We start from the raw sequence: 288,358 nt of genomic DNA, 5'->3' as shown, positions 1-288,358 counted from the left end.
GTGTTGGATAGCGTAGGGTTAAAATTACTATTCCCACTCCAAAGAGTGCAACAGTAGGGAAAGTGTTGGATAGCGTAGGGGTAAAAATTACTATTCCCACTCCAAAGAGTGCAACAGTAGGAAAAGCGTTGGATAGCGGAGGGGTAAAAATTACTATTCCCACTCCAGAAAGTGCAACAGTAGGGAAAGCGTTGGATAGCGGGAGGGTTAAAATTACTATTCCCACTCCAGTGAGTGCAACAGTAGGGAAAGCATTGGATAGCTTAGAGGTAAAAATTACTATTCCCACTTTAAAGACTGCAACAGTAGGCAAAGGGTTGGATAGCGGGAGGGTTAAAATTACTATTCCCACTCCAGAGAGTGCAACAGTAGGGAAAGCGTTGGATAGCGTAGGAGTAAAAATTACTCTTCCCACTCCAGAGATTGCAACAGTATAGAAAGTGTTGGATAGCGTAGGGGTAAAAATTACTATTCCCACTCCAGAGAGTGCAACAGTAGGGAAAGCGTTGGATAGCGAAGGGGTAAATATTACTATTCCCACTCCACAGAGTGCAACAGTAGGGAAAGCGTTGGATAGCGTAGGGGTAAAAATTACTATTCCCACTCCAAAGAGTGCAACAGTAGGGAAAGTGTTGGATAGCGTAGGGGTAAAAATTACTATTCCCACTCCAGAGAGTGCAACAGTAGGGAAAGCGTTGGGTAGCGGAGGGGTAAAAATTACTATTCCCACTCCACAGAGTGCAACAGTAGACAAAGCGTTGTATAGCGTAGGGGTAAAAATGACTATTCCCACTCCAAAGAGTACAACAGTTAGGAAAGCATTGGATAGCGTAGGGGTAAAAATTACTATTCCTACTCCAGAAAATGCAACAGTAGGGAAAACGTTGGATAGCGGGAGGGTTAAAATTACTATTCCCACTCCAGAGAGTGCAACAGTAGGGAAAGCGTTGGATAGCGGACGGGTAAAAATTACTATTCCCACTCCACAGAGTGCAACAGTAGACAAAGCGTTGAATAGCGTAGGGGTAAAAATGACTATTCCCACTCCAGAAAGTGCAACAGTAGGGAAACCGTTGGATAGTGGGAGGGTTAAAATTACTATTCCCACTCCAGAGAGTGCAACAGTAGGGAAAGCGTTGGATAGCGTAGGGGTAAAAAATTACTATTCCCACTCCAGTTAGTGCAACAGTAGGGAAAGTGTTGGATAGCCTAGGGGTAACATTTCTATTCCCACTCCAAAGAGTGCAACAGTAGGGAAAGTTTTGGATAGCATAGGGGTAAAAATTAGTATTCTCACTCCAGAAAGTGCAACAGTAGGGAAAGCGTTGGATAGCTGGAGGGTTAAAATTACTATTCCCACTCCAGAGAGTGCAACAGTAGGGAAAGTGTTGGATAGCGTAGGAGTAAAAATTACTATTCCCACTCCAGTGAGTGCAACATTAGGGAAAGCGTTGGATAGCGTAGGGGTAAAAATTACTATTCCCACTCCAAAGAGTGCAACAGTAGGGAAAGCGTTGCATAGCATAGGGGTAAAATTTACTATTCCAAATCCAATGAGTGCAACAGTAGGGAAAGCATTGGATAGCCGGAGATTTAAAATTACTATTTCCACTCCAAAGAGTGCAACAGTAGGGAAAGCGTTGGACAGCGTAAGGGTAAAAATTACTATTCACACTCCAGAGAGTGCAACAGTAGAGAAAGTAAATACTTCATATATGAATAAAAATAAATTAAATATTAATAGCAAATACAAATTAATTAACAATAATGAACAATTTTATAAAATATAATAATTAATCAATTAAAAATACCAAAAAAATAATTCTTACAAATAATTACCTATTAATACAAATTATTTACCAATTAACAATTAATTAATTAACAATTAAAAATGTATTAATAATTACAACAAAACAAAATTAAAAAATAAATAACAATATTTATTTATTCACAATTAAATTACTTCCCACCCTATTCCCCTATAAACCCACAACCCACTACAGAAAATAAATTAATACAATTAATATAATTAACACAATTAAACTATTAATTAAAATTAATCATCAATTATATTTTAATTAATTACCAATTTAAAATGTATATATCAATTAATTCCAAATAAATACCAAAAAATAAATTTAAAAATTTAATTAATTATAATTAATTTAATTCCCACCCTATTCCCCTATAAACCCACAACCCGCTACACAAAATACATTAATACAATTTACATAACTATCAATTAATCAATTAATTAAAATGAATTACCAATTACATTTTAATTAATTACCAATTAAAAATTTAAATATCAATGAATTCAAAATAAATACCAATAAATACATTAAAACATTTAAATAATGAAATTTAAATTACTTCCCAACCCATTCCCCTATTAACCCACAACCAGCTACAGAAAATACATTTATACAATTAAAATATTTATCAATTAATCAAATAATTAAAATAATTAACATTTATATTTTACTTAATTGCCAATTAATTATCAATTTACAATTAATTCTAAATAAATACCAATAAATAATTTAACATATTTAATTAATTATAATTAAATTACTTTCCACCCTATTCCCCTATAAACCCATAACCCACTACATAAAATACATTAATAAAATTAACATAATTATCAATTAATCAATTAATTAAAATAATTAACAATTATATTTTAATAATTACTAATTAATTATCAATTAACTATTAATTCTAAATAAATACCAATAAATAAATTAACATTTTTAATTAATTATAATTAAATTACTTCCCACCCTATTCCCCTATAAACCCACAAGCCGCTACAGAAAATACATTAATAAAATTAACAAATGTATCAATTATTCAATTAATTAAAATAATTAACAATTATATTTTAATTAATTACCAATTAATTATCAATTAACTATTAATTCTAAATAAAAACCAATAAATAAATTAACATATTTAATAATTATAATTAAATTACTTCCCACCCTATTCCCCTATAAACCCACAACCCGCTACAGAATTTTTTCACGCAAAAATTAAATACAATAAAATTAATTAATTATAATAAATTATAAAACAAATATATACTTTTCACACATATACTAAAATAAAAAATACTTTAAAAAATTAATATTAACTTACCTCAAATTCGATATTTTTGTTGTCTATATTCTATAATTCTATATTTTTGTTGTCTATATTCTGTCATTCTATATTTTTGTTTTCTATATTCTGTCATTCTATATTTTTATTGTCTATATTCTGTCATTCTATATTTTTGCTGTCTATATTCTGTCCATTCGATATTTTGTCCATTCTATATTTTTTGATTCGATATTTATGCTTTTCTATTCGATATTTTTGTAGTCTATATTCTGTCTATTCGATATAGTGTCCATTCTATATTTTAAACTCGAATTTATTGTAACTTGATATTAAAAACTCAATATTTTGACTGTATACCGGCCAGGGTGTGGTGCAATTTATAGCAGGACCTCACCCTAAATCATGACCGTCCCACTAAGCCTTCTGAGGTGCCCGTGTTTGGTCAGTACAGAAAATTTCATTTAGAAAGACTAGTATTATTCCGATGAGCTAGCCTAGTTCTTCCATTCACAATCTTCTAATTCGGGCTGTTTAATTGGAACCTCAGTACAGCCAAAAACCGTATCTTTTTATTTCTCCACTTTCTTCCTTCTTGTTTCTCCACTTTCTTCCCATTAGCCTCAGGCTTCTGAACTCCAGTGCCTTCATACATTTGCTGCAGAGCCATTATTTTATTCTTTGTAGTTGTAAGAGTATGCAAGTGTTACAGATTTACCCACTGTAACCCTCAAATCTTGTTTCAACTTCAACTCCCTTATCTCTCCATACTCCTCTGAATACACCAACTATCATTGTGCACACTAATTTTATCAATTAATTTTAAATGTTTCCAAAACCTGCCACAATGGTCTCATTCTTTTTCAAACTGTTTTCATTGTTTTTCCTTTTTGAAAGGTTGTGTTCTTGCTAATTGCTTCTCAATTTATCAATTCCATTGAACGCTACCATAAATTAGTTTAGTTTCACGGTGTGCAAAGATTACTGATCACTTAGAAAAGATGAATTGTGTGAATGATTATTTTGAATGTATTTGCTTTTTGTTTGCTTGGTCATTTGGGTTGGATTTAAAAATACATTCTGAACTTTAAGGTAATATGAATATGCTTAAACCTGTCTTGCTGTCTCACTTTTCTGACTATTCAAGAAGGTAAAACAGGGTGGACCTGGGCACCAAAATATTTGTAGTGTTCAAGGCTTAAGTGTCTCCTTTCTTCAATAACATGTTTCACTCAAACTAAAAATGTTCCACTAGATAAAAATCCACCAAGTTTAGGCTTAGTGAAAAGTCTGATTGCCACTCTATATTTGCACCACTGGGAGCATGTCCTTTCATGAGGTGAAACCCTTTCTTCGGTATTTCAATATTGCTTTAGATGTTTGCATACACATACAAGTGTTTCTTGTACTTTCTGCTGCCTCTCTTCTTGCCCCCTTCAGTTGTCCATATTCCCTTTGCTCCCGCCCACGTTGTCCGTTTTGTCTTTTTTCCTGCCGCCTCCCGTTGTCACTATTTCCTTTGCTTCCGTCTCTGTTGTCTTTCTTCCCGCCCCCCTCCCGTGCTCACCCATAACTGCCTGGGGAAGAGGTGTGGCATCTGCGCTGGACATGTAAGGGAGGGTTGTTTCTATTCTATTTGTCCCAATCGCTAATTTTATTTAAATGTGTGAGTTGATTCACCAAGCTGCAGCCGGCAGGTGAGGTGAAGAGGGAGAGGGATATTTCTGCAGTCATGCCGGTGGTTGCTCCTGACCTGGGCAGAAGAGCATACAATCATGTAGTGGTCTGTTGGTGCACACTTTAATATCCAACCTGCCACTTCCTTTATTCCTTCAGGGTAAACAGACCATCAGCATGTTCGGGCTGTTGCGTTCATGAATTTGTATTTCTCTTGTGTAGCAGCAGATACAACTGACTTTATGACCAATACACTTTAGAAATATTTGCACTTTCCTTACATTTAAATTATGACATTTTTTAATTCTGATATCAATAGATCAAGAGGAGAGAGAGGACCAGGTAAGCTGGTCCGAATCCCCGGGGTTATACGTTCTATCAAGAAGGACCAGTACCATGTATGTTTTTTAGAAGGTGAAAAGACTCAGAGTTGTACGTTTTCCGTATTCTTACTGAGTGTGCAGTAAAAAAGTGAAGGAAGTGAGAGTTAAAATGCTATACAGGAAGTCCCAGTACTGTATCGGGCACCGCAGAAGGACGTAGGTTCCAAGGAGGATCTAGATCGGCATTACAAATCTCTATCTCTGCCAGGTGACCCAAGAGGGCTTCAACAGAAAAAGCCTATCAATACCAGAGGGAATCGCCCTCTAACACATATACGCACTTTAGGGCGTGCGACACATTGTTATCATTTAACACAAGCACTATAATTTAGTTTCATAGTTTGTGTGAAGTAGTGTGGCTCACTGGTTAGAGGCGGCAGACCCGAGAGCAGAGGACGGCCCGGGACCAGGGTTCGATTCCCGGCGCGGCAGGTTTCTGGACCAGGGTCAGCGGACTCGATAATTCTCTCGCCTCAGTGCCCACTCTGATCAGCGATCACACTCGGCAACTCTGGGCATTAGCTTGCCTCATCTTCACTAACGGCCCCACCAGACCGCCGGGGATGCCTGGTCTCACCCTGGAGATACCCATTAAGGGACCATCTCTCAGGGAAGCCAGGAAGGGTTTCGCAGCGGTCGAAGCGCCTTGGGACCCTCCGGGTAAGTAGTGCGCTATATAAATGCCTATACATTTACACATTTGCACTTCTTCACATATCATTTGGTCCTGCGGAAAGCCAGTTTTAATAAAAAGGCCTGGCTGAAACATGTCGACCACACAGGATGCAGGGGTTCACTAATTAACTCCACCGCATCCGCTTGCCTTTTAACCGCTAACAGGGGCCCAGGAATTAAATTTAATTGATCCCTCGGGTACTGGGACTTCCTGTATGGCATTTTAACTCTCACTTCCTTCACTTTTTCACTACACACTTAGTAAGAATACCAGCTCCGCAGTAACATCTGGCGTCGCAGCACACCCGGGACACATTCGGTGTCACTGTGGTGGGCCCGATGATGAAGCATGCCACAGACTAGGTCGGTGGGTGAGGGCTTCATGAAAAACCCAAGCGGTTCCTTTTCTTCGGAAAACGTACAACTCTGAGTCTTTTCACCTTCTAAAAAACATACATGGTACTGGTCCTTCTTGATAGAACATTTTTTAATTCTGACCTTATTTGCCAACATTTTCTTTCAACAGCAATGGTTCTATATACTTTTAGTAGCAGATCTCAGTGAACTACCATTCATAGAATGTCCGGAATGTGAATATTCGGCTTCTAGTGCCCTGTGGACCACAGTTCCCAGAACTCCGAGTGCAGAAACACTTGGCCTCCAGTGTCAAAGAGCTTATAAATTCACAAGCTCGGAGATTGCCTTTGGTACAATTAACATCCTTTTGTGCTATGACAGCTGTTATAAACCATCATGCAATGCACCCCTTCCTTGGAAAAAAACCTACAGAAAGGAGCGTTTTATAAAGAAACAACCTGCTGCATGCTTGTTAGTGAGTGAAACCATCTCTGATGGGGAACTGGAGCTGGTGTCACAGAACGTTCTTCTAACCCACGCTCCAAAGTTAGTATTTGGTTACTTAAGCATTGCGATTGACATCTTTGCTCTCTCTCTCTATCTTTGAACCCCCATGAACTGCCTGTTTTTCAATCCTAGAAGCCAGTGCGTCTGTCCTTTTACCCTCTCCTTGCCAGTTTATCTACAGACGGCAAGATCCAGGCTTGACCAAAAACATTTGACTAAATGCAGCTATTATTAGTGTGTCTTGGGGAATAGCTATTGGCTATTTCTGAGGAAATGTGCCTCTGTTCTTAAAAATTGTTCTCTTGGGTTAGGTTTGCTATGTTTGCCCATCCAGAATCCCAATGCTTTCTGTTGTGGTTGGTTTTGTTTCGGTTATTTTGGTTAAATACTGTCTAATGCAAAGTAAATGTAGCCTCACTGTTATAATTGGACTCTGAATTCCCACACTTTTTGTTTAGTAAACAATACCTCCTTTCATGCTAGCACTGCTTTACATTTTATGTCTGAGCATACTTATCAGAAAGTAATGTAACACTTTTTTTTAAAATATGCTTTACTCCTGTTATGCTTCATTCCCCGCCTGCACCCTTCATGTTGCTTCTCCCCACGTGAGTCCTCTGTGTTACTATCACCTAAAAAATGGTTTTATGAGACATTGTTTAATTTTCCAATCCAACTTGGATCGGTAAATAATATTAATTTTTAAAAAAAAAGCAAAGCCATTGAGAGAGTTATTGGCTTTGCCAATGCTTTTTCTTTTCTTAACAGTGCACAGCTGCGGGGCTGAAATGGGCGCTGCATTCAGCCCTGCCAAGTACCATGCACCAGGCATTAGAAAAATGCATTTTAATGGGGTGGTCCGCATCACCGCATTAAAATGCATTATCACACATTTTAGCGCCTGTCGTCCACCTACGGGCGTACCGTTGAGCCAGTAGAATTAAGCAAATGGGATCCACGACCGCTGGTTACAGACGCGCTGCGTCGGAGAACTAGGACAGTTGTCTTTATTCTCTGCATGTTTACTGCAATATTCAATGCAGAACTTGGCTTGCGACACCACCACTAGGAGGGAAAAATGAAACATAACCAATCAAAAAAAGAGATGTTTAAATGCATACTGTGACTTTACAGTGTCACTGCTGGTGTTGTAGACAGTTGTGCCATTGAACGTCACTTACGTGTGCAGCCTGACCGGAATTTTAAAGTCATTTAGCAGCTGAGCGAGCTCTCTGGGCTGCAGCCCGACTGGCTACTCGGGGCTTCCTGACAAAAAGCAAAGCCTAGACCTGTGGTACTCAAAGTACAGCCAGCGGCCCAGCAGGTTTTTATTGGTGGCCCGCGGCCAGGGGTGAGGCCTGATGATCTCTCATCCCACGGCTTCCCAAGAAGGAGCGCTTTAAATCTTGCCTATGCCACTAACTCTGATGCGCTTCTGTGGTGTGTATTAACTCAGTACCTGAAGCGGCATGTAAAAGCTTGTGTTAATTAACTGTGGAAACCCCACCACTGCTGCCCATCTGTCTTGTGGCATGTAGTTCCTTCAGTGATCGTCAGTAGACTATGTGATTTTTCCGGGGTGGCACCTTCCCGATTGCTGTTATCTAGCAAAAGGTGCCACCCCATGCCACTGACAGAGACCTTTCCTTTTGGTAGTGTATTCCGGCACGATTACGAATGCTGCTAAAGTCGAATTATCATGACCGTCAGCCTGATGATCACCACTAATACTGTACTTACAGTGCTTTTCTATCTTCCGCGCCCGAAGGCAGACTGGAGACACTAGCGTCTATGAAGTCGGTCGACTCCACACTGGGACTATTCAAGGTAGGATTACAAGGCATTAAAAACGATACCGGCTATAAACATTTGTTTATGTCCACATAAAGCCAGTATTACATAACTGTTTCCGTTATTTTACGATATCATTCAGGGATCAAGTGCAGCTCTAAAGCATGTTTAAAATGCTTTCTTCGTTATACCTTGACATTGTAATATGTTTTAATGAGGGAGAATATACTAGCTTTTTGTGTTCATTTTTTCTAATTTTCTACCGGCTGGTATAAGTAAAATTTGAATTTCTGGTTGCTAAAATGGGTGTTATTTATGATATTTATATGTTTGCCTGGTCTTCGTTGCTTGATTTGCTCACCACAAGAAAGTGTCACTAATAGTCGCAGAATGTCACTCATACGTAGAGTGAAAACATTAAAATGTCACACATAAGCAATCTGAAACATTGGCAGCTATGTGCAATTAACATGAATACTAACTTAAAGGATGAAAATCAGCCCGCAGCTGTGTGCAATTAAGAAAAGAAAAGCGGAGTCTCAAACAAAGCGTGTGCTAAAGCACACGTTGTGCTTGAGACTCTGGGCTCAGAGCAAGGGGGAGAGAGAACGAAGAAAGAGTAGAAAGATTAGAAAACTTTCAAAGGAGGAACAATTTGAAGGTTTTAAAAGTTCCTGAAGGTAAGGAAGAAGGGGATATTAAAAGCTGTGTGGTTCAGTTGCTGAGAAATGAGCTTCAGCTGGAAGAGACTGAGGAGGAAATTGCTAAAGATATCCAGAGGATACATAGAGATCCTTTTAGGTTAAATATAAATAAGCCTAGGAGAATCTCGTTAATTTCCTTGCTTATTCCTTGAAGGAAAAGATCTTAGCTAAAGCTCTTAAGAAGAAAACGTTGGAGGTGGATGGAGTAAGAATTGAAGTAAGATCAGATTTCTCAGTGGTAACAGCTAATAGGCAGTGGGAGCTGGGAAAAAGAATTGAGCCGTTAAAGAAGCTAGGTGCTTCCGTTCAGCTGAAGTTCCCGGCTTTACTCAAAGTGATGCTGAATAATAAGATGCACTCCTTCCGGTTCGTTGAGGAGGTTGACACCTCGGGCTGGGAATTATTAGGAGTTTATATTTTTGGAAGCAGTAGGATGGGTCTCTCTTTTTTTTGCTTAGTGCCATATTTTATAGATAATGATTTCCTGCTTTGTATATGTTTCAAATTCACATGAGGGCTGTATAGGTGTATATGTAATTGCGCTGCACGCTCAGGGGTAACTCACAGGGCTTTTGCCATGGAAAGTTGGTTAGGGTTTTCCAAGGGAGGGTGAGGAGTGTGGGTTGCACAGGGAGGGGGGTTATGGGGGCAAAAATAAAAAATGCCTAATTTGTCCGATTTTCGCCAAGGGTTGTGGGGGGAGAGGGTGATGACAGGGAATAGAATAAAGGATCTGAAAGTCCTGTTATGGAATGTAAACGGTCTTCGGGTAAAGAGTAGGAGAGACAAGATAATGCAGTATTTGAAGGACTCATCTGCACAAATCATTATTCTGCAGGAGACACACTTAACAGAGAAAGAGAGCAGGGCGGTCTTTAAGGCGCAGAGATGGGTTGCACATTCAATTTATACAAGGCAGACAGCAGTTACCTAAGGGGTTGCATTATCAGTCAAGCATGGTTTGAATATTTTGATAGAAGGCAATGTTTCGAGTGTTACAGGAAGGTGGCTAATAGTTAAGTTAAGAGTTCTTGGGCAGATCTTCAATTTGCTGGGCTACTATGGTCCGAATCAGGATGACACAGGTCTATGGGAAGAATTAGCAAATGAGCTTTTGAGTTTCTCTTGGCATATTATTATGGCAGGGGACTTCAATTCAGTTTTGGACCACAAATTAGATAGATCTTTGAACAGTAGAGCGGCGGTAAACCCCAAGATGTCGGATAGGGTGAGAGGGTTGAAGATGCAGTGGGGTCTCTGCGATATATGGAGATGTAAGGCAGGCTCCCATATGGGTTTCACATATTATAATAAAAAATATAAACGCAGGTCACGGATAGAATATTTTTGGTGGACCGAGATGTGAAGGATTCAGTTTTGGAGGTTAAACATATTGGGGTTCACTTATCAGACCATTTAGCTACCCTTCTTCGGATGAGGGTAGGAGAGGGGATTAAGAGTTCAATATGGAGGCTGGACCGCACAATTCTGTTTGAAGATGAGACAGTGGAGACTTTGAAAAAGGAAACCAAGGGATTTTTTTTAGAGGAACCAAAGTTCAGCCAAGCTCGGGATTATATGGGATGCCTATAAGGTCTATCTAAGAGGTAGATTGGGTGCCTTGGCAGCAGGGAAAAGGCAAATGTATCATAGAAAGGTGTTGGAGTTAGAAGAACAGATCCGGAGGTTGAAAGCAGTTCTAATAACTTCAAGGAGCCATGAAAAGGAGATGGACGAAATACTTAGTTTAAAAGTGAGTTTATCAGGAGTCCTGAGAGATAAAGTCAGGGAGAAATGGGAGTCTATCCAGCTAGCACATTTTGAATATGGCGAGGGCTGTTGCAAGCTGCTAGCCTGGAAGGCAAAGAGCGATCAGGTCAGGAGTTTGATTAAAGAAAACAGTTTTGAAGATCCGACATGGTACTCAGCGATAGTAGGCAAATTGCATCAGCATTTTATAGACATTTTGGGAGGGTGTATAAGGAAGAACTGGTAGTTATGGAGGAGGATGTGATGTTCTGGTTGGGGCATATGGAGCCACCATCGGAGGAGGTGATGGAGGTGTTGAACAGGAAGATCTCTGCTGAGGAGTTAGAGGAGGTTATTCGAGGCAGCAAAAGGGGAAAGGCTCCAGGGCCAGATGGCCTTCTGGTGGAGGTTTATAGATATCTGGCCAGTAATATAATACCCGCTAAGAGGCAGCTCTTTAATGCCATCTTTCTTTCAGGCTATGCTATGCCATATTCTTGGAAAGAAGCCAATATAGCTTTGATACCTAAGCCTGGAAAGTCAATAAAAAATGTTTATTCATAGAGGCCTATTTCTCTTTTAAATGCTGATTACAAGCTGTTTACAAAGGTTATAGCAGCGAGGTTAAATGGGAATATGGTACACGAAGATCAGAAGAGTTTTATCAGAGGAAAACTTTAAAAATGCTGACGTTTTCTCTGATTGGTTCTGTAGATATGGCTACGGCTTACGATCTTTAGCTGGCAGTAATAGCATTAGACATTGCCAAAGCGTTTGATCGGGTCAATTGGGTATATCTGCAGACCCTGGTCAAACATCTTAACTTGCATTAACGTTTTGGCAGAATGTTAAAAGGTATATATACTGCTCCGTTAGCAAGAGTGCTGGTTAATGGTGTACTGACTGAGCAGGTGAGGATTATGAGGGGCACAAGGCAAGGGTGCCCCTTATCCCCACTCTTGTTTGATCTTTATATTGAGCCGCTGGCTAGGAAAATAAGGAGTTGTGAGGGTATACTACTTTTTAAATTCTATGATTGGAACAGGAAAGTTGGGCTCTATGCTGATGATATTGTCATTTATACTATCAATGTACAACAAACCATGAGTTGCCTTTTAAAAATAACAAATACGTTTGGGAAAATTTGGGGTATAACATTAGTAGGCAGAAAACCGAAGTTATGGCAAGGAATATGGAGACAGAGGGCATCCAATGTAAAACAGAAATGAAATACTTAGGGGTCAGGATAACCCAGAACATTGCAGAACTCACTAAGGCAAATTTTGATAGGGTTTAAAAGGAAATTAGTGCTAGTTTACGAGGTTGGATGCATCTCCCACTTACACTATTTGGACGAGTAAATTTGGTGAAGATAGTGGTTCTTCCGAAGCTAACTTTTCTGTTTAAAACAATCCCCTTAACGTTCAGGAAAGAATGGTTTATAAAATTGCAAGGTGAAATCAGCTCTTTCATCTGGGCATCAAAAGGGACACAACTAGCTTGGAAAAAGCTTAGAAGGATGTTAGAAAAGATGGTTTAGCTCTTTCAGACTTGTTATTTTACTCATGGGCATTTCTTTTGAAGAATGGAAGGATGTTATTAGGTACACCTACGAACACAGAGATAGGCAAGATGTTTAAGGAAATGTTGAGGAAAGAAAAAGGAGCAGAAAATGGTTTTATGTTTAAGTATGCCAATACGAAATATTTCAAGAAAGTCAGGTTAAAAGTTCTAATGGGCATGGCGGAAACTTGGTAAAGAATCAGAATGTCCCTAAAGATTCAGGGGCATATTACCAACAACTAGCGATAATTTTTGTCTCTAACTTGTTTAGAGACAAAAATTATCGCCGCACATCGGCGATTTTTATCGCAGATAAACCTTGCTATTAGCAAGGTTTATCGCAAATGCGATAAAAAACGGCCGCAATGCATGAATATCGCTGAAAAGTCAGCGATATTCATGCATTATCGAGCAAATGCTCTTAGCCATGTTATCCACCTCCCATTGGATAACATGGCTAAGAACTGCTCAGGGCAGGTGTTAGCTTTTGGAGATATTCGCGCTTAGCGCGAATATCTCCAAAAGTTGGTAATAGGAGATAGCGATGTTAGGGACTGTTTCCAGTCTCTAACATCTTGGCACGCCCACTTTGCATGTCATTAGTGATAAATATCACTGACATGCAAAGCGGGGCCCAAGATGGTCGCTATCTCCTATTAGCTGTCACTAACTGGTGTTAGCGACAGCTTGGTAATAGGGAGATAATTTTATCTCCGCTTTCTTGGCTTTTAAAGCCAAAAAAGCGGAGATAAACCCCCTTGATAATATGCCCCTCAGTTTTTTAGTCAGATGGCCCCGATTTGGGATGCACCTGGATCTCCGTCTAGGACTAAAGATTTATTGGTTAGACCCTTAAAGGAGGCGGGTATTTTAAGGTGGAAGAAGTTATTTCCAGAGGGCCATTTAATTTCGTGGGGTTGGTGCGAGCAGGAACTGGGACCGAGCTTTTCGAGATTTAAGTACCTCCAGATTCAAAGTTGGTATTTAGCGTCAGGGGAAATGATAGGAGGACCGAATGAATTGGAGTAAAGACTTGTGTCCAGTGTCATGTTCAAAAAAGAAATTGCTCTATGGTACTGGCTGATACTAGAGATGGAGGATGTTCACTTTACCGGAAGATCTGTGGGGAAGATGCTTGCCAGCAACTGCGATGGAAGACCAATGGCAAGTATCAATGTCTATGCTTTATAAAACAGTCATACCTGCATATCTGAGGAGGAATCATTTTTTTACATTGCACAGGGCTTATTGAACTCCACTGAGGCTGTCTAAATTCTGCTCAGGTGGAGTGGTGGCATGTCCTAAATGTGGTAGTCCAAACGAAGATGATCTACATATGTTTCTGCCTTGCCGGAAGATACCGACATTCTGGGAGGCCATTAGTAATTGCCTGTCGAATGCTTTGAATCTGCAGATCAAGGTAAGCGTTGAACTGGTTATATTTGGAAGGCTTCATCTGCAAAGTAAAATTACGAAAGACAGTGCAAAGCTGGTATTTTATGCTGTGCTGTTGGCCCGCAGACAGTTATGAAATTATGGGTCTCTTCAGCCTCCCCAATGGAGGGTGGCTGGCTACAATTGATGACATTTATTACAAAGTTGGATATTTCAGATCAGATGAAGAAGAGATATGAATTTTTGGCTCCTTTCTTGTCCTGGTGCGGTTAAAGTTGTACACTTAGGAAAAAACAATCAGTCCAATGATTAAGCCTTCATCTGCCTCAGCTGGTGATATTTTCCTTCCTGTGCATGCAGGAGGATAAGGGATTTGGTCTCCGGTTGTTGGTCGAAGAAGGTCACCCAGTAAAATCAAATGGCATCTAGTTCTCTGGGGGGTATTTCCACTCACAATGTTTCATTCCTTTTTCCAGCAAAATTTGGTTTGTTTACCCAGGGCGGAATCCTTAGAAGTAGGGTGGTAACAAGGCAAATGAGAAAAAAAAAGAGTTTTCTGGTCCAGCCAACCAAAGACTGAAGGCAACGTAAAGTTTGCTCACTGCACTACATTCTGTAAGCTCAAAGTTTAATTCTCTATAACCTAACATAGATATATTTCTCCAGTGAAAGTGACTGGATGAGTATCAGATTCAGTTAAATGACTTCCCAATGCAGGCACACATTTTTCTGCCACACATTTTGATTTACGAAAGTATAAGGCGAACCGGAGTCTGCCCCTATAGATAATTCAGCTCCTTCAATTAACATCTCACACATAGATTTTGATTGTGGGTTCCCCTTCAGGTTAAAGACAGGGGCAACGATGCATAATTCTCCATTTAGATTCTATATTATCTTCATCAGATTGTTCAGAATCAGTTTTGGTTGATATTAGTTTCACCATATGATGTTTTTTTATTTTTCCTTCTACACACCTTGGTGAAGTATCCTACTGCACCACCACAATAGAGGCATTTCACTTGTAAAGCAGGACAACCCTTGTCTTTAGCAAGGTGGTGTTTGCTAACACACCTATAACAACTCCAATTTTTCTCCAGAGGAAACTCCTTCGATTTCCTTTTAGTTGCCTCAGACTCTTTACTTTTACTTTTGCTTGAATTTGAGACTTTACATATCGCCCCATTCTCACTACCCATTTTCGAGCTAGGCGACAAAGACACCACTGCTTTAGCACATCTTCTGGACATTTCACTTTTTTTTGCTAATACAATTATATCTTTCAGAGGTGCATCACCATTCACCCAAAGTCTTTCCTGCAGGTTAGAGTCATCTGTATGCATGATAATTGATCACAAACCATCCCATCATGTAAGACACCAAACTTGCAAGAAATGGCTAGTTTCTTAAGTGCCAAAACATAGTCCTCAATTAGTTTAGCTTTGCCTTGTTTCAGTTGAAAGAAGTTGACTCTATCTATGGCCACACAAACTGTAGGCTGATAATAATTGTCTAGATCCTCCAGAGCATTCAAATGTAAATTTTGTCCTGTACCAGTTCTAACCTTCTTTTCCATTTGTTTGAAGACCATTAAACCTTAGGGGCCCAAATTATGCAGCAGAATATTTGCTATCCTTTCAGGTGATAATTCATCTGATCCTTCGATAGCACTAATGTAATTCAAGAAATGCTCCTTCCACTCTGGCCATTTCATAGCTGGTTCACTACGAGTTGGAAGAAATGGCAAGGGTGGAGTGAGTGAAAATGTTTGCGCACACATGGTAAGGAATACTGAACCCGTATACTCTCTAGCAGGAGAACCGAACAAAATTTGCTAAGAGTTTTAAAAAAAATTGTACCCAAGGATGTGATTCAAGGTAAGTGTAATAACCACCAATACTCTGGAATTTGCAATTCTGAAATAAGGAATAGTACTATAAGTTAACACAAAACTGTGCATGTCACTGTGGCAGGAAGGTGTGTGTGTCACCGTAATATATCTCGCAACATGCCTCAAAGAACCAGTAAGTACCCTAAATAACACTGTAGTCACTGTAGAGCGCAATATGCGTTATGACCTTGATGCTGCCTCGCAAAACAAAACTCCTTGTGCACGCAGGTGTATGTACCACCAAGTAATGAGTCAGGAAGAATCCGCTTTGTGACTTGCCGATGGAGTTTCAAGGAAGAAAGCTCTTAGGTGAGCGACAGGAGAGCGTGTCACCGAAGAGGGCACAATTTAAAATGGGTGACAAATATGTACAGCATATCGATGTGCTGACTTACGGGGATTCATCTTGCTGATCTGTCTTGAGCAAAGAAAACAAGTTGCGCTGCTCGGCTTCTCGCGCCAGCGCAATAAGCAAGCTTTACTCGCTGGTCATAGGCAGCATGTGCGCATGAACTGTTCTCGTGCCCAGATACAAATGTCAAACAAAGAAACTGCCAATACTGTTCTCCTTATTCCTATTCAGAATTACGCACATATACGATTTAAACAATATGTGTCATCACAGCTTGTTCCCAGAATGAATCTTTATTGTTTTGTCTTTTCAATTTTTACTTCATTATTTTGGTTGAATTTTCACCAATTTCGTATTTCAAAAACCACTGTACAAGACATACAAACACATTAATCCCCCCCAAAAATTCTAAAACATTACCCTCTCAGCATTCATATTCATACTCACACTAACTTCATCCCTCAGTCATACTATCCTTCACCTACACACACACCACAATATTATTTACACTTCAATTTTATTATTCAGAAAATGCCATAGACCATTTAGTTTCCCATTATTACAAGGATTGAAAGAGCATTTGAAAGATCTTATTGCTCTATATCAAGGTCTACGCGTTTCGAACTCGCAATTGGTTCTGGAGTTCTCATCAGGACCACCAGCTTTTTTGAAACAAAGCTTGTCTCTTTGCCATATGCACCGCGACGTTGAACACTTAATTTTCGGAAATGTGCAGTCATACTCTGTTGTGTGTCGTGCCTGGCCTTTGTTTAGAATGGCCAGCACCGTGTACAGGAATGTGGTGATGCTCGTAAGCAGCCTTGTCAGGGCGCCTACGTTGTCTGAAAATAAATTCACGATCGGCAAGTGGTGGTTTTTCGTTCAGATACAAATGTGGCACTGAGAACCGTTGAACAACTGGTGCCAACTTCTCCTTAAGGACGAAAAAATGCCAGAAACAAAACGTTGCTGTGCTCTCCCCACCCACATATGCCTTACTGAACAACAGCAGACCACCTGAGCTGATCGTCGGCGCACCAGCAACTGGAAGGCGCGGAAACCATACAAAGCAGCTTGGACTAGGTGTGTGCGACTGCAGGATCGGCCAAATTGTTGGAAAATTGTAGAGATGACGGACACCAGTTAAGGTAGGTATGATTTATTCACAGGTATAAGGAGAGCACAGATGCAGGTCCAACATAGAGGTTAACCTTTTCCTAAATTACATTCCTTAGATTCCATTGGAACCCCCTGCATACCAACCCACGTCAAAATGCTATGACTCCAGTATACAACAGATCCTCTCTCAATATATCAATATCTTGTCTTCTCCTGTAAATGAAGGTGTAATTGACATTCATATCCTGATCCCAAATAATAAGATAGGAATGTCTGAAAAGAAGATATGAAGTCACAAATATCTCTATCTTTAATTGAATATGGCCTTAAAAAAGGATCTCAGGTGTAGGTAAACTAGACTGTGGTTTGAATAAATGTGTCCAGCCATGCATTAGTCATCGAGAAGATTCACGGTGTTTGTTGAGCAGTGCTGTTTAATATTAAAGAACATAGTGGCATTCCATATTTTATGATGGACAGCTGGATAAATGTACTACATCTGAATAATCAACCATCTCAATTTCCCAGGTTACTTTGCTAATGTACATTATAATGTGCAGAGAACTTCTTCAAATAACATTCTGCAGTGGAAATGTTGTTTTACAAATGATCCATCTGGAATTTCTTAAACAATTATTATTTCCGAAGCAGTGCAGACTTTGATTAAATGTGTGTTCAGATAAACCATTCCTTGTCCCAACCACAACAATGAGCGAGACATTTAGAGGTTTGCAGAGTGACTGAACTGCTAGTTTGTTTCAGTTCCCCTACCTACTTTAGTTGAGGGAGGGTATAGCATGGTTGCCTTCAGCAGAGCCTAAGTTGACTCAGCCAGTGGACACCATTGGCATGCTGGATTTCGGCAACAAACCTGCTCATAGTATTGGTCACCATGACAATCCTTTTTAGGACGTGGTGTGAAGTCACAAAATTTCCCTGCCCAAGGCGGTCCCAAGCACAGAAATCAAACTTTGATCCCTTTACATTTAAGGACAAAACTCTCTACATGTATGAGACATTGGTTTTTGTTTTTCAAACATAAACCTCCTCTATGTGGTTTTGTTTGTGAAAAAAAATCCAAGTAAGGCAAAAACAACATGATAGCCTCTAGGCAAACACATCTGCCAGGTGTGCAACTGTTGCACTGCCAGATGCACAGAAGACAGTGAGCCCTGCTTGGAAGGTGGGGCATCTCATGAGATGGCAGATGGACATCTCCCCCAGGGAAATTAAGACCATGGTTTCCTTCTAACCTTACAGGATACCCCTAAAGGTGGTTTAATTGTTCAAATCTAGATAACTTCCAGAGAAATTTAATTTATATCTATAGGCGTATAAGTGTGGTCAGGCCAATTTTGATGAGGCGCATATGTGCCTTAGAAGTTAGGAGATAGAATATATATCATACACACAAGAGTCAATGAAATAAATAGATTTTGCAAAATTTTAACCAATCACTAGTTTCCCTGTACATCAGAATAAGTGGTGAAAAACAGACCATTGAAAAGGAAGTTCAACTGATCAGGGTAAAGGGAATGACTTTATCTCACTAATGGAGTCACCTTCCAGATGGAATTTATACCATGGATGGGGAAACAAGCTAATTTCTTTTCTAGCATTTTTTTCTGATTGCATAGTATGCACCAGACATGGCAGTCAAGACCTGTCTAGAGTTCCATGTTTTCAGTAGTACATTTCATACAATTGGCACATGACAACTATTTGGCATATATTTGCTTAGCGAGTGCCTCTACCTTTATCGAGTCTACTCCTGTGGGTATACTGCTAACGCTGGCCAGGAAGTTAACAACTCAGAGTTTCTGGTTCTAAGTTTGCAATCTATGGCTGTGTACTACTGACTATCCTGTTGAACTAATGTATTACCTTTCCAAGCTTTCACTCTGGATGTATCTATAGTCACTCCAGATTTATTTGCACATTCATATTTGTAAATGATACAGCTCTGCTTAAAAGGGCTGTGACAACAAATATTTATAGGGAACAGTGGACATTTAATATTAAATTCGACCTCTCAGCAAGTACCATGCAAGCACTCTTTTCTATATTAGATTGTTCCTAACTCCTGCTTCTCTATATAAAATAAAAATTTCAAACAATGGGTTCGAGTCTCGGCATGCTCAACATCCTGTGATTCTGGGCAAATAATGTAATCTCTGCGTGCCTCACAAAAATGAATGTGCACTCATGGAATGCAACTGGTACTCATGTAAAGCGCTCTGATACCCTATTTCAGGTAAGTTTGCGCTATATAAAACTTCGAGAAAAAAAATGCAAGGGTTGGTCTTGTAATAAAATACTACTTATGTGTTACACATGCTCTTTGAATGCTCGAATATAAGATTGTTTTGGGTACAAATTTGTGAAAGTAACGTCTGGCATACCTATCCCATGACTGGAAAGTTTGTGGGTGTTCTTAATACTGTTGAATTACATGGCATTAAATCAAATTGATAGAAGGGGTTGGGCACTGCGCACAGCTTTCGGTGAATACAATAGTTCGCTGGAAAGGTAGACAAGATAATCAATTTAAGGTGCTCCTTACAGGTGACGCAACTGTTCAGATACGTCCAGAAGGGTTAAGGGGTTGAGTGCGCTACTGGGATGTAAGCGCATCCCTGTGGTGGGCACACTTGTGTGGTACTGTGTGTTGCGACACGACACAGTGAATTCCAAAAATGTTCGAATAAAGTTCCAAGATTTGAAAGTTTTCAAAATTTAATTAGCATTTTCCAAAGGTGTATCTCATATTTCCTTCATATGAATGGATTAACAATCAATTTTATCATCATCGAGAATGAGAGAAGCTCCAATGCATTTCGGACAAGACGTCCTTTTTCAAGGAGCACTGCAACAAAGGATATACAGGAAGCCAAATCAATGTAAATACTTAAACCATCGAAAAAACAGCATGTTAACTACAGTTAAATACACGGGTTCGTGAAATAACCTCAGGCGCCCTTGAAAGAAAAAAATAAATAAAAAATGGCGAAAGATTCACCCAAGAGCGATGCTGGGGGTGAAAAGATGGGGGTAGTAACCGTGCTTGGAATTACTAGGATCGTGAGGCTCGGCTTTGGAGGCTTAACATAAAGGAGCTCAATAGTCTGGTTCGCGTGCATGGGAACATGCGGAGTTCAGCGTAAGCAAGTTAAACAAAGTGGTTGGCGGCTCGTAAAAGCATGCCGGGCAAATGTGCGTGATTAAGCTGGGGTTAAAATCAGCAGTTAATGCGCATTAAACGAGCGGATGCGGTGCACCTCCTGCTAGTGAAACTCCTTCAACTAGTCACGTTGATTTAACTACCTCGGAGCCTTTTTTAGAGGTAGGTCCAGACAAAACCGCAGACCCAGACGGGGCAAAAGGGCCGGCAAAAAACAACTCAGGTACCCAACAACCACCGAAGAACAACAAGAAAACCAGGAGAAATCGTTAGTCATTAACATTTCGGACGTCCGTCTGACAGACCATGAAACAAGAATCCTCCAAAAAGGATTGTCATTCGTCCCCACCAGCAACACCAACCTACTTGAATTAGACGTGAGTACGTTCAAACTCACAAGGAAGCTAAGATTGAAACATTTTTTTGAGAACATCTTAGACCCTGCAACTGATCCTAAACCTGATCAACTCAAGGGCTTACGACCCTCCAGCACCTTCATACCACCCGTCAGTCACAAAAGCATAGACACTTTCGAGACCCTGGTGAAACAGGACATTTCCAAACTTAATTTTCGTAAAAAAACTCATAAAAACATCACGAATAAAGACATGGATATTTTAAGAAACATCGCAAGGAATCCGACTATCAAGTGCTTAAAAGCAGACAAGGGAGGTGCCCTTGTTATTTTGAACACTGAACTATACAATCAACGCACCAGGGAACATGTTATGGACCCCAACGTCTATTTACCCCTTGATGGTAATCCCACTAGTGAGTTTAAAAGGGAACTCCTTTCCATTATTGAGAAAGCCACCACTGATGGCATCATTGGTGACAGAACAAAAAGATACCTCATCACGGAGCACCCCCGCAGCCCTTCCATCACCATGCTGCCTAACATCCACAAAAATTTGACGGATCCCCCGTTCCGTCCTATCGTATCAACTAGAGGTTCGATACATGAACCGACTGGTAAATTCATTGATCGGTACCTGCAACCCATGGTCTTGAACCTACCCAGTCATATCAAGGACACTACAGAACTGCTGAACAAACTGTCAAGCCTACAATTCCTCGAAAACGAGAAACTAATTTTATGCACAGCTGACGTGAGAAGCTTATACACCTCTATCCCCCACGAAGGAGGGATTAATGCCGTGGAACAAGCTTTACTCCTATCGGAAATTGACGATTCCCTGAAACCGTTCATCCTTGAACTGATGATATACACCTTATATCACAGTTATTTCAAATTTGAGGAAGAATGGTACCTGCAAATGTCCGGGATGGCCATGGGCAATTGTGCGGCGCCGACCTACGCCAACCTGTACATGGGAAATTTCGAACTTAACCATATCTATCAGAACAAGATTTGGATGGACAATCTTAAACTTTATGTACGTTATATTGACGACTTGCTGTTTATATGGATTAACACTCAAGAGAGCTTGGAATTGGCTCTCACAGACCTCAATGTCAAAGATGATCGAATCGACTTCACCTGGAATATCGACCATCATGAAATAGCGTTTCTGGACGTTCTCATCAAAATCACTCCTCAGGGGATACAGACAGACCTTTTTCGGAAGACCACCGATCGCAATAACGCTTTACTTTTTAGCAGCTTCCACCAAAACTCCTTAAAGAGACATCTACCTCACAGTCAGATGTTAAGAGTCACCAGGATCGTTTCTGACCCTAACATTAGGGCAAACCAAATCCTATCCATGGCATCTAGATTCCGTGAGAGAGGTTACCCAGAGACAATCCTTAAGGAAGCCATTGATCGAACCTCAGCAACTTCTCGAACAGAAGCTCTACAGAGCAAAACAAAAACTAATAATGAGAGAATGGTACTAGTCTCGAGGTATTCCACCTCTAGCGACAACTACAAAAGGATTATTTTGAAACATTGGCGCATCCTCTCATCCGAACCAGATTTCGGGGATCTATTCAAGGATCCCCCCCATCTTTGCTTATACCAGACCTATGAACTTTAAGGAGATCCTTTCAAGAAGTGCCATTGAACCTATCTCAACCCATCACACTGGCACACAACCGTGCCACCACTGCAGTAATTGCACAATGTGATCATAGGTAATACCGTCAGTCATCCCATGAGAGGATTTAACATCAAGCTCAACGTCGACGCAACATGTGATTCTTCCAATTTGATTTACCTCCTGAAGTGCCCATGTGGCAAAACCTATGTGGGAAAAACCAGTCGGAAGATTAAGACAAGACTTAACGAGCACAAGTCTAATATTAGAACCAAAAACACCAAATCTAACATCGCTATCCACTTCAACGGGGCCAACCACAACGTGGCCCAGCTCAAATATTTGGTGCTGGAGATTGTCCCCAAGGTTGAAGGGAGAGACAATAATAAAACTCTTATACAAAGAGAAACGTGATGGATGTACAGATTACAATCCCAGAAACCCTTCGGTCTCAACGACCGCACTGAACTAAGCTGTTACTTATAATGCCCTGCTGGGCATTTCTTGATGCATTATAACCTGTTTTGCTGCTTGCACACAGCCATCGCATGTTTACTTTCCCTTGTTTACCTTACTCGTTTTCAATCACACAACCCATTCTAAGATGGCCACTCCTTGCACATCCCTTGTTTTAACCCCTCTTTCATTTCCACCACTCCGTTATTCCTTTCAAAACTCCGCTTTCACTCCGCGGAGGCTGTTACAACTTGAACCGGAGCCTTATGCTTTTCACACTAGCGTCTCACGAAGTAAGTCCTGCATGCACCGCATCCGCTCGTTTAATGCGCATTAACTGCTGATTTTAACCCCAGCTTAATCACGCACATTAGCCCGGCATGCTTTTACGAGCTGCCAACTACTTTGTTTAACTTGCTTACGCTGAACTCCGCATGTTCCCATGCACGCGAACCAGACTATTGAGCTCCTTTATGTTAAGCCTCCAAAGCCGAGCCTCACGATCCTAGTAATTCTAAGCACGGTTACTACCCCCATCTTTTCACCCCCAGCATCACTCTTGGGTGAATCTTTCGCCATTTTTTATTTATTTTTTTCTTTCAAGGGCGCATGAGGTTATTTCACGAACCCGTGTATTTAACTGTAGTTAACATGCTGTTTTTTCGATGGTTTAAGTATTTACATTGATTTGGCTTCCTGTATATCCTTTGTTGCAGTGCTCCTTAAAAAAGGACGTCTTGTCCGAAATGCATTGGAGCTTCTCTCATTCTCGATGATGATAAAATTGATTGTTAATCCATTCATATGAAGGAAATATGAGATACACCTTTGGAAAATGCTAATTAAATTTTGAAAACTTTCAAATCTTGGAACTTTATTCGAACATTTTTGGAATTCACTGTGTCGTGTCGCAACACACAGTACCACACAAGTGTGCCCACCACAGGGATGCGCTTACATCCCAGTAGCGCACTCAACCCCTTATTAAATCGAATTGGAAACATCACTTTTGCTAGATGTTGGAACATGTTGTGCCACAACCACAAATTAGATAGAGCAAACCTTTTATCTACACAAAAGATGATTAGGAGAGACATGTGGTTGTGAATGACTTCTTTTTTATCTAGACATCATGCAAAGATGTTTATGGAAGTCGTAGTTTATAATCCTCCTTGATTTTTTTTATATCTATATATATATATGTATATATATATATATATATATATATAAATATAAAAAAAAACAAGATGTGACCAAGAGCCCGTGAGCTCGAAACGCGTCGTTTGTTTATGCCCAAATAAACAACCTTCTAAAGTACCTGATGGTGTGGCTTGTCATCCTTGTTCGGAACGAGAGGATTCTGTGGATATATATATATATATATATAAAGAAAACGTCTCCTCTCGAAGAAAGAAGCAGGAGCCTCGAAGGGGATTTGCAAGACAACACCCTTTATTCTGTAATGATGGAGAATGCATTTCGGCCGGGTTGGCCTTCGTCAGCGCCTGCAGTGAGTGTGTAGGAAGTCCCAAATGTCCTGCAGAGGAAATACACCCAACCGCACTCTGATAGGTGCAAATTATTGGCTCCGCCCCTCACAGGTAAAGATTTCAGCCGGTCCGAGAAAGTCAGCGGACTTCGTGCCCCAGGATGCACTGGTTGCTCCCAGGTAAGTGTGGCTGAGGGACGTTGATGAGAATGCAGAAAATAGCCAGGGTTGGGGTCAATGCAGGACATGACACGCAAAAGAAGTAGAAGGTGCTGCCTCGTGTCCCCACCTCACAAACCGGGAGTCCAAGTAGCAAAGTTGCAAGGGCGGAAGAACAATGCAGCCCGCCCGGCCGAGGCAAATGTCTCAGTAAGCCGCATCAAATCGCTTGGACTGCCGGCGAGCTTGGAGATTTTCACTAACATGAAGAAACAGGAAAAGCCGAGGCTGGGTCCAGATTCTCCAAGCCACAGGTAGTGAGTGAGCTCCTGAACGCGCTTCTGGCACACGCGTGGAATTGATAAAGAAAACGTCTCCTCTCGAAGAAAGAAGCAGGAGCCTCGAAGGGGATTTGCAAGACAACACCCTTTATTCTGTAATGATGGCGAATGCATTTCGGCCGGGTTGGCCTTCGTCAGCGCCTGCAGTGAGTGTGTAGGAAGTCCCAAATGTCCTGCAGAAGAAATACACCCAACCGCACTCTGATAGGTGCAAATTATTGGCTGCGCCCCTCACAGGTAAAGATTATAGCCGGTCCGAGAAAGTCAGCGGACTTCGTGCCCCAGGATGCACTTGTTGCTCCCAGGTAAGTGTGGCTGAGGGACGTTGATGAGAATGCAGAAAATAGCCAGGGTTGGGGTCAATGCAGGACATGACACGCAAAAGAAGTAGAAGGTGCTGCCTCGTGTCCCCATCTCACAAACCGGGAGTCCAAGTAGCAAAGTTGCAAGGGCGGAAGAACAATGCAGCCCGCCCGGCCGAGGCAAATGTCTCAGTAAGCCGCATCAAATCGCTTGGACTGCCGGCGAGCTTGGAGATTTTCACTAACATGAAGAAACAGGAAAAGCTGAGGCTGGGTCCAGATTCTCCAAGCCACAGGTAGTGAGTGAGCTCCTGAACGCGCTTCTGGCACACATGTGGAATTGATAAAGAAAACGTCCCCTCTCGAAGAAAGAAGCAGGAGCCTCGAAGGGGATTTGCAAGACAACACCCTTTATTCTGAAATGATGGCGAATGCATGTCGGCCGGGTTGGCCTTCGTCAGCGCCTGCAGTGAGTGTGTAGGAAGTCCCAAATGTCCTGCAGAGGAAATACACCCAACCGCACTCTGATAGGTGCAAATTATTGGCTCCGCCCCTCACAGGTAAAGATTTCAGCCGGTCCGAGAAAGTCAGCGGACTTCGTGCCCCAGGATGCACTGGTTGCTCCCAGGTAAGTGTGGCTGAGGGACGTTGATGAGAATGCAGAAAATAGCCAGGGTTGGGGTCAATGCAGGACATGAAACGCAAAAGAAGTAGAAGGTGCTGCCTCGCGTCCCCACCTCACAAACCGGGAGTCCAAGTAGCAAAGTTGCAAGGGCGGGAGAACAATGCAGCCCGCCCGGCCGAGGCAAATGTCTCAGTAAGCCGCATCAAATCGCTTGGACTGCCGGCGAGCTTGGAGATTTTCACTAACATGAAGAAACAGGAAAAGCCGAGGCTGGGTCCAGATTCTCCAAGCCACAGGTAGTGAGTGAGCTCCTGAACGCGCTTCTGGCACACGCGTGGAATTGATAAAGAAAACGTCTCCTCTCGAAGAAAGAAGCAGGAGCCTCGAAGGGGATTTGCAATACAACACCCTTTATTCTGTAATGATGGCGAATGCATTTCGGCCGGGTTGGCCTTCGTCAGCACCTCCAGTGAGTGTGTAGGAAGTCCCAAATGTCCTGCAGAGGAAATACACCCAACCGCACTCTGATAGGTGCAAATTATTGGCTCCGCCCCTCACAGGTAAAGATTTCAGCCGGTCCGAGAAAGTCAGCGGACTTCGTGCCCCAGGATGCACTGGTTGCTCCCAGGTAAGTGTGGCTGAGGGACGTTGATAAGAATGCAGAAAATAGCGAGGGTTGGGGTCAATGCAGGACATGACACGCAAAAGAAGTAGAAGGTGCTGCCTCGCGTCCCCACCTCACAAACCGGGAGTCCAAGTAGCAAAGTTGCAAGGGCGGGAGAACAATGCAGCCCGCCCGGCCGAGGCAAATGTCTCAGTAAGCCGCATCAAATCGCTTGGACTGCCGGCGAGCTTAGAGATTTTCACTAACATGAAGAAACAGGAAAAGCCAAGGCTGGGTCCAGATTCTCCAAGCCACAGGTAGTGAGTGAGCTCCTGAACGCGCTTCTGGCACACGCATGGAATTGATAAAGAAAACGTCTCCTCTCGAAGAAAGAAGCAGGAGCCTCGAAGGGGATTTGCAAGACAACACCCTTTATTCTGTAATGATGGCGAATGCATTTCGGCCGGGTTGGCCTTCGTCAGCGCCTGCAGTGAGTGTGTAGGAAGTCCCAAATGTCCTGCAGAGGAAATACACCCAACAGCACTCTGATAGGTGCAAATTATTGGCTCCGCCCCTCACAGGTAAAGATTTCAGCCGGTCCGAGAAAGTCAGCGGACTTCGTGCCCCAGGATGCACTGGTTGCTCCCAGGTAAGTGTGGCTGAGGGATGTTGATGAGAATGCAGAAAATAGCCAGGGTTGGGGTCAATGCAGGACATGACACGCAAAAGAAGTAGAAGGTGCTGCCTCGCGTCCCCACCTCACAAACCGGGAGTCCAAGTAGCAAAGTTGCAAGGGTGGGAGAACAATGCAGCCCGCCCGGCCGAGGCAAATGTCTCAGTAAGCCGCATCAAATCGCTTGGACTGCCGGCGAGCTTGGAGATTTTCACTAACATGAAGAAACAGGAAAAGCCGAGGCTGGGTCCAGATTCTCTAAGCCACAGGTAGTGAGTGAGCTCCTGAACGCACTTCTGGCACACGCGTGGAATTGATAAAGAAAACGTCTCCTCTCGAAGAAAGAAGCAGGAGCCTCGAAGGGGATTTGCAAGACAACACCCTTTATTCTGTAATGATGGCAAATGCATTTCGGCCGGGTTGGCCTTCGTCAGCGCCTGCAGTGAGTGTGTAGGAAGTCCCAAATGTCCTGCAGAGGAAATACACCCAACCGCACTCTGATAGGTGGAAATTATTGGCTCCGCCCCTCACAGGTAAAGATTTCAGCCGGTCCGAGAAAGTCAGCGGACTTCGTGCCCCAGGATGCACTGGTTGCTCCCAGGTAAGTGTGGCTGAGGGACGTTGATGAGAATGCAGAAAATAGCCAGGGTTGGGGTCAATGCAGGACATGACACGCAAAAGAAGTAGAAGGTGCTGCCTCGCGTCCCCACCTCACAAACCGGGAGTCCAAGTAGCAAAGTTGCAAGGGCGGGAGAACAATGCAGCCCGCCAGGAGGAGGCAAATGTCTCAGTAAGCCGCATCAAATCGCTTGGACTGCCGGCGAGCTTGGAGATTTTCACTAACATGAAGAAACAGGAAAAGCCGAGGCTGGGTCCAGATTCTCCAAGCCACAGGTAGTGAGTGAGCTCCTGAACGCGCTTCTGGCACACGCGTGGAATTGATAAAGAAAACGTCTCCTCTCGAAGAAAGAAGCAGGAGCCTCGAAGGGGATTTGCAAGACAACACCCTTTATTCTGTAATGATGGCGAATGCATTTCGGCCGGGTTGGCCTTCGTCAGCGCCTGCAGTGAGTGTGTAGGAAGTCCCAAATGTCCTGCAGAGGAAATACACCCAACCGCACTCTGATAGGTGCAAATTATTGGCTCCGCCCCTCACAGGTAAAGATTTCAGCCGGTCCGAGAAAGTCAGCGGACTTCGTGCCCCAGGATGCACTGGTTGCTCCCAGGTAAGTGTGGCTGAGGGACGTTGATGAGAATGCAGAAAATAGCCAGGGTTGGGGTCAATGCAGGACATGACACGCAAAAGAAGTAGAAGGTGCTGCCTCGCGTCCCCACCTCACAAACCGGGAGTCCAAGTAGCAAAGTTGCAAGGGCGGGAGAACAATGCAGCCCGCCCGGCCGAGGCAAATGTCTCAGTAAGCCGCATCAAATCGCTTGGACTGCCGGCGAGCTTGGAGATTTTCACTAACATGAAGAAACAGGAAAAGCCGAGGCTGGGTCCAGATTCTCCAAGCCACAGGTAGTGAGTGAGCTCCTGAACGCGCTTCTGGCACACGCGTGGAATTGATAAAGAAAACGTCTCCTCTCGAAGAAAGAAGCAGGAGCCTCGAAGGGGATTTGCAAGACAACACCCTTTATTCTGTAATGATGGCGAATGCATTTCGGCCGGGTTGGCCTTCGTCAGCGCCTGCAGTGAGTGTGTAGGAAGTCCCAAATGTCCTGCAGAGGAAATACACCCAACCGCACTCTGATAGGTGCAAATTATTGGCTCCGCCCCTCACAGGTAAAGATTTCAGCCGGTCCGAGAAAGTCAGCGGACTTCGTGCCCCAGGATGCACTGGTTGCTCCCAGGTAAGTGTGGCTGAGGGACGTTGATGAGAATGCAGAAAATAGCCAGGGTTGGGGTCAATGCAGGACATGACACGCAAAAGAAGTAGAAGGTGCTGCCTCGCGTCCCCACCTCACAAACCGGGAGTCCAAGTAGCAAAGTTGCAAGGGCGGGAGAACAATGCAGCCCGCCCGGCCGAGGCAAATGTCTCAGTAAGCCGCATCAAATCGCTTGGACTGCCGGCGAGCTTGGAGATTTATATATATATCTATACTACTATTATAAAGGAAGAACTTTGAACCTTTGAGGCGGGTAAACTCGAGAACCACAGCGCCAATCCACACACCCGATACATCGTTGTAATCGTCAGGGTGTGCAGATGGACATAGGCTATATAAACGTAATAAATATACGTTATTTAAAAAATGTACCGAAAAAAAGTAGCCCCTTTGAAGAAGCGCCGGCCGCGACATGCGTGCTGAAGTGAGGAGCGCGGGGAGGAGCGGCGTCCAGGAGCACGAGGAGGACCGGCGGACATGGCGCGGGGAGGAGCGGCGTACAGGCGGTGAAGAGCAGCGTACAGGCGGTGAGGAGCGGCGGACAGGCGGTGAGGAGCGGCGGACAGGCGGGGAGGAGCGGTGAGCGGCGGATGAGGTAGGTTATTTATTTATTTAGTTAGGAGCGGTGAGCGGCAGAAAAATGAAGCAAAATTGACAATCGTGAGCAAGAGGAAGCAAACGGAGCATTACAAAAGTGATTCAAACGGTGCATTACAGGAGTAAAAAGTTGCGTGTGCAGGTTACAAAAGCGTACATCGTGAGCAAGAGGAAGCAAACGGAGCATTACAAAGTGAGCAAAACGGTGCATTACAAGAGGAAAAAGTTACGTGTGCAGGTTAAAAAAGCGTAGAAAGTAAACATAGAGGTATAGGAGAAAAAAGTGACGTGTGCAAGTAAAAAAGCGTACAAAGTAAACATAGAGGTATAATACTGCAATATATGGAGAAAGGCTCCAAGGGACCCACGGACAACGTCGGGGCGGGCGGGGGCCCTGAAGCCTAATTGCTCCCGGACAACGTCGGGAAGGGCTGCTAGTTGCTTTATATAACATTGTTAAAAGCTATGCTTCAAGTGTGTACCAAATCATTTACGACTACCAGTTCAAATTTTATGAGTCCTGTTACTGCTCTTATGTAGACTTTTCTTTCCATTCCTCTTTTTCTCTTATTCCATTCTTTCATTTCTTATTTTCTTCTTTCTCTTCTATACTCTTTTAGGGCCATATGTATCAAGCTAATTAGCATTCGCAAAGGCCGAAATTCTGCGAATTTCGGCCTTTGCGAAGGCTAATTTGACAAATGGTATGTATCAAACATGTTTGATGCAAAATAAGGAATTGCAAAATTTGCAATTCCTTATTTTGCGATTGCACTTAAGGAATCACAAATTTTGCGATTCCTTCAATGCAACGTATCAAACAAAAAATATTCAAAAAATGCCATTAATGATTCGCAAATTACCACCAACTTCTAGTTGGTGGTAATTTGCGAAATCTTTTCAAAATGCTTTTTTCCAAAAAACAAAAGGTGCCATATGACACCCATACATGCCCTTAGGGCATGTATGTGCGCCATATGCCCCCAAATGTCTTTTTCAGGGGTGCAGCAGGGTGTTCTTGAGACCCCCCTGCACCCTTGAAGAAATTCCTAATTTGCGATTAGCTAATTGCTAATCGCAAATTGCACCTTCATTCCTATGGGCCTCCTGGCCCATGGAAATGAATGGGTAATTTGCGATTAGCAATTTGCTAATCGCAAATTAGGAATGGTAAAGAATCGCTATTTAATAGCGATTTTGTACATACATACCTTTTTGCGAATTCCAAATAGCGATTCCTTAAAATTCGCTATTTGGAATTCGCTAAACGGTAGTATGATACATATGGCCCTTAATCTCTTAAAACGTATAAAATGCTGCTATTCAATATCTAATGCAAGATATCTCTGAAATATACATTTATTTGATAGTTCTTTATACTGAATGAAATATTTATGAATTTTCAATATTTTTCTGTAACTATTGCCGGCAATTTTTGGATGCCGTATTTTCTCTTTAATTCTTTTTTTAATCAGATAGTTTTAAACAAAAAAAAGACTTCACTGGCAGTAAGAGTTCGGGAAAAAATTGACATAGTGGCAGATCTTGAAAGCATATTGATGTGTTGGTCCAGGAAATAAAGATAATAAGGCACATTATACCATTAAAATGAGCCCTGTAGATGTGATCGGAGTTTACAGATTGCTGGAGGACATGAGGGAAAGAGGGTGATGGAATAGATTATGGTCACAGTGAATAAGGAGATATTTATCATCTCCATCTTAAGAGAACAGTTCTTGATTATCTACTACCAAATGTAATGTTGATTTGTATAGTGCACTAATCACCTGAAGGCTATCCAGGCACTTGGGCAATGTGTGTAGGTGTGTGGTTCCAAGGTGCTTATATGAAGAGCCAGGTTCTGATGTGTTGAGTAAGGTTGTTCCATGTCTTGGGTGCAATGTAGGAGAATGAGCAAACTTCAGTTTTGTTTTTGAGAATGCAAGGAGTGTGTTCGTGTAAGAGTGAGGCAGAGAATAGGTGCCTGGTGGGTTGGTGAAAGTGTATGTGGCTGTTCAGGTGTTCTAATCTTGTGTTGTGTAGGGCTTTGTAAGTGTGAGAGATAAGTTTGAATTGGCTGCGCTTGTAAATTAGGAGCCAGTGAAACTTCCTAAGGTGCAGTGTGATGTGGGTGCAGCGTAGGAGATCGAGTATTTGTCTTGCATCTTTGCTCTGGATGGTCTGGAGTCTTTGTAGGAAATGTTTGGAGATTCCGGCATTGAGACTGTTGCCAAAGCCCAGTCTGCTGGTGATGAGTGCTTGCATGATGGTCCGCTGCTGTTCGGAGTCAACCATTCGAAGATCTTTTGCAGCATGCAAAGGATGTGATAGAAGGAGGTGTACACTGCATTGACTTGAACTTCCATGTAGAGCCTGTCATCTAGGATGATCCCTAGATTTCTTGCGTGTTCTGTGGATGTGGGTGTTGGTCCTAGCTCTGACGGCCACCGGGTAGAATGCCATAGGGAGGTCTTGTTGCTGAAGACCAGCACGTTTGTCTTGTCTGAGTTAAGCTTCATGCAGTTTGTATGCATCCAGTCTGCTCCTATGGTCATGCAGCTGGTGAAGTTGGCTCTGCTGGTGTTTGTCTTGTCCGTCAGGATGAACTGGGTGTCATCAGTAGGAGATGACAGTGATGCCTTGTGATCGAATGATGTTGGCAAGCAGAGTCAGTTAAATGTTGAAAAGAGTGGGGCTGAAGGACAATCTTTGTGGGACACCGCATATCAGTTGCTTTGTCTCTGATGTGAAGGGTGGCAGCCTGACCCTTTAGGTTCTACCTGTGAGGAAGGAAAAAAATCATTTAAGAGAGGTTCTTTGTATGCCAATATCATAGAGTCTTGTGATGAGGGTGTTGTGGGAGACAGTGCTGAAGGCCGTAGAGGATGGGGGTCACTGTTTCTCAATGGTCCTGGATGTTTTGAATGTCGTTGTTGGCCATGATGAGTCCTGTTTTGGTTCTTACTGAATCCTGGTTGTGCTGTCTAGAAGATGGTGAAGTTCAAGGTGAGTTGTGATTTTCTTGTTAATGGCCTTCTCAATGGAAGGGAGAGCAGAGTGATCGATGATTCGCCTCAGCTGTTGACTTCTTAAGGAAATGATTGATTTCTGCAAGTTTCCATTCATCTGGGAAAGTGGCAGACGTGATGGAGGTGTTGCTGATGTTCCCAGGTTGTAGATGTGCTGCAGGCATGGGTCTGTTGGGGCCCCTGAGTGGATAGTCTGCATGAGTGCCACTGTCTCATTTCTGGTGAGGTTTGTCCATTCTGTCACGTAGCCGTCTTGGTTGCTGGTGGGTAGGTTAGCGATGAGTTCTCTGGGGTTGGGTTGTTGTGCGAAGTTGCTGTAGATATGTGAGATTTTGCTGTCAAAGAAGTTAGATAGGTTTTCTCAGAGTTGTTGGGAGGCAGCAATGGTGTTGAAAGTGGTGAACAGTGAGGTGAAATCCTTGACGATTGAGTAGATCTACTTGTGGCTGTTGGAGCTTCCTTTGATGAGGGTCACAAGTGCATTTTTCGTGGTGCTCTAATTTGCTGATGATAACATGTAAGCGCAGCCTTATTGATGGCATGAAGTCAACAGGATGCTGAAAATGAAATGAATATGAATGTGTAAGTGAGAAATACTAGGTTAGTCAAGAATCACACAATAGAGAGTCAACAAAGCATTTTTAAAAGAAAGGAAGTGTGAATGTTTGGATGCTGTCAGTCAAGAGTTGATATAAGACGTCAAACAAAAGATAATGCTTCCAAGTGGGCATCAACGAGAGAGAGTCTTGGTGCGTGTCCTCTGGCCGTAAGGTGGTGTTGTCGTAATTTGACAATGGCCGAGTTAGCGCTTAGCTGTGCTACACGTTTTCCCGCTTAACTTGGCTATACTCGGAAACGCCATTTTGTGTGTTACGGCGGCCATCTTAGATCATACGCGGCCTCGTGGCCAGCGTGCCCTTTAGTCCGTTGTCCGTGCTACTGACCACTCGAGTTTGCCCAGCAACAAGCTATTTTTAGTACTGTGGATCTACTGAGAGGGTTTAAGGTATTCCAGATTATGAAAGGCGCACAGCCGGGTAACCGTAGGATATTTTATGGTTGTCAGGTATTGTTTTTCCAGGCAATGGGGCGGGCGGTAATCCCTCGTAACCGCTCGAAGGTGGATCAGAAATCCACACAAATGTACAAAAGCAACAGAAGCCCCTGCTCTAGGAAGAGAGTATTTGGAACTCAATGGTCTCAGGTTGGGAGTAACATTAGTAATAGAAGCACATCAACAATGTTACAAAGTCAAAAACCAATGTATCCAGAAAGAAATATATAATGGAGAAGAATCCTTGATATGGAGAAAACTTTATTGTTCCTCTTGTTGTGGCCAGAGCAGGGGCTTCTGTTGCTTTTGTATTTTTAGTACTGGTCAAGCCTGTACATGCGCAGTCCCCACTGACCAGTCACCCCTTAGGAATGTGCCGCCAAACTGACCAGCGGAGTTGTAACTCCTCCAATGAGCTGGCTGTGTTCCAAAAATGACCATATATGTACATAATGCTCTGTAACTTTGTACCGCCTATCTTTTTATTACCTGCATATTGTATAAAAGAACGGGTCACACCGATGTTCGGTGTGATACTTCTTGCATTACCGAAGGGTGCTGTAGGAATGTACCACCACCCCATGGGGTCTTAATAAACTTGTTCTTTGTACTTTTCAGTTTCCGTGCCAACAGTTCTTTCAATGTAAGTGGGTTATCTTCGGAACATGTAGGCCTTGGGAACCCGATACTACAAATTGGCGACCACGAAGGGACTCATCGGCGACTCGGATGCCCGAAGGAGAGGTCGTGACGAAGGTTTGGAAACTCGCCATGGACGCGTACGCTGCCACCGAGTGACCTGAGTCTTGGCACCCGCGGTGTTTCTTCCTTTCCTTCTGATCTGACCTTCCAGGTGGCGCCGGTCTCCGACTGAGTTCTTGATCGTCTGCGTTGCTGGATAAAGTGCCGTTTGGCTGATTCGATTAAAAGACCTTGGCAGTTGGAACCTGGACCTTTGAGACTTTGGGTAAGATTTGTGATCGGTAAGGTAGTTTGCGAACGCTTACTGAAGTTCCATGATTTGTGATCGGTAAGGTAGTCCTCGGACGCTTGCCGAAGTTCTATGACCTATGACTTTGATTTGAGTTAGCTAACATTTGTGAATTTGTAAACTTTGAATCTATATGTGTAGTGCACTTCACATAGGCAGGCATGTAGAGATGTTTCTCTAATTTAGTTTTTTTTCCTTTGAGCGGCACATCTGTGTGAAGTACTGTAAGTGCCATTTTTGCGGTATCACGCTTTCGTGATACTTTTTGAACATGCCTGTTTTCAGCACACTCCGAGGGATGTGCTGTCTTGGAAATGGTACCTCAATTAGGTTAGCGGAATCACAGCCGGCTCCCCCAGAAGGAACTCCAAATCGGGAGATGTATATCAAATTTGGCCTTCCCCCTATAATGTACAGTAAATTATGGAATAAGTATACTAAATCGGATCCTGAATTACAATGGCCTCTACATGGGTCGTTCGATTTGCGTAAAGTACAGTTTGTGGAACAATGTTTGTTTCAACGAAGGTGTACGAATGTGGGAGAAAGCGGTGCGTGAGCGAATGAAACGTAAAGTTGCCTTGGCGGATAAAGAACAGCGCAGGGCTGCTCGTGATAAGGCTTTACAGCTTGAGGAAAAGGAGGCTCAGGAGAAGAAAGAGAGGGAGGAACGAGAACGTAATTTGCAAACGACTGGTCAATTCCCTATTCGCCGACCACTTTTATCCTGTCCTTAATAATGAAATTGATGATTTTTCATTGCTAGATCGATCACCGCCTCCGTACGTTTCGCCTACGGCTCCAGCTGCAGATTCGGATGACGACGGACAGGATAAGCCGGGAAAGAAGGGTGCATCTGGTGTCAGGTTTTCTGCGGAGAGGTCCGCACATTTACGTAGTTGGGCTCGTAAAGTGAATACGAATTTTGTTTCTCAGTCTGAAGTTGTTACTGAAAGGGGTACTTGGACAGAACAAGAATTACTGTATTTTTTGGCTACTTTGGCAGATGAGGTTGTTATCGCATATCGTCAACTTTCAGATACGCTAGAACCTAAGGCTGTGTCAGTTCACCGTGAGGATCTGGATAAAGGTATATTTGATCTTGCAGATGTCGATGCCCTTTACAAGCAACTGATCCAGCTGCGAGATGAGACTACCAGATTGCGGGACGAGCGGAAAAAGAATAAGGAGTCCGGGCCGGAGTCTAATGGGCAATCTAAGGAGTGTTCTCTCCGGGGTTCAGATAAGAGTTCTGCAATGCATGTTATGCCTATGCGTGAAGCCGCACCTTTGTATGTTCCACCAAAAGGGGAAGGTACAGATGATGATAAAATGTCAAAGGATGCGAAGGGGTATTTTGTATATAACTGGGTGTATACGCCCTGGAATAGAGCAGATGTTATGGCGTTAAAAAATTCCTTGCCTGACCTTCGTAAAAATCCGGCGGCATTCTATGAAGGGGTGGAAGGGGCTATTTCGTCTTGTGTGATGACTCTTGTCGATATAGACCTGTTTTTTGGGTTAATTCTTCCGCCTGACATGTGGAGACAAATTCGTAAAAATAATGATGAAACGATACTTGGGGGAACATGGAAAGAAATAAATGCAGCTGATTTAGATAGGGAACCGGCATGTAAGCCTTGCCAGTTGATTTTAGACCTCCCGGCGGCTATTTTGAATAAATTAAAAACGCTCGTACCTTCTAAAAAGATCGATTGGACTATGTTAGCTTCGTGCAAACAAAAGCCAGATGAAACGGTTTCAGATTTCTTTACACGCTTCGAAGAGGCGTTTCACGATTACAGTGGACAATCTTTAACAGATGATACGGGTCGGCATTTGTTTGTAGATAAGTATGTGACTAATCTCCTACCGGAGATTGCAAAGCGATTGAAATTGAGTGAAAGTTCCTGGGCCACGGTGACCCCTGCGTCTTTGTTAACTATGGCTCAGTATTATGAGCGGCAGGAGTTGGAGGCTAAAGAAAGTGTTGATAAAAAAGCGAAAGAATTGAAAACGAAGGTGATGTTGGCACAGGTTCGTGGAACACAGGGTAGAGGGAATGATAGAGGTAGACGAGGTGGAGGCAATACGTCGTACGGTCGTACGGATATAGCGGAGGATCAATGTGCTTACTGTAAGGAGTTTGGACATTGGGCTGATGATTGTCCGGTACTTCGTGAACAGCGTAGTCAGCGTGGTAGAGGAGGTGGACGGTCGAGGGGAAGTTACTCGGGAGCAAGAGGTAGTGGAGGTGATCGTAGCAGGTTTGACGAGAGGGGCCGTGGCCAGGATGAACGTAATACGTTTGATAGACGAAACCAGTATCAGATATCAGAGGGCGAGAATGTGGAACATCAAGATTATGTGCACGCATAGGATTGCGTAGGATGGGGTACGGAATCAATTGAAGTGCCGGTAGATCAGAAAGGACCATATGTAACAGCGGGCATTTTGGGTTCTACTGATCAATTTCTAGTCGACACAGGAGCTACTCGTAGCGCTTGGTTCCGAGGGCTCCCCTGTCTGGCGAAATGATAACATGTGTAGGGTTCGATGGCACACCCTCCCCTAGCCCATTGTCAAAACCCCTTACACTTTGTCTTGACAAATTTTTTAGTTTTGGTCAATTTTTGCTATTGCCCCATACACCAGATAATATCCTGGGCATCGATTTGCTTAAATATTTTCGAGCAACGATACGGTGCGCTCCTGAGGGAGTGCGGGTTATCCTGAATGACAATTATCCTGCTTCAGATAGGTTTTGTACTATACTAGACATTCCAGCTTTGGCCTCTCTCCCGCACACGTTATGGGCGACCTCAGACACGGATGTGGGAGAGATGCGTATTCCACCTATTCATATTACTGTTAAGGAGGGGGCCTCTCTGCCACGGGTGCCACAGTATAAGATTTCGAGGGAAGGTGAAATTGCCCTGACACATATTGTTCAAGATTTGATCACTGCAGGAGTGGTGGAAGAGGTTCCTTATAATGTTTGTAACAGCCCTATTCTTCCGATCCTTAAGAGAGATACTGACGACAAAGTCTATCGGTTTATTATTGACTTGAGAGAAATTAACAAAATTGTCATTCCCCAATACCCGGTGGTGTCCGACATTACGACCCTGCTTACGCTGGTCCCACCAACGGCAACGACCTTTAGTGTAATTGACTTGAAAAATGCGTTCTTTTCCATCCCTGTCCATCCTGATAGCAGATATTTGTTTGGTTTCACGTTAAATAATAAATCGTATAGATTTTGTCGTGTTCCTCAAGGTTACACTGAGAGTCCGAGTATCTACAGCCAGGCTCTGAAAAGACAGCTTGATTCTTTTGAGTTACAGTCTGGGGTTGTCCTTATCCAGTATGTGGATGACCTTTTGCTTGCTGCAGACTCTTATGCGCAATGAGAGGAGAGTACGATTGCTTTGCTTTCTTTTCTGGCACAGAACAATCACAAGGTTTCTAAGAAAAAGTTTCAATACTGTAGACCCAAGGTGACCTACCTCGGTCATCTTTTGTCTAAGGAGGGGCGTGCATTAACATCAGATCGAATTCAGGCGATTTTAGACACACCAGTCCCCCGCACGCAGAGAGATGTACGTGCCTTCATAGGTTTAACGTCCTTTTGTAGACAGTGGATTATGGGGTTTTCGCACATTATAAAACCCTTGTTAGCTTTACTGTCCAAAGCTACACCAATGCCCCTTGAATGGACAGATGAATGTCAAAATGCCTTTGAACAATTGAGACAAGCCCTCTGTTCTGCACCCATATTAGGTACACCAGATTATACGAAGATTTTCACATTGTACGTGCACGAGAAAGATGGGTGCGCGTTATCAGTGTTAGTGCAAGCACATGGGGATAAGCAGAGGCCATGTGCGTATTTTTCAGCCATTCTTGATCCTGTAGCACGAGGGTTACCTGGGTGTTTTCCAGCAGTTGCAGCAACAGCAGTAGCTATACGGCAGAGTGAGGGAATAGTGTTATCGCACAAATTGTTGGTACTAGTTCCCCATGCAGTAGATGCTCTGTTAAATCAAACAAAGACCCAATATCTCACGAGCGCACGTTTGACAGGATATGAGCTCACACTTCTGGCGCCACATATCACACTAAAAAGATGCGCTACCCTGAACCCTGCCACTTTATTGCCCTATCCGGTCAAGGAGGGTCAGGAAGAAAAACATCATGACTGTGTTTTCCTGACCGAGGAACAGACAAAGGGTCGTGTCGACTTACAGGATATGCCACTTCCAGATGTGGATGGGGAACTGTGGGTTGATGGATCGTGTTTGAGGCTGCCAGATGGCACGACTTCCGCAGCCTATGCGATCACGACACTTAAGACAGTGGTGGAAACAGCTAGAATACCACAGAAATCGGCTCAAGCAGCAGAGCTGATAGCCTTGACAAGAGCCTGCGAATTGAGTTCTGGCCTATGTGTGAACATATACACAGACAGCCGGTACGCCTTCGGAGTAGCACATGACTTCGGGCTACTCTGGAGAGAGCGTGGGTTTTTGACTTCTCACGGAGTACACATTATGCACGGAGAACTAGTGCGTGATCTCCTAAACGCGTTGCTTTGTCCAAAGAAAGTAGCGATAATAAAATGTAGTGCCCACAAAAAGATCACCGATAAAGTGGGTCAGGGAAATGCCTTTGCGGACAGCATAGCGAGACAAACGGCTATGTCACGAACTGACTCCCCCATGTATGTGACACAATCACAGGCTGAGCGATGGAATAATGCTAGAGCAGAGATATTAGATATTCAGAAATCAGCTACTGAATCAGAACTTGCGGCATGGGCAGCAGATGGGGTGCTAGATGATGAAGGTTGTTGGAGAAGCAAGGACATGGAGAAATGGAAATTGCCTGCAGCTTACTTGCAAGCGATGGTCCAGATGACACATGGGTTGGCGCATGTGGGGGCTCTTGCAATCACTCGACTGTTAACACGAGTTTGGGAGCATCCCGAGATTGCTAATACCGCTAAGAGAGTAGTGCAGACCTGCCTGATATGTTTGCAGCACAATCCTGCAAAGGGGACCCATACTCCAAAAGGGGGGTTCGTTCCACCTTCCGCACCATTCGAGGTACTCCAAATGGATTATATCCAGCTTGAGCGTTGCAACAACCTGAAGTACGTCTTAGTGGTGGTATGTGCTTTTAGCAAATGGGTAGAGGCTTTCCCCACGAAAGACAATACAGCTCTAACAACAGCTAAGGTGTTGCTTAAGGAATTTTTCCCTCGATTTGGAGTTTGCAAATTTTTGTGGAGCGATAATGGGCCTCATTTCGTCGGAAAAATTGTGGAGTATGTGCTGAAGGGGCTGGGGATTCAGCAGAAGTTTCATGCTGTGTTCCACCCTCAGTCGGCAGGTCTTGTTGAGCGGTACAATGCCACGTTGAAACTCAAACTGGCTAAGATCGTGGCGTCTACGTCATTGAAGTGGCCGGATGCTTTGCCGCTAGCATTACTCTCTCTCAGATCAGTGCCCCACTCGCGAACTGGCCTCACACCGTATGAGGTGGTGTTTGGAAGGCCTATGAATATTTGGGGAGTGCCCAAGCCGCGATTAATACATGATGTGCCTTGCATAATGATGAACGATTATTTGGCACGATTAACAAATGATTTGCTTTCTATTCACCAACAGGTTCGAGAAGCGCTCCCTGACAACTCTACTGGAGAGGGCCATGATCTTCGCCCTGGAGACCACGTTATGATCAGATCGTTTGAAAGGGCGAACAGCTTGGAACCGAGGTGGCGTGGCCCCGAGCAGGTCCCGAGCAGGTCCTCCTGGCGACTCGAACAGCAGTACGAGTGACCAACAGAAAGCGGTGGGTGCACTCAACCCACTGCCGTCGTGTCTCTCCTGATCTGGTGAATCCTGCTGTGTTGACTGACTACAACGAGATTCTGGAGAAAGAAAAGAGCCCAGCGGTGACGTCGGCCGAAGTTGAGGGAGCCTTCCCGGACCACACTGTTTCTGGACGAGAGCGCTATAATCTGCGGCCACGATAAGGACAAGATTTTTGATTTTTCGAGACTGGTTGGTTACCGCTCTGAGGTTTGTGAAACGGAAACCGGGAATCTCAAGGGGGGGGGATCAGTTCTGCCAAGAGTAGCGACACCCGTCTTGACCCCGGAGAAGAAAACAACGGCTACCTCGGAGCTCAGCACCGTATTTTTCTTTTTTAGGTATATACATATGTATATTTGAGACTTTGTGAACAATTTGAACTATCCGAGACATTAAGAACTTTTTGAACTATGGCGTCTTCTGCATCACGAGACAAAAGAATACTTGGTGCCATCCTTTTTGTCTTGACAATTGTGGTAATAGCTGTAATAGCCTGGGTAGTTGAACTCGTGGTGCCTGCACGTGAACATTTGCTGCCGACTACCCCGGCTCCATCTGAACATTTTCACTTCACATTGCCCTATCATGAAGAACGGCACCGACAGACTTATTTGAACAATAGTTTTATTCAGATTCTGCATCATACGCATAACATGACAAATACGTCTAATTGTTGGGTGTGTGGGATGTTACCTGGGCACCAGAAGAAAGGGGGCACTCCACTCATTCCTCTCCCGTTTTCACATAATGGATCCTGTAATGCCTGGTACACTCTTCTCTTCACTTTGAGATGGCCAACAAAAGGGGGGGTGCTTTTCCGTTTGAATAAAATTTGTTATCACGACAGGGATGGGTATCCACGAGCTGAGGGTACTCGATTTGAATGGGAGGAGTACCGCCCCGATAATGCATCTGCCCCGCGTGTTTACAGCAATCAACGGAACATCAATGTATCCAGCTCGCATGTTATTAATGTTATTGCTACTAAAGCTGATCTGTGTATACGCAATAAAGGTACAATTCCGGTGGGGAAAAGTGAATGCAACACCACACTTACCTTTGACAGCCCGAATGGCATATCGTTTGTAGCATCTCGCAATACTTATTTCATTTGTGGAAGGAAAGGTTATCATCAGCTTCCGTTGGGATGGTTAGGCAGTGGCACTTGTTATGTATCTTTTGTACTACCCCCTGTATTCATCGCCCCGCCAATGTATCATAATGATTATATTTTGTATCATGATTTTGTTTTGAATCGTGTCAAACGGACTGTTGTTCTGGACGATATCGACCAGACCGATACTGCCTTACAGCAATATCTGGACTTTAATTTGGGACTGTTTTCCTTTGTGGGGGCCGCCCTGAATAGTCGGAAAATACGGCGATTGACCCGTGTTGTTGAGGCTGTAGCCAATGATACTGCTATTGCGCTTGGAAATATTACGGAAGAACTTCAGATTTCTAGGATTGTTACGCTCCAAAATAGAATGGTTTTAGATGTAGTCCTAGCTGACCGTGGGGGGGCATGTAGAATTATCGGAAGCAGCTGCTGTGTATATGTACCTGACAATTCTCCATCTGTTTATGATGCTATTTCAAAACTGCATAAGATAGCTGCCGAAATACACCCGGATAATGGAACTTGGACGCTTTCAGGGTGGTTCTGGTCAATGCTTACCGCTTGGGGTTGGAAGCTGCTAACGATTTTATGCATCATTGTGGGGATACTGTTCTTTGTATGCTTATGTATTCAATGTGGCCCAGCTTTCTGTTCTATGTGTTTATCTGCTTGCGTACCATCAAGACGAGCTCTTGCTCATGACAAAATGATGCTTCATAAAGAAGTAACTCAAATAATGCTAATTGATATTGAAGATGAACACCCTGATTATGTTCACTATGAGGTAGCTTCAGCTAAACGCTAAAAGGGTCATCTGTCGTAATTTGACAATGGCCGAGTTAGCGCTTAGCTGTGCTACACGTTTTCCCGCTTAACTTGGCTATACTCGGAAACGCCATTTTGTGTGTTACGGCGGCCATCTTAGATCATAAGCGGCCTCGTGGCCAGCATGCCCTTTAGTCCGTTGTCCGTGCTACTGACCACTCGAGTTTGCCCAGCAACAAGCTATTTTTAGTACTGGTCAAGCCTGTACATGCGCAGTCCCCACTGACCAGTCACCCCTTAGGAATGTGCCGCCAAACTGACCAGCGGAGTTGTAACTCCTCCAATGAGCTGGCTGTGTTCTAAAAATGACCATATATGTACATAATGCTCTGTAACTTTGTACCGCCTATCTTTTTATTACCTGCATATTGTATAAAAGAACGGGTCACACCGATGTTCGGTGTGATACTTCTTGCATTACCGAAGGGTGCTGTAGGAATGTACCACCACCCCATGGGGTCTTAATAAACTTGTTCTTTGTACTTTTCAGTTTCCGCGCCAACAGTTCTTTCAATATAAGTGGGTTATCTACGGAACATGTAGGCCTTGGGAACCCGATACTACAGTGTAGAACGGTAGAAGAATAAATCACTGAGTTTAACTGCTTTGATAGGGAGGAAAGTTGCCAGGAAAGTGAGGTGCCAGTGATGTCCAACTTGACATTTTAACCAGGAGTGTGCGATGATCGACTGTGCAAAAGGTGGCATTCATGCACTATACAACCATGATGCTGCCCTCTTCATACCTTCCTGTTCCTTCCCGCCTTACAAGATAGTTATCCACATATACTCACTCTATCTAGAAGGCTCCTTTCTCATTCCTTCTATCCCATTATACCTTTACCTCTTCTGTAGTCCCTATTTTCAATCTCTCTAGTTCCCCTTCAGTTATTTGAGATGTTCATTGGACAGTATAAAGAGCTATGCAAACAACATTGAACAATACAAGGAATTTTGCATGCTGCTGCTAGCACCTCACAAGACTACCTAGAATTCATTGCTGTTGAACCGTCCCTGCAAATAACTGATATAAAACAAGTTAAGATTGCATAACATAGCATCAGGATTTTTTTTAATATATCTTTATTGGCATTTTAGTAAACTTACATGTACATATGTGTACGAGCCCATGGGATTTTAATGTACAATTCTCATGCCACCTGCAAACAGCATTACATATCATACTTATCATATCCATTCCGGATAGTTCCTCATCAAGTCTCTGCATATTTCAAGGAGTAAGCTAGCCCATAGCTCTACCCAGATTAAGGTTCACAGAGAGTTACCGTAGTTGCCAGGTTACAGACATAGGGCCAGATGTAGTAGCCCTAATACCAGCCGGAAACAGCCGATTTCGGTCGTTTCCGACCGGTATTAGCCTTTTCAGATGTAGGGGGCCTACCAAATCGGTAATTTTACCGATTCTGTAATTTTACTGTTTCTGTAAATATACCGATTCGGTAAAATACCAAATCGGTATATTTACCAAATCGGTAAATTCATTTGTAGCTGACACTCCTAAGAGTGCCACAGGACCTTAAGAGTCAGTATTTTACCACACATTCCTATTGTGTGGTAAAATACCGAATTCAGGTGTGCATGCACATCTGTGCATGCACACCTGTGCCATGTGACTCACAGACATGCCCTTAGGGCATGTATGTGTGCCACATGTCACACAAGCCTGTACTTGGGGTGCTAGAGGGTTTCAAAGTGACACCCCCTGCACCCTTGCAGGATTCGGTATTTACCGATTCGCTAAATACCGAATCAGTATTTCCCATTGATTCCTATGGGCTTCAAGGCCCATAGGAATTAATGGGCAATACTGATTCGGTATTTACCGAATAGGTAAATACCAAATCTTACAGATTCAGTATTCTTAAATTCAGAATTACCTAAATCTGCCCCCTTCCCATTTACAGACTCTTAAATACCGATTCGGTAAAAATCGGTATTTAAGAGTCTGTAAATGGGAATTACCTACATCTGGCCCCTAGTAGTAATGAATTAAATATATTAAAAAAAACATGCAACAAGCACAGCCATAAACATGTGAAAAATTAGGCACTCAGCTAAGTTATATGGAAGGCACACCTTCAAGATCCAGACTATTCCGGTGGAGAGATTTTGTGTTAGGTAAGGAGCTAGATAGTATTATGTGCTCTGGTGGTGGAGTAGTATGCTTCCTCCACTAATCAGTTCCTTAAACATTTTGGGCCAGATGTAGGAAGCCTAATACCGGTCGGTAAAGGCCGAAATTACCGAATTTCGGCCGCTACCGGATGGTATTAGGCTTTTCAGATGTAGGGGCCTAATTTAAGGATTTGGTAATTTAAGGAATCAGTAAATTACCGAATTCTTAATTACCGATTCGGTAAATTACCGAATCCTTAATGTAGGAAGCACTCAAGTGAGTGCTTTTCACTTGTAAGTATTCGTTATTTACCACCAACTGCAAGTTGGTGGTAAATATCGAATACCCTAAAAAAAGCAATTTTCGGCTTTTTTCAACTGTGCCATGTGGCAGACATACATGCCCTTAGGGCATGTATGTGTGCCACATGTGCACCCATGCACTATACAGGGGTGCAACAGGGTGTCAATGTGCCACCCTGCCACCCTTGTAAGTCTATCCCCTTTTACCGATTCGGTATTTACCGAATCTGTAATTCTAATTCATTCCTATGGGCCTCCAGGCCCATAGGAATGAATGGGGAATACCGATTCAGTAAATACCGATTCGGTATTTACCGAATTTTACCGATTCGGTAAAATTTACCGAATCATTTGCTACATATCATTTACCGATTCTAAAATACTGAATCTGTAAAATTCGGTATTTTAGAATCAGTAAATTATATTTACCTACATCTGGCCCTTTGTGCCTCTTTTTTTTTACAGTTTTTTATAGCGCTAACTTGACCCGAAGGTATTGGTATCAGAGCACTTTACATGAGCACCAGCTGCATTTCATGAAGACACATTCATTGTCGTTAGGCACGGGGAGATAAAGTGATCTGCCAAGAATCACAGTATGTTGCATGTCCGTGCTGAGACTCGAACCCGGTTCCCCAGATTTGAGGTCGACCGCCCTAGCCATTAGGCCACATCCTCTCCCATCACCTTGTATTTCTAGGGCTAAACTCCAAGAGGTCGGCTTGTGTGATTCCTCATTCGGGGGTTCAGGATCGTCCTGGTCTGTGGCACCTCCCTGTCTGCTGTCCCAAGCCCGTAATATTTCTGCCGAATTCCCTTAAATGGGGCGACGACGTAGTCCTCTGGCATCCTGTTTCACATAATAACCAAATTACAAACCTACAGGTATGTACGTGGAAATATTGACAGAGGAAACCCCACATGTGCCCTTGTTCTTCCAATTGCTCAAAACAGAGGTTCCAGGAGGGGTGATATCTTGAGAAACACATTCTACGCAATGTTTTGAGCTAAAGAAATTACATTTGAAAGAGGCCGGTTGCTTTACAGAATTATTGGTTGAGATGCCTCTGCAACCCTGTTCCTGTGTACTCCTACCGATTTCCTGATACACCCCGCCCTGATCCAGCCTGATGATTTATTGCAAACTCATAAAGTTGTTTTCTGTGAGTAGGTGCGCTTTCTTCTTGGAAATGTAGGATTAAGTCACTCGTAAGTCAGGCGTATGACACACACGCTCACAGAGCAGGCCTTGTGAGCAGTGCCCAGTATGTTCACCGCTCACTCAGGCCTCCTACTCGTGTTGCCACTCAGCAGATGGTGTAGGTGACATACTTCAAGCATTTTACTGTGTGGGATGTAAATCAGACGATTGCAAATGTGCTGAAAGCCAAGACCTTTGCCAAAAACTTTATTTGAAATCAGAGTGAGTTGTTTGTTCTGTGGTAAAATTGTGCAAACAGTCGAAGGCAGTGACCTCATGTCTGTTAAATATACAGTATAAGAAACCCTTTCAACAGATGGCATAGAAGCTTACTTAGCCCATTAAAGGCATGCAGCAATAAACTTAATGAATGGACTGGCTGTAACCTCCAGGCTGTGTATTTGCATTTTCGTGCTGTTTATTTAAAGCAGACAGAACTCGTGAGTAAGGAGAGCATTTGACAAAACTTTCCACTGTGAATGTTAACCCTTTAGGTATCTCCTCAGCCTTCAGTGCTGTTGTTAATTATAGTCGTGTTAGCATGAAGAACCCAGAACCTGGGTTGACATTTGCATTTTCAATGAGATACTAAAGGGGAACTCTACTAATTGTTCATGGCATGCATTGTACTGTGCTGTGCTGCGCAAGGGAGAAACCACAACAGAACTATATCTAATAGGATTTGCCTCTTACTGTCATTTCTTCTGCTGGCACACAAACTAGCTGATTTGTGCGATGCACATCCTCGCACCATGGTGTAGAGGTTAGTCTGCTCAGTCTAGTCTTTTTTTTTTTTTATTATTATTTTTATTGCATTTTTTTAACTTTTACCAAGAATTCCAATACATGTTACAGTACACATATTTCAAAATAAACAGACAAAAAAAGAGATAAATCTAAAAGAAATAGCAGTATAAACAGATAATCCTATTTCAGCCGCCCTCTCTACTTTCCTATATCAAATATGTATAAGTCCTTCCTTCTATTTCAGTGAAGTAGAGCTCTCACCTAACCTGCCCTAGTCTTCCAATGCTCGATGGGCAGCCATATCCTTTCACCAAGTGCTCTTGCCCTTCTACCCTTCCTATCATATATAGCTTTCTCCATATTGTATGTAGATAGTAGCCTTGCTACCCACATCTGAAACGTGGGAGGCACCCTATCAAGCCATGTTTTTGCTATGCCAATCCTATATACTGCCATTGCCATAAATAAAAATTCTGTGGGGAGGCCTTCTGCTCCTACAATCACCCCAAGCATTATAGGTTCGTCTGTCATTTTGATCTTAATCCACAGTGACCCTTCCAAAAATTCCTCGATTGCCAATTTTAGTGTATACAATTGTGGACATTGCGCGAACATGTGTATAATATCCGCATTACTCGAGTCGCAGCGTGGGCAGGTTATTCCGGTGGTCCCCCCCACTGTGCAATTCTGGCAGGGGTGTGGTATAATGAATATACTGTTTTGTAATGCTGCGCTTGTAATGTCGCTGAGCACAAAACTGTCCGGCCTAGATCTAAAGAAGCCTGTAGTCCCTCAGGATGCGAAGCCACTTTTTCCATCCATTTCCTAGCATATTTGCACCTGTCATCACCTTTTAGTGCATAAAGTTCTGCATACAGTTGTCTTATTGTACAATAACTACTGCGTTCTATATAGTCCATTATCCTGCAATGGCCAAACCCTAGAAGGCCTCCTTGTTTATTATGAAAGTAACTCCTTACTTGCAGGTACTTAAAAAAATTACTTCCCGATATCTCGAATTTACTTTGAATCTCCTGGAATTGTAAAATCCCTCCATCCGGATCCATTATGTCCCCTAGTTTCTTGATCCCCTTATTGTCCCATTCTTTCATAACTACATCCATGAAAATCTCCCCTGTGAGTGAGTGATTTGCATACAGTCTCATATATCTATTATGTCTACCTATTTCCAGTTTTTTTGCAACAGCCTTCCAGATTTTATATATTGCTCTTAAAGTCTTAAACCTAGTATGTTTGAAGTAAGTATAGTCTACCGTATTTAGTAGTGCATTCTCCACCTCCCTGCCCACCAAAGCAAACATTCACAAAACATTCACAAAACCGGGTCCACCACCTCTTGGACTGGCACTTCCCCCTCCAATCAGCCCCTGTGAGTATTGCAGTGCCGCCGCCCAGTAATAAAACCTAAAATCAGGTGCCCCCCAGCCCCCCTTGTCCCTAGTGAGTGTCATAAATCGGTAGGCTCTCCTTGTTTTTCCTTGCGCCCATATCAGTCTATTTAATATTGCTTCTAGTCTGTTAAACCATATGCAATCAAAAAAAAGAGGTATAGCTCTGAAAAGATACAAGAATTTTGGGAATGTAACCATTTTGATCACGTTGATACGCCCCATTAGGGTCAAGTGTAGATTATTAATCCTTTCAGTATTATTTTTTACTTTCCCTAATAAGGGTTCCATATTTATCCCTACCAACCTCTCTAGATCCGCAGTCACTCTAATACCTAAATATACCGCTTCCTGAACCACCCTGACATCCTGATATGTTGTAAACCTGTTCTGCACTATCTGAGTCTTCCCCTTATTTATAAGATATCCTGATATTAAGCCAAAGTTCCTTGCCTCTTGCTCTATTTCACCTATTGCTCTCCCTGGTTCCGGAGTTATAATGGCCACATCATCCGCATAGGCAAACAATTTATATTCCTCATCATGCAGCCTAACAGGGGGAATATTACAATTACTAGCAAGTTTCTTTAGCAGCGGGTCCAGGTATAAGGCAAACAACAAGGGCGATGCTGGACAGCCCTGCCTGGTCCCTCGTTTTATCTGGACTGTCTTCGTATAGGTTTTATTAATTCTTATCCTTGCTGTTGGCTGTTTGTATAGGGCCTGTATTGCTTTTATGTACCCCTTCCCTATCCCTGACCATTCCAGACCCTTCCACAGATAGTCCCAGGAGACCCTGTCAAACGCCTTTTCCGCGTCCAAAAAGATAGCTGCGACAGGGTCTCCTGCAACCTCCGCGGCATCTAAGATGGTTATCATTTGCCTTGTACGCTGGGTTGTCCCTTTCCCTGGAATAAATCCATACTGTGATGTAATAACTAACCCCTCAATAACCTTACTTAACCTTTGTGCCAGCGATTTTGAGTATATTTTTGCATCCGCGTTCAGTAGTGTTATTGGCCTGTATGATCCTGGTTCTAGTGGGGATTTATCCTTTTTTAATATCACTATTATATCCACCCCTGCCCAGGAGTGTGGTACTGCCCTACCTGCCTGTGCCTGCCTAAAACTGGCCCACATATCCAAACCCTATTACATCCCAAAATGTCTTATAAAATTCTGCGGGTATTTGGTCCGGTCCTGTTGCTTTTCCTGATGGAAGATTAAATGCCGCTTCTCTTACTTCTTGGAGTGTTAATGGACATTCCAACTTTTCTTTATCCTCTGGATTTAGCCCTGTGTGTGGTATGTGCGATAAGTATTCCGTAATTCCTGCCTCTATATTAGTTAGATCTTGCTCATACAGGTTTTCGTAAAATCTCCTAAAGACTTCCTGCACCTCTTCCACTTTGTTTACTATATTCCCTGTGCCATTTTTAATCTCTTTTATCTCCCCTGCTGCTAAGGTTTGCCTAGTCCGAATTGCCAGCAGGTGTCCCACCCTTTCATTGTATTCATAGCACTTTTCTTTTTTTGTTAAAAAGTTCCCAGCCGCTTTCAGTGCCAGGCTTTCGCCTCTGCTTTATTTAGCTCTATTTCCAGCAAAATCTGCTCTATAGGATCTTGCCTACTTATGGCCAGTACTAAACCTTCTTCAAGCATCTCCAGCTTTCACACCCTCTCCTCCAACTTGATCTTTTCCTTTTTGTTCCTTAGTAGTGTGTAGCTCAAGGTCTTCCCCCTAACTCCAGCCTTGAATGCGTCCCACACAATATCCGCTGGGGCTGTATCCCTGTTGATGTCCCAAAATTCAACAACCCTCGCTCAAATGTCCATATGCTAGTTTCTTTTTCCCCTCTGTTAACCAATGGGATACTTAACACCAGCGGATTATGGTCCGACACTATCCTTGGTAGACGTTCTATTTGGGCCCCGCCTGCCAAAGAGCTAGAAATGAAAAAGTAATCCTGTTCAGTCTAGTCTAGTGTAAGATTTGTATTTGAGTACACCTTTCCTCAGAGGAAGATCCTTCTCCTACCTCGCCGCAAAGACCTGTAACTCCCTGTCTCTGCATCTCAGGCAATGCCCATCACTGCCTCAATTCAGGAAGGACCTCAAGATCTGGCTCTTCGACTGAACTGCAGAACCCCCCACCCCAGTACCTTGAGACCCTGATTGGTAATTAGTTGCACTTTACAAAAACCCTGGTTGATTGCTTTCCTACACAAATTCCTGTTTTTTGCTCCTTGTTATTGGCTACTTCAAGAAGGTGTTATCTTTTGGCACAAAGCCTGGTCTGGTTGTCGTAATAGATCAGGCTTTGTATCAAACATTATGGGTGTTTGTGCTGGTCTGTTCAAGTAATGCCCCTTTAGGCAAAGCATTGCAAAGTGCTTTTTGTACTGAGAAAATGTCACATTTCCAGTGCAAACTACCCTTTGCACAGGGAAGTAACTATCAAGGCATCACTTTGCAACAACACAAACCCATGGTAAATCTGGACCAAAGATTGAGTCCTTCCTTTAACAATCAATTAGTATCAAGTACTTGAATCTGTCTAGTTCACCAAAATGAAAGAACACAATCCCAGGGCTGCGAATGTAGAGTCCAAGCATCACAATGACATCTTATGAACTGGTTGCTTACATTGCCTCTTAGACTAGTACAGTCTTCCTCCCTCTAGACACAAGGAAGAGGCTTATGTTATGGACATGGCCTGTCTGCTCAGTGCATTCTCCTGACTTGCTTGGTCTCCTTCCTCTAATGGAATCAACAATCTACATAGCCAAAGGATGCGGGTGTGCTTCTTCTCAACAAGAGACACCCATTGCTGCAAAGAAATGATCACAAACTATCCAAAACCTTACTCAGAGTGGTTCCAGCACTCTTATCAGGCTATGAGATGACTGTAAGGTGTATAAGTGGACTATGGTTCAGGGATCCAGACCTGTTTACCTATACCACTGGTGGAAAGGCTGCCTATTGACACTGGCCTGTAAAGTCCAGCCTGTTGTACAACCCGAATAGCTGGTGATTAGGGCACTATGGGGCATAAGCGACAGAACGCAGCAACTAACGCTGCTGTGTTTCATTGAGCAAGGCAGAAAACACAGCACAGAGCCATGTCTACAGAGACACTGCTGCTGCTGTCATTCCATGTATTGGCACACAAATGTTTTGTGTAGAGCCACACAAACACCTTTGCACCACAACTCAAAGGTATGTGTGTGATGTCTAGCCAAGATATTTATACTGATGCGTTCCCTTTCAGTACAAAAACTATGCTAAAACATACTTTAAAACTTTTCAAACATTATGTGTGTGCTGTATAATGCAGCACCCATGCAAGTTAACAGAAATTGGAGAAATAAAGCATTTCTCCATGTTTACTCCTGCCTCAAGGAAGGTTTTTTTTTGGGCACAAAGCACTGTTTACCAATTTTAGCAGAAAGGACATTGCATCAAAAACATTGTTGGTAGCGTGCAAACGTCAATGTTCCCCTCATAGGATGGTCCCTTGATGCAAATTAACACAAAGCAACACAAAGTGCTTCTTGATGTTAGTGCTAGGCAACTTTCCAGTGGGAAAAATGTTTTGTACTAGAAAGTAAATAAATGAAAATTTTGCACTGGTTTGCTTCACTTTTGGTGACTTTCCACCAGTACAAACTGATGAAAGATCTGCCCCTTGTGCATAACTACACAAGACTGTGTGAGTTTCCTGCAGACAGTTCTTTGTCCATGGTGGACTGATCAACCTGCTTACGCCTTTGAGTAGAGCCCAGACACTGTCGTTACCAGATGGGTGGAGAAGGATTATTAATGCTTTCCATAGTAAAAGTCATCTTCCATGAATACATTGAAACCCATCCCTTCATCTTTTTTATGTCTCGCCTAGACGAAGCAAAAGCGAAGCTGTTGCGTCTAGGGCGAGACAACTTATGCAATCACTTTCAGGGGAATGTAGACAGCAGACTGTCACGAGCTTCTCCTGCCGGAGATTGTAGCTCGTGAGCGCGCACATCGCCGTCCCTGATATTCCCATGCACAGAAAGGCTCCCGCACGCATGCGCACATACACACACTGCATACACACACACTCACCCCCCCTTAAAGAAAGGCTCACGCACGCATGCGCACACACACACACTGCATACACACACACACACACGCACCCCCCCTTAAACAGACACACGCGCAGACAGACACACGCATGCACAGACACACTATAACAGACACACGCGCACACCCCACCCCCACTCACCCCTCCTTCTCCTCAACACACTCACCTGTTCTGGCGGTGCTCGGCGGCGGTTCTGCCTCTCGGGCGGGGGTTGCCACATGAGAGCCCCGGCTTCCCCATGCGCCCGGCCGCTCTTCACCCGGTCCCCCATCTCGGGACCGGGACTCGATCAGGAGCCCTCGGGGCTCCTCGGACAGTGGCTTCTCTCTCGCGCCGCGATGGGGGCGGGACTTCCGGTTGGGGCCGCGCTGCGATTGGCCGGCTGCCCAACCGCTTCCGGGTCGTCGCAGGCAGCGCGGCGGCCCGGCGGGAACTTGAAGAAACTCCTGGGCTGCGGTGGTGAATTATACATCATTAGTCTTGAGAAAATGCAGCGCGATTCACAAGGTTCAAAAATTACGGTCAGGAAAATCGCATGAATTGAGGACCAATGCAATATCTCGGTACTGTGAAAGAAAACCAAACCACCATATAGCGTGATGTGTGTGAAATGAAAAAAGAAAGGAAGAAGAATCATACCAAAAACATGCACAACGAAAGCCCCATAGGTGTTTAATCGTGCCGAAAAAAAGTCGGTTGTGCACTTTTAGGGAGGGAGAGAAAAAACTACTTGTGGGGTGGTCTGGTGCTATATGATAGATTCCAGACAAGTTTCTTCGGCTCAAAAAATGTGGAATAACAGAGTACAGTGCAAAAAAGGCTCTAATGAAATGGAACAAACCATGCGGTGAAACACGAGATAGAGTGTCAGTACAGAGCTTAGAATGAATGCTTTTATCGAGGACTTACCCTTAAAAGCACTGAGCAGGATCTACGTGGGGAAGATGTAATTGACTAACACAGTCTCTAATGAAATGGAAACAAACACGCTATAAGAATGGGACAATAGGTGTAAGTGCAGGGCTTCAAAGGAGTGCTATGTTGGGGACTTACCCTTCAGAGCACAATGCGGTATCCGCGTGGAGAGAAGGTAAATGACTGTCACAGCCTCTATTATGAGTAAAAGCGAGCATTATTTTGACATCAAAATGGCCAGTGAAGCAAACTCAAAAGAAATGTAAAATACTACCGCTTACCGACAGTGGTTTCATTCATTTGTTCAGCAAGGGTCTAAGGCTGTCGGGAGTCAAGCGAAGCGCCGTGGACCTGGTTTACTATTGCTGGCTCTCATCTGCCATCCAGAACTCTGAGATTCTAGCTATGTAGCTGAAATCAACAAAATAGCTTTGGCCATTTCTGACTGGTGTAACCTGTGACTATCTACCTGAATTCTGTTTTTTTACAACAGTAAAGTGTTATATCATCAGGACATATTGAAATCAACATTTCAATGCATATTTGACCACTAGATATTTACAAACGGCTAAAATTGCTTTTGCAAATTGTGGTCTACCTTCTTATTTGATGACTTTAAATTCTTGGTCTTTCCAACCTCCTGCCCAAAGGTTCACTTTTTTGCTAGTTGGTAAAAGACAAACTCTATAGTTGCTTTTAGGTCGCAGCCCAACTGACAGCGCGCTAAAGACATCTTGGAGACATTCAGAAAGCTAAGTTAGGAATACATTCCACCTGTTGCCTACCATTGGCTGTGTTGTTTGTAACTCACATTTTCTGGCTTTATTTGCTTCAGGCTGTCTAGCTTGATTTCATCACTTCCGTTGCCCAAAACTTGTTTACTGTATTCTTCCACGAACTCGCTTTCTGTAAACAGTCCTTTAAATCTTGTTCTTATCTTGTCACATTTGCTCTGCATTCAAAGACAGAGGTCAAATGTCAAGCTCTCTCTCTTCTGAGGGTATACTTTTCTTTACTCCACTCCACTCTACTCCATTCCTCTCGAATCTACCCCAGTCTAATTAACACCATTCCATTCCAATTTACCCCCCTCCACTCCAAACTCCACTGCAATCTATCCAACTCCTCTCCACTCTAAATTACCTACTCAACCATAATCTACCCCACTCCAGTCTTCCACAATCTACCCCACTCCACTACAATCTATCAGACTCCAATCCACCCATTCTACCACACTCCACTCAACTCTAATCTACCCCACTACACTCTACCACACTAAAGTCTACTCTACCCAAACCTACCCCACTCCACATCACTCCAATCTATCACACTCCACTCCACCCCACTCCAATCTTCCCCACTTCACTCTACCCCAATTTACCCCACTCCAATCTACCCACTCTACTCCACTCCAATCTACCCCATCCCACCATAATCTACCCCATTCTACCCTACTCCACCCCAATCCAATCTACCTCACTTCAATTTACCATGCTAGTCTAACCAATTCCCCTATTACAGTCTACCCAATCTACCCAAATCTACCTCCCTCCACTCCAATCCACCCGCTCCATTCTACCCTACTCTACCCCACTCCACTCTACGCCAATCTACCCAACTCCAGTCTTCCACAATCTACCCCACTGCACTACAATCTATCACACTCCAATCCACCCATTCTACCACACTCCACTCAACTCTAATCTACCCCACTACATTCTACCACACTACAGTCTACTCTACCCAAACCTACCCCACTCCACATCAATCCAATCTATCACACTCCAGCCAAAACTACTCTATTCCAATCTAATCCACTCCACCCCAATTCACCCCACTCCACCCAACTCTAATCCAACCCAAGGTACCCGACTCCAATTTACCCCTCCCCAGGCTACCCCACCCCAATCTACACCTATCTAGTCCATTCCAATTTGCTCTACTACAATCTACCACACTCTATCCTAATCTACCCCACTACAATCTACCCCACCCCACACGTCCCCACTCCAATTCAACCCAATCCAATGTACCCCACTCCAGTCCAATCCACTCCGCTCCAATCTAACTCACTCCAAACTACCCCACTCCAATCATATCTCTTCAATCTACCCCACTCCAATCCCCCTTCTCCAATCTAGCCCCACTCCATTCCAATCTACCATACTCTAATCCACCCAACCCACCTCACTCCACTCCACCCTCATCGACCCCACTACACTACACTCCAGTCTAACCCTCTACACTCTTTACCAATCTATCTAACTCCACTCCAATCTCGACCTCTCCAATCTATCCAACTCCACTCCACCCCACTCCAATCTTCCCCACTTCACTCTACCCCAATTTACCCCACTCCAATCTACCCACTCTACTCCACTCCAATCTACCCCATCCCACCATAATCTACCCCATTCTACCCTACTCCACCCCAATCCAATCTACCTCACTTCAATTTACCATGCTAGTCTAACCAATTCCCCTATTACAGTCTACCCAATCTACCCTAATCTACCTCCCTCCACTCCAATCCACCCGCTCCATTCTACCCTACTCTACCCCACTCCACTCTACGCCAATCTACCCAACTCCAGTCTTCCACAATCTACCCCACTCCACTACAATCTATCACACTCCAATCCACCCATTCTACCACACTCCACTCAACTCTAATCTACCCCACTACATTCTACCACACTACAGTCTACTCTACCCAAACCTACCCCACTCCACATCAATCCAATCTATCACACTCCAGCCAAAACTACTCTATTCCAATCTAATCCACTCCACCCCAATTCACCCCACTCCACCGACTCTAATCCAACCCAAGGTACCCACTCCAATTTACCCCACCACAGGCTACCCCACCCCAATCTACACCTATCTAGTCCATTCCAATCTGCTCTACTACAATCTACCACACTCTATCCTAATCTACCCCACTACAATCTACCCCACCCCACACGTCCCCACTCCAATTCAGCCCAATCCAATCTACCCCACTCCAGTCCAATCCACTCCGCTCCAATCTAACTCACTCCAAACTACCCCACTCCAATCATATCTTTTCAATCTACCCCACTCCAATCCCCCTCTCCAATCTAGCCCCACTCCATTCCAATCTACCATACTCTAATCCACCCAACCCACCCCACTCCACTCCACCCTCATCGACCCCACTACACTACAATCCAGTCTAACCCTCTACACTCTTTACCAATCTATTTAACTCCACTCCAATCTCGACCTCTCCAATCTATCCAACTCCACTTCACCCCACTCCAATCTTCCCCACTTCACTCTACCCCAATGTACCCCACTCCAATCTACCCACTATACTCCACTCCAATCTACCCCATCCCACCATAATATACCCCATTCTACCCTACTCCACCCCAAACCAATCTACCTCACTTCAATTTACCATGCTAGTCTAACCAATTCCCCTATTACAGTCTACCCAATCTACCCAAATCTACCTCCCTCCACTCCACTCCACTCCAATCCACCCCGCTCCATTCTACCCTACTCTACCCCACTCCACTCTACGCCAATCTACCCAACTCCACTTTACCCCAATCTTTCCCATTCCACTCTACCCTATCCTACTCCATGCTACTAACTTTTAGCAATGCTGAACAGCAGCCACACTGGTGTACATAATGCCTAAAACATATTACCACAGGGAATCGCTTTTGCATGGAACAGATCTATTGTTTTTTCCAATGAATGTTGCTTAATTGGAGAACCAACCAAACAACCAATTCCAAACCCAGGTGTTTTTCTAGACTATCTTGGCAGACTGGAAAATTAACTGTACGAAACAGAATGTCAGTTGATTTTAGTATTGTGATCAAACTAAAGAAGTAATGAAACCCCTGGGATGGTGGTAGGACCAATGGACTGTGGTGGTTTGAGATACGTAGTTACAGACAAAAAGGGCAATAAAAGAAAATGTGAACGATGTCTTTGAAGAAATTACTATGGACCCTTTCTGGAGGTGTATTAAACCTACCTTAAAATAAAAGTAAGATTCACAGACATTCGCCTGGTATGACTAAACTAGAAGCACCTAACACTTGTTATTTGTTGAAGACCCCAGATATAGCAAAAACAGTGAACGGTAAGGCAATGACATTAAGAGCTTCATGTTAGCATGTCAGATAAATGAATTATTCAGTTATTAATCCCACGGGATTAATAATTGAGTAATTAATTTCCGGATCCTGGGTTTTTGCTTAATTTTGGAAAGATATTGGATCCAAACATAAGTTTTAATGCTATTTTGTTTCCATTATTTTTCCCAGTAGGTCAATAAATGACAGTGTTGATTCATCTGCTCTTTTTTATTTGGGGAGGCCCTGCATTACCTGAACCCATCCCTTTACTTCATTTGTTTTTCTTTTACTCTTTTCTATGCATGCGTATATAAGGTTAAAGTGACAATATCGGTAGGTGCTGAAATAAGATAAAACTAAAGTTGACATCAGTGATGTCATCAATTATGTCAGTTAATATGTCATGAGTGATGTAACATAAAGTCATATGCAGTGAATGGCTGAGCACAAGTTATAGGTAGATCAGTAATCTATTACTGGTTAATATCAGTTAATATCAGTATTATTGGGATTTCATACATCAGTTTTTATCTTATTCCAATACCTAACTATAACTTCACTTTAACCTTTGTTTTTTTCAGTGAATAAATGAATAACATAATTTTATTACATAATTACTAAAAATCATTGCAATTACACACCTGCAGCATCAATAACAAACCTCGCACATTTTGTAAACAATAACTCTGTACAACGATACAACATGCTAAATGTCCCTATTAGGGCCATCAATATGGACTTGGCCCAACATTTTTTAATCTTTTGAGAGAAAATTCTACTGTTGAAACCACGCTTATACAAGCGGCATTCTGACCCGGATGGAGACTTATAAAAGTCGAAGGTCCTTAAAATATTTCTATTATTAAAAAGCTTCAGAGCCATTAAAAGCCAAGCTGTCACCAGAACATAAGATGAAGAGTGGTAGTGCAGTATCAATCACAAAAATTGTGAATAAGTAATTCATCCCTAGTTTGTTAATATTGAATTTATATCTTGGCCAGAGTGATGCTAATATGGTCCATCCCCTCATTAGTAAACAATAACTGTGCAAAAAAGCAGCATAATAGTAGTTCCTCTTCCGGAGAACCATCTGGCTTCGACAAAGTCAGTTGGCAAGATTGTATACAATTAATCACTGCATTTATAAGTGATATCTCTAAATCGCGACTTAAAAGGCGCTAAAGCAGAATCTGCAAGCATGATTTTTAAATGATTTATTCCCACTTTCTAAGTCCAGTGCAGTAACCTGGAATGAAAAAATGCTAGTGCAAAATCAGTCCACCAGGTTGGAAACAAAGTGTCCCCGCATTAATAAACAATGACTCTATGCCGTGGTGTAAGAAATGGTAGGGCATAATCGGCAAAATTGTATACAAACCATCCCCGCAATTATAAACAATAACTCTGTATAAAATACAGCAGGATAGTTGCCCCTATTCCGGCAGTTCGCTTTAGCCCACCTTGACGGACATGCAAGGTACCTTGTGCAGTATAGGCCAGAGTCCATTTGTCCTGGAACTGGTGGACTATAGGGCATAAAACTATTCCAAAGTGCCTGTGTGCTGGTCTCTGCTATTCAATTCGCCCATTTGATTATAGTGCACCATGGAGTTGCTTTCGGGTGTGCTGTTACCAAGTATGCCCGGCAACCTCTAGTACGATCACTGTCCCAGTTTTTCCAATGTTTTATCATCAGTCCCGCATATCAGGATCTAGGGTGACCAATTTTGTTGAGACGATTTGCATCTGGTTTTGTTTCGTTCAAATCCCTTTGGATAGCACTCATACATTTACCAAATGGGGTGCTGCCTAAACTTTCCAAGGGGCATTACCTAACTGTCCTGGCGCAGAAGACCTGAACACTTGCTGCTTGTTCTGCCCTATCTCCCTCCCGCCACCGCAGTTTGTCATCCCGTGGCCGCCGAGCGGAGGGAGACCACAACTCCCAGGCTCCCCAGCGCCGGAAGTGTCAATTGCCGTGTCCGTGCCCGGAGGCGCTTTAAAAACCTCTGCGGCCCCGGTGGAGCGAGTGCTGCCTAAACTTTCCAAGGGGCATTTCCTACCTGTCCTGGCGCAGAAGACCTGAACACTTGCTGCTTGTTCTGCCCTATCTCCCTCCCGCCGCTGCAGTTTGTCATCCCGCGGCCGCCGAGCGGAGGGAGACCACAACTCCCAAGCTCCCCAGCACCGGAAGTGTCAATTGCCGTGTCCGCGCCCGGAGGCGCTTTAAAAACCTCTGTGGCCCCGGTGGAGCGGGTGCTGCCTAAACTTTCCAAGGGGCATTTCCTACCTGTCCTGGCGCAGAAGACCTGAACACTTGCTGCTTGTTCTGCCCTATCTCCCTCCCGCCGCCGCAGTTTGTCATCCCGCGGCCGCCGAGCAGAGGGAGACCACAACTCCCAGGCTCCCCAGCGCCGGAAGTGTCAATAGCCGTGTCCGCGCCCGGAGGTGCTTTAGCCTCTTGGCTGCTAGGCGTTTTCCCCCTCCTGTGCTGGGAATTACCATTTTGCTGTTTCCATGACGAGCTCAGCTCGTCATCAGCACACGACACCCGTGGGTGATGACGAGCTGAGCTCGTCATCAGCATCGAAAGGGCTAAAAACCTCTACAGCCCCCGCGTCGCAGGACCGCGCGCTGGCCTAGTCGGGCTAAGCCCGGGCAAAGGGCGGGCCGTCTGTGGCCGTCCGGGGCGGGTGGAGGCAGGGCAGGGCCCCATCTCCAACGTTCGCCTAAATAGACTACCACCCGCCAAAAACTCTAAGAAGGACTAGTTGCTTTTTTTGTGACTGGGGGTGTACTGGAAAAAGGTTGGGGCTTGGTTGTCATATCTTATGTATTAGCAAAAACAGTTTGTACACAGGCTTCATGGGGAAACGTAAATCAATGGAGGGGGGAACGGTGCTGATAACCCCCCGACGCTCCAAAAAGGAAAGAAAGCAGCTAAGAGGGCAAGACAGTCAGCTGGAAATAATGTAATGGATCGTATTAATGATCTAGTGGACGAGTGCAGGGAGATCCTTGTGGCCGATCAGGGACATATTAGCGAGGAGGCTACTAGTAACAAGGGAGGGGCTTCCTTAAAACCTGCAAATGATTCTGTTGAACTTCCAACAATTCCAGATATGTTCAAGACAAAAAGGAAACTTAAGGATGGCATGGTTAAGCTCATCGGGGATTGTTCAATTACACCTAACGAGACTCCTAGCAATGAAGGTCCGATTATCCACCTTGATTCAGTGAGTGAGAACCTGTCATCGCCCCCTGCCCCCCAGGTACTTCTTGGTAACAGGTTCGCGGTCCTGGCTGATATTCATAATGAGCCCCCTGCCCCTTCAATTACCAACAACAGTAGGGACAAAGTAATATCCGAGGAGGTTGGTGCTCTAACTAACCTCGTTATCCTATTGCGGGATGAAATAGAGTTGCTGAAGTCATTGATTATCAATCTAACTTCTATGGTCAATGACAAATGCGAGGATCTAATAAGGTCCCCGTCTAATGTGACACCTGCAACACAAATTTTTTTCCCTATAAAATCTCATGAAGTAAGCAAAGTTCATCTAACTAAGGCCATGGACAAACATAGTGATTCGACCACGGTGCATCCTAATGTTCTTAACTCTGGCCACCTACCCCCGAAAGATAGAAAAGAATGGCTGTTTATACAACGCTCTAGAGGAGAGGGAAGTGGACATGAGTCAAGACGGAAATCCATTGGTCCAGCAGCTGGGGTGGCTGTGGGTCCTATAATTGTAGAGGCCAACAATTCAGGAAACAAAGGGAACACCTTTTCCAATAAAGCTCACCCCCAAAGGAACAAAATATACATGACTAATGTTCCTAAACTAGGGAAAGCGAAATATGGTAATAGCGAGCACCCAGATTCTCTAACTAACAAAGCCATTCATTGGCTGCGCCATGTTAGAGGATGCCGCTCGGTGATTAGGGAGGATATCATAGAGGCAAAAAGGATAAGTTCCCCAAACTCCATATGTGACTCTATAGAGTTAACTTTGAAATCTGCCTTCCTTGCTGACAACCTCTTTACAATGGAGTTTAGATCCAGTGCTCCATCCCAATCGCAGATCCAACTAAGGAAAACGTGCCCCCAGACTGTGGTGCCCACTTCTAACGTCATAGGAAGAGCAAGCATGAGGAATTGCTCTGGGTTAGATAACAATGATTGACAAAAACAGGTTCCACCGATAGTAGATAGTGACAATTTGGAGGATCTGAATGTTGGGAAATGCATGGAAGCACCAGAGATAACAGAAGTAGCAGGGGTTGAATTACGGGGTGCTGTCCTATCATTGTGCCCCAATCTAGAGGTTGATATCAGGAGCGGGGTTGGTTCTATAAATAATCGGTACCAAGGAACACCATGTGAATTAGATCAAGGGCAGTCTACAGATACCCCTGTAACTATTTCACCAAAGTTATTTGACAGTATCAAGGATGGAGTGGGGAAACTGGTTTCATGGAATATCGCTGGGTTGCGCTTTAGACAGGGTTCACAGGATTGGCTAAACTTTGTTAACAGTTTTGACATGTGCATTTTCCATGAGACGTGGCTGTGTGAACCATCTTTTGCCCAGGGATATTTAAACTACTCTGTGCCAGCATCCAAGGGTGCAAAGGGAAGACCTATGGGTGGCTTAACCATCTGGGTCCGCCAGAGTCTTTCGTTAACGGTTAAGGTGGTAGACACCAGAAATAAAGATATCCAACTTATTAGAGTAGACTCAGGTATTCTGGGACAGCTCAATATCTACAATGTTTATGCGAGGGGTAACAGGAGAGGGAGGTCAGAAGTTTTAGCGGCTTTGGGTTCCCTCCTTGAAACCCACTCCCAAGATAATAACATTGTGATTGCTGGTGATTTAAATCGAACCTTTGAACCCCTGGCTATTGGCGATGATTTCCTTGGGGATGAAGAGGATAGGCAATGGGGCGTCCCCAAATTAGATCTGAAACCTGTCTCTCGCTGGTCCGAGGATGTCATTTGTCTGAATGCCATATGTTATGAAAGGGGTTTAAGAGCACTTAATGGGAGGACTCTGAGCGATAAGGCTGGGGCCAGCACTTTTGATAACGGACGGCACAGAAGTAGAATTGATTATGTCTTACGCAGTATAAAACTATGGTCCCTGGTTTGTGACATGGAGGTTAAATGGAGGATCGAAAGTGACCACAACCCATTGTGCGTAGAGCACAAATGGTGGACGCCCGCTAATGTGATCACAAATACTGAGGGGGCTATCCCACCTTCGATCGTCCCTACAAATGACATGCGCAGGTTAAGGTGGGCACATATTGTGATTAACCAACAGGCCATCGCTAACATTAACACTGAAGCTGATAAAGCAATAATGGCCATTGAACAAATTAATCTGTCTAATCCAGGAATGAGCAATGTGACTGTAATTCATGATAACCTCTTTTGTGCCATCAGGAACCATTTCTTGAAACCTGTGAAGAATAATAGACGGGGATCCCGTAAGCAGGTAAAATGGTATAACGCCCAGTGCAGGAAGGCACGACTAGCTTTAGGAATTGCTATCAAAGGTAGACAACCTATGGCCATTCGAACTGCCAGAAAAGAAAATAAGGAAAGTGTAACAAAGGCAAAGAAATTATGGGATGAGCTTCATTGGCTAGTGTTAAAGGAAGCTAGTGATAGGAAGGACTCGAGGTTCTTTTGGAACATTGTAAAGTGGGGCAGAGAGGGAGCATCCGACCCTCCTAATAATAACGTACCCAAAGAGGAGTGGGTAAATTATTTTAAGCCTCAGTATGCTGAAACACAGCATATCCCCGTGGCGGTCGGCTTAAGTCCTGCTTATTATAAAGATAACTCTTTTAGTACTAATGAGGTAATGATGGCCCTTAGTACAGTGTCCAGTGGTAGAGCCCCAGGATTAGATGGCGTGTCAGCAGATGTCTTTATCAACGATAAAGAGTGTTGGTGTAAGTATATCTATCTTCTAGCCAATGCAATTGCTCAGGGTGCAACTGTACCGACATCCTGGAAAGGTGCAGTCATAATACCAGTGTTTAAGAAAGGTGACCGATCCCAACCGGGCAATTATAGGTCCATAAGCCTTATTGACACCATCCAAAAGGTAGTTGGGCGATTGGTTGTGAACAGACTCCTTGACTGGGCAGAGGAGAACAACGCTCTGTCCCCATTCCAAGCGGGATTTCGAAAGTCTACTAGCACGGTGGATCAGGTGTTCCACTTTACCTTACTACAGTGGAGGACAGTGTTGCTGGGTGGGGGCAGCCTGTACGCGGCTTTTGTCAATTTGCGGGCTGCCTTCGACCTAGTACCTAGGTCCAAGCTGTGGCTGGTGTTGCGGAACCTGGGCCTACCAGATGAGTTACTGACAATGATAATGAGGCTCCATGAAGCAAACTTTGCTAAGATCCAGTAGAGGGGACAGGGAATGATGACCGCAGACTTCCCGTCGAACGGGGTGTCCGGCAAGGGTGTTCGATGGCGCCCACACTTTTTACACTATACATTAACGGGGTTGTTGCTCGCATGTTGTCTTCAAATGTAGATGCTCCCTCATTAGCTGGTACCAAAATACCTATTTTAATGTTTGCAGATGACACGCTGATTTTATCAAAGACTCCGAGTGGACTACAGCGTGCTCTATCTATTTTTGAACAATTATGTGGGAGTATGGCCTAGAAGTTAATGTGGATAAAACAAAACTTATGGTCTTTAACCCCCACGAAGCTTTAAATCCAAATTAACTATGAACTGTAGTGCCTTTACGTATTTGAGAATTCATGTATCTAACGATCTCGGATGGTCCCTGCAGGTAGACATTGCTACATTAAGGCATAGGCAATTGGTTGGTGCTCTTGGTTCAGAACACAGAAAATCTTTGACCAAACCAATAAAACCAGCATTGCAGGTATATGAAGCCAAGGCCCTCGGCTCTGCGCTTTATGGTGCTGAGCTGTGGGGATTCGAGAATGTAGTGGCACTCCAAAATTCGGAAAACAAGTTCTTCCGGGCTATTACCAGTGTTCCCAAGAGTACTCCTTTATTGCCTCTTAGGTACGATCTGGGCAGGAAAGCTGTTGCAGACTTGGTTAGGCTTCGTCCAATTTTGTATTGGCGGAGGCTTTGGACAACGCCGGAGCTCGCCCACTATGCTGAGGGGTTCCTAGACATTATCAAAGTGGATGTATTTCATAAAATCGGATGGCTTAATACACTTAGAGCAAATCTGAGTGAACTTGGCCTCCGGGCGCTTGGGGAAGACCCAGTGGGAACCATTTTTCCAACCAAAAAAATCACAAAAGAAATCTATTGGGAGAAGGTGGCCGCTCGTAACTGGAGCAGTACTAGTGCAGCGCCATGGCTGGAGGATCCTTAGAAGCCAAGTTGTATCCCTGCTTTGAACCTTACTGGGACGCCATAACTAGACCGGGTGATAGGAAGCTCCTTTTCCAACTAAGAGCAGGCACACTTCCCCTTAGATCTCTGACAGGAAGGTGGGGAGGCAGACTTATCGATAGCTGCCCCGCTTGTGGTGCTGCCAAGGAAACAATTGGTCATTTTTTATTTACCTGCACAGCCTATGCTGACCCAAGAAGCATTTGGCTAACACCAATGTGTAAGAACTTAGGTACTACTAGCAGTACTGTAGCTTTACGTATCATATGCACTAGCACTTTACTGCCTCTAGCAATAGCTACAGCTAAGTATCTTGGATGGGCTTGGTCTATTAGACAGAGACTGCTGGACACTTGATTGTCTTTTTATCTATTCTACTATTCATCTGTCTGCACTTTTATGTTTGTAATTTTTATCTCTAAATTCTTTCGAGAAAATTTTACTCTGTATCAATATTTATGTTTTAAATTGTCTGTCCGTAATCAAGTCTCACTTTTTAACTAACATTCTCACTTTTAACTGAATTGATTGTCTAGTTTGATTTTATATTGGTGAGTGTATGTATTTTATACCACTGGCACTGTGCTTTTACCATTATTATCTTCATCTTCAATGGGAATGCTTGTAATGCATACCCTGCTTCTGCAAGCAGTTTGGATTTTGTGACTTTTCTTATCAGTGCCGTAGTTGGGCTATACAGTTTGCCCTGTAGGTTACATGTTGCATAGGTGATAGATTGATTTTAGCCTTTGTCTTAGACTAGTGCATATCTGCATTTCCTGTGTCATTTAGTCACGCCCCCAGGTAGTTAGTTGTATGATCTTACTGTGGCTATTGCCTGGCTGCCCGGCCCCCACCTTAGGAGAGCTTTTTTCACGTGACGTCCAAAGACAACAACTTTGGTTTTACTGGTATTAGCTACAAGCCTATTCACATCATTTTAGGTGTTCAGAGCATCCAATCCGACAGTCCGACTTGGTGTGATCGAAGATCACCAGATCGTCAGCATATCGGAGCACATGCAGTCGTTGCTGCCCAATTTTTGGAGTAAGCAGGGTTGCACCTTGTAGGGATTTCCCTAGGTCAGCCATACACAAGTTGAAAAGAGTTGGGGCTAATGCACAGCCCTGTTTTAGGCCACGTCAGTAAACAGCTTATGAGAAGCCGTGCCCCTTGCCAGTTTGATTCAAGTGTCTCACCAAGTGTTGCTGTACAAGGAGATAATTGCCTTCAGGAGGTTGTCTGGGACCAGGAGGTTGCCTAGGATCTTCCAACTTTTCAGTTTGTTCCATAGCTTGCTTTGAGGCATGCCATCAAAGTCTGCTGAATAATCCACGAATCATGCAACTACTGGCAGGGTGTTTTGAGAATTTACATACTGTGCTAGAGAAGAAAATGCCACTATATCGTCTCTAGTCGCGCAGCCTTTTTAGACTCTGGTTTGGTAGAAAGGTAAAATTCCATTGTCCTCAATCCAATCTGTTAGCTCCTGCAACAAAATGCTGGCTTATTCTTTGCCTTCAAAATCGAACAAGGCAATGAACCTGCAGTTTTTTAAATCTATTTTTTCACTCTTCTTAAAAATTGGTTGCAACAGCGAGCCTCACCAGGAGTCTGGTACATCCACTGGAATTCTGAATTCTGTGTACAAAGTGAATAGGATCTCAGTCCAAACTTCGGGGTCCAGTCTAAGCAAACAGCCGGATAGGACATTGAGCATTCTTCGGTGCTTGTGCTGTGCCACATTCATTCGGCGGGGCCTCTTCTTCAAATGCTGCACCTTCTGTTTTTTCTGAATTCCCTTTTTTTAACGGAAGCTAAGATCTTATTACCATTTTACCTATTACATCACTTTAATCTTAGACTTTTTCAGTGATTTTTTTTTTTTTATGCAAGGAAAGATCTTATTATGATACCTAACTATGATGTTCCTTTAACCTTTGTGTTTTTCAGTGAATTTCTGAAGTTTTTTGATCAGATACATTCAACTCCCTATCCAGAGTGTTGGCTACACGGCCAACACCCTGTGGGTGCCAAACATACTCCTGGGCAGCCAACAGTTCTTCCAGGCTGTGCATGGCCTTTGGTTAAACCCCCCCATCTGGGTGGCCAAACATCAACTGCGCATTGGCTATGCACAGCGTGGGTGTTGGGTGCAGGACCTGGCTAAATGTTGCACCCAACCAGCCATTGGTAACTAGCCCAACGCAAGGAGCTGTGGCCAACCACTCTCTCCAACGTGGAGGCCATTCTCCTCATGGACACCCAAGTCACTTTCTCAGGACATGGGGACTGAGTCCCATGTTCCGTAGCGGCTGCCGTAAATATATCTCTGGGTTATGGCCAGGCAATCAGGTTGCTCTGTACTGTGAGACCAGTACTAAACTTGAAATGGCAAAAAGGCCAACAGGAGAAAATGCTCTTTTGGCCAATCAGAGGGCCCCATTTTTTAAATTTACTATACAAAAGGACCAACGGTCCAGCAATACCTAACTTTTTAAGCTTCTCAAGCCGAACCTGAGCATCTTTGCATCTTTTCAAATGACAATTTCTCAAAATCGGATAAATGGATTTACACAAAATCAGTGATTGTGCAAAATTTGGTGTAATTCTTTTCAGCCATTTTTTACAGTTTCGAAGAGAATTTTTCCTGTGGGAACAAACATAGGAATGCATTGTTTTGCAAACCCCTTTTTCTTGGCCCTTGCTTGTCAGATCAGGGCAAAACTTTCTATGAAGGATCTGGTAGGAGGGTATTTTTTATTTGGAAAGTTTTCTATATAAACATATTACTCAATGGTTGTCGTTTATAACTTTGGTGTCATTTTCATAAATCTTCTCAAAATGTTCCCAAAAAAAAAAGTTCATCCAGGGGTGATCTGTCAAGTGGGCTAAGAAAAAGGAGGGTTCCATAACACGTTTTCCTCATGTAGTTTTCCATAGGAAAATTAGAGACAGCTACAGCCAAAACAGCTGAATGGAATTACACCAAATTTGGCAGAAAGCTTGGTACAGAAACATACACTTTGTGATATGGTGTAAAATCTGTTCTGCAATGTTTTAGAAATTAAAGTTTAAAATTTACGTATATATCACACTGTGGAGGAACCACGGTACAGACAGATCAAGAGATAAGATCTGTTTGGCTGCCAACACATCAACAAATATGTGGTGGCAGCCAATTCAGACTAACATGAGGTTCAGGAGACCCCATCCAGTGGGACAAATTACTTAACTTACGGGGAGGTGGGTATACGGTCCTCCTCCCTAAGACATTGTTAGAACCCAGGATGTCCTATTCCTTCAGGTGAAGCAAAGTAAAAGTAGATTGTGTGCCCTGATGCCTACCCAGGACACCCACAGTAATTGCTGGTCCTGCCGGATCACCAGCCGGCAATCTTTACGGTGCAGCAGGCCCCGGCTCCATCAGCTTTTCTCTGCTCCGAAAGGGCTGGTACAAATCTGTGTTCCCTGACTGCAAGAGTGTGGGCTGGGAGTCTACGTTCTTCCTGCCTATGCTCCTGCAGGCAGGGAACTGCAGTGTCCTGGGTGTTGGGGTCCCAGTGACACTGCTGCCATCGGGTCTGATGAACGGGGTCCCCAGATCCACTCAATGGTTCAAGGAGGGGGTACCATGGCCCTTCCCCCCAAAAAACAGCATTGGGCCCAGGGGATTGAGTCCTTGAACCCCTTTGGAGGCTCTCGGAGGGTGGGGGGGCATGCCCGCTCCCCAAAAAGGAACATTCAGACCTGGTGGGCTGTGCATGGCCTTCAGGGGTTCCTGTGGGGAGCTAAAACATGCCATTTTAAACCAACAATACCACTGAAATTCAGCAGTTATACTTATCTCAGGTACTATAATTCGAGCTCTGTTGTAACTGTAACTCACACTCTCGCCATGCACTGCTTCTATTCTCACATATTACATCACTGATGGCATGTACAATGACAACATTGATGATATTATTTATGACATAATTTATGGCAACACTGTGCATGGCAAGGCGCAAGTTATAGTTTATTGTAGGGCTCACCTGATAAATAAATAGCTCATAAATGTAGCCCGTATATAACTTCAATAATAGAAGTGTGCAAAATCCCCCTAATTGTGTTTATTTGTAAAGGAAATGATTTAGGTCTTACACTTTCGATTTAATCAAGATGCCTTCATCTGTGCAACCCTTTTGCCATAAGCACAGAATGTTAGCACGCTAGGTGTTTCTTAAAAACACTGTCAGGGGGAGGGAGCAGGCCCACTAACTCAGACAACAGATGGTAGGGGGAGGATGCAGGGGCATAAGCAGCAAACTGACCATGTTGGGCTAAGAGTAGGGTCAGAACCATAGATGGAAGGGGGTAGGAGGGCAACAGAAGCAAGCAGCCATGCAGGGTGGGCGAGAGAGGCTGTGGTAGCACAACCAACCATGGCGAGCAGGAGGCAGATGCAGTGGCAGCACAATAGACTGTGGAGGGCAGAAAGGAAGGGGTAGGGTCACAGATTTGAACAACGGATGGCAGGAGGTAGGTGGCAGGGAGAGCAAGCTGGTAGTGGCACAAGACAGACAGTAGGGCAATGGCAGCACAGAGGACCATTGAGTGCAAGAGGAAGGATGCAAAGGCACATGCAAAAGACCATCAAGGGCAGAAGTAAGGTGGCAGGAGCTGGAGTCAGACAACAGAGAGGAGGAGTAGGCGTAGGGGCAGGAGTAGAGACAGCAAGCTGAACATACCGGGGGCCTCATTTATGAGGCCTTGCGTCAGTTTTGCGCTGCGGATGCGTCACTTTTTGTGACGCATCTGCGGCGTAAAACATGCGCCTTGTTGCGCCATATTTAAAAAGTGACGCATCTAGGTAGATGCGTCACTTTTTAAACCCCTGCGCCACATCATACCTGCGTCAGGTATAATGTATGCAGAGGGGGCGTTCCCCCGCAAAAAGCCTCGTAATAGTGACGCAGTGAAATCTATGAGATTTCACTGCGTCACTTTTAGGATGCTGTTGCGTCAAAATCTTGCGCCTGCCTCACAGCAGGCGTAAGACTGACGCAAGCCCTTTCACATGGGGCTTTCCCCATGTGAAAGGACGCATTGCTGGAGATGCGTCACTTTTGTGACACACTCCAGCAATGCGTCACTTTTGTGCTTACAGATGCGTCAGAAATACTGACGTATCTGTAAGTCCTTGCGACATGATGCGTCATACATTAAATATGACGCATCATTGGTGTCGCAAGGAGTGCGCAGTGAAAAGTGACGCATCGCTGTTTTCACGCAGCGATGCGTCACTTTTCATAAATGAGGCCCCCGGTGGGCAAAAAGGGAAGTGGCAGCACAATGAACCATGGAGGGCAGAATGGAGGGGCAAGGTGCATGCCAACAGATCACAATGGGCAGGAGGGAGGGGATGGGGCACAGATTCAGACAATGGAGAGCAGGGTGGACAATGACAATGGTAGGAGCAATAAACTGACCACACAGGACAGGAGGGAAGGTCGGTGGCAACACAATAGACTGTGAAGAACAGGAGAAAGGGTTAGAAGCCCATGGACCATGCATGGCAGGGGGAGGCTAGTGGAAGGACAATGGACTATTAATGGTAGAAGAGAGGGGGAGAGGGGTGGCCTCAGACAAAAGAGGGCAGGAAGAAGTGGGCAGGGGCAGCAAGCTGACCACACATGGTGGGCAGGAGTGGCAGTGGCAGCACAAAAGATCACACAGTTCAGGCACGAGGAATAATTGCAGCACACTGGACCATGGAGGGAAGAAGGCAAGGGAGAGGGCATAAACTCGGTCAATGGAAGGCATGGGGAGGGAGCAGAGGCAGCAAACTGACCATTCTGAACAAGTGGGAGGGGCAGTGGTGGCACACCGAACCATGCACAGCAGGCAGGAGGAGGAGTGTCAGCTCAATGGACCACAGAAGGCAGTAGGGAGGGACAGCAACACACACATGGACAACAGAGGGCATGGGGATCAGTGCAGGGAGAGCAAGCTAACCACAGAAGGCAGTTGGGAGGATCAATGGCACAATGGACCACGCAGTGGTAGAGGGAGAGATAAAGGCCATGGTCTCGGACAACGGAGGGGAAAGGATGGAGCAGGGATGATAAGCTAACCAGGGAGGGCAAGTGGGAGGGGCAGTGAAAGCACATCAGACTATGCAGGGGACATGGAAGGGGGCAGGCCAATGGACTCGGACAACAGAGGGCAGGGTGGAGTGGATAGGGGCAGCAAGATAAAAATGGAGGGCAATTGGGATGAGCTGAGGCAGCACAAAAGGCTACACAGGGAAGGATGGAGGGAACAGGGCACAGACTTGGACAATGGAAGTCAGTGTGGAGGGGGCAGGGACAGCAAGTTGACCATGGAAGAAAGGACTGCATGGGCAAGGACAGCACAACGGACCATGGAGGGCAGGAGGGAGGGGGAAATGGCAATCACCCAGAGAACACAGGACAAGGTGATGAGGGGAGTAGGGGCAGCAAGCTGAACATGTAGAGCGGGCTGGCATGGATAGCGGCAGTAAGCTGTCTACAGAGGGCTGGTGTGGTGAGGCAGAGGCACACAGATGTTGAATGGAGGACAGACAGCAGGAGATAAGGGGCAGCAATCTGGCGAGAGATGGCAGGCCTGCATGGGCAGGGCCAGCACAATGGACTGTCAAAGGCAGGAAGGGGGACAGGGGTGGACAAGTAGAAGGAAGGGCAAGGGGTGGGGTACAGGGCGGAGGTAGAAAACTGACCATAGAGGGCAGGCCAGCAGGGGCAGCTAAATGGACACAGAGAGTAGGGCACGTACACAGAGAATGAAAGTCCGGGAGAGGGGGCAGAGGCTGCAAACGGGCCATGGAGGACAGGCAGGAGGGGCCGGGGTATGCAGCTGGAGAGCAGATCAAAGGCAGGAGGGGAGATGGGGTAGCAAGCTGGCTATGGAGGGCAGGTGGTGGGAAAGGGAAGGAGATGGAGAACAGAGGGCAAGTCAGAGGGAGCTGGGACCGGAGAAGCAAGCTGATCAGAGAGGGCAGGCCGTGGTGGGTTTGGAAAAAGTAGGGGTTTGGTCTTTGCCAACCCTTTCTTTGTGAATGACTGAAGGCTGTGTGTGAGGAGCTGTTGGCTGAATATGTATAATAAAACTAGAAATTCAAGAAAACAACAAAGGTTAAATAGAAGTTATAGTCAGGTGTGGCTAAATGAACTTCCCTAACATTAAAAACAACAGAAATTCAATAAACAAAAAACAATGGTTAAAGTTATGTAATAGTTAGACATGGGAATAAGATCTTAGCTTACGTAAAATAGAATTAATCAATTAAAGTTTAGGAAGCTAACTAAAACTTGCGTCCCGCCATGCAATGCTTATGACCTCACATATTACCTCACTCATGACATGTTCAATATTATCACTCCTGACATCTCAAATTACATAGTTGATGACATCACTGATGACATCATCCTATGATGAGAGACTTTGCTATTTAATAAGCTTTGTCTATAGCAAATTTGCTCTACTATTTGAACGGCTAATACGTGTACGTTTTGCTACATGTTTGGCCTCCTAAAGGGGTTTGAGTGTTTGAAGAGTGTGGCGTTTCTGTTAGGGGCTAGGCACAGAGTGAAGGCTGTGTGTAATTGTGGTTTGGCCACCTAAAGGGGATGGTTGTGTGAAGAGAGTGCACTCTCTTTGAAGACTTGCACACAGGGGAAGACTGTGCGTAGTCTGGACATGGCATTATAAGGAGGCTTGGGTATCTGTAAGAAGGGGCATCTCCGTCAAGTGCTGTTCACAGGCAAAGGCTGTTTGCAGTCAGAGTTTTGTCACATTATGGGGCTTGGTTGTCTGGTAGGAGTTGGCTCACCGTAAAGAGCTTTTGCAAAGGGCAAAGGCTGTGTGTAGTAGGGGATTGGTCAACTAATAGGGAGGTGTGGAGGTAGTGACACCTCCGTAAAGATTTGTGCACAGGGTGAAGGCTCTGACTACTAGAAGCTTAGCCTAATATTGGGGCTTGTGTGTCTAAAGGAATTGGTTTCTTCATGAATAGCTTTCTCAGGGTAAAGGTTGTGCGTGGAAGGAGCGTTGCCATCTAATGATGCTTGGGTGTGCAGATGGGGGGACTTTTAGTAAAGAACTTTGAGCAGGGAGAAGGATGCATGTAGTAGTGGCTTTCTACCTAATGATATTTGTGTGTAGAGGGAGGGGGCTACAGTATAATTATTTTATACAAGCACATATCTTCATTTAATTTATTCTTCTCATGATTCTCTGCCATGTAGCAGTTATTTACATATTTGAAAGGCTATACTGGTTTGTAAAGTACATTGAATAGCAGTAGGTTGGATGATGTCATCAATGAGGCCATTTGATATGTCATCTTAGATGTCACCAATGATGTCATTGAACATGTCACAAGTGATGTAATATGTGAAGTCATAAGCAGTGCAAGACATGGTGTAAGTTGTAGTTAGCTCGCTGAACTACATCTTGGAGACTTCGGTATTTTTTTAGTTTTAAGCGTTTAGGTATTAGTCTTTAAAGCAACACCCAACTAGAAAATATCAGTTAAAACGCTACATTTTAAACTTCAAAAACCACTGAAATTCAAGAGTTATAGTTAACTTAAGGAACTATATAACATGTGCCCCCTCCATGCGCAGTGTTGTTATCAATGTAATTTCAGATGTCCGCAGTGATGTTATCAATGATGTGATAGAACATGTCATGACTAATGTAATATACGAGGTTGTCTGCAGTGCAGGGCGAGTGCCCCTGGACTAGCTTACATAAAATAAAACAAATAATTAGTCACATGGGAGACAGACAAGAATACACAGGAATAAAATCAATGAAGCACTTTCATAAATAAACATCACACACAGACATGTAATATACTTTAGCCTTTCATAAAAGGGTCTAATCTTTGTAAGTAGACACTGTACCTCATCCACGAATTTTAGTAAGTGCCCAGTCAATTAGGCATCCTAGCCGCTTAGACATGCAGTTTTCATATTCGTGTCTTTATATTTCTTCATTTCAAGGTGAACCAAACCAGTGATAAAAGACCATGGTAAATCCAAAGTATATGAATTTGGTATTGCTAGTGGGCAGAGTTTATTGAATAGAGCAACCTTCCAGCTTCATTACCAACTAGATCTAAAGCACACGAGATGGGATCAACAGAAATGATGTCTAACAAATTTAGGCTTCTGTTCCAAAGATTTTGGGAAGTTCAAATAGTTGCTTCACTTTATTTGAAGTTTTGGGAAACCACGTGTATTTTTTCTTCTCTGGCCATAAAATATTCTCGCTAACAGAGAATAATTTAGCTTATTTTAATAGCAGTGTCTAAAGCTATACTAATAGCAACTGAGTATTGCACAAGTCCATCAGATTTCTGATGGAGGAACCCATATAACCCTTCCAAAGGGCATCCTCTTGCAATTGCAGTCTGAACAGCTCTAGCCAGCTCAACATTTTTAAGGGTCCTGTAGGGGCTATTCGGAGCTTCAAGCAGATAATGACAATTAAGTCATGTTGTTGGAAGGATATGCTTTCTTATCATTAAAAAAAGGCATTCATTAAATTATTGATAGACTGAAAAAGTTATGCTTGATAGCAGAAGTAAAATGATCACATTCGGAAACAATAGCATAAAAGAGGGAACAAAAACATAATAAACGAGGCACAGCTGTTGAGTGCTTTCACTGAATCAATTAAATCCCGAAGTGTGGTAGAGGCTTCTGGAATTGAAAAGACCAAGCGCAAAATAATTTTTTTTTAGATGATTTCGGCAAATCACGTACATTAGCTATATAGAAGAAAGTCTCCTGAAGCTCTCTTTGTATCAAAACAAGGAGGAAATGTTTATTGCGCTGTGTAAAATCCCGGTCTTAATTTACTGGCAATATAAAAGATGAATTAACTCAGCCCTTTGAACCTCTGCTGAAGGACCAGATAGTATATCAATGAAAGTAACAAAGCAAGCTGTGAAATGTATGGTGAAATTTCATTTGTTGAGACCCAGCGCATTGAATAGTCTGGCTCCTAATTCTTGGCGCAGTATCCAACCACCCATGCTTTAACGAGGAATAAACGCTGGCCTGAAAACTACTGCTTAGTTATTTTATAAGCATGTATTGCCTCATTTAAAGAAACTGGAAGATTCAGTGAATTTAATAGCCACCAGAGCAGTCTTAATACGTAACCAGTCATGAGTGGACACCAGACACAAGCCACAAACAATCCGTCAGTAATATATAATTAACAAGAATGATGCCACGCAAGCTGCTTTAATAGATTTTACAACGGCATTCGATAAATTAGATAGCCCAACTTTTACATACTCACAAGACCTATAAACAGTTTAACAACTTAAGTATCCATTGGAAATAATTTTTTGAAAAAGATGCATTTTAGGTTTTAGCACTCTGTGTGTACAGGGATGGTAGGTGCAGGTAAGAGCGGTGGGGCGGGGGTGGGGGAGTCGACAGACAACGAGGGAAAACAAAATGTTTAAAAAAGAAAACCCTTTACCTTGCACTCGCTGTATAGCCGAGTTGGCGATGCGCTAAGCACAAGGTAAGTGTTTTTTTTTTTCCCTCGCTGTCGTCTGTCAACTCCCCCCCAACCCTGCCCTACCTGTCTTACCTGAACCGGAGATCACTGTGTCTGTGTATATATATAGTCGTATGATTATTATGTTTTTTCTCTTCTAGCTATCCCCCTTATAGGTGTCAAGACAGATGGCATGAACTCTTACCTTACTAGTTCATGACGCATCTTCGCAGAGATGATATGGACCCAACTCCTTATGCCTAACCTCTCTTACTTGTGAAGTTATGAACAGCAAGAATGATCAATCGGAGCTAGAGAAGAGGGTCTTGCTTGATGGTGCTATGTGTAGTTTCACCAAGTGACTGTTGAACATTGAAGAGAAAAGAGAACGTGTTAGAGCCGTACTAAGCGAAAATACTCTTTGAGTTCCTTATTTAAGTTATTGCACAATCACTTGCCTTCCAGGATCTACCAGTGATTTACCCTGCTTACCCTTAGTGATCTTCACCTGGTTATGGATTTATGGGGTCACTTCTCTTTCTAGTTATATGCATTTGTTCAGTCACATTACACACTTATTCTCATGCAGCCAAGATTCTCAGTTATCTAGAACCTATCTGCAATGATTATCACATGCCTACATGTACAATACAACAATCGTACAATCCTTAAACCTAGATTACGCACAATCTCCAATAGTGTTCCTTCACACTTTTAGAATACATGCTGATAATTTGTGTTCCTTGAGTCCTGCTCAGGTTCCTTTCCCATTTTCACCTAGTCTTAATAAGCATCTTGAGTATCTGCCCTTCAGTCACTGAGTTATCTCTAGTATGAGTAAAAGGTTCTTAATGGCTTCTAATATATGCACTACTTGGATTTGAATTGTCTTTAGAATTTGATATCTTTCATTTGTTGCTGAAGTTTTCCTTTTTCTTCTTACAATTGTGTGAAGAAGCTGTGCGTGAAGCTGGCAACGACTCTAGGGCTAAGGTTGGAGACCAGATCTGGAACCTTCTCAGGTGAGTAGTTGACTGAGTTGAGGTTGAGTTCCACTTGGGTCTGTGGTCCCAAGGCAAAGCATGGACCAAAGCTTGGGTGTGGTTTAAATACCATATGCACCCAAGATGGACGCAGAGATTTGCCTAGATCTTGCGAGATCTCAGCAAAACTCACTGAAGGCAACTGAGACCACAGAAATGTCTTAAAAGCAGGACTTAGTGGAAAGCGCTCTGGGCTCAGAACCAGTGCATCTTTGCATTCATTGTAACCCACTCGGGGGCTGGGACATATTAAACAATATCACAACATCACTTACCAGCTCTGAGATGAATAAGGCAAAATGACATCACAGCCTATCTGCTCCCAACCTTGATACCAGCAGTGACATAGTTCGACTTCACAAGCGCTCCTAACCAAGATACCAGCATCAGAGTGGTAGGTGATAGGGCGAATCAGGGCACTGTGCGAATCATGGCAGATGGGGAATCAGGGGAATCTCGGGGCAGTTTGTGACAGTAAGTTACACGTTAATCATATAGAAGTGAATGTGTGTGAGTAATACTGATTGCACATGTGTTTTATGTAGATTTTCTTTGCAACTCGGTAAGCAATTCTGCTCGAATATATTTGCAGCATTTAATCTGAGTGGATCACTGAAATAATATCTACTACCAAAATATCGAGTTCCCAAAATATCGATGACAAAATATCGAGGGACATAATATCGACTTTCTATCTTCACTAAGGTAAGTACAAAAATATCGACTTTAAAATATCGAGTGTTAAAAATATAGACTGTCAAAATATCGAGTTTTTTATGTCTTTAAAATAAGTTAAAACTATTATAATATTACATATATTTAATATAAACATTGTTAAAATTATTAAATAAATGTAACATTATTACATAATTAATGTAAATTTAAAAAATAATAATAATAATACATATATATATATAAATACATGTTATTAATAAAACATATAGAATATATTTACCGTGGCATAGTAAAAGGTTTAAATTTAATGTAACCACTCCAGTGGGTGCTACATTACAGAGATCGTTGGATAGCGTAGGGGTAAAAAATACTATTCCCACTCCAGTGGGTGCTACAGTAGAGCAAGCGTACGCCTGTACCCCAAAAACCCAAAACTGACCCTGAACCCTAAAAATATCCCTGTACCCCAAAAACCCAAAATTGACCCGGAACCCTAAAAATACCCCTTTACCAAAAAAAACAAAACTGACTCTGAACCCTAAAAATACCCCTTTACCCAAAAACACAAAACTGACCCTGAACCCTAAAAATACCCCTTTACCCAAAAACTGAAAACTGACCCTGAACCCTAAAAATACCCCTTTACCCAAAAACTGAAAACTGACCCTGAACCCTAAATATACCCCTTTACCCAAAAACTGAAAACTGACCCTGTACCCTAAAAATACCCCTTTACCCAAAAACTGAAAACTGACCCTGAACCCTAAAAATACCCCTTTACCCAAAAACTGAAAACTGACCCTGAACCCTAAAATACCCCTTTACACAAAAACTGAAAACTGACCCTGAACCCTAAAAATACCCCTTTACCCAAAAACTGAAAACTGACCCTGAACCCTAAAAATACCCCTTTACCCAAGAACTGAAAACTGACCCTTATCCCTAAAAATACCCCTTTACCCAAAAACTGAAAACTGACCCTGAACCCTAAAAATACCCCTTTACCCAAAAACTGAAAACTGACCCTGAACACTAAATATACCCCTTTACCCAAAAACTGAAAACTGACCCTGAACCCTATAAACACACAACCCGCTACAGAAAATAAATTTAAAAAAAATTATTATTTATCAATTATTTATTTTGAATTAATTACCAATTATATTTTAATTATTTACCAATTATTATTTAATTAACAATTATATTAAATTTACATAATTAATTAATTATAATTAAATTACTTTCCACCCTATTCCCCTATAAACACACAACCCGCTACAGAAAATAAATTACTAAAAATTAATTATTTATCAATTAATCATTTTTAATTAATTAACTATTATGTTTTAATTAATTACCAATTATTATTTAAGTAACAATTACATTACATTTACATAATTAATTATTTATAATTAAATTACTTCCCACCCTATTCCCCTATAAACCCACAACCCGCTACAGATTTATATTACTCAAATATTATTAGATATTAATAACTTACCTTATTTTCGATATTTTTGTTGTCTATATTTTTTCTAGTCTATATTATGTCTAGTCTATATTTTTGATTCGATATTTTGGCTATTCTAGTCGATATTAGTCGATATTTTTGTTGTCTATATTTTGTCTAGTCTATATTTTGTCCAGTCTATATTTTATACTCGATATTTTGTCCAATCGATATTTTGGACTCGATATTATGTCTGTTTACCAATCTGGGTTGACTGTTCTGTTCTAAATAATTGTTATTTAGTTGTTAACAGCCTTTCAAGGAATGCTGATCTCTGCATATCTTGTTTATTGTTATTGTTCAAAGAACACAGTCTTCCAGAATGAAAATAATCAAATGGGCATCAGACAAATTGTTTATCATGAAAGATTCAACAAGAACTAAATAATGTCATGTGAGATAAGCACAGGCTATGAAGGGTTAGAAAGGAAATTCATGCAAAGCGACATTGAAGAGAATCGCATCACCTACTTTAGCTGAAGGCTTATGGGGTGTATTCAGCCTTTACTTGCTACGCTTACGAGAATTGTAGACTCTGCTATTATATAGAACATAAAGCCTCATTATACAAACAAGCATGCAGGTGTGAACTGTCCCCGAAACTCAATTTAGGAATTTCTTTTGGTACTAAGATTAGCTTTGTGAATAGTAGAGTAAAGTTGGAATTGTTATAAAAGTATACAGCTGATATGTTGAAATATTATTAATAGTATACACTTTTAGTAAAAGTTTCAGGTACCATTCTGTTTATCTTTATTTTAGTTAGAATTCATACTGGGTGCTGTGGGATAGAATGTTGATCATAAAATAAACCTTTGAAATGTATCCATTATTTCCTAGTGTTCCTGTGTGTACATTTCCTTAATGGAAGAGAATTTGGATTCCACTAACTAGCCCTATGGTTTCTAGTAGGATTGGTAGTTACTTTAAACACATCTCACTCAAATATTGCTCAGTAGGTTGAAGGCTGGTTGCACTTCAACTGACTTTATCTCTCGAATGATGAACGAGCGCATTGCTAAAGTCCTTAGTGCAGGGGATTTTAAAAGCCAAATTGTGGACCATGTTCTAGAGGATGATATAGAAAACATATCAATAGAGGATCAGCACATTTTTTTCTGGAGTTTGAAATGTATTTTTCAGGATAGGCAAAAAGCAGCTTTTTGTGCATGCAGATGTTCTAATGTTCTTAAATCAAACTCCTGTAGATCGTCAGAGGGATTTAAATTCACTGAAACATACTCCAAACAAATTAACTCATGATAGAGTTATAAGTAAAATTATATAACTTCTGAAGAATGGAAGAGTTTTGCGACAGAGGTCAAAAGGAGTTCTTACTCATGAAATTAGAATGAGAATGCATGTGAAATAGTTTGTGACTCCAAGGGAAACATTCCTGGTAGAATTTCTCATGAGAACAGGACAGAGACTGATGGGATTTGTGAAAAAGACTATGTGGAAATTTTGCTTATCTTTTTGTAAGATCTTGTTAGCCTGGATTAAGCTGAATCAAGTAGAATCTTGACTCTGACAAACATGCTTAGAAAAAGAAATGTTTATCCATAGAAGCACTGAAGCCAGATATGTTCATTCTTGGAGTTAACTGAATGCTCTTAGGGCATTAGATTAAGAGGTTGTTTAGAAATTGTCTCTCTACCATTGCTTTGCTAAAAGTGGCCATAGCTTAGATTCTTAATTTGATACTGGGGTGCATCGACAGGTAGCCAAAACCTTGGAATTACTCAACCTCCTTCAATACTTTGAAGTGACTTTGGTGTATGTACACCTAAGGAAAAAGCCTATACTGTCATAGGTTTGAGATGGATAGTATTTAATAAACTTGCACAATTTTCCATTTAAAAGCGGTCTACTAGAGTAACTGTGGTTCAGGTTTTACTTGAACACTTAGAGCTTGAGTTAGAGTGAGGGGGACTGGTAATCCATCAAAAATGTGAGGGATATCCGATTCACTGTCATAGAAGTGCATATCCTAATGTACATGTGATAAGGTGGACAGTATAATCATTATGATTTTTTTAAAGAATTAAATCTGGAAGAAAACTCAGAAATTAGACCTTCCACTAAACTTCTGAGGGTGTAAGTTTCCTTCCAGACCGTAGCAATTTAAAGTATCGGTGATGGGTTCAGAGGAAAACATTCTTGAGTGCATCAATTTTATTAAATTCTGAAGACAAATGTTTTTAGAAGTAGACTTTCTCTCATTTTTTTCAGTTTGAATAAAGCTCTGCTATGTTGTCAGACTGACTCTACTGTAACATTTGTTATATAGTTCCATGAGAGCTGAAAAGTATTAAAACATAAACAAAATACTACTGATATAAACTTTTGGCTTCAGAACCTAATTCAATTGATGCATTCAAAAAGGTTTTCGTCTGAAGCCATTACCCATAAGAAATCTGTTATATTTGTGGTGAAGTACCTATCCGCTTAACTCTAAACCAGGCTCTGTTTGCATCCGCTACCATGAAATATTCATCACTGAGGGTTTTCTTGATTCACCCTGAGACTCTGAAAAGCATTCTGTGAAACACTGTTGGTCACAGGATCTATGTAGGGGTGGGCGGAATTTGCGAAATTGACTTTCGCAAACTATCGCGAAATTGCACAAAATCTCCGTGAGCATGCAGAGCTTTTGAGAAGATGCGAAGATTGCTTTTCCCGCCTGTTCGCAATGTGTTTTTGCGTGCTCGCGGGGAAATGTACCTCTAACTTGCCCATGCTATCGCTAATCTTGCACGCAATGCTTATTTCCTCTTCCGGGTCGAATGACGTGTTCGCGATTGCAAACTCGCATGGGATAGGGCGACAGGTTATCAACAATCCAACATCACGTGAACAGATAGGAAAACTCGGCGGCGAACGCAGGGACCCGGTAAGTCGCTACTGCGCGCGCAAGAACGCATTTTAAAAGCGCAAACAAGAAAAAACTTCTGTTTTGCGGCAGATTGCAAATGTTTTGACATTTTCGTGCTCTCCGCAGAACGCGAAAATGGCAAAATATCGCAAATTCCATGAGCGAACAAAATGTACCGCCCAGGCCTAGATATGTGGCTACGGATGTCCACCCTCACAGATTGTGAAACCAAAGAAGTAAATCATACCTTTAAAACAGAAATAAAACAGTAATTACTGTGCTTTGTTGAAAGAATACAGAGGCATATTATCAAGCACAGAGTTAAAATTATCGCCGCTTTGGCGGCAGAAAACTGCAGCTAAAGCAGCGATAATGGGTCTGATAATATGCCCTTGAGAATTCCAATAGAAGCCCATGTTGACACCAGAACATGGGCTTATATTGGAATTCTCAAGGGCCTCCACATTGTAAAACTCCAAATCAAGGCACACTCAGCATATATGTAAATAAATGAGTTGCATCCCCACCTTATCAATTGAGTGATGAGGTGTGGTTATCAGTGAAGAAGATGACTTTCCCTATCTAGAATCTAAAACCTTGAATAACTGGCCCTTTTGAAATTGACACAATGTTTAATGTGAAAGCACACCCAGACTTTACAGTTACTCGTTAAATTTGACCATGGCTCAAATTTCCCATAAGTCTTGGGTCAGGGTCCTACCTCTGCACTGTTGGATTCCGTCACTATAAGTAGGATCATAACCAGGACCTCAAATTTGCTTTTCCTAGACTTACTGGTGAGCTAGTTCTGGAGGTATCCAGTGTTCACATCAGTCTAGAGACCTTCTGTAGAATTCAACTTCCTGAAAAAGACAGCTTAGTTGTAGCTGCATGTGTGTTAAATGATTGTAAACATTCAATATATGGATGTCTTGTTCTGGAACAGCCAGCTGTAGTATGAAAGATATTTTTGAACGTGGAAAAGACTCAACTGAGTACCAAAAAACCCTTCAGCCATTAACATAAAGATTATATCATGCTAAAACTCCAGAAGAAACTTTAAAACTGTATGACATCTAATTGCTTCGCTCCTTGTTCTTGGGGGATTTTAGTCCCTTCTGAAACATAAATATGAAAATGCATTGAAAAGCATATGGGCACATCAGCAATTATCTGAGCAATGATCTCAGTATTTCATAAAGTGTGTGACTTCAATTGTTGGTAGGAATAACTACTGCAGACATCCTCGGTGAGTGGTTTTCCCTTTTGATATCTGACATGTTTCCTGTAAAAGGATTATTACTCTGGAGTTTTTAAGAGATCCGTTGTTTAATTCAACTTTATAAGCATTTCAAGATATTAAGTACTGTTAATACATTTCATTAAGATCTTAATCATGCTACATAAGCTTGCCCTTGCTTTAATACCTATAGTTTTATTCTTGTGAAGCTCTGAAAATAATAAATCAGAGCAAACTAACTGAATAACATACCCATTCTCATTCTGAAATACAGGTGTTGGTTGTATACGTGTACAATTAAGATAGAAGTTTAAGAACTTCCCCACTTACTCAGATCCTGCATACAAGCTGGATGAAACCTCTCTGTCTGGATGCATATGAAGAGATCCTGATAAAAAGGAAATCATGAGATCTAATTTCTAAATAAGTTTATAATTTATGTTAAGATATAATTAGTTGCTTTTAAATACAATGTGTTAAAAAGACAGCATCATAGGCTGGATTATGACTTAAACTTAATGCCTTCTAATTACCCAAATTTGCATCAAGTGATTAAAGATGGTTTTCCTCGCCCAGCCATTGTCCCACTCCAAAGGTAGCTTAACCAACAAATATTTCTCTAACAGAGTTAATCTCTTTAAGAGGATCCTTCTATTTATCATGATTATGGAAGCCATCAATTTAGGATTTTTTCTAAACTTCTCTTCTAAATAAGTACTTTAAACTCTTATTATAATGTATAGGAGCCTGCAATTTCATCGTAAAAGACAGTCTCAAATTTCCTTATTACAGTTGTGTTGTCATGTCTCCAGTAGCATCTAAACATCAAATTATGTAGTTACAACTGTAATAACTTATTACAGCTGAGTAGTGACAGTATGATGCCTCCCACCAGAGCAAGCAGCCAAGGTGAAAGGCACTTCTCAGGGCATAATTGCAGTTGTAGTTCAAACAACGAAAACAATCATTGGCTTTTCCTTCTACTGATCTGTTTTCTAAAATAAAAGTGATCAGCAGAAAGGAGATTTGTATGGAAACATGTTTTTGTTTCTTGCACGCTATAGGCCATGTCATTATAGGAAAAATGCAATCTCTCTCCCTAATTCTATAGATTCTGAGCTACAGTATTTTTAAATCTGACAAACTTGCTAACTCAAAAATCTTTTTGCAGCCCATTACTAACTGCTCTCTGGTCTGTTTAATTGTACACTGCAGATTCTGCTTTATTCTTCAAGTCGGCATTCATCTCTTTCTTACAAAAAAGCAAGTCACCAATATTTTAAGTCGTTTTCGGGAATGGTGATGGTGTGACTATGCATTATAAGAAATAAAATACCCTCTATCATACTTTTAAAGGATATTGCAAGTCACCAGGGCCTTATAAAGGAACTTGGCCTTCGGCTTCATTTGTTTGTATGGTCACAGAACTCCTCTGTGACTTGTAATATCCCTAAAATGTACAGTAGGTGGTACTTTATTCATATATCAATATCAATTTGCTGTCAGGATGTTATCTTCTCTTTCAAGTTCCAAACATTTTTCTTCAAACACAGCACATAGATTCACTAGATGACACTTTGAAGCGAGCTCAGTATCCTGGAACCATTAATTCGTGTTGTGTTGTCTTATGTGTGTCTATTGTAGACCGCTTGTTCTTTAAAAAGTGTTTTGGTTGCTTGCAAGTGTCTACGCCGCATGAGACTGATGTTGATTGTGCCACAATTGGGTGTTGCTGGCTCCATTTGAACTTAGTCAGAGGCATAATTTATGTGGTCACTCAAAACATTGCATCAAATATATTTAGCGTCAGCAGTTTATTTACGAGTAAGTTTGCTCACTGTGTCACTTTTCATCTCTGCACCACAGTTTGCATAAAACATTTGCTTCAATGTAAGACTGCAATAAACAACATGCATAAATGACTACAAAATAATTTTTCATTGTGTAAAAAACATAAGCAATTGTTGAAAGTTACTTATCCCAAAGAGGAGAAATGTAGCATGCAGTGCAAAGCCAGTGAGGCTGATTTTGAAGTTACCTGACGGAATTTACTCTGTCAGGGTGATACTGGAGATTACTCCATCGCCCTGCCACAGTAAACGGCTGCCATATTTTGAAATGTGCACCAGCTTCATGAACATTTCAACCATTGACATGCACCACTGTCAAAGCGATTATGCCAATGCATTGTAAATTTGATGTACGGGTCCATCAAACATAATGGAGCCATATAGCGCAGTTTCAAAAGTTTTTTTATTTTAAAAAGCAAAACCCCATAGGGGGTCTGTGAAAATAAAAAAAACTATGCCAAGTGGGCCTGTGAAAATAAAAAACAAATGATGCCCCCTCACCATGGGAGTCATCTCCCATGTGAAGGAAGTGACCACCTCTCAGCCTTCCATACAAATGAAGAGTTGGTCAGACAGTAGAGAATACAAACCAAGTATATGTTTATTCAGATACACTTGAGTGGAGCACCGTCTGACCAGTTACTTAGGGGTGCTGCAGAGAGGACATACTTCAACAAACATAGCGATACATTATGTATATTTTCAGCACCAGGAAAGACCCGCCCCTAATGGACCTTTCTGAGCAGGTGCGGCTAACACAAAGAAGCACAGTAAGATGAGTCTCAATTCTGAGGCCAGGCACACGGTATCTCTTAGCCACAGTCATTCTGGCCGTGCCTGCCGCTAGAGTAGTGAGAGAAAACCTAATAAGTGCATTCGTTAACAGAGTAAGGCCTAACCTTGGAGAAATGAAACTTTCCACCACCTGCTTTGCCAGGAGATAATAAGCAGTCAGTGGCATTATTCAAAATGGTGACTAAACACAAAATGGTGCCGCAAATGCTAACTTTACATGAAACTGTGCACAGACAAAATAGCTAAACATTTTCATTTCATCACATGGCGTACATTTTTAGTTTCTTAATGCCCCTTCCCGCCATTGTTTTCCTCGCAGTGATGGGCAAGCAAAAACCGGCTATATGTCCACCCTTCTAATTTGAGAGGGCGGACATATAACCAATTCTCTGGCAGACCTTACTACATCAGGCCATCTCAAAAGTTTGCTTGAGTGGGTACGGAGTAGTCTTTGCTACTTTCTAAACTATGGTCCCCCGCATCTACATTCGGTGGGCGGCGACATTCTTCCTTGTTTGTCATGCCTCTGAATCATACTTGGTTTACCCTCACTTTTGATTTGATGACTTCCATGGCAGAGAGAGAAAATGTTTTCCTTTTTTTGAACTTTTTTTTATTTGGAGTTTAGGCCTCCATGGCGGGTGACTCTCCTGCTTCTTCCTCTCAAGCTCTTTACCTTCCTTGCCTAGATACTCACACTGTCTCTTTCTCTTCCATATTTTCCCCTACATCTGGTATCGAGCATCGCTAAAGTTTAGCGTCATGCACTCTCTCTCAGCCTTATTTTGCCTTCCACTCCCATCCTCTGGCTTTCTGCTCCACCCCAGCATATCATCTGCCATGATTCTCTGATTTTAACACTCTTAAAATTGTGGCAGCATTGACAAAGCCAATGCGACTGGCCAATGTGAAAATGTAGGGCCTCATTTATGTGGCCTTTTGTGGCACTTTTGCTCCACCGAAACATCACTCTTTTGATGTCCTGGTGGTGCAATGTGCAGCGGCATATTTACAAGGCCACGTAAAGCCGCTTTACATGGGTTAGCATGGCCTTGTAAATATGTGCCACTTTCAAGCAGAACAATGAGTGAAAGCGGTGTTCCTGTGGGAGTTCCCACGCAATGGAATCTGAAGCATTCCCAGATAGACGAGAAAAAGTAAACCCGGAGATTGCGTCAGAATCTAACACCACCCCAGGGGTGGAGTTAGGGAGGCGCAAAGAGAATAAATGTTTTCATTTCTCCTTTTTTTTCTTTTTTCTATGTGTGTTGCGTTCTGCAGCAAACATAGAAAGAGGAAATCGCCTGAATTGGTTGATTTAGTGCAGGAATATGCCGCTTCCTGCACAAAATCAATCAGCCCCACAACACAAGCACTCTTGCACCATGGTGCAAGGGTGCCTGCACTTGCGCGTGGCAGCCCGTTGTGTGACAGCGCAGGAGAAAAGGGCAGGAATGCGCCGTATCTGATACTTACTGTGTATTCCTGACCTTTTCTTTTGGCACACGGCAGAGCAGCAAGATTCCTTGTGGCGCTGCCTTTCACCAAAACCTCATGAATGAGGCCCTTAGTTTCCAAACTTTCAGGATTGCTGAGAACAACACAACATCGCATGATGCAACTGGGTAGCCATCTTCAAAGTACAAAAATATTATCTTCTATACTTTGAAGATGGCTTTCGCAATGCTGGATGCAATATGGCATGACACAATATGGTGCAGATCTTCAAAGTATAAAACACAAGGATTTCTATACTTTCAAAATGGCCACCATGTTGTAACCTGTCACATGATGTCATGCAATATAGGGGTTATCTTGAAAGTACAAAAAGTTATTTTGTATACTTTCAATATGGCTAACACATTGCGTAACGCCATCCTGCATAATGGCCATCTTGAAACTATAGAAAGTGAACTTTCAAGATGGCCCGTGGCTGAGAGCTCTGCCAAAATGTATGTGTAAAACACAGATATCTTATAATTCTGGTAGGCATAGCAACGCTTGTTACCGGACCTTTGGGACTATTTGGCCCACTAGACATTACGTTCTTAGCGGTGTGGGATTTAAGGAGACCCTGTACATGAGGTTTTTGACTCCGTCAAATAGTTCCACAATTGGGGTACATAGATGATAGACCACTCCCAAACAAGTAGTATGCAAAATACACTTCCCTGGAGCCGCGCTCCCGCAACATATGTACTGTCATAGTGCACGTGCCAGGCACCTGGAGAACACGTTCCAGTGAATGAGAGAAATCCTCCTCTAAAATGCCCTGACGGAGGAAATATGATGGTGCATTTCATATTGCCAAAGATGCTTGGTTGGGTAAGCATGCACTATTTCTGCAGTGTCCAGAAATAGTAGAAAGCCACAATAGAACACACGTTTCTGGTTTTGTTTGATTTTGGGATTGAGTCATTTGCACAAATGATGTATTAGAAAGAATGCAATGTGTGCACAGTCCGAACCAGTTCTTACGTTGCAGTGAGTAAACACCCCTCCTGGCTGTTGTCATAATGTAATTCCCTGCAAACGGAAGCCGTGTGTCTCATCCTTCCTGGGCTGGACATCCGGTTGCCGGGTCTTGGCGACAGTCTGCAGTAAGCCATGCATTGGCTAATATCATGAACTTTATCTGCCTTTGCGAAAGGCGAAGTTTGCCTTCAGTGCCCGACGCCGAGGGCGAAGCAATGCATTTGTACATCTTGTACCAAGATGTTTTCATGACCTTACTTTGTGCCACGTAGGTTTCCCTTTTATACTTCATGTGTCCCCAATTTAAGCTAAATATTTAGCTGCATCTGGTATGTGTACATTCTGTTCTTTGTATAAATACGCTGGCGTGAATCTATTACAAATGTATGCAGGCCTACATTTGAACCCTTAATGATGAGTGGGTTTAGTCTGTGTTTATACATTTACTTGTTGCTGCATGGGACATTAGAATTGTTTTAAAACCTAAAAGCAGTGTATAGGAGCGGTTGACCTGTGGGACATGAAATTGTGATCAAGTGAAGCTAGGGGCAGGTGATCCAGAATGTTTTATGGCTCATGATTTATGTTTTATGGTTCATTGATGAATATATGACGTTACAACGCAAACATTTATGCATGATTTTACAAAGCAGTTTTTACTTCACATCTACTATTACATTGCCTGATTTTATAACACATGCCATTGCAACACATTTTCTAAACTACAATTACAACGCATTCCATTACAGAGCATACCATTATAATGCATACCATTACAATGCATACATTCCAACGCATAATACTTTTAGGGCAACAGATGGGTAAGTGTTGGATAGTGTAGCGGTCAAAATTACCATTCCAATTCCAGTAAGTGCAATAGTAGGGAAAGTTTTGGATAGCGTAGGGGTAAAAATTACTATTCCCATCTACCCCAAAACCCATACCCACCCTAAAACAAAAAAATCTCCATTACTTACCTTATAATACGTTGTAATGGCATTTGTTGTAATGATATGTGTTGTAATCGCAGGCGTTGTAGTGACATGCGTTGTAATAGCATGTGTTGTGATGGCACACGATGTATAGGCAGTTGTGTTGTAACAAAGGTCTCTTTTGGGAGAAACTTTCAAAAGGCTATGACATCCTATTAGCTGAAAAAGACTGGCCACCAGAGTTTGTCAGGGAGTGCCCTCATGGCGAAGAAATGATTATGCCTGCCTTCTCAAATCATATTCCAATTCATAAAAAATAAACATTGGCAAGAAAATGGGCAGTGGCCCAAGCCCCTGCATTATACAAAAATCATGTAGGATGGGATGGGGACTCACCCCACCACAAAATCCAGTTAAAAAATCAACCCACTGCACAAAGGCAGGACCCAGTTAAACAAGAAGCTAAAAAGCAAGTCAGGGAGATCTTAGATCAACTTGAATATCAAGGGGTTATTGAAACATGCACCTCTCAAATGAACAATCCTTTGTTTCCTGTCTCCAAGCCAGACGATTCATATTGTCTAGTTTTGGACTACAGACATTTAAACTCCTGCTGCAAAACTTTTGCAGTACAAAACTCACACAGTGCAGCACTAATGAACAACATCATGCGCAAAAAATATAAAACAACATTAGATATCTGTAATGGATTCTTTTGTCAAAACATTGCACCTGAAAGCAGGTATTTCACCGCTTTCTCAATAATGGGGTCGCAAAAACAATTTTGCCGAATCCCACAGGGATTCAAGAATAGCCCAGCAAGGGTAACAGAATTACTACAAATATATGATAATGCCACATTATCATATGTCGATGACATCTATCTTGCAGACGATGACCTGGAGACTCACTTAAAAAGAGTGAACACCATAATTCTTGGGTTCGCTTCATAGGGTTACAAATTTAACTTTAAAAAGTCAAGAATTGCCCGTCTAACGGTCCTATTTTTAGGATATGAATTATCAAGTGAAGGCAAAAGCCTGGCAGACAACTTCTTAGAGAAGTGTGCAGTACTCCAAGCACCAAAAACGCTGAAAATTTTACAATCAATACTAGGCTTCCCGAATTTCGGTAGAACATACATTCTAAATTATGCGGAGAGGGTTAAACCTCTCTATGAATTAATAAAACCTGATTATAAACCAATACATTGGACTAAAAAACACACAGAAATTTTGAGATCATTGAAAACAGACATGTTAACTAAAACAAAATTGTAAACTCGCGACAACGTACGGAACCTTGTAATTCGAGTCATCCCAGGAAGATGTGGATTCACGTACCTGAACTCCAATGAGGGAGAAACGGTACCTATAGCTTACAAATCACATTTGTACACTCAAACTGATATGAAGTTCAGTTCTACAGCAAAAATTCTGAAAGCGGTTCAAACTGCTGTAGCAGGAGAAAGAGCCCTAGCCCAAGGCAAAAGAATAACTGTTTATACAGCAGAATCAGCCCTTGAGGCATTAACAAGTCCACACAATCTGAATACAGTGGCATTAGATCCAAAATGGATACAATGGGAAAATTCTCTTGCTACAGAGACGTGAAATACTATTTTGATCCGAAACTGAAAAAACTAGATGATCTAGAATACGAATAAGAATATCCTCTGCCAATCGAAATTCTGCCTCTCGAACGTTATACCTGTATAATCTATATGGACAGATTTGCACACCATTACAATGTGGAGGAAAAATCCTACAATGCAGCATGCGCGATTGTTAAAGGTCGCTGGCGCTCTGGTAAATTCAAACCGATTCAACCGAAGATTACCAAAACTGAATCACTCAGAAACTGTTCAGCTCGGCGAGCTGAAATAAGATCTTTAAAAATGGCGCTTGAAAATGCCGATCGCGAATTCCCCACACTAATAGTGTGCGATTCTCATTACTGCGTCAAGTCATACAACAATGACATGCAGACATGGAGCAAAAACGGTTACAAAGATGACACCGGTGCCACAATAAAGCATAAAACGCTTTGGGAACAAGTAGTTCTTTTGAAGAAAGAACTACAAAAGATACATACACTGAGTCATCAACGTGATGCCGTTCACATTGCAGGGAATTCATTGGCTAACAGAGCCACAGCGGCAGCGGTTCACCCGGCTTCCGTAGCCACAAAAAAGCGTTCAGAAAAACAAATAGATGAAGAAACCATGCTGGCCGTAAAAGCGTCATTAAAAGGCGATTATGCAGCATTATCTCTCAACTATCTACTCAGTAATACATACATAATCGATGCAAACTCCGTTCCTTTTTGCTCAAATCCCTGGAGTGGGGGATAGAGTAATTCCAAACACGAACCGGAGGGTTTTCTTGATTGAAGACGCACACATGGGACTGGGTCCAAGGCACCAACAGATCTTGAAATCTCTAATACAATTACAATCAGAATACTGGTGGCCAGGGATGAGCTTGCAAATTTACAGATTTGCAATGGATTGTCCAGACTGCAACAGAGATCGCAGTTGTGAACCGGACCAGACTATTGCCAGGACACCTTTATTAGAAAGCATCAGGCGATCTATAACGCAGAAATCCAGCAGGAGAAATGCGTCCACATAATTATTAAGACTTGATTCACTAAAAATGTAGACCCCAGCGCTCGGCTGACGCCAGAACTGTTATAAAAGATTTGCGAGTCTTTATCAGCACATACGCAATTGGCATGCTACATTCTGACCAGGGTCCTGCGTTTAGCTCTCGAGCTTACAAAGAGGCCATGACCAGCATGGGCATTGCATTGCGGTACTCTTCTCCCTTCCATCCTGAGGGAAATGCGGTAGTGGAAAGAAAAAAACGTGACATAAAGCAATCTATAACGGCAAGGGTATTAGGTTCGGGTGATGGGTGATGGGTGGGTCAAACATTTAATAAGTGTCCAACGTAGTCTTAATAACATGCCAAGAAATTCTCTGAAAGGTTTCAGTCCGTATGAACTTATGTTTGGTACTAGAATGATTATCTAGGATCTGGATCGTCAGACTTCAGTGGTAGAAGAAAACCTTTTGATATCAAAGATCGTTTCGCTGTTTTACAGGACTTGAATGAAACAAGAAAAAGTCTAAGTAACACAAAGTTTAAGCCAACAACCACTGAAGAACCACCTGTCCCAGCAAGACCTGTCTGGATTCCAAAGATTGGGGATCCGGTCAGAGAAAAGATTGTGGAAAAGAAGGAATTTGGGCCTTCTTACAGAAAAGCAGTACCTGTCTTAGCTGTCAGCGGAACAAGATCAGTAGTACTACCGCCACTTGCTGATAAAAAGGAAAACAGAATTGTTTCCATCGATCTGGTGAAACCACAATCATGTGGCCGATAATACGTAGTAGGCCCAGTGGACTCCCAAGAAATAGCAGAAGACCAAACTTTGCTACAATCCAAGAGGTTCAAACTGAAAGACTAATCAAATTTGATAAACCTGCAGTAAATAAAAAGGGACTATGCAACAAAGCCATGGAACTGGTGCCTCTTGAAACCCAAATTACAACAATTTGTGATGATACACCAATCTACAACGATGTGGCATCAGAATGTACAAATGTAACAAAAGAAAATGCAAAGATCAATGGAAATCCTGAAGCAATCCCACCAATTGACAGAACAGCATCTGGCTATTTTATCAACTTTGATGACTTTTCCAATGATCCAAGTGAACATGGAGACAAGCCAGCAACAAAAACTTTCAAAGGAAAAATAACCAAGCTTTTTTACCAACTAAAAGAGACATATCTGATTTCACCATGGATTGAATTTTGGACTGTGTTAGGTGTATTTTTCCTCCTGCTTTGGCTCATCATGGTTTTATGCTTGGGTAAATTCATTGATGGAAAATATAGCACAATGGACACAGCAAGTCAGAACATCAACTTGGTCCTAAAGTCTCATAAATCCTCTCACATCGAGAAAAGAGAACTATCATCAGTGAACATCACAGCCAATCCAATACCTGGGGGTATAGCATGGGACACAACTGACTATGATATTTATGGCCTGATTGAGCTCTTGAAGTAGCTACACCAGTTTAAGGTTTCCTTAAGTGACTTTGTGATACCAAGTTCTTTTTCTGATGATTGGGACTTTGAAAATATTAATAATATGATGTCAGATTTAGTAATGTCAGCTAAATTTACAGAACATGATTATTTACAGGGTTCATCAAATTATGAAGAATTATACTGTTACAATCATTATGGTCATCACTATTTGCATAAATCTGCACAACCTGGAAATGTTTTTACTTATAATCAATGGGAACATTGTCCAACTCCACCAAAAAGAAGTTCAAAGACATTTTTTGAGAAATGTCCATACTTCTCAGGGTTTAACAACAGTGATCCAGAAACGTTTTATTTTAAAATGTTAAATAAGAGAGGAATGAAAACAATGTTAACAAATACTAAATTGATTTATTCTGAGAAATTTTATGACAAAATGTCGACATTTGGTTTTGAATTTTAGAAAAATAACATTGAAACAAAAACCATCTGGGGCACAAAAGACTGGCAGGTACAAGGTCTGGAATCATTGTTTAGAGCCTGCATGATCCCAGAACAAATATTATTTCTGAATGATACCATTCATCAAACTACATGTCGTGGTTTAGCTAAGATAAAAGACTTAAATAAACCGTCTATTCCAAAGCCCATACATGAGAGTAATAGCACTAGTGATGTGGAAATAGACGTATCCCACATTTTTCACCAAAACAGAACAAATCCTGATTGAAAAAAATGGTTGATCTGGCCCACAGACACAAACAACTGTCAAGACAGGGGTTCAAAATGACCAGGCCAGACCCAAGATATTCCCAGAGACAACATCCAGGGATAGTTACAACATACAGTGTAGGGAAATTATGCCTTGAGTGGCTACAGAAATCCACACTGGCTGAAATTAAGCAACACTTGACTTTACTTAAAGAAGGTGCTGACTTGCGAGATTTCATAATGGGACCTCACAAACAGCGTCAAAAATGTTTCATAGCGGCCGGTATATACACTGCATACAACGAAGCTTGAAAAGTAATGCAAATTGAAACAGCAGAATAAATACGAGAAAATGATCGTATAAATTTGGAAAAATCACTTTCTGTTGTGGACAATGGGTTAACGACTCTGTCTTCCAGAATATATTCACTGGACAGTATTGCCTTTGATATAATAGAGCAAGACTTACTGATGTTACAACATGGTCAGTCCCAATTGCGTTCTATTGTACAGCTTGGCTGAACACTGCAAAACCCACGTTCAGGCTACGTGCCATGGCGTCTAATCAACATAACGTCATTATTTTCTATCTTTAACCTTACTGATAAACAAATCCGTTTGGCACAAAAAGGAGCAGACTAAACGATTCTGAGCATTTAAAAACGTGAGAGATTACCAATGACAATGTCAGAGAGACCTGTCATTGAATGGATAATACACAGAGCAATTACAATTCCGATAACAACTTTCCAGTTTAAACATTGCCAAGAATATATACCAGCAGGCCAGTATGAAAGGTTGGGTAAAGGATACATCAAATCAACATGGGATTTACCTTACACACAAATGTTATAGTGAAGAAAAAAAGGAGGTATTCCTTAGTGGTAATAATTGTAAAAAATCACTGAGCGGTACACTTCTGTGTCAAGGTATTAACTTGCATGGAGCCTGCGAAGGGTCTTCGAATAACCTTTCATGTCATCTACAAGGCACTCCTGCAACACAGATAGAACCATTTTTCAGACCACTTTCTAACGGTAGCTACGCTTTAATAAATGACCACAGCTGTTGTGGAATGGTGCCAGGAGAATGCTATCTCGTAACTGTTACTTCAAGGGTCGTTTGCTGTATGCAAGTATTGTATCCAAACAGCAATCCAGACATGGAGGCGGCAATATGGCCTTATGTGAATATCTCTTCTATTCAAATTGATACTTTAAGCAGAATGAAGTCTATTCTTTTACAGACGACTGTGCCGTTGACCTCGTCCAAAGAAATGTATGATCTGCAAGTTGCAAGGACAACATCTGAGATACATACCCTTTTATTGACAAATTGCCCGTGCATTTCGTAGAAATGTTAAGCCAAATTTTAAACATGTCTGATACCAGTGGCATCGCACATGTATATAAGACAATTTTTTCGGGACTGTTAGTACCGTTTGAAACAGTTCTGGGCATCTTCCCGAATTTTGTCCATTCTGTCTTTAGCGGCCTACCTTTAATTTTGGGACTCGTGGCAGGAATTTTATTTTTGTTCCTTCTGCTCCGATATGGCAAGCCAATCCACAGACAAGACTCCAGCAATGGTGGAAGGAACGATCCTAGCAATACGATACCGAGACCGTATCACTAAGGTCCTCGGATTGGCCCGGCTAAGAGATCTGAGTACAACTTGGTTTCTGTCATTCAGACTTATCTGGCAAAATTGCATCTTACCTGTGCTTCGATGTCTGCTATGCGGAGAAGAATGCGTGTTGGACATCTGTATTGCACTACCATCAGCAGTACCAATGGATAGCGATATTTTGCTAGGTTTGGTAACGACTCATGCAACATGTTGTCCCCAGCGGCTACCTATTCTGATGACGGCATTCGTTGAGACTTCACCATTACGAGTAGGTGGCGGTGAAGTACGAGAGGAAAGCAGCACCAAACAGGTACAACCTTCTGTGAGCATTGCTGATCCAAACATCGATGATAGCAATCACGCTCCAAACTGCACAGTTACAGCATTTTCGAACTTGGTCGAACTTTCACCTGATGTTGTAGACCAATTTTTTTGCAAGCCTGTCTGATATGATGTTCTCCCCTGAACAACGAGAATAACTTTTAAAAACAACATGCACACAGCGTTCCCTGAACTCTGAATTTGACCTTCGGTTATATTAAACAAAGCAAACTGAAAACATTTGGAACTATTTTTCCCCTGAAAACGAAATTATTTTTTTTTCAAATCAAAAATATTTGCCATATTATTTTATTTCCGGCATATGGTACTTTGCTTAAAGTAGAACTATTCTTAGAGAACAGAGCTTCTATTTTTAGAGACATTCGAGAAAATATTTTACCTCTGCCTCCAGCACATGTACAGTATCGTATAAATATGTGATGAAATGGTCTCGACCTTCTCTTCTGTATACAGAGCCATTTCATATGTAAATTTCATTTTAAATTTTTGCAATTCGTTCAGCTGGTATATATGCATTTAACTGAATGATAACCTTGCTTAAGCGTACAGTACCAGATACTCATTTTCGCGTATAAACTAGCCCTGCGCGGAGTTGGCGGAGTGGGGCTTCGCGGAGCTACGCAAAGTGGGCGAGAAACTACGCCCACCTCCGCACTCCGCGTAGCCCCACTCCGCAAACACCACTGGCCGCCAGCCCCGCCACCCGCCTCCCTCCCGCCCTCTCTAAATACTTTAAATGAAAGGAATAAATTAATTTAAAACGCACTTACCTTGCCCGCCGCTGCCCGCCGCGTCCCCGGGGCTCGCTATCTTCCGTCTTCCGTCTTCTTTACTAATGCGCATGCGCGGGCGGCCGCGCATGCGCATTTCTCACGAGAAAATGCGCATGCGCGGCCGCCCGCGCATGCGCATTAGTAAAGAAGACGGAAGACGGAAGATAGCGAGCCCCGGGGACGCGGCGGGCAGCGGCGGGCAAGGTAAGTGCGTTTTAAATTAATTTATTCCTTTAATTTAAAGTATTTAAGGAGGGCGGGAGGGAGGCGGGTGGCGGCCAGCTACGCTCCGTCTGCGGAGCATGCGTAGTGCCGCCTGGCTCCGCCCGCTCCGCAAAATGCGGAGTAGGCGGCACTACGCACACTCCGTGCACGGAGCGTAGCTGGCCGCCCACCCCTAGTATAAACCATACACCATTTCAAATGCAAATATGTATTTTGGGGTGGGTTGGAAACACACATGCATCATATGTTTTGATATTGCTTACTTTTAGTAATGATGGACATTAATACGTGTAGTGGGTGTTGTATTTCTATCTAGGACCCTAATTCGATATTCCTGATTCATGCCCTTATGTGGTTATAATAAATAGTATCCTTATAAAGGCATAAGAATCATATTCATATTCAGTAATAGCACATGCAGTCAAAAGCACAGCAAGGCTACTCCCATAGACTCCTAGAAAGCACAACGCGTTCTTTACACAAACCAAGCCTCCAGCAGTCCGGGACTCCCCCCTGCTCTTGTTTTGATTTGCACAAGAACTCCTGGAGTCCAGAAAGAACTGTTAGTTCTCAGTGACGTCTTATGTCCAACCTTACGTCAAACCCGGCAACTTTTCAGGTATAAATTTACCAACGTTGCCTTAAGCAAACACACGGTGGTGTGGAGCAGAGCGGTTATCTACTTATCCGAATCCCAGATGATGCGAGAGCCGAAGGAAGCCGCCCCTCCCCTTTGACGCGCTGGAGAAATTGCCTTTTCTCACGCCGGGAAAATCCAACTCCGGTGTTCCCGAGTCACCCTCGCGGGTTGCTGGGAGATCGAGTCCTGAGAAACGAGATACAAGACCTCCTTCATTCTATAACCAAGGTATGGAGCTGATTAAAACCTTGGAGAGAATTCTTGATTCCGATACTTGGCAAATAACTTATCTTTAACTTAAAACTGCTACTTACTTACTCCTTCCCACGTATCAGGCTTAGGTCAGGTACACCGGGGTAGGCGTATCCTAGAAGCACCAGTTGAGTTTGTTAGTCAATGTTTTTATGTATGTATATATTTTATCCATTTTATATGGAGTTGTGTGGCTCACTGGTTAGAGGTGGCAGACCCGTAAGCAGAGGACGGCCCGGGACCAGGGTTCGATTCGCGGCAGGGTCGTGGACCAGGGTCATCTCGCCTCGGTGCCTACTCCAGTCAGGGACCGCACTCGGCAACTCTGGGCATTAGCTTGCCTCATCTTCACAACGGCCCCCCCAGACCCCCGGGGATGCTTGGTCGCACCGTAGAGATACCCATTAGGGACCATCTCTCAGGGTGAGCCAGGACGGGTTCCCCAGCGGTCGAAGCGTGGAGATACTCCTCCGGGAGTCGATTCTAGCGCTATATAAACCCACAATTAAATTTTAAATTAAATTAAGTATCATATGGCTAAGAAACCATATCAATGCTTTTACAGTATTATTTCATAATACTACTTTTACTGTACGCACTTTACTTTATAATAAGTATTGCAATTGTGGCACTTCATTTCTCTTGCATGAGAAAGAAGACTGCTCAATAAAATAACACCTTTTATTGAAAACGCCCGTCTCTCTATTTTCTCTGCAATCTGGTGGAACTAAGCATGCACGACCGACTGAGTGAAATATCTGTCTATTGTTTTCACACGACTCTAGAGATACACTCTTTAATCTGAGGGAGCAAAGTTGTCATGTTTATGTGGTTGTCAGAAACTGAATCCCTTCTTGTCTAATCAGGGAAGTTCACTACTCCCTGTTCATTCGAGAAAGTTTCTAGTGACCTCTGAGCTAGCTGGCAAACCTAAATTAAGTCTAACATAGTCAGTAGAGACCTAGCTGACCTAATTCCTACGTCTACACTGATGTTTATGTTATTCCAATGCGCAGAGCCTATTGGGAAAATAGGAACTACACTACAACACCGTATCAAAAGCGGCTCTTAAATCCAATAGGATAAGAGCCACAGTGTCTCCTGTATCCAGGTGGTGGCGTATATTTTGCGTAACTCCTAACAAAGTGGTTTCTGTGGAGTAACCTGCTCTGAAGCCAGACTGGGTGGGAAGTAAAAGATTTTGGGTGGTCACGAACTGAGCGAGATGCGAATGAACGTGCTTCTCCCAAATTTTCGAGAAAACTGGCAGCAGGGAAATAGGCCAATAGTTTGCGGGTTGATCAGGGTCAGCGCCTTCTTTTTTCAGGAGTGGGTGTGTCACAGCATGTTTCCAGTCAGGTGGGACAATAGCTTCCTGTAGGGAAGCATTAAGGAGATCTGTGATTACAAACAGCGACGTAGGATCCAGTTGCTTAAGTACAGAAATAGGCAAAGGATCTTTGGGAGATCCAGATTTAATGTTATTAAGGAATTTTATTAGAGTGTCTACATTTAGTCGGGCCAGGAATCAAGAATGTATTTAGGAGTGCCAGGTGACTCAGTTTGGTCGCAACAGGTATTTTCAGTGAAGAGTGGAGCGGACGATTCAGACGAGGGAAGGAGATACTTAGCTTGTGCAAGCACGATGTCTTGGTAGATTTTTTCCACTTTTTGTATAAAAAAGGTGGCCAGTGTCTCATTGTTTAATGCCAGTGGTGTTGCTTGAGTTTTTGATTCGGGGAGCTCCTTGACCACATTAAACAGAGTTTTGGAGCAGTTAAGGGCATCCGAGATGGTGGAAGAGACATAATCCGCTCAGGCTTTTCTGCAAAGATTATGATATTGTTTTAACATGTATTTGTAGGCAGTGTTAGATTCGGGCGTATAGTTTATTCTCCACCTACGTTACATAGCTTTGCAGTTCGCCTTCTCTGCCTTCAATGGTTCAGTGAACCAAGGTGTTGGGGGTCGGTGGTTGTTTAGGCCTTTTTTTAGAGTGGTAGACAGGTACCTATCGCTGTAAGAAGCCATTTCTGCACTGAGGTGGACAAAGAGTGAACTAATTGTTTGAAACAGGGAAGGTGAGAGTTTTGATAAGTATTCAGGGCGGTGATATCAAGTTTTTTCCAGTTCCTGGGTTTCGAGACTTGAGCCGAAGAGGTTATTGCACAATATGCAGGGAGAGTTAGATTGAATCTAATCAAACAGTGATCCGACCAGCATATTGGTAGTGCAGGAGAACAAGTAATCTTAGCAAGATTCGAAAAGATAGGGGCTAATAGATGGCCCGCCTCATGCGTAGGTCCAGAGTTAAGTAGATTGACATTTAAGGAGGCCAAATCAGAGATAAAATCTGTGCTAGTTTTGCATGCAGGATTTTCTAAATTAATATTTAAGTCTCCTAGGAGAGAAAAGTTAGCTGTTTTCATAACCAGATGAGTTATAAGTTCTGGAAAAGCAGAGGCCCAAAAAGAAACAGTTGCAGTAGATCAATAGACTAGTACATCGGAAAAGGTAAATTTAGGGGTAAGAGACAACTTAAATAGGGTTGCTTCACAGTTGGGGAACGGTAGATGAGAAAACTCACATTGATAGTCTTTCTTAAAGATAATGGCAATACCATTCCCAGTTTTGGTGGTACGATCTTTCCTGACTATTGCGTAGTTGTTTGACACGGCAACATCAAGGTCAGGACCCGAACTCTCGTGGAGGCAGGTTTCTGTAAGGAAGATCGCATCGGGTTTGTCCTTGGTTAGCAGATCAAATAAATCAAATTCATGATTAGGGAGAGATCTGCAATTTAAGCTGATAAATAAGAAGAGTTTATTTTGAAAAGTTGTTTGATTATTGCTGGAAGTTTTATTATCCTTCTTGGTGTTAGGATTTGTTGCGCTCTGCCGGTCCGTCCTAAACGGTGCGAGGAAGGACTTTTTAATAAACACACTAAGTCTGTCCACAACAATGTTAACAAGCATTTGCAATGCAATAGGTCTCGCATTTACACGAGTTTGAGCTATTGACATTGCAAATAACAATGCCTTTTATTTTTGTTTTCGTTTTAAAAACATAAATAAAAGGCATTGTCCTTTACAATGCCAATAACTTAAACTCGTGTAACTGCAAAACCAGTTGCATTGCAAATGTTTGTATTAACAAGTTTAAGCTATTGACATTGTAAATGACAAAGCCTTTTATTTATGTTTTTAAAATCAAAACAAAAATAAAAGGCATTGATATTTGCAATGTGAATAGCTCAAACTTGTGTAAATGCGAGACCTATTGCATTGCAAATGCTTGTTGTATTTGGTTGTTAAACTAGTACTAATGAGGTGAAATAATTACCCAGACAGTTTTACCATGTGTAATAATGACAAAAAAGTTAAGTAATACTATCAAAAAATATGCCACATTATTTGCCTTTGCAACAAAACCTGCCCCCACCCTTCCGGCCCACCAGGGAAATGCCTGGTGCCCGCTACGGCCAGTCCGGCCCTGATTAAATGTGCATTTACATTGCGTTAAGTACCCCTTACAAGACATTAATGTGCTTTACAGTGAGTTGCACAGTACTACAGGAAACCCAGGTTAGTGGTTAACCTAGTACATGATTGGTTATTAGGTTTAGCCTTGCGCATTCAGGGAAGTAATAACAGGCATCTTCGTTGGTTTCTTTGGGATAAATTAAAGTGAATTAAATGAGAGTACGGGCTTCGCAGCACCATGCATCATGGCTCTGTTCTCCGAAGAGGTGAATAGAAGGACTAGAATGCACTGGGTATTATTGGGTTTCATCGGGAGGAGGGTGTGATCTACTGAAAAGGATTTCCTAACACCTTACTTTGGTGTTTTCTGTAACGCAGATTTCAGGTTTAGGCAGAAAGATCAGGAGCAGCGGGGCATGGGATAGACAATGAAGGCCTGATGTGCCATAAACTGGCTTTAAAGGAGCGGTCAGGGCAGCGCCATAGGCTGACAGAACTTGGCATCCTGACTCCCAGGCTCAGCCTGTTCACAGCCCTCTCCGCTCAAAGGGTCTTGAGCGTCTGATCTGAGCCCACCCAATCTACCCACCCAGTTGCTTTCAGAAGAGGGCGGCCTCGCCTATACTGGACCACTTTCACACAGATATGACCCGAGAATCTCACACCAACTGAGTCACTTCACCCATCATGCCAAGCTCAGCCACCACCTCTCAGAGCAGCAGAACACTGACCAGCCAGTTCTTGGTGGACCAAGTCATTCTGTAAGATTAGCAAGAGGGTGGCCCACGAACTGAGCCCCCCCCCTTTAATCCTATCCTGTTGGGATTCGCGCATCTCTTCAAAAACCCTCTAGCAGGCACACATGCCGCTAATCTTCCACGGGAATTAAAAAAAATTCTTCCACGTGCACAAATGGGCGGTTCACGTGGAAGGCTGATAAGGCAGCGGCGTAACGTAAAATAATGTCCCCGGCCTACCCGAATGTGAAGAGAGGGGTCCCTCGACTCGACTATATCTCCCAGATATTCATTGCCTTAGGGGTGAATAGGGCCCCGCTGAAGGGCTCCACTACACCGCCGGTGCGTGCATTACACGTCCCTGAGCAGGGAAGGGCAAGTGCGACATGGCAGATGTGTCAATTTGCCCAACTATATACAGGAGGTTGCCGATTTAAGCAAACGTTTATTAAGATTCATTTTCTTGCTGGCAAAAAGTTTACATTGGAAATGGAAGTAAAAAAAACCTGCAATTGTATCTTTATTCCTTCCGTTTCAGCGCTCACAGATGTTGCCATATATGCACCTGACTGCACCAGCCTTGAAAGTCCCTCACAAGCTCGTCGTGAAATGGAGACATGCCCCCATGCGCCCCTCTGGTGCGGCCTCTGTACAGGTATCCCAAAGTCCACCTCTCGTTACCCCCAGTGGCTCCTCCCACCCAGAAACGATGGCCTTCTGCGAGAGAAGTAATGCGGTCTGTGTTTTCGCACAGCAGTTTATTCCGGGATTAGCTCTTACAAAACAGAAAGACTTGACGTGTTACCTGGGGGAGCAGGGCTGAGACATACGCGGGGTCAGTCCTGACTTCGTCCTGCTCCGTCGGGTCCGCTGCGTCCGCTGCTTTGGCCGGCGCCGAATGACCCTGGGCTGCGAGTGTTTGTTTTAGTGCAGGCGGCTTCCCTCCCACGCGAACCTGCACTATGGGTTTAGTGTCTGTGCCACGCCTAGAACACACACACGGCACACCTGCTCCGGGAACGGTAAGGGACAGCCACGGTGTATGCGCACAGTTAAGCAGGGGCATAGCGGGTGCAGCGGCGCCAGGGTTCTGAGATGTAGGGGACTCTGCGCATTGTAATCATGGCTGCCTCTAACTACCATACATGTAGCGGCCGAGCTCCTTAGTTCTGCTCTCCAACTCGGAATCTGGCGCTAGGTCACCCGAAAGAATGGATGAAAGGCCTCATCCCCTGAAGCATTAGAGTACAGGTGAAAATACCCTAAAGGGAATGGGAGATCTTGCCTGACAAGGCTGGTGTGGTCCTGTGAAAGGGCAGCAGAGCCGTGCCAGGCAAGACGATATCTAATTAAACAAGTCTGTGTAGAGGGTCGCATCACCACCCCTAGCATCGCTGAGCTGAGAACTGCACATTCGGGCGGGGAGGAGACCTGGGAGGGGCGAGGGCTGGCCGCGCATGCATGGTAAATGTTACATTTCGCGTGCGCTGTGGCTCGCGCGTGCGAATGGTGTATGCAGCGCCTGTCCACTTCCCGGGCTCCCGTGATGAAGAGGGAGCCCTGGCACCAAAGAGGAAGAAGATAGCAGTGCGGGGCTCCTATGCCTAAGGAGGAAGCCCCGCATCGTGCGGCTAGAAATGTTGAAGGAGCTGGAGATTGACAGCAGCCAGCCGCCACACTGGGTGAGTTTACAAGTTTACTCTTGGGGGGGGGGCGGCTTGGTCAGGCGGGCAGCCACTCTTAGTGGCACGAGGAAAACGCAGTTGTGCTGTGTGAAAGGAGCACTTCTGTGCCCGGTGATGGGCAGTGGAGCCGACGGCAGAGGGGCGAGGGAAAGTGAAAGTAAGCAGGAGGCTTGCAGGGGAGACAGGAGATGGGTGTGCAAGTGTGTGTTTCAGGCATGCTGTCTGCGCGCGAGCTGATCCGATTCCTGAGGCTGCGCATGCCCATCTCCTGTCTCCTGGGACGCAGAGCCGATGACAATAGGTCTCACTGCGACAGGGCTTCACCCTGTATCGCAGGTGCGAGACCTAAAAAGGATTAAAAAAGGATTTTTAAAATTGTCAAAATCGAGCGCAGCCAGCAGAATACTAACGCAACTTACATAAACAAGCGTGCGTCCCTGGCATCAGCCCCTTATGTGCTTCCCGCCTGATGAGTCAGGAGGGGGCGTGTCGCGCTCTGCCGGTCCGCTCTCCACTCAAACAGCAAACAGCTGTGGCAGACCGGGGTCGGAATAGGCATACCAGCACTTTTCCCCCATATAAAACACAGGATACATTATGCTTACACACTATATAACATAAATGTAGGGCCTAATGTATGAGGCACTATTGCGCTTTCGGAATGTCACTTTGTTGACGTTCCGGTGGCGCAATATACCTCTGTCATATTTATAAGGCCACATAAAGCCATGTTATGTTGCTTTTCATGACCTTATAAATATGTAACCCTTTCACGCAAAAAACTTGCTCTACAGGCAAAAATACATAAATTAGGCCCTTAGGGGCAGATTTTAAAAAAACGTATACAGCGTGGTGCTGCAAGTCATTTTGCTGTGCGGCGCTGCGTTAGTTTCGAAGCGCAGGGATGCAACATATTTACAACAATGTCACATCTCTGTGCTTCCCCCTGCTCTGTATTTTATCTTTTTGCTCAGTGTCCAATGCAAAGCTAGAAGTCGTTCCAAATACTGTGTTTACCCTCGCTTAAGACTTAAACACCACTGCCCTAGAAATTTAAATACATTTAAATGTTATAGTCGCGCAGTCTCGATTGAAACAAGTGCATTAGCAAGGTGTACAAAATATTCGCAACGTTGTGGCTTGGCCCGAGTCTGCAAATGCTACTGTTTCTGTTTGTCTTTGGGTCGGAAATCTGTGCACGTGATCTAAATCTGTGATGCTTTCATTGCAATCTCCAGTCATCACAGATGGTGCTGGTGGGCAAATATCAGTCGAATATCACATGGTGATGAACTTTGACCTTCAAGTGCCCACTGAAATTCTTCCTAATACGCCTTCCTTCAAAATGCTTGAGGACTGACTATCTGTTTACCAATGGAGACATGAAGAATGCCATGTGTGTGCCAATGAGGTCATGCACCAACCCACGTCTCATTAGCACATAGAGACCTGCCCAAAACAGCAATTGTTTGTGACAGCCAGCGCTACAAATCACCTTCACCATAGGCTGGAAATTAAAAACCAGATGGAATTAAAAGCGTGTGGGAGGCGTTTTAATCTGCGCGGTTTCTGTTCGGAAGAAATGTTTAACGTGAAACGTACACAGCAGAGCCATTTTAAGGATGTGTGGGACCCTGGACAAGTCTTCTTTTGAAGCCCCCTCTACAGGAGAAAATTTCAATTTATTACCCTTTTTCAGTTCATTCATGCAGTTCTTATGACAATGAATATTGAAGTTTAAATTACACTTTCACAAACAGTCACATACTTTCATAGGTACAATGATTATATTTATTTACATTCACAGCATGTGGCAAGGAAATATAAGAGAGTGCGCCCTGTCGATTGGTTGAGCTAGGGAACCATCTCCAAGTGAATGTATCAGTAACTGTAAGCTTGCCAGTATAGAAGGCACGATCATATGGATTTGAGATATCTGCTCAGGTGGGATTATGCCCAGTGCCCCTCCCTGGCTCACCACCCTTCCCCCATGCAGTATATCTGTCCCATATAGCCCACCTCACCTACCTCCAATACAAGAGCGTAGGTCAAAGGTAGCTGGCAGCAGCTATTCATCTGGTTACTCCAATGGGAACATAAAGGCAGCATTTCCAGAGTCGGTCCCCTGGGCCACAATTGCAAAAAAGAACAATTAATAGACGGAATGCTGAAACAATGTCAAACATTCACCCCAATACAGAGATCTGAGCCTAAATCGATCGTTCTGTTTGCACACCTTGCCATCTGCAAATCAGTCTTGACCCTGCGCCCCATGGGAACAGTCCATCCCGAACTGCCAGGCCAGATCCTCCTTGGACCGGAAATAAGCATCCTGGGACCGGTTTCAGGGTCTCACCCCTCATCAGCCAGGCTAGCTTGACCCCAGTGGCATGGTGAACACGGGACCCACGTCTGGGCATACCGTTTCCACTTTGGGTGACAAATGCATAAAGAACAATTGATGGGCAGAATGCTGAAACAATGTCATACATTCACCCCAGTACAGAGATATGGGCCTAAATCCATCCTTTTTTTGCACACCATGCCATTCCAGTTTAGACCCATCCATCTGCAAATCAGTTTTGACCCTGCTCCCCATGGGAACAGTCAAGCCCGAACTGCCAGACCAGGACCTCCCTGGACCGAAAACAAGCATCCTGAGAATAGTTTCAGGGTGACCACCCCTCATCAGCCAGGCTAGCTTGACTCCAGTGGCGTGGTGAGCAGTTACAACCAGGTACAAGAGTGGTGCAGCAGCTAACAATATATGTGGACAGCCAATGAGGGTTTTGGTAGTGGGGTGTAATAACCAGTTATTTTAACCATTTTATAAAGTCTGGCACCACCCTCCATCTTGGGACAGAATGTTGGTATATCTGGTCAATAACCATGCTCATGCAGATATTGTTATGATCAATCATTGGTGTAATCCTTCAATTTTGGTTATTATTCTATGGTATTATTAAATGGCTGCATCCCACTAACCCCAACTTATGATGGGACCTTTCTCATGAATGTGAGTGCAATAATATTTTGTGGTAAAATATAACAATTACAATGTGCAGGTTGGACAGAGAAAGGCAGCTCACCCCATCCTACAACAATACAATTCCATTTGGATTGCCAACACCGGAAGCACACTTTATGTGGGAGTCAATGTAATATATCAAGAATTCAGAGAAAGCAGTTTGGTACTGAACAGGGCAAATACACAGGGTGGCAAAGGCAACCGTGTAGTGTTTTCCATCACAATTATTTTAACAGAAGAACATGTATATAAAACACTGAGTCAGGGCCCTCGAATAGCGAATCCAAAATTTTAAGTCCATTTCTAGCTCCATGCCTTTTATTCAGGTGACAAACGTGAGAGTGCCGCTCTTTACATAACTAGTCCCAATACGCCACAAGTCAATATCATCACTAAGGAATGGCAACAAACCTACTGGGAAGTACGCACATGGGATATAATCTTCGGAACGTGCACACTTACCGCTGCAGTGCACCATTTACATGGCAGATAGATATTGAAGAGTGGTACAATCCATGAGAAAGAGGAGCCGACTAGAGACAAAATAGATGCAGGCTGGGTTCTGCTCTCCAATGTGAATTTTATGGAGACCCCTAAATTGGCACAGTCCATACAAGAGGCTCTGAAAACTAGAAGAGCATTACATGCTGCAACAAATTTGCAGATGGTGCAGTAGAAAGATTGCAATGAACATAATGCACAAACCATATCCAGTCAGACACTTACGCAAAAGAACACAAAAAACTAATTTCCTTCAAAAATGTATATACCTTTCAGAAATCATCACTTTTTGAAAAAAAGGAGAAAAAGATCCCACTTTATGAGTCTTTACACCCATCATCCCTTTTTTATAAGGAATATCTGGTTCCAGATTACACTCCCACTGTGAGCCATACAGCTGCCTGGAAAGACACAGGATGTGCATCTAGAGATTGCTCAAGCATCTGATGTTTTTAGCGAAAATCCCATCGGAGGAGCATTTAGAAAGACCATGTATAAGGAAACATCCACACAGCAGAGAAGCCAGAGAAGATAATGGGCCACTTCCTTTAGGAGCCCTGTAACCAAGAAAGAGACATCTGATCTCATTAGCATGGCTGGACGGACAAGACTATACCTATGCTGACCAGGAAAGCAAGCATCTAGAAGCCCTGGGGAAGTAGAGGCTCAGCTGATGGCCTCACTTGTGCCTACCGTTTTTTGAAACAGCAGGTCATTGTGCAAGGAAATGAACCAGGATAGTTGTGAGCAGGTGGACAACTTTAGTGGGTCATAAATTAAATACCTTAACTAAGCACTGTGTTGGTTCAGGGGTAGCGGCAATATAATTCTAACCCTATCTATCCCATACCCAATCAAGAAGTGTATCACAAACATAAGGCATCATGGCTGCAAAGGACAGAGCACCTGAGCATGTCAAGAGTTGTTATTGTGAAATCCTAACATTTATGTCACATTTCCTGGCCTTGAGGAAGACCAATATCATCTTCCTGAACAGATGGACCCATTTTCCACAGGGTTAGGTAACATTAAGGGTTAGATTTACTTATCTTTTGCATCAGGGATACACCACTTTTTTGGGGCAGCCATAACACACAAAATGCTGGTAGATATTTACAGAGCCAGGCAAGGGCTGATGTGAGGCGCCACACATGGCTTTGCAAAAAAAAAAAAAAGGCAGCCTTGCGTTACCTTGCACCAGAGTGGCATGGCATCAGTGGAGCATGGATGTTCCCATGCATGCACCCATGGATTTTGACGCAATCTCAGATTTACAGAGGTCTGTGAACCCGAGATTGTGTCAAAATGGTGCACCGCTATGAGAAATTGAGTTACTGGTTTATTGGGGTGTGAGCCCTGGTTAAACAGCATTCACAATTCTTGTCAGGGTAAGGCACAAGCAACCTCCATATTAACCTGTGCACTACCCCTGGTAGCCTAGCGCAGAGCAGGCAGGTGTAACTTAGAGGCAATGTGTAAAATATGTGTGCAACACTTCAAATAGTAAAATAGTCGAAAACACCTCATAACAAGACCCAAAGCCCAGTTAGAAAAATAGAGGAAAATGTAATAAATAAAGCAAGACCAAAACGATTAAAAATTCAATCAGTAGAACAGGAGATATGGATTTTTAAAGAATGTAGAGAAAATAGCGCTAAAAATCACAGAGTGCCAACTCTGGATATCTGGTCATGCTGGACTGGGTTAAAGTAACTCTTGTAGGTCAACTGCGATGGTGCACAAGTTGGATATAGTCAGAATGGGCTAGATGAAATTGTTGCTTCTCAAGTTCATGCCAAGAGTACCATTTGCATTGCAGAGGGCCGCGAGAAGCAGTGAGAGTTTCACAGGAAACTGTCGACGAAGCATGAAGAGCTATCCGGTGTCACAGGCCGGCTTTGTTGAAGCTCTGTGGTGGCAGTCCCACGAGTGGTGGATGCTGCAGTGAGAAGAGTCAGACTGAAGGAGCTTCATGCTGATTTGTGGTATGAGGAACAAGGTCTCAGTGCTAACGGGCTTGTTTGCGATGGTGGTGAAGAGCTCAAAAGCTCATTTTCAGCCCCTGTGAGCCACACCAATGGTCCAAGATCTGAAAGGCACCACTTGGGGGTCAGGAATCCATTGCAGCTGGGTTCAAGGGCTCATGCAAGATGTTTGGGAGACTTTTATGTCCCTGAGACTCAGACCAGGAGGCCAGCAGACTAGGCCTTGGAGTCACTCTGGGATCATAGGTTCAAGATGAAGTTGTAGGACCAGTTATTCTTCCTAAGGCAAGAGGACAGCAGGCAGCAGGTCAGCACAGACAGGCAGCAGTGTCAGTCCTTGTAGCAGTAAAGCAGGCCTTCTTCCTGGGAGAGTATCTACAGGTCTAGAAGTGTATGGAAAAGTTGGTGTCTGGGGTCCCCAGTTGTGCCTTCGAAGTGGGGAGAAGCTTCTAGAGGTTTCCTTTTGAAGCCCCCAGGCATCCTGCCTTTCTTGTCCTGGCTCCAGACTAAATACAAGGGCTATGGAGCCCTTATGTGGAGGCAGGGCACTGATTCCTCAGGTGTTAGTGGGGCAGTGCCCGGCTCCTCCCTTCCATCCTGCCAGTGATGGCCCATCCAGGCACACCTAAGCTCCTTATTGTGTGTTGCTGACTAGGAAGAAAACACAAGCCTGTCAGTGTCACGTTTAGGCCAGGATGAAGGTGGACAATAGGCAGCCAGCATGAATGAAAGGGACAAATAGGGTTAGGGAACTACATCTCCGGGAAAACCTAAAGGATAGCTCTGTCTTCTCTGTCTACTATCCTTTCTTTCTTTCTTCTTCCTTTATATGCACCTCATTTGTGTTGCCTGGCGCTTGGCACCCGTTTACTTAGGTCAAGTCGACCTCGAGAAGAGACGCTGTCTCTGTTGTGCCTACACGCAAATTCCTTTGTGATTCCAGAGGGCGCCTCATTGTTTGTTTTAACACGCTCACGCTGGAGCCCGACCGCGTCCCTTCACCCGCCGGCAGGGACCAGTATTCATCGGGTGTTTCCAGCTTGCGTTGGCGCTGGAGCGCTACCACGAGTAGCGAGCTCTGAGCTTCCTGGGAGAATCTGTTAATTCCTGCAATAACGATCAGTGCTGCAGTGCTCGCAAGAAGACAAGCTCCTTTCAGGATTTTCCTTGGCTGTTCCACCCGCAGGAAGGGGTACATTCGCATGCCCCTTTGGTTTATTTTTTATGTTATTTTTGGCATAGTTGAGCCGTTGAGAAGCTCGGATGGGTTTCGTTATATCTTGGATGTTACCAGTGTGTTTTCAACATTGTGTAACTTGAGCCAAAACGACAATCTCGACTTTGAAGGAAATGCTTGAGGCTCAAGACAGCAATATCAGATAAGTACATTTCTACAGTGACTTCTTTAATTTTGAAGCTTAATTCTGCTGAGTTTTTCAACCCTGGATTACTAGAAGCAAAAAACACTTTTATCTCCTTTGCTTTATTTTGACCTTTTGGGCCTTTTTTGTCTCAGGGTGATTGTGGCAGACATTATGTAAGTTTAGACAAACATCATATATATATAGTTCACAGAGTGGATCGGGGGAAACTCAAGCATGGTATATTGTGTCTCTTATACAGGGATTACGGGGCTTTCATAGGAGTGAAGCCTACAACTCCTTCATCCCACGCCATTGAGTGTTCTTGCTGCCACAGCGTTATTGTTGGACAGGCCTCGTGAAGGGCTCGCTCCCTCCCCACATGACAGAGCCCGGACACCGGCTCTCCCGGTGCCACCCGAAGAACAACCCCGACGACCCACAGAAGCAACCCGCAACCCGTCCCCTACGGGACGCCTGCTCCCGGACATCTCTGTATCACTGGCCCGGGCCACCGTCAGCACCATTGCCCGGCCCAGCCGCCATCTTGGACACTGCGCCACGAGGCCGCGTGGCCTCAGCTCGACCCCAACCCTGGGCCTGGCCAGGCCCCGACATCCCGGCACCACCATCCACCCAGGAGGTGAACGGACCACTTGGCAGGTCAATGGGAGAGAGGAGTGTCGATGGCTCTCCCCCGCCAGGTGCCGATCCCCCCCAGCCTCCCCGGGCGCTGGCTCCACCCCCCTGCTGGGTGTCTGGACTCCCTCATCCCGGACCTCCCGACCTCCAAGTGCGAGGGTCCGGACATCAAAGGGCGCCAGACCTATAACTGGGGCAGCTCCAGAGCAGGAAGGCTGTTGTATCCTGGAGTCGAGAGACACCTTGAAGAACTCATCCTTGACGGACTGCTGGCGCTGCCGCAGCCCTGCCTTGTGAATCATCGTCCTGCCTGATGGCGCTGCCGCGGCTTTCTGCAACCTACATCCTCATTGGGACCTGCTGGCGCTGCCGCGGCCCTTTGCAACCTACATCCTCGTCGGGACCTGCTGGCGCTGCCGCGGCCCTTTGCAACCTACATCCTCGTCGGGACCTGCTGGCGCTGCCGCGGCCCTTTGCAACCTACATCCTCATCGGGACCTGCTGGCGCTGCCGCGGCCCTCTGCAACCTACAGCCTCATTGGGACCTGCTGGCGCTGCCGCGGCCCGACCTTCCAGAACTCCGAGCTCGAGGATTGTGAGCTACCCATCACCCCACCTCAATACCAGATCTGTACCAAGACTGTCCCGCTACCCCCTTGCCCTTCCAGAGACTAGAATTGAGAGGACCCTCGTGTCCAGATCTCACTGTACCGTGATACTTTGCTTCAAGAACTGCATTTAAAAAGTGTTAACCTTATCCTTGTGTTGTGTCCATCTGTGGGGGGGAAGTTACTTGTCTGTACGATCGCTGGAGACGGTCCTCCCCGGAGGCCTCTCCCCTTGTCCTCGGCCGACCCTCCAGGTCCCCGTCTAACATTGGTGGCAGCGGTGGGATCCGAACCGACGCGTAATCGTACAGAGAGTAACTCACCCCACGACTCAACCACAATGACAACAAAAGAGAGCGGATCCACAGAGAAATTCCAGATGGAGAAACTAGAAGAGTACAACCATCGAGAGCTAAAGCAATTTTGCATGGAACTAGGCATTGCTACCACCGGGCTGAGCACGAAAGAGGACTTCAAACACGCCCTAGAGTCCTGGGCAGAAATGGGTGCAGCCGTACCCCGGAACCAAAACCTCGAGGCACCAGAGACAAACACCACTCCGACCGAAGAAAGGAGAGCGGGTCTCTCCCTGGAAGAGATCCAAGAACGAGAGAAAAGCAGACTCCATGAATTAGAGTTGGCACGGCTCCGGTTGGACGGAGAGCTGAAACTGACGGAACAAAAGATAAACTTAGAACACTTACGGCTCCGAGAGGAGCGGGAAGAGAAACAAAGGCAGAGAGAACTCGAAGAGAAAAAACTGGCATACGAACACGAGCGCAAGCTAGCAGAAATAGAAATGCGGAAACAGAACAAAGATCTAGGGGTGCCCGAGCGCCCGCACACCCCGGGCACTACCGAACCAAAGGTCCACATCCCCAAGGATGTCGTCAGAGAATATTATCAGAACGACGACATACAGCAGTGGTTCAAGGCCTACGAGATCGCCATGACCTCCCACCGGATTGATCGAAGTGACTGGGGAGCCGGGCTATGGGGGAGGTTCGTCAATGAAGGCCGTGATGCCCTGCTACAGCTCCCGGACCATCAGATGACATCCTATGACCACATGAAGGCCGCCCTCCTCACTCGATACGGACTCACGCCCGAGATGTACCGCCAGAGGTTCCGCGACTGCAAACGGATCCCGGGTACAACTTGGGTGGAGTATGTGAACTATTTCAGCCGAGCCTTCGAGGGGTGGATCAAGGGCAGCCACGTAACCACCTACGAGCAACACTTTAACCTCATTGTGTGGGAGCACCTTTCCAACAATTGCTTCGTCGAGCTCAGGCAGCACCTCCTCAACAGTAAATTGACTGAACCTCGGCAGCTCGCCGCTGAAGCTGACCGATGGGAAAGCACTCGAGTGGCCCAGAGTGGGCCAAGTGAACAAAACAGAACCAACCAAGGTCCCCATCGCCCCCGAGGAGGAGGAGGAGGCTAGGGCTGGGGCAGAGATGCCGTCCCGGCAGCTCCCGCCAGCAACACCCCGCCCCCGGCCGGTCGGGGAAACCCCCCGATGCGCCCAGGGTTCCGAGCCAACGTTACTTGCCACCGGTGCCAGCGAATCGGCCACTATGCCAGTGACCCGAACTGCCCGAAGAACCAGATTGCCGTGCCCCGCCAGGTCGCTGCCGCCGCCCTAGGAGAGGAGCAAACCTCCGAAGAGTATGAAGAGTACGAGCAGGAACAGCCCGAGTGGGAACCTGCCGCCATGATCCTGGCTTGCCTGGGGGAAAGAGACATGATCCCGCGGGCTCCCCTACCCGCCAACACCAGAAAATACAGCCAGTGGGTGAACATTTATGGGCGCAAGGCCGAAGCCCTGCGCGACACCGGGGCCAGTGTGACGGCAGTCCGCTGTCACCTGGTGACCCCGGAACAAATCCTGCCAAACGTTCTTTGCCCCGTCCGATCGGCCGACAATTCAGAGAGCCTGTGTCGGATGGCCTGCGTCCCCTTCGAATGGGGAGGAGTGTCCGGTATGCTAAAAGTGACTGTCCGCGATGATGCCCCAGTGGACTGCCTCCTGGGAAACGACCTCGAGAGTTCCCCGTGGGCGGCCGTTGAAGGAAGAGAGCACCTGGGGATGTTGGGCCTCCCGGACTGAGCGTGCGTAACAACCCGGTCCATGGCCGCCCGCGCCATCCCCAGACCCGAAGAACCCGATTGGCCAGCACCTCCTCCCCCGATGACTCCAGAGGAAGACACCCTCTGTACTGATCCCCCAGAGCAAACCCAGGAAGGGCCCACTCAGCTCCAAGACCTTCCAGAACTGGCTCAGGGGCGTCAAGAGGGGGGACCCACCCAGGAACAATTCCGGCAGGAGCAGAAGACCTGTCCCTCCCTTGAGGGACTCCGACAGCAAGCACTCGCCCAGAGCGCGGGAGACACCGCAGGGGCCCACTGGATCTATTGGGACAATGACCTACTATACAGCGAGCAAAGAATCGCAGAGTTGGGAGCCAATCGGGTGCTGGTGGTGCCCCTCCGCTTCAGAGACTTCCTTTTGAACTTGCCACACGATGTCCCCCTTGCTGGGCACTTGGGGCAAGACAAAACGTATAACCGCCTGGTAACCCACGTTTACTGGCCCAAAATGCGAAGTGACGTCTCCAACCACTGCCGGGCCTGCCCCACCTGCCAGGCCAGCGGGAAGAGCGGCCGAAAAATCGAAGCACCCTTGCAACCATTCCCCGTCGTCACCACCCCGTTCGAAAGGGTGGGAATAGACATTGTGGGGCCCCTGGACCCCTGAACAGCACAAGGGCATTGATTCATCCTGGTCCTGGTGGACCACGCCACCCGCTATCCCGAGGCCATTCCTCTTCGGACCGTAACAGCACCAGTGGTAGGACGAGCCTTAATGGGGATCTTCTCTCGAGTGGGCTTCCCCCGGGAAGTCGTCAGCGACAGGGGCACAAACTTTATCTCCAAATATATGAAATCTCTCTGGCAGCAGTGCGGAGTTACGTACCGGTTCACGACCCCCTATCACCCGCAAGGAAACGGACTGGTCGAACGGTTTAACCGCACTCTCAAGGGGTTGATCATGGGGCTGGAGGAACCCCTACGTCGCCAGTGGGACGTGCTGCTCCCGTGCCTCCTCTTCGCCTACCGAGAAGTCCCCAAGAAATCCCTCGGTTTCAGCCCCTTCGAGCTCCTGTACGGACACCCTGTCCGGGGGCCCCTCAGCCTGGTTAAAGAAGAATGGGAAATGGCCCCCCAGAAGACCCCTCTGGATGTGTATAAGTACCTCCTGACCCTCCGCAACCAGACCCGGCGATTCAGGGAACTCGCTAAATCCAATCTCGAGGCCAGTCAGGTGGACATGAAGAAATTGTACGATCAACATGCCTCCTCCATCGAGTTCGAGCCTGGTCAACAAGTATGGGTGATGTCTCCCATCGAGCCTTGTGCCTTGCAGGACAAATGGACAGGACCCTTCAAGGTGGTCGAGCGCAAGGGCCCTGTCACCTATCTAATCGACATGGAGTCCCCCCGGAACCCCTTCCGGGTCCTTCACGCCAACAGACTCAAACCACACTTCATGCGCTCGGAGCTCAGACTACTGATGGCCACAGATAGTGGGGCAGAGGAAGACTCCGAGCCCCTCCCTGACCTACTGAGGACCCGTGAGAAAGATGGCTCGGTGGACGGGGTCCGACTCTCCGATGCCCTGACCCCGGAGCAGCGCCAAGACTGTAGGGCTCTCCTGCTGCAATTTGCAAACCTGTTCTCCCTCACCCCGGGGTCACCCCCTGGTGCCTTCACGACGTGGACACTGGGGACAGTCCCCCTATCCGACACCGGGCGTACCGAGTGCCAGATCGGGTGCGCGCCTGCATCCAAGACGAAGTCTCCAAAATGCTCACACTCGGAGTCATCGAGCCATCCGACAGCCCCTGGGCCAGCCCAGTCGTACTGGTCCCCAAAGCTGCTGCCCCGGGCACCACCCCGAGCTCCGATTCTGCATTGACTATCGGGGCCTGAACGGTGTCACCCGAACCGACGCTCACCCCATTCCCCGAGCAGATGAACTGGTTGACCGCATGGGGGCTGCCCGCTACCTGAGCATCTTTGATCTGACAGCGGGCTACTGGCAGATCGGCCTCACCCCCAGAGCCCAAGAACGATCCGCTTTCTCTACACCGGATGGTCACTACCATTTCAAAGTGATGCCATTTGGCATGAAAAACGCTCCCGCCACTTTCCAACGACTTGTGAACCAGGTATTGGCGGGCCTCGAAGAATTCAGCGCCGCCTACCTGGACGATATCGCGGTGTACAGCCGCCACTGGACGAACCACCTTCACCACCTCCGAGAGGTCCTGCACGCCCTCCAACAGGCCGGCCTCACCATCAAGGCCAGCAAGTGCCAAATTGGCCAGGGGTCCGTGACCTACCTCGGGCACCAAGTGGGGAGCGGTCTGGTGGCCCCTCTCCAGCTCAAGATCGCTGCCATCCAGTCCTGGCAGCCACCCGTCACCCAAACCGAGGTCCGAGCCTTCTTGGGGCTCACCGGATACTACAGGCGGTTTGTGAAGGACTATGGCAGCATTGTGGGGCCCCTCACGGAACTCACATCCAAGAAACACCCAAAAACAGTCAACTGGACCCCAGATTGTCAAGCGGCCTTCGAGAAGCTGAAGGCCGCCATGTGCACCGCCCCTGTGCTCCAGGCCCCCGACTACAGCCGTGAGTTCATCGTCCAGACTGACGCCTCAGACCATGGCATTGGGGCAGTCCTCTCTCAACTAAACCCCGAGGGAGTCGCCCAGCCAGTGGCCTTCATCAGCCGACGCCTGCTGGCCCGAGAGCAGCGCTGGAGCACCATCGAGCGGGAGGCCTTTGCAGTAGTGTGGGCCCTTAAGAAGCTCCGGCCCTACCTCTTTGGTACCCACTTCCGGGTACAAACAGATCATCGACCCCTGTAATGGTTGATGCAGATGCGGGGGGAGAATCCCAAACTGTTGCGATGGTCCATCTCCCTGCAGGGGATGGACTTCACTGTGGAGCATCGTCCCGGCCAGGACCACTCCAACGCGGACGGCTTGTCACGCTTTTTCCGCCTCGACGAGACGAGTCCCCAAGAAGATGGGTGACTCTCCCCGCCTTCAGCTGGGGGGGACGCATGTTGGACAGGCCTCGTGAAGGGCTCGCTCCCTCCCCGCATGACAGAGCCCGGACACCGGCTCTCCCTCCCGGTGCCACCCGAAGAACAACCCCGACGACCCACAGAAGCAACCCGCAACCCGTCCCCTACGGGACGCCTGCTCCCGGACATCTATGTATCACTGGCCCGGGCCACCGTCAGCACCATTGCCCGGCCCAGCCGCCATCTTGGACACTGCGCCACGAGGCCGCGTGGCCTCAGCTCGACCCCAACCCTGGGCCTGGCTAGGCCCCGACATCCCGGCACCACCATCCACCCAGGAGGTGAGCGGACCACTTGGCAGGTCAATGGGAGAGAGGAGTGTCGATGGCTCTCCCCCGCCAGGTGCCGATCGCCCCCAGCCTCCCCGGGCGCTGGCTCCAACCCCCTGCTGGGTGTCTGGACTCCCTCATCCCGGACCTCCCGACCTCCAAGTGCGAGGGTCCGAACATCAAAGGGCGCCAGACCTATAACTGGGGCAGCTCCAGAGCAGGAAGGCAGTTGTATCCTGGAGTCGAGAGACACCTTGAAGAACTCATCCTTGACGGACTGCTGGCGCTGCCGCAGCCCTGCCTTGTGAATCATCGTCCTGCCTGCTGGCGCTGCCGCGGCCCTTTGCAACCTACATCCTCGTCGGGACCTGCTGGCGCTGCCGCGGCCCTTTGCAACCTACATCCTCGTCGGGACCTGCTGGCGCTGCCGCGGCCCTTTGCAACCTACATCCTCATCGGGACCTGCTGGCGCCGCTGCGGCCCTCTGCAACCTACAGCCTCATCGGGACCTGCTGGCGCTGCCGCGGCCCGACCTTCCAGAACTCCGAGCTCGAGGATTGTGAGCTACCCATCACCCCACCTCAATACCAGATCTGTACCAAGACTGTCCCGCTACTCCCTTGCCCTTCCAGAGACTAGAATTGAGAGGACCCTCGTGTCCCGATCTCACTGTACCGTGATACTTTGCTTCAAGAACTGCATATAAAAAGCGTTAACCTTATCCTTGTGTGGTGTCCATCTGTGGGGGGGAAGTTACTTGTCTATACGATCGCTGGAGACGGTCTTCCCCGGAGGCCTCTCCCCTTGTCCTCGGCCGACCCTCCAGGTCCCCGTCTAACAGTTATTGTTTCGTTTGTCCCTTTTTTCCCCTTCCCCTGCTGTGGTAATATCTGTAGAGTGTCTTTTTACCAGCTAGCAGGTGGTGCTGCTTACAGGGAAGGGGTTAACTAGCATCCTCATCGCTCCTGCTGTACCCGGCTTTTCAAGGTTAGTTGACCAGTCTCTGTTGTGACAAATAGCTACACCCAGTCATGTAAACCTGGTACAGACTACGGCTGGGCGCAGAAGGCGATGTTGCTCTACGCAGAGCCTCACGGAGTTGGCCAAAAACTCTGTGGACGTTCCGCTCCCCTCCACTATGCACCTCCCACCCCCGCAATATTTTTTTTCTAAATGCAATCTACAATTAATGTGAAATAAATCCTCACTTACCTTATCGTGCCATCCGGGTTGCCCTCCACCTCCTCGCCGTAATCCATGGTAGGACTGCACATGCGCACGCATGCGCAGTCCTACCATGATGTATGTCCAATTTAGGAGATTACGACAAAGAGGAGGAGGGCAGCCCGGGATGCCGCGATAAGGTAAGTGTGGTTTTATTTTATTGACACCTATAACATGTAATAAGGTAACTCCAATGTTATCCTAAGGGAGAGATTTGGCCTTGCAGTGGTGAAAAAACAATTTCAGAGTTTTTCACTACCGGTACATGCAAAACTTAAAAGTACATGTCCAACTTTTAATACATTGTACCCTGCCCTCTGGGCTGTCCACCGCCTACCTGGGGGTGATGTATATGTGTTTAAAAGGAAGGTTTGGGCCTGGAAAAAGGTTTATTTTTCTGGGTCAGCATAGGAGTTTTCAATTGAACACAGGCTGTGCAGTGGCAGGTCTGAGAGATGTTTAAAGGGTTAGTTATATGGTTGGCACAATCAGTACTGCAGACTCACTAGTAGAATTTAATTTACAGGCTCTGGGCACATGTAGTGCCACTTTACAAGGGACTTATAAGTGAAGTAAATAAGCAATTGGGTAAAAGTCAATGTTACTATTTATCAGTACTACTCTGTTCTGAAGTCAGATGGCTTCCTCTGCCTACACTCTCCTAAGCCATTGAATGGACCAATGGGGAACCATTACTTTCCTTTTTGGACCCCATCTGTGAAGCCTCTAACCGAAAGCTGCTCACAAATGCATCCAAGTAGACACACAGTACCACAATGGCAAACAAAGTGATGTGGCCCTTTCCACCCCCTGGTTCAGACTTTTGTCCCCAACCCAAGGAAAACCCTGCCCATAAGGACAGCAACCAACAGAGGCCCTTGACAGCTATCAATATCAGGAGCCAGAGCCCAGGCCATCCATTGAGAGCAAAAACGAATTTAGGAAAAACTGGAGGCTAATGGCAAAAAATGTGGGTATGGCCATGCAGAGAGGGCCATGTTCAACAACCTAACCTAGGAGTAACAAGGAGAAATATGTTTATGTCGCCTTGATACTCCCTTTGTATATGTGAGATGCATTCTGCATCACACATAAAAAAAGAAAAATGCCTTTAATGTTTGTTTTTGTGCAGGAAGGTAGCCGTTCCTGCACATAAATAATCCTGCTACACACAGCATGGCAGCGATAGGAGAGAGCAGAAGGCCTCATATTAGTAGATGGGGCGCATTTCTGATTCTTGGTTTTACGCAATGCAGCACAGCAACTTTGACCTTGAATAGCGTGAAACCTTAGTAAGTCTGCCCCTAAAGCCTTGTACTCACATCCTGAATTTATTTGTCAAGACTAACTTGATTAAAATCCTTTAGCTTCATTTTTGCATTCTGCACCTTCTGAACCATCAACATGTTTGGAAAAGACACGGACAATGGAGGTAGAAAAGTGCAGTTAAAGTAGTTTGTGAAGGGCTTGAGACTTCACTCTCCAAACACCTCACAGTTCAGAAGGGGCAAAAACAGACTGGTGGAGAGTCTATTTCTTTTCAGGGTCAGTAACTGAAACCCCAGGAGGACTTACTCAGACTTTCATTCTTCATCGAGCTATGAAAATTAGCCTCACTTTCAATGGGGGACTTTAGCCTGCAGTAGAATCCAGTTTGTACAGGCCAAAATGTTGGATGTGTTCCAGAACCTTCGGGCACTCTTACCAGATTGAGTAACATGTTTGTCGTGCCAAATGCAAGTTTTCATCTTCAGGTGTGACGATCATATTCGGCATTTTACCAGATCTTAATGTATATAAATAATACGAGTGTCCTTGGTGTGAATTTATGTTGCTTGTGTTTACACACACGCCCACTTTCATGGTAAACGTTTCAGTAGTCACGTCTTCCATACAGTGGGCACTCACTTATTTTGTTGGTTAGAGATAATATGGGTGGCTATGGTGAGAAATTCCACTTGTTGGTGTTCACACAAATACTTTTTGCGTTTTACACATCTGGTTCTTCTTTTCTTGGAGACCAGTGCTTAATTTGAACTGGTGGTTTCTGGAGCTCAGCACCAGCACTTAATTCTCAACAACGACACTTATGACAGCTTGCCACATGGTGGTGCTGTTGGTGTAATTTGGAGATGAACATAACAGTTATTTATTAGTTCAATAAACATTAAAAAAGGACTAATACATGCCTCCCAGGCCAATATTACAGCTTTGGGTGCCTGGAATAGTCACACATGTAGGTCTGTGATGGTTAATAGTGGTGCTGTTACTGGCACTGGCGGAGGGCAATGGGCGGGGCATGCTTCAGTGGCCTCCTGACAAGGGCCCTGGCACTTCTTTTTTTTTACAATTTAAGCACTTGAGACACTTCGGTGGTGTGACAGTACTCATTATACCTAAACTTTTTATTCTCCTGCAAGGTGTGTCTGCACGTAGGTACTCTCAGATTAGCATCAGCATGTTCACGTTTTTACCCCCACTATCCTGCACCTTATTAACACAGTTTGGATATTAGGTTTTAAGTTACCATTGTCAATTATTCCTTTTGCTTACTGGTAGAAGTGTCTTTTAATATGATTGTGTTATTTTCAGTATATTCCTTCTGAGGAAGGACCTAATAGCCCTGCAATACATAGGGAACATTTCTTGTACTTGGATGAATTGAATTGAATTTAAAACATTTGTAGAGCGCAGCGTTCACCGTGCGGTTTCTTGGCACTATAGTGGTAGGTCCAGCAACTGGGGACGGAGTGAACCTGGCGCAGAGCAAGGAGGGACAAGTTACAAGGGGAAGGCCTGTTTAAACAAGAACGTTTTTAGGTCTTTGCGGAAGGAGGAATATTGTGTGGCAAATCGTAGGTGGTCGGGGAGGGAGTTCCAGAAGGTGGGAGCCAAGGTTGAGAAATTGGCTCCGCCCCACTTTTTACGTTTAAAACATGGGATTTGCAGGAGGGATTTAGAAGAAGAACGAAGCTCTCTGATCGGGACATAATCGTTGATCAGAGAGGAAATGGGGGCAGTGCCCTTGCGGGCCTGAAAAACCATACAGCCGGTTTTAAAAAGGGAGCGTTCCTTGACAGGAAGCCAGTGGAGCTCCTTGAGGAGGGGTGTAGAGTGGTGAAAACGTTAGAGACCATACACCAACCGAGCCGCTTGGTTCATTGTCATGTTGATGACACATAGATGCTTCATATGAATTCACAAATACGTAGAAAACGTGAGAATATGATGAAGACATTTATTTGAACATGGCATGCTTGAATACGTCCCAAGAAGAATTGAAATCAATTGCTAAAGATGGTGAAGTCTATATACTTCACCATCCGTGAGGCCGATCAAGAGGTTGTGCACCCCTGCCTCTTCTCGGATTGCTGAGAAAAGCAATAATATTGATAGTCACTGACTCATCTTAAAAAGAAAGTTTAGAAAACTGAGATGACAAAAGATAAAAAATGGGAATGAAAGGTTGCATAAATTCAATCAAGTGTTAAAGACTGAGTATACTCACGGGATTAAAAGGAATAAGGAAATATATTATACGTTGAATTGGGAGGAAATACCAAGAGTGCTAGTATCAACGGATGTGTGTTTTTGGAGATTAGTCCATAAAGGGAAAAGAACCGGTAGGAGTGCCCAACATATATGGTTCCAGAGGAATTCTGGGTTAAGGTTCTGAGAGGCCTGTATAAGGGTATTCAGAAGGAAACCAAGAAAGATTTGTAAATAGATGAAGAAGATTTTCTGCCATACTTATCTGTACACTCACTGAAAAAATAATTCCAACAATCCTTTTAACCGCTTCGCTGCAGCGCACATTCCCCTGCTGTGCAAGTGAATTCTATGCGTGCGCAAATCTGACGGCCCCTGGCCTTCTGACGCACATGCCCACTGTGACGTCAGACGGCCGAGGGCCGTCCAACGCACGGGAGAGGTTAACAAGTGCTGCATGCCCTGATGATCTGCCAGCAATAATATTTAGCAAAGCCAATAGGTCTCACCTATGGGACTTCTAGCCATGATGTCCAGCAACGTAGCTGAAAATACTGCACAAATAAACCCCACCGAAAGCTGTTGTGGTATTCCATGACCTGAGGTCATTTGGAATTACCATATGTCATTTGGAACCATCCTATGTTTTATAGAATGTTTTGCCTTGACTTGTACTGTATTGCTGTGGAGTTGAAGCTGTTAAGACCTATCTTTCTACCTGTGGTTGTTAAGCTGTTCCTCTGGAATAAATCTTCTTGGAACCTACATTTTGTGTATTGGATTTACTACACAATTGCTGGCGACGAGGATGGGATCCAGATTTCAGAAGGAAACAGCGTTCACTTCTTTTTCTGCTAGATTGGTCATTTTGTTTTCTGGAATAAATCTTCTTGGAACCTACATTTTGTGTATTGGATTTACTACAGCTGTCACATCAATTTATCGGCGTACACCAACATGCTTGCGTGCGCCTACAAAATGAGGTGAGCTATTTTGTACTTACCAGTCCAAGACATTAATAAATAAAAAGTTGTTTGAAATGCTCTTTTTTTATATAGCATTTTAAAAATACTTACAAATGCAGGAGTGGGGCAAGTGTGGAACAGGGGGCAAGGCAACATGGTGGGAGGGCAGGAGAGAAGGATGTGGATGGGGAAAGGAAAGCGAGAGACTTCAATAGGAAATATAACAAACAAAGGAGGGTGGGTGGGGATGGTAAAGCAAGTGGACAACGGAGGGTGGGCAAGTGGGGAGGGGGAAGCACACGGATAACAGAGAGTGGGTGGCCGGCGAGTGGGGAGCACACAGACAATCGATGGTGGGCAGATGGGGATTGGGAAGCATGCAGTCAACAGGCGGTGAGTGAATGGAGATGGGGAAGAAAATAGACCACTGAGGGTTGGCGGGTCCCAAGTGGGCAGGCCCCAATGTGGAAGCACACTGACAAGGGGGAAGCATGCCAACAGTAGAGGGGAGGTGGGTAAGCTAGAACAGTAACAGAAGGTGAGAGGAGGAAGAAAGAATGGAAACTGAGGAAGGGAGGGTGGGAGGGCTAAGGATTGAACACAATGTCGAGAGAGAGGAACACAAAGTACATGAAGGAGACAGCTGGAAAACACATGTACTCTTGTAGAGTGCTTAGCCAAAAAGAAACAGTAGGGTTGAAAAGTGAGCAATGCAAGGACGCAAGTCATTGTTCCACACTCCAGCCGTGGGACAAACACCAGTCGAGGAAGTAAAACCCATTGAGGTTAACAAACATGAAGTAAGCAAATGAGTGTAAAAACATAGAAGATAACACACTATCTTAGAAACCATTGATCAAAAGCTCATGCGAGGATTGATAGAGCTGCAAGGGTGGGAATGAACACAACAGATTCACAGGGGTTGGTGAAAGCAGTGGGCATTATCTGGATAACACTAGCTCAGCTTAGGACTGCCCAGCTTTGGCACCATGTTTTAATGGACCAGTTTGTATTTTGGAAGGCTGCGAGCTACACCATGTGCTTTACACTGAAATCTCCCGGGAAAGGAGCACTATGTAACATTTTTGCCCTTGAAAAGTTAGAAAGGTCTGCACTTGGTGTGATTCATTCTTACTTTCCAAATAAATATTCTATTCTAGGCTATGCAAGCTAGAGCATACTTTTGCCACTGTGGCTAGGTTTTATGCGCTATTGAGAAATTGAATTTTAAAAAAAAGAAATCGTTAAATATGTGGTCATTTTAGTTATCCACCCTTGGCTGTTCCTGGGTACAAATTTGGGCCTGATTAATAAATCATGTATTTACATAATCTGTACACAAACCAATAAACATCGTCTCAGCTGAAACATACTATCCTTTGTTGTAGATTGTCCTGCTGGACAGAGCAGATGTACATTGGCAGAGCTCTAATACCACTTTGCTCTCTCCATTCTGCTGCTTGGCACAGTGCACCCCTACTGCCCATTTACGAACAGTAGGGGTGCACTGCATGTATTGAATAATCAGATAACACAGATGACATGTAGTGGTGCTGGAAAACATTTTTGAGTGAGGGTGCTGCCATCGATGTTACATCACTGTACTCGAAGGGATTCTAACAAAATCCAAGCATCACACAAAGAACAAGAGATACAAATGGGCTACGCCCATTCAGCGGGAGAATGGCAAAGCTGTGGTAAGTATCCGATGGTGTACTTCGGAGCACACAGCCGCAAGTACATTGCTAAAGCATGGTTGGCGTAGCCACCCATTTCCATTAAAATGACCACTACATTTGCACAAACATGGAGTTTTAACTGATAAAACTATATAGCTTACAAGCAATAATGTGTGAAGAATGGGTTTCAGCAAATATTTGTCATTTGCGCATCACCAGGTAGAGTGTCTTCATTTGTTTTGATCCCATTAAAGTCTTTGTTTTGAAACATATGCTCTTTGACTGCCCTCCCATTTTTCAATTTTGGAATTTGGTTTGGACACAACTCTAAAAAAAATTCAATTTTTCTATCCCCTTTTCTCCTGTTTGCATCTTTTTAGGTTCTTTATCCTCTGCACTCCCTCAGTCACACAGGCACTATCTCCTGTTAGACCTCTTCATTGCCATTGCTTTTCATCATATTACATCAAATTGGAAACAAGCATCTTGTGTCTCCTTTCGTACATGGTGGAATGCAGTCTGTTTCCATCATAGGCTAGATGCTAATTTTGTTTCCCCTGTTTCCCTAGCAATTAAGCGTGATCTCCTATGGCTTCCTTTAGTGACTTATTTATCCTCTTTTGCCCCCTCCTCCATCACCCATGATGTCATTTCCATGGAGGTACGCAAACCACCTAAATCTGTTTCATATTGCTTGTTCTTCTTAGATTTATAATGCTTGCTTTGTCCTTTTTGGATTCGCACCCCTTTACATTGTTGCATAATTTTCACCATCTCCCTTCCCCTTTGTGGTATAATGTATTGATTTTCTAATATTGACTGTTTTTTCTTTTTACTACTGCATATTTTGTTTTTCTTTAATGTTCAATAAAATCAAACTTAAAAAAAAAAGTCTTTGTTTTCATCACACTTCAGAACTAGAAAAAGTACTTAATTTGTTCTTTCCTGGTAATTTTGAAATGTTTTTACAGATAATTTATAAGTACATAAATGTTGTTGTGTGTTAGAAGAAAACATCTTACAACATTTCATTTTACACCAGCAAGATTGTCGCATAGTTCCCTTTCCTATATCCTCACACTTTGCTGTAAGTGAAAGAAAAGTAAATTCACTTGTCTACATGTTGAAAAAATAAGCAGCAATTTGTCAGTAGACTTGACTGACATTTGACCTCTTTCTTTCCATGCAAAGCAAATGTGAGAAGAAAGAAACCAAATTTAAAGTAATCTGTATTTCTCATTCAACTTCGTTAATGCCCACATGTGTATTTCAGGGGTGCCCCCCAACACCTCTACTTCCAGTGCCTATGATGCCAAGTGTGATCTGCACTCTCTCTAAGCTACAGATGTTTTTCAATAGCCAGAAAGCTCTTGTGAGATGTATCCTTTAAGGACTGGGGCTACGCTTCCCAAACAATTGGCGTAGTTCAATATGACATAGTAAGGGGATCACCGTAAATGCAGATGCATGATCCTATATTTGTGTATGGGAAATGCACATTCCAGCATCTAGTCGCCTGTCTTAACTGACAAGGAGGACCAAAAGTTTTTTGCTGTCTTTAAAAAACCTTTAGGACTCCCAGAAAGTGCAATGATTTAAGCTATTAGGATGGAACCCAACTTAAAATTGTGTAATTGCACTACAAAAATCCTTAGTATTTGCTTTTGACACTGAACAGTTAGATCCCCTAATTTTAGAATTGCAAGTTATTGTGTAAATAAAATTATGGCCAGTGAACTAGAATTCACTATTACCATTACGAAGGAATTAAAAGGCAGAGACCTGGCAGAGTTAAAGGCCGAGGGGCATATCAGCAACAGACGGAGATAAATATCGCAAAGCGCGATTAGTGCTTTAATATTTATCGCTGTAATTTATCGCCCGGTTAGCGTGTTATTAGCAACGTGTTTCTCCACAGCGATCAAATTCCAGCGATAGCGGCATTGTAGGAGGGGATATCACCAAAAATCTAGTGAAAAGTCCACAGGAATGGCGAAAACGTTGTTGATAGGCCAGGGTGCACTCAGCCTGACGATCCACCTGCCATTGGATAATGCAGGTTAGTCAGGTTTTCAGCAGACGTTAGTTTTCGTCAATAACCGCGATTAGCGCAGATTTTAATATTGCTAACCGTGTTGTGTGCAGCCTTGTAAATATTGCGATGTGCACATAGCGATAATTTACATGGTATTCCGTGAGGGGTACGCCCAGTGACGCCCACTTTGCATCTCATTAGAGATGCAGAGCGAGGCGTCGTGAAAACGGCTGCTAATGTGAGCTAATGCATGTTCGCACCGCCTTGTAAATATTTGCATTTTAGGCCTTAAGAGGTTAGTTATTAAAACCTGTAGCAATCAAATAAGGGATTATGGTAGAAAGACAAGCAATAAAGTTTATTTGACATAAGAGTTTTAGATGTTACATGTGCTGTGGGTAGATTTTTAATGAGTATAACCTCACAGGCAGGTTTAATTGATTTTAACAGATTATGTCTTTTAAATATGTTTGTAATAATGTTATTATATTTTATATAAATATTTAAGGCTTAAGTCTAAATAAAGTTATTTTGTACTACTTAGCCTCAATTTTTATTTCAAATCAATATGCATGTTAAATAATATATCATATTAATATTAATATTGGTAGTATTAGTCTCACAAAAAGGGAATGTATTTGTTCAATTATATTTCTATTAACCATACACGTTATTAAATGTAGTGGATACTAAATAGGTGTTCTAAGGCCAGCATTGGTATCGGGGGCATAGAATAATCATTTTAAACCTCATATAAATTGAAAAACTGCAGAGCAAAAAAATCTCAAACAGTTAAGAAAGTGAATTTAAATCAGTGCAGTGTACCGCGGAGGAAGGCTGGCTTTTTTTCTGATTATATTTTTGTTTTGAAAACAACAAGATTTGGAATGCAGTTCCAAGAGGGATTTAAGTATAGTGACTAATGGGGGAACACCAATCATGTTTAGTAACCACAAAGGAGGATGGGGAATTCCTCCTTTCGGATAGAATGCCGTCACATACCCAGCCCGCTAGGTGTCATGCTTCATCGTCGGGTGTGCTCCTCATCGGGTCGGCGGTGCAATACCCGACGGGCACCCTCAGTGGGGGCTCTTTGGCGGAGATCTTTTATCCTTGCCGTTTGGTGAGTGCGTGTGTGGGGCCCTACGGTGCGAAAGTGTAGTGTATGTAAGGATAGTGAATTAAAACAGGGGACGGTGGTCAGGGCCACTAATTAAATAATCCTGCCTCCTACCCTGGTTAAAATGGTGATGGCAACTAACTACAGTGATGTTGTGGGTAGTTGCACTTATGTGGTCAACATGTTTCTTGGCTTATAATCCCAAGAAATGGAATCACGCGGCAGGACCGAAAATCATAAATCTAATACTACACTCATTTCTGGTTATGAGGGGCATTGACCTAAGTGTTACCAGTTCTGGAGCACCATCGTCGAGGAGTATCCGTCAGTGCTGAAATCAATCAAAAAAAGTATTTCACTACTGGCTGCATCGGTCAGCGTCAACAAATGAGCATGTCAATTAAATGTGTGGTTCTAAATCTCGCGCCCACTCGGCTGAGGACCTAACCAGTGTTGCCGGTTCCGTTTTATTTTCCCATTCACTAACAATTTTTTTCAGGAAAAATGTAATAGTGCATATCTATAAGGCTTACACTCGAATACAGGCCACAATGCTTCCAAAAAAACTAAAGTGTAATAGTGCATATCTATAAGGCTTACACTCGAATACAGGCCACAATGCTTCCCAAAAAACTATAAATGAAGCACAAATATACAATGACAGTTTTTATCAAATAAGCAGGTGTGTAATAATCAGTTCACTGGGTGGTTGTAGGGGGCTTTGGAGGGTGACGCCCTGAGCAATTGCCCACTCAGCCCATGTCTTAAAAAGTCCCTTGTACAGTAATTCTTAGTGTGGTAATATGTTTGGGAAAAGTACATCATAAGGGTATGAGAATAAATATCTCCTTGTGTGAATGTTTTTTTTTAATGTATAAATTATATCTGTTGAAACTGCACTTCAAAAGTTACAAAACCGAAATGTAACACAACAATTTCACTTATTTGCATCCAGTTTAATGCTATTGTGACCATTAGTCAATTGAAAACTATAATAAAAAAATAAGAATGTTCGGGAAAAAACAAAACGAAGGCAACTTATTAGCTAAATGAAGATTACTTATTCCAGGGGATTATGCACCATGGAATGTGGATACATTTTTAGGTAACAAACTCTTGAGAAAGAAGTGATTTGTTGTTTAGGGTTTAGAATATGTGCAATAGTTTGAAAGTACAATCCACTTTAAAAAGTTGAAAACACAAATGTAGACTTCTGAAAGAAGAAAATAGGCCAAGCAGAATTTTTCATATTTCATAAATAAGTATATTATACTTTTATTAAAGTCAAAATTCATGATAACACACAGTATTATCCAATACAACTTTCAATGAAATGACTAAAATCATTTTCATGTCAAATACTGTACACACAATGCAGTAATAACAGTGCATTTGCTATAGCATAACGTTTTCGCCTTCATTTAGTTTTGTACTAAAAAAAAATGTGCTAAATTTTAAATAGTAAATATATATATATATATATATATATATATATATAGCAGTTTTCAAACTGTAAACAGCATGTTTATCACTGTGTTATGCAGGTGGAGATCAGTATGGCATTTGCCCAGATTAATTGGCAAAGCCCATTCTTTTCTCCAACTAAAGTACCTTGAGTGAAACACCGCCCAACTATTCAACACATTTTCTCTCGAAACCTGAACAATTTTCAAAGCAGCCTGTGGAAACATTTCAAAACACAAAGAAGCCATAACTGGAACCAAAGTAGGTGGATCCTTTTCATATGCTTGTGCGCACACAAACATACACACACACGAACACACACAAACACACACAACGCACATATATGTCTTGGTGTATGACAACAGTACTGTGCTGTTCGTCTCTGGAATTGTATAGTTCACTTAAAAAGTCAAACACAATAAAGAGACAAATACTGAAATAAGGGAACAGCAACACAAGACCTGCTCATGTTGTACTTCTGTTCACAATACACTGAGAGGAGGCAGGGGCACTATAGCATGTGCAGTAGGCAAATCTGCCCATTGGCACTACAAACAGCCCCCTGCAAGAAGGAGAACAGCATTTCTTCATTCAGGTCTTTGGCCTGTGACACCAAAGAATATTTTAGCCGAAGGTTGGCAGCAGCTGCACTACAATTTCATTTGAAAAGGTGCTATGTTCCTGCGAATGAGTTGTTGGTGTTTTAAAAGAGTTCCTGTAGACATGAGCATAGAACTATGCACCCTAGGTCATCTTACATTTGCTCCATTCGGGACCATTTTCACAGTGTATGTGGGATGTGGTGGGCATCAGATTAGCCTACACACACCCCAAGGAACATTCACCTGCTTTGAAAAAGGTCCTGAGCCGCAAATTTGGCAAACGCTAACACTTGCCCACAAATGTTTTTAATTTCCTCTAATATAAATTATGATGAATAAGACTTCTCAATTTCTTTTACAAAAAGGAACAAAGTTATCATCACACAGCTGAGATGAGATTATGTATTTCACATTCTATGCATTTCTTGGCACTATCAACGCAAAGCCTGAGCACTGAAACTATCCTTTCTAGATTATTTTTTATTATCAAATTGATTGTATATATTATATTGGTATGATTTAGAATAGTAGTAAATTGGTCAGTAGTGACTAGGGTAATTTAACTCATTTTCTGAAGCTGGAACGTAAACTGTGTGGTCTTATAAAGTGTGCTCCATTGTCCACATTTGGAGGGGTCCCTTGGTAAAAAGTCCAGTAAAAGAACCTCTTGCACCATCTTTCCTGCCTACAATTTCCTTGACACTAAAAATACTCTCTTCTTTAGAAGAATACAATTTCTCATGTGAGAACCAGTCTCTAAATCGCAAAACTTAGTAACGTCAAAAATCTATGAATAAGCTTTCCCAAAAGTTTATGGAGAGACCACAAAGGATAAATGTTTGCACTTGACATGGTTGACGCCGTCCATTTTAGCTTTTGAATCCAGCTTTGCTGCAGCTGTGCTGCAGTTGTTGGGCCAAGACTGAGCCTTGGTTTCAGAACTGATTTCTGCTTCTGTGAAGTATTTCTCATACCTGTGGAGATAGGGTGGCTTCTCAGGGAGAAGGTAGTAGTGCGTCGAACTGGCTTTCTTCCCGTTTTCAATTATGGGCAAAATGCAAGGGATTTTGCTGGAAGACCCTTCACTGTGCTGTCTTTGTAAAGCTTTGATGCTGACATATTTAGGGTCTGGGGCAAAGCTTTGCGTAGGGGGCATAACCCCATTGATGTACGTCGGTAGGCTCTTCGGACTTGGCGTGCGAGAATTGCTTCTTGAAAGAGGTTCTCTTGGTGGCACTTTTGGAGGTCTGTCATCATCACTGTATGTGTTAGACGTGACCTCAGCTGACCACCTTCTGAAATCAGGTTTCACATGTCTTGGAGGAATAGGCATCCTGGGAGGAACCTCTGGTTTATCTTCTTCGGAATTAGGGGAAGCCCTATTCAGATGGTTTGATAGTCTTATTGCTGGCTTATTGTATGACCCAGCGGGTCCTGAATGCGATCTTCGCAACCTCCTGTTGGGCTGCTCGGGTTTCTGAGGTTTTATGTTTTGTGCTTGTCCATCTTGGTTCAGAATTGTATTAATAGCCTTTTTGGAGCCCAGTCCTGAATCAAAATATGCATAGTTTATTTGTCCGCACCCACGAAAACTCCTTCGACTTGGAACACCATACTTGAATGCTAATGGTCTACCATCATCAAGAAGAAAGTCGGTGTCTGAGCTAGTCAGAAATTCCACCTCACTGTCTACGTCATCAATTGTCTGGTCTTCTGAAATGGGGAGTGGAGGCAGTGGCCTGCACCCGCGGTCATGGCACCCGCTGGCTTGGAATTGTGGTGGCCCACATTTTACAGGTGTGTGAGGGGGAGTCCTTTCTGAGCTGGAGCCACCATTCACTGAAAGTTTTTTAAAAGAAGGGACAACTTGATCTTCTTCATAGTTTGGGAGGAACTGCAACGGCGGTGGGCTGGATTTTTTGCCTTGGGTTTTCATGCAGTTCATCGCACAGCAGTGTCCATTCATGAACGGCTTAGAGTTGTGACCTGAAAAAGAGAAATATTAAGAAAATTGATTTTACAATTCTGCACCGTTGGTCTTTGTACATTTAACATAATGGAGAACAAACCGTTAGGGTATATTCTTTATTTATTGTGGATGCAGCTGTTCCAATTTTATAAACGAAAGATGTGCTGATTAATACAAGACATCATATAGACCCTCCAAATTATCCAACTATTTCACTTACCACAAAATAGGGCTAAATTTGGCAATGTCAAATGTCCAAAATATTTGTTCTTAAATCTGCTGAAAGGGCATAGCATTCACCATTGTCTACATTTGGCCCTACTTTTAAGTAGCCTGAAGGATACACGTATCTGTCAATTTGCTTATTTTAGTTTTGAGTACAGCCCTTTAACTGTAGGGTATGCACAATTGAGAGGCATGCAAAAGACAAGAAAGACTCCGCACTAATGAAGGAGTTCTGCAAGATGCCCTAGCGCACTTGTAATTTCAGCTTCTTTTTGAAAATGCAAAAGTAGTTGTCATGTGTGAGGGTGGTTGTGAGCTTGTTCTAATCCATGATCGCATCCACATAACTGGTGTTTTCCTCTGAAATCATAGAACTTAATCGTGGGATTTTGGGGGCTAGTGGTAATTTGCATCCTTCATTAAGTAGAACACAGCACCTTCTTGGCACTGTCATGATTTATCAACATATTTGCAATTAGAAGAAAATAAGGACATCATTACTGGAATTCTGCAAGTCAAGTTTACAAGCTATGTATCTCTATTTTATTTAAAAAGATTAACCTCAAATGCAACGATTGTGTCACTGAACATTCTTTTTCCTGTTGAATTTTTTTAAATCTGTGATTTAATATTTTCAGGTTCCAATTATGAAGTATATTCAAAGGCGTCTTTGTGACTTATGGTAAACTGTTCACTCTCTGGTGGTAAGACTTCTTTTTCATTATTATAATTCAATCACATGATCACGTCTTTAAGAAAACAATCTAAAAAAATGAGTAATCTGAAGCTACAAAAAGTGAGAAACCCTTACCAAATGATGCAATCTGGTGGGATGTTGGTGACCTCAGCTCATACGCCATTGCTAAGGGGCTCATATTGAAGTCAGCGCTGAAAAAGAACACACACCAGTAAGGTTAGCAACACAGCAGAGGCCTAGTTTTTTAAGTAGCCAAATACACTGTAGCCAACTTCCCATAGCCAGACATTCCATCTAAACTACGATACACAATTTGAAAAATTGTCATAGTCACAATGAAAACATGTTTTAATAAAAATGAGAGCCATCAACGCCACTATGAAAAATAGATAGTCAACATATATACTTTGTCGCTGATTCCATAGCGTATATCTTTGCAAAGAACTCGGCACCTACTCGGGCCTTATACATCATACAAAACCTCAATCATAAAGGAAAATTAAAAGTAGAACTGGTGTTCATTAACCCCACTACTGAAATCTACATTAGCCAAGAGTGCAGCTCCTAGGCACATTTTCACTCAACCCTCATTCTATCCCCTGCCCTTCCAAAAGTCTAAAGGCAAAAACGGTCTGATGTACCAAACAATGTCGTGGTCGCAAAGCCTGTGAATTTTAAAATCTCAGGCATTGTGATTGCAAAATCTAAAGTAACAATGTCTCAAAGGCACATTGCCTGCACCATTTTCAATACACGCTTTGTGATCCATTACGTCTGTTAGGAAAATGGAGCATGAAACTGTCAATGCCTCTGCATAACCATTAGCAAATCAATTGCAGCCACAAACCATTGATTGCATATTGACACCTCAAAGAAAGTGGTATCAATTCGCAAGAGGAAGCTGTCCATGAGTGACAGCTCTTTTGGAAGATTTAACACATGAAATCCTACCTCGTTGATATTAATTCAAAAGGAGTCTGTGAATCCTACCAAAATTCTATTTTGCCGTGTACGTTTTGCAGCACAAAATAAGCACCAGGTCAAACACTAATCACTGTACAAAAATAGCAAAGCACTGCTTTACAACTGGTATTGTTTGTACATAAGACAGACAGTTTGTATACTGTGCATGTTTACATAAAGTAAGGAGTTGTTGGATTTGGCTTTGTTTCTTTGTGTTCTAGTGCGTGTTGATACATGAGCATATGGGTACTGGTGTGGACATTAGAGCATGTGTTTATTCTTGAGCAAAGAAAACAAACATCTGTGTATACAACAGAGTGTGCACTGTTGTATAGATCCACACATGTGTGTCTACCAGTGAATACATCTAAGTGTTTGTGTATGTGTATACTTGTTCATCTACCTTTTATATACATCTGCATGTTTGAATTTGAGAGTGTAAGCTGCTGAGTGTGAGTGTACATGTGTGCATACCTTTGTGTATTGTCCTAAGTGTGTGAATGCATATACAGGAGTTTGTGTTCTTTTTTTACATCTACCCTTCTGCATCAGTGCATACATATGTGTGTGTATTTGCATGTATGTGTCTGCATGTGTGTGTGAGTGCACTCTGTTATCCAAGGGTGTGTTAGACTGTTTTTAAAATCATACCTGTGTTTCTTTCTACATTCTGACTACAGTGTACATGTTTGTGTCTTACATTTTAGAGTGCTTTTGTATACATTTAAGCGTGTGTATGTACGTTTGTGTATAAACATATGTGTGTCTTTGAGGTGGAGTGAAGTTGTTCATTCGCCTTGTAGGCCCATATTTTTTGGACACCAGCTTTATCTTCTGTGATTTTATTTTTTCAGGCTATAATGATGTGTCATTAACTTTAATTTTTTTCAGATGCAATCCAACACTGGCTCGCACACTAAAGTAGCCTTATACTAGTTAACAGACAATAACTTAAACTTTATACTTTATTGTAGTACAGTCATATTATTCTATCATTTAGCAGTACAGTTAGAAAGTGAAAATCAAACAAACCAAATAGCTGAGGAATCAATATCTTAATATTGCTTTAACTTTTATATACTCACTATAGTACGGACCTAGCTTCAAGGAGCAGAGGAGCAATTTACAGAGAACATATTAATTGTACAATGAACATATCTAACTCTATGTGATGCACAGAGAACAGATACTAGGGGATGGAAGATACCAGGCTAAAGAAATTAAGAAGTGATGGGGATACTTGCACACATTTAAAAAGTTTTGTAACACAGGGAGACAGTGATTTCACTAGAATCACAGGACGTTTTATGTAAGTGATAGCTGAGCTTACACAACCCAGGTTTTAGAGTTCCAAGGACATCATTCACCATATCTCCTCCCTGTTTTTCTGTGAAGAGCAAATAATAATCTGCAAAGCCACCCTCGTGGTGTACCAATGCTATCAAGTCCTCTATTATGTTTGCTAAATCCATCTATCACTATCCAGCCGAACAGTTATATGACACTGGGGGTATGCTATCTGGAGTAGTTCATAAAATGTGCAGCCACTTAGTTCTACTTACTCTTCAAACCCGCTTGGGCTGGACCACGATCCTTTGGGACTCCCTAAGCCTTCCACGCTGTGGAGGAACCCACTTTTCAGTGAGACCGGAATCTCTTGCGCCGCAATTCCCGCCATTGACATTGTTGGGGCTTCGTGGATCTCCTGATTCTTCACAAGCCCACAGTGGTCAGCAGTTTATCAGTAGAGTTCATTCCTACAAAGCAGAAAAGAACACACGTTAATATCATACATTACATCAAAAGCCAAAAGAACTACCATATATCAGGATCAATGACAGGGTCAGGGTCTACAGAGCCAAAGATTCACGCTGAAGTTACATAAAAACAAGCTGGGCCTCATACTTAGTTACATCACTACACAAGCAAGGGCTTCAGTATATTGAGACATCACACGTGCGTTTATAAGACACACCTTCACCTGTGTCTGGGTACTGAATAACAGATTTGTATTGTTATGCAACGCAGTGGTACTCATTTTATGGATCTCTGGATGAATGTACTGACGGAGATTTCAACCTGAGGTTAGTAGAGAGATCATGGGGTCAAACAAATTATTATAACATTATAATAACAGAGTACAGAGTAAATATTTTTTCAGTTTTGTGGGCTCCACATAATCACACACAGGTCAAGTTAAGGATTTGATTGCTGTTTGTGTGTAACACAGACTCACACTTTCTCACACACGCCGGGATGTGGGCTGATTTGAGGCTAGTGGTCGGCTAGATGAATTCACCCACATGCCAGTGCAGGTCAGGGTTGGGCTTTGATGCAAGGATTGCAAGGATTGCACATTGAGGCACTCCTAGAGACAGACAAAGAGAAAGACACATTCCACCTCTCTTTTCCTCACTGGAAAACTCAAAGCAGGCCAGGATTGTGCTTTATTTAGACTTGAGCAGCCAAAGCAGGTCAGGGTTGTGCTGTGTTTGGAGTTGGTGGTTGAAAGTGGGGCCCATTGGCACTGATTTTTGGGGACCGGCACTTATTTTTCCTCATTCAAATTTCTGCCAGAGCAAGGGAGAAAAAGAATAGAAAATGTGGAGAAAAAAGAGGGATAGAAAGATGGAAAAATAGAGACAAAAGAATAAAGCAGGTTGAAAAAGAAACTGCAAGAGTGAGACGAAGGGACGGGGAGTTTCTGGTGGTGGATGAAAGAGACTTGAAGTGGTATCAAGACTTTTCAACCTTGGCTTTAAGCATCTCTGATATTCGTTGGGTACATGCACTTATTCTTATACAAATTAAGAACTGAAGCGAATTTGCAATGAGACGCATACAAACACAGACACAAAACCCACACACAAACTCACACACCCATACACACACACACACTACAGGTCAGTTTGTCTTTGCTTGATGTTGGGGTTATACAGTGACAATCACAGGCACACCCTTTGCAGGTCAGTACTGGACTGTTGTAACCCTCTGTTTTTATTCAGATATACATAACAGTTCAGACCGGAAGAGAGCTTTTTTTAACACTGATTGATGGTTTGTACATGCACAACAAGCCTGCTCCGACCAATGAGCGCAGTCCAACATGCGCCAAGAATTACTAGAGCATCTAAACAGAGTCCATTCTCCTCGGAGTGTCCTTCCCTCCACACACATCCGGGCATTTTCAGTACTAAGCAATGTCCAGAACACTTTGAAAGGAACTGAGCACCATTTGTTGAGGCTTAGTGTAAGAAGCACAGAGAAGGCATTACATAACAGAAGGCCTTTATGGCTGCCAAAACACACAGCCCTCGGAGTAACCTTGTGGGTAGACAATCGGCCCACTCTGCCGCATTGTGCTGAGGGGGTAATGAATGATTCATTTTGCGCTCGGTTTTGACATAAATTGAAGGGAAAGCACAAACAGCCTTGCACGAAATGTAACAACATGAAAGAGCCCTATTCTGTGAAACCGGAATATACAGTTACAAGCAAATTAAAAGATATCATCAGCTAACACGGTGCTCGCCGGGTGAAGGCTTTTCTGCGATATTGGCACAGACTAAGGCCGGAAATTGGAAGTAACTTTGGAGTCTTCGGCTGCTTTTACTAAAAATGTTCACATTCCCCGAGCTGACTCATACCTTTTTTAACAGCTTGCACAAACCCAGGAGGCGGCGTGCAGTGCGTGACGCGCCGACGCTTCCTGGCGCGCGCCTGCCCTTATTTGGAAAGCTGGATTCCGGCACGAGGCGCTCGCCCCTCTAAACGAATCAACGGTCGATTTAAATACAATGACAGAGACCTGCCATCATGGCACCCGGCGGCTGAACTGCGACCAGTGCGGTTTAGCTGAGGATATGGCAGCGGTGCTCCTGCACCCAGGACTCGACAGGAATTGGATGTTCAAATCGTTTTTTTAAAGAAAAGTGATGACTGCAAGGTCTGAGGCCTCATAAAGGGTTCATTGGCTGAATTTCAGAGCTAAATGTGTTAAAGAAAATGTGTGAATGTGTGTTGGGGTAGGGTAGGGGCTCAGAGTTCTTGATTTAACCCAGACAGTGCGCCTGAATGCTAATTGCCCAGTACCAAGGATACCTGTTCATTCCAAATCATGCCTTTTTCTTCCATTGCCCTACAGCTCCTGTCTTTTTCCCCACCCCAATTTTTTTTCCTTCTCCCTTTCTCTCTTGTTCTGAGTTAATCTCTGGAGAGAGGTACCCACAAATGAGCCCCCGTGCCCACCAACTACAACCACTGTGTTCCCATGTGTGGGATTCATACAGGGAGAATGAGACCGGGGCAGTGGGCTGGCCTTTTCTTGAATGAACAAATTCCACAACTATGCAATTGCCTCTCAAAGGCGGAAGGATTGGTGATGAGTCGGTCTCAGTCATACATTTCTGCATCTCAAGTTTGGATCACAGTTGGCTGACTGTATTTCATACTTCCAGGATGACAAATGTAATACTGGTGAGATGGCTGAAAGAAACACCTCCCACTAGTGCCAAGTGCCAACTCAGTTTTCAGTCACCAGAACTCTGAAATTATTTATGGTCTGATTCACAAAATCGTTTGAGTACATGATGTAGTACCACAGGTGTTCCTTTTACATACTCTTAGCTGTCTTTGGGAATCATCCCTAAAACTTCTTACTCCGTATGAGTAAAAGTGCAAAGGGGACACAATCCTATCTACTTGTAATAACTGAATTTGAATGTTCCTTGAATACTCATATTTTATTCCCAGGTTAGATGTTTTTGGGCCACTTCACAAAGGAGTGAAAAAGTGCGTACAAAGAAATACTGCAGAAAGGATGTACTTTGTTACAACGCATGCTTTTACCATGCATGCCTTTACAACGCAGGTTTTTCAACGCAAGTCGTTACAACGACATCGTTGGGGGGTGCTGGATAGTGAATAGTTTAATTTACTATTCCAACTCCAGTCCCCGTGGATAGTAGGGAAGGTGTTGGATAGTATTACCTATCCTAGAGCGCCCCCCAGCGCAAGTCGTTGTAATGACTTGCGTTGAAAAACCTGCGTTGTAAAGGTACTGCGTGGTAAAGGTACTGCGTGGTAAAAGTTGCGTCATAAAGGATGTTTCCCTGCAGAAATATCACTTAACATACTCAAAAATGTCTTTGTAAATAGGGCCCTTATTGTCAGTGAGAACTAAATAAATGATCATTGCTATTTGTAACTGAAGTTTTGAATCTATGATACATGTATATTAAGTTAGAGTGGGTGTGAATTGTGAAGCCATATCTTTCCCCGCCCCATAGAAGGGACAATGTATTTGCCCAGTAAATATTAGGAGGGAAATGTATCCTTCTAAAAGAATTTCCAAACTCTTCTTTGGCAAGAGCGGGAGCGGAAAAGCGTCCAGACACTTTAGAACTGCGTCTTAATTGGATGAGAGCGTTGGCTGTGGGCTTTGCGCTCAGAGAATGAGTCGCAGAACAATAAGGTCGTACTGCAGAACATCGAGCAGCAGTGTATGGTAAGGGATTTTTTAATGTGTATATTTATGTTAATGTGTATATCATTGCGTATTTGTTATGGGCATTATGTCTTATGTAGATATGTATATATGTTATGTGTATTAGTTATGTGTATAATTATGAGCTCCCGTCCATGTCATTTGCCACCAACTGCAACTGGCATTTCCCTGCATCAACAAATTTCTCTAATTTGAAGGAATACAGAATGATGTCCATTCAGTACCCATCTTATTTTACTGCTTACTTACTTTCAATGGTCTAATTTCATTTTTTCTGATTTTCTTAGTCCCAACAACCACATAAAAATCATCTTCAAATAATACTTTTCACTTTTGTAAAAACTAAATGGAAAATCTATTTGGAACGTTTCTGCTGCTTGAGTAATGGGGATGAACATATTATAACTGTACGAGGGCAAACCCCCCAAAAATTGCATTATTTTTAACGTATTTATATAACACGAAATAGAACCAAATTGTCTGCAGCTTTCAAATGTGAAAAACGTCACGGAGCATGATGCAAAATCAGTCAATTACCTTTTGTGTTACATAAATTGCAAAAATAGTACAAAATATGATGTCTGCCACGCGTAACATGATTTTTCAGCAAAGGCATTGCTAGTTGTTTTAATTAGCTATTTTAGAGCACCCAGCACCCAATTTATTAAACTTCAGTCTGCTATGCAAAATTTTGAAAAGTCCCACACCCAACTAGCAAAGGGCTCCGGTGCTGTGCTAATGGCAGAATGTGTGCTTTACAAGCACTAACTAAAAACAAGAAACCAGCCATCTTTTCTTATACATAAATGTACGAGAATTTTATGTATGATTCGCCCTAGTCCCATCACTAATTTTCTTGATGTTTTTTCTGGAGATTTTTTTTTCTCAGTAATATACTGTGCAAAACTCACTTGCTCCTTTCTATATTTCAGAATCTGTAAAATGGTGCAAAATGGGTTTGCCCTGTTTGGTTTTTGGACCAGTGCAACTGTTCTGTAATACTGCCCCTTCCGCCCTTTGAACTCATTAAATGGAATCTATTTTAAGACTGATTACTGATCGTGAGATTTCAGGACCTCATACACACATATATTTTAGAGATCCCAAGCACAGAAGGGTCTTGTGTGGTCTCAATTAAGCAGGTACTACAGTATCGATGATATCCCTAAAAACCTTGAGTACAAAACAGAAAAGCTGTGAAAGGAAAACAAAGACGCTAGAGATGACCATCTTCCAATCTGGTAAGGAAACTGCTCTGAGGCCAACATTTTAGTTAGAGACTGATCTAATTAAGTTTTTGGTAATATCACTGATGTTGTAATTATGTTAAGGTACTCGTTACAAGGAGAATTCATGTGATGACATTCCCAGCACAGGCACCAGACTTTCTCCCTCAAGGACTCCCCCTCTCATATAGAAGAGCCTTTTTAATCCTGTTCCCAGTAAGGTCCTCTGTTGCCATTGCTCCATCAGACGCCTATACTCAAGCCACGATGAGCTGCCAGCCTACTCCCACCCTTCTCACATCCCAAGTCAATACTACGCCTTCTCAAGCCAAGGTTGCCTAATCTGACCGGACTATAGCGGAGGCCACTCCATTGGCAATTTGTTGTCCTAGCAAAGCCTTGAAGGCCTGCTTGTTCCCTTACGCCTTTCATGTAATAGTTCTTTCCAGACTGCGTACTATGCCTTGGAGCTCACGATTCAGTGCTTCAGAAAGTCACTGCCATCACGTACTGCTCCATCACAAATGGCATGCGTGCAAGATGGTGAAAATAAAACCTGATTGTAAAGTCAGCAAGAACAGACCATGACAATGTAGTGGTGTGTGATGTCCTGGGTGTGATAGTATTGCTGGCTGACATTAAAGATGTTGATAGCATACCTGCCAACTCACACGGTACCACCGTGTGACACATGATTTTGGCTCCCATCACACGGTCTCCCAGTGAGGAGAAAATATCACATAGTAGCAGGGAAAACGAGCTAAAAACCACAGTAAACAGTGGTTTTCCTGCTCTTTTTTCGAGGCTTTGAACTGCTGATGTCCATTAAGGGGTGTGAAAACACCCCAGGGCATGGGCACCAGCCTCAGCAAGATTTATTTTTTAGGGGGAGGGTTGGGACTTGGGGGCTGGGCGGGGTTCAAAATTGCTTCATAGGTACTTCTCGGCACAAGGCACCGCCTCCCTCATCACACAGTGAGATTGTTCTTTAAGTTGGCGGGTATATGATAGTTTCATACAACCCCGTATTGAGCCCTCAAAACCACACTGGTGGCACATGCCGGTCTAAGTTGAAGGTAGAGCATGCTGTTAAGAGGCGAGAGTTCCTGCAAGGCTATTGAAGAGTAAGTGAAATTCCACTTGTGCATGCCCTTATTCTACCTGATAGGTAAGGGTTTTTCACAAGCACCTGCCTGTCCTCAAATTTCACGACTTCCCTAAGGCAAGTCTGCTTCTGAAACGTTCTTCTTCAAGAACAATTTTTTTTACTTAATTGTTTTGTAAAACAGGAGTGCACGTCTCTTTCTGTTCCAGTATGTTGTTCATCAACTACGAGTCATTTTGAAAGGAAGCTACACATATTTATCACACTACTCATCCACCTCAGTATTCAGTAGTGGTTGCGTGAGCTGTCGCCGTTTCCTCCTTCTAAAATTGTTTCCACCTCGACGCTGGTATTGACTAAGTCTGACAAACGCAATTAGGGGAGGATATTACACCGACAGGAAAAGTTCATTTCCTGGGGAGTTTGAAAAGCGTGTCCACATTCTTCATATTTCAGCAGCTTTAATTCCTGAATTGGACCTGAAAAGAATGGAAATTTAGATGATCAAAAACCGAATTGAAACAGTGATTAAGCCACCCAAAAAGTTTAGTCCACTCTAATGAGAGATATTCCAAAATGTGAGCCACCAAGATTCCTGGCTGTTGACCCCAGAGGGCATGAAAACTACTGTGACCAAAAGCTTCAGAGTAAACTTCAAGCACTACTATGTTTATGTTTGTGAGTTTTGTAGAGCGCATAGCTGCCCAAGAGCTTCCCAGCGCTACGGAGCAGGAGAGAGCATGAACCAGTGACTCAACCTGGGAATAGCCATGTCTTTGGTTTTTTTCTGAAGGCAATCTCATCTGTAAGGAATCCTAGTTCTGTGGGCATGGAGTACCAAAGTTTTGGTACTAAATGCGTGAAAGATCTTCCTCCCCATCTGAAACGCCTAATCCTACTGGTTTTGGCAAGGTGATCTGATGAGGATCTTAGGGCTCCTTCTGGTATGAAGGGTGTGATCAAGGCCCTGAGTAAAGTTGACCCTTTTCCATTCAAGGCCCTACTACCTTGGGAAGGTACATTTCTAACACATTCTGACCATGAACCACCTGCATTAAAGTTTAGCAAGTGGCACTGGATCTAGGAATGGCAGCCATGTAACATCAGCTATCCGTGCTCACCACTGGCTGCCAGTGGAACAGTGCATGAACTTCAAGATCTTGGTTTACAATCATAGGCGTGACTTCAAAAAGAAAAAATTGCCCATTTATCTGACTGCAAGACCTCAGCCTCAGAAGGTCTTCCGAAATAAGCACCCAAAGACAATACCCACTGTGGAGGCAGAAGTTTCTCTGCTTTAGCTTCTGGCCCATGGCACTCATGACCCAACTTCAGAAAGAACTTGTAAAAGCACTTCTATTACTATCTCTGTAGGTAGTGCCATGAAGCCACAGAGGGATCAAGTGCTTTATAAATGATCTTATATCACAGGCGGACGCTAAGATCATGGAAGAGATGTGGCTTATCACGTGCTAGACTGAAGCATACTTTTCTGTCACCAATGAAATGTCTCCAAAAGGCAACCCCAGATAAATATCAGGGGTGTCCAATGTAAACCCTCAAGGACAGCAGCCAAGCCAGGTTTCAGGATAGCCCCTGCATATGTAAATGACTTCCACGTAGATGCATTAAATATATACATATTTATTATGTATAAATCCTGAAAATCGGGCATAGCCCGGCCCTCGAGTACCATTGTTGCATTAAACTTCTCTGTCTCCATCTCTGACATCCAGTAGGCAACAAAAGAGATGAGGCATTTTAACCACAAGTCACTTTTTCACTTAAAGGCGATGTTTCCATTTAGCATCGGATCGACGATTTATTTTGCTCATGGGACATCTTTGAAAGCTACTACACTGTCAATCTGCACCCAGGAAAGTGCCTATGAAGGACACAGCCAGAGACTGCACTGAGGCTCACAGGAAGTGACATCACTCGTCGAACTACATGCTCTAAAAGGACTAGAGGATGAAAGTCTAATGGCAAGTCTACTGCAAGCCATGGTAGGGACTTCAGTGACGCATATCCAAGATGGCGGCTTGAACTCCTGAAGTCCAACCCACTCAGGAAGATTTCTGGTTTCATCTGGCAACAATTAAACAGTAGTCAATGAGAGCAAAAATAATATTTAAACAACGAGTATATATTATGCTTCTTAAAAAGCTGCTGTAGGGTAATTACACATGCCTCTTGGGTAGGAGAACAAGCTGGCTTGGCTTGCAAAGCAAGCAGTTTCTCCTCCCCACTTTCCAAACCCCATCATAGACATGGCTTGCAAACAGGTACAAAAAAAATATTTCATGGTGGTGTTATTTCAGAGTTGAATTTCCTTATGCGCTTTTTTGTAATTTTGTGTGACTTCACGCAGTCTTCTTGAACGTTACCCCAATAATCCAGATATTTTCGAATGGGTAATGCTGAGGAAGCAGTCCACGCAGGTTGGCCGTCCGCCCGAGGGCGTGCGCCTGTGCGGCCCTGTCCAGGCGCTGCTGTTTAGACTGTCACCGGTGATACTGTGCCTCCTATCTCAGGGAGTGAGTCAGGCTAATTGCTCTCTGCAGATCATGTCAAATCTTGCACGCTGCAAGTCCACGTTAATTATAAACCATAATATCACCGGGTGAGCTCAACGTAAACACCAACTCAGTCAGCGGAACTTGCTTCTGGTTCCGCAAATCTATGGTTTTTTTTTCTAAATCGTTGTGTGTTCCAAACCATCATTTAATCTCTATTTTTCTCCGTGAGTGAGCCTGTGACGGCCTGCAATGCCAGTTGGTGATGCTGTTTTCGCGCTGTGAAGTGGCATCCTGAGAGGAAGTGTATGTGTGTGTGTGGGGGGGGGGGTGCTCTATGACTGCCAACATGAGAAGGCAGCACATTGTATGTTAATATTTGGCCGTTTATATTACATACGGGGGTATGTAATGGTAATGGAAATGGTAGGGTATTGATTCTGAGCGAGGACTAACAAACAGCCACTTCGACTTGAAACTAACACAGGTCGGGTGTTGTGAAGGGGTACTATCCAACTGCTGTGGAGTGAAATATGTACACCAAAAATATCTGTACACTTGGAAGCCCCCTCCCCCCACCCCGTTGTCAATTATCCAGGGGTTTCACACCTGTTTTACAGCACAAGCAGAATTTGCAGGTATACAATGTGTTGATAATGAAGGTTCTCACCCCACTTTTCTTCCGAAATTATAGAGCCTGTGGACGATTCTGGAGTGAAGTGAAGTCGGTTGGCCATGGTGGCTGTGAGAAGGCGTGTGGAATGCATATTTTCTACTTAATAGCGAGTACAGTCCTCCCTCCCCCCTAATAAAGTGAGGGTAAACACTGCAATGCCCCTGCAGGGAAGATGGCCGCCATTTACAGCGGAGGCTGTGTTGGTGTAATTATGCCCCTCGACACATATGTGCGGGTGTGTAGAAATGGAGAACGCATCAACATTGGGCTTGAACGTCTGTGTTGATAGTTTAATAAATCATGCTGTGTAAATTATTATTCTCCACCCAGTCTCAACAAGTGAGGCAATGATTTTGGTGAGAAAAAAAAAACAATGTGACCGACTCTGTCCCAGCCCTGCTACGCCCACCGGACAGCCGGGAGCTTTCCAAATTTCCCAACCGGTCACCGTGCCTAAATTGTAAAGAAAACGCATTGCAGACCATATTGACAACTATAATACTATAATGCGGGCCACTTGCATTTGCTTGAGTGACAGTGTGTGGGTTTGGTAATAGCACATACAAAGATATTTTGTCAATCTCCAGGCGTGTTGGCTGCTGGATTTGCTGCTTCGATAATGAGAACCATTAACGACATGACGGCCTCACCTTTCCTCACCCCTGACAGTTGCCTGGTTACCATTCCTGCCCTACCAGTGTTGCAGGTGCACGCCGCGCCGCCGGCACACACCTCCTTAAAGCTGCAGTCCTGCCCTGGGTGTACACCGTGGGGCCTGTGAGTCACTCGCGGGCGGCCCGGGCCCACCGAGGGCCGCCAGGATTCCTCCCTCGATGATGAAATCACAAACGAGTCTTTCCCAATGCGTGGCGGGCGCACAATCACACCCGCGAAGCCAACAAGTGGCTCTTGGCCTCATGTCAGAGAGGCAGAGCGCGATCCTAACCATGACTTGAGCCAGAGAATGTCAACCAGCAATCACAGGCGTCAAGCACCCTGCACCTCTCTCCCCAGCAGATAAACACGCAGTGCTGACGCAATCCTGACTACGGACCAATCAAACACCCCACAATCAAGATGAAAAAAAAACAGACAGACGGACACACACAGACAATCATGTGGAAAAAAATATATAAAACAAGATATAGACATACACATCAAAGCGCACTAGCTTACCTAGATACGTGGACCATTTGTATAGTGAGGGTGCTCCCAGAATGCAGTAGTATTGGGATACTCGCACACACACACCCTGCTACCCCAAACACGCACATACAAGTCGACGACCAATAACCAGGCGGTCTACAGTGAAAATAGGGACATTTCTGGAGAGGCTGGGTGCATCTAGTGAAGCAGAAATATGAAACCTTTGACTATATAGTGAAACAGAAATATGAAACTTTTTTTTAAAGAACATAAAGAGGGTATTTTGTGAGCATATTGTCCGCGGTTTTGAGAATATTCTCGAGTGGCAGGGAGGCGCCACACGAGAGAAGACCAAAGCGCTTTGAAAACGAGTGTCACTGCTACCCCGCTATATGTCACTCATTTTCATCGAGCTCTGGCAGAAGCAGGGCGCGCGCGCGCACACACTCTCACTCACACACAAAGACGAATAGACGCGCTCTCAAACACGTAAATCTCTGCAACAATCGCGTTATGCGTCCAAGCTAGCTTTCTGGCGCTTTTAACTGAGCATTCGTTGCAAAAACATAGAATGAGCTGGAAAAGTCGTGCAGCCATGAGTAGCCGTTGGGGGCGACTCTGAAAGGTTATTTGTATTGATGTGAATTTGTGTGTCACTGATTCTGTCTTCGTGTCTTCTGAGGTTATACAATGATTTATGGGCATATCCAAAAACAACTCTCTTGGGGAGTGTTCCGGGGAGTGTGGAATTAGAGCACCCGCTTCACCTCACCACCAAAAGCTCCCAGGCTTGTCGAGCGCCGAGCTGCACACAGGCACTTTAAAGTTGATAAATGCAGTGTTCTCGTAAGGTGTGTGAGTGTTTGGTGCGCTCTGAAAAGCCTGCAGAATTTATGAAACGGGAGTGTTCTTTTATTATGGAAATGGCGGGGGAGGGGGGGGGCAAAGACAGTCAAGGATTGAGAAAGATGGAGGGGAGATATAGACAATGATAGACAGGGAACAACAGACAACCAATGACAGGCACTGCGGCGGCACAGGGAAGGAGGCGGAAACGGGGACTACGGTTGTTGTTGGAGGTCAGACAGAGGCCAAAACAGACACAATGAACGGGGACTGGAGAGACGGGGTCAGGAAGGAACATGAAATATAGGTATCACTGACAGAGACGGCCAGGAGGAGAAGTGACAGCGAGCGAGAGAGGGCAGCCAGACACCGCTGTGGAAAGCCAGTGCCAATAAAGACTCGACGACAGGACCAGTGGCGCAGCTACGGTGCCACGCGCCTTAAAGCAGCAAGGGTAACCCCCCTCACCCCTGGGTTTGGTAATAAAAAAATCAATTATAACAGGGGCACAGTGGGCTCCTCATACACCCGGCCCTGGCGCCACTGCACCTGCTGCACAATGTGCAGGAATGAGGCCAAGACCCGCAGAGATAAGCATAGGAAGGACTTCTGAAGAGTGGGCAGGGGGGAGACAGGCAGGGGTGGGTGTTAAATGAACGAGAATCCACACTCGGAGACAATCTGGGGCTCATACTGGTGAAGGGGAAGGCAGGAAAACACATGAGGCAAGCACAGTCCAACGCAGAGGTACCCGGGTGCAGGGAGAGACCGCCTGAGCAGCAGCGTAGCCGGTGTCAGAGACCCCGGTGCAAGGAAGGAAATGGGCACCTAGCTGCTGCTCGAATTATAAAAGACAGCAACAATAGGGGTCAGTGTGAGCCCCTGGGCTCCGGTGCCACTGCACCCGCTGCACCAAATGAACCTACGCCTCCGCCTGAGACTGGAAGTGAAAGGGAAGGCAGGAAAGCAAAAGTCAGTGATTGGAGCAATGTGAAAGCCGGCAGATGCCACCAGTGACAGGGACTGAGGCAGCGCAGCGATAGGGCGGCAGACAGACAGTCAGAGATAGGGACTGGGGGGAGTGTTGATGGTGCGGCAAGATGGACAGCAGCGACCGCCAGAAACAATCAGTGAGCAGTAAACGGTGCACCGACCACCAGAGACAGAAAGAGACAGGGTCTGAAAAAGAGATGGAATCGCAGCAGGTAGAAGTAGAGGCTAGGGCCGCATAGGGCAGGTAAATACCTCAAGGCACGTAGGAGGTTTGAGGGCGGGCAGAGGCATTTAATGGCAGGGACTGTGAATGGCGGGAAAGAAAGAAACAGCCAGTGACAGGGACTGTGAGAAGGTGATCCGAGAGAAACAGTCAGTGACAGAGTCTGTGGGTAGGTGGTCCGAGAGAAACAGCCTGTGACAGGGTCTGTGGGTAGGAGGTCCGAGAGAAACACATAGTGACAGGGTCTGTGGGTAGGAGGTCCGAGAGAAACACAAAGTGACAGGGTCTGTGGGTAGGAGGTCCGAGAGAAACAGCCTGTGACAGGGTCTGTGGGTAGGAGGTCCGAGAGAAACAACCAGTGACAGAGACTGTGGGTCAGCGCCAGCCAGGGACAATGACTACGAGTGTGTGTGTGTGTGTGGGGGGGGGGGGGGGGGTGTTGTAGACAGCTAGTTATAGGGGCTGCGATTGTGGAGAAAGACCGAAGCAGTGAATAGCAGGGGCTTTGGGTAGGGTGTCAGGCAGAGACCGCTGGGCCAGGTAGGCAACAAAGCGGGCGTGCAGGGGGGTGTGCGGCCAGAGACGGGCCCGGTGAGTAGGAGGTCAGACTGAGACAGCTGGTGACAGTGACTGCGTGTAGGAAGTCAAGCAAAACCAGCGCGTGACATTGACTGTGATATGGGGGTAGGTGGAGACAACCAGGGCTAGGGAATGAAATGAAAGGAGTGCAATCACCAATCAGAGACCACCAGACACAGAACGCGACAGAGGCTGCATGAGCGCGAGTTACATCGAAAGACACCAGCAGAGACAGCTAGTGGCGGTGACAGGGTAGGGGAGACAGCCAGTGACAAGGACTGTGGAATGAGACGGCAGGGGTTACAGCCAGTGACAGAGGCCAAAATGAGACGGAGGGCAACGCGAGGCTCCAGAAAACAGCAAGTGGCTGATGCGGGGAGAGTGCGAGGACAGGCAGGGACCAGCAGAGGGAGCCCGTGGCAAGAATTGAGGATGCCAGCGAATGACAGTGGGAACAGGATGGACAGGCTGAGAGAACAAGTGACAGGACAGGGACTGAGGGGGCCGAGGGATGCAGATGCCACCACATTAGACAGGCAGCGACAGATACTGCATGGCGGTGGTGGCTTTGGAGTGGGCAGACAATTCTCTAGTCTGCACAGAATTGCAGAGACAGACGCGGATTGTTTGAGACAGAATTCTAGGCATGCTTATGACATTTTCAATGGGTAAAATGGTTTCACGTCAGTTGTGTGGAGTCACCCGGTCACTTATATGGTGTGCAAGAACCAAAGCCCTACAGTGCTTAAAGTGCAGGGAGTTGACATCCAACAGTGCCACAAACTGTGTAAAGCGCCTCGAGTTGTCACACACCTTCAAACGCTTACCTCTTTCTCCTCTGTTCTTGCCTCAGCACATCTTGGCCTGCCCCCCGTTCAGCCTCAGTCCAGACACGGCACAGCCCTCGCCCCTCAAGCGCTATGCAGCTCTCTGTCCACACAGACCACCGTGCCTGCTGCGTCCACTGATATCCAAGAAGTACGGACCGGCGCACTCCTCTTCGTTGTGCTGTTTCTTGACACCCTGCCTCCCTGTGCAGTTTTTAATCTGCCCTCCAGTGCAGCTCTTCCCCTGCTTTGCCTCGTTCCCCTGGTGGCGTGGCTGCTCTGCCCTGGCTTGCTGCTGCGCTCTCTGCCTGCTGCTGTGTGCGCCTCCTCGGCCGGCGCCTCGCGCTGTATGAGCCACAGTGTGTCTGGCCGAGCCGCCAGCTTCCAGGTTTGTTATATGAGGGCCGGGCTCTGACGTGCCTGCGCCCCGCCCCCGGAGAGTTGGTCACCCCAGTCTGCGCCTTAAAGCGGACACAGCAGCCGTGCCACTGCACCACCACACAGCAGTATATGCCATGGTAGTGGATAGGCATATAATAGGGCAGCAGAGACCCACCGTGCCACATGTACCACCGCACATTTTACGGCATCAGAGAAGCACCGCGCCACTGCAGCACTTTACAGCAGCATGCCATGCTAGTGGATAGGCATCATAATAGGGCAGCAGAGAGGCGCTGTGCTGCTACAGCACCGCACAGCAACATGACATGGTAGAAAGGAACATATTCTCAGTAGCTCACCACAGCATCGTGGTTCCATCACAGTCCACAGTAGCGAGACAGGGCATGACAGGAGCACAGCACCTCAGCGTGTCAACACAGCACAGAACACCACAGAACGGGAGAGCTTCCCCCGCCTGACAGGATAGCGGCACAGGCCCGGCTCCAGGAATTTTTGTTTGGGTGGGCCAAGGGCGCATTTGGGTGGGCCACTGCGGGCTCAATGTGTCGCTTCTGGAGGTAGCCTACAAATAAAAAAAACTGTACTCCTGCGTGTGATAGAAGGGGATAACAGGAGATTCAGGGCCCTCCATTATTTTCCAAATCTCTTTCTAATTGTTAACACTCTCAAAAAGTGTTTTGATCCCATGTAAGGTCCTTTTGATGGGCAGAGGAGGTTTCTGAGGTGGGAGTATCAGGCAAGTAACACTACTCAGCCTGCCTCGTTGCCAGCCTTCAGAGAGAATCTCTCTTCATTATTACCTCCATCTGACCCCAGACTCTGCAGTACACTCCCTTCCAGGCCTGATCATCAATTTTCTACAATCTCTCTACCGTGCACCTTAACTCACAGCTAACCTTGGTCCCCAGCCCCATATCAGGCACCACCTGGTTTCATTCTCCATAATCCCACTAAAAAGATTTGTAAAATCACCTTAAAACTGAAAACCCTGAATATAAGAGTAAATATAATTAGCACACACTTTAAACTATGTTACACAGTGGCCCTAATGACCCAACTGCTAATTAAATAAGCAAAAACATTACAGGGTCTATTATAGCGCCGGTGCAAAAGTATTTATTGGTGTCCCACCACTGACCTTTTACTCGATAGACAACTTTACTACCACCCTCCAACAGTGCACTTCATCTCTCCTTAGCCCCTTTCAGTCATGACCTCCTCATCAGACTCCCTCCCTACCTGCCCCCCACCAGTGTCCCTCATCACTCCAAAGCCCCTCCCCATGACCACCTCCTCAGACTCCCACACAAATACCCTCCACCAGTGCCCCTCATCGCTCCATAACCCCTCCCCCCATTGACCTCCTCCTGAGTCCCTCACTACCACCCTCCACCAGTGTCCCTCATCGCTCCAAAGCACCTCCCCCATGACCTCATCGGATTCCCTCATTGCCACCCTCCTCCCAGACTCCCCCACTACCACCCTCCACCAGTGCCCCTCATCACTCCGTAGCTCCTCCCCATGACCTCCCCCTCCTCGGATTCCCTCATTGCCATCCTCCAACACTGGCCTTCATCTCTCCGTAGCCTCTTCCCCTCATGACCTCCTCCTCAGACTCCCTCCCTACCACCCTTCACCAGTGCCCCTCATCACTCCAAAGCTCCTCTGCCTCATGACCTCCTCCTAAGACTCCCTCCCTACCACCCTCCACCAGTGCCCATCACTCCAAAGCAACCCCCCTCATGACCGCCTCCTCAGACTCCCCCACTACCAACCTCCACCAGTGCCCCTCATGACCTCCTCCCAGACTCCCCCACTACCATCCTCCACCAGTGCCCCTCATCTCTCCGTAGCTCCTCCCCATGACCTCCCCCTCCTCGGATTCCCTCATTGCCATCCTCCAACACTGGCCTTCATCTCTCCGTAGCCTCTTCCCCTCATGACCTCCTCCTCAGACTCCCTCCCTATTACCCTCCACCAGTGCCCCTCATCACTCCAAAGCCCCTCCCCCATGACCTCCTCTTCAGACTCCCTCACAAACAACCTCCACCAGTGCCTTCCATCTCTCTGTATCTCCACCCCTCATGATGCCCCCTCGGATTCCCTCATTGCCACCCTCCAACAGAGCCCATCATCACTCCATAGCCCCTCTCTCATATGCATTTTATTTCTTGTATAGCGCTACTCGTAGTGTAGGGTATCAAAGTACTGTACATCACACACACATTATGCAGACACAATGATTCATAAAAGTATCCAAATCAGCCTATAGGGAATGTCACATAAGCTAATGAAGATTACCAGGTGTAGGAATCACATCTCATCCATGCTGCTGGTGGCAATATGTAGTAAGAGGGTTGGGTCTGGAGAACCACAAACACAGGATTTAAAGCATACCCCAGTGGTTGGCTGTACTGATTAGAAATTATATCTGCCCAAACTCTGTATTGCAACATTAGAATAATGAAATACTGGGAAAATTCGAACTAACTAGCAATCAAAAAAAATATCTAATTATACCATTCTGGTTTGTATACACGTCTTTGATCACACTGTCCTATGTATCAAAGGATCTCTGTGACAAAGGCAGTAACCCACTGAGCTATCCACGTTAACTACAGTTCTATTGCATTTAAATACTACAAACCAAAAAAAAGAACGCTCTCCAGCAAGATCAACAATCCCCAAGGTTATTTGGACATTTAGTTGTCGTGCATCCTTGCAGAAACACTCATGAATGATACCAACGATTTAAACACACGATGTAAAAGAAAATGAAATAAACACGGCTTCTAAGTATGTCTTTCTCACAGATTTAAAAAACACAATAGCCACACATTCTCTTAGCTGCTCCTTATGAACTCTGTCACAGCCGGATCGGGTAAACAAACAGCTCAAGGGGTCAGGAAGGTCAGGAAAACGAAACGGCAAAAAAAACTCGTCTTTACCAGCAGAAAAGAATTAATTATCCACAAATCCAGTTCCAACGAAAGGCTTTGTCCCCTTCGCAGTGCCCCTAATGTACCTGCACGAGTCGGCGGGGACACAGCCCACCTGCCTAATAGGAGATGCGTGATTGGGGGTGCGAGCCCAGGCCCAATCACGCAACTCCTAAAGAAAGATAACGTTCGAAGAACGTTTTAACTTGCAATGGCCATATTCTGCTGGCCTTGCTGACGTCACTGCCAGGGCCAAGGGTTATGTTTGGGTGGGCCAGGCCAAAGTTTGGGTGGGCCCGGCCCACCCGGCCCACCCTCTAGAACCGGGCCTGTAGCGGCATCATAACAGGGCAGCAGAGAGGCGCCGTGCCACATGTACCGCCGCACATTTCACGGCGGCAGAGAAGCACCGCGCTACTGCACAGCAGCATGTCAAGATAGTGGGTAGGCATCATAATAGGGCAGCGAAAAGGAGCTGCGCTGCATTGCACAGCACAGCAACTTAACATGGTAGAGGATAATAACAGGGCAGCAGAGAGGCACCATGCCACATGTACCACCGCACATGATTTCACAGCAGCAGAGAAGCACCGCGCCACTGCACACAGCAGCATGCCATGGTAGTGGGTAGCCTAGGCATCATAACACGGCAGCAGAAAGGCGCTGTGCTGCTGTAGCACCACAGTACAGCAGCATGACACGGACACGCCAGCAGAGAGCCACCGTGCCACAGCCTTACCGCACCACAGTATGACATAGTAACAGCGCGGCAAGGCAGACACCTTAACTCAGCAGCAGGGCTGCATTGTACCAAAACACGGCAGCATATCGGGATCAAACGAAGCTCAGGAGCACATTACACCACAGTACTGTGGGCACCATGTCACAGCAGCCTGGCACAGTTGCATGGGAGAAAGGAAAATAATTCCAGTAGCTCACTACAGCATCATGGTTCCATCACAGTAGCAAGACGCGGCATTACAGGAGCACGGCACCTCAGCTTGTCACCACAGAGCAGGAGAGCTTCCCTCGCCTGACAGGATAGCTGCAGCGCCTGCAGTGTAGAAGCGCTGCACGAGAACCGCACCAGTGCATAGCAGCACAGATGCAGAGTGCATCAGCACAGCACCTGCACACCGTGCGGCGTCGTATCAAAGCACCGCAAAAACACAGCAGCGCTACAATGCAATGGCATGCCTCTGTCACCGCAGCTGGGCCCCCTGGGTGATGCCCACGTGCCACATATCAGATATCACTTCTCGTCTCCAGCACCCGTGGAGCCGTTGACGCATCAGTGGTTGGTTCGTGTGCTCTTACCATTTTGTGAATGAAAAGGAACAACCCCCCCCCCCCCCCCTGCGCGCACCCCTCCCCCCCCTCCAACCTTCCCAAGCACTCGCTAACAAAACACGCTATTTTTGACGACGGCGATGTCATTGTGGATGCCGACTTCATCTTCCACTTAAGGGGTTTGGATTTTTCCTAACATAGCGCCACACGTTGTAAACGTCTTCTAGGCGCGCGCATGAAGAGGCGAGGGGACGCCTTCAAGCTAATTAATTCACGCATTCTCTCTACTAGAGTATAGAAGTAATTTCGTTCTAAGCCGTGGTCGCCATTACATGGAGATTTGAGAAGAGGGGTGGCATAGCTTTGTGGTGTTTTGAGCCTTTCAGGTGAGACCACCTTGGATTATAAAAGCCATCATCTGTCTGATTACCCCACACGTTTAATCTGTTTATAGCTCGCAGTGTGTGTGGTAAACTCTTTCTGATCTCATGCACTGAAGAGCGTTTGGATCCGGGCTACGTTTGAGTGGGGGTGCTTCTGAGTGAGAGCTGCTATGAGTGGAAAACTTGCCTCCAGCAACTATAACACAATGTGCCCAGTGTCCTGAAACAAGATGGCTACACAAGAACGCCGTGGTGCCTTGGAGTTCTTCCCTCTATCACCTGGTGACGGGGCCCCTACAGACGTCACCCAGCCCACCGCTGTATCATGTAGCTCACTACGTTAATGTGCCTGCTGCTGCAGCGAATTTAGCAAGACTCAAGACCTGATTGCAAGTGGTGCATTAAATTGTGCCTGTGCGCATGGATCGCAGTAACAAGTGGGGCTATGTTTATCGCACTTCGTAATTACCAGATGCCTGGTTAAAAGTGACCCATTAAATTATGATCCCTGACCAAACACCTGCTTATGCAGGAATGACTACTACAAGTGTTGCAATGTCTATCGCACCCTTCCTTAAATTTCGGCATGTCAGACCTGCTAGAATGTTAGTACTAGGAAAAGGTCCGATATTTATCAGGTCATGCAGGTTTTGGTGCAGTAAACACCAAATCTGCATGTTATTATAACCCAACCCACACGACTCACCAGTATTATTTTGCCTAAGTTTCAAGCAACTGTGATTATATATAGCACCTAACGATAGCGGCAGAGAACACATAGATGTGGAGTGGTGTGGCTCATTGGTTAGAGGCGGCAGACTCGGAAGCAGAGGACGCCCGAGACCAGAGTTCAATCCCCGACACGTTAGGGTCGTGGACCAGGGTCAGCGGACTTGATAATTCTCGCCTCGGTGCCTATTCTAACCAGGGATCACACTCGGCAACTCTGGGCATTAGCTTGCTCATCTCCAAAACAGCCCCCCACATATGCCAGGGATGTCTGGTTTCACCTTGGAGATACCCAGTAGGGACCATCTCACAGGGAAAGCCAGGACGGGTTCACCAGTGGTCTACAGCACGGAGATTCATGCGCTTTGCAAGACATCATTACATGTGATTAGTATATTTATATCTGGGCATCTGTATGTATGGTTTATGCCATCTTTTTAATGGGTGTTGGTGATAAACAATGGCATCTGACCAGCACTAAGACACAAGCATGGTTGGACTGGTCTATAAGGAAATCAGCAGTAACGGTTGGTGTTGTGGAATAGTGGCCTGGAGGTGGCGATGGGTTGGGGGGACAAAATAAAAAAAATAATAAAAGAAAAAACACACCTGCAGCCGGCCGCGCTCTTCTTCTCATAGGCAAAGGCTCCCAGACTTCACTGCAGCCAATCCTGATGCTGCTCCCCTGCCATAAGAGCAGAGTCAGGATTGGCTTGAACGCTCTCAATCAATTAGGGTTTGTAAAGAGGGTCTCAAGGCACGAGGGGGGGGGGAGTGGCTTGCTGGACTGTCTGAGCGCTGTGGTTCACTAGAAGAGCCAGGTCTGGAGGTCCTTCCTGAATTGGGTTAGCAAAGGGGATTGTCTGAGGTGGAGAGGCAGGGTGTTCCAGGTCTTGGTAGCGAGGTAGGGCTTTTGTCTATAGTAGGATAAAACAAGCATTGAATGCTTAATGGTAAGGGTGAACAGAATGTGATGTGTTCTTTTCCATTCGCTCTTTTCATTAACGCATGTAAATGTATTTGAGCTTATACAGCGCACAGCTACCCACAAAGGGTTTCCCGGCGCTTGCTTAGGGAACCCATCCTGGTATTCCCCTGTGAGATAACCCCGGCAGGGTATCCACAAGGTGAAAGCCAGGCATCCTGCCGCGAGGGGCCGTTGTGGAGATTAAGCAAGCTATTGCCCAGAGTCGCAGAGTGTGAACCCGTGATTTGAGAAGGCACCAGAGCGAGAATTATCGAGTCCGTGGAATTTTTTGAGCCCAAGACCCGCCGAGGCGGGGAATTGAACCCTGGTCCAGGGCCGATCTCAGCTTCCGGGTCTTCCGCCTCTAACCCCTGAGCCACACTTCTCCACCATGTTCATATCACATGCCGTTTTCAGAGCTGCAGTTATATACCCACGGGCCACTCAGATTTCAGAAGAATCTCATGTTTTTTGGCATCTTTTTTATGGTTCCAAGTCTTGAATCCTAAAATACCTGCCTCATAGTGAGAAGCCTAACTGATCAATATGAAAGGCACTATATTTCTCTGCTGCAATGCTATTTTAATGAAAAGATGTACTGCACAGTTTATCTTCCATTGCCACATAATTTAGTCAACACTACCACCTAACACGGTCTTTCACACTGCGCATAATTTCACTGTCCCACATACAGAGAGAGAGCAAAAGATGCGGTCAGAATCAGACAACAACATATTTAATCCTGCCTTAAGGCCCAAATGTGCTCCAAACGCATCAACATGCTATTTCCCAGAATCCTTTTGTAAACTGCGTCACATTTGTCCAGGTCCGAGCTCATTATATCGCTGCCAGCCAAGAGGCAGTGCCGCGCGCTGGTGTTTGGAGGACTGTCACGTACACGCCTGCACGTGACGGGCCTGGGCGCTTTCCTGCTCCGTGAACCTGGCTGCCGCAGTGCACGTCGGAGAATGTCCTGTTCTCCGGCTGCCCCTTCATTGCTTGCAGTCTTTGCTCTCCTTGCATTACCTCCTCCCCGTCGGCGCCCACCACACCCTGCCACTCCACAGCCATGCTTAGCTGAAGCTGTTGGATGAGGTAATGCCCTTGGTACATAAAGTTGTGGAATGTCTGAGCCAAGGGAGGGCTGCCCTAGACAAACAGCAGTGTGCAGGCCAGGCAATAATGTATTCACGAGCTGCGAAGCAAGGGTGGGGGCGGGTGACGTCAGTGATAGCGGGCAGGGGTGCAGCAGGTCACATCGGCGGAGGGAGCCTTTTGGCAGGGTCAAAGGGCAGACTAGCGGGCAACAAATGGTACAATCGCCCCATTAAACACTGTGATGTAGCGAGGGTGACATTGGACCCAGCCCCTGCTGTGTAGGAAGAAGCAACTATAAACGAGATGCACAGGGCCCTGCAGACCCCTGAGTCCTGGTGACACTACACGTGCTGCACAATTGATATCTGCGTCTCTGATTAATAAAGTTAATGATTATATGAGGAACACTAATATGATTTAAGGTCGGTATAGAAATATCCATATTTATACATTGCTCAGTTTTTTAAAAACCTCTAAGTGTCAAGAGGAACAGAAACAATTTACGTTAAACGCACCAGAAGGTGCGTGATTGCTGTAATAATAATATGCATATGCGAAGTGTGTAATATGCTAGTTCATTTCATTTCATGAAGCTTTATTCGGTACATGGTATACAATGACCATAAAAGCGCACGAGCAAAATGTTATACAGTTATGAATACAAGTATAAAACAGGTGAATATTTAAAATATCATACTTTTCCTAAGCTGAATTGATTTACATAAAAACGTAGCAGAATAAAAACATATGTCCGGGGAATTCTTATTAAAAATCAATTTCATGGCATCGTCCACATTATAAATACCGTACTTTATAAACATTGGTTTCAAATAAGCAACCCTAACATTCAGAAAAAGATTGCAAATTAACATAAAGTGCAGTGTGCTTTGTTTTGAATGACCATCACATGGGCAGTGTCCAACTGGGTGCTTCTTTAGTTGAGGGAAGGCCACCAAAACGTGAGCCATTCCAAGTCTAAGTCTGGTTAGAACAAACCTATGGGCTGGTCTGGTTACAAGGCTCAAATACAACTGGAAGCCTTCACTTTCGATATGTTTATTGTACAGATTAACTGAAGTAAGGCGACCATTAACAACTAGACGTTTTTGGGCTCTGTTCGTCATAAAAATATTTTTCATGTCCTGCTTGGAAAAGTTTCCGGCAGAGCATGGGCTACCAATATATTGAGTCCATAAATAACCTGAAAAAACTGTCTACAATATATTTAAGCCAAGGTATCTTAGTATAATTATCAAGGTCGAGACAATCCTTAATAACATGATGATTAAAGGCTGTCTCTTCCTTGTGCCAAATCGCACGCCAGATCATTAAAGGCCTTAATAAAATGAGGTCACTTAAGTGGGCACTCCCCACTTCCCTATGGATCAAATCAGTTGAGGCTGAAGTAGGTAGGCAAAGGAGTTTTTTAATTAAGGTATTTTCTTCCCTTTGCAGGGGATCTACGTTGGTGTAACCCCACAGCCCGCCCCATATAATGCAATAAGAACGCTCCTTGCCGTATAAATGTACATCATATCCCTGATTCATCTATCGCCGATCTTAGAGGCAAATTTAAATATACCATAAGCGCTTTTTACCATCTTAGACCTAACATTTACTAGTTCCTGAGACCAGCTACCATCATACGAAAAGATAACACCCAAATAGCAAAAATTTTCTACTTGCTGTACTTTCACCCCATCAATAAAAAAGGCATGACTTTTATTGGATCTAGCACCACAAATCATTGTATGAGTTTTACTCTTATTAATTACCAGCTTCCTTTCTTTTATAAAAACAGAAAACCGGTCCATCAGGCGCTGAAGACCTATGGGGATCCGAGACGGGAGCACAGCGTCATCAGCATAAAGCAGAACTGGCACACCTGACCCATTAACCTGGGGTGCATCGGCTTTGACTGTTTTTAAAACGGAATCAACAGCATTAATAAAAAAGAGTAAACAGCAAAGGGGCGAGGACACAGCCCTGTCTTATTCCGCGCTTTACGCTGAAGTTTGGGGTACACTCCCCACTTGCCCCATAGCGCACACAGGTTTGCATCTTATCATAAAGTCTGGCTAAGAAGAAAATAATAGCCTCTGGTGCGCCAAGTTCCAGCAGGACTGGCCATAGAATGGAGTGGTCAACCAGATCAAATGCACTGCTTAGATCGGCAAAGCAGAGATATAGAGTACCAGGCTTAGCCTTGGTATACTTGCCAATTAGTAGTTCTAGATTCAGGCATTGATCTAGTGTTCCTCGACCCTTTCTAGAGCCATATTGAGAGCTCGCAAGAATCCCATACTCGTCAGCCCACTCTTCCAGCCTAAACAGCAGCACTCTACTCATGATTTTCACTGATGAGTCAAGCAAGCTGATTGGACGGTAATTACATGCAGCATGTCCCCCTTCTTATAGATAGGGACAATGATGGAATCTCCCCATGTAGGTGGAATCAGGGTTGATACAGCTGCATTTAATACCAGGGTAAGTATAGGTCCCCACAGCAGCGGGACAGTCTTTTAAGCATCGATGGGTACTCCATCAGGTCCTTGGGCCTTACCCCCCATACTGGCCTTAATACTATGTTCAACCTCTCCCAGAGTGATATCTAAAGGGACTATAGGCCAACATCTTTGTTCTACATCAGAGGGACCTGCAGCTTGAAATATGGCTGAAAAGTGGGTGACCCAAGCCTCGCTGCTAACATTAGATGCAAGTTGTGGGGCTTTATCATCCTTAAGGAAGTGGGAGTTGACCGTGGACCAAAACAAGCAGCTATCAGAGGTCTCTGCCGCCTACGACAAATTATCCCATGCTTCTTGCTGCAGCTCCCTCTTCCTTCTGGAAAGTGCCATTTTGTATTCGTATCTCAGGTGTGTAGCTTGGTTCTTATCCCTAGATCTAAGTGCTAGAACCTGTTTCAATTGGGAAAGGAGAGCTATACAGGCATGGTCAAACCAACCCTTTACCGGGGCGGCGGCCTGCTTCCAGTAAATATGGCATCGATTGTTTTATTAATATTAATAAAATTATTCAGAATGGAAACCGATGCACTACCTGTTGTCAGGATACCGTCAATATCGGCCAAAGATTTTGATATAATTGTCATCATTACTGTTGCAGATTTTTCCCCTTTCCACCTTAACCTAGTCCCATTTGGCCTATAAGGCTCAACGTTACATAGGGTTCGGGACACCCGCTGCCTACTGCATTTCCAAATCTCTGTTCTCATTACAATGCGATTATGGTCACTTAGGCTAGATTCTTCAATTACCAATGTCATGCAATTTGGCACAATGCTAGATGAAACCATAACATGGTCAATATGAGAATTTGATTTCCTTCCAATATAGGTAGGGATAATTTGGCCACCAACATCTTTTACAGGCTCTAAATTGTAAGTGGACATGATATTTTTTATTGCCTCGCCATAGGCATTGTAAGGAAAATGTGGTGTATTGTCACCGCTATTATTTTGCACCCCACATTTTGCTTCTACTACAAGCTTTGCAAGGGCACTTTCTAATTCCTCAATAACTTTGTGCCATGTGTTATCAAAAATGTTGTTGTAAAAATGTATTAAAAGCACCTCTGGGCCTTCCTTTTGTTGTACCCATAGAATTTGTGAATGAGTTCCTACTGTTATATGTTTAACAACAGTCAGCAATAAATCAACAGATCACAGAAAAAGCAAACCACCCTTTGCTCTACCATGCCTATACTCTGAGGCTTCTAGACTGTAGCAAACAAAACCATCAAGGCTAGGTTTAATGGGGCACCAAGTTTCTTGGAAACATAAAATATCACATGACCTAATCAGGTCCTCCCACCCCAAATTCTTTCCTTGAGATGCTCAACCAGCTATGTCCCAGCTAACAATAGATATTCCCCCTGTGGAACAACTTTTAGGTTGACCTTGGACAATACTACAGGTAACCGCATCCACATAGAGTCCATCCTCAACTAAACCAGCATTAATATTCTCGATACATGTAGATTTCTGATCTTCTGCCACCCTCTCAACAACAGAGACAGGTTCAGGACTTTTATCAATGGTCGCTATGGGAACACCATTCATGATTCGCTCTGGGTCTAAACTAGACCCATTCAATTTATTACCTTTGGTATTCCGAGTTAAACTCAGATGCTGCCTGCTGACCTTTAGATGTCAATCATTCGAGTCCATAGAACTCAGGGCTTGGTATCTATTCTGTGTTGGAACCTCAAAAGTCGAGTGATGGTTGGGAATAAATGGAATAAAGGGTCTACCTCTATTGATAATCTGGGATGCCTTAATAAGATGGTTATAAAAATAGCTAATTGGATGTACACGCACACTATTCTCATCTGGGGTTAAGGAGGCTGTTCTAAGCAAAACAGTTGCCACATGTTGGGTGTGTTTAAAGTTAACAATGACACAATCTCCCCTGCAGGTTTTTCTTGAGTTACCGATCCAATTTACTCTTCTGGTTGTTAATATTTGGTCAGAGTAATTGGTAGGGAACCCGCATTGTCTGTGCAGCCATGAGACAGTTTTATTTTTGAGTGAATTGTGTGTTTCCTGATTCAGTTGGGTCAGGTTAGGATCCAAAGGCGGTACATTAGAAAGAACAACTACATAGGGTGCACAATCAGGTGGGAGATTAATAGAACTACTTTTCATTGGTGCTAGCACTCCCTTCATACTTTCATGTGCCGCTGTTGCCTGTTTTTTCTGACTATTTAACAACAAGGGGTGGTGATGGACAGAGTTTTTGAATTAAGCAGAATACTCTCACCCAGTCAAGAGATCAGGGCTAGATCCAACACCGTTTTTTAGCTCACTGCACCATTCCAGCTCAGAACCTGGCTATATGCAAATTAGTCTGTTCCTGTCCCAGTGCATGATGGGAACAGGGCAAACCAAACTACCAAGCCAATTCTTACACTGGGAAGGAAACAAGCTTCCGGGGACCGGTTTCTGGCATTTCAGCCGTCGTCGGCCCGGCTTGCTTGAATCCTGATGGTGCAATGAGCAAGGGACTCACATCTGAGTATACCCTTCCACGCTTAGGGTGGACAAAATATTTAACAACAAGGGGTGGTGATGGACAGAGTTTTTGAATTAAGCAGAATACTCTCACCCAGTCAAGAGATCAGGGCTAGATCCAACACCGTTTTTTAGCTCACTGCACCATCCCAGCTCAGAACCTGGCTATATGCAAATTAGTCTGTTCCTGTCCCAGTGCATGATGGGAACAGGGCAAACCAAACTACCAAGCCAATTCTTACACTGGGAAGGAAACAAGCTTCCGGGGACCGGTTTCTGGCATTTCAGCCGTCGTTTTTTCTGACTAGCCAATAACGGGGGATCAGGTATAGCTACTTGGTTTGAACCCAACTTTCCATCGTGGGCTTAGGTACAGCGTTATAACTGATACACCCCTCTCTTTGGGCCTAGATCTTTCAACCTTGCCGACCTTACCAATGTGGGCATCCAAGAGACTACCTAGCCTAGACACTTCTGCTGAAATTACGTCTAATTTATCCACTAAGGGTTTAACAATAGTTTCAAACTTATCCTCAATGATACTGACTAATAAATCAAATTGTTCAGTATTCAAATTAACAGCACAGTTCTCGGTAAGGGTCTCCATGTTACGGACTTTGGTGTGTTTTCAGCTCTTTTCTTGTTATAGTTCCCCCCACGCTTAAGTTGCGCTTTCCTACACACCCTCACTGCTCTCTTAGCCGGGGTACGCCGTGCTGGTGTATCATGGGATGCATCCGGTGGGTCCTGGGTGGCTGCTGGCGTTACTTGTACTTCCATCAACAGAACTTCAGGGTCGCAATTAGTGTCCGGAGACGGTGCGATATTGGCAATAGGTGATGTAAGGAGTGAGGCGGGTGGACTCCCCCAACCCAACGATTTTCTCCGTTCATTATTAATTTTGTTTATTACTTTTACGAGATAGTTATCCAGGGTAGATATTTGTTTGGACATTATAAATGTTATAAGTGTTGATAGCTAATCCCAGGAGCTCCAATTATGAACATATAAACTGCTGTCGCAAAGAGGTAATGTGTTAATCAGCACAGGAAGGCCAAGTTTAGAATATCATCTAATAGATGAAAAATAAAAGTGTCACATAGCTTACTAGCTGAACGATTTAGTAGTAGATAAGGGGTGTGGCCCAGCCCAGCCTCGTCCTGCCCCGGACGGCCACAGACGGGCCGCCCTTTGCCCGGGCTTAGCCCAGCGGTGCTCCAGCGCGCTCCAGCGACACGGGGGAAGGGGCGGATTTTGTAGCGCCTCCTGGCGCGTTCCTGGCGGTGTCGATGCGGCTTCCGGCCGCGTTGCAGGCTGGAACCTGCAGTCCCTGCTAGCCTGATGTCTGGAGCCCTCCCCCGCACAGCGGCCGCGATGCAAAATGGAAAATGGCTTGCGGCGGCGGAGGGAGGGTGAATACGAAGGGAGGGTGAAGGTGCTAGAACCAAGGCAGTAAGTCCAGGAACGAAATGCCCCCACACAAGCAGGTACTTTGTTGACAAAACGGGCTAGTTATTAAACTTTCGAGCGTGGAGAGGGGTCCTTCATTCCCAAGAAGTGAAGCCTTGATTGGGTCATGATGCATTTCCCCTCCCACAACAATTGTTATAAATAGCATGTTATACTACTGGAAGACCAGATAACTCGAACTAATACATGCTCCTTTTTAGCTTGTTGAAAACATTGATTACATTTGCCATGTTGAATAGAAAAGCGCTCTTTAAAATGATCAAAGTAATAAATTATTAAATTATTGAGGAAGCAGACCAAGAATATATTACACAATTTAAAATAAAAATGATGAGCAAATAACGAAATATGTAAATCAAAAATAAAGATGAAAAAAAAACAGAACATTTTAAGAGATAAAGCCAGACTACAACTTGGTGCAAGTATATACCATTGCAAGATAATTAGATATGTTAAAAATGAAGAACTAGATGCTCATTTTGGCACTTTTTTAGATGAACTCGGACTAATAGACATACCCAACCTAACAGAATGAAGAGGACGACAACTAATGAAAATGGAAAATTTATAACAAAACCTATTTGGGTAATTCATACAAGATGAAGGAAAAGGAGCAAGAAAGGGGAGACAGAGAAGGGGTAAATAGCAGCAATTCAAAAAAAATAAAAAGACTCATAGTTTTCCGTTTTTACTCTTTTTTACAGATAAATACAGACACAAAACAATGTATTTCCGGTCTGTTTTCCTTTTTAAAAGCAGAAAAATACTGAAAATTGTGCTTCTTGTGCCTCATTATGCTGTCTTTCATGAACTCTAGGCAAACACTGAGCAGACAGACAGAATGGGGACTTACAGTACAGAATCATATTTCCTTAAATACAGGCACATGATAACATGCATTTGCAGTATAACACTAGTATGCACCTGTGGGTGCAGTGTTTTTTTATATGTGGCTGCTTAATTTGCTAAAACACGACAGCATCCATGTATGAGTGTTTTTACGACTCCATTTATTCTCAAAACCCAAAATAAATATGGATAAATACCAATAACATGGCACAAAAAGAAATATGAATAATATGAATAAATACAAATGGAAATATAAAAAAAAAGAAATGCCATAAAACCAGGAGCCCTAATCAATGTTCCCTCTAATTTTTTTCCTCTGTGTGCGGCAGTTTAGGGTCTCTGTGCGCTGCAGCTATGGCTATGTGCGCCAGAAACCAGACCGCGCGTGTGTGCAGCGCCAAATATCCCTCCAAACGTTTATTAAAAAACTGAAAATACTGTGCTTTTTCACACACACACAGCGCCACGTTAAGGGTCTTAAGGCAGATTTGCAATTTGGATACACAGAGGCTTATGCTTGTTTAAATCTGCTGAGTGACATTAACCATGGTTATGGAATGAGGCTATGTCATCTAGTCATCTAGAAGTGCGTTCATACTTTGGTTTTCTTTCGAGGCAGCTATCATTTTGTCCGGCTGTTGCTTCGCTGCTTTTATACGTCGGTGTGGTTACGTCTTTCTGGGTCCCTTAATTTCTGGTCGTGCACCGGTGCTGAAATGTTGCTCATGCATATTCGGTATAGCTGCGGTTTCTCTCCTTTGTCGCCTCCTTTGAAACAACAGCTGTTGCCGCAGCAGGGATGAGAAATCCCCGCCTATGGTTGGCTAGGGCGGTGGGTGGCGCATGAAGTGAAGGCCGAGAGAGAGGAGTTACAGTGTCACTGGTCGGCGCACAAGGAGCTGGTGTTGGTGGATATCTATGGCCTGCCAGCTGCTGTGAGGCATACTGTGGGAGGGGTGGCACCAAGCCACCAGAGCTCAGCTACTACCCACAACGGCGCAGTTCCTCTTCGTCCCACCCTCACTCTCCACCCTTGGTTCTCTTTTTGGTACTTATTCCCTAATCGGCCTGCCTCCGCCCTGGCTTCTGTCTCATTGTCACCTGTTCCACAATTCTCTCTGATGCCCAACCTCTTCTGGTGTGCTAATAATAATAGCAGGAACAATAATGTGTTTTTGTATAGCCCTTTATATACCACGCCTCATTTATAAGGACTGGAAATAGCAAGCAATATTATGCAATCATATAAACTCCAAATGCACGTGGATGTGGGCAGTGAGCATTTTATTAACTTCGGGTGATGCATGGTTACATTGTTCCAGGCCCTCCGTGCCCCATCATCACAGCTATTCCAAGATATCAGCATACTCTTTCTTTCACATAAAGAAAACTCTGACATTCTGAAAGTATTACTTCTTGTACGTGTGCAAATTTCTGAATATTAAAACAGATATTATATACAGTATTTTATATCAGAGAGCCCCCCCTGGGGCCAAATTCTGAAACATTTTCAGGCCCACAAAGTAGTACACAGGCCGCATTGACTCCCGCAAGACTCCAGCAGGATGGGAAAAACATTATAACAAGTATTTGCAATGCAATAGGTCACACATTTACTACGATTTTGAGCTACTGGTATTGTAAATGACAATACTTTTTATTTATGTGTTGACTTTTAAAAAGTAAATAAAAGGCTTTGTCATTTTACAATGCTCATAGCTGAAACTCTCGGATATACGAGACCTACTGCATTGCAAATGCTTAATTAATCTGCTTGACCCACACAAAATAATGGACTCACGAGCCACAATTTGGAGGGAGAAGTCAGCAAGGAGACACCAGAGCCCTCCTTCGCCCTGTAACAAAATGCCTAGTCCTGGAGCAAGTACGGGGGAAGAAGAGACCGAACTATAGAGAGTGGGGCAAACCTACAAATGGAATGGAGCATGGTTTTCCGTCTTGTCCTCAAAGTTAATTTCTGGATGTCGCTCGCTGTCACCAACTATTCTTCAGAATCGCTATATTCCTTTGAAGGACATGTCAATTCCTATCCTCTCGTGTCTCTTGGTCCTTCACTTTTTATCTAATTTCTCCCTCAGGCCTTCATACTACTCTAATATTTTCGAATCTCTTCCTTTCTATTTCTCATCTCTGTCTTCTTAACAGGTTTCTCATTACATCTCGTCTCTATATGTATCCTTCTCTCATGTTTACACTTGTGCCTTTATTCCCCACTCCTCTCTCTTGCAGTCTTAATGTTTGGCTATCCCTCTGTCCGTGAGCTCTAATGTAACGTCAGGGCTTTTAATCAGATACATTTTCCTCATAGTCACACGCATTTCCACGTTATTAATCTATTAATGTACTGATGCTCGTGGACTGTATGGAGCACACATGCATGTTTAGCTGATGTCTCGCATTTTCATTAATATATCACCCAATCCTGAAGGCATTATCCAAACATATGACCATCTGCAACATCTGTATTATGAGACACAAGGGATTGCAAAAGGACTTGTGCCTTCGCTGCCGTCGATTTGGGGTACTTGTGGACCCAGACTTCCTTGGGCAAGAGCAAGTGAGCAGAGCACCGCCGAGGGCCACCAGCAACGACCCTGCCGAGCCAATGAAGATTGCAGATCCAAACTCATATTTGGTGTTGACCGGGGTGAAGGGGTTGTAGAAGTCCTGCACAATCGTGTTGCCGTATTATGAACATGCAACCAGAGCAGCCAGACCTCCCAGCAGGAAGACGATGCCCCCGGTCATGGCGACGCGCGCCTTCTTCCCACAGCGGACACCACAATGAAACCACCATTAGCGCTCGTGTGGCCTGTAGAGAACCGGACAGCACCAGGATGCTGTCTTACACCTTGCACTGCATCTGGCCCGTGCTCTGGATGGCACAGCTCATCCACAGCCCCTGGTTGACGGCGATGGTCGTGATGATGCTGTCCCCGGCGTAAGAGCTCATCTGCCACTGGGGCAGGATTGTGGACACGATCAGCCCGATCCAGCCCAGAAGCGCCAGCACGAAGCCCAGTATCTGCAGTCCGAGTTCGACATGATTGATCCTGGCCTCTGCAGCACCTCCCCTCCCGCTCTGGCCTCTCTTCCCCTGCTCGGATCCGCCGCCCTCTTCCTCTCTGAGCCTCTGTCCGACCGGCGCCTCCTCCCTTTCTCTTCATAGTCTGTATTCATATTAAATGCAGCACACACGGGCTGCAATTAATATGAATACTAACTCAATGGCCCACAATCAGCCTCACATCTGTTCACTGTTAAGAAAAAAAAATCACAGTGTCAAACACCGCGTGTGCTAAAGCACACGTCATGTTTGAAACTCAGTTTTTCTTTTCTTAACAGTGCACCGCTGCGGGGCTGATTGAGGGCCATTGAGGTAGTATTCATATTAATTGCAGCCCATGTGCGCTGCATTTAATATGAATACAAACTCAATGGCCCACAATCAGCCCCGCAGCGGTGCACTGGCAGGAAAGGAATTGAGCAAGTGCAAGGGCCGCACGTGAACGCGAACAGAAATGCTGGGGTTTCGTGCCGCTCGCATGTTAAAAGCGGCGGCACGAACAGTCTCAGAATGTGCGGGCTAAATAATGAGCACTGCGCGCTTGGGGTGCCTTCAAAGGGCGCGCGCAGGTTATTGGGAACAGTGGCCCTAATAATAATCAAAACCCTGTACTGCAAAATATGAAAGAAAATACTATAATAAACCTATAAGACCATCTTTCGACCAGAGAAGAAGAAGTATTACAATTAGGTCTTACATTTTGCCCAGGACACCGCTAGAACTATACACAGGCCAGCATACATACATGTAAATTCATTAGAAAGCTGAAGCTGGCAAACAATTTTCAAGCTTACAAGAATGTCCAGTAAATGAGATAAAACATAAGTACTGTAAGAAGTGTTACAAGTCAAGGACTTAGAGACCGTTCAAATATTGAAAACATTGGATGTATCATACACCTAAGAGAATAATACAATCTAAACCTTTAATCTTCACTCAAGCACTGTATGCAACTGAACACAATGGACTCAAGAGAAAAAAAAAAATATATATATATATATATACCGAAAACATATAATAGATGCAAGTAAGTAATTCAGGACAGTATAATCATGGACTTTAAAAAACGAAGGAAACATGACAGGCGTTAGACAGACTAACCAAAAGAGAGACGCAAAGTTTTACATCTGGTGTGTAATGATAGCAATTCCATTTTAAAACTCTTGAACAAGGGACAAAATACTGTACTCACAACAACAAAAATGTATGAATAAGAATCTTAATAACAAATGAGCAACATGGAAAGTTACCAACTGTGCACAGTTGGGGAACAGAGAGAAGAAATTAGGCAAGATCACAATAAACTCCTTGTGTGGAAAGTATGAGGGCTGATTGATTGCGAATACCATTATCTCAAAAAACAACTCCAACCACCTATTTGATCCCTAAAATCTAAATGAACCTAACCAAACCACCAGGTCATCTGATAGTTTCATTCATAACTAGCTTTTTGGAGACAAGCTCAGAACTTGTGTGCCACTTTCTGCATCCACATGCTACCATACTTCCATAATACATAAGAGAAAGTGAAAACTTTATGCTCAAAAGCTATGACATCCCTTGGTAAACAAATGATCTCATGATAACATTAGATGCCACTGCTCTGTTTATACACATCAATCACCAACATGAAGTCAAGGCATGTGAGTTTTTTCCAAATAGTAGACCACTGCAATATCTGCAGCACAACAGTATGATATAGGGTACCCAAATGAATACCTAGAAAAACATTTTCTTATCTCAGAGCAAACTATAAAGAGAAACATGGGGAACTGCAATGGGCACAAGGTTGCTTCCTAACTATGCCAAACTATTGATGGGAAAGTGGGAAGTGAAAGTTATGGATGGAGCAGATTGAGAATTACACTAAGGGCCAGATTATGAGTCTGGTGGTCCTTGGACAACCAGACTCATGGTAGTGCAGCAGTGGAGGACCCAGCCACCACTGCACCCGAAGTCCAAACGTCTGATTACGACTTTGGCAGTTGAACCTCACTAGGATCACCGACTCTGCCAGGGTCGCTGTTCCCTGGCATAGAAGTGGCGGTCAGAGGCTGCAATATGCTTGGTGGGACCGCCAGAGTCCCGGCAAGCATATTACGAGTTTCCTCTCTGCCAGACTTTTCATGGCCATTCCACCGCCATGAAAAGTCTGGCAGAGAGGAAACAAATGGGGCCCTGTAGGCCCCCCTGTGCATCAGACATATGTGGATGCACAGGGGGCATAACATGTGCCCCCCTGTGTGCATGCACATGGGTCCCTGCACGGCATGGACTTATGAGTCCATGTTGTGCAGGAATCTTGTAAGGCGTTCTCATTGCGGTGCCTTTTTGAAAGGCACAGCTGCCTTTTAAAGGGCACCACAATAAGAACCGCTATGCTGCCTGCCTGCCAGACTATGAATAAGTCATAATCTTGCAGGCGGCCAGCATGAGCTATGGTGGAGCTGTGGCGTGGTGGTTTGCACCACTTCGTCACCGCTCCTCCAAATTCTCATAATTTGGGCCTAAGTGTGTGTATTAATATGGCACCAATACATAGAAGATCTATTTCTAATTTTGTTAGAAAACAAACAAGATGTATATCATCCTACTAAATAAAACAATACCAATAACCTGAATCTAACATTTATAGGAAATAGGAACAGCAAAAGCATCCGTTTCTCGGATGTTGAGATCAAAGTAGTAAATAAAGCTCTAGAAACATCTATTTTGTCAGGCCACAGCACAAAACAGCATACACAATGCGACAAACTCTTATCCTCCTAGCATTAAATGCTGAATGTCATATTGAGAACTAATCTGTGTAATAAGAAACAGTAGTACTGACATGGCTTGCACAGACCAAAAAGACCAATGGCACAACAAATTAGTAAATGGAGGGTATTCGGAATCCCTATTGACAACAAGTCAAAGAAAAATACATTTGTTCTTTCAAAAACAAAGACTAAAAAGTGAGCAAGGAAACAAAACTCTTGATAATGGATTTCTGTTTGGAATCTAAAGTCATCCCCAATATCTTCAACAAAAATTGGACTATTCATCAGACATAAAATGCACTGAAAACTACAATTGGCAATAAAGCAGACATCACATATAGATGATCAAAATACCTGAAGGATGAACTAATACATTGTTTTCTTAAAATGGACCAATGTCAGAAGGCTCAACAAGACCTATTTGCTCCCTTGTAAATAACGTAATGCCTGCACCAACAGTGAGAACATGAGGATCTTTTTCGGTACATTTTTGACATCACTTGTAAGACACAATAGAATGTCTAGAGATTTTAGGTATCTGGTGATGAGGCACTTCCACCAGGAGCACCTGGAGAATGCATGTTGACATATTTTATCATAGTTATACTAGAGAATGCCATCAGAGGTGGTACCAGGATTATGAAACTTTGACAGTTAAAATCACAATATATAATTTCACTAGAAAATAAAGCACCATAGGAGTGAACTGTGATGAGAAACTTAATGTGCAGTTTGAGGTACATTGATAATGTCAAAAAATGAATGTTATTTTGGACAATCTTGCGATATGATCAAGCTTTGGGCAATTTACGGTAAGTTAGTTTCCAAGTCACTTCTTTCCTCCTAGAAACGTGTGGCCCAAAAACAGAATATTATGTTTGCTCTAAGCTGATTCACAAAATGTATTTCAATAGTGGGGCATGTTCGGACAAACACGACTGGGTAAATCTAAAAATAGCATCATACTGTTTAAATATCAATATAACTAAATACTAGATGGCTCATCATTTCATGTGTGTTAAATAAGACTGAATATCAGGATATTTTTTAGCACTACACATATTAATTCAGGACTTGAAATAACCATTCTCACATCAACCAGATTATTGCTGCAATTATATTACCATGCTATACAACAAATGCTCTCACCTAGACTGTGCAACATTAGAATGAAACATCATTATATTGATACAATTAAGAACCAATGTGCTATCATAATAATGCTTGATTAATTTACATTTACCTAGAATGTTTAGTAACTTACGTTCCGATTTTTTTATTATTATGATGAAGTATACCGTAGACATATCAGCATTTCATTTTTCTGAAACATACAGCCAGGGCGAAATCTGTTTTTACTTGATTTTGCTAGACTTGCTAGAGCCCTGCGTCTATTCTATGATGATTTTGTGTTACACATTGGTTTGAGCGAAGATCTACTTACAGACTAAAGTGCATCACCAACAACCTGCTGCATTTTTATATCGTATAAATAAAAAAAATTATTTGATAACAAGATTTCCCCGAGTGCTTTTAATAATTGAGGCTCATATTGGCAGTCGGTTGTATGGAACATGTATCCATTGGCCTGGCAACTAACTTGCTGGGCGACGTGAGGAATGAAACAGTGGCTGTTTTGACATGCTCTTCAACCCAACCACTGCCATTAGCGAACCACCAATTTGCACAGCCTTTGGCTAAGCACAGCAAGTGTTGGGCACAAGGACTGCTCCCAACCTTCTACCGGGACCCTTGTGTTTTCCATGCCTCTACATTCCTGTGGTCATACACTGGTTTTAGTGGCTCCTGTTTTCTGTGCATTTTTCCTGCAGTACAAAAGTTACAAGTCATGAATTTTACGCAATGCGTTCACAAAATTGAAGTCAAATCCAGAACCTGAAATGGCGGCTTGAGGACCGTGATTCCTTTTTTGATTTTAGAAAATGCGCTTTGGTCTAAATGTTTTCCCTGGTTTGGGTCTTAAGTTTCCCACCCCTATAGGTACCCTAAGTAGTGCTCTGGGATCAGATACCTCTGAGTTTGGCCCCACATTGCAGCGAATTTTTTTTTCCCACAGCTCAAAAATGACGAACCAGAATCAATTCAAGATTTTCAACATGGCAGAAAAAAAAATGTCAGCCCTTTTGTCCATCCAATCACCTTTGTCAAAAAAATGTAAGATGTGACTGATGGAAGTCTGGGATCATAATTCCCGATTTAAAACAGCACAATACATAAAGTGTTAACCCTTTCAAGCCCACATGGCAGCTTTATCAAACACCCTTATTTCAGAAGCTGCTAAACAGCAAACAGAAGAGCACTTTCTCTATAAAGTTCTATTTTTATTCCAAGTTTGATATAAAACTGTTCAGCAGTGTGGGCTGTAGGTGCAAGCAAAATTTCCTATGCGAGCTAAAATGGGAAAGCACAATTGTGATCCCCCTATACGTTTTTTTCTCCTGCATGGATCTGCATGAGAAGTGGCATGCCAAACCTCAGCTAACTATGCCGAGTGATAGCCAAATCTCGGGCAAATCCATCCACGGGGTCAACAAAATTAATAAATAAATGTATTTTCAGTGAAAGTGCTGCTGAACCATGTCTAGATAGGGAATACTGCTTCTGTGTAATATCGAACTCCATTTCTCTTGTCTCAGATGTGCATGCACACAGTTTTAAGTGTCCACTGATTTATTTAATTTCAAACGTAAAAAATAGCCTGTTAAGAGTGGTGTAACATGTTTTGGTCTACACAAAGTCCTTTCTCAGAAAAGATGGCAATTCAAACTGCTGTTCCATGTACTCCTACATTAACCACAGTCTGAACTTCCAACAACCATCAAGAAGACTACTCTGCGCCTCTCTTTCACTTGCTTATACTCCCGGCATTTTCCGAAGCAGAAGTGGACGACGCGCCTTCTCCCACATCACAGCGAAGACCTGGAACAGCCTCCCCACACACCTTTGGACCATCACCTCACTTCCGGAATACAAATGGAAATTTCGAATAAGCCTTTAGGCTTATTCAAGCGCCTGGTTACCCTACCGGGTGATTAGCTGTGATTAGCTGTGCTTTATAAATCCTGATTGATTGAATACATTTTGTATGTGATCATTGCTAGACATAGAAAAGTTAAGTCTGTTAAGGCCATATATAGAAAAAAATATTTTATTTCTTACAAAACATTTTTGCCACAGTGGTTTGAGAAAGAAAATTCCCAAATGAGGACATTCATTCAAAAATCATATTTTCTCAAAATGAAAACAGGGATTGAAGTTAGTACTTGTTAACATTTTGTGTCATATATCATGTGTTTTTCATTTTCGGCGAGAAAATCACTCATTTCAACTAAGAAGAAAGAAAGGTAAGGCAGAATTGCCAACCAAGCATCCTTGTGTTTTGCACTTAAAATAAGTTAACATGAGTAACCAACTTCAAGACCTAGTAGTCCCTTTATCAAATACAATGCATCAAAACTAAAGGCACTAGTGAGTGTTTTGTTCATGTCTCTTAGTTTAAAACCACAATTTCTAAAATATATCTATAAAATTGGTATTAGTCAGGGTCGGACTGGGAGCCAAAACCGGGCGTGGCAAAGTGCTTGGCCGGCTCCAGCCCCCCTTCGGGGGTTGGGTGTGCCACCAAGCTCTTTGCCAGGGCCGGTTTTTGGCCGATTTTGTTACAGGGCCGATTTTGCAGCTATGCTGCAAAAATGGCACTGTGACAAAATCGGCCCCCACCCGTGCGGAGCAGCAGGGGATTGCCCGGTGCCTGCTACGGCCAGTCCGGGCCTGGTATTAGTGTATATTCTTCAAAAATGGGAACATCAATATATAAAAATTTTACAAAAATAGAAACATTATTCCTCAATCCAAAAAAACTATTTTAGTCTTGATTCTCCAAAAATGTTATATACAACCATGCTAATAATAATTTGGGCCTTGCAGGTATGTGCTCAGCAACAGTTAGAGAAAAATTAATTTAGTAAAAAACAGGCTGCACGTCTACTATTTTCCTATATTATCCCAAATAAATACTACAGGCCTTATTTAGATTTCGGCAAATGGGTTACTCCATTACAACAGTGATGGATATCATGTCATAGGATATTATGGAATTTATATTTCAGTGGACGGGATATCCATCTCCGCTGTGACGGAGTAACGCATCCACTGAAATCCAAATCATGCCCTAAGTACCTCGTCCAGGTTAAGACTTGTTGGATGTTTTGTGTCAAGGGATATTATGTATAATGCTTAAAGTCTCCTTATTTTTGGTTGCGTGTTTCCACTTCTTATATCTGATCTCACTGTGGCAATTCCGGAGTAACTCAATAACTCACAACCCCCCTAGTGTTCTGACAAAAAGTGATGTACACTGGATATTTCATATCTTTATTCACAATTGCATGTTTCTGTTCCAGAATCCTCTTTTTATACTGAAAGATAGCCTATCTGTATATTTTAAATAGCAGTGACATTATATCACATATGCTGGTGCAGTTATAGTTAGTCACAGTTTCCATAGGAAAAGCATTTTTTGTACAGTCGGGGTTAGCCGCCTTCTGGGGGGAGGGGATGGTGGTTGGGTCAATTCCTCGCTGCCCCTCAGGGGTACAGGTTATGCAGCCTGGTCAGGCTCTTTAGCCAACAAACACTGCACGGTCACCCTCTACGGGTTGGGCAAAGGGCCTGGCTTTGGCAAACTGATCACAGACATGATGGTCTGGTGACCCCAGCAGATCCCCATATGTGTGATGGAAGACAATTGTAGTAGGTTGCAATTTGCAACCTATCTCATGAATACAGATGAGGTAGCTGGGAGACGGTAGATGATGAGCTAGGATTATGAACTACTGTGATCCAGTGTTTTGTGAACTAACCTATTAGTAAATTTCAGAGAGTGGTGCCTATATTGCAAACACTTTCTGCAAATCTAATATTACCACTTCTGGACCCAGGTCCATAGCAGCAAACCTTCATAGTTAATGGCAGACATGACAAGCAACATAAACATTGATTCTGTTGAAATAGTAGAGCTGGTTCTAACTAGAATCTTTGTTTTTTCGTAGATTAACTAAAAATAACAACACAACTGGGGCTCAAAACTTAGGTGCAAAAATGTTTTCTTTTTTGCAGGTGGCTTCATTGGCAACCAACTGCTTATCATGAGCAGCTGCACTATGCTCCCAAACAGAAATTATTTAGCCACACTGTATTACCCAGTTTGGGAGTATGCATGACTCAGGTGCACTTGTTGGGCAGCAAGTACAGCCAAGGCAAGTGTATCTTCAAGAGCCACCAAGTGCTGTAGAGAAGTGCCACATGTAGAAGCACCCAGGCCAGATGTAGACTCGCCCTGCTCTACTTCCCATCTTCTTTTTGCTGCATTTAACTACAGGGAATGCAATGTTTTTAGAGGCTTCTGCATTCTGAAAGTTCTGAAGGCATTCTTCTTCCATGTTCCTCTGCTGAACTCCTTGTCATATATATTCCTTGTTATTTTATTTGCAGAGACCGTCTTCTCGCCTGGTGTTATGTTATGTTATGTTACCTGTTTTGTAGAGCGCAACAGCTGCCCCAGCGACGGGGCGTCCCGGCGCTAGAACCGTAACACAATCTACTGGATGCGAAAGAGGGACCTACGGGGCGGGAAATAGATGGGTTTTGATCGCTCTTCGGAAGGCTAGCAAATCATCCATGCAGCGGATGTGGAGAGGGAGGGAGTTCCACAGCTTGGCCCCCAGTAGCTTGAAAGAGCGACCTCCGATGCGACAAAATTTCGTCTGGGGTATCAGAGCTAGATGTTGCCCCATAGACCGGAGGTTCCGTTTGGGCTTGTAGGGGGTCATCAGAGGACGGAGAAGCTCTGGGCCTTCATTCTTCAAGATCTTAAAGGCAAATAAGAGGGCCTTGAACTGGATACGGGCTTCTATGGGCAGCCAATGAAGTCTGTACATAGTCGCTCTTACTGAGCACCTTCTTGGAAGGCCTACTATCGCTCTAGCTGCCGAGTTCTGGATTCGTTGGAATCTTTTTATCTCAGCTTTATTAGCTCCCAGCAACAGGACGCTCGCATAGTCCAGTCTTGATAAGATAGTAGACTGCACTATGAGTTGTCGTGTCTTGGAGTCGAAATAGCCTAGGATGGGGTATAGGCTTCTCAGAAGTCCAATGCAGGTTGCGGCAACTTTTTTAGTGTGCGATTGGAAGCTCAGGGTGGAGTCCAGCCATACCCCTAGATTTTTTACTAAGTTTTTTGGAGGGGGTGCTGGGCCCAGGGACTGGGGCCACCATGAATCGTTCCAGTTGTTGCTGTTTTTTCCCATTATCAGTACCTCGGTTTTGCCACCGTTCAGTTGGAGGCAATTTGCTGTCATCCACTTGGCGACAGCAGACAGTCCATCCCTGAAGTTGGTGGCCTCCGGGGAGGGGGCCTCACTAAGGCTGATGACTAACTGAGTGTCGTCAGCATACGACACCATTGTGAGGCCCCATCTCTTAGCAACCTCCGCCAAAGGTTGCATATATAGATTAAACAGGGAGGGACTGAGAGCCGAGCCCTGTGGGACACCTTGTCCTATGTCTTGGGGTTTGGAGATAAACGGAGGGGCAGATACCCTGAATGATCTGCTGGTTAGGAATGACCGAAACCATTGGAGCGCTGAGTCCACAATTCCTATATCTTCCAGGCGTTTTAGCAGAATGGCATGGGACACCGTGTCAAAGGCCGCGCTAAGATCGAGCAGTATCAGCGCGGCACTTTTACCGGTGTCCATGATTTCCCGCAGACTCTCAGTGGAGGTGAGGAGCGCGGATTCCGTACTATGGCCCGGCCTGAAGCCATGTGGAAATGAGAACTCCTGAATAATGGAGTTTTGGGCTTCTGCTTTCCTCCTGCATATCCTGAGGATTTTGAGGCTGAGGGTGGTCTCCCTCTGATGCCATTCTTGGAGTTACTTCTGGTGTAAACCCCCACCAAAAAAGAGGGAAGTCCCCAAAAATATATGGACACACAAGGTGGGAACAAACTGTTATTCAAATCCCTAATGTAGGAAATTAGGCTGGAACTACTTTTAATTTCACGAATAGAGTCACTCCGTTGAATAAGATGTGGCTTTACTGTGAGTCACAGGTACTGCGTTTTCAGTTTTAGGTACTGTGGCACATCAAAAAAGCAGCTCCCCAGCCCCCACCTCCAGGCCAGCAGACCATTGGCTATTCAGCTACCAGGCAAGTCTGAGCCCTCCTCTCACACCTGCCCAGGCCCCTTAAGGCCTTGCTGGGTGCACCCCAAATCATTCTCCTCCATCTTGTGAGTTGCAGCCTACCTGTGCCCCAGACTGCAGTGAGCAGAGTCCAGGGAGTAGTAAGGAGGCAGACTAGTGCTGTCTCTTACCCAAAACAAAAAGTTGTTTAAAAAACGATTTTCCCTTTCTGTGATTACTGTCTTTGCCTGAGGTTGTTACAGGTTAAAATTGTAGTTTTGACCTGCCTGTGATTGCCTATTTTATTACCTGTTTTGTCTTCTAAACTTGTGTTTTTTCCCTGCCCATGATGGCTCCCATTTAACGTGTTAAATTGTGGGATTTGAAGTCCAACCTCTGTAGTTTATCCCTCTCATTCCTTGGTGACAAATCTGTTTTCCCTCCAAATTTCTCCTTTGCTCTGTGCTAAGACCTGTATGTTAAAACAGTGCACCCCCAGCCACCATTTTGTGTTCACAAGCCAGTGAAACCAGCCCCCCTGCCTTCCCCTGCCCCCCCACCTCCCCTGCAACAGGGATATTCTACGGCAGAGGGTGCTTCTGTGAGCTGTTTAAACTGTGTTTACTAGGGCCTGTGCACTTTGTTTTTTGGCTAGCAGAGGGAGTAAAGTGTTATTCAAACAGTATTATTAGATTTCAAGTTAGTGAGGCCTTTACCTGCAGTAGTCCAAAGTGTGGATTGAGCCTGTCTGTCTCCTAGGAGATTCTGAACAGGAAAACCAGATTCTAACTCCCTGGCCAGCAAACCTTGTCTGAGGTGTCTGAGACATTATATGGTCTGCTAGTGGTTGGTACATGTGTACACTGATTGGTGGTTGTATCTGGTGTTTCTATTGGATTAGGGTTGATGTTCTCATTGGTTGGGTATTTGAGGGTTCTTATTGGTTTCTGGGTCTGTGATTCAATCATTGTAGGGTTGGGACTAGGGCTGGGGTTAGACCTTTAATTGGAAGTAGCGACTAGGGCTTCTGGTGTGATTGTTTGCTCGACTAGTTTTGGGACTAAGAGTAGGGTTAGGCTTTCTATTGGAAGTAGGGACTAGGGCTACCTATGCCATTGGTTGCTTGGACTGTTGGGACTACTGGTAGGACTAGGGCCTTTATTGGATGTAGAGATCAGGGTTTTTGAACTTATGGGGTGCTTGGACTAGGGCTAACATTGGCTGTACAGTCCTGGTCTCCTATTGGTTCTAGATTGTAGGGCTACTGTTGTGATTGGATAGCGTTAGGGCTAGGGTTCCCATTGGCTGAAGGGGTCACCTGATTAATAGGGCTATAAGAAGCCAGGCTTAGGGGGTCTCAGCCCGGGCTTTGAGGCTAAGGGCGAGAGGACAAGGGCAGTTGTCTGTTTGAGCCTATTAAGAGCGGAGAGGACAAGGGCAGTTGCCTGTTTGAGCCTCTTAAGGGTGTACATGACAAGGGCAGTTGCCTGTTTGATCCTGTTTGAGACTGGTCAGGACTAGGGCCAGAAATTATGCCCTTTTTCTCATTTAGCAATACCCAGCCCACACCATCCACATCCACAAACAGAGCAACACACTCACACCAAATGTATACCACGTACAACACTATGCAGAGTAATGTACCAGCATGCACCACAATATATAAGCAATTGTTTTCACTATAGATATGTAAGTATCTTTGTGTATTAGTTTGTATAAACATGTAAAATAATATTATGTTAAGAGAAAAAAGAATAATAAATAAATAAAATTCATCTTTGGTCTACATGTACATATTTCCATTGTGCATCTATGTACCTTCCATGTACTTGGATCTGTGTGTCTGTTACTTTTCTCCTGAAAAAGCATATCCAATGCACTACCCTATTTCTTATCCTGTGCCTCTATCAATATCTTTAATCTACATATACTTACCTCCTTCATGTATCTATATACTTTCAATGATCTATATATTTATCACTTTCTTCTAGTTTAGCATTTCCAATGCACTACCCTATTTCTCAACCTATACTCTGCTTAATATATCTTCTAGCCCAACCTTCTGACTCATCTCAAACTTCTTTCTACTACTCCTTCTAATACACTACCCTATCTCTCATCCTATACATCTATCAATACACCCTCTACATCCACTCTCTCATTTATCCCAAACCCCATACCACTACTATGATCGCCAAAATAACCCTTTCTAAACTCTCTCCAACTCTACCCCTCCTTGCATCACCTGACACCTCTTTTTACTATACAGATCTGTAGTGAAGGAGTCAACGCGTAGGTTAGAAGAAAGTAGCTTTAATGCAGGAATGACAACTTGACATCCACAAGTAGAGTAGAGCAGTTAACACAGCGAGATCCAACAGCAGCATCTCATTCCATAAATCCTTCTTGTTAACAGCTGTAGCTGTAGTTACCCAGTCGTCGCCAGAAATTATGTAGTGAAGGAGTCAACGCGTAGGTTAGAAGAAAGTAGCTTTAATGCAGGAATGACAACTTGACATCCACAAGTAGAGTAGAGCAGTTAACACAGCGAGATCCAACAGCAAAATCAGCTGCTGACACAGGAGCATTCTACATGACATACAGAAGTTCTAAAAACGACATCATGTAGGAATACAACAAGATCCCCTAAAACAAACCTTTCTAAACTCTTCCCTCTGACTCCCCCCTCCAAAACTCCTTTTTACTCATCCAAAAGCCTTCTCCTACTGCTAAGACCTAAAAAAGAAAATAAAACTTCACTCTTTTATCTCTCCACTCTCATTTTCAATCAAAATTAACAGACTAACATGTTTACTTCTCAAATTCCATATTCTACTACACTAATATACTACCCAAATAACTGAATAATATATCCACTACTCAAATGACTTCATATTTATACAATACTCCTTTTCAACACTAATGCTTTATGGGTTCCGGAGTGGCTTGCTACTCGCTAGAAAAGCGCTTCAACACCCATCAGAGGAACAAGTGCTATATTAATGTAAATCTTACTTCCCCTTTTATCCCTCTGCTATTCTTCTCACTCCAAGTAACTGACTAATATCCACCACTGAAATTACTTCATATTTCACCATATTGATTCACCACTAATCCTTTATAGGCTTCCTGAATAGCGTGCGACAACTAGCGCTAAATAAATACAAACCTTTGTCCTCCTCTATCCTTCTGCTATCATTCCAAATCCAAATAACTGACTAACCTATCCACCACTTAAAATGTACTTGCATGTTTCACTATACTAATTCAACACTAATCCTCCATGGGTCCCGGAGTAGCGTGCTACTCGCAGAAAAAGCGCTTCAACGCCTCGTCAGGGGTATCAAGCACTATATAAATGCAATTACAATACAATATATTTACATTTCCGGTTGGGTCAATGAAATAGAAATGCCCAAACATGTAAATGTTCCTTGTGCAACCAGGTGCGGCCCAGGGGATACCCTGGCCAGTACTCCATGGGTGCAAGTGGGTAGTGGAAGCACCTGCAAGCTCTGCATTCCACTCACATAGTTACTGAAGAGTTGGGAAAACATACCAGGGAGCAGGAGGATATGAAATGGTACCACTTGAAGTACATCATCAACAAGAAGAAGAGAACAGCCTGATTATGCATTATAGTATTTTCCTGCATACTGTAAACACTGTCTGAAAGTTGTCATTTCCGCCAAAAGTAATAAAAGAATCTTCACGAAAACAATGCAAGATCATCTGAAAAAAAACAAAAATACAAAATAATGAGACAGAATTAATTAGTTAAAAAATACAGTTTAATTCTGTTAAAAAATAAAAAAAGTTTACAAAAAAAATAGTCTCAAACAAAAAACGTTTAAAAAAAATTCAGATTGACTAGAGAAAAAGCTCTGCATTCCATATCCTCCGGACACAACTTCAGGTTCTTTGGAAAGGCGATCAGCTTGGATGTTTGCAGAGAGTTGGCCACAGGCCATGCGAGCAGCACCCATCTACACATGGCCAGAGGACATGCACAGTGTGGTTGGTCTCCTGAAGAAAGTGTTTTACAGGCTAAATTTAGAATATCTTAAGAAAAAACTAGAAATACGCTGAAAAAACAAAGGTTAATACAGTATTACAGTTAGGTGTGACTTAAATCCATTGCTATATGTTAAAAAAACATGGGGGATTGTGATTGCATTTACACCAAATTGCCACTCTTAATCACCAATCTTGTAATGGTAGTCAGTAAAATAATTTGAGGTTGTTTCTAAGGACTGTGGGCTCAGTTTCTGAGTAGTTTGCACTGAGTGGCTAATCAAATGGCTACTTTATTTTAATTTTAATGACTCATGTGTACTGCTGTACTCCAGTGGGATCCGCAGAACCAATGAAAGAGTGCTGAGCCACTCATGTGGGATCTTTACTTCTCACTCTGGGTCCTACAAGAGTACCTTGGGATCCAGAAGTTTAAAAAAATATTGTGTTTACTATGAATAAGTCATTTTATTTTAAGTGTGAATCTAACGGTTTCCTCACTGACACAAATAACCAAGGGTTCTTGTAGTTTTATGTTAAATTTGTTGCATTTTTACGTATTCCAGTACCACGTGCCTGCAAATGGTACCGGGGTACTTATGTATTTTAGTATAGTCACTTTTTATTGGTTTTTATCACTGGATTCTTAAACCTTGAAGTAGCTCCTTCCTCTAGGCAGTCAATTTAGATGTGTTTCTTAATGAGTGCAGACCTGTCTAATTGTGAGTCAAAGGGGCTCATTACGATGGCGTTGTTACCGCCACTGTGAGGTCATTGGTGACAGTTTCACCGCAACTGACCATGCAAGACCGCCCGCCACATTAAGATTGCGGGCGGATGGTTGGCAGGCGGAGAGACCGTCTGACACAAATCAGACGGGCTCATGGAGTCTGTTTGCTGGTCTGTAATCCCTACAATGGTGGTGGTGCCTGCTCAGGCACCCCCGTAGGGATTACAATGTTAGTTTCCGCCAGCCTTTCATTTTTTTTAAAAATATGTTTTTATTGATTTTCACCCAGCACACAACATACATTTGCTTCACAACAATGTAATTGGTCCACTTCTCGATTCCTCGATTCCGCACTTCTTTGATTACAGCATAGAGACAAAATTCAATATTATCGTCCATCATTTTCCTCACATATTTATCTCTTTATAATATACAGTGTCCGCTTCACAGTTTCAGACAGGCATGCTTCTTTTGTTAGTCCATGCGCCGTTGAGTTGTTCGAGCAAAGAACAAATCCGATTGCAAAACATGCCCTCCCCATGTTCCTTCCTAGCCCTCCCCACCGGTGTGTTCAACATTACCATTATGCTAAAAAAAATGCCGTATGAAAGTTGGTCAAGGGCATATAGTTCCCTTTCCTATTGGGTCAGCTAATCGTATTGGCATCTTTCCTATTTCCGCTACAGTGTCCCCTGGAATGCTAAGGTGCCCCAATATGGACCCCCTATTCATGGCGTTCCAACTGACGTGTCCAATGACTCTCCATGCGACTCCTGCTCAGGTATTTTCAACAGTGCCACCAATGCTTCCCATGCCTGTGCAGCTTCTAGTGCCTTTTTGCAGTTAGGTCTCCTAGCTAGTTGGAACTGTACTGTGCTCTCGCTTGCTGCCCATCTGGTTAACTATACTTTCCAGTGCTCAACGCTGGGTCCCTGCCTGGACTTCCATTTCTTCGTTAATTCTCTTTTAGCCGATATCAGCCCTAAATCCAGGTACTTATTTGTGACTTTTGTCTTGCTCATATGTGGAAACCAGTGTAGCATGCATGCCCCCATGTTTGGATCTATCCGCCTGTCCGTCACTCCACACAGGATATCAACCACTTCCTCCCAATATGTTCCTAGTTGCGGGCAATTCCACATCATGTGAATAAATTCTGCCTCTTCTGAATTGCATCATGGGCATCTAGCTATGTCTACATGAAAATTTTTATTAATACACCCCGAAGTCAAATATGACCTGTGCAATATATAAAAATAAATGAGCTGAAACCTAGCATTACGCATGCTCTTCCACGCTCTCTCTACTATTCCCAACCACGCCGTGTCAGGGATTTCTTTACCCAGGTCTTCTTCCCATTTCCTTTGTAATTGGCTCAACAGCTGCCTTCCTTCCTCCCCCATCCTTCGGTACAAACACATTATGGCTTTAAAGGATCCTGCCACCATCACGACATACTGACACGTTAGAGATGTCTGTGGTTCGGATAGCCCTCCCCCCCACCTATGTTGGATTGCCACTGTAAGGGCTGAGTGCAGCAAAAATCACCCCTAGGTGGGCTGTATCTGTCTTGCAGTGTCTGGTAAGGCAAAATAACACCCTTTTCATACAGGTCCCCCATCACTTGCACTCCTTGTTCCTCCCACGTGGCTAGTGCAGACCAATCTCCCCCATGTGGAAGCGCTGTGCACATGCCCAGAGGGATCTCTGGCGCATATGGCCATAGAACCCCACTTCTCTTTTGAATACGGATCCAACTCAATCTCATACATTTTCAATATCTACCGAGAGGACCGCAGCTTCTGTGGTTGAGCCGCGATTCTCCTCCAGGATACGGAGCAGTCGCCTCACCCCTCCGACCGTTTCATGGCGGTTAACCCGCCATGAAAAAGCTAGAAGAAAGTGACTAGGGGGCTCATAGTGAGCCCGCCTTGCCCCTTGGCCCTCCTATATGGGCCCAGGGGGGAGCCTATGCTTCCCCCTAGATGTCCCTTCACCATGCAGTGAGCACCGCATAGTGCCTGCATCATAGTGAAGGAATCTGTGCACTGTGTTTGTTTTGTACTGCCGCATGAGCTGCAGCCTGTAGCACATGCCGCAACACAAAATATACAGATTGCGACCGCCTTAAAGGTGGTCGCATCCTAATTCCTATGGCAGGATCGCGGACAGCTAGTCGGGTGGTCCAATTTCCGAAAGGATGGCGGTCGGACGAAAGTCCGAGCACCATCATTATAAGCCCTTATTTCTTTTGTTGTATTTTCGCATTTTTTGCAAAACATCATTAAAACTATTACTTCTGGAGGAGACAATCCATCGCACCAACCTCCTAAGGAGGTCGAAGAGGAGCAAGACATTAGAATAACTCATAAATCTGAGATTTTGGAGTTCATCCAGGTTTCAGCCGCAGAAAAGAACGTGAGTGCCAAGATCATCGCTTCAAAATATGTAATAGGAACCTTATTTATTGTACAAGAAAACAACAGAGCTTCAGTATCAGTGGCATCCGTAAGCATCTAAATGCCTGACCCCATCCTGCTATTGGTGTATCTAAATGACATTTAAAACCTGAAGCTACCATGCCTCAGGACGTATTGCAGGCCTACTCAAATGTCACCGATCACATATTTGCCACCAGTGGAATATAATGTACTGTGTGTGGAAACAGCTTCCCATCAGTGAACAAAGTGTCACAGCAAGACGAAACTTAGGGGGCCATTACGATGGCAGACGGACTGAAGTCCGCCATCAGGCCCTTAGTGCTTACACATCAGGCTTCATGTCAAAAGTATTTTATTTTTTTCTCATGCAAGCTCAGAGTTCTTGCTTTTTACCTGTTTTTGTTCTCCTCCACACAAACTGCACAAACCAAAGATTTTTTTTTAAAACACAAAGAAATCCGTGTTCTTTTTAGAACTGCCTTAAATGGTTAAAAAATGGAAAACAATCTTCATAATGTGTGTAATGTCAATCAATACAGCGCTGATTACGAGTACGGTGGCCCAATGACTGCCGTACCATCAGTGGCAGTCTGGCAGCTGCCTCCTTGGCGGTCCGATTGCCCAATTACGAGCACGATGGTCCATCCGCCATGAGGCCGCCACCACCAGCAGGTTCTTGGATCCTGCATTGATGGGGAAAGCGGCGGGTCATGGAGGCAGCAGGGGCGGCTCTAGACTCATGGTGGCCCTGGGCAGGGAGCTTAGGTAGGGGGCCCTGGAAAGGGGGTCCGGTCAGGGTGGAGCGCGGAGGCCAGTGAAGAGGGGGGGTCAGGGTGTTTGGAAGTGGAACAGAGCCGGAGGCTCCCAAATCCCTGCCAGGGGCCGCCACGCAAATATGTATCCATCCTCAGAGGATTATTATATTAAGGATATATATTGGTGTGGTGGCCCCTGGGGTTTGGTGGCCCTGTGCAGGTGCACAGCTTGCACATGCCTAAGGCCGCCCCTGGAGGCAGTGCCGATGCCGGCGCCGCTGTGCTAATCACGAACTGCCTTTCCGCCTACCTTTTCAAGTCGGGAACCTCACTATGAAAAGTTTGGTGGAAAGGCAGGGAAGGGGCCCCAGGGTTTTTTAGCCCAATGGGAATTGTGATTGGGGGCACATGTTGTGCCACCCTATGCCAGCACTGTTGTGTGAGCACTGTGGTACTGGTATTAGTTTTCTTAAGACTTAGTTGTGTGTCAAAATCCTTTAAAACGCTTATTAGGTCTCATCGGCAGAGCTGTCCCACAGTCCACTCAACAACTGGCCCCTTTTTCAGTCAGAATAAAAGAATATATGGAAAACGGCGAACGTTTGAACAATTGCAGAACACATCTGACAGGGCTGAATTATTGTGGACTATCAGCCTGTCCGTCGTGGACTAAAAACTCAGATTTTTGGCGTCTTTTTGGTTCATATCTATTTTCCTCCTCTTTTCTATGCGTTTAATTATGTCCACAGTCACCTCTGTGGAGTGAAAAATAATCTGTCCCACTACTTGTAAGATATTTGCGAATATTCGCTCAGGAGACACATTGAAATTGAACAACTAACATTTCTGACAGCCTGTTTTTTTTTAACACGGACATGTTTCGGACAAAAAGCTATGCTGTGTTTTATAAATACGCAGCAGCTCTCGTCAGATTTTGAACTTCACGTTTCTCATTGCTCTCCACTGTCCAGTAGGGGGCGCCCTTGCCTCTTACCAAGAACTGCTATTGGGTGAAAAGTGAGCCTTTCAGCATGAGTGAATTATTGTCTTTATCCTGCATAAGTGTGAGAACGTCTGAGGCTCTATAACCTCAAAAGCACGACTGTGCAGTCTGTTATGTCAGATACATAGTCACACTTATTGTGAGAAGGGCTTGGTATCTGGGAAAAGAAAAACTTCCCGTTCCACGGGTAGTTTTCAATATTGGTGCAGGAAGCACGCTCCATTACGGTTGCCGTAGCAACGCTGCTAGCATAGCCCAGTGAGTTCATGAGTGTTGGTAAAGCTACGTACGACTTTCCAGCCAAACTTTAAAATGCCCGCTGGTGTGCCACTGCGCTTTTAAAACCGGTTCTTCACTGTGCTGCCGAGCTGCAGAACTGTCGTAGCTTGCACTATAGTTGAAAACACAAGGCAATGCCCTGACATACTGGTGCGTATGGAAGATTGTAATCCTTTACAGCAATAGATTTGCTGACAAGGTGGTGCTTCTGAGTGGTCGACAGGTGAAAACAGAATCTGTTATGCGTGAAACCAGGGCACAAGTCCTAAAAAAAGAAGTGGAGGGCCGGGAGCGGCGGTGCGTCCATTGGGGCGTTGCCCTTCCAATGCGCACTGCCGCCATCCGGGACCGCCAGTGTGCCTAAAATCAAACATTATTCAGCAACTAGTTTCTGGCCGGACGGTCACCGGGCCGGACCAGAAACCATGAGGAAAAGGGGGGTGGGGTTGTGCAGACGCGCGAGTGCGCGTGTCCTCTTCGGACAGGTCATTTTTCTGCCCGGCGGGAACATGCGCACTAGCCCCCCCTTTGGAAACCGGGGATTGCCTCATGCCGCAGCCCCCGGCCTCCTAATGGGGCGGGGAGTTTGGCTGCTCTAACCAATCCTGACCTGCCTGATGACGTCTGGCATGACGTGACGTCACTCACCTCCTTGAATGTTTTTGTCGACATGACTGAATGTTTTCGGTGCGTACAAAATGCATCTGCCTCGGCTTGTTTTGAAAAAAAACCTTAATAGATGGAGAAGGTTTCTGCATTTTAAAGTAGCATTAATGGTATTTGTAGATTGCGATTATATCATCTCTAACAACTCGGGCCCTGTTTAGTGAGATTGATAGACCTCCGTGCGCCCCTCATATTTTACGTATGTTGATTATTTTACCATTTTAGAAGTAGGTTTCAATAAGTTGCTGGGGGTTAAAAGCGGAGTTGCTGTGCAATAATATGGAGTTATTGGTTTCTCTCGACCTACACTTGGGAAGATTTAGAAAAATCGTCATTTTGGGTATTAACTTGCTTTCTGTGCAACACTTGTCCTTCAGAGAGATTGCTGAAGAGAAACCTTAATATAATTGCTGTTGAAAGGTAGTTCAATGTGCCCCAAAGAAAACATCAAAATTGACTTTTCAGTAATTACTTTAACATTATTTTGGGCATTTTACTTTGCTCACAGTTACTAAGGTTTTCTTTCCCTTGCATGCTCGTGGGTCCCATACTTAATGCCACTATACTTTTGAGTGGGCCACCTGACAGACAACAGACCACACAGTGTGTGTAATGAATTCTCAGTTTGATATTAAATATGGAAGCTAATTAGAAGACTTATTAGTGTTTTTCAGTTGATTGCAAGGTGCTATTCTTCTACTGGGCAACCCCCTTACCATGCACATTTTGCTGGGGACACTGGGCATCTTTCCTAGAACAGAAGGAACCATTATTTCAAGGGTTGATGGACCAAGACATAGATACGGAGGCCTTGAAGTACCTCACTGTGTGTACAGGGAATGCCATGATGGAAGTGTGGTATCCCCTCGCTGTGTGGCACCCGTGGCAAGCGGGACCCTGCCTAGTGCTTCAATCTGTGGATGTTCTGAGTTAATGCAATGGAAAGATTACTTAATGGAGTATTTGAAAGCGTTTGCGAGGCATTCCCTAATCAGATGTGGAATACACTTGTATACTAAGTATACAAGTGACATAATAGTGCATGACATTACAGTGTGGCATTACAGGAAGTGTCGGTTTATGCGAAAGTTAGCAAAACTTCCACTAACTGTGCGCTACGTTTAACTTGAAACTTAAATTGTTTCTTCTCCAATTTTATATCTCCTTTAGAACAGAATTCATAAGTCAGTCTTTTCTCAATCAAGTTTGACTTTTTTATTTTCTTCTTCTTTCATGCATTATCAAAATTTTTTTCATGCATCATTTCTTTTGTAATCAATATAACTCCATTATAACTCTGCCCAATGCATTTCGGGTCAGGTCATGTGACCCTTCATCAGGGGCCTGTGGATAGATGAATACAGGACCTTAGCAATCAACATAGTTTAACTTAATAAAACAAAATTTGATTTTGGCTTAATATCAGTACATGCTCTAAAATAAAACCGATACATACAGTTTAAAGAATACATAGTAAACTAAATGTAAATGTATACAATACTCTGTACATAGCAGTGCTGTAAATAGGGTAGTGGATGTGGTGAATGGGGATAATTGAACAATACTCGGCAAAAAAGGTCCGGAAAGAGTAGGCAGGAACCGGGGTTTAAATGCGGAGTTTAAATGCGGAAGGGGGCTCCAGAATGTCGGAAATTCAAACGTGAGGGTAAATGACACTTACGCGAGTATGGAGGAGTCAGCGCTCGCAATCGTACCAGGCGGGTAGCGGAAGGTCGACTTGATAGTGCCGGGCGGGTTGAAAGGAGTTCGCGCGCGGTTCTAATTTAAAGGGTTACGATAGTTCCGATCATGTGATCGTCTTCACAATGGAAGTCGAAAAGAGACTTCTTATGGTGTATTAAACGTTCAGTTGCGAAATTTGAAGCAAATGTAAACATCAAAATCACGCAGAGGCTATTTAATTTGGTGAATGATTGGATAGAGTGAAACTAGAATTTACGAAGAACATTAGCCACAGGTAGAGTGTGACGATATGTTTGAAGAAACTGAAAAGGGACTAAAGAGCAACAGCATAGGTTAACGAAATAAAAGTAGGGCTATGTACTGTGTGAAAAAACGGGATGAAATGAGTAAAAAGGGTATGGTGGTAGAGAATAGGGTGTGTTCAATGTGATCAATGGGAAAAACATACTAGATTGAATAAAAGATAATGCAGACATATTGAATCATTAAATCCATTGCATATTAAAATAAAAATGTAAATATAAACAATATAAACGATAGAGGGATCATATCACAATTACATATGTCAGTACGAACGTCAATATATTGATTTCTCAAATATCTTTTTTGAGTTCAGGGGGGGAAAACAGTACTTATAGGATGCTATTTACAAGAAGCATGTGTATTCGATCCGGTCATTCATTCCGGATGGCTGAAGACTGTTCAATTTCTTTATCCAAAAGAATTCAGCTCTTAGTCTTTGCTTAGTAGGGTCCATATCACTGCGTTGTGGGATAGTCTCCAATACCGTAAATCTCAATTGAGAGATTTGATGCTTTGCTTCGAACCAGTGGTTAGCTACAGTTGATTTCAAATTGTGAAGTCGAATATTTGATTTATGTTCAGTTATCCGTACTTTTATTTTCCTTTCCGTTTGACCTACATATATCTTGCCACAGGGGCATTTGATGGCATAGATAGTGTTTTTGGTGTCGCAGGTACTGGTGTGTTTCAGTTCGATTTCGTAACCTTGAGTTGGATGCCTGAATTTATTGCCCACTAGTACATTATTACAGTGGGTGCAGTTAAAGCACTTACACATTCCTTTGAATTTGAATTTTTTTTCTTTATTGGGTGTGGTAGTTAGAATTTCTTTTAGGTTTTTTGATCTTCGAAATGCGAACGTGATGTTGTCATTATATAAATCTTTCAGGTCTGGTTCCATTTTGATCAAATTCCAGTGAGTATTAATAATCTTTTTGATTTTCATGGCTTCAATAGAATATTTGAGTACACATACTGTTTTCTGTTCTGTTATGTTTGTCTTAGGTGTGAAAAGCTTTTCTCTTGGGATAATGTTGGTTCTTTTCATTGATTCGTCCAAAACAGTCGTGGGATATCCTCTTTCTTGGTATTTTTTAATTTGGTCTTTCATAGAGATTTCCAGTTGTAGTGGATCTGACGTGATTCTTTTTAATCTAATCAGTTGTGAAGTGGGTAAGTGTTTTTTCAAAGTGATAGGGTGAAAACTCTGAAAGAGTAAACTTGAATTCCTGTCAGTTGGCTTGATGTGAACTTGAGTGGAGAAATGAAAATCGGTCATGTTAACTTTTACATCCAGAAAGACGATAGATTCTTGATGAATGTTGTGTGTGAATTTGATCCTTTCGTATCTGGTGTTGATGACGTTGATGTTTTTTCAAGTGCAGCTTTGTTTCCTTGCCATAATACAAAAATGTCATCTATGTATCTTCTGAATATAATCAGATTGTTTTTCCAGTCTGGATTGTCTAGAATAAAGTCTGTTTCAAATTTAGACATAAAGATACAAGCATATGCCGGGGCTCCCCCAAAGCCCATAGATGATGCATGAAATTTTTTTTGATAATGCATGAAAGAAAAAGAAAAGAAAAAAGTCAAACTTGATTGAGAAAAGACTGACTTATGAATTCTGTTCTAAAGGAGATATAAAATTGGAGAAGAAACAATTTAAGTTTCAAGTTAAACGTAGCGCACAGTTAGTGGAAGTTTTGCTAACTTTCGCATAAACCGTCATTGTAAGAAGACACGAATAGGCATCGTGTGACAACGTGTAGCGCCAACAAAAAACCTTATATATTTTGAAAATTGCTTGAGTACAAGTGAGTGCACAGAGACCAAAAAACTTTATTACAGGAAGTGTCGTCACAACCCATGACCTCCCAGGAATTGACATCACGAGAAGTGACATCAGATCACTTACGTTTCACAGGTCTATCATGAGCACATTTGAGTGCAGTATGAGATTTAACAAATCAGATTTTGCGTCTGGGTTGTGCCAGAAAAGTGACACAACCCTGACTCAAAATAAGGGCCTTAAAAAAATAAAATTAAAAAAAAGAATATATATAAATATATATATATATATATATATATATATATATATATATATATATATTTTTTTTTTTAACTGACACGGAGAAGTTGGCAACAAGGAGAAACGTAGCAACGTAGCAGTAAATCTATTCTGCTTAATTGGTTGCAAAATCTGATACAGAGACCTTTGTGTACCCAGTAGATCTCAGGGAGCTATGATAATTGTAAGGTAACTTTGGAGGGTAACGCATTTGCTGGGCAAAACCTGTGATTTGTCTTGTCCCAGTTTTGAAACAAAGTAGCATAGAGGGAAAATGTGTCTCATGCAAAGCACATCATCTAACATGCACTTGACAGATTTTTATTTTATGTAGCTTGGTAGGTAGTTTCTGCTTTTAACACAGAGGTCCTTTTGTTACTCGCAGTTCATAAATTGTAATCCTTCTAATATAGCACAGTGAGCTATGAAGGAAATGTGACTCCTTCACCTTGTAATCCTCACTGTCTTATGTAATACGTTTTATACATTGATTTACAAATGTATGAGATTTATTGTCAACGTGTAATATGCACATGTGATATAAAGCTCTCTAACATCCCGCAATGGGATGAGTAGCGATATAAAAGAAATAAAACAAAATAGTAGAATTTAAATTGATATTTGTGTAAATACCTTGCCCGGCCTGTGTATGTAAGAGCAGTTAGGCAGGGTGGAGGGGAGTCGACAGTCGACGATGAGGGAAACTTAAATTAAAAAAAAGAAAACCACTTACCACTTACCTTGCACTCGCCGCATCGCTGAGTCGGCGATGCAGCGAGTGCAAGGTACGTGTTTTTCTTTTTTTTTAATTTGTTTCCTTCGTCATCAACGGTCGACTCCGCCATCCCGCCCCACCATTCTTACATGCAAGGGCCTGATAAATACTGGAACAGACCAACACTTCTGACGTTCTTACAGTGCATGCATAAATCTTATATACGGGAATTTAATAAAGTAAAAAGCATCCCTTTCAAGTATTAGTAAAGTAATAACAATAAGCTGTGCGCCTTTGCTTCCCCTCCCTTGCATTTGCATCTAGGTGTGAGGCTCAGATAGCACCCAGGCAGGACAGTGAAACAAAAGGAGGCTTGGTGGCCCCTTAAATTCGGCCTTTGTTAAGGGCTCAGCTGGAGTCTGAACTATGAAAGCCCCCTCACCGCCTACAGACGCTTCTATATGTGTCCCAGTGTTTGAAAATTACACCGGAATAAGTTCAGCATATCGCAGTGGGGTCCACTTCTTGAAGGGTGGACGGTGTCCTCCCTGTGAAAATAGTGGGTGAACGCTGTGTACCCGCGTGTACCGCTGACTTATGCCCTCCGTGAAACTATAGAGAAAAATTGAGATTTCCTGATAAGCTTGTGTAGCTGAAAAACGTAATAGGGGTGAGAAAGTGTTAGTTTCATATTGGATGACAGGAGTAGCTGGAGTGACATTGCCTGCCCTTTGACTTTCACTCACACACTTATGCTTTCACATACACACACACATTTGCACACACATTCTCTCTCACATAACACACACGTTCAACTGCAAGCACGCACACAACATACATTTAAAAGCATTTTTCACTTACCTCAGATGCGAGGGAGGCTCACATTCCAGCTAATTGTACTCCATTCTTTATTACTCTAATAGCGAATATTATAATATTATGCACTAATAATGTAATACATTTTTTTACAGAAAACAATGAAACTGAATCCTTATGACTTGGCTGGCTCTGTGAAAAATAAAATGATAATACAATAGTTTTCACAATTCCTTCTGCTGGTTGTCAGCAGTGGGGCGACCTCCTCCACCATACCCCCAACATGACGTCCAAGGACAGGGATGTATAATATATCCTGGCTGGTGCAGACTAATGCATGGCGCATTCCAAGGCATGCTCATCCTCGAATCTGCTACAGCCCCAAAAACTTTGCTGAGGCAATGCCATTCCCCATTGGAGCAGTTTACATGAGCACAAGTTACATTAAACAAGGACATAACCATTTTTTTGCTTTTTTAAGACACCAGAGATTCAGCAATTTGCTCCTAATGACAGGATGTTGAGCCGACGCCAAGGCTCGAACCGGGTTCCCCAGTTCCGAAGTTGACAGCTCTGGTAATGGTAATGTGACCGCTTGGGCGAACCTCCCCAGCCCTTCCGGCCATACACATTTCCCGGGCGCGCTGAGAGCAAACGCGTGGTATTTACCTATTGAGAATAACACGGATGTGCGAGGCGTGACTGAAAAGCGTGACAAACGTGTTGTGTAGTGAGTTTGTCCAACCCATAGGCAGGAAAAGGGTGTGGCGTGCACTGGGGAAGACAGGTTGCAAAGAAGGCGTCACGTGCACCGCAAACAGCCGGCTTTGAAAGCTAGAAGCGAAATGTAGGTGGTAGGTAGGTGCTCTCTTCGCAGAGGCGCCCTGGTGCCAGGTGACGCGCATTCCTAAGGAGAACAGACAGTCCAGTCCCATTGATAAAAGGGGACGCTCGGCTTTGGGAGACTGTCATGACTAGCCGCCCCGGCGAAGATGTCACAATAGGTTAAAAATGCCAAACGAAGAACATGAGGAGATAAACTCTTACCCCGTCACACTGCAATATTTATTTTAGGTAATTGTTGTTGAGTCAGACTTGTTCAGGCAAAATGAAATATCCCCTTTCACTGGAAGCCTCGCGTTGTAGTTGCTGCAATGATGCAATGTATTTACATATGCCAGTTTCAACATTAGCATTGTTTATATGGTTTCAGCTCTACCTGTTGCATGGCTGATGCAATTCAATTACATGCCTGTTTTATGACAAAACAGGCTATGTCATGTGTTAGAACTCCTTTTTTTGGCTAAACACGAGCAGAAACAGATTTTTTTTGTCTTAAGGGCAGGGGCGGCTGGCGACATTTGAAAGTGGTGTGGCGTAAACTAATTTGCATATTGCACCGCAGCGAGCGAGTCGAACCACCTTGCATCCATCCATACATCATTCATGCATCCACCCATCCATCCACCCACCCATCCACCCATCCTGCATCCATACATCATTCATTCATGCACCCACCCATCCATCCATCATGCATCCACCCATCATGCATGCATCCATGCATCCATCCATATATCATTCATGCATCCACCCATCCATCCACCCAACCATCCTGCATCCATGCATCATTCATTCATGCATCCACCCATCCAACCATCCACCCACCCATCCATCCTGCATCCATCATTCATGCACCCACCCATCATGCATCCACCCATCATACATGGATCCATCCATGCACCCATCCATCCACCCAACAATCATTAATGCACCCACCCTGCATCCATCCATCATTCATGTATTTTTATGACCATATACCTTGCACACAGCTTGTCAGTGTTCAATACCAGTCTCAAACCTTGTACTCGAGCACCAATGATACATGATTAATATTAATTGTTTTTAAAACATGTATTTATTCGACACCAATTTCACACCTTAGTCGGAACATCATTTTTATTTGTTTTTAAAACATCTATTTATTTAACTCCAAAGTCATGTATACATTTTTATGGCTCAATAAGAGGCTCGGACCTGGTTTCACAGCACCAAAGTCGGCCGCGCTAACCGTCAGACCACATCCTCTCCCCTTTGGTGTGGCCCTGCAGTTTTGATGGTACATATTCACAAAAAAGTAATGTATACATTTTTACAACTTCACACCAAAATCGGAACATACATATTGAGCCCAAAGTCATGTATACATTTCTACAACTTCACACCAAAATCGGAACATATATGTTGAGCCCAAAGTCATGTATACATTTCTACAACTTCACACCAAAATGGGAATCCCCGCTTTCTCCCATGCGAGCTCATTTTGTAATGCGCTGATAGTCACTGAAGAGGGCAGCGTCTGATGCTGCTTGGGAGGCAGAAGCGAACCCCCCTCCCCCTCCCCACACACACACAGTGTGACATATGTACTTAATGTATGTTATGGTAGCGGATGGCGCGAAGTCACACAGTGATTGGCCTGCACGTGGACCACTGGACCAGCCAATCCTGGCGCTGCATGCAGCACCAGGATTGGCTAGGGGGGCACCATGACTGCTTGCCCAGTCACCCTTTAGAACCCCGGGGGCTGCGGCCTGCCCCCTGGTCCTCTCTCTAAGGGGGACTTCAGCAGGGAAACCATCTGCGCATGCTCGGGCTATTTTCTGCCCAAACATTCACTTGCGCAGTACTGCTGCAGCTGAGTGGACTGTCACTCAAACTGCAGCAGACCCAGCCCCCCCCCCCCACCCCCTGCGCACTCCGGAAAAGTCGGGTGTCTCCTGGATTCCCGGCCGGCGGGTAGCGCGTGGGCGCGGTGCGTCGATTGGGGCGTAGGGGCATAGCCCCACTAAGCCCCATGGGCCCACCCCGCCGTCGCGTCGTCACTGAAATAAAAATAAAAATATAGAATGATTGCGCTACCCGCCGGCCGGGAATCCGGGAGACACCCGACTTTTCCAGAGTGCGCAGGGGGCGGGGGAGTGCTGGGCCTGCTGTAGCTTGAGTGACAGTCCACTCAGCTGCAGCAGTACTGCGCAAGTGAATGTTTGGGAAGAAACTAGCCCGAGCATGGCAGATAGTTTCCCTGCTGAAGTTCCCCTTAGAGAGAGGACCAGGGGTCGGAAAGCAGCCCCCGGGGTTCTAAAGGGCGACTGGGCGAGCAGCCATGGTGCCTCCCTAGCCAATCCTGGCGCTGCATGCAGCGCCAGAATTGGCTGGTCCAGTGGTCCACGTGCAGGCCAATCACTGTGTGACTTTGCGCTATCCGCTACCGTAACATACATTAAGTACATATGTCAAACTTTGTGTGTGTGGGGAGAGGGAGGGGGGTTTGCTTCTGCCTCCCAAGCAGCATCAGACGCTGCCCTCTTCAGTGACTATCAGCGCGTTACAAAATGAGCTCGCATGGGAGAAAGCGGGGATTTGTGTGAAAAAGAGTGTAGAGTCTTACTGGGATGAAAAAATCCCACCAGACCACCCTTTTGGCGGCATATCATCATATGGGGATTAGTAGTCGCTCTAAACATCGCTTGAACCATCACATGGCGGTGCATGAGTGGAGAGCGGAAAATATAGCCACAGTAGTGCTCAGAAAGTAATATAAAGAATTATTGAAAAAATTATTGAGAAAAGTGCAGTGCTGAAAAAGTGCTTGCTAAAATTGGCTACCTAGATTCAAGGAATCACTGACAGTGATTGGTCTAGGTGTCAAGATTAAAAACACGCCTAGTAGTAGGTGAGTAAGACTCCATTATGGCGCTGTGCAAAGTGGTCGACTAGTTTCAGCTAAAAGGAGTATTGCTCCAGCTTTCATCAGGACCTTGAAAAAAATATATATGATAAGCTACTGCAACACAGTGTGGGGGTGTATACACATGTAAAAGAAAATAAGTTGTATCAATGACATGTAATATACTCAAGAAAATCATGTCTCCCCCTCATAACTTGGAACCCCAGTGTCCACTGATCGCAGGAAAAGATCTTCTTCCCAGCTTTGTGTGGGTGAAGACCTCACCTCGCCCGGCAACTGCTCGGGAAATAGAGGTCCCGCTCTATCCGTCGGTACCCCGCGTTTAAATCCGAGCGGAAGGGGAGGTACACAGGGACAAGCGATTCGCTTAGCTTCACAGGAAATTCGATTTAAGGTGGAAGTTGTATACGTTACACTTGACACCTTTCCTGTTAAAATAACTTGTGCCCGTCCTTCTTTCATTGTATTAAACACGTTTTCTGCTAGAGAAAATAGGTGATTCTGTTAGGCCTGATTCGTTAGAAATGATGTTCTGGGGGAACCCTACTTATCAACTATTGCAGCAGTCTAGCTAAAATAAGACCAGTGCACAGATCAATCTTTTGGTGGCATTGAGAGGTAGGTTAGAGTTCATTTTGCAGTTGTTCAGTGTTAAGAGTCTAACAGAAAAAGTTTTAAAAAGTAACACTTTATTTTATATAGTAAAAACAAGCATTTGTAATGCAATAAGTCTGGCATTTGTGAGAGTTTAAGCTATTGGCATTATAAATGACAATACCTTCTTTTTATCTGTTTTGATAATTAACACATAACTAAAAAGCATTGTCATTTACAATTCCATAAGCTCAAACTCTTGTAAATGTGAGACCTATTTCACTTCAAAGAAGCGGACGCCATTGTCATGGGCTGCTTGGAAAGAGAAAGCGCACATGACGGGCTAAATGTTGCAGGAAAAGAATGTTGCTGCTGCTGTAGGAGAAACACATTAAAGAAAATAGTGCATACAGGCTAACTAAGACATACTGTGTACAACAGAAGTAAAAGGGCCAGTCCTTATGGGAGGTTACAAATGAAGACAAGGGGGTACTAAGGCAGGACTAACAAGCTTATTAATGAATCAGAAGCCAGAGTTCCCGAAGGACAATGACACAAGCCAATTAAAAATATGGGTGGAGAGTGGGCAGGGCTTCAAGTCCATACTCGAATACAGCATGCTTCGCAGAACAGCGCATGCGCTGCCTAAGCTCGAACTTAAAATGTGTTTCTACCTAAAGAAACCCTTTTTAGCAAAATTTGGATAATGAAAGACAAGGACAAAAAAAACACAACTTTCTAACCTAGATTATTTACGATTGTAACTTATGAACTGCACAGTAACCAAAGGATCCTTGTGACAAAAGTAGTAACCTACTGAGCTATGCACATAAAATACTGTTCTGTGATCTGCATAGTACACGCTCTTTGCAGCAGGCATATTAACCCTCTGCGCAACCTCAGATGAGTCAAAACTGCCACTAGACAAAACTCCCATCTCTCAGGTACATTAATCACCAGAGTTATCTTGGTACTTTCATTGTTACCTAAAAACTGTTGGATATACAAGGAACACTGCAGCACTTTTAAAACTGCTGCAAAACCGGACCACAGTAACAAAAGCGCTCTCCACCCTCCATCCTCCCAGGAAAATCCTGATGCACGGTAAGGCCATTCCGGACTGACTTACAGTGTCATAAGTGCTGGGACACCAAAATTCAGCTTCTGACTTTTGCAGATGGTACATTCATTGCTATTATGTTCCGCACCACACAAACATACATCTATATTCGAGGTCGTGTGCACGTCAATAACACCCTTACATGCATGCAACCCTTGTGAAGTGCCTGAGTGCTCTGGTGTTATATATCAATGGGGATACCCAATAGGCTGCAAGATCTGGGTTACAAATGCGGTGCAATACAAAAGTGATCAAGTAGCACAAATAGTTTATAATACAAACAGAATTTTTTTTCTTGCATTCACCATTAAGATTCTGGAAGTCACTGGTGCAATTTTATGCAGTTTATTTGCATTCGATTAGAAATTATTGGTAGTGGCAACATAGTTGCTCCTTTAAATTCAATGTATTACAAACATTTGCAAAAAAGAAGAACGGTGCTCAGGTTGAAGGAATTAGGGATGGAAAGTGATGGTGATTAAGGAGTGGGGGTAGTGGACACAGACAGGGTAGTGTGACATATACACATCAACATCATATAATAGCACTGGTCCGGCCTTGGTGCAAGGTCAATTGTTCCGAAGGTAACACATAGCAGTCTATGGACACTATCACATTATTTTAAAGTTGTCCTGGCTTGTGAAGTGGTTGAAGTCGACGTTTCGACCCCTATTGGGTACACTAGGTAAGTCCAACCTTAGGGTGGCTCTTCATCAGGACTAGCAATGTAAAGAGCACCTAATTTGGTCATCCAGCATATTTCCTATGGGTGGAGGCTTTTTGTATGCGTTGTAGTCGTCGTAGGTGTTTGGCTGGGATTCCTGCGTAGAGTGCGTTGCCGTAATCCAGTCTGCTGCTGACGAGGGCCTGTGTCATCATTCTTCTTGTTTCGGTCGGGATCCACTTGTAGATCCTGCGGAGCATGCAGAGGGTGTTGTAGCAGGAGGAGGAGACGGCGTTGACCTGCTTAGACATGGAGAGGGAGGAGTCGAGGATGAATCCTAGATTGCATGCATGGTCGGTGGGTGTTGGTGCTGTTCCCAGTGTGGTCGGCCACCAAGAGTCCTCCCAGGCTGAGGGGGTGGGTCCGAGGATGAGGACCTCCGTCTTGTCCGAGTTCAGCTTCAGACGGCTGCTCCTCATCCAATCGGCGACAGCCTTCATTCCCTCGTGGAGGTTGGTTTTGGGGGTGTGTGGGTCCTTGGTGAGGGAGAGGATGAGCTGGGTGTCGTCAGCGTAGGAGATGATGTTGAAGTCGTGATGGCGGGCCACTTGTGCGAGGGGGGCCATGTAGACGTTGAACAGCGTTGGGCTGAGGTATGAGCCCTGGGGAACGCCGCAGATGATGTCGGTGGCTTCGGATCGGAAGGGTGGGAGGCGGATGCTCTGGGTTCTGCAGGAGAGGAAGGAGGTGGTCCAGTCAAGAGCCTTCTCTTGGATTCCGGCTTCTAGGAGGTGTGTCTTTAGAGTGCGATGGCAGACCGTGTCGAAGGCGGCTGACAGGTCCTGGAGGATGAGGGCTGATGTTTCGCCATTGTCTAGTTGGTGCCTGATGGCATCTGTGGCGGCGATGAGGGCTGTCTCGGTCCTGTGGTTTCATCTGAATCCGGACTGGGATGGGTCCAAGATGTTGTTGTCTTCGAGGTGGTGGGCCAGTTGCATGTTGACGATTTTCTCGATTACATTTGCAGGGAGAAGGGAGATGGGCCGGAAGTTCTTGAGGTCCTTGGGGTCCGCTTTGGGTTTCTTGAGGAGGGCATTGATTTTGGTGTGCTTCCAGCTTTCCGGGAATGTCGCTGTTTCGAAGGAGATGTTGATGACCTTCCGTAGTTGGGTTGCGATGGCTGCGTCTGCTTTGTTGAATACGTGGTGTGGGCATGGGTCAGATAGAGATCCTGAGTGAACAGAGTTTATGACCTTGCGTGTCTCGTCGTTGTTGACGTTGGACCAGGAGGTCAGGTGGTTGGCGCTGGTGGTGTTCACAGGGGAGGTGGAGTCTGGCGTAGTCGTGGCAGTCGTGGTGTTGAAGCTGTCGTGGATGTCAGCGATCTTGCGGTGGAAGAAGATGGCTAGAGAGTCGCACAGTTCTTGTGAGGGCGGGATGTCGTTGGCGTTGGCGCTGGGGTTGGAGAGTTCCTTTACGATGCTGAAGAGCTCTTTGCTGTTGTGTGCGTTGTTATCCAAGCGATCTTTGAAGGAGGATCTCTTGGCTAATCTGATGAGGTGGTGGTGTCTGCGGGTGGCATCATTCTGGGCTGCGTGGTTGTCCGGTGTGCGTTCGTGGAGCCATGTCTTCTCCAGTTTCCGGCATGCGCGTTTAGAGGTCTGGAGCTCGTCGGTGAACCAGGTGGCTCTCTTGTTGGCGTGGCTGTTGCAGGGTTTCTTGAGCGTGGCGAGGGTGTTGACGCAGTGTTCGATCCACTGTCTGAGGTTTTGGGCTGAGGCGCCTGGGTTGGTGGAGTCAGTGGGTGGGTTCTTGGCAAGGGAGGTGATCAGCTGGTCTTCGGTGACTTTGCTCCAGCAGCGGCGAGGCAGCTGTTGGGTGCGGTGGTGCATGGTTGGTTTCTTGAAGGTGAAATGGATGCAGCGGTGGTCGGTCCAGTGGAGTTCGGTGGTGTGGTTGAAGGCGACGTGGGAGCTTGTGGAGAAGACAGGATCCAGCGTGTGGCCGGCGGCATGGGTGGGTGCGGTGACGAGTTGTTTGAGGCCCAGGTTGGCGAGGTTGTCGATCAGGGTGGCGAAGTTGGCGTTGTTGTTGTTGTTTTTTTAAAAATGTATTTATTTATTTATTTATTTTTTTTTTTTTTTAATTGTCCTCATTTGCCGAGCTCTCGTTCCATAGAAAGCGCCAACCACCTTGAGTAACATTTGGAACAGGGCAAAAAGCCTGATCCTCTCTCAGGCCAAAAGAACGGTACCAGATTGGCGGGAGAAGCTTTCAGGAATCTTAACTCCATCAAGGCGTCTTTCAGCCTGTTGGACCCAGTTTGTTCTCTTTGTTGGGCGAAGCCGCAAACAGGTTCGAGGAGTATGTCAGCTTAATCATATGACCGGGGGGGAAAAAAAAAAAAAAACCCGCGGACCTGACGATCGGTCTAACTCCACTGGACCAACATGTTTCAAAAGGTGAGGTTTCGCTTGCTACAGGACCTAGCCAAATCCACCTTTGAGGTTTCATACAGAGACATAAGTCAACCTGCATGTGACGGTGCATTCGATTCAACCCAAAATTTACAGATCTGCCGTCTTGCGAGGAGAATTGCATAGAACAAGAAGGACCTTGCAGGCCCGGTAATGCTTTCATCCAAGCCAAATATTATAAGGGACAGGGTGAATGGTATTGATGTTTTAAGGATCGAATCCAAAGTACCATTTACTTCGTCCCAGAAGACTTTGATGAGGGGACAGTCCAGAAACATGTGAATGTCGGAGGCTGCAGGGTGGAGACACTTGTTACAACACTTCCCTGATTGAAATTTGGATAACCTAAAGGGGGAGAGGTATGTGCGATGTAACGTAAACAAATGGTTGCGCCTCAACCAAACAACGTTGATATTGTTGTTCTGCTCACACCACCCAAGGAATGTCCTAGCGGAAGCCGTATCCATAGTGCAGGATACACTGCAGTGCCCACTTCCTCATGGAGAGTCGACCCCATGCCCTCGTCTGCATGTGCGAGAAACATTCTGAAATGAACTTAAGGATTATCGTAGCCTTTATTACCTATTGTGGGAAGAAACAAAAAACTACAGTGGAACGGCCATTCTGTAAAAATCTCAAAAAAGTATGGAAAACGACAAGCACCTATTTTTCCCCTATATTGTCAAACGGTTCTCTCTACATAGCAGAAGAAGCAGTAGGCGTGGGTAGACCAGATCCACAGGAGGTCATACCTGGACACTCCATGATCGCGTCTGCTCTTTTGATGGTTTACCACAGAAGTGTCCAAAGTAAGTCCTGGAGGGCCGGATCCATGCCATATTACTACGTTTATCTAAATGGGGATATGCTAAAAATCTGGCCCTCCAGGACCGACTTTGGAAAACCTGGTTTACCAGATGTTTATCGTACTTAATGTCTTCTTTATAGCATCTTATACGCTTCTGGCCACTTTGATGCTAGTGACAAGAATTTGCAAACAGCATTTGTATTCATGGTTTTATTACGGTGCACATACCTTTGGAGGAACTGGCGGCCAAAGTGGCCAAGGAGCAGGAAACGTAAGCTGAGCCCCCAGACACTTTAAATGCATCATAAACTCGTCCTAACTAAAACACGCCCGGCCCTATGCTAATAACTGCTTGTTTTGGTTACAATGTGTACTGGTGTTCAAATAGCATATCACAAACACAAGGAACACATTATATATTCAAGGGGCAACTGAGGCCAGAGCTGCCGACTTTGGAGCTGGGAACTAGATTTGAGTCTCGGTGTCGGCTCAACATCCTATGACTCTGGCCTGAAGAACTGAAATCTTCATTCTCAGGGGTCTCACTAATACAAAAGAACTTGGCACAGAAGCTGAAATATCAAAAGACATCTTTATTAAATTTAATAAGTGAGGCCACGTCACACCGAAGCCGCAGCAACCGAATGAGGTGGTCTAAAAAGTACAAAACACAGAGGCCTTTTATATGTTTAGAATTACAAACTCAGCATCAAAGAAAGGGGCAGTCCTAGCTTCTGCAAGCATACAAAATACCTAACATGGACATACAAGATCTGCAAAATATTAGCCAATAGAAAAACATCATGTAACCAGAATGTTCCCCTTACGTCGTGTTTCTGCCCAACCCATAAGTCAATCAATTACAGCACTTATAAGTCAATCAGTAATGGCAAAACATGTCTGTATGCAGTTAGGCCAGCTAGTGTCTAAGATTGCTTTCAAAGCAAGAACAGAGGGGGGGGGGGGGGGGTGTTTCTACACGTTGCAGTCCAAAGGGCAGAAATACTTCATGAATAGAGCAGCCTGTGTAAAGGCAAAACAAATTGATGACAAATGTAAGATGCAGTCAAAATTAAAGAACCTCAGACCTCCCTTTTGCCATTACACAGGCAAATCCTAATTCCTTGCTTAGGCGAGCATTCTACTCATTTCATAAAAACAGATATATGTAAGCTATCAGCAGGAATACAAAAAGAACAAAACATTCAACATTTAGATAGCAGAAGAAAGTAATGACCACTATTACAAACAGGATTATAATTTTTCACAACCCTAAGCAGAAAGCAAATCCTAAAATTATGTAGTAACATTTTTATGGCTCCTATGCATTTCAGTAACCCATCACATGTTCAGGTGAAACAGTGGTGATCCTCATCAACGCTGAAAAAGGGGATATTCTTCCACAGAAAATTGACTTTATTCTGCTTTTACTAAACAGAATAGTACTTTAAAATAATGCCAGCAAAACAAGAATCAGTCTCCAAACTCCAATTCTATGTAAGCTCACATGAAATACCCAGAGTCCGTCAAAGCCTCTTCTGGCAGGCTTCTTTTGTCCATCAAATCCTGTTTCTGTTGTTTTCTTCCGCATGGGCCTCTTCATTCAGGCCTTTCATGATCCGTTGGAGTGCCCTCCTGGAAAACACTCATAGCTCATTCAAAAGTCTCAATGTCTCAATGCAGTGCACCAATATTTCCTGTGCTGCAGGCACTACAGGTAGTGTGCTCTCCATTGATCAAGTTTTTAGGGTGAAAGGAGTTAGGTCCTTAGATAATGGGGAAGGCTGGACCTTACAAATATTTTGACACAAAAAATTGCCACCCCACTTGTTCCGTTGGCCCTTTAGTTGTAGGCAACACATCAACTTTAGTTGGATATGTTAGGTATATTTATTTACCTTTGTTTTCAAGTCTTTTTATGAAAAAAATCATGGATTCACATGACAGAGAAGGAACACTGCACGTATAACATATATGTACATTAACTGAAATACAACATTTATCAAATGAAAAAAATCACAAAGTGAAACATACATTGGCTATACACAACAAAACATCTATACCAGTTTCAGACTGTTCAAAAAAGGCAAGTCAGATTTTCAAGCCTCAATAACCATCAATGAATGAAATCTTAAGAACAGTATTGGACAAAGTCAGATTTACAAGGAGATATCACAATGCACAAATGATATGAATCAAAAGCTCTCAATGGTGATGATTTTTATCTCCTTTCATGCCGACGCGTTTCGAACTCCAAACAGTAGTTATGGGTTCTCTTCAGGGCCTTGTCACTTCTGTCTTATTTGTAGCCGTAGTTATCCTATGGATGTTTGTACATCTTTTGGAGCTGCAGTCTTTCACTGTTTTGTGGTCCGTGTATGGGCTCTCCCTATGGCGCGGTGAAGTTTTTGGACCTTGTTCACGTGCACTGCGGGCTTAGGGAGCCGCTAACTCCATTATCAGCTGTCTGCGCTCGGGTTCTGTTTAAACAAATCCCGTGGTTAGTCCCGTAATATCCTTTCGTGTCACGCACTCATTCTTCGCGACTTGCTCTCGCTCAGACTCCGTTCAGTGAACGGAGTCTGAGCGAGAGCGCAGACAGCTGATAATGGAGTTAGCGGCTCCCTAAGCCCGCAGTGCACGTGAACAAGGTCCAAAAACTTCACCGCGCCATAGGGAGAGCCCATACACGGACCACAAAACAGTGAAAGACTGCAGCTCCAAAAGATGTACAAACATCCATAGGATAACTACGGCTACAAATAAGACAGAAGTGACAAGGCCCTGAAGAGAACCCATAACTACTGTTTGGAGTTCGAAACGCGTCAGCATGAAAGGAAATAAAAATCATCACCATTGAGAGCTTTTGATTCATATCATTTGTGCATTGTGATATCTCCTTGTAAATCTGACTTTGTCCAATACTGTTCTTAAGATTTCATTCATTGATGGTTATTGAGGCTTGAAAATCTGACTTGCCTTTTTTGAACAGTCTGAAACTGGTATAGATGTTTTGTTGTGTATAGCCAATGTATGTTTCACTTTGTGATTTTTTTCATTTGATAAATGTTGTATTTCAGTTAATGTACATATATGTTATACGTGCAGTGTTCCTTCTCTGTCATGTGAATCCATGATTTTTTTCATAAAAAGACTTGAAAACAAAGGTAAATAAATATACCTAACATATCCAACTAAAGTTGATGTGTTGCCTCCATTGATCAAGGGCACAGATCATTTCATGCAGATCCAAGTACTATTAATTGGGAAAGAGCAACAGACTTTCACTCTCAGCAACACTTTCAGGCTCCAACACTCTCTATTCAGTGTCAGAGGATGCTCGGGCTGCTCTTTCATGGGCACCATAATGTAGTGCCTTTTGCCAATCTCAAATCCTCCGGTGCACTGCACTTCCATTGAAGCAAAGGAAAAGGGGTTATGTGGCCAAAAACTCAGGCCAAGCGGCTGAAGGGACTGCACACTGTCAGAGGTTAACCAGCACATGACAGGTGCTCTTTTGCACTGAAATTCTGGTTCTGTGGCAAAACCAGATCCTCCTTCTTTTCTGATATTCAACGCCTTCTGATGAAGCAAGTACAATAGTTGGAGATATCACTGATGGCACGCTGGTGATTGCTTGTCTGGGTGCTGGGACTGGAGGGCCAAGGTATGTAGCCCTCATCTGTAGCTGACACTGATGAGAATTAGCGTTCTGCAGGGTATCATTCTTCCTTTGACTCTGGAAGATCCCGCAGAACCTAGTGACGTAGGAAATGTGACACAGTTATTTCCTTCAATTTAAGTACAAAAACAGTTCATTGTATAACAAGGGACTGCAAGCAAGTGGCCTGCAATCTTTAAAGGAGTGGCCATAGTCATGGGACATTTCTGGTCTAGTACACACTGTCATTCTCAAAGGCAATACAAAAACAAAGGCAGTAGGCAAAACAGTGCCTCTAGCCTCTTTAATTGGGTTTCCATGTGAGAGCATATCCTCTACCATCTAAGGGTAGATAGCTACATGGGAATTCTATCTGAATGGATGTCCTCACACATAGTGGCATTGTCTAATGGGGCAAACACATTTTTTCTCTCAATAATTACATATAGGTGTTCCTAAATTCCTTATCTAGAACATTTCAAAAGAGAAATTACATGATACAGATTATCAGGGACATGTAGATGCCTCCCTTTAATATTTGTGCACCAGGAGGACTATGCAATAAAAAAGCTAATGATCAAAATGTGGAAACAAAAGACAAGAACTAGAGAGTCCTGGTATTTCCATTATTTAAAATACATCTGGTCCATCAAAAATTAAAGCAGCAGAAAAAAGGACCTTAAAACCAAATTAGAATAGGCATTGAATTTGTCATATTCAAAAAAACGTAAGGTGTCTCCTGTTGAGGTGGAAAACTTGTCTTACTATAGTATTGAGTCAGTTAACCAGTCCATCACTACCCTAACAGTCAGACTGGAAACATCAGAGTAGGCCTAAAGAAAAGTTTGAAAACCAGATTGGTCATACAAAAGAGAATTATACATAATATGGGGTCTCTGGTACATTACTGCAGTCTGACAGCGTAAACCTGAGCAATACACCAACTAGTGAAAGGAATTTGGAAAAGGGAAATGGGACTAGGTAAAAATGAAGCCTTGTTTCCTTTATGGTACAAAGCCATACACTACTTGGGAAGCAGAACAAAACTGACTAATGTAATATAGAAATTAGGTCACCATGTACAAGAGTCACAAATCTATAATTTATCCTTACGTCCAATCAGGATACATAATTTTTAGGGCTGTCTGTTCCTTTAAGGGAAGAGGACAGTATCGTGACTAGATGACACACTTTGATTCTGTATATCTCTTTTTTTATTTTCCTTCAAATACCATTAAAGCCAAATTTGACATACACTGGTGAAGTGTTTGTCTTGTTTTGTTCACAGCATGAAAAATCATATCCGTGAAATTTAGTATCAGCGCAAACCCCCCCCCCACAAAAAACACACATATGCCAAGCCATCAGATATACGCGCTGTATATCTAGCACAAAAGCATAGACAGAACAATAGCATATGTAAAATAAGCGGTGACACACAACACTATTGCATGCACTTTTATGCACTGTGAACCTGCAGCTCAAAACAGAATATTCAAGCCTGCTTAATTTGTCAGGCTTAAAATCCTCACCCTCCTTTTGACAGCAAATCACCAGGTAGTGGACATTTGGCTGTCAAACACAGTTAACTGTGTCGCTTCTGACTCACAGGACCAGCAGGAACAATTCATAAAAGGATAAAATGCAAAAATATGTAAAACGCATGAACATTTCTGCACATAACACACAAAACATCAACTGTAACAACCATCTTTTGAAAACATGCTAAACCTTTTTAACTTTCCAAAAACTTTTTCACAGACACTCTGCGTGTCCCGTGCGCCAACACCCTTTGAGGCCCTGCTTTTCCAAGCAATAATGTCGCCATCTCTTTACACTTACTCCTATCCTACCTCACTGACCTTAAGGTCAAAATCTGCCTTGCGGGCTCCTCAGCCCTCTATTTCTTCCTCACTCTAAGGCTGAAAAAAGACCAAAAAAACCCTTCCCAACTCTTTCTAACCTGCAATAACCAACCCTATTTAAAAACACATGATATAGATATTACTCCTGTTAGGGGCTACAATTTATTTCTATACTTAGATTATTAAAACAGTTACTGTGAATAATTCACAGAACATAATAACACATACCAGTTTTTAGAACAAATGCTTGTTTGCAATGATACTCATTTCATCAACCTGAAAAGGATGAAGGTCTCAGTTTAGGTCCAGCAAAAGTTAAAACCTTCCACCCTGATATTAAACTCAAACCTCTGCACTAGGTACATTGGCTCACTGACCTATTTAAAAGGAAACCCAATTGGGAACAACCTGCAAATTTGTATTATACCTAAATGTATGCATTTACTGAAGCCTAAAGCACTTTTAAAGCTATTGTAAATGGCAAAAATGCCCATATTTTACCCAAATTCGACTTTGCTATTTGGGGCACTTAAAAATAAATATCCTATAATAATGTTACATATTAATCATCCTCAGAATGTTCTTTACAAATTGCAGAGATTGGGCATTAACATATCTCCTGCAAATCCTGAGAAAAATGGGTTTTTCACGCCTGCGTTAAGTGAAATCCTATATGCTAATGTTCTCATTAAGTTCCATAACTTAAATTAAATTATAATGCTAGGAGGTCACAGTATGAGCATTAAGCTTCATGAATAGTAAAAAACGAATTTTGTAGCACTTATTTTTATAACCCAATCAGTTTTGAGAATTCCACATATTAAGGCTCTGTAATTCCTCGAATCTGACTTCATTTTCTTTTCTCTTTTTTTATTTTCTCTGTGCCATGTAGGCCTGCAAAGAACAAAGTGGCCTGGGCTCCCCAGGTCATTTACACATTAACCAGTTTAAACTGTAAGAAACTAATTTCTTGACCCGAAACTAACCTGCAAAACCAATTTCCCTGATTGATCTTTATCTGAGATTGCCAATCAATGTTCAAGACATCGTTAACTTTTAGTTTCCTTGCACTTGCCCTATCTTGTTTCAGCATCTGTTACGGTTTCTTTCTTTTTAACTGTTTCTTTCACTACATGGGTTAATTATTACTTAGGAACTGAGCCAAGAATATGCTTAGAGAAATGCTTAAAGAGAGGAAAACCCTTAATTAAAATGTCTTCCTATAATACAAAATAATGAACCTTAGTTTTGAAACCTTTTTAAAACAACATTCTGAAATGCAAAGTTTCACCCGTGCAACTGAGGGCAAAATCCTGTTTGAATAAATATTCCTGTTTATGTAGATTGTCTCTAAATGTAATTTGAGGAGCAGGGAGTCTTTTTCAAACTAAAACATATCAATGCGTGTTCTATATTATTTTGAGTTCAGCAGGAATTTACTTCAGCTGATCTGTTTGCCTGTTAATAGCTAACACAATGTATCTAAGGAAAATGCTGTAGGTTTATTTATTTTTTTGCAAAACACCCAATTTCGTTTTTGGGGCTTTTTATTCCTAGTGAATGTGAATTTACATTTTAGTTTTTAAACATTTAGACATCTTGCTTAATAGTCTGAAAACATCAAGAAAAAACACCATCACACATTTGAGCCCATTTCAGACAAACAGAAAGGGGTCACACACAATACGGCACGCTTTTAGCCATGCATTTTCGTGAATAGTGCCATCGCCATTCACTTACAGAAATTGCACTAATGGGAAAACCACATAGACATCCAAACACACATTTAACCCACAAACCAATACTCAGGAGAGAAATAAAGGAGAGCACAGAGACTGTACTTAAACCAAACCATTTGTAAATACTAGTTGTAAGTCATATTTACAAGAAAATCTTCTCAATTGTGTTCCAAAAGACTGCAAAAACAGCCCAACAGACTGATGTATGTCCAAGAACCGAAAATGCACTCAATTCACTAGCTTTGACTAGCAGAACACCAAAAATCGCTCTGCATATCTTCCTTCATAAAATTGCACAGAACAAAGGATCCTTGTATGTATTATGTCCATATTTTAATTCCCTGGGGATACAAAATCACCAAGAAATATGTTTTTAAATCTAACCTATTTAGATATTTCCCGCTAGGGAAGCCGGCTAATTTACTTCACATCACAACATGGTACCTTCCAAAATAAAGCAACACATTCTTCTTATGTGAGCTTTCAAACAGGCATGCCCAAAATATTGCAAAATATACAATATTATAATCAAAATAGTGCTTAATGTACTTTTCGTATGTGCACCGTTCAACTAAACCAAATGGAGAAATATCTCCTCATTACCTGCCTACACAAATTGCAATTTGCATATACAAACCTATACAAATCTGAAAGTTGGCCAACACAAATTCCAAAGTTCCAAAGCTACATTTCCAAATTTGCTAAGATCAGGCATCTTATAGCTCACTAATCTAGCTTCAAACTTCAAGGGGTTATCTCTACCGATACACTCGTAAATATACAAGACCCTCGGTTTTTGAAAATTGCAATCTTCAAATAAAACTAAGGACCAAACAAACTAAGCAAAGAACCACAGAACCAAAGAACAAAGGGCTTGGAGCGACCCATTTATACTTAACTCTTACTTTTACTAATCAAAAAGTTATCCAAATTCTAACTGTCAGGTTCTACATGACCTAACAGTCTTTTTATAATACTCACGCCAAAAAGGTTCTCAGTCAGGAGTGACATCATGTGGAGGATCAAAATCAGGAAGAGCAGAAATACACTGGGCTGCAAAGACGAAGAATCCCCAGAATCACTGTGCACAGAGTACCTTCTTAGTAGAATCCTGTCTTTGTCCTCCTCAGTAGCTTTCTGTCTCCTGACAAGATCACTCCCACAGAAAGTCACTTCTCTGATGAAGCCCGCGTTGGCCGCACCATCTGAAGAACTGAAATCTTCATTCTCAGGGGTCTCACTAATACAAAAGAACTTGGCACAGAAGCTGAAATATCAAAAGACATCTTTATTAAATTTAATAAGTGAGGCCACGTCACACAGAAGCCGCAGAAACCGAATGATGTGGTCTAAAAAGTACAAAACACAGAGGCCTTTTATATGTTTAGAATTGCAAACTCAGCATCAAAGAAAGGGGCAGTCCTAGCTTCTGCAAGCATACAAAATACCTAATATGGACATACAAGATCTGCAAAATATTAGCCAATAGAAAAACATCATGTAACCAGAATGTTCCCCTTACGTCGTGTTTCTGCCCAACCCATAAGTCAATCAATTACAGCACTTATAAGTCAATTAGTAATGGCAAAACATGTCTGTATGCAGTTAGGCCAGCTAGTGTCTAAGATTGCTTTCAAAGCAAGAACAGAGGGGGGGTTTTCTACACGTTGCAGTCCAAAGGGCAGAAATACTTCATGAATAGAGCAGCCTGTGTAAAGGCAACACAAATTGATGACAAATGTAAGATGCAGTCAAAATTAAAGAACCTCAGGCTAAATCCCTGTGCCTACCTGCTGAAAGTTTTTAACACCAAATGCATTCCATTAGCAATGTATGGTTCACCCCTATGGGGCTATGTACATCTCGAACCAATCCAGAGGGCGGAAAACAGGTTTCTATGCTCCCTATTGTCCGTCCCCCAGTCCACCTCAACTTTTTCAATCCATGCGGAGGTGGGTCTGGTTCATGTTACGGATAAGCTCAATCTGGCACCCTTAATATTCTGGCTAAAGACATGGCTCAACAAGGAATTCACTCTTAACCATGCAATAATGAATGATGTCATGTCCCTAGATCATTCTAAAAAAGTTCCATGGCTGTTTTATTTGAGGAAGTCTTTTGAACAATTGGGCCGTCCTGAACTTTTCACATCTCCATCGTGCATTAGGAAAGAGGATGTAGACTTGACTAAAAAGCACTTCATGATGAGGGCAAGACTAGGCCGCGAGGAAAGGGAATTGCAGAAAACTACAGTTAGATCACATTACCTGTTACTTAATTCCACCTCGCTTGAGCCTTACCTCAGTGTTGTTACCAGGCCATTCCACAGGTTTTTACTGATCAAGTTCAGATTTAATTTGATTCACTTTTACCTGGGTAGTTATCAGTCATGGGTCAAACCAGAAATAGCCTCACCTTGCATCTGTGATAATTTTTCAAACCAAGACACCATGCATTTTGTTATGTTTTGCGACTTGTATTTAGAGATACAGAAAAAATATTTGTTGACAATTTTAAGGGAGGCAGGCTTCCTTCAAGTGAGGCTGGCATTACTTTACCTCCAGTCATTTTGCAACACTCGTATCATATTTTGCATGGCAAATTATCTAGTGGCAGCGTCTAGAATTAGATCACGTATAGCACCACTGAGTGTATTGTAAGAAGTTTTTATTAATTGCACACCTCATGTAGCTTAACTTTCGGCCCAATGTATTGATTATAACCCAATGTACTGTTTATAATGTAAGTGTAATATATATTTTTATATGTACATAAATATTTTATATCTTTTTAAGATTTTAATGAAATCGAATAAAGTATTTTGACTGACTGACTGACACTGTGCCTACCAAGAATGAATGTGTCCTCGTGTAATGTAACAGGTGCTCATGTAAAATGTGCCATTACCTTCGGGATGAGTTTGCACCTTTATAAAACTGCAAAAAAACATGTAATTGACTCACCTTATTTGTGAGCATACTCAAGTATACGCATGTAGGAATGGTGATGTGCCTGATATTTTTCGAGTGATGAATTAGCTATAGCATCCAAAACCGGCTCCATGTGCCTTTACCGAACATGGACACAATGGGAAATATGGAAGGGAATCAGTGGCTCGTGGTTAAATTGCTGACCCTGCAAAGGTTGGGATCGTATATCTAATCCCCAGGGCCGGACTGGGAACAGAAACCGGCCCTGGCAAACTTCTCAGCTGCCCGCCCCTGGAGTGAGGGGGAGTGCAGCCGAGCAGTTCGCGAGGGCCGGTTTCAACCGATTTTGTTACCGTGGGCCGATATTGCCGACCCCCTGTAACAAAACCGCCCCCCCAGGGGCCCAAAACCGGCCCCCATCCTAGCAGCCTACCGGGGAAACGCCTGGTGCCCGCTATGGCCAGTCTGGCCCTGCTAATCCCGCCATCGCACTGGCTAGCACATCTTGTGATTCATTCTGTGCGAATCATTTGAGAGCATGAACCTGTATACACAATGCAAATATCTCTAACAGAAGAAAGCACTGTGCGGTCTGTGCCTAGTTCTGCCCCAATACATATGCCAGCCTCGCTGTCCACTAAACTGTTTTCTGTGGTCTACTTTAAACAGGACCCAAACTCCAAGTTGCTGCTGTAGTATAAATGTTTCTTCAATGATCCAGTGTTCCACAGGTGATGTGTGCGCTACTTCATCTAGGGCCATATGTATCAAGGAACCAATTTGCGATTCTGTAATAGCGATTTTTAAGAAATCGCTATTTTAGAATCGCAAAATGGTATGTATCAAGAAAAACACATTTTCATTTTTTTAGCGATTTCTTGATATTCCTTTATTTTGAATTCGCAAATTGCGAATTCGCAATTAAGGAATACTTTCCCATTCATTTCTATGGGCCAGGAGGCAAGGAATGGGAATTTTTTCTCAATTTGCGAATTCGCAATTTGCTAATCGCAAATTGAGAATAATTTCAAGGGTGCAGGGGTGTCCAAAGGACACCCTGTTGCACCCCTGAAATAAGCATAGGTGCACATGCGGTGCACATATATGTACTAAGGGCATGTATGTGCGTCACATGGCAGTTTGAAAAATGCGAAAATGTGCATTTTTCAAGGAATTCGCAACTAACCACCAACTAGAAGTTGGTGGTAATTTGCGATTCCTTAAGGCCATTTAGCAAATGTTTTTGCCTTCTTACATTACATTTAAGGAATCGCAAAATTTGCTATTCCTTAAATGCAATCGCAAAATAAGGAATCGCAAATGTTGCGATTCCTTATTTTGCATTGGATTTTCCTTCAAACATATCATTTTGCGAATTCCCATTCACAAAGGCCGAAATTCTGCGAATTTCGGCCCTTGCGAATGCGAATTTGCTTGATACATCTGGCCCCTAGTGAGAAAAAGTAGATTCTAGCTCATAATAAAATGTATATAATTAATGTTTTCATGCAGTTTTACAGATTGAAACAGTGAGAATTGGAGAAGACTGGGCGGTTTATGACCACCTTCATAAAATGTAAAATATAAAAAAAAAATCTCATCTGAATTGACTAACATAAATTCTAAATGTATGTGACAAACCGTCCTGATCATATTGCTGTGTATCCCTCACCTTACACCAGAGTATTTCATTCCCTGAACTGTTGTTTAGAGCCCCTCCCACCCCAATGACACACACGCCCAGATAGACTGACAGACTATACCATTGCAAAGCCAAAAAAAGGACATGCATGTTGCATGCCTCAGATTCAAAACTATGATGCAGCGTTTCACCTTTAGGCATTATTACACCAAATCTCCGATGTATAACGAGGTACTCAAGCTTTGACGTCAAAACAAATAGCAATACAAACATTCAGAAGAGGTCCAATTATGTCATTGCTATGCCAAATGCACATTGGGTGCCTCCATGTGCATGTTTACATGCATTTCACTGGACGTTCTTGTGACCTTTTCATTTCAAATCACCCCCCTCCAGTTTCACACAAATGAGCCTCGACGCAACCTCGATTGCCCCTTTGCATCGTAATTGCATTTACACAGTGAGTCCTGTTATAGTGTGGCCGCGATTTTCCTGGGCTGCTTTGAAAGTGAAAGCGCGCATGGCCCGCTGAATGTTGCAGGATAGCATGTCGTGCCTGAGGTTCTAGAAACTCATTAAAGAAAATAGTGCTAATAGACTAAAATAAACATACTGTGTAACAATAGAAGTAACATGTCCAGTTCTCATTGGAGGTTAAACATGAAGACAAGGCAGTACAATGAAGGGACTGACAAGCCTATTAATGAATCAGAAGTCAGAATTTGTGAAGGACAATGACACAAGCCAATGAAAAATATGGGCGGAGAGTGGGCTTGGCTTCAAGTCCATACTTGAATACGCATGCGCTGCCCAGGCTTGACCTAAAATAATTAACAATGACACCAGTTTTTGGATACTTTTTTCCCATTCAGTTTAAGGTTCACATTCTTAAAATTGGATAAAGTGTGTGCAAATGTAGAAAAAATTAATGCTTCCCAACAGAGATGAATAAATGGGTGTCTAATTTGAAATAACTGGATTATATCTAATCTGATTTATGACTGAATGTAGTGAAATGAGATTGTAGGAGAGAAATTATATGGGGCATGGGAGATGTGGGTATAGAGGTATCGGGAAAATAAGTAAATTCAGCCTTTGAAGAGATCAACATAAGAAAGCAAAGTGCCATCCATTGCCAAGTGGCTCTGAAGCAGAGGAGGTAGTAGCTTGTAGTGCTGGGGTAATAGTTGTAAGAGGCTATATGATTTGGGTATTGTTTGTGTAGAGGAGATACAAGAAACATATCAAAGGAATGATGCCACTGAGAGTCCCAAGGATTGATATTAGGGTACAGTGATCAAAATTATTTAATGCAACGGAGAGGTCTAGGTGAAGGAGAAGATATGATATTGTGTTACAGTGGGCAGAAGTAATGAAATCAGCATGAGAGAGGGTGGTATTAGTTAAATAAAGAGCTCTGAAGCCTTTTGTAAGTGGTCAAGTAAGTTATGAAGGATGTGAAAAAGATGTTGCAAGACATTGAGAAGAAAGGAAATTAGGTTATGGGATGATAGTTGGATGGGGTCAGCAGTTGTTTTTAGTAAAGGTAAAACCACAGCTGACTTAAAACATAGAGGCCCTCATTATGATGTGGTTCGGTATGCAACCGAAGGATTGTCGGGTGTGGTTCGAACCACATCTACTGCTGCGGTCCGACCAACGCATTACAATGCATGCAGTCGGAGGCAGCAGTTGGAGGGACTGACTGACATAATCCGACAGGTTCATGGAGCCTGTCGGTCAGTGAAAAAGGGCTCATATTCCATTAAGGAAAGTGTTTCCGCCATCTGGATTATGATGTTGGTTTCTGACAGCCTTTACACGTCGGGCTTTCGGACATGGATAGGCTGTTCAAAAGCGACATTGGAGTCCCCTAGAAGGGCCCCTTGGCTCCTGGCCCTCTGCATCTGTGCTTGTGCATTTATCATACCACCTGAACATCCCTGCAACGTGTGGCAGGCACCTTATGAATGTTTACAAACTCCCATTTCTCAATGGTAGCGTGTGCTGCAGGCGTTTTCCGCCCGCCCCACAAGCTTCCATAGAGAAATGGGAGTTTGCAACTGCACCAAGTGTGGTCGCATCCAAATAATGCGGTTGGAACTGCTGACCTGAGGTAGGTCGTTTCCCAATCCGCAGCTGTGTTGATCGGAGGCAACTCAGACTGAGACGGTAATGAGGGCCAGATTGTAATAACTGGAGCAGAAAGAGAAGCTAAAAAGAGAAGCAAAGCAGATGGGGGGTCAAGAACAGAGTCAAGGATTTAACAATGTGGAAACTGTCTGGTGAAAAAGACATACAAGGCTTTAGCGTACTTACACAAGGGAATCAATTTTATAGGATACATGGGTTGAAATGTAGATAGCTTGCTGGCATTGGTTGTCATAGGAGTAGGATAATATGAGGAAGTGTGTTTAAGAGTAGAGAGCTAATTATATTAGTGATGATTGCAATTTTGGATGTGAAGTATGAGGCCAGGTCCTAGCAACATAATGGATATTAAGTGTGTGATGTGCAAGGTCGGGAAAGCAGATAGCTGTGGAGGGGAGTAGTTGAGGGTGTGTGTGTGTAGAGAGAGAGGTCTTAGAGTAGTTTGTTTTAGCTTGGTTCATTGTTACTCTGCTGTCACAGATCAGATCTCTGTGATCTCCAAGTGTTCTGTGGTATTGTCTTTGCGCAATTTGTGGAGAAGCGTGTTCACGTTTGTTTTCATAGCATGGATGTTGGTGGTAATCCAGGGCTGTGTGACAGTGTGAGTTTAGTGCTGTTCTATGTGTGTCATTACATTTTTCTTAGGTGGTGGAATGAAGTAGTGTCTCAAGGTGGCTAGAATTTGGTTTAATAATAAAGGCATGGCTCTAGGTAAGGGTTTTTGTTTGGTGATGGGGTTGTTTTTGATAGGCAAAATATTGGAGAGGACAGTGGCTAATAAGTGAATGATAGCAGGGTCAGAGGGAGAAGGGTAAAAGGTGGGAGTAGAGTGGGCTATGGTTTTAGACATACAAATTAGGTCTAGAGGTTTGGAGTGTGTGCGAGTAAACTCTAATTGCATGTCTCGCAGGGAGTGCTCAGAATACATTGGACAGCTAAAGTTGATTGCAAGTTAGTGCTTAGATCCAGATTGAAATTCTCAAGCATGATCAGAGAGGTATTGAGAAAGAGCAATTCTATAAAGGCGTACAAGTCTTCAAAGTAGTAGCCAATATCTCTATAGTGTGGTAGATGGCAATGATATGCGCACTGAATTGGATAGCTGTTGTAACAGAGTGGTGCTCTAAAGTGGAGGGAGAAGCGTTCAATATAATGGTGTACATAGCTGTGATAGATTTGTTCATAAGTAGGTCAACTTCTATGCCTCTGGTTTCTGCAAGATTAGTTAAAAAAGTGGCTTTGTCTGCATGGATCACAGCTGGAGTCAGCTCTGTAAGGGCTGTAAAATGTATGAAATGTAGTCAGGGTGCGGGGGAAGCCAGAGAAAAAGCGATCAGCGACATAAGTATTATTCGTGCAAATTGATGAGGCATTCCATACAGAGAAGGAAATGGGGAAGTGTTCTGGAATATAGTTTTTGTACTAGGAGATAGCTCATGATAGATTGGCGTTTCAACAAAATATTGAGGTTTAGCTATCATGATACCAGAACCTTATTGCAAGCATATTGTGATGTTGTAAAATATGGTCTACAAGACTATCACTGATAAGAATATACATTTTTAGTGCTATTTTTCATGTCCTTGTATTGTATTGTTTATTTTTTCCCTTTTCTGTTTAATGATGTTTATTTTTTAATAATTGTAATTTTACTTATGGAAATTTAGATGTTTATTTGTATTTTTTAGTAGTGTATGTAAAGTTTCATAGGGAAAAATGGTGTGGAGCTTTTTAAATATATATATTGAAGATGTTTAAGTTGTTAATACTAAAATGTTTGTTTATTAATTTATTTAACTGATATTTTAAATTTTATTTTGTGTGTGCAAGATTTATATTGGAATGGGCTTACATTATATATGTACATTTTTATTATGATTTAAAATAATTTAATGTAGGTCATTAATTGTATGTATGCAAAAACTAAATATTTAAAAAAGCTATTAAATATGTAAATACATTTTAAGTGTTTTTACATAAAATTATTATAACATTTACATTTTGAAGAATTTGAATTTAATTATGTTTTGTATAGTAATTGTTCAATATCTGCATTTAAAACATAAAATATATGTTTAGATTGATCTTTGTCATTAGTATAAGTTGTTTGCTACCTGTAATAGTTGTAGAGATTTTGTGTCCTTTCCAGCCTCAATGATACATGTAATATTTGTTATATTGTTTTTTTCTCTGAGTTTTATATAGCATAAACTTGACACGAAGTTATCGGGTATCAGAGCGCTTTAAATGAGCACCAGTTGCATTTACAAAAGCACACATTAATTTTTGTTAGGCACTGGGAGATTAAGTGAATTGCTCAGAATCACAGGATGTTGAGCGTCATTGCCGAGACTCAAATCCGGTTCCCCAGATTTGAGATAGACTGCCCTAGCAGGTAGGCCACATCCTCTCCCCTAGTTACTTTAGTTATTCATTTTTATGATGTAAATGTAAATGTATTTGAGCTTATATAGCGCACAGCTACCCACAAAGGGTTTCCCGGCGCTTGCTTAGGGAACCCGTCCTGGTATTCCCCTGTGAGATAACCCTGGCAGGGTATCCACAAGGTGAAAGCCAGGCATCCCGCCGCGAGGGGCCGTTGTGGAGATTAAGCAAGCTATTGCCCAGAGTCGCAGAGTGTGAACCCGTGAGTTGAGAAGGCACCAGAGCGAGAATTATCGAGTCCGTGGAATTTTTTGAGCCCAAGACCCACCGAGGCGGGGAATTGAACCCTGGTCCAGGGCCGATCTCAGCTTCCGGGTCTGCCGCCTCTAACCCCTGAGCCACACTTCTCCACAATGATGTAACTACAGTTTGAAAATGTGTTCTTTATTTCTTTTCATGTTTTAAGCCAAGGTATGTTCTATGTGAGGGTGGGTTGTTGTATTTTTTCCAAGTTTTTGTTCATTGGACTCGAAGCCTTTCCTTATTTTTAGATGGGTTGTTTTGAAGGAAAATTAATTTGGATATATTTTAAGCAAGATTTATTTTTAATTTTCTTTTCTGTTTTTGTTTTTCAGGCGTGGTTTTTAGTTTAAATATTTCTTTATGGTTTCCTGTTACTCTGGAAACATTGCATAAATTCACCTTTAGATTACTTTATGTTTGCATTTCTTGGGTTACTTTTTCTCTACTTTTGTGGATTTGTACTTGGTGGATTGGAGAAGGATGATGGACATCAGCTACAGAACCCTAAGTTGATATTCATTTTATATTTTTGGTAGAAATATTTGATATCGTTGTTACCATTTTAAAAACAATTTGATATTGTATTTCTTTTTTTATATTATGTTTGCTGCTTTGCATTACCTACAATATGTGTGATTTAGCTTTATTTTGTGAATTCATTTATTTATTTATTTTATTGTAAATTATATTGTTTAATTATACATTTTATTTTACCCTGGTTAATTAAAACAAAGTAAATAATGTTTATAAATCAACATATTGTATTGTTTTCCATAGGTTTATGTTTGATGTAAATTTAATTTGGAATGGTAAGTGGTTTAAAGTAGGAGTAGTGTTCTTGCTATACTTTTAGGCAGATGAGTACATTGTTATTTATAAAGAAATTTACTTTGCATTGCAGCATTCCATACATCTATTTCGTCTGTTTGGATATTTTAGATTTAATTTGAGTTAAAGTTCTATTTGTAGAACTTGGTAGCTGTGCTCCTTTTTAAAGATTTCCAGGAATTGGAATACAGTAAGATTTCTTAAGCCTATTGTGGCTCAGAAGGCATTGAGCCATCCTTCCACTGCGTTGGTTGTGTTTGCCTTCTTGGGCCATGGTGCAGTCATAGACATTCCACCCTGGTATTTGAAACTTGGATTGGCGCCTGTCACTAGAACAATGCAGTCTGCCAACCTAAGTGTCTTCAAAATAGTCCATTACAGAACTTCACTTTTGTTCGTGGTTATAGTAGTGACGGGGTTCTATAAGGATGTTGCAGTGGTTTTCTACTTTTGTATCTGGTACATATGCTAAGGCAATTATTTTTTTAACTTGTAAGCAGATAGGCTGTTTGCTGCATATTCTCTGCTTAGTGCAGATTTTTAGCGATAGACCCCAATGCTTTGACTGAAATGGTAAAAGCAGCATTATATGGTTTTGTGGGGGGCATTTTTTAATTGCTTGTGTCATTGCTTACTCAAAGTCTATTATGATTTTGTGAGGGGTAGAAATTGTTTATCTTTATTTTAATGTGGCTTATGAGTTTGTATTAGGTAGCACCTTGCTTCTTGAGATGCAGAACAAAATTTAGGGGTATTTTACTGTTAAGATGTTCACTATGTATGGTGTATGTCTGTATGTATGGTGAAGGGCTTGATTTGAAAGTGCCATAGATCATCCAAGTTTGGGTTTGACTTAGTTTGTGGAAGTTATTTTCTGCTGCATATATTATTGTTCCCTTGTCATTATATTAATTGTTGAACATGAGAAAGGGTTTTTTGGTATTGGTAGTGGGTAGGGTTTCACTAATGTCTATATCTTGATATCCTCTGCGGGCAGCATGGGTTTGCTCGTGGATTTTTTAGGCTGTGCTAATAATCTTTTCAAATTGGGGATTCATGGCATTTGCTCTCAGAGCATTCAGGAATTATGAGGGTATATCTTTTAAGATTCTTGTTGTGAGTTCCAGGGAGCTAGTGCCTGCTTCTCTGAGGTCTTGCAAAACATGTCTGGCTTCTCTCTATTTCTATTATATTTAGGGGGTGGTTGCACCCCCTAACATTAATTATGACATTTCTACTAGTAGCCTTCCTTTAACAAGCATTAGCATAGTATTTAGCATGTTTCCAATGTATATTTTTAATGCTTGTGCTTTCCTGGTTGTATATATATTTCATGTGCCATAATAATTTTTTGCCTTTCTGAGAAGTGGTTTATGTGGCTATTTCTGACATTTTATCTGCAAATATTAGAAATATATCATTATTATTTGACATTTATTATGTTTGCAATTTACAGTTAACAGTCTTAGGTGAATTTTCACTGTTTACATTTTGTATGTACATGTCTGCTTTCCTAAATTGAGGCTTTTTTTGTGCTGTTTTTAGTCGAAATGTGGGTCAAGTGCTGTTTTTTTGTTGGTGGGTTATTTTGGGTTTACATTTAAAACAATAGTTATATTCGTTTTAGAGCCTCTTTTTTGTTTATTTTTAACCTTTAGGGGTTTTGAATTGTACAAACTGTAACTATCTTTACTTACATATTCATTTATTACACATGATCTGCTGCCAGCGTGCTCTTAGATCCTCTTCCTGTTCATGTAGTTTTCTCTTCCGGAGGTCTGACACTCGTACGCTGCTGCCGGCGAGCTCCATGCGCCAAACCAGCATGCATTGCTATGATGACTGAGGAGACACCAGCACCACAGCGGTATTGTTTAAGATTGTAGCGGCCTGCTCTGTAGATAATGTGGATACCGGAGATGGTGAGCAGATGCCGCATGCTGACGCTGTTGGTTAATTCGATGCATGAAGAAGGAAAAGGGGCTACACTGGACAGTTCCAATTAGAGCAGGGTCTAGACTGATTTGCATATAGCTGGGTCCAAACTGGGATGACATGGTGTCCAAAATAACAATGGATTGGGATGCGACCTGATTAATTGCCAGTGGCTGATATTAATTCAAGCTTTCCATCCATCACTTTTTTGCATACTTTAGGTGCGCCAACCACAGGGTGTTGGGGGAAAGGTGAGCAATTCCTCCTACCATGGATTCTTTGGGGTAGTGGGTGGCAACTTAGGTCATGGGCGGCATGGGTGGTATTGGCAGGGCATGGGATGGGGAGCACGAGTGGAAAAAAGGAGCAGAGTTAAGCAGAATATCAGCAAGTGTAGTCAGCAAAAGAGAAACAAAAGAGGCGAGGCGTAAAATAATGCCCTGGAGCTACAAGTCGTTTAGGAATGGTTTCATGACCCAAAATATTAAAACAATTACGTGTAAAGCCAACAGTTTTCTAAACAAAAGAAAATATGGTGTTATGATGAATTTGTTGTCAATGTTTAGAGCCAAAGTGTTTTTTTATTAAAAGGCACACCTTAAGACTAATAGCCCAAAGGCCACCATTCCCAGAAAATATTCTCATGCATGTTGCAATGGGGTGTGTGGCAATTTACCTATCAAATAATATGAATTGGCATGTGGTGGATGCCATAAGGGATGAAAAAAGGAATGGATTTGGATTAAGGTTTCATCAATGGCTCAGTTTTGAATTTTATTAACTATTATGGTCTGATTGCGGATGAGGTAGAGTTCTACCTGGTTTTAAAATTGGATATTTCTAACAAGGGCTAAAGAGCAGCTAAAGCCTAAAATGGCAAGGGTTCTTGCAACTATTAAACAGAATTTTGCATTAGTTAAATCATGGCGCATAGATCACCAGGATCTTTTCCAGTTTACTTGTTTTTCACATCAATTTATTACTGCTTCACGCTTAGATTTTCTTTCCTATTAGCATGTGTGATCAAGTGGGTAACAGTAATCATCTGGGCAAATGCTTTTTCTGGTCATTTGATAGTTTTGGTTGAATTTAGACTAATTGGCCAGTCAATAGAAAGAACTAGGTAGCAGTTTGATAAATCCTTATTAACAGACCAGACTTGGTTAGGTGAAGCAAGAGTTTTTATAAAGGAACTTTTTCAGATTAATCGAAATTCTGCCTATGGCTTTCAAAATCACTTTTCAGCAAAGGATTATCACCTTTAAGTCTAACCTAAGAAAAATACTAGCTAGAAGAGTACTGGAGCTGAAATACATAGTCGATCTAGTATAGAAAGATTATAGCTAGATGCTGATATCAACAATAGCATATTTAATAAGAATACCTCTATATGTATAAAATATTATAATCTAATAGATAAACCACCCTATTAAAGGAGATACGTACACACATAGTAAAGTATCAAAACAGATTTATTTTCTTATTTTATGTATTATTCATGATTCGTTTGATAGATCAAAAATTCAATTGTGCATATAGAATTCATCATAGTAACTACATAGAATTGATTTCATCATCCAACAATAATATACACAAATCCATTACGATAGACGTAAAGTTGATGCAGGCAGTGCGGCAGATGTCTACAACGCGCGTTTCGGCATACACGCCTTCATCAGGTAGCCGTCTATTGCACATGTAATTTATGCTGAGTATCGATGATGATGTACCATTGATGCAGAGTTTCTGTCACAGAGTCACATAAGAACCAAAGCCCCCGTGTCCGGGGTACAGAGACTCCTAAGAAAGGATGCTAACATCCAGACACAAAGACTTTCTAGAACCAAAGCAGCAATGTCCACAGAAGAAGCAGCGGATCTAGCCTCCACATACGACTCCCCTCCCCAGCCTCTACTAAATCCAAAATTGAAGTGCTCACGGGCTTCAGAAGAGATTCCCCCCCACTAAAATCACAAGACGCCCTTCCTCACCACCATACCTAGGGCCCCATCTGGAAAGTATCAGCAAACAAGGGCTCTCCACTAACTGCATGCTCATTAACTGCAGATCAGCCTCTAAGCATGCAATGGAATTAGCAGAAGCCATCCTCTCGCAGGACATAGACATTGCGTTCATCACGGAGAAGTGGCTAAATGATATCTCCCCACCATGCTTGGATATGCTTGTGCCCCCAGGTTTTACCATCATCAACAAAGATAGAAAAGATCAACGAGGTGGAGGTGTAGCTATCATCCACAAGGACCACATCGACATCGTTGAAATGGACATTTGCAAGTATAGCTCCTTTGAATGTCTTACTGTCAACATCAAGACTAAGGATAATAGTTTATTACTCTGTCACCTTCTCTATCACCCACCAGGCAACACCCCCACATTCGGGGAACACCTATCCGATCTGATTACCCAATGCACATCGGATACGCTAAACACCTAATCCTTGGTGACCTTAACCTACGCTGGAACAAAGCTAACAACACGCTAATTCAAACTCTAAACAGTCTTCTCTGTGACAATAATCTATCCCAACACTGTTCAGAGGAAACTCACAATAAAGGAGCAACCTTGGATGCCATCATCGCTCATTGAGACGCAATTACAATTGACTACATTCTACCAGTGGACTGGTCAGATCACCACATGATCTTATTCCACAAAAGTGTGCTATTCCTCCCACCCATACAAGACCAACCCAAATGGTCCAGAAATCTTTCCCAGATTCCCCTTGGCGCCATGGAAGAAAGGCTAAATTCACTCCTCCCCTGCGGCAATGACCACCTCTCCACAACCAATCTCACCTCGCTCTATAACTCGAATATGGTAGCTTTGCTGGATCAACTAGCACCCCTAAAATTAAAAAAAAGCTGAGCTATTCCATCCAGATCATGGTTCAACTCAGACATCAACGAGGAAAGGAGACAATTAAGAGCCACAGAAAGACGCTGGAGGAACAATCCTACTACGATCCACCGAGATCAACTTAGAACAGTCCGGAAGAAGTACAACAGTCCCATCAAGAACAAAAAATCCATGTTTTTCCGCTCCACACTGGATAGCGCAAATAGCATGACCCAAGGAGCTCTTTACCATCATCAGACAACAAACCTCCAAACCCGCTACGTCCCTAGGGCAGTCATCCAAAGAACTTTGCGCCAACTTCGCCAACTTCTTCAATGACAAGATCTCTAAAATCGAGCGCTCACTGGTCATCAATAGCGCCCCCCTTTGCAATAGCAGCCCGTCTGGGGTGTTTGGTAGTGCTACCTTACCCCATACTAAACCCTGGTCATTCTTCCATCCCATCCTACAAGAGGAGATAGTCAAACTGATCTCCACCTCCAAGCCTTCATCTCACATCCTAGACCCTCTACCCGCACAACTGACCAAAAACCTGAAACTCTCCCACTCTGATGCAAGATTATACACAGATCCCTAAAAAGCGGAATCGTTCCAGACTGCCTCAAAGTGGGACAAGTCACCCCACTGCTGAAAAAACCTGGTCTGGATATAAACGATTTGAATAACTTGAGACCCATCTCTAACCTTCCTCTTCTATCCAAAATCCTAGAAAGATGTGGACTCCAACAATTAACTCAACACTTGGACAATATCAACCTTCTTGACTTCCATCAATCGGGATTTAGGAAAGGCTGCAGCACAGAAACTGTGATCCTCAACATCAACAATGATATCCACAAATCACTTAACTCAGACCAGTGCTGCCTCCTCATTCTCCTAAACCTATCTGCAGCATTCAACACAGTAGATCACTAACTTCTCATCAAGGCTCTCCAAGAAAGGGCAAGACTTGATGAGGTGGTCCTAAAATGGTTCTCCTCATTCCTACACAATCGCTCCCAGAGAATCAAAATCAAAAGCTTTGAGTCCAACCTTCCCCCAGTCAATAGGGAAGTTCCTCAAGGGTCAGTTCTCTCCCCTCAACTCTTCAACATTTACATGGAACCCCTCACCACCCTATTCAAAAAAGCTAACATTCCCTTCTACCTATATGCTGATGATACTCAAATTTACTTGGAAATCTCCTCTGTTAAAGACATTCAAAGACTCAACGACATACTGAGGGAAGTGCAACTTTGGCTGTCAAGTAACCACTTAAAACTGAATCAAGACAAAACCGAATTACTCCTCATATCGAACAAAGAAGAGATCCCACAAATGGGAACCTCACCCTGGCTGACTCTGTTAAATAATTGGACATTACGCTAGACCCAAAACTGGACATGACCAAACACATTAAGAACTCGGCTAAGAGTGCCTTCCTCAACCTGAAGCTTCTGAAGAAAATAAAACCTTTCATCCCACCCAAAGATGTAAAACAAGCCACCCAATCATTGATGCTGTCAAGATTAGACTAGGGAAATACAGTCCTCTCTGGAATAGCTAAATCACATCTTGCTCCTCTGAAAACAACTCTCAACTCGGCTGCCAGAATGGTCACCAGAATCAAGAAATTTGATCACATCTTACCTGCCCTCAGAGAACTCAAGTGGTTCCCGGTAGAAATGCGGGCAAACATCAGAATAGCCTGCCTCACACACAAAGCCCTACACACCGACAAACCCCAATATCTGGCTGCCAAACTCAAAAAGCAGGTCAGACCAGGAACCTCAGAAGCTATAACACCCTACTACACTTCCCACTGAAATAATGAAAACAAAAAACCGCAGCCAGGTCCTTCGCCAGAAATGCACCCATAATCTGGAACTCTATTCCCCCTCGCATAAGAACTATTCCCTCCTTCGTTAAATTTAAAAGTCAGCTCAAAATCCTGTTCCTCGATCGATCCCTAGCGAACTGATAGGAGCAGTCGAAGTGCTGAAGTAGACACATCACTCCTTTCCGATGCTGTGTCAGCAAGACCCAGAATTGGATCTTTTCGTCATTGACATTTATTAATATTTTTATTTGGAATTTCCCGCTTTATTGTATTATGTTCTGCTCTGTAACCGATGTAAAGCAATCCGATACCCTCCGGTTAGGTCAGCGCTCTATAAAACTTCTCAAATAAAAAAAAAAGATGCCCAATGTCCTCAATTCTTTTTACTTTTTATATTAAGCCCTGGGCGGTGAGATTACATAATAAAGATTATATTGCCCCACCCGTAGAATAGATGTTTAAATTAAACTCTTCATTGATGACACCATTTTGTATTTTAAAGTCGATAGGGCTAACATTACAAATGTGATGTAGGACATTTAAGACTATGCCAATGTGGGGGGCTACAAAGTAAATCAATAAAAATCAGAAGTCCTATTGTTTAATGCAACATATAGTGATCTTCTTCAAGGTCTTTAACAGCGAGGAACCTACAAGACTCAAAATCTAAAGAGAAGAAGACCTACAAGACTCAAAATTAAAGAAAAAAGAAATATCACTTTGGTATAATAATCTACTTACTGCATCAGTGAGGAAGCTGGATCATCCCTACCTGGTCTGGAAGAACTGCTTGCCTGATGAGGAGCTGGAAAATATATGGCAAGTATCTTTAGACATGCTTTACCCATTGATTAAATCTGCTGCACTAAGGAGAAAACATTTTTTCACACTTCACAGGATTTATTGATCCCCACTTAAGTCATCCAAAATAAGAGGTGGGGGAGAAGCCAGATGTACAAGGTGTGGATCCCAGGTAGCGGATGACATCCACATATTACTACCTGCCCGCTACTGAAAGAATTTTGGGATAACGTGGGTAAGACCCTTTCAGATGCATTGGGCAAAGAAGTTGAGGTCAGCTCCTCTTTAATCCTGTTTGGTATTGTGCAGTCTTCAGAGGGCGTGGATGCCCTCTCGGGAATTCAAAGTAAACTTGTTTTCTACCTGGTCCTTTTAGCAAGAAGGGAAATATGTAAGAACTGGTGCCAGGTGCTCCCCTTCCCCGAACATGGAGAGGCTGGTGGAATTCTGTGAAATTCTTTAGAGACTTGGACCAAAATGGTAATTGTTTCAGGAAAAGAACAGAGCTCAGCTTATTTAGGACATTATTAAATCTTGAACAGTAGGTTATAGTTGGAATAATGTGTCCAATGATTACACCTTTTGGTCAGCTCATGATGTACAGCGTGGACGGGTCTTGCATGGACATCAGCTGAGATCAGACCCCAAGTTATAAGCCATCAGGATGGTTAAGACCGAGAGGATGCTTATTCCATGGAGGTTATATGAGATCAAAAAAGTAAAAAAAGGTCTTTAACAGCAGTTCGTCCCTCAGTGCCCAATTTCTTATTTGGGAATATTTGTCACGAAGTGCTATTCACAATTATTCCACCTTAATTATAATACCATGTTTAACAAAGTTAAAACCTTATTGGATAAATGGGCTGTACTTAGTTATCACTGATTGGCCTGATGACTTTAATTGAATTGACAATGTTGCCATTATTTTAACTTCTTTTTACAAATGTTCCCATTAAGATTAGTAATTCATATTTTAAAGAATTAGATTCACTTGTTAAGATATTTAATTTGAACAGTAAACATTCCAGGGCAAAGCTCTGGGTTTTAAAATTAGAAATAACACAGCGAGGGCTGGCACTACCTCATTTCCAGACGTATTATCAGACTGCACTATTGGATAATCTTGTTTGACTTTGTTCAGAGACAAAAGTCTTCCACAATTTTTTATCAATTCACATGTTGAAAGAGCCAGCAATTGATTTACCAGCATTTTTAAAAACAGCAAAGCTTCAGAAAAAGACAAGATATAAGCTGCTCCATGCAATGGAAAGCCTCATTAAGGCATTTTGTTAATCCCTGGCAGATGCCATCATATCATGTGTTTACTTTAATGCATGTATGTACATTTTTAGGGCTTACTATGTCCATGTCCATTGCAAAACTCTGGAAGGCTAGGAGTTTATTAGGATGTGTGACTTTTTCACTGGCTCAAAACAGAGAGCTTGAGAGGAAATTATCTTACATCATGGAATAGAGTTCCACCCACTAGTGTTTAGCTTTATGCAGATATCTGGATTTTTTTACAGCAAATTATCAGGTGATGAGTAAAGAGATGCAGTAATCTATCTCTTAGCTGAAAATAAACTGACAGGAGTGGGTATTTGGTACAGAGTGCTGGACAAATAAAAAATCTCGAAGTAAAATCCTGATTTTTTAAATAGAATCTTTAGAAAAACGAAGTGCAAGATAACAAACAGGGGAATGGCAATATATTTCAGAGACTGGCTATAAATCCCTTAGGGCTGCTCATTTTAAAAGAATGTCTTTTCTGTCAAGATGACTATCAAATTATACTTCACATACTTTTCATAGGATGTCTCAATCAATCCCTAATGATTCAGTTTGGTGCCACATAAACGATTCAGGGGATTGGTTGCATATTTGTTTAGTCTGCCTTGCACTTTATCAATTTTGCAATAAGTTACTGTGACTGTGCCCGTAGCTCCTCTAGTACTATTTGGTTTTTCATATGCTATTAGTATGGTGAGCAAATATTTTCAATATTTTATTTCCATCACCATGCCTATTGCCCACTTTTTGATAGTGCTATACTGGCGAACATAAAATATTCCATTCTTTCAACATTGGAATGCTAAAATAATGATCACTAAAGTTTTTGAGGCAGCATATGCATGACAAGTCGGGGGTGTGGCAATGGTTTTAGCAATTTGGAAAACATTTGAGCTCTATGAGCCCAATCTATCTTATTGAACAGGATTTCATATCCAATTAAAAAATCATCAAAGTCCCCTCGTGAATTCCAAGTTTCAATATTTCATTTTTTAAGCGCGGGCACTTTTGGTATTTTATATGCCAGATTAGGGGAAATAGTCCCGATTTCCTACTGATTTATAAACAGCAGTACAATAAAATTAATCAAGGCACTTATGCACTCAATCAACGAGTCAGAAAATCTGTGTTTTTAATATTCACCAAGTTATATACTTCCCTGGGACTTTATAATTTATTGTAAATTGATTACCAGGAAGGTGTTTATATTTTCTTGCACTAGGCAATAGCAGCGATTTTCGATTGGTTTAGAATCAATGCCTATAGGTGACTTTTTAAGGCATTGTTGCACATAATCCAGGTCTTGGGAAATGAGCATACTCATGATGTCTTCAATGGTACAGCAGTATAGCACTTCACTATATTGTAGCATTTCAACTCCCAGGAAGGATGGTTGGCATGGTTTATTGTTCATCCAATAATCGTGAATATTCCGTTTTTATCACGTGTTGAAATTCAATGGTTTATGTTTTTTATGTCTTCTCACATTCTGCCAAATAATAAAAAAAGAGGTGTCTGTTTCTTCAGGTGCAGTATTTTTGCTACTAGGTTTAGGTTATTTGTCTGCTTCTTTTTGTAGTATTTATTTAATTAGTTTAAGCGTTCTATTGGTTACCTTATTTTACATTAGTTTTATTGGCGCCTTTGTCTTTAGTTTTAATTATTTGGCAGTTTTTTCCTTATTTGGTGGGCACTAATTAAGATATATATTTAACTGCAGGATATATTCGAATTTACTTATGTTACCTATTTTAAGTGTATATAAATGAACACTTTTTTGTTCATGTGTTGGGTGTATATGTTCGTTTATTAATTTTATATTATTTTTCTGTAAATAATTAATTATAATTGTTGTATATTTTGTAAGTATGGTTTTAACTATAATTTTTAGCATTTTCTTTAGTGTTTATTTGGTTATTGGAATATGTTTAAATATTTTATTTGTGTTTGTTTACTTTTGGTGTTTTTAATGGTAATTGATTATTAGTTTAAAATTAAGTGGTTTATTTTTAAACTTATTGGAACAATAGTTATGTAGTTGCTACTGTTTTCAATATTTTTGTCATTTAGAATACATTTAAAGTTTTAATTATATTTGGTTATACTTTATTTTTGTTTTTGATATTCTGGTATGTTAGCTATATTTATGTTATCAATATTTCCGTATTACTTATTTGTATATTCAGCAACAATATTTTTCTAAACAATATTTTTTGATGATATTGTGGTGAATTAATGTTTTGGTGGTCGATATTATGTCATACAACTGAGGGATTGACACATTGTACAGGGTATTGCAAGACTTGTAGTTTGGAAAGTATATAGCTAGAGAATATAGTGTTACAATATATGTCAACCATAAATTGAGTGACAGGCAGAAAAGTGGTGTAGGGCATAAGGAGTGACAGCAAATTCCCAAGTAGAATAAACCTGTAGATTGTAAAAACAACTCAAAAGAGAATGCAATCTAATAGAGTAGATCAACATTCCCAAGTGGGATCAAACATACATGTTGCTTCATAATTCCCATGCGGGAGCAAACTGACAGGTTGGAGCAAAACTGCTAAGTGGGAGCAGATTTTCAGGTTGGAGCAAAATTCCCAAGAAGGAGCAAACTTAGAGGTTGCAGCAAAATTCCAAAGTAGGAGCAATCTTACAGGTTTGGACCTGGGTCGGACTAAATTTATACTTCATGACAATAGGCCCTAAAGAATGCCGTAATGTACCCCGAAAAGTTGGTGTCTTTTGCTATTGGTCTTTAACTGGCCAGATGCCAATGTGAGTACAACCTTGAAAATCTCCATTTTAAATTATTGGAAGTACGTAGTTCAAGGGCTCAGACAGGGCACAAACCCTACTCAAGACAGCTGCTCAGTGTTGCTTTCTCTTTCTTTGCCTGGAGCTCAGCCTATGCTGATATAGCAGCCATTGAAGAGAGCAGGAGGCTTAATATGCCTGCTAGGGTGCCCTTTAACTGCAATGTCTGATTTTCACATTGTGACAAAAATGCTCTTGGTGGCACCAGAAGAGGGGAGCATTCAACTCCACATCCACTGGTAAGAAAGAATATGAGCTCATTTGCAGAAGTATAGGTAGATAATAATGTTGCTATCTGCTTTTTTTGGCTAACAATTTTGGGAGTTGCCTCTTGACAAGGCAGTCGTTGTGTTTAATACATGTAAAGAAATGACTAAAAGAACACTCTGTGCTCTAAATAATGCAAAATATTTTGCATATATATTCAGTAAAAGGTTATGGTCAAACTGCTGTTGCCATTTTACTGATTACTCATCTTCTGTGTACGAGAAGTTAAGATCTCCATTGTTAGTAAAAAATCTGAGGAACATGGTGTGATCTTGAATTAAGTAAAACATTATGTAGATTCTACAATAAACTTGTAACAACAAGAGAGTCAGGGAAGGAAAGGAGACGCTCCTATTCCCCTGGGAATAATCGTGCAAAAAACAACAAAGGAGCATCACAATTGTAGTGACTACAAGACAAAAAAAGGTTAGTTTGTCAGCAAGTGGACTGGTACAAAGTCTATGACAGTTATGGAAGAAACCATGATATCTTATAAAAGGCCCTCACTCACCACTAGTTGGTGACATGCTTCATCATTGGGCCCCACCAGGAGTGGCCGAGTGCCACCCCAGTTTGCTACGACGCCAGAAATACTGCGGAGCTGGTTCGTGAAAGTGAAGTGAAAAGTTAAAATGTCACAATTAGGTAAAAAAAATGTTTTATTCGTTTTCCAATTGGACAGAAGAAAAACAGTGAAGGATAAAGGACCAGAATTATAAGTCCAGGATTACCCTTAGGTGTGGCGATTTAGTCAACATGTTTCAGCCTTTGTGATGTAATTAATCAGGCATTCGTCAGGACCAATGTGTAAGTGATTAGTGTTATGTCAGAACCCCGGCGGTATGGGCGAACTAAGGCCCACCCTAACCTGGGGTTACTGATGTGAAAAATTCAAAACATTATTTAAAAAGGTTTCTGAGATTCCAACGTGTTGGACTGGAACCGAGTTTATTAGTGGGCGCTACAGTTCAAAGCACCATGGGTCACGGGGGGAGGGTGGATAGCGAAATGGCACACCGCCTCCTTGGCTAGGCACCCGTTATTGCACCTGCATACCCTTGCGCTGGACCCCGGACCTAATTGTGACATTTTAACTTTTCACTTCACTTTCACGAACCAGCTCCGCAGTATTTCTGGCGTCGTAGCACACTGGGGTGATTCTACAATAAAGCCAACCAGATGCGGGAGCATTTTTTATATTGTAGTATATTTGAAACATGTATCACAAAGGTCAGTTTGTAAATAGGTCCAAGAGAATTTAAAAGCTTCCGCTTTGGCTAATTTCACAACTCCCTAACTTATGCAATTTCGTTACCCTTGAAACTGTTCCTCTTTTTTTGAGAACTAATACACACACATACCTTTTCAATATGCAACAAGGCATATAAACACTATTTGCTTCTTTTTCTGAAACACAATTATGATTTAATAGCTAAGAGGTTTATCAATGGAGGAGGTGAGGGTTGTAAAACTAAGATGACTAACCTAGGTTTGAAGTCAATGTAAGTTATTGGGTAATTTAGAGTTTGGAAGAGAGGTAACACAAACTTGAATTTACAGTGTCCCTCCAATCTACAAAAATGTGGGGTAACCACTCGATTTAATCCAGAGGAGCCTCCACTGGCTTCTCCAGTCTAAAACTTTGACCTGGTTGCTCATATATTATAGGGCCAGCAGATTAAAGTAACAGTCACCATCACTCCTAGGTATAACACTCACTCAAAGGGAGAAAGCTCCAAAGACTCAAATCGAAAGGGATATAATTCACTGTCTTTCACTGGATTGCTTCTTTCCTGACAAACATATCCGTCATTCTGCGGCATATTTATAAAGTAATCACATCGCCCTTGCACCACCAAAAGAGGCGCAAAGGCTTGGCAACTACTAGGTTTGATTTGTCAAGCCGCACAAGACTAACTTTCTTGGCACTGATTGGCTTGATAAATCTAGAGTAAATCAACGCAGCACAAATCACTGTGTTGCATAACTCTGCCCTAGGAAGAAGTTCCCCAGGTGGTGCTTGGGTGTTTCCAAGATTTACATTTACTGGGAGGCCTGGGAATGTGCCAAAATGCTTTGCATACCCAGGGGACGCGTAAGGAGGAAAAATCTGTATTTCTACTCATTTGTTCGTGTTTCTATGTGTGCAGCTTTGTGCAGCATACATAGAATGAGGAAAATGCCTAAGGGGGTTGTTTTTGTGCAAGAAGGTGTCTCTTCCTGCACAAAGACAATATTGCTTATAACAGAGGCCCCCCGGTACCATGGTTGAAGGATGCCTGCATTGACGCTAGTCAGCGCATTGTGCGCCAACGATGGGAATAGACAGTAATGCACCTTATTATGCTGGGACGGCTGGTGTTAAGGAGCTCGATGGGCATCGCCCTGCCATCCAGGGGGATTAACAATAGGGTGAAAAGAAACACCGAGCAGCCAGCAATAAATTGCTCTTGCTGCCCGGAGACAAAGATGTGTAAATCTGTGTTTTTTATGGAGCAGATAAGGGAGGATTGCCCTTGGTCTTGCACATACGTTTTGTGGGTGAAGTTTCCTTTGACCTGGAGGCATAATTCAGGACAGTAATGACACAATGGTGGGTGCGGTGTGATTTGTTACTGCCCAGAATAGACTTTTACTTTGGGCGTTATTCACATAGCCCAGGGAGGAGTCAGAAGACCGCCATTAGTCTCAATGGCTGGGGGCAGAACAGGCTGTCTGAGACAATGTAAGAGTGGGGATGTCAGTGGCCCTGCCTCTTCCACCGAGACCCAGCAACCCTTGTTGATTTTGTTGGGATAGGTGGCTGGGGTCTGAGGGAAGAGTCCAGCAGCTTCCTTACAGGTTCTTGGACAGAGTGGGTTAATAGTTTGTGCTGCTGCAGGCGCAGGTGAGTGAGTTTTGTGTGAAGTTTTGTTTTGGCCTTCTGCGGTTTACCCTGCTTTCCCTTGCGTGAAGCGCTCTCGTTCTCGGTCCTACAGTAGCCGCACACATGGCCTCTAGCACATGTGATTGTAGAATCTGGCATGTTGGCTAGGCCAAGGGCTCCTTCACCTACTGGTTTCGCCAATGCTTGTTGTGTTTAGAAACAGGGAGATTAAGAGATGTACCCATAAACACAGAATTTGGAACTGAGGCTGAGGCTAGGAAGATGATATGGCATGGTTCTGGCATCGGCTTAACATCCTTGATTTTGGGCAAATCACTTAATATCGCCGTTCCTACAAAAGTGTACAAAAAAATTTAACTGGTGCTAATGTAAAGTGCTGCAATACCTTTGGGTGGTTTTGGCGCTTTGTAAAACTGCACCAAAAAAAAGACAAAATCAGAGTCAAGGGAGGAGGGGATCTGTGTAACAGAGTTTAGCAGGGCAAGCAGTGACAGCGGGAGGGGAACAGGCAACCAACAGCAAATGAGGGCCGGATTAGGCACATTTTAAAAAAAATGTCTAATGTTTATTTTAAAATGCTATATTTGGATTCTCTTTTTTCAACAATTTACAGCAAATATGTGGTGTAAAATCCATAATTTTATTACATTTTTTCAAAAACCTGCACCCTCTTTTTGCACTTCTTGCTTGCTCGCTCATTATACTGGGGTATTAAATGTACACCTAATCACTTTGTAAATCCACCAGCCACCACTGGTATTATGTTAAATACAGTGCATTCCTGCCCTTTCCCTGTCATGCAGCACAGCAAGGTGGCTTGCTGCACTGCGCTGCATTACTTTTTGATAAATATGCTCCTCTATCTCTGTTTCGCTTCTGCTCTGACTCATATCCTCGACTGCAATGGCCCCTCAAAAACTTCAAAAATACATTGAATTCATTTGCTATTGACCATTACTCCAACGATCTAGAAGTAGGGGTGGGCATAGAATTCTGCTCCGCGGGCAGAGTTTGCAAGTTTTGCCCCCATCACGCATATTTCTGCAGAAACAGCGCAAAATGAAGCAGAGTTTTCTCTCTCGAGCAGCTCGCTAACGTTAAAAGAAACGCTCACTAGATCTCCTCTTGGTGCAATTTATCAATCTGGGTGGTCGCTTGCTTGTCGCAATTGCTCAAGTTGAGAAATCTGCCGCTCGTGTTGAGGAAGCTGCTTCTCTCATAGAAGTCTACTTGAGCAGCAGAAAGCGGCTGCGCCCTCTGGCGAGACATGTAGTGCCACTCACGCTGGACAAACTCCCAGCACTAAAAATCTGTGCTAGCAGTGCGAATTAACAGATTCCACCGCTGATGGAACTCTGCGGAGATCGGCAGAGTTTTTATGGCACTTCGCTGAGCTCTAGGTAGTAGAACTCTGCAACCTCCTCCCAGACCTATATAGAAGTTGGAGCATCCCACCAACAGATTTGGAAACTACAGAGAATCTAGGGGCATGTTTTGAAGCCCTGTGTGCCAATGGAACGTCACTTTTTGCGACCTACCAGTGGAGCACAGGGCTTAGCTATATCTACAAGGCCAAGGAAAGCCACCTTGTATGGCCTTTCATGGCCTTGTAGATATGGAATAAGGCGAGGCATAACAAGTCGCTGCCTTGCCTTACTCTGCATGAAGGAGGCATTCAATGGGTGTCGCTGTGGGTGTTCCCACTCAATCCCCGTGGAATTTGACACTGCCCCGGATTTACAACTTCAAGTGGGGCAGCGGCGAAACCTTGCGCCTCACTAGAGCAGGTGTAATGAGGAGAAATGTTTATAATCCTCCTAATTTATATGCTTTCTGCAACACACAAAGAAAGAGGAAAACGCCTCTTGTGATTGTTTTTTTGCAAGAAGGTGCCCCTTCCTGCACAAAAATAATTGTGCCAACAACTCAGACACCCTTGCACCATGGTGCAGGGGTGCTTGCTCTGGCGCGTGGCTGCAAAATGTGCACTGGCACTTGCTGAAAGGACAGAAATGCACAGTATCTTGTAAATAACAGTGCACTCCCCTCCTTTCGAATTGGCATTGGGCAGCGCCGCAAAATGATTTGCGATGCTTCCCTTTGCCAATTCCTTGTAAGTATGCCCCAGAATGCATATGCGAGACAACTCCTTATAGTTATTATCAGGTTGTGCTTTTTTTACCTGTATGTCCGTCTTTTATGCAATTCAGTCTAGTGTAGGAACTTATCAAATGTCATATTTTTAAATTTAGTGTGCCCTTTTTGCATTTTTGTATTGAACGCCCTCCTTGTAAGAATAAGAGTAATTTCAAATTATGTTGATTCCTGCTTGACTAAAGTTGTGTTATGCTACCTTATTTCCCTATTCTCAATTCACTGTTGATTTTTTTGATAATTTCTTGACCACCATATCCATACTTGGTGCAATTCAAACCAGTGCAGTAATTAATAAAATATCATAGGTATGGATTCCGTGTGTCCTTTTTACATTTTCGTTTTTTATTTTAACCATAAGTTTATATTTTTCACAGCTGCAGACAACGGGAAGTTTTTTTAAAAAGTATCCAATAAAATTACTTTTGAGATAAATTCACAAAGGTTTTAAAAAACATGACAAGGATTTGTCTCTGCGTAGTTACTCCTAAAATGGGATCAAATTTGGGATGTTTTAGGAAATATCAGAACAAAGGTCTCAGGTACTGCTGAGAGTCTGACACTGTTTACAAGTGTATGTATTTCTGCATGCAGAGATGTAACTAATATACATTACTGATTGCAGAAAGGTGAACCAAAATTATATTTGTGCTTCAGAACCTTTTTTCTCCCGCGAAATCCCTACATCCCTACCTTTTATGTAGTTGTTCCTTCTTCCTTTTGTACATAAATGCACATTTAATCCTGCCCTTGACAAGAGTACATTTACTTTCGTTTGCAGAGTGGTAACCTACCAGCAAATTGTTGGTGAATACTCACAAACAAACAAGTTTGTGGGTGTTGCTAAACCTTTACTGGTAGAGCTACCCATGACTATCACCACGATCTTTCTCCTCTGCGTTCATCATCCATCTGGCTCTTCCTCTGGTCGTTCTCATCTTTTGATCTGGTGCGCCACCTCTTCCTCCTGGTCCTCCTCCTTTTGACTTTCCTGCTGCATCGATTTATCCAGCAAATGTCAGAGTATAAATGGGGTAGTTTGAGTCTGGTGGTACTTTCTGGTACAAATAATGTTCATTTTTGCTGCACACTTTCCAATCCTGACACAAACAAACTGTACTGTGCTTGACATGAGTACCAACGGCTTCAAACCAACAAGCGGATCCTCTGTTAATTTATGGATTTGCCTCCACTCTGCGGGTTATGGTGCCATACACAGAGAATGTACATTTGCTTTGCTGCTTTATCGCTTAGTTGGCAAACTACACCAGGACACAGATTGGACAAATTGTTGTGACGAACCTGGATTCCTGGTCCGACTTTGCTTAGCTGCCAGAAACAGAACCCGGGTGAATCCTCTCTTAACTTTGAACATATGAGAACCTTCACTGATTTGTAATTCATATCCTTCTGACTAGGCCAAGGTGAAAAAGGTTAAATAAATGACCTGTAATGTACTGCTCAGTTACCTTTATTTTGGTACAGGATGGCCAGAATATGGAACACTCACATGGGCATGTGCAGAACCGGCTCACGAGGGTGTGATATAAAATATGTGCTTAAATTAATTTCAGGAGAGCAATAAAAAACCTGTAATATTTTTTTAAACTTACGGTCTGCTCTGTCTGTGGCTAACAATGAGGTGCTGCCGAACTGCCCCTGATTAGACCTAACAGCCTGAGCTGATACATCATCCTTCAACCTATGTGGAACCTGCAGAGGAGCTTCCTAGGTGTTGTTCTCTCATTCATTTTAATAATCCAGGCAGTACAGCCCACCTTTACTGTGATTTTAGTAAATGTGTTATACAGTAATTAGTCTTAAACTCCACCCCAACCCACCCCACCCCACCTCCTATGAGGAAAGCCCTGCAAAACTACCACAGATTTTGCCCTGGACATAATTGGTTCATTGGTTATTTTTCCTAATCCCAACAGGGTACTCTCAGAGTTTACAACAGAAAAGTCAAAACTGCCACACCATCTTCTTAGCATATCAGATTATTTTAACTAGCATGCCACCTGAGAGATTTTTCATTTAGTCAAGTATCTCCTTCAACTAGACATCTTTCAAGGGAAAATAGAATGCAACTCGGCTTCCTTTACAACTAGTCAGACTAAGCTAAGTCTGGTCTTCTCACCTTGCTGTATGCTGACACTCTCCTCCAGCCGGGGTCGGTAGTAGGTGTACCTGCAGGCAGGACGGTGACGTGGGGAGGGTGGGTAGTAATCGATGGATTACGGCGCTTTACAGGTAAGTAAACATATAAATAAATAAAACGAATTTCGTTGCGCGCACTGCATCGCATTTGGGGATGCAGGGCACGCAATGAAATTAGTTTTATTTATTTATATGTTTACTTACATGTAAAGCTCAATAATCCATAGATTACTACCCCCCACCCTGCCCCTCCTTCTCCCCACGTCACCGTCCTGCAGGTACACCTACTACCGACCGCGGCTGCTCTCCTCTGAGAGTTTGCTCTCTCTGTGAGGGCCCAGCACCAGAAATATCATTTCCACTTTCAAGTCTGGGTCCAGTTTGATCTCTGCTCTATCCAACTCTGCATCTTGTCCATAACATTATTGCCGCTATGCTCCAAGATGACTGTGCCCCTGTTACCTACAAAACTGCTCTTTTGGTTCCTCTCTGGAAGAAACCCTTGGTTGACCTTACTATCTTAAGTGATGTTTACATACATTGTTTACTACCTTTCCCCCCAAAAAATATATAAATGTCAGTTTACAGACAGTACTCAGGTCATTTCTTTCTAATAACATCCTCCTGCGAGTTTAATAGACAGGGTTCGTGCCTTGCACAGTACCAAGGTTTTTCTATTCTGGGTCTCGGATCAGCTATGGGCCACAACAGATAAAGGCAGCAGTGGCAGCACTACCTGCCTGATCCTTTTCAGATCCATCCACTGAATTTGATAGTGTGTCTTTCTATTCTTTTAACCTGTATTTTCAAGGCAGGCATTAGAGACCAGGATTTAGACAGGTGTTGTCCCTATAACTGTCTTCTTTCAGACCTTCTTCATGTGGAGTCTCAGTTCATCCCTGATCGTGACCTGTTTAAACTTCTTCACATCTCCACTTGCTGGACTTTTTAGATCATTTTCAGAGGGAAAACATGGTCCTGCCATGTAAATAACATTACGTGGAATTGTGTAATTTTACTTTCTCATAACATTTTATGAAATTAAGCTTTTAAGATGAAATCTGGTTTGTTGGTGTCCTACATGACTTGTTTTATGCATGTTTGCACATCAGGAGAAATAGCCTTGTAAGATACTTGCTTTCATTAACTGGCAGCAGGAACTACCTGGGTTTAACACCTTCAGCGCGGCGCAAATTTTCGTGCTCTGCTGAAGGTTCTAAGAAACAGGCGTGGCACAGCCCAACCAGCGCTCGTGGCGGAACCGTTCCGTCACTAGCGTCAAAAGGGTTAAAGAACTCCCATGGCTCTTTTTCAGTGGTTTGAAAGAAGAAATCAATGATGAATTCATTAATTCAAGGTGTATTACCTAATTTTCCTGAACTTACTGATGTGGTGCAGTTAACTGAAGATAGATTACTTGAGAAACACTAGAAAAAATGCAGATGTTATTTAAGTCTTCCTAACAACTCTTTTGGGCACTTTGAAAATGATGTAGTGCCACTTGGATTGTACATTGCTCTGGCTATTTTTCATTGATTTATTTATTCCATTTGTTTCTGATGTTTCCAGTCACCTTCTACTATTAAATCTGGATGTCATTCTTAAGTTTTCCAAATTTCCTACTGAACATCAAGAACATGTGGTTCTTCTGTCATCAAGACTCCAATAACTTAATCTGACTTGAAAACCTGGGAAGTGTGAGTTTGACAAAGAAGACTTTGAGGATCTTGGACTTAGACTAAGACTTTCTGGTCCTAAAAACGAATCTGCTATAATGGATTACCATTCACTAACAGGTTATTGTTATTGTTATTGTTATTTTGATTTGTAGCGCGCTCAATCACCTACAGGCCTCTAAGCGCTCGGGAATCGATGGTAAACAACAACTTTGACAGTACAGAGGGCATCCACTAGCCTACGTGGCTCACAGGGCTCTCCTGAACAACAGCGTTTTCAGCCCCTTTCTGAAACGTAGGAGGTTTCCTTCCTTTCGTAGTGGCTCAGGTAGTGTGTTCCATATATGCGGAACCAGCACCGAAAAGGCTCTACCGCCCTTGGTGGCAAGTTTGTACCGAGGGCAGACTAATAGCTGAGAGTCTGAGGACCTAAGAGCTCTCTTTGGGCTATACATTGCCAGGCGATCTTTGATGTAAGCAGGTGCCATGCCATAGATGGCTTTATGGGCGATGCACAGATTTTTAAATTCCACTCGCTCCTTAATAGGGAGCCAGTGGAGGCTTTGTAGCAGGGGGGATGCTTTAGTGTGTCTTGGCTGTCTGAAGGTAAGACGAGCGGCATCATTCATCACCACCTGTAGCCTATTTATCAAGGTTTTTGGTAGGCCAAGGTAGAGGGCATTTCCATAATCTATGCGTGAAATCACAGTAGCTGCGACGATGGAACGTAGCATAGATTGGGAAATGATAGGCACTAATTTCCGTAGCTGTCGGATGATATTAGTACAGCTGCCCACCACTGAAGAGATTTGGCTGACCATAGAGAGGTCACAATCCAGTTTGATCCCCAGGCTCTTCACGTTCAAACTGGGTTTTGGGGCTGGACCTAACTCTGCGGGCCAGTAGAGGTCACACCATGGTGAGGTGGTAGATGAAATAACCAAGACCTAAGTCTTGTCTGGATTGATTTTTAGGAGGTTTCCTGTCATCCACTGGACCGTGTGTCTCAAGATATTCTGAGTGTGGAGTTGAGCGGTGTTTGTATTGTCAACACTCAGCAGCAGCTGCGTGTCGTCTGCGTACTTATATACTGTACAGCCCATACTCGCCAGGGAGGCAATCAGAGGCTGCAGATATAGGTTAAACAGCAGTGGGGATAGGGCCGAGCCCTGAGGTACCCCACATTCTATTTCTCCCACTGCGGAGATTTCTTCTCCGAGTTGTATTCTTTGTGTCCTTCCTGACAGAAAGGACTGCAACCACTCGAAAGCCCGGCCTTTGATGCCAAAGTCACTCAGCCTTTCCAGTAGCAGCGCATGACTGACGGTATCGAACGCCGCTGAAAGGTCTAATAAAATCAGGGCGCTCGGTTTTTTATCGTCAGCCAAGCCTCTCAATTCATCCAGCACCGAGAGCATCACCAACTCGGTGCTGTGGTGTGCTCGGAACCCTGCTTGTCGTTCGTGAAGCAGGGAGTGGGACTCCAAGTACATGGACAAAGATTTTAATACATGTTGCTCCAGTACTTTAGAGAGGAATGGTAGCTGAGAGATCGGCCTATAGTTTTTTAGTATTGCGGGGTCTGCGCCAGGTTTTTTCAACAGCGGTCTTACCCGCGCTTCCTTAAGTGCTGCTGGTAGTTGTCCTAATTCCAGGGATCTATTTAGGAGATGGATGACTTGCTCCTCCAATAGTGGACGGGCTGTCTGAAAAACTTTAGGTGGACAAGGGTCCGCTGGAGATCCAGATTTGATTCTGGCCATCAACTGCTGCAGGCTCAAGATGTCAATCTCTGGAAACAGTGTGATAGCACAGTCAGTTTGCTTTTGGGGGATTATAGGTGTAGCCATTCCATTAAGCGGCCCATTTTTTATGTCCTGGATGATGGTTCTTACTTTCTCCAAGAAATAATCCTGAAAGCAATTGCAGTTTATGGGAGACTGAACGCTGTCTGGTTTTTTGGTCAACTCCGACAGGATCTTAAAAGTCTCTTTCTGCACGTTGACTGCCTTACTTAGACGGGCTTCGTAGTACTCGGCTTTGGCAAGGATGATGTGTTTTTTGTATGCGTTCAAGGAGGCACGGTAGAGGTTCCTGGCTGAGTCCAGTTTAGTTTTCCTCCAGCTTCTTTCTAGGGCTCTAAGTTTCTTTTTATGGTCCCTCAGTGCTGGCGTGAACCAAGGGGCATCCTTACCCGGGCCTTTTAGCGCCTTTATTTTTATTGGCGCTATCTGATCAATAGCTAGTGTCAGGGAACGCGTTAAATCCGCGTATTGCTGATCTAGACTATGATCTAAGTTCGGGGGGCAATCTCTGGGCAGGAATACCTCGGTCAGGGTCCTCAAATCGACCTCTGCCCATTTGCGGGTTTTCCTAGCCTCCAATGTTGGTTTGATTATTTGGCCCTTAATACGTAGCTCACAGGAAATTAGGTAGTGATCAGACCAGATACATGGGGCAACTTCTTTCAGCGTTAGTGAGGGGTCTGTAGTCCATACCAGGTCAAGGGTATGACCTTTGGTGTGCGTGGGGACATTCACGCTCTGTTTAAAGTTTAGCGCTGACATCAAAGTGTCCAAATGGCGCATAGGAGAGTCCCAGTGAGGTTTATCCCAGTGCAAGTTGAAGTCTCCTGTGACTAAGATTTTCGAGTAGCGAGTACAAAGGTCAGATATGATGGGGGCGAATAAGTCCTGGAAGGTTGGGGTTGCGTTGGGAGGGCGATAGACCGCTAACACCACCCAGCATGAGCTGTTTACTGTGACTTTCACCCCAAGCAGATCAGCCAGGTCGACTGTCTCTGATAGTAGGATTTCTACTGACAGCATCTTTTTGAAAATCACAGCTACCCCTCCTCCCCGTGTGTTTCCTGGGCGGTTTTGCCATAAAGCATCATAGCCGCTGGGGAGGGCGGCCAGGATGTCTGGCATTGAGCTCTCACTCATCCAGGTCTCTGTTAAGGTCAGTATATCAGTGTCGTTGTTTTGCAACAGGTTATAGACCTCGACGTGGTGGCAGTGGAGTGATCTGGTATTTAGACATGCTATTTTCAGGGTGGAGAATGCATCTTGATGTATAATGTTCAATGGTTTGTAGATAGCATGTGTTCTTAGTATCTTCAGGGTGTTGTTATCAAGGCAAGCCTCACCCTTATCCAGATTACGTAGGTCTTCCGAGGTGTAGGAGCGCTTTAGTCCAGAGGTCCCTGCCCCCGAGCCCGTCCGTGCGCGGACGGGCGCAGACGGGCTGGACTCTGGCGCGACTCCGGCGACGCTCCGGCGAGCCCGCCGCGCGTGCCCGCTGCGCGTCAGCATGGCTGTCTTAAATACTGTTCTAGCCTCCTTCTGACGACTAGAGCAGCCAATCCTTGCTTTGGATCCTTGCCCTCACCAAAGATGTCTGCCGTTCAGGCAGTGTGGTGCCCTTCCCTGATAGAAAAGCTCAGCTCTAAACACAGTAATGTGGCGAAAAACGGGTGCAGGTATGCAGTCACAATGATTTTTAAAAGCAGAGTACAGTGCCTAAATAATACAGCAAAAAAACGGACAAAACAGGGATTTTTAAAAATTCAGTATTTCGCTCTCAATAAGTGTACAAGTAATATACATTTAGCGGAAACACCTCTGATCTGTCCAAGAGGCTATTCCCAAGTAGTTGGCCGCCTAATTTGCCTGTCTTAAATACTGTTCTAGCCTCCTTCTGACGACTAGAGCAGCCAATCCTTGCTTTGGATCCTTGCCCTCACCAAAGATGTCTGCCGTTCAGGCAGTGTGGTGCCCTTCCCTGATAGAAAAGCTCAGCTCTAAACACAGTAATGTGGCGAAAAACGGGTGCAGGTATGCAGTCACAATGATTTTTAAAAGCAGAGTACAGTGCCTAAATAATACAGCAAAAAAACGGACAAAACGGGGATTTTTAAAAATTCAGTATTTCGCTCTCAATAAGTGTACAAGTAATATACATTTAGTGGAAACACCTCTGATCTGTCCAAGAGGCTATTCCCAAGTAGTTGGCCGCCTAATTTGCCTGTCTTAAATACTGTTGTAGCCTAGGTGTTAAGGTGACTAAACATTTATTGTGATTAAAAACATTTATTGAGTGTTCATTAAGAATTTTGCAGCTGTTACCAGTGATATGACTCAATTCTTCAAAAAAGAAAATATGAAGAAAGGCGTTTGTTTGGGCAATCAAGCTAATGCTGTCTTTCAGATGCTCAAACAGATGTTTGCTCAGGCACCTCCCTTCCATTGTCCTAATTCTTTGAGAAAATTTGCTTTGAAAGAAGATGCTTCAGAAAGGGCTGTTGGGGATGTTTTGTCGCAAAGACAAGATGATGATGTCCTGCAGCATTTGGTTTTTCATCTGTCCCATGTTTTTTTTTCTAAAATTATTTAATAATTGAGAGAGAACTTTTAGCCTTGAAAATGGCTTGTATTAAAAGGAGACACTGGTTAAGGCAGAGACACTGGTTAAGAGGAATTAAGGAGGCATTTTATTTTCAAGTAGATCATCACAAACTACAGTGTTTGATAAATCTTCATAAGAGCACCTAATTTCCTGATTCTAGGATTATTTTGTCTGTTGCCTTATCTTGATATCACCCAAAGTCATTTGTTATTTTCCATAGGCTAATAATTCCTTCTCAGAAAATGGCTGCAACTGTCCTGTCATCCTTGGATAAGGTTACAATGGCTCAAGAATAAGTGGATCCAAGAGAGTTGGAAGAATTGATCCAGAATACTCCTCTGGTTCACCAAAGTGAGCTGTATGTTGGTCAGAATGTAATTATTGCCCTACTGAAGAATTACAAAGACATCTGATTAGGGTGTGGCATAATTCAGTGATTTATTTTGTGTGGATATGTCAACTACTTTGGATTTTATGTGTGATCTTTTTGGCGGCTAACAGTTACCTCTGATGCACAGGAATACGTTCTTGGCTTAGATTTTCCCCACATTCTCGAACACTTTTCTAATTACATCCTTTAACACTGGTTCCTAAACCTGGTTTTTTTTAAAGCTTTATTTTTTCCGGTTTTTACACAGAGACAAAATAGCAATGATACAATGCAGTTGAGAATGAAAAACAATGATGGAGCGTAATCATGGTAGATCAGGCAAAGTACAATCACATAGAATAGCATCTGAAAGTAATGCAATGTGGACAAAGAGTAAAAATGCATCACACACCAAAAATGCACCATAACACGTTAATCAAATAATAAAGATGCAGCACCCAAGCTCAGGTGAGAGGGAGCATGTCGGACGACAGGACCACCTCGGATACCCCGAATGCACCATATGTAGATTTCCGCTCACCTACTGAGAGGCCCTCAGCCCACCCCTTCCGGAGTAATGCCAGCCGACACCTGTGAGTCTTGTGCTGCCCTACACCGGGATATATACTCCTTGTATGGTTCCCAGTTGTCCACTGGTCTGGATGAACTGGGGATCAGAGTACTGAACTCCTCACAATTGACATTGCAAAACGCTGGGCTTTTCAACCAGGATTGAAGAGTGGGGGAGCGTCTGCTACCCCATAAAAGTGCAATTTCACGTTAAGCCAAAAGGAATCCCAGTGGGGCCAGCTTACGAACCTTCCTGGGGGAATTAACAACATAGACCAGTAGTGCAATCTCAGGAGTAGGCAAAAGTTGCATGGACAATATGTCCCCTTACCTAGAATGCACACTCCTCCAGTAATGATGAATTTTAGGACATGTCCAGGTAAGGTGGGCAAAGTCTGCAAAGGGTGACAAGCATTTCTGACAGTGGTGTGGTGTGGAGTTGTCAATTCTATGGGAGTGGGCTGGGGTAAAATCCATCCTGCGGAGAAATTTAAAATGAAGTAATTTGTGTCTGCTGTTCAAGGAGATGTCAACGGTGGCCCTGCAGCACTGTTCCCACTGGTCATCAGAGATAGGCTTGCCCAAGTCAACCTCCCATGCTGCTCGCACCCTGGAATCATCCACCGGTCTAATCGCGCAGCACTGCCTGTATAATTTCGATATCAAATGTGCCCCAGATGGGCTCTGTATCAGCAGTGTAAGGGGAGGGGTAGGTTCAGGGTCAGAGGGAAAAGAGGGAAACCTGGTCTGGAGAGAGCACCGCACCGCACCCGATTCAGGACAAAGGAATCCATAAAGGAACGCTCACTAAAGCGGGCCTCTTCCGTCATCGAAAATGCATGCCTGTCTGGGAATAAGTCACCAAACGTGTGTACTTGGAATTTCCCCAGGGTGCGATGAACTAAGGCCTCCCCAGTAATCAGGAGCAAGGTAGGGTTAGGCAAAGGTAAGGCAGGAGAATACAATCAATCAAACCCCAACAGTCTGCGTAATCTGTCACAGGCCCAGCATGTGGTAGAAACTGTTTCAACGTCGCTCGGGTCTCGGGGGTAGCTCGAGGGCAGGATGGTGAGGAGCTGGCGCAGGAGAGCAAGATCCGCCTCTGGCTTCAAATATGGAATGCGTGCGTCCGGGTGGAACCAAGCAAATGCGTAGCAGCACTGTGCAACCAGATAATACAAATAAAAATCAGGGACCCCGAGCCCTCCTCTGTCCTGTGGCATAGTAAGAATCTTCCAACTGACTCGGGGAGTCTTGTCCCCCCCAAACTAATCGCAATAGTAGTGAACACAGCTGTAAAAATAATGCTTTAGTGAGAGGGATGGGAATTTTGTTAAAGAGGTACAGAAAACAGGGCAGAACAACCATCTTAATGATGGCGACTCTGCCTGCCTTAGATAGCGACAGACGCAACCATTTAGTGACCTGTGACTCTAACAAGCTAATTGCTCTGCCATAGTTAAGTCGGATCATAGTAGCAGTGTCAAGATGAATGTATACTCCGAGGTATTTAACCGCGTCGTCACACCATTCCAGCGGGAACTCACATTGCCAGGCCATGGTGCCTGCCGTAAGGGGGAATATAACAGATTTATGCCAATTAATGCTGAGTCCAGAAAACCTCCCGAACCGAACAATCGCTAAGATCAGGGGCGCTAAGTTCAAGTGGGGCATCCTGACATAGGGAACGGTGTCATCGGCATATAGGGAGATTAAAAGAGGGCCGGTACGAAATTGCAGGCCATGGCGTAAGTGCTTCTCTTGGAATTGCCAAACTAGAGGGTCCATGGCCAAAATGAAAAGCACCGGAGATAGAGGACAGCCTTGTCTCGTGCTGCGGGACAAGGGTAAAGGATCGGAGAGAGTGCCATTAAGGCGCCTGGCAGGTAGCTTAGTGTATAACAGAGTCACCGTAGCAACAAAACATTCAGGCATGCCCATGCAGCACATGATCGAGAGGAAAAAGGACCATTCAAGAGAATCGAACGCCTTTTTGGCATCAAGAAGTATAGCAGCGGTGGGAGTGGAGGGCTCGATTCTGTGCAACACTGTAAACAAGGTCCGAAGATTCAGAGAAGTGGACCTATGCGGGACAAAACCCGACTGCAGCAGAGAAATAATATATTCCATCAATAATGACAACCTAATCCCAACGCCATTGGCTAGAATTTTATAGTCGAGGTTCAATAGGGACAATAGCCTGTAGGAGCCACACAGCCTGGGGTCTTTACCGGGTTTGGGCAAGAGTATGATCACCGCCTCCCTAAATGTGGGGGGACGAATACCGACTTCAAGCGCCTCAGCGTAGACCTCTACTAAGCGCGGTACCAGGATGTCTTTATAAGCCTTATAGAAATCGGCTGAAAAACCATTGAGACCAGGTGCCGATGATGCATGTAGAGCATCGATGGCCTCAACAATGCTATCAGGAGTGATGGGAGTCAGGAGAAACTCCTGCATGTAACGTTCTAAAAAGACCAAAGTGATCTCAGATAAATAATCCCCTTGGTCTCTTAAATCACTGGACAAACGAGACGTATAAAGTGATTTGTAATATGAGAGAAATAGGTCGCAAACATCCGGGGTGGAATGTAAAGGGGTACCATTGGGGCCATTCATTGCAGAAATGTAGGTAGAGCCATGTGGAGGTCGCAGAGTGTTGGCCAGCAACCTGCCGGGGCGATCGCCCTCACCGTACCGCCGTGCCGCATGGTGCCTGCTAAGGAACGACAGCTCTCTTTCGGCAGCCTCTCTAAACTCCAATAACAACTCTAACCGCCTCGCCCCAATGGATGCAGAGGGGGAGATGAGTGCATCACGATCCAAGGCAGCGAGATCACGCTCAACACGGTTCAAAGTAGAGCGAATGACACGCAGGACGCCAGGTGCTTTGAAATGCAAACCCCCTGATGTAGGCTTTGAAGCCCTCCCAAAGAACTGCCCACGTGTCAACTGACCCGGTGTTTAGCTCAAAGTAATCGTCAATAGTCTGCCTGACCTCCTTGTTAAAAACAGTGTCCAACAAGGCTCGGCCAGGAAAACGTCACTGCCTCTCATAGACCCCAGCCCTGGGAATATTCAATTGTAGGACCACCGGAGAGTGATCCGAGAGGGTGCGGGGAGGGTTAGGACATTCTCAATTCAGCCAGCCATCCCAGGGGAAACTAACCAGTATTCAATCCTCGTCCAAGTGTTGTGGAACCCAGAATAATAAGTGAAAGCGGGACGGTGAGCGTACATTTGGAGTTCCATGTCAACTAATGAATATTTTGTGCATAGGTCCCTGAGGGCCTGATGGGCGCGGGGTTTGGCATCTGGGGATGCAGCAGTACTGTCTCTAGTAGGGTATATCAAAAGATTAAAGTCCCCTCCCGTTAACAAAAGCCCGGTGTCCATCGGGAGGAGACGAGCCAGTAAAGCCTGAAAAAAGGACGGTGAGTCAGTGTTCGGGCCATATATCCCCACCAAAGTGACTTTATGTCCCATCATCAAACCAGTAACTATCAAAAAGCGGCCGTCGGGATCCTGACTCGTGCTGTAGAGTGCAAATCGAACCCTCTTGTGTATAAAGATGGAAACCCCTCTTGCATACCTGCTGTAATTGGATAGAACCTGTGGGGGCCCCAGCTAGAGACGATCGGCCTGACATGTGAGTTTCTTGCATAAAGATTATATATATATCTTGTGTCGAGCAACATAATTGGGAACTTGTCTACGTTTTCTGGTGTTATTCAGACCACGCACGTTCCATGTCACCAGTGAAAGCCCAGAAGGACCAGGTACATTACCTAGCTGCACCATCTAAACCACATTAGTACAATCCAAACTTTGTGTGCATCTGATCCAAACCACAAAATAACCATAGATATCTGAAATCTGCAAAAAACATTATTAAGAAAATAACAGACCCCCCACGCAACCTATTACAGACCCTAAAGAGGCAAACCCAAATACGGCTAACACTGCACGTGTGCGATAGGAATCTAATCGTGTCAAAAGGTGCAGAAGTGGCACAGTGCATCAAACAAACAATAAAGAAAACCATAGTGGAATTCACCATAAGGCATGGCAATGCCACGCCGGTCGGCAAAATAGCAATCAAATACTTTGTAATGCAGAGCATATGGAAGAATGGAGAAACATTAATAGGACACATTAAAGGAACTCAATAACATGCAAAGCAGTCAACCAGTCCCGGGTTGGGAGAAGAGGTCCACGCTTGTCTGCGACGCCTGCGTCGTGCCGAAGGAGACCTCGGCCCCCAGCCGCAGCCATATGGTCTTTCTTGTAGTCTCGGAAGAACTCCTGTGCCTCATTTGGAGGGTCGAAAACCTGTGACCTGCCGTTTATGTCCACCTTAAGTCGAGCTGGATAGAGCATGTCATAGTGGACACCCAAGTTCCTCAACATTGCCTTGACCCCCTGAAATTTGCACCTAGCCTCCTGCACTATGATGGTGAAATCAGGGAAAAAAGATAGCTTGCACCCCTGCCACTGGACCTCTCCCAAGTCATGAGCAGCACGCAAAGCAGTGTCTCTGTCCCGAAAGTTCATGAGCCTAGCGATGATGGGTCTTGGAGGTAAACCAGGCCTAGGACGTGGGCCCAACGATCTGTGGGCGCGTTTGACCACGAAGCCCTGAGTGAAACATTCCCTGCCAAAGAGGTCTGTGAGTAGCTGTTCAACAAATGAGTCCATGCAGCCAGTGGCTGTCGTCTCCGGGACACCAAGAATGCGAATATTGTTGTGGCGACTCCTGGCCTCCAAATCCTCATTCTTATGGCGACATCTTTGAGGATCTTCTCGACTCGTTCCAGCTGTTTTAAAGAGGAGGAGGCACTGTCCTCGATGTCCGACACCCTGGACTCCACCACATCCAGACTGTGATCGTGAACCTGGATTTTCGTGTTCATATCAGCCAGTTTTTTGTCTAGAACATCGAACCGGCCGTCCAGAGCCTTAAAGCCCGCTCTCATTTCAGCCAGCATGGCCGCAGCCAGGGGGGACGACCACTCAGCGTCATGAAGGAGTGAGGCCTTCGCGGACTGTTCAGCCTGGGCATCTGTCGCAGCGCCCGCCGTTTTATCAAACTAGAGCTTGGTCTGCTTAGGGTCCTTCTTCACCATTGTCGCGGAGTATGGAATGGGGACCAATGCTGCACAGAACAGTTAGAGCGCCGCTGTACAGGTCAATCTCAGAGTGGGGGCTCACTAAGTGAATGCAGAAGACTCAGCCAGCTAATGCACATGTAGATGTAAATGATGGACTACGACCAAGGTGAGGCGATAGGCAGCTCTGGGCACAAAGTAGAGACAGCCCAGCGATAGCCGGCGGTGGTTCCAATTCAAGTCAGGGGGTGTCAGGGAATGATGTAGATATCCGCCACCAGACCACGTCAAGGAGAGCAGAAAGCACGGGGAGCCATCCAGGAGCGGGTCCCCAAACAGCGCCGGTGCCGCAGGTGAACAAGGCCGGGGCGAGGCAGAGCACAGGAGACGGGCAGCTATGTCTGGACGCTGGGGGCCGCAGGGTACCCAGAAATCACCGCAATGTCCGGGCAGGGACCAGAGAGCAGGGCCACAGGAGTGGGCGTTGCAGCAAAGGCACAGTGTTACGGCCGCAGAGGCAGGCCAGCCCACAGCAGCAGGGCCGGAGTGGGCAGCAAAGAGTTGGTGGCGAGGGACCCAATCTAGATCATGCCGTTACCAGCACCACCAGGGAGCCCCCCGACCAGAGCGGGACGGAGCCGCACGCACTGGGGGAATGACTCCTAGTGTGGGCCCCTACACACCCTCGGCAGAAGGGCACCCCCGAGGGCCGAGGGGGGAGCCCAGCCAGCCCAAACCACCACAATGTAGCCCCCAAACCCGTCCCCCACCCGCGACCCGGATCCCTCCGCAGGCCCACCCCCCCAAGCCCGCTGGTCCTAACAATCTAGGCGCCGGCTCCGGGGGATGCGCCAGACCACGAAGGCCGGAAATCCGCCCCAGGCCCAGGAACCCGACCGGAGAGGGCGGTGGACAGGGAGCAACCAGCGAGGGGGGACCGGACGGGTAGAAACAGGCAGTAAGGCCACAAACAGGGCAGTTATAGACGCGGACTCAGCATACCCCTGGCAGCACCGCTGGTTCACAACCTAGGCCGCAGCTCCGTCCCAGCCACCACAGGCATCGGCGCTCCTCCCAGTCAGATCCTGCACTCCTCACGGACCTCAGATCTTGCTCCGCATGGTCCCGGGCACAGTAGGATGGTGTCCGGTTGCAGGAGATCGCTCCTACATCGGGCGAGGAGTCAGCATACATGTCCGACCGGCGGAGCTTCAGGCAGATGCGGCCATCTTGGTCGCCTCCGTGGCCACACCCCCTGGTTCCTAAACCTTGGCATAGGGTATCAATTGAATTTAAAACAGATCTTACACCATGAACAGGATATCATGAGATAATGGTTAGTGTAGATACTTTTTAAAAATAGGTTATTTTTCTCCCCTGAGTGATTTGCCAACAGCAGAAGAAATTGCTCAGTATTTTTTACTGAATTTTCGTATTTCATGAATTGCCTTATTCAATCATTTCTGGTAGCAATACTCAATGACTTTCATGTTTTTGGAGAATATTATGTAAGGTTTTCGGTGCTGAGGAAGACAGGTTATCATTCCAAGTACATTGGGCGGACCAAGCAAACAAATCAGTCTGGTACAATACCTAAAATCTTATTGGATTTATGCTGGAGGCAATTGGACTTCCTACCTGCCAACTGCAAAATTTTCCCTTAATACTGTTACTCGCAATGTTATGAACTTTTCACTTTTTCTGTATGTAAGGTTTTCATTGAAGGTTTTTTATGCTTTCTCCTCATATTATCCACTGTTTCCTACCGCAGTTGACCATTTGAATCAGCTACCAAAGCATATGCATCTTGATTCTAAAAGTCTACATCATTGAAAGATCAAGATGAAAGAAAAGGTTGATAAGTCAAGATTAAATTCTGTTTCTTTTGGTCCCCGTAAAATAGATTGCTAGATTATAATTTTTTATCTGTTCATAATTTGCCAGCCACATTTTGATCAAGATTATTTGACCCACTTTTGATTGAAATTCCCTTACATTTATTCAATTTGTGTTTCATTAATCTCAATTGAAGCCATATGCTCCTGTCCAATATTATCCATCTCCACCTGGGCCTCCACCAGTTAACGTTGGCGTTGACGTAAATTCTTGATAGAATGAAAAGATTTCCATCCTAGAGAGCATTTTTAAGGAAGGTGCTCCTTCCATTCATGTTCCTTTGATGGCTTTCTGTTTTTCAACAACACTTTGATAAGCCTAAAGCTTCTGAAGGATAACATACTGTTCCATCTGTGCTGAGACGCAAGTTAAAGCCTGCCAGAGCACCTGCAAGGGCTGAAGTGGAAGAAACATTAAACACGTTGACAGGAGACCATTCTTGAAAGGTAGATGAGCACCCATACAGCCAGAACCATTCTGGAGTCCTAATGCTCACAGCAATGCAGTGGAGTGTCCAGCGAATTGTTCTGGGGTGTTTTTGGTGGCAGCAGGTTTGCAGAATGCCCTGCTGGGAGACAGATGTCAAATGAAGTCTTCTTTGCTTCTCAAATGAGTGCCCTGAATTTCAGAGTGAAGACGTGTCTAAGCCTTATAAAGACTCCTTTCCAAGATATCACTCAGTTCATAAGATCTGATCTTGGAAAACCCAATCCAAGATAAAGCATGGTCCCTTTTCCTGTGATGTAAGTTACACTTTAGACCATATATATGGAGGCAGGTCAGAAGGAAGAATGCATCACAATGCATTTATTATTAATTATGTGTAGAATTGTTTGTAGACTTGTTTGTATTGTTCCTTGATTTTTGCAGCTGAAATCCATGTTGGATATTTTATCTGCATCTCAGGCTGACTGTATTTTCTTCCCCGTTCCTTTAGGAGGAGTTTCATGATTGCCAGTCTCGTTATTCATTCTCTTCAACTTCAATTAAGACTCTTAAGATTGTCAGGAGGGTTTCATTTTGACTGGTTTTCTTCCATTTTGTGGCTTTCTCAATGAAACACTTGACACCTTTGTGTATACTGTTGTGTGCAGGGTGGAACCATGGCTACTAAGACAACTAAGCCTCTCTTCTGCAAATCTAGGAGATAACTTAGTAGACCATTCAAGTGTCCAGTCCCTGACAACATTTCTAATGCTTTTTTCATTTATGACATTTCTGTGAATAATTACATTCCCTAGCCAGCAAGTAAAGCTAATTAGCCTTTTCTAATGTATCTTCCTGCAGAAGGTAAATTAAAAGGCTAGCCATGCATGGTGAAAAGATTGAGCGATTTGATCATGTTGCTCTGACGGTAAGCATGCTAGTGTTGTGTGACATCTTGATCGCTGGTTCCCAGGGCAGTCAAAGGTTGCTTGGTTCAAATTGTGACAACTGGAGCCTTTTGCCACTTCGGTCCCGAGGTAAAGTATTATAGGACTCAAAATTAAAATAGGCAAGTACCCCTGTTTCACATTTTTTCTTCTTTTTTTCTTTTTGTCCTCATTTACTACCCAGGTCAAGTCATTTTAAGTCTATGTAGAGGGACACACCATCTCAGATAACTGGGTGGCAGGGCCTTAGATCAAGTTAGGCAGTGCAATAATTGTGTCTCAAAACCCCTACAGACATACGTACAAAGACCAAAACGGGTAAGCTGCCAAGCGTTATATTTAGCCACATTCAGGACGCCACCTGATTAGAAAAGGCTTACAGGCCAGGGCAACGTAATCATTGGGCCAGGGGGGGAAAAAAAAAAAAAAACCCCAGTCGGAGACTCTCAGAATCAACCCCAATTCAAAAATGCCAAAAAGCTCTCTTATTCTGGCTACCTGACCTTGCTAGATCTAATTTGGCGACTTATAATAGCGATGCCTGCCAATCTTGTACAGTAGGTGGCGAAGAGTCTTTCCACTTTCTGCAGATTTCTCTTCTAGCTAACAGAATAGAGTAAAATATAAGATTCTTGGCTGGACCTAAGACTCCCTCTACTACTCCAAAAATTATGTGTATTGGAGTTAGCATGATTTGCCGATCCAAAGAGGTAGACAAAAAGCTGTTTACTGATCCCCAAAAAGGGGACAAAATTGGACAATCCACAAACATATGCAGATCCGAAGCCATATTTTCTCCACATATCGGACAGGATACCGGAGAGCTTTGTGAACATTTTGAGAGTCTCAGCAGTGAATAATATGCCCTATGCAGTGTAAATATATGGTTACAACATAGCCAGGCTGGTTTTACAATGTTCCACAATATTTTAAAGGAGTATAACCAAAGTTTAGTAACATCCTGAGCTAAGAAGGAGCTTCCCCAGAGTGTTTCGGCTAGTTGAAAACCACTGTCCATCTCCTCCAACATTGTGTGGTACCAGTAGGAGACCTCCTTTTTAAAAGGGTTTTTATCAAGTAGCTGGAACTCAAGCTGGTTTCCTCCACCCACTAGGAATCTACTCTTAGTTGCAGACTGTGCCTGACCCCAGCTGGTCATTTGCAGATATTTTAACTTTGAAATATCTAATACCGTCCTATCCTTAAAAGAGTTCCATGATAATAAGTCTCCTTCTAGAAACAAATCACCCCATTCTTTAAGCCCTGCCTCCCTCAAAGGTAGAGCAAGGCTATCCTTAAGGCAACCCGGGGTCCCAGGTGAATCCCAAAGAGGTGCTTTACTAGAAAAATAGCCCAGTGAAACAGAATTACGGATTTTAAACCAAGCTTTAGACATCCCTTGAAGGACTTTTAGTTTTATTTTATTTTTTAATTTGGGGTCTCCAAATTTAAACAGAAAACCATCCAAGGAGAGACTCGCTCCATTGAGCATAGCTCTAAACATACAGCCTATCCCACTACTTGTAGGCGTCTTCAATAGCATGCGGGAATGGGTCAGTAGGAATGCCCATGCATACAATTGAAGATCGGGGGCTGCTAAGCCTCCCTTTTCCCTACGCTGCCTAAGTTTTTTCCAGGTGATCCTGGGTGTGTGTTGTGCCCAAATAAATGAATTAATATCGCTCTGCAGCTTAACTAAAAGTGCGGGTTCAAAATATAAAGGAATAGTATTAAACAAAAAGGTGACCTTTGGCAAGATGGACATCTTAATGAGATTAATTTTCCCCAGAATGGACAGAGGTAAAGAAGACCATGTTCTCATGAGTTTCCTACAGTTCTTAGCTACTGATAGGAAGTTTGATTCCACAATTTTATTTATATCTTGTACAATGGTGATACCTAAATATCGCATTTTGGAGCTGATCTGAGCTCCCCCGTCCCCACAATTCCAGGCCATAATCTCCATTTTAGAAGCATTAATCTCATACCCAGAATTTTCTCCAAATTCGCGGGCGAGTTTGATGACCGCGGGAGGGCAGACGCAAGCTCCGATGAGAAAATCATAATATCATCGGCGTATAGGGCTACTTTTTTCCCACTCTCCATATTTGAACGACTTGATGTTAATGTCGTCTCTCAGTTTTTGAGCAAATGGTTCGATGTATAGATCAAATAGGTGAGGGGAAAGTGGACAACCCTGACTTGTTCCCCTTGTGATGTTAAAAGGATCTATCACTGCACCATTCACCAAGAGGCACGCCGAAAGATTTTGATAAAGCAGTCTCACAGTATGCCAAAACTTTTCACCAATGTTGAATTTATCCAAGACCTCCGACAGGTATGACCAGTTTACCCTGTCGAAGGCCTTAGTCGCGTCAAGAGTGAGAACCGCCAAGGGTATAGAGCAGGTGGATTCTACATCTATAGCCCCTATCAAATCGTACGTTAGTTCAAACAATTGCCTGCCCTTAACGAACCCCCTTTAGTCCTGGTGTAGGATATCTCCCACCACTGACCCTAATCTATTAGCCATCACAGAAGCAAAGATTTTATAATCAACATTTAATATCGAGATTGGTCTGTATGACCCACAATTTGATGCTGGTTTCCCTGGCTTTAGTGTCAGTGTTATCGATGCTTTATCCCAAGAGGCTGGAGGTGAAATACCATCTTGAAGAATCTGTTTAAATAATGAGGTTAAACAGGGGACAAGGACCAATTCTAAAGACTTATATATCTCAGCAGGCAGGCCATCAGGTCCTGCCACTTTCCCCTTCTTACTACCCTTAATGGCCAATTTTACCTCTTATTTATTTATTTTGTGTACTTATAGAGCGCAGTCCTGTCACCCAAAGGGCATCCTGGCGCTTCTTGTGTAATAGATCTATCCAGCCAGTCCCTCTGATCCAAGCTCAATGAAGGGAGTTGAATTTCACTCAGCCAGCCATCAATAACGTTCGGGTCGATGACTTTATTCTCCCTATAGATTTCTTGGAAGAAAATTCTAAAAAGCCTTCGGATATCCTCATCAGATGTATATTCCACATTGTCCTGTATAATCGAACTGATATTGTTTCCAACTTGGTCTGTCTTCGACTTCTAGGACAAAAGTTTGCCCGCGCCCTCACCATACTCAAAATGGGCAATTTTACTGGCCTCCCATCTAAGCATAATCTGAGTATTTAATACCGATTCCAAGTGCCCCTTTGCTCTCAAAAGCTCCTATTGTAGATTCTGTCGGATATTAACTGGGGCATCTAGATGTAAATCTATTTCCCTTCGTATTCTATTGATTTCCGCCTCTTTAGCGGCTAGTTCTTCCCTATACAGCTTCTTCTTATATATGCCCCTGCTGGTTAATTGCCCCCTTAGGAAAGCTTTGTAGGCATCCCAAACGGAGCCTAGTGAGGCTGAATCAAGATTCACCCTCATAAAGCATTCGGATTCATTTCCTAAGAATACGATCTCCTCAGGATCCAACAAAAGGGATCGGTCAAATGACCACGTGCTAGGGGAAGCCCTAGAGAGACCTTTCAATCTTAAGGACACCGCAGAGTGGTCAGATAAATGTAGGAGGAGATAAGTAATCGATTTAACAACACTCTTCAAAGCCTGGTTGACCAAAATAAAGTCAATCCTTGATTTGTGATGATATTTAAGATTGTGAAAAGAAACACCTCGTTGCTGACCAGACCTCGCTCTCCCTATATCCACAAAACCATACTGTCTCATACTTTCCAATAAAAAAGACCTAGTTTTCGATGCACTTTGCGCCCGACTATTTGGTATCTTGTCTAAGAGAGGGTCTAAGACAATATTAAAATCCCACGCCAGAATAATCGTGCCTGAATAGAGTAGTAAATGTGAAAAAATAGATTTAAAGGCAGCAGGATCATCCTGGTTAGGACCATAATATCCCACTATTGTTACAGAAGTTCCTGCAATAATTGCAGTAACAACCACCCATCTACCTGCTGGATCTACCAGTTTAGAGACAAGCCGGGCTTTTATCGATTTTTTAAAGAGAACAGTTACTCCTCTAATATTCATGGACTGGGTTGTAGCAACACAAAGGTCTATCCATTTATTACTTTTTGCTAGGGAAAGCATCTCAGGCTCTGTCATATGCATCTCCTGAAGGATAATGATCTGCGCACCCGAATCTCGAAGATACTGCAAGATGGACAACTGACCAAATATCTAGAAACAAACTTCCTCTTAGACCCTTCACAGACAGGTTTCAGGGCCAATAATAGCACGGAGGCAACGCCGCTGGCAGTGTCGGACAGTGTCAGATCTTCCACCGACCAAGGTGGGGCGGTGGCACTGATACTGCTTGACCTGTCAGCGGCGTTTGACACGGTCTCCCATAACTGCCTGCTGAACATTCTTCACAGCAAGGGTGTCAAATCCATTGCATTAAACTGGCTACACTCTTTTCTGAGCAATCGTACCCAGGCAGTACACATGGGACAATTCCACTCCAAATCGAGCCCTATCAGTTGCGGAGTCCCCCAAGGTGCCTCATTAAGCCCCACTCTCTTCAATGTTTATATGTCATCTCTTGATGATATTGGAAGGAAGTGGGGCATTGGCATCTGCTCTTACGCAGACAACACGCAACTGATGGTGGCTCTGGATGAAAAACCGGAGATTATTAAATCTAAATTGCACAATTGTCTCTCAGAAATGGCCCAGTGGATTCACTCACACTGCCTAAAGCTGAACGCCGGGAAATCCGAGATCCTACTGTTTGGCGGTGCCAAACGTGTGTGGGATATCACATGGTGGCCACCCTCATTAGGAACGGCCCCCACTCCGAAACAACACGCAAGGAACTTAGGCGTCATTATGGATGACGCCCTGTCCATGAAAGAGCATGTGCGAGTCCTCTGCAGGAAAGGTTTCGCAATCTTGAAACTTTTAGCCAGACTGTTTCCCTGGATCCCCCTGGATTGCAGACACGCTGTCACACAGGCTTTGCTGGTCAGTCGTCTGGACTATGGTAATGCGCTCTTCGTGGGGATGAATGAGCACCTGTTTACACGTCTGCAAGTACTGCAAAACTCTGCAGCTAAACTCATATGCAATAAAGGCAAGCTCGATTCCGCCTCGGACTGCCTGAGAAAACTTCATTGGTTACCTATGCACCAAAGGTCGGTTTTTAAACTGCTCTGCCATGCCCACAGGGCCCTCTATAAAACTGGTTCCATCATCCTCCAGGGAAAGATTGAATTCTACGTCCCTACTCGGAACCTACGCTCTCTCCAGTCCGCCCTGGCAAGAACTAAGCGCATATATAAAGCTAGGACTGGTGGACGCTCATTCTCCCATCTGGCTGCAAAGAAATGGAATGAGCTCCCCCCTGACTTAAGGCTTACCACTAACCACCTCCTGTTTCAAAAGAAATTAAAGACACTCCTCTTCCCTAAACTCTAATGTTCACCTTAGTACAGCTCGCAGTAGTCTCAGTACTGGTATAAGCGCCTTGATATCCCCTGGGATGAGTGTTGCGCTCTACAAATACCACAAATAAATAAGATCTTTTCTCTCCTGGGTCTGTTATGGAGGCCATTAATATTCCAGGAGAGGACCTCCAGACTATTCATAACAACAGCTCTCCCCACCTATCTCATATGCCCTATGTAACATATACCCATCGACCTTTCTATAGACCATTCTGAAGATTATGTACAAACTCTTAATTCCCACAAACCAATGCCACCTTTGCAAAAGCCACCCCATCAAAAAAGATAAATAATTCAGGGAAGAAAAAGAGGACATTTAAAATGTTTTTGCCACACCGTGCCCTCCCAGCTACCCCGTGCCCTACTCTAACCCCACACCCCTCATAGGAAACCCTTGCCCTATCTATCTGGACCATGTTCAGAGATAGCACCCCCCCCCCCCCAGGCCCCCGCAATGCTTAAACCTATTAAAGAAATATCTAACATGCCTATAACTGATTATTAAGGCTATAAATCAAAATCAGAGAACTAGGAGAGATGTTCTATGTTTTTTCCCGATATTGTTCGTCATAATATTATTATTATTATTTTATTTTTTTCACCCTATTAATTATTAAAATGTATTAGATAAGTCAAGTCATCCTTACGTGCCATCTCAAAGCGAACCCCCTTAGTTGAAAATAAGAAACAAATGGTCTTAGGATCCAGCCCACCAGACCAATCCAAAACTCTCCTCCCTAAACGGGCAGGGAGCACAAAACCCCCGAAATAAAGCCAGTTGGAACACAGCCTTTAGCCAGAAGGACCCCCCTTATTCCCCCACTCTTACAGGAGTTAATCTGCTGCTTCTGCCGATCTAACATTATGCATCTTATTGTTGTACATTATCTGCAGTGCTGCTGGAAATTTTAAATGTGCAACTGCACCTAGCTTCCGGAAAGCATCCAATCTCCTCCCCAACTCCCATTGTTTATCCAGGGTAGTCCTAGACAAATCTGATCTGACCTGAAAGGTAAACCCCTTACCAGTTACGGATTTTTGTTTAAGTGCTTGGTTTAAGATAAACTCTTTAATGAAGTAGGTGAGGAAATTTACAACAACTTTTCTGGGCTTTGTTCTCTGAGTATTCTTCCTAAAGGGGTCCCTATGGACTCTTTGAATGTCAATATTTAATTCCTCTGCTGACAACTCAAGCCCCAGGGAGTCCTTTAGGAGCTTAACTATGAACTGTTTAATGTTGGAGCCTTCACTTCCTTCAGGGATGTTCAAAATTCAAAGGTTATTGCGACGAGCGTTGTTTTCCAAAATTTCTATTCGTTCAGATAGAACCTGATCTCTTCTTAGATTAACAACATCTGCTTTTGCCTTGTCCAGATGGAGGGAAAGACCAGCCACTGTCTCTTCCAGAGCCGCCGTCCTTGAAGATAGACCATTTAATTTACTGTCCAGAGATTCGCAAAATCTCCTAATCTCTGACTGATTAGCGGTGGAGGTTCAAATCCCTTTTTAATATCCAACACAAGGGAAGTGAACATAGCTTCCAAGGTGCTTGCTTTGTCTCCCCCCAATCTGCTCCACCCCAGACATAGTACAGGTGACAGCCAGGAGCTCCTGTCGTGTTCCCCCCGGGGCCGACGATATCTCAGTTGATTGATAAGCAACTAAAGAAATCTCCTCACATACAACTCCATCCTCACCAGCCTCTCTGACTGCCCCATCTATGACAGTGGACCCAACCCCATCCGCCCCCTCACCCCTCTGACCCCCACTAAGGGATTCGTTGACCAGGAGGACAACCTCCATAAGCAGATTGTCACCAGAGCTAGAAAAAAGAGAAGAAGGAACCTGGTCCGGCGATGGAGTAGTAATTTGTCCAGGAGGAGGGATACTATTTTGTAACTCCAGCACTTGTGGTATTACCTTGAAATATGATCTCAAGGAAGGAGTTTGTTTTGAAGCAAGAGTGGAGGCTGATTTCCTGACTTTGATTATCTTGGGCTCTTTCGTATGCTTGGCTTTTACCTCACCATATAGGTAGGTAGAGGCTTTCAATTTTTGTTTGATGATACTGTGGCTCAGCCCTTGAGACTGAGTATTAGTGCCTTTTGGCGACTCTGGCAGATGTACATCCTCTTTGCGCAACACTCCCAACTTGGGCTGCACTCTCACCCCGCCTTCCCCTTTTACGCACCTTACTTGTTTGTGTAACCTTTTTTACTGCGCCCGAGGAGCAGATTGCTGTATCCACTACAACCGCCAAATCACCACTCACCACATCCCCAGTCTCTAGGTTTTGCTCCCTTGACGGTCGTGTACTTTCTGCTCCCGTGCTCCCATTAGTTAGCAGTCCGCCAGAGCTGTCTGCCTGCCTGCTCGGATGAACAGACTTCGCTTAACCTGCTACCCTGTTTCACATTTGACTTTCAATGTTAACGAGGCCGAGCACTCGACTCACTCAGGCTTACGCAAAAGAGTAGAGTAGATTAGTCATTCAGAATAAATGAAAGACAACAATGTCCATAACTAATTGAATGTTAAATCAATACTTTCCTTTATGAAAAGGAACATATATTAATACATATAAGACACAATATTACATGACATAATGTTATACAATGAGAACCAGAACTCTCTAGAAATCTAATAGCCAGAAATGTGAACCCCAAACACTGTTATAAAATGCAGTTGCTATTTACTATAAATGCCTTTAACAGTGTTATTTAGTCAAATGTATCTTTCTGTTTACTCTGCAGTCCTTTTAGTATAGATTGCTGGTACTGGATATATTATTAGGTTTAAGTGCACCTGACATGAAGCTTCCCTGGAGCAACAGAACTGCCCGAGAACCTCCCCCGAAGCAGAAAGCGCCCACCCTAGTCATTGGCAAGCACACATTCTCTTTTCAACAATACGGGGCAATAATTGGTAGCTGGACAAAGTTTTCTTGAGTCCCCTAGCCATTGAGCTACTGACAGGGCTATTATTGTTGATTCTGGTACCAGAATACCAGACTTTTTTGGGGTTAGGGGCTGAACACAAGTAGGTGTGAAGCCCTATATTTTGGAAAATACCCATTGCTGTAGGAAATTTATGGAGGCGGGGTGCCTGGCATGGACTCTATCAACCTCTCCAACAAAGACACAGCATGAGGCTATTGATGGAAGTTTAGATGTGAATATTTTGAGAACTGTTTGATTGTGCTCAATGCTGTTGGTTATTCCGGACTCAAGTTGACCTCTAAACAGCCAGGAGTTGAAGCTGCTGATGTAATCTCTGTGGTTCCTGCAATTAACTGAAAAGTAAGCACAGGCTTTTGTGCAGCTCAGTTGGCTGAGAAGGAAAGCAGACTCATCAACAGATGCAGGAAGCAATGACTGTTACTTGTCCCCTCCACCCTGGTGGCACAGTCATGTTCTGAACTTGACTGTCAAGCAGGCTCTCCTCAATAGGGTGCAGTCCAATGTCCTCTTTCACAGTAGTCAGGTTGCACTTCTCACAGGGCAGTATACCAGTACTTCAGTTAGGATCTGGTTAAACGTGTCCCCAATCTGGTGGGAAGGTAGCAGTCAGGCAAGAATTTAGTTCAGAATCAGAGCCAATCTTAACTGCACAGTTGTACAGCTTCATTGTTCGTTTATGAGAGATAATGAAATACTAGTTGAAATGGCTATCCACTGCTGCCTTTGAGACCTTTCGGACTCTTAATAACACAGGGGCTATTGCCACTGCATGACCAGCTTATATTGTGTATAATTGATAACAGAAGCTCTTCATGGACGGGCTTGGTCCTATCCAGGTAAAAATGTTTATTGGCTACAGTCAGAAGGCAACATCTCTCAGAGATTTAGATTGAGACAATAAGAGAGGAGAACTAGGATCTCTTTCGGAGAGGAATTGTGAAAACTACAAATTATTTATGGCCTGAAGTCCCCAACAACAGGTGCAGCTGACATATGGACATGAAGAAAAGTAATGGAAGCATGCATGACCCTTTACCAGTTGAGACTTTGGTAGTCTCACACAAACCAAGCCACCATTTTCAATTGCCCCACATATAAGGAGTATAATAGACAATGCACTCAGTCAGACATTTGCATAGACCCACATTCTATCACAACCATGCATAGGCATGCATATTATCCTCCCAATATGTCCTACACTATATGGTGGTAAAGTATTCCACTTAAGGGAGAACAAGTAGACTTTTTGTGCAGATCCCTTACATGGGGGAGGCCAATAGGAATCTCTTCCTGAAGGGTGTAGGTAAAATGGCCCATCCTTTTGCTATGAATCACGTTGCTCCACAGCCAATCTCATAAAAGTTGAGCAGAGAGTGCATTAACCACTCTCTAAAAGTGGATGCAGTTGGATTACTCCTTCAACCTCAGAACACAGCTTTTGGGTCTTCAGTCGGTAAACAGTGAGACTTCTCAATGAGCTTGAATGTTGAGTTCGATGAGAGGGACAGATGAACTTCAGGGAAACGACAGGAAGGGGGGGGCAAGCAGCACAACTCTTCAGAGCCATGAAACAATTGGCTAGATCTTCTGCTACTAAGGATATGGATCACTGAAACAATATCGACGGACCGAATATCGAGTACAAAAATTATCGACGTAATTATATCGAATACAAAAATATCGACTCCCAATACTTAAACGTAAAAATACACAAATATCGACTAAACAATATCGCAAATAAAAAACATCGAAAACAACATTATCGACCCTAAAAAATATCGCAAAGAAAATATATCGACTTTCAACACACATAAAGAAAAAATCAAAAATATCGAAAACAAATATATAGACCACTAAAATATCGCTAAATCAAATTATCGACTTCACTATACATAATAAATAAACAAATATATCTGATAAAAAACATCGTAAATCGTAATATAAATCAGCATACTTATATAAAATATAACATACTATAAACAAACAATAAATAAACAACAACATTTATAACATATAAAAATTTTTTACAATACAATAGATTCACATAACATAATCATAAATAATATTATACAGCTCACATTACAAAAGAATATTAAATAAAAAGAATGAAAAATAAATACATCACAATATAAAACCATTACCGAGCATCTACAAAACGAATCACATAACTATCAAAAAAATTCAAAATATCTCTAACAACCAATAAAAAACACCAAACAATTACATTGACCAATCAAATCAACCAACACTTAATTCAAACACTATATAAAGAAAGAAAACACACAATTAGATACCACTTGGTGCTACAAAACGTGAAGAAGGGGAAACTCTGCCAAATTTTCACCAGAACAGAATGCTGCTACCATCAAACAAAGGATAAAGAAAACAAAAGCAAGTGCCTAACATTAACTACTAGGCTTAGCACTACAAGCTACAAATAATAAATTAAACAATAAACTAATAATTTTCTTTCAATTTTGCTATTTTTTGCAGATATACCACATTTAAAGAAAAAAAGGCCAACATTTACAAACCTATCAACTCTAAAAACAAAGTAAGTATACAAACTAAAATAACAGAGACAACTTATAAAACAATACAGTACAATAAATGATTTTACTTTTACCAACAGAGCCATCAAGAGAAACAGAGAAGAAAACCATCAAAACACAAAGCACAGCCCTCCAAACAACTGAATAACTGGTAAATATACTGTGAAACTGTGATAAATGTAATGATAAACGTAAAACAAATCTAAATTTCTCTATGTAACATTTATTTACTGTAGAAAGAAACCAAAACAATGACAGGAGAGGCTAAATTTGTAACTTCACAGAAAGGCAAAATGCTTCTTTGTTATATGGGCTATACATATACCCAAGAAAAACAACATCAATTGAAAGTGTTTTGGAAATGCAGCAAATATTACAGTAATAAATGTTATGGTCGTGCTATAACTCATGAAACCACTGTAACTAACACAACTGAACATAACCACCCTCCCAACGTGACAGAAATAGAAATTAGACAAATGCTTGACTCACGAAAAGAAGCAAGCACTAACACAGACCGCCCATCTACAACTATTCTTAAAGACCATCTAAGAACTCTCCCCAACATGCAGCTAGCCGACTCCCTTCTATAGATTCTCTAAAAATGGCAATAGCTAGGCAAAAAAGAACAACTACAGCTACACCACCTGCCCCAAAAACATTTGAGCAAGTCCAAATTCCCCCTGAACTAACAATAACCCATAATAACGAACCTTTCATCATATATGACAATGCATCTAAAGAAAAAAGAATTATAATGTTTGCTACATCAGACAATATGGTGAAATTACACCGATGTGAAACATGGATGATGGACGGCACATTCTCAGTCTGCCCAAAACCATTCTACCAATTATACACCATCCATGGACACTATCAAAACTGCAATATCCCCTTCAGATATGCCCTACTACTCAACAAACAGCAAACAACCTATACTGAGGTACTAAATAAAATAAAAGACCTAACAAATAATTACTTCCCCCAAAAAATGATCATTGACTTTGAGAAAGCAATGATGAATACAATTCTAAAGACCTACCCTCACACAGCAATCCAAGGTTGCTACTACCACTTTAACAAATGTATATGGAAACATATACAAAAATCTGCCCTAAGCACCCAATACTGCACTGAAAGTACTTTTGCCTACCAGGTAAAAACATTAATAGCACTGGCCCTTTACAGACATAGTGGAACATTACAACCAACTAATAGACAGCCCCTAATATAAAAAAAATGAAACAAAACTAAGCCCTCTCTTAGATTATTTTGAAGATACATGGGTAGGGAGACTACACAGATCAGGACACAGAAGGCAACCTAAATTCCAAATCCCCTGGTGGAACGTCTACCTAAGTACACTAAATAAACAAGCTAAAAGCAACAACGCTGTTGAAGGATGGCACAATGCTTTCCAAGCAGGTACAGGCAGAGGTTCCCTAACCCTACATACACTCCTTCAAGCATTACAAAAGGAGCAAAGCTACCAAGAACTCCGAATGGAGCAATCTATAACACAAATAGGCCCTAAATTAACTAAAGAAACGAAAAAATTTTACAACACCTTACAAAGCCAAGTAACCCTATACCCAACTACCAGAGACCTACCATACCTATCTACCATAGCTAAAACAATTCTTGAAACATAACTCACATACATACACTATTCAAATAGTAAACATAAAATATACATATTAAACACGTTAGAAACTGTAAAAAAATTATTCGACTATATTTAATATATTTATTTAAATATATCTAAATATTTTTCTTACAATTTCTAACATATACCATAAAATTACATACAAAATAAAATGACAATCCCACCCAAAAAATAATTGAAAAATACTTACTCACTTTGTTGCTGAAGAGAAACCTTTGTAACAAAATAAATCATTCCTTAGAAGTAATCCACCCAAACAATCCAAACAAGATCATCCAAAAATAAAACGAAATCCCAAAAACCTCTTCTTCAACACAATCCACTCGAAAACCCTTAAAAACCTGAAAATAGTTCGCAAAAACTGAAAAAACGCTCCATGGAAATGTAATATAAATAAAATAAAAAAAAACACATCCATAACGATTCTTCTCCATAATAGATCCAAGGATAATCCATTAAAAACCCGAAAATAGTGTAAAATATAAAAAACGCACCAGGAAAAAACGAAAATGTTAGAAAGTGTGTCTCTAATATATTAAAAAATAATAGAGACCCTTCTTAGGCAAAAAAACGCTATCTTCTCCCAAAAACGACATCCACATGAGGTACCTGTAAAATAGAAAGAAAACATACCCACAAGCACACAATGCACCCCAACATAGAATATAAAACATTTTTAAACATAATACAAAACATTAAGTTACATTTCTAATCCTATTCCTACCTCATCAACAAACTAACCCAAAACTAGTAAACCGGAACCAAAGCGATAACCGTAACTACCGCCTAAAACACACACATCCTACAACTACCAAACAATAGAAAACCTACACACACTCCACAGACACTCAAACTAAACATATAACTTAAATAAAGTACTTAAAATTAAACTTACCCTTCTACACGCGAAGCAGCCTCCAACCGCAGGCTCTTCCAAGTCGAAATTACCCAAAATAACATGGCGCAGTTACAAAATAGTTCCAAACAAACAAATAGTTCCATTTATATTAACATTAAATAACATTCTAAAATTATTTTACACATGTTACAATATACATTATGTAACTATTGCATTTGTTTAATGAAACAAAAATATTAAAGTGTTATAAAAATTATTCCAATGTACTATATGTTATTTTCAATGACTGTACATTAAATAAACAAACATTTACCTTATTAAAAATTACTTACCTAACTGTATGAATATACAATACTGTTATTAAAAGTACTATTATTTACTGTTTGTATAAACCTATATTTTACCTAAAAACATTAGCAATGTATCTGTAAAAAATATTATTATTAATATTTTATATATTAATAATAATAACTTATTTCAAAAATCAAAAATGTAAATATTATATTAATGTTAACAAAACCTACCTTTTTGTGTTAATGTTTATAAATATGTGTACTACAAAAAATGTTTAAAAATACTACCAAAGTGTTAAAAAATTATAAAAAGGTGGCCAAGATGGCGACGGAGTAGGACGTGTTTTAAGTCCCCTCCGGCGCCAGGCCTAACATAGCCTTGATCAGCACCGATCCGGGGCTCCCTTACGGCCCCCTGACTGTGCCTGCACTAGCTGGAGGTCGTGTGGGGCGGATAGCCCAGGCGTGAGGCTGAGAACGGCCCGGAGCAGCACCGGACCGGGCCCGGAGCATTGCAGGTCACGGACGCGGCACTGTGGGCCGCGGTGCACGGTGGACCGCCGGGAATAGACCGGCACTTGTGGCGCCTGAGGGAGTCGGAGGTTGGTGTCCGCTCCCTCTGAGGACAGCCCGATCCTTGGGCGGATAGCGGTGTCGGAGGTCCCCGACTGTTGAAGGAGGCGGAGCCCGGACGGCGGCGAGTGCCTACCCTCGGCGTGAAGGCTACACGAGCCCGGGGATGAGGGCCTAGTTGAGGCCGGGATCCACAAAGTGCGGAGCAGCGGTGTTTCGGCAGCCTGAGGTGGCTGTGACCTGCGACGGACATCGCGGCGGCCCCTGCTCAGGTACCGGTGTCTGGAGGTGGAGGAGGGGCAGCCTGCATACCCCGACAACGCGAGGCACGGTGAGCTGAGGGCCGGGAAGGAGCAGAGCGGCCTGCTCTACTGCTGACTCTTGACCCCCGCGGTGCGGGTCGAGGTGGCGCTGTACACAGGGGAGTGGCTGAGGGGGACGGAGCCCCATTAGCGCGCTGGAGTCCACGGACCAGTAAGGCGGCTACCTAGTGTGCGGTCCGACTGCCTGGAGTGTGCCCTTCCTGCGGGGGTTGAACCCGGGTGCTGGGGAATCAGCGCCTTCATTGTTCTGACCGCCTCTAACCGGAGCCTCGCTGCAGGTCTGGAAGCATTGCCCATCGGAGCTGGCCTGAGGTCTTGCGGAGCTGCGGGCCTGGACTGGAGGAGACCTGGTCATCGGGCCCCTTTCTGCCTTCGGGTGCAGAGGATTTGAAGCGGCAGGCTGCGATCGGCGACGCTCGGTTGCATCTGGATTGCTGGCTTTCACGCAAGGCCCCGGAGATTCCTGGAAGACGAGGGAGCAGTGTCCTGGTCTGAGAAACGGCATTCACTGGGGGTGCTGAAGGAGGCGGGGGAGTGAGGATGGCCGCCTCGCAGCGCAAGGGGAAATCTGGCAGGGAGGGTCAGCCCAAGGGCTCCCAGCACCCGGCGTCGCCCGGAGCTGGCTCATCCTCCGGGCGTTCGGACAATGAAGCCCCTGCCACCAAGGCCTTCATGACGGAACTCTTCACTTCGATCAAAGCGGACATCTCTGAACTGCGTGCTCAGCTTGCATCGGACCTCCGGGAAGTACGCAGGGATGTCGATGGCATCGGTGAACGTGTGGCCACCCTGGAAGATCACGACTTGAGCATGGCGAACGATGTCCACCAGCTGCAACAGGACGTGCTCCGGCTTACGGAGCAAAATTTGGACCTCCAGTCCCACGCGGAGGACTTGGAGAACCGTTCCCGCCGGAACAACATCCGCATACGTGCTGTGCCATGGGACGGTGAGGCGGGAGATCTCCGTGGCTATGTCCTGGCGCTCTTCTTACAGATTCTTGGCGAGGACGATCTTCATGACATCAAGATGGACAGAGTGCACAGGGTGGGATTGCCTAGACGGGGAGGGGGCCCACCCCCGGACATTCTAGTCTGTGTGCATGATTTCCAGCTGAAGGAGCGAATCCTGCGGAAGGCGCGGGACCTCCCGTCCCTGCAGTTCCGTGAGCACCGTCCCCAACTGTATCAGGATTTGGCAACCTCCACGCTCCAGAAGAGGCGTGAGTTTCGCCCAGTGACTGCCTTTCTAAGAGATTGCAACATCCCCTACTCGTGGGGTCACCCTTTCCGAATCGTCTTTCGATGGCAAAACCGGCTGGTGCAGATCCGTTCCCTTCAGGCGGCAAAGGAGCTTCATGGCATTGATGACCCGACCCCTTCATCGGTGGCTGGAGACTCTCCTTCCCGGAGGCGGCGGCGATCCTCCTCTTGGCATAGAGTGGGCTCGGAGGCGTCCGGCGGGAGGCCGGACCGCGCCCTCAGCTTGCAGGGGAGGGGAGCGGCAGTGGCCTCGGTTGCCTCAGTGATGCTGGCTTCTTCCCAGCAGAGCTCCGGAGTGGCCTACCCTGTGGATGATTGGCCATCGGCGCCGGAGGGGCACAGGAACTCAGGTACCGGGGGTATGATTGTACTTTTGGTGTAGACACCCCGGACCGTGGCCCTAGGGATTCCACCAAGGGCGTCCCGACCCCAACTGGAGGAGATCTCTTCGGATTACTTTCCTCTGGGACTGTTATGTTTGACCTGGTGGGCTGTTTGGGTGTTGGGGAAGGGGGGGTTGGGGATTTGGGGTGGGGACCCAGGGGGGGCTGTTGGGAAGGGGACTGGGAAGGGGGGCTTGGTGGTGGCAACAGTCTGATGCTTGCTGTGTGTGTTACTTGCCCTGTGGAGGCGATTCCCTGGAGCTGGTGTGCTGGAGTCCTTTATCGATGCTACCCAGTGGGTCTGATCGAGCGCGTATGGAAGGGGCCGGGGATGGGAGGGGGTGTCTGGATGTTTGGGGTACGGAGGGGCGGAGGCGTGTGGTATTGGCGAGTGTGAAGCAGTGGGGACTGGACCTTCGTCATGCCTATTAGCATTGGCACATGGAATGTGAAAGGTCTCAATTCTCCACAGAAGCGCCAAAAGATTTGGAAATACCTGTCGGACCACCACCTAGATGTTGTGGGTCTCCAGGAGACCCATCTAGCGCGCAGGGATGAGCTACGGCTCCGCCACAAGCACTTTCCCCTCATCTACAGGTCCTCTGCTTCTACCAAGCATAGGGGGTGGCTCTTCTCTTTCGGGCGTCCCTCCACTTCCAGCCTATGGGGGTATGTTGTGATAAGGAGGGCAGGTGGTTGATGGTCAAGGGGCAGCTGTATGGCCGTTTGTGTATGTTTGTGGTGGTGTATGTTCCCAATGCTCAGCAGAACACCTTTCTTCAGGGCCTGATGGATAGGATGGGGGACTTTGTGGAGGGGCACTTATTTCTCCTAGGGGACTTCAACATGGTTTGGGATAAAGCGTTAGACAGCTCTAGGGCTCAGAGGGCAGATTCTGGAATCTTTTCTATTGAATCCAAAGACCGAGTGGGCGAACTGGGGTTGATCGATGGTTGGCGTACGGTGCACGCCCAGGCCCGAGATTATACATTCTTCTCCCATGTTCACCAGTCTTACTCCCGTATAGATTATATTTTTTGGAGCCAAGCTCTTAGGGGAGATGTCCGTGACTCCAGGGTCTTTCCGCTCTCTGTCTCAGATCATAGTCTTCTGGTCCTTATGTTGCAGTGGTAGGTGGGGGGGGATGGCTTTCGGAAGTGGTATTTCCCTGCGGTGCTTACTAGGGATGATGCTTCTTGTAAGGAACTCAGGAAGGCTGTCAAGGAATTCCTAGCCCTCAAACCCGCATCGGACACGTCCATGTTCAATACGTGGGATGCTTGCAAGGCGTCCTTGAGGGGCACTTGTATAGGCCTCAATGCGAACCTCAACAAGTTAAGGAGAAAAGAGAGGGAAGAACTAGAGGCGGAACTTGACAGTCTGGAAAGGGCACATACATTGAATCCATCCCGAGCAACTCTTCGTCCACTGACGGCTGTCAGGGGGAAGTTGAGGGCCCATTACACCAACCGCGCTGAGTTCACCCTCTTGCGCTTACGGCGTGCGTCTTATTCGCAGGGGAACAAGGTGGGGAGGCATTTGGCCCGTCAGCTTCGGGAAAAGAGGGAGAGGGAATACATTGGGGGGATCCAGGGCCCGGGAGGCTCCCTACAGCATAGGGACAAGGATAAGGCGGACATCTTTGGCCGGTTCTATGCTGCGCTATATGAAGGAGACTCTTTACATCGGGGGGCACAAGACGCGTTCCTTGCGGACCTCCCCATACCGCAGGTCTCTAATGAGTGGAATGAGCTGCTGGCGGCACCCTTCTCCAGGGAGGAGGTGTTGGAGGCTAATAAAGCCTTGAAGCCTAACAAAGCCCCGGGACCGGACGGTTATACTGCCCTTTTCTACCAATCATTTGCGGCAGAACTGGTTGACTTCCTGGTCTCACTTTTTAACGAAATGGCGATCACTGGAACAACTTCTGGATCTATGGCTGAGGCCATGATCACTGTGATTCCCAAACAGAGGAAGGACCCCTCCAAGTGCGCGTCGTATCGCCCAATAGCGCTCCTCAATGTGGATGCCAAATTGTATTCCTCTATCATTGCCCGTAGACTTTAGGACCTGATGCCGGCTCTTGTCCATCCGGACCAGTCCGGGTTCATTAAGGGTCGACAGACGCATGACAACTTGCGAAGGGTGATGCATTTGATAGAGAAGGCTAATAAGTTCCGCATTCCAGCGTTACTGGTAGGACTGGACGTGGAAAAAGCGTTCGATCGTGTTGACTGGGGATTCATGTTCCGCACCCTATCCGCTTTTGGCTTTTCGTGTCAGTTTATCACCATGCTTCGGGCCAATTACAGCAGCCCTAGCTCGAGGGTGATGATTAACGGACATCGCTCTGCCTGTTTTCCTCACTCACGGGGTACAAGGCAGGGTTGCCCCCTTTCCCCTCTCCCCTTCGCATTAAGTATTGAACCTCTAGCAATTGCAATACGGGAGGAGGAACGGATCGAAGGCATTCCCTTTACAGGCGAGCAGCACAAGATCTCCCTATTCGCTGATGACGTGCTGTTGTCCCTAGGGGATCCAGTCCACTCACTGCCACGTATTCAGGAAGTACTTTGTCGATTCGGTGCGGTGGCTGGGTTCAAAGTTAATTTTGACAAGTCCTCCGTGCTGAATCTGACTCTCTCCCCTGCCGAGGTGGAGCAGGTTCGCTTGCTCACGACCTTGCCGTGGGCATCTGCCTCCCTGTTATACTTAGGAGTGCGCCTGACCTCTACTATAGGATCCTTGTTCACGGCTAACTTCCCCCCGATGCTGGCCGCAATACGAGCGGATCTGGACAGGTGGAAACCAAAGTTTCTTTTGTGGCTTGGGAGAATCCACGCTCTTAAGATGGTACTTCTGCCTAAGTTTCTTTATCTCTTCCAGGCCCTCCCCATCCCTGTGGAGGTGGATTTCTTTCGGCGTTTGAAAACTTTGATGTTGAAATTTGTCTGGCAGGGAGGGCGAGCACGGATCCCATTCTCGACATTGCGCCGACCGAGGGGGGAGGGGGGAGTGGGGTTCCCGGATATGCATTTATATTATAAAGCTGCGCAGCTTCGTGTACTAGTGGAATGGTCCCAGCAGCTTTCGGAGAAGCACTGGTTACACATGGATAGGAGTGTGGCTGGAAGATCGATCTGGGACCTGGTCTGGAAACCCAGGGTGGACAGGCTTAAGAATACCTACATTAGCACTCCGACTAGCACAGTCCTGAAGGTGTGAGACACGGTCTCTAACGACGACCGATGGACCACGTTTCCGTCTCCATTTACCCCCATTCACTTCAACCTAGCGTTCCCGCCGGCACTACGGGAGGGGCCCTTCCGACTATGGAGGGAAGGAGGCTGTAGGGCGCTTACGCATCTGTTTCATGGAGCAACTCCGCTTACGTTCCACAATTGCATGCGGGACTATGGGGTCCTGCCCACTGAGCGCTTCCGCCATAACCAACTTCTTCACTGGGCGACTTCGGCGGGGGTGAACGAGGCGGCTACCCGGCCGCCCTCCCAGTTCGAATCCTTTCTTCTCCGCACGTCCGCTGTGAGAGGGGCGATCTCCTTCTTGTATAAGCTGCTGTTGGCCACTGCGATTACAAATTGAAAAACAGAAGAGGGGCCCTGAATCTAAGGCTAAATAACAAGGAGGGGAACAACCCGCCAGGGCGAGAATACTGGAAAGAAGAACATGAAAGGGGTGTTCCCTAAATACCAGGAGGACACAGTTCTACTCATACATTCAACTAGCCCACACAACCACAAGGAGAATTTATTTATTCAAAAAATATTTTAATTTAAAAAAAAAAAATATAGAGCATTTTCATAGACAACTAATTTCATTTGAACAGTGTAGCAACATCTGTTAAACATTTCATCATTAAATACAAGACTTAGGTTAAAAAACTAGGACACACTAAAATGATTCAAAAAAGGCACAAAGTACATTCACTCTTTCAATCAAACACACCTCTTGTACAACCAGTTACACATACAAACAATCACATACATATCACCACACACAGAAGCGCCGACGCGCGTTTCGGACAAGTGCCAATACAGGCTTCCTTCATCAGGGCGCACTTGGGATCGAATTATCAGACATAGAGAATGACGTCTGACAGAAGGGTCCTCGGAAGCAGTCCTAGTAACAGCAAGGGCTTTGAGAGGGAATTCTGTGGGCAGAAAAAATCAATATAAGACACACTCAAAAATGCAGTTCAATTAAAAGCAAGGCCTGGGTCAGAGTAAGCAGAAGACATGAATTCAAACCACCTCATACACACATACCGAAATAATAGATCCTCCTTATATCCCAAGATCTAGGTCACGTAGGCAGACAGAGAATGAAAGCTCATCGTATATTGAAAAGTATCACCAATAAATGTCAAAAGAAAATAAAAAGAATTAAAGAGTGCTCAAAGAACCACCACATAAGAGGTAAAACAATAGGTCAACAAACAGTCAGGTAAGAAAATGGCAGCCTACCGAAAGACCCTCAGCAGAGGGGCCCAAGGGGAGGTTTCTAATAATTCACAGCAATAAGCCTCAGCGAGATCACACTGGTGTAAACATTCACTGAGCAGCAGGGATTCGAAAAGTCGTTAATTCAGGGGCTGATAAAAGATTGACATAAAAGAGGGATAAAAGAAAATTTATTTTGAGAAACAAGGGATACGTGAAAAAACAGTCTAAGGAAGACCGTGAGTATCCTGACAGGATGTCGGGAAAGGCGGTCGAAAGTTGACCAAACATATTAAAGTACCTTGAAAAGGATCCAAGAATGCCCCAGGGGAGGAGCTGTAGAAATACAGCAAGTCGTAAAGGGTAAAGGTGCAGCCAAGGTCTGGAAAATACATAGAAAAAACCGTATATATAAAAAATAAAAACAAGGTTGATAGAAAATTAGAACATAAATGCAGGGCATCCAAAAAGATAAGTGTATTGAAGGAAAAAACGGTCAGTGAAAACAGGGAATTTGGAACGGGATACCCAGCTGGCAGCGCACGAAGCATGCAGGGGAAGGAAACGCATGCTCAGAACTGTAAAAATATAACCTCTTAAGGAGGACCGGTGTGTCCAACAATAAGTCAGTGAAGGCAGGGAACTCGGAACGGGATACCCAGCTGGCAGCGCAAGAAGCATGCAGGGGAAGGAAACGCATGCTCAGAACTATAAGAATATCTACCTTTTATCGAGGACCGGTGTATCCAATAGTAAGCTCCAAACAGATAAAGATACCAGTGGGGGGGACCAGGTAAAACAAATAACGGACCTGAAAGCAATATATAGAGGGGTTACTAACTCGAGCTAAAAAAACTCATAAGTAGTGCAGAAACGAATTTTAATGACGGAGCCCAGAAGTACCTTAAGTATCGATTGTCAAGAGTCTTCACGGTCGGGGAAACAGCTCTGAAAACCCCATGCTTAGGGTCCGACTCCGCAGAGGGATGTAACGAGATAAGCCTGGAAGAGATATACAAGAGGGGGTCTGAAACCCAGGCACAAGTGAGGAGGGCAGATAACAATCTAAGTTAACTGGAGTCCCAAGTACCTGAAAAAATCTTCTGTCGCGTAAGGTTCAGGAGCCGTCAAAGTTGCTGCGAGCCTTCCTCTCCCTGCGGCGGTGGATTCCACAGGTAAAGAAAGGGTTGATGGGGCGGAGATATTTATAGAACGTTGAAGCACCGAAATTCAAAACACCTGAAAGCACACAGAAATCGAGGACGGGCTACTTCGTAAGGGAAGGTTTAGTATGTGAAAATAAAGGAAGGACTTGCGGGAAAATACCGTAGACAAAGTGAAAACAATAATAGAAATAGAGGAATACTAGATAAACAATATCTAGACAAAAGACGGAGAGGAAAAAGAAACTCGGAAAAATGACCAACTCCGAGGCTACCCCCTGGAAGTAAATCAAAAAAGCACATACAACGCTAGTATCTAGAATTCCAGGCAGCGTAAAGGCCATGAACAAGGCTTCCAGAAGATTCAATGGATTGCATTTTCCCAAGGAATGGAATCGTTCAAACCTGAGACGGCCGTCTCAAGATAAAAGATCCAAAAGACTTCTCTTTTGGCTCTTATGGCATCAATGTTGCCATCCTTGGGATGATGTATCCTTTCAAGAATCAACCACCTGAGGTCTTCCAAGGTGTGATTCAGAGCTTTCCAATGTGCAACTAAAGGGGCTCCGGGGCACAAGTTCCTGATACAGGATTTGTGCTCTGACAACCTAGTCCTAAGTTCCCTTCCTGTTTCTCCTACATAGCCCTTGGAGCAAGGACAATGGATAAGGTAAATGACGTTGCTCGTCCGGCAATTCGTCATTTCTTTCCTTGCCCCAACTGAGTTCAGGCACATCATAACATAGTCACAGGCATGGCATCCGCCACATCTGTGGCTCCCAGTGATCGGATTAGTTCCTTTGATGCTTCGTTGACTCGCCATGGGCATGTCAGGTAAAGAGGCCCTCACCAGGACATTTCTGAGATACCCGTTGCGGCGGAAAGCAAAAATAGGTTTCTCAAATTTCTCCATGGTTTTATCCATGTTTAAGAGGTGCCACTGTGAATTGATGATAAATCGCAGTTTGTCATATAAGTTGGAATGGGTCGTGACCAGCACTAACCTGCCATCTTCCTCCTTAGTCTTCGATTTAAGCAAGGCTTCACGATTGAAGTATTTGGCTCTTTTATAGGAATCCCTAATAAGTCTATTAGGGTATCCCCTATCCAGGAATTTTTTTCTCATAACAGTGGCGTGAGTTTCGAAGTCCCTAAGATCGGTACAATTCCGGCGCAGCCGCAGGAACTGGCTGAACGGTATACTATTCCTTTGTGCACGAGGATGGAAACTGTCGTACATCAAAAGGGTGCTTCGGGCTGTGGGCTTGGTGTAGAGGGAGACCTCTAAATGGCCATTCACAACCTGAATACAGACGTCTAAAAATTAAATTTTAGAGGGACTGATGTTGGCACTGAATTTGAGATGGGGATCACAAAGATTTATCCAAAGGATAAATTCATCCAGTTGCTCTCGTGGGCCCCGCCAAATGAAATAAACATCGTCTATAAAACGATTGTAGTTGGTCACATTTTCAAAAAACGGGGCCATCTCATTATAAATGAATTTCTCTTCGAAGATGCCCATAAATGAGTTTGCCACATTGGGTGCACATGCTGCCCCCATGCTTATGCCAAGCACTTGCTTATAGATGGTTTTGTCAAACTCAAAGTAATTCTCTTTGAGTACAATAGCGAGGCATTCCAAAACAAACAATTTCTCTGAAGGGCATTCAGAGTCTTCCAGTATTTTTTTGACAGCTAGAAGAGCACCCTCCTGCGGAATATTAGAATAGAGTGCCTCAATATCCATTGAGACAAGAAGGTCGGAATCGATATTGAATTCCAGACCTTCAATTTTTGTTATTAGATGACCAGTATCCCGGACAAATGCAGGAAGGCCACACACGATGGGAGAGAGGCAAGCATCCACAAATTTAGAGAGAGGCTCTGTGAGAGATCCAATCGTGGAAACGATAGGTCTCAAAGGTGGGCAAGTGAGGCTTTTATGCATCTTTGGAAGCCCATAACGGACTGGTATTTTAAAGAAAGATTTGTTCAAGAAGTCAAATTCCTGTTCACAGATGGATCCACGCTGCAAGGCACTAAGGGTAACATTGGAAATCTCCGTCATAATTCTTCTGGAGGGATAGTTGGATACCTTGAGATAATGTTCTTGATTGCTCAACATGAGGAGAATCTGTTCCTTATAGTCATCACTATCCAGGACTGTGATTCCACCCCCTTTGTCACTCGGTTTAACAGTGAGGGAGCGATCAGCCGACAGTTGTTTAAGGGCTTGGTATTCATCATAGTTGAGATTATAAGAAGGTTTCGGGACAAACTTGGTTAGTTTAGCAATTTTAGCACAGACACTTTTTTCAAATACTCCCACTTCAGGGCCAACTTGTTCAATATTTGGCGTGAAGACTGAGGTAGGCCGAAAACCGGAGATGTTTTTCTCTCCTTCAAATTCTCTACCCAAGAAAAATTTCTTGAGGCGAACTTTCCGAAAGAAAGCTTGTATGTCTTTGTGGGGTTCAAAGGCATTAAAGGGAGCACTGGGGACAAAGGATAGTCCACGAGACAAGACATCGATGGTACTTTTTTGTAAGGGTTTTTTTGACAAATTAAAAATAGGGATCAATGATTGATCAGTAGATGTCCTTAATCCCTCCAATAGCGGTTCTGTCTTGTCTCCAGAAAACGCTGCTGGTTCTCCGTCTGTTGGTACCCAGTGTTCTGGAAACGTCCCCTCTCTCGTGGTCTGAATCGAACTCGATTCGTCCCTCGGCGATTCCCTAAAAATCGGTTAGGTCTTTGGGGGCCATCAAAGTTGTTCCGTCTGTCTTGAAAGTTTTCATTGGAGGTGGAGCCACCTTCATTGTCTGATTCAGAAGTATTTGAGAAAGTCCGTATTTGCCTGTTTGACCAATATTGACGGTCACCCTGTTGGTACGAATCCCGATTGGTGTAGTATTGGGCATGTAAATAAGGATATACTCTTTCTTCTGAAAAATATCTGATATCCTTTTTAAGTTTATCCACCTTTCTTTTGATAATGTATTCGTTGAAGGAATCTAATTCTAGATTCACTTCCTCTAGTTTACGTTTGGCATCGCCAACTGCATCGTTCTTAAGGAGTGATTCCTCCATCGCAGCAATTTCTTTAAGTAGCTCCGCTACTACCTCTCTTGCTGTCTCGATGATGAGTAGCATGAGGTCTCTAGAACATCGGTTGGCAATGAGTGACTATCTTTAAAGGAAACGGCGCAATGCAACAAAGAGTCCCGGAATATTCCTGATACGGAGCCCATTAGGTATGACTCCGGCTTTAAGGTATTGGATCATGAAGTCCGCATGGGACTCAGTCCTTTTAGATTTCTTCTTTAGATTAAGAAGTTTAAGCCATTCATCATTTGTACCTTTGTTAAGTGAGAAAGGTTGTTCGGATGAGGTGGTAGGTCCAAGTAACCTGGTGAAATCTTCCTCACTGAACCCAAAGGTTTTAATGGTATCCATAACAGGGGGTCTGAAACTGGAGAAAAGGATACCAGAAAGACTATCTAATAGAGGTAATTTGAAAGTCAAAGAGTTCCCCTCAAAGGAAACAAAACAATAGAATGGAAGCTAAGGAAAAGAAAGATTTACATATACACCCCAACAAACAACTCAAGTATACAAGGACCAACAAGCAAGTCCAACTCGCATACAATTCTGCTTAACTCTAGGCCTGGAAGAGGGACCTATCTAACCCTCACAGCAAAAGTGCCGGGAAACAAATTGAAAAACAGAAGAGGGGCCCTGAATCTAAGGCTAAAAAACAAGGAGGGGAACAACCCGCCAGGGCGAGAATACTGGAAAGAAGAACATGAAAGGGGTGTTCCCTAAATACCAGGAGGACACAGTTCTACTCATACATTCAACTAGCCCACACAACCACAAGGAGAATTTATTTATTCAAAAAATATTTAATTTTTTTTTAAATATAGAGCATTTTCATAGACAACTAATTTCATTTGAACAGTGTAGCAACATCTGTTAAACATTTCATCATTAAATACAAGACTTAGGTTAAAAAACTAGGACACACCAAAATGATTCAAAAAAGGCACAAAGTACATTCACTCCTTCACTCAAACACACCTCTTGTACAACCAGTTACACATACAAACAATCACATACATATCACCACACACAGAAGCGCCGACGCGCGTTTCGGACAAGTGCCAATACAGGCTTCCTTCATCAGGGCGCACTTGGGATCGAATTATCAGACATAAAGAATAACGCCTGACAGAAGGGTCCTCGGAAGCAGTCCTAGTAACAGCAAGGGCTGTGAGAGGGAATTCTGTGGGCAGAAAAAATCAATATAAGACACACTCAAAAATGCAGTTCAATTAAAAGCAAGGCCTGGGTCAGAGTAAGCAGAAGACACAAATTCAAACCACCTCATACACACATACCGAAATAATAGATCCTCCTTATATCCCAAGATCTAGGTCACGTAGGCAGACAGAGAATGAAAGCTCATCGTATATTGAAAAGTATCACCAATAAATGTCAAAAGAAAATAAAAAGAATTAGAGAGTGCTCAAAGAACCACCACATAAGAGGTAAAACAATAGGTCAACAAACAGTCAGGTAAGAAAATGGCAGCCTACCGAAAGACCCTCAGCAGAGGGGCCCAAGGGGAGGTTTCAAATAATTCACAGCAATAAGCCTCAGCGAGATCACACTGGTGTAAACATTCACTGAGCAGCAGGGATTCGAAAAGTCGTTAATTCAGGGGCTGATAAAAGATAGACATAAAAGAGACATAAAAGAAAATTTATTTTGAGAATCAAGGGATACGTGAACAAACAGTCTAAGGAAGACCGTGAGTATCCTGACAGGATGTCGGGAAAGTCGGTCGAAAGTTGACCAAACATATTATAAATTCTTCCTTCAATACACTTATCTTTTTGGATGCCCTGCATTTATGTTCTAATTTTCTATCAACCTTGTTTTTATTTTTTATATATACGTTTTTTTCTATGTATTTTCCAGACCTTGGCTGCACCTTTACCCTTTACGACTTGCTGTATTTCTACAGCTCCTCCCCTGGGGCATTCTTGGATCCTTTTCAAGGTACTTTAATATGTTTGGTCAACTTTCGACCGACTTTCCCGACATCCTATCAGGATACTCACGGTCTTCCTTAGACTGTTATTTCACGTATCCCTTGTTTCTCAAATTAAATTTTCTTTTATGTCTCTTTTATGTCTATCTTTTATCAGCCCCTGAATTAACGACTTTTCGAATCCCTGCTGCCCAGTGAATGTTTACACCAGTGTGATCTCGCTGAGGCTTAATGCTGTGAATTATTAGAAACCTCCCCTTGGGCCCCTCTGCTGAGGGTCTTTCGGTAGGCTGCCATTATCTTACCTGACTGTTTGTTGACCTATTGTTTTACCTCTTATGTGGTGGTTCTTTGAGCACTCTCTAATTCTTTTTATTTTCTTTTGACATTTATTGGTGATACTTTTCAATATACGATGAGCTTTCATTCTCTGTCTGCCTACGTGACCTAGATCTTGGGATATAAGGAGGATCTATTATTTCGGTATGTGTGTATGAGGTGGTTTGAATTCGCGTCTTCTGCTTACTCTGACCCAGGCCTTGCTTTTAATTGAACTGCATTTTTGAGTGTGTCTTATATTGATTTTTTCTGCCCACAGAATTCCCTCTCACAGCCCTTGCTGTTACTAGGACTGCTTCCGAGGACCCTTCTGTCAGGCGTCATTCTTTATGTCTGATAATTCGATCCCAAGTGCGCCCTGATGAAGGAAGCCTGTATTGGCACTTGTCCGAAACGCGCGTCGGCGCTTCTGTGTGTGGTGATATGTATGTGATTATTTGTATGTGTAACTTGTTGTACAAGAGGTGTGTTTGAGTGAAGGAGTGAATGTACTTTGTGCCTTTTTTGAATCATTTTAGTGTGTCCTAGTTTTTTAACCTAAGTCTTGTATTTAATGATGAAATGTTTAACAGATGTTGCTACACTGTTCAAATGAAATTAGTTGTCTATGAAAATGCTCTATATTTAAAAAAAATTAAAATATTTTTTGAATAAATAAATTCTCCTTGTGGTTGTGTGGGCTAGTTGAATGTATGAGTAGAACTGTGTCCTCCTGGTATTTAGGGAACACCCCTTTCATGTTCTTCTTTCCGGCCACTGCGATTACTCCGCGCCCCCGCTACATGGGGCACTGGGAGGTCATACTGGACCGTGACATCTCGGATGATGAGTTGAAACACCTCTGGAGCGATATTGTGACACACAACCATTCGGTTGCACTTAGGGAAGCCCACTTGAAGACCATGCACAATTGGTATCTCTATCCATCCAAGCTCCACCGCATTTTCCCAGCATCCTCGGATAGGTGTTGGAGGGGTTGCTGCTTCCTGGGGGATTTCTGCCACATCTGGTGGGACTTCCCGATCATTCGCCCCTCCTGGGCGGAAATCCTCGCTCATATCAAGGACGTCCTGGGGTATCCGATTTCGGAGTCCATAGCCCATGTGCTGTTGGGTCTCCGTGACCCGCTGTTAGAGCATCAGACTAAAGCGGATAAACGTATACTGTGGTTGTGCTTGGGGGCTGCTAAACTCACGCTGGCGGCAGCATGGAAGAAGCCTCATGCCCCGGCCTTGTCACTGTGGAATGCAAGACTATGGGGTCTACTGAGCATGGAGAGACTGGCGGACATCTTCCTGGGCAATTTTAAAAATGTTATGTTCCGATGGGGCCCCTTGGTTCGCTTTTTGTCACGGGGCTTACCGTCTGCGGTTTGCCCGCCCACTGTCCGCGCCCTTCATCTTTTCCAGGTCTAATCGGTTTACATGGATATTGTGCCTTGTCATGCTTGAATGTGTGGTTGCCACCACCGGGGGGGGAGGGGGCGGGAAAGGGGGGAATCAGTTGTATCTGTGGGGTTGTTATTGTTGCGACACTGTTTACCCAAGGGGCTGTTAGACCGTTGCACACCGTACTGCACTTATCCTTTACCAGGCACTTGGCCAAGCTTAAATTCCCGCCTGGAACTCCTGGGAGTGCGCTGGACTTCTGAACTGGACTTTACTATATAGCCTTGTTGCCCCACCTTGCACACTCTCATATGTCCCCTTTTGGAACTGTAATGGCATCCCTGTGAGGGGCTTTGATGGAAATGTCGCTTGTAACTCTCTTTCTGCTTTTCTTCTTTTTTTTCTCTCTTCTTTCACAAACTCTAAATAAAAAGTTTACAAAAAAATATATAAAAATAATTGTTGTATATGACTTGTCTAATTAATCTTTATTTTTACATTAAAAACTGTGAAATAAACAAAAAAATGTACACTTAGTACATATTATTTTACTTAAAAATAATTGTACTAAATTATGTTTGCAGTAATAATTTTTGGAAACAAATGTACAACTGTGATGAAAATGTCAATATTTTTAATATATTTCATGAAAATAAAAATGTACAGATAACATTTAAAAATGTCAATAAAATATTTTTCTTATTTCTTATTTTATTACCTATTTTATGAAAATAATAAAATATTTAAAACATGCTGTGACTCTGATTAATTAATTTTTAATTACTAACAATTACAATAATTAATTAATATTATTATATTAATTTCACCATACAACATGAGTTAAACATACTCAATATCATTACATATACTCTCACAAAATACTAAACATTCATATATTAAAATTTAGTATTCCCACTCCATCAAATATATATTCCACCAAAATGCTGAACAGTCAACTCAAATAATTTATCATTCCCTCTCCACAAAGTATAAAGTCAGAGAAGGTGCTAAACCCTTAGGTGCTGGACACAAAACCCATAGAATTTACTATTCCAACTCCACCAACTATAAACTCAGGGAAGGTGCTGGACAGTCAAACAATATAATTTACTATTCCCACTCCACCAAGTACTAACTCAAGGAAGGTCCTGGACATAAACCCCATATAATTTACTATTCCAACTCCACCAACTATAAACTCAGGGAAGGTGTTGGACACTCAAACAATATAATTTACTATTCCCACTCCACCAAGTACTAACTCAGGGAAGGTGCTGGACACAAAACCCATATAATTTACTATTCCCACTCCACCAAGTACAAATTCAGGGAAGGTGCTGGACACAAAACCCATATAATTTACTATTCCAACTCCACCAACTATAAACTCAGGGAAGGTGTTGGACACAAAACCCATATAATTTACTATTCCCACTCCACCAAGTACAAATTCAGGGATGGTGCTGGACACAAAACCCATATAATTTACTATTCCTACTCCACCAAGTACAAACTCAGTGAAGGGGCTGGACACTAAACCCATATAATTTACTATTCCAACTCCACCAAGTACAAACTCAGGGAAAGTGTTGGACACTCAAACAATATAATTTACTATTCCCAATCCACCAAGTACTAACTCAGGGAAGGTGCTGGACACAAAACCCAAATAATTTACTATTCCCACTCCACCAAGTACAAATTCAGGGAAGGTGCTGGACACAAAACCCATATAATTTACTATTCCTACTCCACCAAGTACAAACTCAGGGAAGGTGCTTGACACTAAACCCATATAATTTACTATTCCAACTCCACCAAGTACAAACTCAGGGAAGGTGCTGGACACTAAAACTATATAATTAACTATTCCCACTCCACCAAGTAGAAAGTCAGGGAAGGTGCTGGACACAAAACCCCAATTTTTAAAAAAAAACATTTGTAAAACACTCCCCAAACATTTCCCTAAAATCACACATACCGCTCCTAAATTTCTTTATACATTTATTTGTTTTTTAAAAAATAAAAGAAATTAAAAAAAATAATAATAATAATTTTCACTTTTTAAAAACAATCCCCACCCTATTCCCCTAAATACCCACATCCCGCTCATAAATTTTCTTATACTTTTATTGAAATATTTGAAACATTTTATTTAAAAAAAAAAAATTCAATTTTTTAAAACACTCCCCACCCTATTCCCCTAAAAACCCACATCCCGCTACTAATTTTTACTATACTTTTATTTAAATATTTTGTAAAATTTTATTTTTTTACAAAAAAATAATTCAAATTTCACTTTTTTAAAACACTCCTTACCCTATTCCCCTAAGAACCCACATCCCACTCCTAACTTTTATTATACTTTTATTTAAATATTTTTTTTAATATTTTTTTATAAAAAATAAAAATAAATTCCAAATTACCTTTTTTAAAACACTCCCCACCCTATTCCCCTAAAAACCCACATCCCGCTCCTAAATTTTATTATACTTTTATTTAAATATTTTTTTAAATTTTATATTTTTACAAAAAAAATCAAATTTCACTTTTTTAAAACACTCCCCACCCTATTCCCCTAAAAACCCACATCCCGCTCCTAATTTTTATTATACTTTTATTTAAATATTTTTTTTAAAAATTTTTTATAAAAAATAATTCCAAATTATTTTTTTTAAAACACTCCCCACCCTATTCCCCTAAAAACCCACATCCCGCTCCTAAATTTTATTATAAATATTTTTTTTTAAATATTTATTAAAAATTATCTAAAAATATATTTTTTTTATAACTTAACAAATTTTACAATCTAAAATACTATTATAAATATTCTTACACTCTATATTAATAATTTCAATATTCTAACTTTCTATATTTTTACATTCGATATTCTAACACTCTATGGGGGTCATTAGGATGTCTGGCGTATTGCCTCCGCCAGACATCCTTCCTTGAATTGCCCCCCGCCATATTACAATGGCAGGGGGGACCGCAGCGGGGGAAAACACCGCCCACCTGTTTTCCGCCCCGGTCGCCTTGCGGGTGGGGCGGAAAATGATTAATATGGTGGCGGTGTCTATTAGACACCGCCAGCCATATTAACATGGGCTGTGTTTCATGCTTTTCCGCGACTGCAATGCCGCCACGGAAAGGCAGGCGGTGTTCACTCAGAATGAAGCAGAGTGGGGACATGCACACGGGGGTACTTGTGGTACCCCCCCCACATTCACATAAACAAAGCGGCAGGCACCGCGCGGTGCCTGCCGCTTTGTTTATGTAAATGCTGCAAAGCATTTTTAGTATTGTGGCAGGCGGTGCAGAGAGCACCGCCCGCCACAATACTGAAAATACAGGATGTGCCCGCCACTGTGGCGGGCACATCCTAATACCCCCCACGGGACCCCCGCCCTTATGGCGGGCAGTCCCATTTACCACGAGGATGGCGGGCGGGCAAAGTCCGCCGGCCATCCTAATGAGGCCCTATATTTTTACATTCGATATTCTGACACTCTACATTTTTACATTCGATAATATGACACTCTATATTTTTACTTTTGATATTAATTACTTACAAACATAATCGATATTTTACACACTTGATATTAATGGCAGAGAGCACCGCCCGCCACAATACTAAAAATGCAGGATGTGCCAGCCACTGTGGCGGGCACATCCTAATACCCCCACGGGACCCCCGCCCCTATGGTGAGCGGTCCCATTTACCACGAGGATGGCGGGCGGGCAAAGTCCGCCCGCCATCCTAATGAGGCCCTATAGTTTTTACATTCGATATTCTGACACTCTATATTTTTACATTCGATATTATGACACCCTATATTTTTACTTTCGATATTAATTACTTACAAACATAATCGATATTTTACACACTCGATATTAACAACTCGATATTACTACCTTCGATATTTTTTTTTTACTATAAAAATCGATATTACATACCTCGATATTACTTACCTCGATATTATTGCAGACTCGATATTCCTGACTCGATATTATGTCCACTCGATAAAAAAAACTCGATATTTAGACTGCATACCAAGGATATAGGTTGATTTTTCTTTAAATTTTCCAAAACAACAACAGAAAAACTTTGCCCTAAATATGGTCATGACTCTTCTGGATGATTTGATCGGTGATCAGGAGAGTTTGGTGTAGCACTCATTAAAACGGCCTTCAGCCTATCTACTAAAATACAAGGCCCCTACATCCAGCGGGAGCCTCCATTGCTCCTATCTGCAGGGAGAAGCTAATAATACTGCTCCCTGCGGGCGGGAGTAAAAGCAATGATTCTATATGAACATTTTACAGAGCAATCATGAATGGGCAAAGCCAATAGGTATGGCTTTTATGTGAAAATGCACAGAAAAAGTGGCATGCAGAAATTTATTTCCATGCAATTACACATTAAAGTCAGACCTATATGGTCTACCAATGTTTGGTAATCGAGTTGGGAATAGTAGTGGTGGTGTGGTATTGATGTTGGTGGTATTGATGGTGGTGGTGTTGGTGATTGTAATGGTATCAGTGGTGATGCTATTATTGGTAGCTGGGGTGGTATTGGTGGTGCGATCTTGATTCAGAGGTGATTGACACTGGTGGCAATAATATTGTGGTAATGGCATTGTGGCATTCATAGTATTGTATTGAATATTTAAGAAAAAATATAGTAATGTATTGTGATGTTAATATTGGTAGAGGTGTTACTAATTTGGTGGTATTGTTGATGGTGGTGGTATTTGTGGCATTGAGCGTCGTGTAGAATTGGTGGAGGTATTGATGATATTGCGGATGATGATATTTGTGGTATTAATGGTATATTGGTAATGGTGGTAGTACTGGTGGTAGTACTAGTGGTAATATTGCTGGTATTTTTATTGACGGTGTTGGAATTGGAAGTGTGGTATTAGTGGTGGTAGTGGGGATAGTGGTGATGGTTATTATATTGAAGGTGGGTGGTATTGGCAGTATTGATAGTGGTATCTGTGGTGGTAATGTTGGTAATGATGTTGGTATTAGTGAATGTGTTTTTTTGTGGTATTGTGTTTATAGTGTTATTGGCTGAGTGTACTCTTTAGTTTTAAACTAAATTCCCCATGTATTGTGCTACAATGACTCAATAGGAACAGTAGCAGCTGGTGTCCGATATAAATTAGTGGGGCAGCGTGGAGGGGGTAACAAACAAACACACACAAAAACTCGACTTATCTGACGATCGTTGCTCTTCTCCTCAACGCAGTTCTGCTCCTCTGGGAACAGGCTCCCAGACTCCTCCATGGCCAATCCCGATGCTACTCTCACCATGACAGCAGCATCGGGATTGGGCGGAGTGCACTAGTTTTGCACTTCAACAGAGCCTATGCCTGCTGGTCTCTCCATCCAGCAAGGCAGCTGAGTTGGAGATAAGTCAGTGTACATGATGGTTTGGGCGTCCTAAGACGGTCAACCAAACTGCCACGCACACTGACAGCAGTGCCAGTTCTAAAGTGGAATACCTTTTACACAGGGCCCGTAAATTAAATGATACTAGTGGGCCTGCAGCACTGATTGTGCCCCCCACCCCAGAGGCCTTTCAACCTGTCTCAAGTCTGCCATTATAGTG

At 43.6% G+C, this 288,358-nt stretch overlaps 1 protein-coding gene and 1 pseudogene across 1 annotated transcript; both read right to left on the bottom strand.

Moving 5' to 3' along the window:
- Positions 1 to 128,638: 128,638 nt before the first annotated feature.
- On the bottom strand, positions 128,639 to 149,338 carry ERRFI1 (ERBB receptor feedback inhibitor 1). Its single transcript, XM_086921905.1, has 4 exons — positions 148,961 to 149,338; positions 134,880 to 135,074; positions 132,469 to 132,545; positions 128,639 to 131,449 (listed from the first exon to the last, which is right to left on the bottom strand). The coding sequence occupies exons 2-4, from the start codon at positions 134,999 to 135,001 to the stop codon at positions 130,275 to 130,277; spliced, it is 1,374 nt and encodes a 457-aa protein (XP_086778031.1). The 5' UTR covers positions 135,002 to 135,074; positions 148,961 to 149,338; the 3' UTR covers positions 128,639 to 130,274.
- A 17,214-nt stretch (positions 149,339 to 166,552) lies between these two features.
- Positions 166,553 to 248,076, bottom strand: LOC147711097 (claudin-7 pseudogene; annotated as a pseudogene).
- Between the last annotated feature and the right edge of the window lie 40,282 nt (positions 248,077 to 288,358).

Source organism: Lissotriton vulgaris, chromosome 5, assembly GCF_964263255.1.
Source record: "Lissotriton vulgaris chromosome 5, aLisVul1.2, whole genome shotgun sequence".
In the NCBI taxonomy this organism is placed as follows: domain Eukaryota; kingdom Metazoa; phylum Chordata; class Amphibia; order Caudata; family Salamandridae; genus Lissotriton; species Lissotriton vulgaris.
Note: the sequence above shows the minus strand (reverse complement) of the source record. Positions and strands in the feature narration are given on the sequence as shown.

What these genes read in the sequence shown, in the direction of transcription:
- ERRFI1 (XM_086921905.1), bottom strand. Translation starts at nt 135,001, where the DNA reads ATGTCAATGGCGGGAATTGCGGCGCAAGAGATTCCGGTCTCACTGAAA. An exon ending in AGCCCAAGCGGGTTTGAAGA is followed by an intron (nt 132,546 to 134,879) that starts GTAAGTAGAACT and finishes GTTCTTTTTCAG; the next exon opens with CGCTGACTTCAATATGAGCC. An exon ending in CCACCAGATTGCATCATTTG is followed by an intron (nt 131,450 to 132,468) that starts GTAAGGGTTTCT and finishes TCTCTTTTTCAG; the next exon opens with GTCACAACTCTAAGCCGTTC.